The sequence below is a fragment of the Denticeps clupeoides genome, unplaced genomic scaffold (genome assembly GCF_900700375.1).
Source record: "Denticeps clupeoides unplaced genomic scaffold, fDenClu1.1, whole genome shotgun sequence".
Taxonomy (NCBI): domain Eukaryota; kingdom Metazoa; phylum Chordata; class Actinopteri; order Clupeiformes; family Denticipitidae; genus Denticeps; species Denticeps clupeoides.
Genome location: NW_021630113.1, coordinates 1 through 215,750, shown reverse-complemented (window position 1 = coordinate 215,750; position 215,750 = coordinate 1). Strand labels below are relative to the sequence as shown.

Genomic DNA, 215,750 nt, shown 5'->3' with positions numbered 1-215,750 from the left:
ATCCCCATAAACACACACACACACACAGCAGATTTACTCTGTATAAACGGAAGTGTGTAACGTGAAGTAGAGAAACGTTCTCCTCAGTCTGTTGAACCTTTGTATCCTCACAGCTGTTCTGAAGTCAGCCTACAGACAGACTCCACACACACACACACATTCCAGCACACAGGACGGGGAGGGGGACAAAACTCCCCCCAGGACGTCCCAGAACGCTCTACACCCTCATCCATTATAGCAGCACATATGATGTCGACTGTCCATCCTGTCCCACACACACTCACTTCCCTTCTGTCCCTCTGCATGAGAGGAACTGTTATGAGACATAATTCTAATTCCATTTCAAGTCATACAGGAAGAGCTGGAACTCACAGCTAATGCAGAAGAAATGTTCTGGAGAGTTGAACTTTACACAGCAGACCCATCACCACGTTTAATATATCGAAAATCTGATATTTCATAAAAAATGACATCTGCAGCTCTATGTAGTACAACAAACAAGGACAGAGACAGAATAAAACCATGAAGAAACCTCACAATTATTCTATTAAAATATCTCCAGAAACCCTCGCTCCTTACTAGGCCTGAATACAGCGATTGTGCTGCCGCGGTGGTCGGTTCCTCCTCGTCCTCGTCGCTGGACAGCCGCTGGTACTGCGCCGTGTCGCCCATCTTGTCCTCTTCACCTCTTCATCATGCTCCTTTGTGAGGAGACTGAGGCGCAGATGCAGATCCTACAATCTTTAATCCCTAATCTGCATTGTTCCTGTCAGATGGAGCTTTATGGGTGACCTCTGTCATCCGGCCGGTTGCCATGACAACCAGCAGCCTCTCATCCTGATGCTGGACCAGCCAGACGGTCACAGCAGATTAGAGAGGATATTAAATCCTGGAGAAGGTGTGTGTGTGTGTTGACTGACTGGTGCATTCTGGGTTTCCATCACAACACCCTGCAAATCCAGCGTCCACTGGCCGCAAAGATGAGGAGACCATGTACACGATCCAGAACTGATCAATGCTGCAGGCCTGTCGATATTTTACTGTTTATCTGTCACTCCGGAACCATTTTCTAGTTATTAAAAGCATCGATTTATGTGATTATTTCTGCTTAAGGTTCGTAAATTTACTGCCGACGGAACTTTACCGGAAGTGACGTCACGTTTCATTATCTGCGATATATGACCGCCCCCTGCTGTAAAGTCATGTACACCGCGGTTCAAATTATTGTGAAGATTTACATTCACATTCATCGTTCATTTTAAGCAGACGTCAATTTGTGTTTACTTGTGTCGTCTTTGACTATTATTTAATAAACATTTAAATGTGGCTAACATGGAAAAAGAGTAAGAAATCAGAGAGGGCACAATCATATACGTGTATATATGATGTACATCATATACACACACAAACACAAATCTTCTCCAGGTGCATGTCTGCAGATCCAGGTGAACCAACAGGTTCCTACTGGGCTGAAAAATCAGCAGACTGGTTGGAATAAAAGTGGTGTGTGTTAGTGTGTGTGAGAGGAGAAAGAGAGAGATGGCATAACTGCGACTCTTTACAATTTAACAGAACAAACGCAGCCTTTTACGTCTCTAGACATCATCAGAAAGCTCCACTTTTATTCCTTCCCCCCCAGAACACCACCAGCACAGAAGAGCACATGCACTGGTTTGCATGTTGCGAAGCGTTTGCACGGTTAAGATAATAACCTGCCCCTACCAGAGCAGGGCGTGGCTTGTACAGGATTATGGGAATCACTGTCCCCGATAACAGTGAGAGAGGAGGGACGCGGCCCTCGATCCAGATCCGCCGGTAGAAAAAAAAAACTACCTTCATGTTCTTCACATTATGGAAGACGCTGCTTCCGATAACGGCACAACTGCTCCGGTCCGAGCGGCCCAACCGGAACAGACACGTTTCTATAGCAGATGCTGCTTTCTCAGATCGACAGTATAACTGTCATAATTATGGAAGTCACTGCTCCCGATAATTATACATAAAACGTCATTACAAAAATGTATTTATAGTGAACCCTGTCACTGATAAATAAATAAGAAAACACGGAGATTTCAGAACGCATAACAAAGCCAAAAAAATAATAATCCAGATTCAGTAACATTTGAAGAAGAGTCATTTGGACCAGGAGGAACCGAGGCGGTTCTGCAGGCACATGTGACGTTTAGCACCAGAAGTCATGTTGTGCAGACTTGGCATTTGTCATCATTCTAAATTCATCTCTGCTGCTCCTCTCAGCTCTAGACCTCATTGTCCATGTCCCAGATGTCCCCTGCCAGAGAGTTAGCACAGGCCTGGATGGTCCAGGTGGCCAGGGCAAACTGGTTCCTCAGCAGGTCAACATCCCCCTTGCCCTCATCCCTCAGGATCTCAAGGTGGGCAATGAGTGCAGGCAGGGTGTGGTCGCCACGCCCCAGGAGGATATGGCGAAACGGCGTATCCCTGGGTGACACATATGGGGACAGGAGGTCCCTCTCCACCTGCAAGGCACAACCAATGAGAAAATGATGCTTCAGCCGTGAACAAACGAGAAAGGGTTGCGGCCAGAGAACTGACACCAGTCCCATATTAATTTGGCGATGATGTACCCTCATGATACGGTCATTCAGGATGCGGCACTGCTCAGGGTCCTCCAGATCGCTGTTCTGGGCTCGGCGACGAGGGCGCGGGCGCCACGACTGAACGAACCCAGAGAGGAGATCAGCCACTGGGTGGAGAAGGACTGTGGCAAGCGGCCAGCCTGAAAGAGAGGGTCATCAGCATGTCTCCATCACGGCATGAATGCTCGTACCGCGTGGGACGCCACAACTCACCGCCTGCAGCGCAGTCACCCGCCGGTTGATCTGGGTGACGTGGTTGCGGATCACGCCGCTGTATTTCTCCACACGTCCAGGAAGAGCAGGTGGTCATGGACCAGCCGAAGGGCCATGTGTCCAGCCACCTGGGCGGCCGATCGGGCCACGTCACCGACGCTAAACGGCAACTGGTCTTTGACATCCAACAGAGTCCCAAAATACGGGTACTCTGAGGAACCCTGCAGCGAGGAGAACTTACAATAAAACCTGATCGCTGGCAGGAAACCAGCGGCTGGACACAGAAGGACTTGACGCTCACCGCCTTGGTAAATCGGAACGAGATGGATGGGATTCCAGAGAACGCCATGAATGGGTAGGCGGGGTCTTGAATGGTAATAGGTTCCATGCTGTTTGGCAAACCATGAAAATATTAAAATCAAAAACACACACACAAACACACACACACACACACACACATTACACCCATAAATAGCGAAGCGGGAGCTCAACTCACACAGTCTTTCTCCCAGTTGCTTCCGGTCATGGCTTCATAGAGGCTCCGGGAGGCGCCAGGTGTCCTCACCTGCGGGAAAAGGAGAGGGAATGGGGTCAACCGGGTCCAGAGGTCGGCAAAAGACAGCCACCGGCAACGCGGGAGCTGCGAACCTCCTTCAGCGTGGACAGCAGCAGACTGTAAAGCAGACGACTGGCTGAAGCCTTCAAAGCCGCAGAACCTGGAGAGAAGCGCAGAGTCAGTCATTCATTCATTCATTCTTAATAAATCAATAAATCCAAAAACCCCAACTCACCAGTCACAACTCCATCCAAACTGATGTAGCAGAAGCCTTCGTGCTGAGGGAGGGCAGGTATCCCTGCGGCACAGAGAGGGAGATCAGTGTAATAATCATAATATGACTATTATTATGCTTAATGTCCAAAGTATAATTCAGAACGTTCCCCCCAGTTATTACACAAATGAAAGAATAGAAAGATGAAGCCACCTCCAGCCACTCGGTGGCGCCAGCGCCACCATATTCCCCAGCGCTCCAGCTGGCGAACACCAGACTCCGCCGCGGTTTGAAGCCATCTGTTAGAAGAAGGCGAAGCGTGAGCTGCTACGTCACCACCACCATCTACAAACACTCGGAGATAAAAAAAAAAAAATTACCTTTTTTGACCAAATCAGAGATGGATCTGGCCAGCTCCACCAACAGGGCAGTTCCCACTGTAGATCTGGCAAAACCAGGACCCCACGCGTCCCTCTGTGCGCCAATCACCACATACCGATCTAAACACCATCGAAGAGGAAGAGGAGAAGGTGAGAAGCGGCAAGTTCAGCGCGGGAAACAGCCGCTGATGCTAACGCTAACGGTAGTAGCCTAGTGTGTAACACACTCGCCTATGAACCAGAAGACCCAGGTTCAAATCCCGCTTTCTTCCATTGTGTCCCTGAGCAAGACCTTAACCCTGAGTGTCTCCAGGGGGGGGGACTGTCCCTGTAACTACTGACTAAGTCCCTCTGGATAAGGGCGTCTGATAAATGCCGTAAATGTAAATACCTGCATCGCTGAAGCCCTTGAATGACGCCAAAGACGTTGTGGATCTTCTTCTCGATGTGGACGTTGTTCACAGCTTACAGTCGCCACGTCATTTTCGTCCCCAACTTGTAAAGAACGCCCCCCAACTCACCCCTCCGTCCAGCTGCGGGGCGGTTCCTTCCCACCCATCCTCCTGAGGGCACAAAACACACCCCATCATTAGCAACCACCATCAAAGCCGTACCGGTGAATGGGAGTGTGTGTAATACCTCAAAATGGCGGCTGCCATGCTGGAGGTGATGGTTTGGGCGACGATGCTGGGTAGGCCAGAGGAGCGGACGGGCGGGAACTGGGTGTGGTTAAAGGACGGGAAGCCGGGAGTGTACGGATCACCCGTCCCAAGATGCACCTGCAGTTCAAACAGAAGACAACGTTCAACCCCAAACTTCACACCTACCTGCAGCCAAACCAGAATGAAGGAGCCGCACTCACGTGGCCAAATAAATCCGTCTGGTCGCCGATGTTGAAGTCCGCCGGGTCAGGGTAGATGAGCACTGCGGACGCGTTGAGCCTCTCAGCATTCGCCACCTTTCACAATTCCCACAAACTATTCCCAACCTTTTCTAGAGTCATTTCACACCTTTTTAGCTAATATTGGATTATTCATTAACCACTGTATGGTGATGATTATGTCAGATCATGCTCACCTTCTCTCCGCAAAAACTGATCCTTCCAGCCCGGACCAGGAGAACCTTTCCTCTTAAACCTCATTCCCATGTCTTGCAGGTTCTCCAGATCACCATCTCTTCCATAGAAGGCGTAAACCACTGCCCCCTGCAACCCAGCAGGTGGATGTGAGGGACCCATATGTGGTGCCATTAACAAGCGAGGAGCCCTGAGAGCCTCACCTGCACAGTTCCAGTGGCGCTGTAGGCCAGGAAGCCCTTGGTCCGACCCACCTGCTCTCCACGGAACATCACCTGGTTGAAGCCGGAGGGCGGAGGACCCTGAAGCTGCAGAAAGTGCTCGTCCGTCCAGGACTGCAGTCCCCCATCCCTGAAGCGACTCAGCACCTTGTTGGCCAGAACCTGGTCCCCAGCGGACCCTGCCTGGTGGCTCTCGCTGGAGAAGTCCCTGCGGACGGGAACAGGGTTCAGATGAGAGCTGGAGATCAGCAGCAGCAGATGGTTGGAAGGTTGGAGTACAGACCTCAGGCTGCCCTCAATGGAGGCGCTGGACAGTCGGTTGGACAGAAGGCTTTTAATTTGTCCCCATCCAGAGGGACCGGCGATCTGGGCTGAAGCTGTTCCAGCGCCGAGCCCTGGTCCACCAGAGCAGACCCCCGCACAGTCCGGCAAAATCTTCTCCTGCTTCCGGTGGACCAGGTATCCATCAGGTATCCTGAGGACAGAGGGGACAGGTGAGAGACTGCCTTTCTCTACGGTATCTGTAGCAGTGAGCGAACGATGACCTCACCGATGATGAAGACCAGCAGCGTTCCGCTGAGCAGGAAGCAGAAGCTCCGGGGACCGCGGGGGGTCTTCCGTGCGTACGTCTCCCGGCCGTGGTGGACATGGCCGTTCACACGCCAGCCTCCTCCTCCACGTCGGCTGACAGCTTCATCTCCACCTGGCTGTCCCCACCCTCCATGTTCTGAGTGAGGTTGAAGCGGGTGTAGGAGCGCGGCTCCCCGTTGAACTGCGGAACGTGGAGCAGAACGTTCAGGAAGACGCCGCCTCACCACAACCATGCTGGACTGAGGTGGAGAGGAACTCACTATTTTCGAGATGGTGCTCCTGGCCTGCTCCATGGCTGCTCCTTCACCTCTCAGGACGTGGTAACTAATTAGGAAAAACATTTTCAGAACAGAGCCTGGATGGACGTTCCCACATCTGATTCCAGAAACTGTAGACCGCAGCGGGTTCCGTTTTATTATTCTGTGAAATGAATCTGGACGTGACGGACTGTTATTCCAGCCTCCACCCTCACAGTTTTCCTGAGAATGATCCACCCTCACTGAACAAAGGCCTCTTAGAGCAGGATGACAGACACAGCTGGACATGTCTGACCACCTCCTGGACTGGTGAAGGTTCAAAGGGCTGCTGGGAAATTTTTCCCACCTTGGGTCAGCCAGGCCGTTGGGTGTCCTCCATTCCCCCCGGCAGAGACATGCACGTCTCAGAGCAGCGGGAGCCCAAAATAACTTCACACACTTCCGGTCCTCCTGCTGCCACAGAGGGCATGGTGGGACATGCACACCTGCTGCTGCCACCGCAGCTCCATCCCCTTCAGGACACACACACACAAGCTCAGACCTGAAGACCCTCAGCAGCGATCAGCCCAACAACTGGGGTCCACTGATAAAGAAGCGCGTTCTAGGTCCCGCCCTACCAGGAAACCAGCGTCCTCTAATCTGATCAACTCACGTTCCCCACCCGTCCACACACACACACACACACACACACACACACACACACACACACACACCAAACACTGCCCACCTGTGGCTGGACAATCAGACTGCTGGTCCACATGAACCAGATCAGCATCTACACTCCACCGAATTCTTCAGCAGATTTACGTTCTATGGCCCCCCCCCCGGTGTCATGTGAGAGTCACACAGCAGGGTTTTACTGAGAACACACACACACACACTCTCCCACACTTACAAAGTCACACTCTCTTAAACGCCATAAGAGGCTGAAATTCGGCAGGAATGTACTAGATTTTCTGTTGTAGAACTGCACGACATCCTACATCCTACTTTCTGCAGGTTTCTGACGTCACGCTCAAGTCAAGGTCAGGTCACCACGTGACTGCGCGCTGCTGCAGGTGCGAGAGGCGACGCGACACGCGGTGGCAGAATGTCGCGTAAGAATGAATATGAAGGGATAAAAGCGAAACGGGAAATAAAATATTACCAGGCCGCCACGAACTCTCCGTCCTTTAAATGTCCGCACGCCGCCGGTGAACCTCGGCGGACGGTCACCGCGCGACTCTTAAATACGGACACGATCCCGCCCCCGTCCCGACGTCACTTCCGGAGGTGGGATTATGAGTTTTCAGCGAGGTCGTAATTATAAGTCATAATAAACGTGTTCTCTGGCTGATTTGCTTGGGGACAAAAAGGTTGTTTCAGTAAAGATCAGCACTGTTTCTCATTAAAAGTAAAGTAAAGAGTAAAAATATCATGATGAAAATTTACAATAAAGACACTTATTAAAATGTATGTTTAAATAATAATAGTAACGTTTCAGATAATATTCCTGGTCTGCTGTGGTCTAAGGAAGGGAAAGGGGTGAACTGGTGACCACAGGCTGGACCGAGTTGTCTGATCCAACAGAAGAGCTTCTGTTCCACCACTGAAGAAGTTGATCCATGTCAGAACCCACAAATCCTCGCGGCTCATCATGCTGACCCATGCTCACCACCAAAAGCTCCTACATCAAAACTGGCTGGGTGGCATGTTGTTCAGTGCTTCTCCGTGAGGCAGATCTGGAAATTTCCAGGTAGGCTGCGCATCATCACGTCCAGCTGGGAAAACACCGATCCATCACCATGAATTCATGATGTGGTCAAAGCTGCAGATTTTTGGTCTGCGCTTCTCTGGTGCGTTGCTGGAGAACCTCATGATATTTGGAACCATGAATGAGGGAGACTGTGATCCTGTGATGATCCTGAGAGATGATTAAGATGATGAAGCTGGTGGCTAGTCATGTGATATTAAATTAAATGTCATTTCCTCTTTTTAGATCCTCTTTTAGATTTTATTTAGATCCCACCACCCAAGATGAAACCGGATGAACCCACATTTACAACAGGGCGTAAGCAGCCCAACCTTACACCCAACCCTGACCCCAACAGTTTAGTCGTTAAAGGAGTCTGAAGATCTGAACACCATGTTATCTCAGGCCTTACCACACCACACACACAGACACACACACACACACACACCACACCAATAGTGTTTACTCAACAACTGTTTCTCTGATAGTGAACCTGAAGCATCTGAGACGGGTGGTGGTAGCCTAGTGGGTAACACACTCACCTATGAACCAGAAGACCCAGGTTCAAATCCCGCTTACTACCATTGTGTCCCTGAGCAAGACACTTAACCCTAAGTTGCTCCAGGGGGGGACTGTCCCTGTAAATACTGATTGTAAGTCGCCCTGGATAAGGGTGTCTGATAAATGCCGTAAATGTAAATGTAAAAATGATCATTGTGGTGACAGTGAGGTGTGGAAACTCATCAGAACGTTAGGTGCAAGACAAGGCCTCTGAACAAATCTTTTTGACAAAATCTTTTCTAGTTCACATTTGACGGAATCCAATCCAACTCAGGGTTCGGTGTCTTGCTCAGGAACATGATGGTAGTAAGTGGAGTTTGAACATGGGACTTGCTCTCCTGGTTTATAGGTATGTAGCTGAGAAGGTGCTGTGTCTGTTTTAATGGAGGAAAGTCACCACACCTGGAGACCACCTGCACACAACAACACACAGACCCCTAATCCCTAACACACACACACACACACACACACACAGAACAGCCTCCAGTCCTGTAAACAGCAATCTTCTACTTCTGCAACCAACTCTATCATTATCATCAAAATCCTCAACACACACAAACACAGGAATGGTGTTGTGTATTCAGAGGCGAACTAGGGAATTTTTGGGCCACAGACCCACATTTAATCCACATGAACCCCTGCTCTCTCTGACTGTGTGTGTGTGCGCTCGCACCACAGATGGGCATACTCAGATCAGCCAGAACATAAAGACCACCTGCTGCCTTATATTGTGAAGGTCCTCTTCTGACTCAATAAGGCAAAGACTCCACTAGACATTTGAAGGCATCTGCTGTGGTATCTGGTACCAAGACATCAGCAGAAGATCCCTTCCATTTGTTTTTCAGTAGATCCCACAGACCAGGAGCATCAGGGACCTGATGTGTTACACGTTACTGAGATCCTCACACTTCACCTCAACAAATCAAAATCAAACATCCAACATCCCAAACTGCTGTTGTCCTACAGAACTACACTTCATATTGGGCTCAGGCTGTGGCTTATTGGTGAAGATTCACCTAAACTCACCTGTACAGTTCCCTTCTGGACTTTCACAGGGGTCACAGCGTGGTCGTCCAATCACGCGTCAGATTACATAACCACACACACCCCACTCAGCCATACACATAGTTTCCCCTTTCCTCTTCTGTTGTATTTTGCAGAACATCAACTTCTCAATTTGGTCTGATTTCATCACTGATTTCATAACAGCAAATCTGTTTTGAAAATGAAGTGAAGTGATTGTCATTGTGAAACTCTGCAGAACAGCACACGGTGACACGGTGAAACGTGTCATCTGTATTTAACCATCACCCTTGGTGACAGTGTGTGGGGACGGGACCTTCATCAAGGGGTCCTCAGACTATAATAATAAAAAATATGCGAGTAGATGATGAAAACCTTTCAGTAGAAAATAAATGACATTTTAGGCCTCATCTGCTGTGTGTGTGTAATTGAAACCATAACCTTTAAAACTAGCTGAATGTAGCTGATGCAACCAACCGGTCGGTTGGGTGAAGGTGGGGGTCGGGGGCGTGGCTGTAAGCAGATAGACTATCAGCAGCCAGCAGACCTTAGTTCTGAGAAAGCATGACACCCACACTGTCCCTCCGGTCCAGGATTAGGAGGTACATTCCATATTCTGGGACCCACCCGCCATGCCCCAGGTAATTATTGCTTCTTCTGGCCTCCCACCCAGGCTAGGGAGTCTGCAGGTTCTCATGGGAAAATGGAAACATCAACAGTCTCACGCATCAGATCAAACAGTGGGAATTTACAGAGAATCAAACAGAGTTCGATAAGATCCTAATACACCATCATACAGCCTTCACACAACTACCACACAACCATCGTTCCATCACACAGCCACCACACAGTAATCACACAACCATTATAGAACTACCACACAACCATCATTCCATCACACATCAATTACACATCACAGAACCACCACACAACCATCACACAGTAATCATACAACCATCACAGAACCACCACACAACCGTCACACTTAACGCATCATAGAACCAACACAAATCCATCACACAACCATCACAGAACCACCACACAACAGTCACACATCACACAGTAAATCATACAACCATCATAGAATCACCACACAACCATCACACAGACACCACACAGTAATCAAACAACAGTTACACTTAACACATCACAGAACCACCACACATCCAACACACAACCATCACACAGACACCATACAGCAATTACACAATCATCACAGAACCACCACACAGCAATCACACAACCCAAAATCCCAAACCGTCCAGGTGCCACTGAGGTACCGTCCCCACACTCTGCTCCCCGGGCGCCCGTCATGGTGCCCACTGCTCACTTAAGGTGATGGTTAAATACAGAGGACACGTTTCACGGTGTCACCGTGTGCTGTGCTGGCCCTCACTGCCAGACTCTGCAACAGCTTCATCCCACAGGTTATCATACACCTGAACACTCAGGGACTTTCCACTCGGGACGGACACACACAAACACGACCTCTGTTATATTGAGTAATATTACCTATATGTAATATTATGGATTAATGCACCGTTCCATTCTACAACAGCAGTATTTGCACTATTTTACTTTGCACATTTATTATTCATTTCACTCGTTTTTTTCACTAATTTGTAGCCTAATTTGTCTGTGTTGCACACGTGCACTTTGTCAGTATGTAATGTTGTTTAGATGTTACACGAAGAAACGTTGTTTCCCTTCAATGTGTACCGTCTAACATGTATGTAGCCGAAATGAAAATAAAGCTCAACTTGAACTTGATTTGAAGCTGCTCACCCTCTCGACTGGAGTCCCACTGCTGCTGAGGGGCTTGTAGTCCAGTTGCCGTCTCCTGTGGAGGTCCACCACCAGATCCTTGGTCAGCTGGAGGTGGTTTTCCTGACACCGCGACCTCGTTGTTTTGGAGTGAGTGGCCACACAGTCATGGGGTAGAGGGAGTACAGCATAGGACCTCCAATGTTGAGGACACAGTCACCAACACTCACCCCCCCACCCGCTGTCAACGTTGTGATTGACGAATAAACTGACTTTAAAGACAGCGAGATCTCTTCACTCAAACTGTATAAATCATTTTGCACGAATTATAAAATACTCAAAGCCAAATATGGTTTCTTAATAAGACTTTATATAGACATTTTATATGTTCATATAAACTTTCCCAGCCCTCTCCCTGCTTGCATCCCACCACATACATCCACGCTTCTGTTGCTCACACATTCAAAAGTAACAACCACCAAAAGAAGTTCTCCCTACGAGTCTCCTGCCCGACAAACAGCAGACAGAGTGGAAACGCTCGGAACTGACAACGAGGGCGATTCCCACAATCCACTGCATCGCTCTACAGGAACCCGCGGCTGTTATTTTAGGGGGAAATCTATACACATCGGTGACCCCTTCATATGACTGATCTTCATTCTCAGTAAGAACCCGGACCCAGTAAAAACATCAGGTCAGGGGCTGCATTCCACAAAACATGACTTTTCAGCTAGTTGGACAGTAGAAGACACCGTCTTCGTCCGATACAACTTTATCAAGCTAACAGAGAAATCTTGTTTAGTGGAATACAAATCTGCAAAACAGCGCCAGTAGTTGAAGAATTAAAAAAAATGGGTTTAAGAACACCTACAGAGAGAAATACCAGAAACACATCCCATCATTCCACCCCGACCAAAAAAATAAAACCGTATTTCAAAAAGTGCTAAAGATTGTTGCTCTGTATTGACTCCAGGTCCCTCAGGTGAGAGGAGCTGCAGGCCTGAAGCTCATGTGCATCAGAGAGGACCAGCAGGAACAGGTTGGAGATATGCAACTTAGTCATACGTCTGCTTATTTTTGTTTGCCACATCCTTGCACCGACCGAGCACAACAACAAAAACACGTTATTGTGTTGCATTTCAACTGTCATAAAGACACATCCAGGAGCTTCTTGTGAAGGTACTGTTTCACTTCTTCTATCCCATTCAGCTTCTCCAGCTCCAGGTAGGGCAACTACAGACACAGAGAGAGCCAGAGAGAATCACATGAAACATTAGCTGTCAGTTCTAATATTAACAAGTTTTTTCAGAGTAAAGTGGTCATTGTGATACACTGCAGCACAGCACACAGTGGGCAGCCATGACAGGAGCCCGGGGAGCAGTGTGTGGGGTAACGGTGTTCGGTGTGTGTGTGTGTGTGTGTGTGTGTGTATATATATATATATATGTGTGTGTGTGTGTGTGTGTGTGGTTCATGACTCTGGTGGATGGAAACGTCTGTAAATGATGGAATATCTGCGCATTTCGATACCTGTAATATGTGGTAGCCCAGCAGCTGCAGGTGGCGGTCCCTCATGGCTCGGGAGCCCACCAGCACGGTGGAGTTGTGGCAGTAGTGCCATTTGTCATTCACAGACATGATGACCCTTCACGGGAGGAAAGACAACAGGCTTGATCTCATGCACCAAACTCTAACATTTACCTGTAGAAATTTAGCCAGATATCCGCACCGACCTTTTGATTTGTTGCTCTGTTGCAACCCTCTGTGCATCCGGGTGATCAGTGGGTGGAGCTGGGGATTGGAGGCGGGCACAATCTCAGTCTCCACACCCTCTGGGTAAGACACACCTTCATAAAAACTGGTCAGCTCACAGCTGGGCACTGGAGCAACTCCAGACGGGATGGCGGCTCCTGTCTCATCCTCCAGGATCTTCCCGATGGAGAACTGGAAGAGGGAGTCCGGAGCCGCAGCTGTCCCAGCAGCGGTGGGACCCGCCTGGGCAAGGCAGTCCGACGGGCTGCTTAGGGTGGAGCTGTCCTGACTCTCCAGAGAGTGTTCTTTGGCCAGACTGGTGTAGTAATCTGGGGAGGTGTAGTACGGACTGTAGTCCTGCCCGACTCCACCATTAGAGCCGCCCCTTTGAGTACCAGCAGGTGGGGCTCGAATGTGGGCTGGGAGAAAAGCCGATTCATCGGCTGGTTGTTTGTCGATCCCATCCTTCAGGGAAGGGACAAAAGGAGAAAACTTCTGGAAGTCGGAGGTAAGGGTGGCGATGGTGACTAGGCCATCTGCTGATTTGGGAGCCACACCCACATGTGCGCCCCCTAAAGTTATCCTTATTGGGAGAACTCGTCCTGAGCTGTCAATCCACAACAGAAAATCTGAGGGGACACGAAGAATTACAGTTCAACCAATCGCAGCAGACAGTGACTGGGTCAATCATTTTAAAAAAGTGGAAGCTGAAGTACCTGTGTAATATCCTGGAGGAAGCACCTCATCCTGTTTGAAGCTATGTTCCCCAACCAGCTGCCGGAGAGCCTCAGCAACCAGGCCCTTATAACTGTGGAGGAGAAAACGATGACAACTCATTCATATAAACCCAGATTTGCACAAGCAGGTCGTTAAGGCTAATAATGGCATGACCAGTCACCAACACATTTATGGTTGAGGATATTATTAGTGAAAGTGAAGTGTTTGATCGATGCATCAACCGATAAATATCGTGGTTCAATCAGAATTTGTGTTTAATCCCTCCATCATGCTGTTCACATTTGACAGGATGTTCTCATATGGAAGTGGCCACTGAGCTTCACAGAGAGTCCTCAGCAGGTTGCAACAGAGACCCAGAGAGACTGGAGTAGTCACAGAAAGGCATAGAAGTGGACGTCCTTTGGCCAAATCCCACACTGATGAACTGTTCGTTATGAAAATTGCCCTGCGGAACTGGATGATGAATTCTAGTCAACTCCAGGCACATTTAAGGGAGGTGTCAGGGACTCAAGAGTCACATCATCCCATTTGAAACCATTTACATCTGCGTGGTCTACATTCTAGACGACTCGCAAGAGTACCTGACCACACCACCAGGCTTCAAGGTCACAATATTATTTACATTTACAGCATTTATCAGACGCCCTTATCCAGAGTGACTTACAATCAGTAGTTACAGGGACAGTCCCCCCTCAGGGTTAAGTGTCTTGCTCAGGGACACAATGGTAGTAAGTGGGATTTGTGGAATGACTACTGGACACTTGGGATCCTCGGGGGTTCCTTCTCCAGTCCGAAATCCCATAGAAAACCTCTGGGATCAGCTGAGATGCAGTGTAGAGGTTCAAAACTGTGTTCTCTAGAACCCCAATGACCTGGCGGCCGCCCTTCAAGAAGAGTGGGATGCCATACCTCAGCAGACAATAAATCAACTTGTGAACAGCATGGTCAAGCTGTAATTGAAGCTCAAGGGCACATGACATGTTACTGAGAGATTTTTTGTTCTGCTACTCACCAGCTTTGTTGGCTTTTCAATAAATAGTTTGAGATGAGAAAATCACCATTGCATGCTTCTACTTTAACACCCAACTTTTATGATATAATATAATTATGATATATTTAATTTTTTCCATAAATTTCTTTTTGTGAGTAGCGTATGTTAAGAACACTTATGAGATAAAGGAGGACATCATTTCCTAGACCAAGGAAGACTTGCTCTGCGCTAACAGACCTGTATTTGCGATTGACCTCATCTGCAGTCAGGGCGTGGTCGAACATCAGCACTTTGTGGGAGTCCTGTAGGCGCGGTCCAGAATAGTCCCTGTGTTCCAGCTCCACCGCCGCGTCCAGCAGAGAGAGGTAACGGCGAACGATCAGAGCGTACGGACTATCTGAGGGACGACAGGTACAGAAGAAGAGTTTAAACCTGCTCAATATTCCCGATTAGTCACGATTAATCCTGCTCAATATTCATAATTAGCTACAATTAAACCTGCTCATCAGTCATGGTTAGCCACTATTAAAACAGCTCAACGTTCAGGATTAGCCACGATAAGCTCACAATTAGCTACAATTAAACCTGCTCAACAGTCACGGTTAGTCCTGATTAAACCTGCCCAGCATTAATGATAAAACAAGATTAAACCTGCTTATCATTCACAATTAACCATGATTAAACCTGCTCACCATTCACGATTAGCCACTATTAAAACTGCTCAACATTCAGGATTAGCTATGATTAAATCTGTTCAATGTTCATGATTAACCACAATTATACTTGCTCGCCATTCACGATTAACCACGATTAAACCTGCTCAACATTCACGTTTAAACTTGCTCAACGTTCATGAGTAGCCACAATAAGTTCACGATTAAACCTGCTCAACAGTCACGTATAGATTACAACTAGCCATGATTAAACCTGCTTATCATTCACGATTAACCATGATTAAACTCGACATTCACTATTAGCCACAATTACACCTGCTCAGTGTTCAAGATAAACCAAGATTAAACCTGCTCAGCATTCATGATATGCCACTATTAAAACTGCTCAAAGTTCAGGATTAGCCATGATAAATTCATGATTAGCCACAATTAAACCTGCTCAACATTCATGATTAGCTACGATTAAACCTGCTCAACATTCCTGATTAGCTATGATAAAATCTGTTCAATGTTCATGATTAACCACGATTAAATTTGCTCATCATTCACGATTAACTATGATTAAACTTGCTCGCCATTCAAGATTAACCACAATTAAACCTGCTCAACATTCACGTTTAAACCTGCTCAACGTTCATGGTTAGCCACAATAAGTTCACGATTAAACCTGCTAAATATTCATGTTTAAACCTGCTCAACATCCATGATTAGCCACAATAAGTTCACGTTTAAACCTGCTCAACGTTCACATTTAAACCTGCTCAACGTTCACGTTTAAACCTGCTCAACGTTCACGTTTAAACCTGCTCAACGTTCATGATTAGCCACAATAAGTTCACGATTAAACCTGCTCAACATTCACGTTTAAACCTGCTTAACATGCATGATTAGCCACAATAAGTTCACGATTAAACCTGCTCAACGTTCACGTTTAAACCTGCTCAACGTTCACGTTTAAACCTGCTCAACGTTCACGTTTAAACCTGCTCAACGTTCACGTTTAAACCTGCTCAACGTTCATGATTAGCCACTATAAGTTCACGATTAAACCTGCTCAACATTCACGTTTAAACCTGCTCAACGTTCATGATTAGCCACAATAAGTTCACGATTAAACCTGCTCAACATTCACGTTTAAACCTGCTCAACATTCATGATTAGCCACAATTAGTTCACGATTAATCCTGCTCAGCAGTCATGGTTAGTTCATGATTAAACCTGCCCAGCGTTTACAATTAGCCACGATTAAACCTTCTCAACATTTATGATTAGCCACATTTAGCTCACAATTAACCTCCTCAATATTCATGATTAGCCACAATAAGTTCACGATTAAACCTGCTCAACATTCACGTTTAAACCTGCTCAACGTTCATGATTAGCCACAATAAGTTCACGATTAAACCTGCTCAACATTCACGTTTAAACCTGCTCAACATTCATGATTAGCCACAATTAGTTCACGATTAATCCTGCTCAGCAGTCATGGTTAGTTCATGATTAAACCTGCCCAGCGTTTACAATTAGCCACGATTAAACCTTCTCAACATTTATGATTAGCCACATTTAGCTCACAATTAACCTCCTCAATATTCATGATTAGCCACAATTAGTTCACAATTAAACCTGCCCAGTGTTCATGATAAACGAAGATTAAACCTGCTCAGCATTTACGATTAACCATGATTAAACCTACTCAACATTCACTATTAGCCACAATAACACCTGCTCAGTGTTCACGATAAACCAAGATTAATCCTGCCCAGCGTTTAAAATAAGCCACAATTAGTTCACAATTAAATCTGCTCAGCGTTCACGATTAGCCATGCTGTTCAATTCAGGTATGTTGCTCAGACTTGTTTGTCATCACCATTCACAAAACCAAAAAAAAAAAGTGTGTATAGCAGAGCTTCTCAATTATTTTCAGTTACGCCCCCTAGGATTAGGGTTAGTCTAGGGTCTGGACTAAAAGACTAGACTGAAACTAAAATTAAAACAGCCCGCCAAAAACAACTATATGTGTGTTCAGTAAAGTGAGTATGTATATTGAAAATGAATGCCGCCCACTTGTGACATTGCTGATGAAGGACGGGGAGAAGACACGGTGCAGAACGAGTCCAGGGAAATGGCCCAGCTGGAAGAGGGACATCAGGATGTTGACGGTGGCCAGAGGAGAACTCAGGGCCTTCAGCTCCAGAACCACCTCCAGCTTGGTGAAGAACTGAGCCTCGTTTGCCGGCCGGTAGCTCATCCGGCTGAAGGGGAAAACCAGCTTCTGGATGACCTAATGAAAAGCCGCGAGAGAGACCAGAATAAATTTCAACTGACTGGTGTATTAACAACATCCAGAGCAACGCACAAAAAAAGCTGAAAATGCATCAAAAACCACAGTTCTCAACAAAACACCTTCAGACAAGTCACCATTACTGTGGTGGATCATCATGAATGCAAACGGTCCTTGAGAAAAGACACCCCTGCATGTCCTCTCTATTCATGGCATCCAGGGGCGAAAATCACCCTGCCTGAGGACATTGCATGGTGCCCTGGGCGTGCAGAGGACCAAGATCTCCACGTAAAGTTAAGGAATGTCTATCTACTTGTTTAGGTGAAGGAAAATGAGACATTCCACTCTGCACCATCTACACTCTTCCAGCACAGAACATCTATACCTTGCTGTCCAGATACTCGCCCTTCTTCACCAGGAACTCGGCGATGGTGTCGAGGAGGCGGGTCTCGCGGAGGCGGTGCCGGGCCACATATTTGGCGATGAGGGCCATGGTGTATGGGGTGATGCTGTCCACCTTTTTGGGCAGCTCGTCTTTCAGGTGAGCAGAGAAAATAACAATCACAAAACGCAAAGGGAACCGAACGTCTCGGTGCGCTGCTCTGAACATATAATCTGTGATGGCTTCTGTAAGCAGAAATAAAATAAATCCCCCCTGTCCTTTGTATTAGAAGAATAGAAGACTGTCATGCTTTGTTTCCTTATTTATATGTTTTTGGAATTTGGCGAAGGGAGGACGGTGGACCCACCGGCGAGGCTGCTGATGAATTTCTCCTGGCGGTTCTGGTAGAAGAGGTGGGAGCTGAAGATGAGCTCCAGGCTCTTGTTGCTGGCCTCGCGGACGCAGGCCGACAGCATCTCGTCCAGCAGCGCCATCTCGTGGTCGCGGACGCTGCTAACGTTGCACAGTGTGTGCTTGACCAGCCGCAGGATCTTCCGGTTGAGGAGGAGCTGCTCCGGAGACGGGCCGTCCCCCGATGCCTGCAGCGCCCGCCACTTGGTGCGGTAGTAGGACAGCAGCAGGAAGAGGGTCTGCGGGTGGCGCTCTCGCTCCACGTTCTTCTCCAGCCCCGACAAGCAGGCCTCGATCAGAGGGTGCTGGCTGGACGGGTGCAGCTTCATGCTGCTACTGAACACCATGGACAGGTCCTTCTGGTTGAACTGGGACAGGCGGCCCTGGGACTCCGCCTCCAGGACTTGAACGATCTGAGAGTCACTGGGTAAACCTGAACACAAAAAAAAAAAAAAAAGCAAAATGTGCATCAGAAGAACAGGTACGGGTACTGGTACTGATGAGCAGCCAGAAGACCTTAGATGAATTAAACATGATTATATAATCATGATGACCCCGTTCAGCAGCAATTATTTTAGAAAGCAGTGGAATGGGGACGCTGTCGAGTTCAATCTCAAATTTAAAACAACGCTGTTGACCAAAGTGCTGTTCAGCCAATAAAACCAGGAGATGATAATAACAACCGGAACAAAACAGACAGAGATGGTCCCACGCCAGGGAGGGTGCTCGTAAAAAAGCAGGAAGGGAGGCTGGCCTGATGTTCGAGGGCACTGCGTTCCAAAACCTGGAGCACCCCTGATTTTCCTCCTTGGATGACTGACACTGAATGTCCTGCTGACCTGAGAGCACGTGGAGGAGCGTACGATTGAAGCACATCGGACGGGTACTGTCAAGGCCATGAAGACCTTTTAAACCAATCCGATAACGAACCAGGGGCTAAATTCAGCACTATAAGGACGCACTAACCGCGTCACTCAGAGCCAGGAATGACGTCACACCTGTTTATCCTGTTCCAGCTACGAGGCAGTACGAATTTGAGATTCTCCACGTACCCAGCGCCGCCACGGCGTACAGGCAGTTGACGATGCTGAAGTTGTCGAACTTGGCGCAGTCATTCACGATGGCGTCGCACAGCGTCTGGAAGTCCGGATGGTCCGCGATCTGCCGGCAGGGGCTGTCACCGCGCACCCCACCGGGAGAGGTGGCCATGCCCCCATCTGCTGGGGCCCCGCCCCCCCCCAGCGGCGCCACTCCCGGCCTGCTGGAGCAGCAGCAGCTGCCCGATCTTCTGCAGGGCAATGGGGTAGTGGTTGTGCGAGATCTTGTTAGGGTTCTGCGTGACCCAGCGGAGAACCTCATCCACACTGCGCGAGCGGTCGATCAGCCGCTTCATCGTGAAGAACGTGTCGTACGTCATCTTCTCGTGGATGAAGTTCCACGTCTTCTTCTTGCCATGGTGGCCGTGGCCGCTGGGCTGGTAGTGGGGGTGTGGCAGTGCTTGGTAGTGTGGCCGATGACCCTCCAGACGACCCTGGTAGACAAGTGGGTAGTTCTGAGGCGCGATGTGTGTGTGGTGTGGAGGAACCGGGTGGTGGTGGTTCTCCAGCAGCGGGGGTCCAGCACGCCGGCCAGGTTTGCCCCCCCCGCCGCCGTACAGGCGCGTGCCGTACATGCCGCTCAGAGCGCTGCGCGGCCTGGAGAGCTGCACGGGCGACAGGAGTCTCGTTAGGAGGCCAAGGCCAGTGGACAGCAGCAGCATGGTAGGCAGGGTGGTCCGGCTCTGGGACATGAGACACGACACCTACAGAGAGACACAACAGCACCAAAACGTATCAATTCATCCATCAAGACCACCGGGATTCCAACTTTTCGCAAGAACAACCAGTCGAACAAGCACTATAAATAAACTCGGCCACAAACATTACGTCCTTGTGGAATAGTGATTACGGCTCTTTAATGCTTCTAAAGGACCTTAATTATGTAAAAGAATTTATTTTCTGAGAATGGGTAATATGCCACATTCACCTATCATGATGCAATTAAGAGCATATTTGTCATATTTGGTGGTGGGCTGTCAATCAAACATACAGGCTCCTACACCTGGGCATGTCCCGTATTGACAGGAGGGGGATAATCGTCCAGAATGAGGAAGACGGAGGACTGACAGCTGTCAATCATACATACAGGCTCCTCCCCTACATCTGGGCAGGTCCCGTATTGACAGAGGGGGATAATAGTCCAGAGTGAGGAAGGAGGTGTGACAGCTGTCAATCATACATACAGGCTCCTCCCCTACATCTGGGCGTGTCCCGTATTGACAGGAGGGGGATAATCGTCCAGAATGAGGAAGGAGGTGTGACAGCTGTCAATCATACATACAGACTCCTCCCCTACATCTGGGCGTGTCCCGTATTGACAGGAGGGGGATAATCGTCCAGAATGAGGAAGGAGGTGTGACAGCTGTCAATCATACATACAGGCTCCTCCCCTACATCTGGGCGTGTCCCGTATTGACAGGAGGGGGATAATCGTCCAGAATGAGGAAGATGCAGGTGTGACAGCTGTCAATCATACATACAGGATCCTCCTCTTTTAAAACTTTGTTCAGAAAAAAATGTGTGTTGGAAACAGAAAGACTTGCAACATGGACGCGTCCAAGACAAAATCTGACGTAACCGCCGGACAACACAGTCAATGTGACATTAGTAAAGACGCCGGAAAGGACGTGTTTCAGATCTTATGTTCTCCGGAAATAGACCCAGCTGTCGGACCAGGGGTCCGTGTTCTGCACGTTGACCCCTGACCTCTGACCTCCCTCCGCGATCCCGAGCTGTTTACGTTCCTCGGCTCTTTACTCACATGTTTACCAGCGGAGGACGCGTTCTACCTCCCGGGCGGGACAACTACAGGCCCCGCTGTCGCTGCGGCAGTCGCGGCGCTGGGGACACGCCTTCCCGAGACGGGCGTCGGCGACGATTTAACGGCAGCGCGGGGTCCCGGGGTCCCCGCCGACTCCACTCCACCGACTACAGGCGCGGCGCGGCGCAGGCGCAGAGCGACGCCCCCCGTCTTACGGGCTACACGCGAGCGGCGGGCGGCAGAGAGACCCGGCGACGTTCCTCCACCCCGGGCAGCGTCCGCAGCATCGGCCCGACACGCAGCGGCCTCCGCGCCCCGCTGCTCACCCGCGTCTCGCCGTCCCGGCGTCAGCCATCTTCCCGGCAGTCTGCGCCGGAGAGGGGTCGCTGTGGCCTGGACCAATCACAACACGGGACTCTCACGGCCACCGCCCAATCACCAATCGCGAACTTTCAGGGGGCGTGTCCCAGAATACTTGCCTTAAAGGGGCCTTTCGTGTTTTAAAAAGTTTTAGTGCTTAATTTTTACCTTCAGGCAGGTATAAAAAAAGAATAAACTATACAGCCACAAATATGCACAATAATATGAAAGAGAAATACTGCAGCGCAGCACACGGTGAAACGTGTCCTCTGTATTTAACCATCACCCTTGGTGACAGTGGGCACCATGACAGGCGCCAGGGGAGCAGTGTGTGGGTACGGGACCTTCATCAAGGGGACCTCAGTGGCACCCTGGCGGCTCGGGATTCGAACCAACAACGTTCCGGTTACGTGGCCGCTTCCTTAACCACTAGGCCACCTCAGCATATTTTTATTAATTTACACTAACTTGACATTTTTACATCTTTTAAATGAATTTTACACGATCTACATGATAAATCGCGGAATTTAAGGTCTCCCTGTGTTTATTGAGAGAACATCGCGGATTTTCTACTCAACATTCTGCTAAATTACATGAAGAAACAGTAGCAATGTCATTTCCTACTCAGCCTGACCGCCGTTCCACTCCGAGCCACGTGGCGGCGCCACCACGCCGCAGCGACCCGCTTTACAACGACGCTCTCCGGGCGACGTGGCCGGCGTGACGCGCTGTTCCGCCACCGACATGGCGTCGCAGCAGGTTGAAGTCGACGAGCTGTTCGACGTGAAAAACGCGTTTTATATCGGCAGCTACCAGCAGTGTATCAACGAGGCGCAGAGAGTGAAGGTGAGACGCCGCCGCAGCCGCCGCCATCATGTCGGATCCGCTCCGCGTCCTGAGCTGTTTTTCTCTCGTTACAGCCGTCCAGTCCAGAGAAGGAGCTGGACAGGGACATCTTCCTCTACAGAGCCTACATCGCCCAGGTGAGGCAGGGACACACACACACACACACACACACACACAACACACGCACATACATATATATATATATATATACACACACGCACATACACTACACACATATCAAGTCAACGTCAAAGTCAGCTTTATTGTCAATTCTGCCACATGTACAGGACATACAGAGAATTGAAATTGCGTTACTCTCAGACCCATGGTGCAACATTAAATACAAACAGTAACATTAAATACAACAATAACATTAATATACAAAGGTATAAAAAATAAGCAAATGTATAAAATTAAAAAACACTATATACAAATAAGGGCACATGGTGGAGTGTGCAAACCACGTAAACAATGTGAACAATGTAGTGCAACAGAGCTTGTAAAGTGTAAAAGTGACAAAGTAGGTAGTTGGCAGACCAATGCTGCACAGAGTGACAGTTTGTTTGTGTGTGTTAGAATTCAGAAAGTTTGTGGGGTTTGAAGTGGGGTTTCAACCTGGGTCTTCTGGTTCAGAGTGTGTTACCCGCTAGGCTACTACACACACACACACACACACACACACACACACATAAATAGAATGTAATAAAACTTTCTAATTCTGATCATATGGGTCCAAATCAACCAGAAAGCCAGAACACACACGGCTTCTGGATTCCATCCGAGCTTGACTTGGAACGAGTCTGTAATGTTGATGTAGAGACGTGGTGGACGTAAACCAGTAAAAGTCTCTTTCACTACACACATCGTGTCCGATAAGGAAATTCTGTAATAAATTCTGAAACTGCGGTTCAGTTCGATTGTTGTGGGGCGGTAGTAGCCTAGCGGGTAACACACTCGCCTGTGAACCAGAAGACCCAGGTTCAAATCCCACTTACTACCATCGTGTCCCTGAGCAAGACACTTAACCCTGAGGTGTCTCCAGGGGGGGACTGTCCCTGTAACTACTGATTGTAAGTCACTCTGGATAAGGGCGTCTGGTAAATGCTGTAAATGTAAATGTTGTTTCGGCGTTCCGGTTTGCATGTATGGAATTGATGGTGCTGTTGTTGATCCCAGAGGAAGTATGGCGTCGTGATGGACGACATCAGGCCTGGCGCTGCGGAGGAGCTGCAGGCCGTGCGCATGTTCGCGGACTTCCTGTCCAACCAGGCCAGAAGGTAAATTACCGTCCTGCTCGCCATCGAACCGCCACGCTGGTCTCATAACCGCAGCGTCCTCCTGCTCGTCAGAGACGCCATCGTGGCAGAACTGGATAAGAAGATGGCGAAGAACGTGGACGTGGCCAACACCACCTTCCTGCTGATGGCGGCGTCCATCTACTTCCACGAGGCGAACAGCGACGCTGCGCTGAGGACTCTGCACCAGGGGGACAGTCTGGAGTGGCGAGTTTTTTTTTTTTTTTTATCGCGTCACGCTCGAACTTCTTATACGATTCGAGATTTCTTAACGATCGGTTGTCTTGGTTTTTCCCCTTGTAGTATGGCGCTGACTATCCAAATTCTGCTGAAGCTGGACCGGGTTGATATGGCGAGGTGGGTGTGCGGAAGTGAAGTGATTGTGAAACACGGTGAAACGTGTCCTCTGTATTTAACCATCACCCTTGGTGACTGTGTGTGTGTGTGTGTGTGTGTTTTACATGCTCGCTCTCTGCTCGTGCAGGAAGGAGCTGAAGAAGATGCAGGAGCAGGACGAAGACGCCACCCTCACCCAGCTGGCGACCGCCTGGGTCAACCTGGCCGTGGTGAGGATCAGGTCTCGCGTGCAGGATCCGTAAATGAAGCCGTGAAAAGTTGCCACCGGCAGCAGGGACGCACGTCGACTTTATAATTTCTAGCTTTGGGGAAACCACCAGCGATAAGCAGGGAGCCTCAGACGCATGACAACCAGGAAGTAAGGCGTCGTCAAGCCCCGCCCCCTCTCATAAGTGGGGCGGCGGTGGCCTAGCGGTTAAGGAAGCGGCCCCGTAATCAGAAGGCTGCTGGTTCGAATCCCGATCCGCCAAGGTACCACTGAGGTGCCACTGAGCAAAGCACCGTCCCCACACACTGCTCCCCAGGCGCCTGTCATGGCTGCCCACTGCTCACTCAGGGTGATTGGTTAAATGCAGCGGACAAATTTCACTGTGTGCACCGTGTGCTGTTATGCTGCGTATCACAAGTGACAATCACTTCACTTTCACATAAGTGGAACGCTGAACTTGTCTTTATGGCATAAAAAAGTCCTCGACAACATCCTGGCGGAATTTCACATGGGCTGATGAACCGCGTCCGAGCTCACGCTTACATGGGTGTAGACCCTGAACATGCCAGTGAAATCTGAGGATATTTGGTGCACTAAACTATATCTCCTTAAATTGAATTTAGCAGATAAAAAAATCCTGGGGTTCCCCGTTCTTCTCCCCATTCCAGGGAGGCGAGAAGCTGCAGGACTCGTTCTACATCTTCCAGGAAATGGCGGATAAGTACTCGGCCACGCTGCTGCTGCTGAACGGCCAGGCGGCGTGTCACATGGCCCAGAACAAGTGGGAGGAGGCGGAGTCAGTCCTGCAGGACGCCCTGGATAAGGTGAGCGAGGGGGCGGGGCCTCGCACAGCTTTTTGACATTGCTGAGGGCTCAAGTTGACCTTTGGCCTCCGGCTGAACAGGACAGCGGCCATCCGGAGACCCTCATTAACCTGATCGTGCTGACCCAGCATTTGGGGAAACCACCAGAGGTGAGCAGAAGAACTTCTCCACTAAACCAAGGTGTCAAACCTCAAGTAATGAGGATCTTCTGTCCTCCACAGGTAACCAATCGCTACCTGTCTCAGCTCAAGGATGCGCACAAATCCCACCCCTTCCTGAAGGACTATCTGACCAAGGTGGGCACCTTCTCCACCTCCTCCTGTGCTCGTGTTGTGTCGTGACTGAGCTGTTAAACTGCTTTTGTATTGGTGGTTTTTCCAGGAGAACGAGTTTGACCGGCTCGCAATGCAGTACGCCCCCAGCGCTTGAAGCTTCTCTGCTGCTGTTTGCTGTTCCTCATCCTGCAATGTCTGTCGACAGTTTTTATTTGAACATTCCTGTCTGAAATAAATGTTTACCGTGTGTATGTATTTCATATCCGACCGAGCGCTTTACTCTCCAGAATTGAGACAATAAGCCATATTTTATACTCGTCAACAGCGGCCTTAATAATATACAGTATTATTCCGTCATTTCCGGGATATTTAAATGCTTTTCACGCGTAGAAGATGGAGATTTATGAATGGGAGTCGCGGTAATTTACCGCAATAATTTCATATTTAAAAATAAAAGTGGAAGTGGAGCAGGCCGAGATGGAGCGACGTGGGCCGCTCGCTGCGGGTGAACATCTTCCTCACCGCCACCGACCCGCTGCTGGGTGTCCTGGGTGCGGCGCTGTGGACGCTGGCGAGGAGCGGACTGACGGCGGGCGTCTTTCATGTAAAACCGCGGCAGGACGAGAATTTAGACCGACGCTGAAGTTGGCTCCTTCTGTCTCCAGATATCTTCTCAGGCTGTGCATCCCTGAGTTCTCGTGGTTCTTGTTAGGTTTCCTACCTTCTGATTAAAGATGTACTCACCAAAAAAATATTAAATATGATACTGCCTATACTGTATGGGACTGTATATCATCATTACACTCAAATCTCTGAGGCTCTCAGGGGGAACAAAGACCTCCATGAGGGTCATTTCCCTCCTGACCTTTGAAATGGAGAAAAGAAAACTCTGGAACAGTGGTTGGTAATTATTTATACATTTCCATAGAGATTGTGTTACCATACAGAGAAGATCTGTCTCCAGGGAAGAATTTCATCTGGAACTGGAGATGGAGCCGACTGACTGGTAACGACATAAAAACATTACTGGTAATAACCAAAATGGATCATATGATTTCTGTCCCTGCATCCATGTGAATTCATGTTTGTGCTTTAGATGGTGATAAAATTGTTTGAATGTGATCTATAATAATATCTGAATAATATCAGTGATTAAAAAACGTTGGTCGTAGTTCAAACCAGAACCAGTGCTGCATTCAGTCAGCAGGGGTCAGTACAACTAAACTTTTAAACCAAAGAAACGAGGTCAATATAAAAAATATATATAATGATGAACAATGAAAAGTTTTGGTCATGTGGATATAATACCTATTTATGAGTATGAATAAAGATAAATGGATCTCTGTGGATTTACATTAAATTTGAGTTGTCCTTCCCTGAGGTTCTGGAAGGGACACTGCAGAAAAGTGGCTGCCAAGAACGTGACTCTTCAAGTGCTGAAATATATTAGGAAAAAGATAAGGAAGGAAGGCAGAATACAAATCTTCACAACACCATCTGTTTTATAACCGACTGACTGGAGCTGACTTTTATAAAAGAGAAGGAAGTAAAGTGAATACAAATACCATCAGATTCAAACTGCCCTTTAAAACATCCCCACAGGCAACCTCTATATTGAGGGGGAAAAAAATAAGAAAAATTGGCAAAGGGCAGCCTGTCCACTTTTAGCCCCTTGATGATCACATGCAAACATATGACCCTCATGGAAAGTTGCAGCCCAAGTGGCGTGTTTCGTCCATTTGTGTTTGACTCCCGCTTTGTCTGTCTGAAATATTCTAATATTTTTTTGGTATTACTGTTATTATTCCAGCAGGGAGAGCATGTAACAAGGCAAACAATAGCAGACAAGGAAGGGTGGTAGTAGCCTAGTGGGTAACACACTCGCCTATGAACCAGAAGACCCGGGTTCGAATCCCACTTACTACCATTGTGTCCCTGAGCAAGACACCTAAACCTGAGTTGCTCCAGGGGGACTGTCCCTGTAAATACTGATTGTAAGTCGCTCTGGATAAGGGCGTCTGATAAATGCTGTAAATGTAAATGTAAGGAACTGGTTCCTGTGGAACTCCAAATGCTACGCCACTGTATTGTAATGATCCTCGGATGGCCCCACCCCTTCCCGATTCAATCCTTCAATCCTTGCACTGGTATTCTGGCCTCCGGACTTGCCATCTGTCTGTAATCCAAAAAAAAAAAGATGACTTAATCTCACAAACTTCCTGGACCTGGTCTTCAGTTGTCCCTCCCCTACTACCGACCTTTCTTCTACTACACTTTACATGTGGTCAGAGAGCACAACTTTCTGTCCTTAACCCTCACTCTACCTACTGGATCCACCAACCATCCTTCATTCAACATAATCTTCACACTGTCTTCATCTGTATGTTCCTGCGATCTTTCATCACTAACTCTCTCCTCTCTTCACTTTCCCTTTCTGTGGATCATCTCTGCCCTCTAACTTCCAAACCCAAAAGAACTTCTCCCCCCTGCTCCCTGGCTCTCTGAAAGAAATCACAACTTGACTCAAAACTGCTGCATTATCCTCAGCCCACAACTCTCAAAAACGTATTCTTAAATATACTCAACTCTCCGACACCTCCCGTCCTGTCTTCTCTAACTGCTGAAGATTTTGCCAACTTTTTTCACTTTGTCTCTTCTCTCATTTCTTTCTAAAGTCATTGAGAGCTGCATCTACAATGAGCTGTCACTTCATCTGTCTCAGAACAACAATCTGGATCCCAACCAGTCTGGCTTCAGAGCACTTCATTCTATAGAGAACCCTTCTGGGTGTTTCTGAGAAGCTAAATGCGGCCAGATCAGCGAAACACTCATCTGTTCTTGCTTTCTACCTTGGAAAGGGTCCACATCCACTTCACGCAGACACTCCACTGGCGTCCCACAGGGTTTAGTACTCAGTCCTCTCCTTTTCTCCATCTAGACGAGATTTACTTTACTGATTGACGACAGCTCTGAGAGAATTTTGTGCAACGTAGCCTTAAATATTTCAATTATTTTAATTCAAAACAAAATGCTACAAGGCTATTTCCCTCATTACAATTTAATGGTCCAGATAGAATTTGATGAAGGATTGAAGTTTATTACTTCTGATGACTGGTATGTTAATTGATAATGGTAGTTATAGCACCTGTCTCCTTTGGATTATGAAAATCAATCAAGGGCTTGCACGTACTTCACTGTTCCATGATTCTTGTCAGCATTTTCCTGCATAAATGTTGGACATTTATGTTGGAAAAATACAATTTCAGTGAGATTAATTCAGACACACTACTGGGATACATTTTGGTCTCCTCTATCTTGGTTTCCAGAAACAGCAACCTTCTGATTACGGGTCCATTATTTGAAAATCAACATAAAAACACATGATCACAACCTAGCATCTCTTTGTTATTGTAATAAGAATGTAATCATATAGGCAACAAAAAATATCTCAGTGGCCATCTTGAACACCGCAGACTCCAAATTCTGCCTGCTGACCGATCCCCGTCTGGATTACCCTTCCCTGCTTCTTGTTGACCTCGTCCACAACGATTCTACGTATCCTCCACGCCGACACCTTCTGAAAGTGTCTGCTTTTGCCCGACTCTTCTACAGCCTGCCATGTTTACCTACACTTACTCCATAGTAAACCAAGGGCACACCAACGACTTTACTTCCTCAGATGTCTGAAGAAAGCTAGGGTGGTTATGTCAGTCCTCACAAGCTTCTACAGGTCTACTGTGGAATGCACCTTAATGGCACAAGACAAAGGGACCCTGCATAGAGTGGTGAAGACGGCGCAGATGATCATCGGCACACCACTCTGCTCTTTCTTGCTGTCTCAGAAAGACAAAGAGCATCTTGGATGACTGTAATCACCCTGCACTCTCCTTTTTTCACTTCTGTGCCACCTGGCAGAAGACTCAGGACAATACACACATGCACAGTACATTTCATGAACAGTCCTCATTTCAAGGCTATAAAACGTCTGTCTCCAATGTTGACTGTTGACATCTTGACTGTTAGAGAATGTTGGCCAGATAATTCACCTCAGTTTTTCAATGCTGAGTGTCTGTAGCCTAAACTTTTACAGCCTGTTCACTGGAAACACCTGCTCAGAACAAGTAGTCTCACTCACATATGACTACTGACATATTCTCATATTATGATCATCTCTCTCCCCAAATAGTTTAAATAATTCTATCAAAATTTTGTTCCACAATTCTGAGCAATTAATAACATCACCATTAGGGGTGGCCTAACTGATGTGCCACTGAGCAAAAGCACCGTCCCCACACACTGCTTCCCGGGCACCTGTTATGGCTGCCCGCTGCTCACTCAGGGTGATAGGTTAAATGCAGAGGACAAATTTCACTGGCTGCACCATGTGCTGTGCTGCTGTGTATCTCAAATGACAATCACTTCACTTTTTTTTTTCTTAACTTCCCATTCCTGAGGTAGTGGGGTTTAGTGGAGAGCCCTTTACCTGCTACTCATGGCGATGGTCATTTTCAACAAGCTCAAGTTCATATTTTTTTGTATTTCTTACAAAGTATTTAACAATCCCACCACTGCTATTGCACAATTTTTTTAAACTTCTACTTTCACTTTACTCATTTGCACACCTTCACCCTACCTGTTACACATATTTTATGTTGAAAACACGAAAGTGTAATATTTGGTTATGTTTGCGATATTTGCATATTGGTTCACTGTATGCTTGCAATATTTGCAATACTGTGGTCTATTGCAGTGGCTAAAGCAATTCACTGCATATCATACCGTGTATGACTGTATATGTGACAAATAAAATTTGAATTAAGTTTCTTGTGAGTAAAATTTGTTAGGAGTTGAAACCACCTCATATCCACTGTCAGCATTTCGTGGAACGCGAGCAGGTAAATTGATCATTTGGCAGATCTGACTGCTGTATTTTGTCACTCCTTGTGTAATGAGCGATTGGCTTTGGTTAGAGCATTTTGCAAGAATTTTGGTACGTGCCCATCAGCATATGAAAATAGCAAAATAAATGTGCAGAAATGAATGTTCTACTGCAATGCAACACTCGTTGATGCACAAAGGAACAGCAATTGAATTGCAGCTCTTAAAAAGTCCTGTGAAAAAGGTGATGGCTGAAATTCAGCAGGGAGAAAGCAGCATGCAAACCAAACTAAAATACAATCAGACCAACTCTGTCTCAGCGGCTCCCACTAAAGCAAGATTGACACTTCACAGAATTTCCATTTTCCCAGCAAGGCAGAACCATTCAGAGGTGGACAGGTGTGCAGCGCTTAAGCTCAATACATCAGGCTGCTAGGACAGCAGAGTTTGACAAAAGAAAGTAAAGAGACAAATATGGATTACGGGCTGGTGAAGAAAGTGCACAACAACCTAAATAAAATTCCCACCGTTTGGCAGCAGCGATTTGGGTCCTGAGTGAAGTCTCTCCCTTCCCTGGGAGAGAAGTAGAGCAAAGAAACCCAACGAGCTGCCGAATCTGCACCCTAAAGGTCCAAACCAAACCAGGCTCCTGGGATTGCTATTTGCAACCTGTACACTAGTTTTTACACTTCACACCACCTGATTACATATGAGAATATTTTTATTGCTTTGCCAATGACCTACAATTGTATTTATCGTTTAGACAGGATTATCTTAAAGGATGGATTTAATGACATTAGTATTTTTTGACAATTCTTTGAGGGTTCACTCAGGGTTAAGTGTCTTGCTCTGGGACACAATGGTAGTAAGTGGGGTTTGAACCTGGGACTTCTGGTTCATTCTCCAACTGTTACCTGTTGACTGGACTACTGCAGCTGTCTATATTGCAGGAACCCAGCTGGAGAAAACTGGAATGAGGCAGAAACGGAACTATGATGTGAAGAGCAAAGGGAGAGAGTTCCAGTAAGTGGACTTGGTCAGGGTTTTCAGCCCTGAATGAGACTGTTATTGGGATGAGAACTCTGGAACGGGTGGGGGACGTAGTTTACAGGGTGCAGGGGCCCATAGGGGCAGTTTAAAGTTCTGCTTGTTGTCTTTAAATCTTTAAAGGGTCTAGGTCCGTCTTATCTTTGTGATTTGTCGACTATGCATGTTCATGCTAGAACCACGAGATCAAGCACTCAGTTAATTTGAACCATTCCAAGAACTAAGCTGAAAACCCGAGGGGACAGAGCATTTGCTGTGGCAGGCCACAGACTTTGGAATAGTCTGCCTTTGAATGTTAGATCAGCACAAACCCTAGAACATTTTAAATCTTTATTAAACATTTATCTATATGGACTGGCTTTTAGTACATGTTGACCTGGAACATTTACTTTTTTAAAAACTTTTTTTTTTTACTTTATTTTTAGACCCATCCTATTTAATGGTTTATATTTATTTTTTTCCCCTCCTCTCATCATTTATATATATTCTTGTAATTCATGTACAGCACTTTGGGCAGTATTAAATAAATAAAGAAATGTACAAATAAATTTGATCTTGATCTTGACTCTCCAGAGTCATTTTGGTAGACTCAAATTTTTTCTAATTGAAATGTATTGCAGATTAATGGTTGAGGACACTTTTAGCCTGAGTGACTCAACAATACCGTAATCACAGTGGCACACTGTGGCTTTTCCAAGTACAGGAACAAGAATCAGGTTCCTTGAAGACATCAGAGAAGGAACGTGAAATTTGATTAAATGTGGCTTTTTACCGTCACCTAATCTCTTTAAGTTGGGTGTGAACAGCTATTGATCTACCTCGGTCAAACTGGGAAAAAGTGCAGCTAAAGAGCTTTTGTGTGATGAGAAAGCAACATTAGCTGCAAATTAATTGATGTTTTTGTTATATCTATCATTCTGTCATTGATGAAGACTATTATATAATCAGAAGATCAATAGTTTCTGTTAATCTAGTAAACTGTGGAACACGAGGGGGTTAATTCTATTTACGTAGCATCACATCAATAAAATATGTATGAGAAATTTCAGCAGACAAACTGCAAAAACAACCCTAAACTAATATATAACAATCTGGAATTTGAATATTTCATTAGTAGCAGGGTTAAAATGCCAGTGGTTCTCTTCGTTAAACAATAAAACCACCAAATCTCATTAATATCAAACATAAGGAGGGAAGGCAGAATAGCAGCCCATAATCACATACAGTATGTCTCAATGGGCTTTGACAGGCCCTACAGTTGACACCCAACACACTTCTGTACACAAGGAAAAACTCTAGGAGAGAGAAAAAAAGAAAGGAAGAAACGTTGGGAAGGAGTGATACAGACAGCGACGTCCTTCCAGGGTAGAGTGAGCCTGCAAATGGTGTCAGTGCATAGCTGGTGATGTTTGTCCAAGAAGAGAAAAAGTCCTGCAGTTGTAGAGGTGGAGAAGTGCTGTATAGAGCATCTGTATAAATCCATTCTATGATATTGCATTCTAAGCAATGAGAATATGTGGAAGTGCTGCTTCCCTTCATTATGGGCAGTGGTGGCCTAGCGGTTAAGGTTAATGAAGCGGCCCCGTAATCAGAAGGTCGTGGATTATGATCTGCCCATTATGAGTTATGTACTGTTACTGTAGTTATAGTGAGTGTGTTGATGGTGTTGAGTGACTGGTTACTGTGGTTACTGTAGTAATAGTGAGTGTGTTGATGGTGTTGACTGACTGGTTACTGTGGTTACTGTAGTAATAGTGAGTGTGTTGATTGTGTTGAGTGACTGGCTACTGTGGTTACAGTGGTAATAGTGAGTGTGTTGATGGTGTTGAGTGACTGGTTATTGTGGTTACAGTGGTAATAGTGAGTGTGTTGATTGTGTTGAGAGACTGGTTACTGTGGTTACAGTGGTAATAGTGAGTGTGTTGATTGTGTTGAGAGACTGGTTACTGTGGTTACTGTAGTAATAGTGAGTTTGTTGATGGTGTTGAGTGACTGGTTAATGTGGTTACTGTTGTAATAGTGAGCACGTTGATGGTGTCGAGTGACTGGTTACTGTGGTTACTGTAGTAAAAGTGAGAGTGTTGATGGTGTCGAGTGACTGGTTACTGTGGTTACAGTAGTAATAGTGAGTGTGTTGATGGTGAGTGTGTTGATGGTGTTGAGTGATTGGTTACTGTGGTTACTGTAGTAATAGTGAGCGCGTTGATGGTGTCGAGTGACTGGTTACTGTGGTTACTGTAGTAAAAGTGAGAGTGTTGATGGTGTCGAGTGACTGGTTACTGTGGTTACTGTAGTAATAGTGAGTGTGTTGATGGTGTTGAGTGACTGGTTACTGTGGTCACTGTAGTAATAGTGACTGTGTTGATGGTGTCGAGTGACTGGTTACTGTGGTTACAGTAGTAATAGTGACTGTGTTGATGGAGTCGAGTGACTGGTTACTGTGGTTACTGTAGTAATAGTGAGTGTGTTGATGGAGTTGAGTGACTGGTTACTGTGGTTACAGTAGTAATAGTGACTGTGTTGATGGAGTCGAGTGACTGGTTACTGTGGTTACTGTAGTAATAGTGAGTGTGTTGATGGAGTTGAGTGACTGGTTACTGTGGTTACTGTAGTAATAGTGAGCGCGTTGATGGTGTCGAGTGACTGGTTACTGTGGTTACTGTAGTAAAAGTGAGAGTGTTGATGGTGTCGAGTGACTGGTTACTGTGGTTACAGTAGTAATAGTGAGAGTGTTGATGGTGTCGAGTGACTGGTTACTGTGGTTACAGTAGTAATAGTGACTGTGTTGATGGAGTCGAGTGACTGGTTACTGTGGTTACTGTAGTAATAGTGAGTGTGTTGATGGAGTCGAGTGACTGGTTACTGTGGTTACTGTAGTAATAGTGAGTGTGTTGATGGAGTCGAGTGACTGGTTACTGTGGTTACTGTAGTAATAGTGAGTGTGTTGATGGAGTCGAGTGACTGGTTACTGTGGTTACAGTAGTAATAGTGACTGTGTTGATGGAGTTGAGTGACTGGTTACTGTGGTTACTGTAGTAAAAGTGAGAGTGTTGATGGTGTCGAGTGACTGGTTACTGTGGTTACAGTAGTAATAGTGAGAGTGTTGATGGTGTCGAGTGACTGGTTACTGTGGTTACAGTAGTAATAGTGAGTGTGTTGATGGAGTTGAGTGACTGGTTACTGTGGTTACTGTAGTAAAAGTGAGAGTGTTGATGGTGTCGAGTGACTGGTTACTGTGGTTACAGTAGTAATAGTGAGAGTGTTGATGGTGTCGAGTGACTGGTTACTGTGGTTACAGTAGTAATAGTGAGTGTGTTGATGGAGTCGAGTGACTGGTTACTGTGGTTACTGTAGTAAAAGTGAGAGTGTTGATGGTGTCGAGTGACTGGTTACTGTGGTTACTGTAGTAATAGTGAGTGTGTTGATGGTGTCGAGTGACTGGTTACTGTGGTTACTGTAGTAATAGTGACTGTGTTGATGGTGTCGAGTGACTGGTTACTGTGGTTACAGTAGTAATAGTGACTGTGTTGATGGAGTCGAGTGACTGGTTACTGTGGTTACAGTAGTAATAGTGACTGTGTTGATGGAGTTGAGTGACTGGTTACTGTGGTTACTGTAGTAATAGTGAGCGTGTTGATGGTGTCGAGTGACTGGTTACTGTGATCACTGTAGTAATAGTGAGTGTGTTGATGGAGTTGAGTGACTGGTTACTGTGTTCACAGTAGTAATAGTGTTGAGGAACTGCAGTGGTTAATGCTGTGTGGGTGATATTCTGCTGGCTGGGCGGAGCAGCGCGGTCACGTGGCCCGGGGGGGCGGGGCCGCTGCAGCAGTCAGCCAGTAACGTCACTGCTGGAGCAGCGCGGAGCGGAGCGGCGCGGCCGCAGTGGTGCTGGTGGCGAGATGATGATGATGATGGTGATGATGATGATGATGAAGGCGAATAACGGGACGCCGCGATATTTACAAACACGCGCACCGACGCGCTCGCGCTGACGACGTAAGAGCGGAAATCGCTGCAGCGCCAGAATGGCGTGGATCTGGAAGGTAAGCGCGTCTGTGCAGCGATTTGGCTTTTTTCGCGGCTGCAGGCCGGAGGGAGGATCTCTCGGTCCGCGTCGAAATGCGCCGCGCTGCAGATGTCTCATGCAGATGGGTGAAGAACATCTGTGTCTGGCTCAGAGCTGAAGATGCTGACCGCAGCTTATGGGCCTGAAGTCCAACATTCTTTAACTTGACCATAAATCAGGTGTACAAGCAGCTCAGGAAACAGTGTAGAAACTGCAGAAGCAAAACCACCACAAGCAATTTACTTAACTTGACCAAAACTATCAACTATTGATTTACGTAAAGCGTTTCATTCAGGACTCCCTTCTCTCCATGAAACAGTGACGTGTGTAGAGATAGAGACTCTGAGCTGAAATACAATATTATTCTCCATCTGTAGACTTTTACTCGTAGAAAGAAACATTATTAGCACTTTCACCGTTGATTGGGAGGCTTTGTGCGTTTTACAGTTCTAGCCCCTTCCTGGTGAGTAAAACGTGGTAATTTTCATACAACCTTTGCACAATATGCTGTATTAGTGTAACTAAGTATTTCATATTTTGATGAGTTATGTGTGAGGCGGTCCAATTTACAGTCGCACCGTGCGGAACTGCGCTGGGGTCAGTTTCAGGACTTCTGAACTCTTCACACCGAAGCATCACTCAGCGTGTAACCGTAACCGCGAGTGAGGACACACACACACACACGGTTCACACGCAGCAGCGTCTCTGTTACCCGCTATCCTGCTTTTTATCGGGGACGGTGACCCTCCCGTCCTCGTGGCATTTAACTGAGCTGAATGGAGGAACAGAAGGGGCAAACTCCACCGGGCCTGGTCCGCCGCGTAGGCACGACTTCGCATTTCGTACTGTTTGCACCACTCGTTTGGACCGATGGAAACTTATTTCTGACTTTTTGAAATGAGAGTGCTGCTCTAAAAACAGCCTTTGGTCAGAGGCGGAGTGGAAGGCGGAACACGATCTCCTCCCTCCGTTTGGAATAACGACATTGAGGTCCTGATCCCTCCGGTTCCTCCGTGTCTTCTGTAGTTTAATTGGCTCAGCTGCCACCACCTCACATGCCTCTTTGAAGCGCGAAACGCTTATTTCGGCCTTTTCTCCCCGAAAGATGAAGGGCGTCTCATGTCTGTAGCGCGGCACGTTCCCATGGGGCCATGCTGCAGACGTGAATACAGTGCGGCTGATGAAAGCCGGGGCAACTCTGGATGTGCAGACGTGCACCTCAGGGAACACAGGAACCGGCTGGTGTCTCGCCAGGTCCACACTCGGTGTCACGTCTACGGACTTACGGGGAAAGGAAGCGCAGAGGTCTGACATGCTAGGAAGGGGTTTTATTATAACAAACAATAAATGAATACAAATAGGATTTAAACAAAGGGGAGAACTTAAACTAACCCGTGGGCGTGTGGCGATTGCCAGAACTCAAAATACAAACATACACGCGGTTGCCAAGTGAAGTTCACGAAAATGCCGTCCCTCCTGAAAGGGCGGACATCTGCGTTTTTTAAGCGCTGTCAGGATTGGGTACAGGTGGTAAGCCCAGCTGTAGTCAATCCTGACACTCGGGGACCAGCTTCAGAATCATCTGCATCATCTGACCTTACCCAAGAGGTTCTTGGGGTTCCCGGTGTTCCTTTTGTCACATTACACGTATCGTGCATGAAATCTTTAGCTTGAACTTGATCATCAGTTAATCTGCTCGCTGTAACAGGCCTTTTAAACAGGGGTGCCCAAACTTTTGCAAAATGCTTTGGAGATGAGGTAGAGTGACGTCTGTTATTGAGGTTGTGCATCATCACGACTGTTCAGGTACGGTATGATGATGAATGGGAATATTTTGTGTGTAGGTGGTGCAGTTCAGTCATGAATGTGTCAGGTCGAATCGTGTTTCGTGTCTTCGTCATCGCGCTAAGGGCCCCATCCATCCAGGGGGCGCTACAAATCTACACTAGCAGGTGAATTTACTGCCTAAAATCTTACTGCCCAGGGCTCCAAATTTAAGTGAAACACAAGGAATTAGATGGCGTCTGTATAAAAAAACAAGAACAACATATTCTGATATCTACAGAATAATACAAAGATTACAGAAGGAGAAGAAGGGTAGGTAAAGGGTATTTTCAACGCTGTAGATGTTTAGCAGTTCGCTTGTTTAGTAGGGTGGTGGCGAGGGGTAAAAAAAAACTGTTCTGCAGACTTCTGTATCTTCTGCCAGAGGGCAGAAGATCAAAAAGTCTGTGTCCAGGATGTGAGGGATGCGATGATCTTTCCTCTTGAGAGGAACAGGTCCTGGATGGAGGGCAGGGGAGGGTACAGCACGCTGCAGACTGTTCCTGTGCGGTTGAGTGGCTGATCCATACCAGACTGTGATGGAGGAGAACAGGACAGACTCAATGACTGCAGTGAACTGGATCATTAGCTCATCAGTCTCAGGAAGTACATCCTCAGCTGGGTCTTTCTGAGGATGGAGGAGAAGTCTCTCACTTCAGGTGCTGGGAGATTGTGGTACCCAGGAACTTGAAGGTCTCCACTGACGACACTGGGCTGTCTGATATGGTGAGGGGGTGCAGTGTTGAAGGACGTCTCCTGAGCTCCACTGTCATCTCCATGGTCTTGACCATGTTCAGCTTCAGGTTCTGCTGACTGCATCAGAGTACCAGCTGCTTGGTTTACAGATTTATTACCATCCTGAATGAGTCGAATGACAGTGGTGTCATCTGCAGACTTCAGATGTCTCAGAAGTGAAGGTTCTAGAACCAGTAGGGAGAAGGTCGTTAATGGGAGACCTTGAGAAGGTTAATTGTCCTCCCAGACGTCCCTGTTTTAAAGTGTCAGGGCCCGGTGGCATCGTATGCGGGTTTCCAGCCATCAGACGGGATTAAAGGGTCACAGGCACATCCACCACCAGAGATTATCCACCACTTCTTTACACTTTACTCTCTCTCACACACACACACACACACACACACACACACTCGCCTCGAGCAGCCAAGATCCTGGATGTCCTGCAGCGCTGCACCTGTCCCTTTCTGTATGAGACCGATATAACCAGTCATGTGACGGCGAGGAAAAGCGCGCGGTGGCGGCGAGTTTAAACCGTAATCTGCCGGCGGGGCTGTTACGCTGCATGTAAGTAGATTAGACGAATGTGAGGATCGTCCGTGCTGTTCTCCCTGCTGCGGAAATAAACAGGAAGTGCAACAGAAGCGGTTGTCATGGGGATGCCACGCGCAGCATAGTCTCACCATGCAATCAAGTCAGATGTGATGCCTTACAAAGTTAAAAGTTAAAGTGAAGTGATTGTCACATGTGATACACAGCAGCACAGCACACGGTGCACACAGTGAAATTTGTCCTCTGCATTTAACCCATCACCCTGAGTGAGCAGTGGGCAGCCATGACAGGCGCCCGGGGAGCAGTGTGTGGTACCTTGGCGGATCGGGATTCGAACCCGCAACCTTCTAATTACGGGGCCGCTTCCTTAACCGCTGGGCCACCACTGCCCCTTATTGTTTACGTGTTGTGCTCTTAGCACCCCCGCTTTTTTTTTTGCGTGACCTTTGACCCCACTCTGTGTGCTAGATTCTCGGCCTCGGGTTTCCTCCTCCTGACCCGGCTCTGCCCTTGAACCAGCAGAAAATCCATCTAATAGCATTAGTGTGGTTCATGGTGGGCTGCGGTCATGCATTAATCCTGGATATTAACTTTAATATTTCCTCTGATCAGCATTTCTTTTCTGGAGAACCTTCAGGAGTGTACAGAATGGAGGGAAACATTGGAGAAAGGAATGAGAAGGATGCTGCGTCACACCTGAGTGTGTGACATACTGACAGGAGGGGGTTTAAATCGTCCAGAATGAGGGAGGGGGTGTGACAGCTATAAAGCATTCCTTCAGGCTCCTCCCCTTTTATACTTTCTTTTAAAAAACTTCAAGTTGAAGTTGAGCTTTATTGTCATTTCAGCTACATACATGTTAGACAGAACATAGTGAAACGAAATGTTTCTCCAGAACCTGGTGCTACACGTAACATTTAAAAAACGTTACATACTGACATAGAGTGCAAACAGGGGACACAGACAGTACAAGAGTAACATTTAACAAAAGGCATGTAGACAACAATGAGACAGACAGTTCTAAACAGGTGAAATGGATAATAAATGTGCAAAGTAAAATAGTGCAAATACTGCTGTGCAAAATGGAACAGTGCATTAATACATAATATTACAAATAGATAATATTACTCAATATAACATTGTGTGTGTGTGTGTGTGTGTCTTGTGGTCTGACACGGTGCAGCTGGTCAGAATTAAAGTTCATCTTCTTGGTGTCAGAAATAATTACACACCAACCAAAAGGTCTGGGTGGGTAGTTAGTTCCATCTGTACAACATCCATCTAACCAGCAAGCAGCCGCTTCCTGTTTCTACCTGGTTATTTCTGTAAAATCCTCGAGACGTAAATGACGTTTTGAATGAAGCACCCCTGATAAAAGATATATTAATATTGAATGATTTCCCATGTGATGCATCACTGAGGTCCCCACACACTGCTCCCCTGTCATGGCGCCCACTGCTCACCAAGGGTGATGGTTAAATACAGAGGACACGTTTCACCGTGTCACCGTTTGCTGTGCTGCAGTGTTTCACAATGACAATCACGTCACTTTCACTTCAGTATTTTCAGCCGACTTCATTTTACTGCCACATAACTGAAGCCACCTCAGATGACCTTAGAACCGCCTCCACAGTTCTTTTACAGGTAGAGAGGACGCATGATTGGAGCCTCGCTTCATTTTCTTCACTTCTTACCCTGGACCACATGACCTTCAGTCCAATCTTCAAACTGAAGGCGTTTTTTTGATTAGCTTTATTATTAATGCTTTTACTATATTAAAAAGGAGCTGTGAGTTTTCTAACGTTTGACCTGAAGTAACGTTTGAATGATCAGCTGAGATGAGGGTTCTTCACTTGCATTCCAACTACGAATGATGTGTTGGACAGTTCCTATCTTACACAGACCAATGATTTCACCGTTCTCCAAAACAGAGACGTCTTCTCCACAACCATCTGAAATATGGCATGTCTTCACTCATCACTTACCAGCTGAGGAACATTTAGGTGCAGATGTCATGTCACTGGGTGGGAAGGGGAAGGAAGCGCAGAAGCAGGACATTGTGGCACAAAAACTGAAGAGATATGACTGTCATTGTGAAACACTTCAGCACACGGTGACACGGTGAAATGTGTCCTCTGTATTTAACCATCCCCCTTGAGCAGTGGGCGCCATGACAGGCGCCCGGGGAGCAGTGTGTGGGGACGGTACCTTCATCAAGGGGACCTCGGTGGCACCTTGGCTGTTCGGGATTCGAACCAGCAACCTTCCGATTACGGGTCCCCTTCCTCAACTGCTAGGCCACCACTGCCCCATGTCACTAACTAACTAACTAACCCTGAGGCAAGAGGCTTAAATTTAGGACCTGAAACAGACACTGGTCTCCACATTAATGCAGCTTCTCTTTAATGGGCCCTGATCACGGACGCCTAATCAGTGGCAGCGGTCCATGATGTCAGGCTGGGAGGCCGCAACAGCAGAACTGAAAACGAATGATTCCTTCATCGATCAGGTGCTGTAGGGAAAGGTTAGAGCTAGAACTTTACTGGAACTTTAAAATGTCAAACTTCGCCTATCTGTTTTTTTTTCCCACGATTCTGTTTGAAAATGTCAGGTGTGGAGAACTACATCAGATACAAAGCAGCCTCATTTTCAGACGTCCCTTCCATCTGTTGACTTTTGTTATTGGGGAGAAGAGCTGGGGGTCAGAGATCCCAGTTAATGCTGACAAGGACTTTTTATCAGGAGGACGTCCAACGGCGCAGAGCAAACAGCGCTTTCCCTCAACCATCTGCACTGTAATTAGATCGTTAAGAAAGTCATTTTCATTTTGCTCCTTAAAGGTTAAGCAAATGTTGATCTGTACAGCGGGAGAGACAATACTGCACATGGAACATTGACAAGAAAAGTCCTGATAACTGGAGGGAAACATGTGACCGAGGGGGCGTGACATGGACACAGTAAACATGTGACTGAGGGGTCGTGACATGGACACTGTAAACAGGTGACAGAGGGGGCATGACATGTACACAGTAAACAGTAAACCTGTGACATGGACACTGTAAACAGGTGACCGAGGGGTCGTGACATGGACACTGTAAACAGGTGACCGAGGGGTCGTGACATGGACACTGTAAACAGGTGACCGAGGGGGCGTGACATGTACACAGTAAACAGGTGACCGAGGGGGCGTGACATGTACACAGTAAACATGTGACTGAGGGGGCGTGACATGTACACAGTAAACAGGTGTCCAAGGGGTCGTGACATGGACATTGTAAACAGGTGACAGAGGGATCGTGACATGGACACTGTAAACAGGTGACCGAGGGGGCGTGACATGTACACAGTAAACAGGTGTCCGAGGGGTCGTGACATGGACACTGTAAACAGGTGTCCGAGGGGTCGTGACATGGACACTGTAAACAGGTGACCAAAGGGGCGTGACATTGACACTGTAAACAGGTGACAGAGGGATTGTGACATGGACACTGTAAACAGGTGACCGAGGGGTCGTGACATGGACACTGTAAACAGGTGACCGAGGGGGCGTGACATGTACACAGTAAACAGGTGACCGAAGGGGCGTGACATGGACACAGTAAACAGGCGACTGAGGGGGCGTGACATGGACACTGTAAACAGGTTTCCGAGGGGGCATGACATGGGGCATGACATGGACACTGTAAACAGATGACCGAGGGGGCGTGACATGGACACTGTAAATATTAGTGAATGTTTACTATTATATTACTATTAGTGAAGGTGATGTCACTGTGATAAAAATCTATATTGGTCAATATGGGAAAATAGATCATGAGGTGAAAGTGTGTACGTTGCCCTCCAGCCTGTTGAGGATGTTGGAGAAACTTTATTTTGGCTCGTCTGGGAATCTGCATCTCTGAATCGAGTTCATATAAGTCCACATGAAGCTTAATTCATGGTGTCCTGCCTGTACTGCCTGTGTGGTTACTGGTCAGTCCTGGGCTTGATAAAGTCTCTGACTGTTTTGCGGTGGACTTTAGCAGCTTTAGGTCACTGCCCTCTCCTGCCCCGTCATCTAACTTGGACAGATGGTGAGCTCCATGAAGCCTTATTGGAGGACAGAGTGTCCCAGATCTGAGCCTGGGCTAAAAATGCCTCCATTATGTCAACATGGCAGAGAGGAGCTCAAACACAGGCACATTTCCAGGTCATTTGGAGAGAAAACATGAGGTTCTGCTGCAGCTCTGCAGCTCACACGGTGTCCTCATCTGCATGTCTTCATAAGCAGCAGGAGGTAGCATCATCACCATGGAAAAGGTACATTAATGCTGCTGACTTTATTACATAGTTGAAAGGTGTGGTTCGTGTTTGTGGCATCATGCAGCACACAATATTATTATTTTAATCACGTTATTAATCACGTTCAAATAATAAATGGAATCTAATGAGAAGCACTACTAGCTACTACTAGACTAGCTACTACATGATCTTACGTATTATAGGCCCTAGTTTGGACTGCCCACCCCAGTTTTGTCACCATGTGCCTGGACCTTCAAACTAGTAAGAGATTTTGCTGGTTTTGCTCTGGTATGAGTGGTGCTAAATGAATGTCTAAAGTCTAAAGTCAGAAGCACTTTATTCAACAATATTTTATTATATTTTATTATATTTATGTTCCATTCGTAGAGTAAAAATGTTCTGTGCATAGTTTCCAAATTTCTGTTTTCCGAAGCTGGGAACGTGGACGTTACTACATGTGCTTGAACGCAGGAAAGGAACATGTCTGCCCGTCCATTCTGTTTGGTGTAGTATATGACACGCCTCTGCGAAGAAAGAAAGTGAAGTGATTGTCACATGTGATACACAGCAGCACAGCACAGGGTGCACACAGTGAAATTTGTCCTCTGTATTTAACCATCACCCTGAGTGAGCAGTTGGCAGCCAAGACAGGCGCCCGGGGAGCAGTGTGTGGGGACGGTGCTTTGCTCAGTGGCACCTCAGTGGCACCTTGGCGGGTCGGGACTCAAACCGGCAACCTTCTGATTACGGGGCCGCTTCCTTAACCGCTAGGCCACCACTGCCCCTTAGGGCCAGTCGCGCTGGTCAACTAGAGAATCGGCTGGTTCTGTAAATAGTACCAATACCCTGTTGAATGAGCTCGGAACTGGGCTGCGGCTGGAGCTAGGCCCTTTGAAGAGCGATCTTGGACTCGTGGGTATAATTCGAGGCGATGACGGATTGCCGCTTTGAAGGGCAGGGCCTCGACTGCCGCTGTGATCTGCGCCGCGGTCGTAATGAAACTCCTTTTCGGCAAACGTGTAATTTACTCTGCACCTCCGATCGCGCGGCCGCCCCCAGCCCCGCTTCTGTCAATTGGCCGCTCAATTATATTTTGATTGCTTTCTATTTAGGGCATCGACACATCAGTTAAAGCGTCCTGTTTGGATGGAGGGAGCCCGTCGGCTCAGAAATCCTCCTTCAGCTCTCTAATCGACTTCCTGCCCTCTTGGCGTCGCTTTTGTTCACTGCAGGAAATGGATATTTTGCTCTGAAGCTGTTATTCTGTTGCTGTGGCTGTATTTATGGAATTGTATATGGTGGCAGTGAAGGCGGGCACCATGTTTATTCCCCAGATTAGACCGGCGGTGGTTTCTCCGAGTTTCACAACGCTAGTATCGCGTAACTGGGATTAGACCTTCGTGACCCAGTTTGGCCCGAGTCAGTGATTGACAGGAAGTTCCTCTAACACTCTTAAAATCCTGTTAATACTACATAGCAGGATATTAAAATATGAATATGGGGGGATTATACTAAATATAACCCAAACATGTACTAATTCAGATGCTACTAACCCTGTGACTTTAATTAACCCACAGCCACAGAGGTGTCGGCAAGTGAGGGGTGATGTTGTGGAGGTGGAGCAGGGAGATGGAATTCTGGTCCCGGGCCTGCAGGATCCTGCCTGCTGAGCCGAGGTTTATTTCAACTTTGGCCCCTTCACACCTTTCTAAATCTCGGGATTTAGATGCAGGAGAGAATTCTCTCACTGGTGGTGTTCTGAATTACTGAAAGATGCCTTCATCCAGAGCGACTTACAACATGCTTCCATGTTACCATCGATGAAGTGATCAGTTCTGGTTCACTAGGACCCCCAACTATGAATACAATCTGTTCTAGTTTCTATACAGAAGTCAGACAAGAAGAAGGTTACAATTTAATCTAAATATTCTCTAAAGAGGAAGGTCTTGAGCTGCCGTTTGACTGTGCAACTCGGTGACTGAGCTGTTCTGACCTCGAGGGGAAGTTCATTCCACAACTGAGGGGCCGAGATGGAGAAGAGTCTAGATGAATGTTTTCCTTTTACGAGCAGTACTGGAGGCTCGGAGTATACGAGGTGCAGTGCGAGGTATAATAAGGACTGTGAGGTAGGATGGTGCTACTCCATGTTTGGCTTTGTAGGCCAGCATCAGTATTTTGAACCTGATGCGTGCAGCTACTGGGAGCCAGTGGAGGGAACGTAGCAGAGGGAGGTGTGGATAAGTTGGGAAGGTGCTGCTGCGTTCTGTATTGGTTGTAGAGGCCAGATACCATTTCCATTTCAGCAGCGGCATGAAGCAGAATGAGGTTGTTCTCCCTCTTTATTATCCAGAGGTGTGTTGTAATAAAGGTGTAAAGACAGGAACAGATGTAAAGATGTAAAGACGGGGACAGAAGGTCTGGAGCAGATAACAGCATGACATATACCAGCTGGAAACGATGGTGCATGGTGAGAAAAAGATCAGCGCACCTCCAGAAACCATTGGGTTAAATGCAGAGGACAAATGTCACTGTGTGCACCGTGTGCTGTGCTGTGCTGCTGTGTGTCACAAGTGACAATCACTTCACTTTCAGAAAGAAACTGTCCAGTGTCTCCAAGGATTTTCAATACAGGATCTTCATAACGACTCATGCATCATGAAAGCCAGCAGCGTTCGGGCCCTCACTGGCAGCCTGAGCAACAGCTTCATCCCTCAAGCCATCAGACACCTGAACACTCAGGGACTTCCCACTCTGGACTGACACACACACACACACACACACACACACATACACACACGACCTCTGTTATATTGAGTAATATTATCTATATGTAATATTATGTATTAATGCACCATTCCATTCTACACAGCAGTATTTGCACTATTTCACTTTGCACATTTATTATTCATTTCACTAGTTTTCACTGTCTGTCTCATTGTTGTCTATGTTTTTTTGTTAAATGTTACTCTTGCTTGTTTGTACGTTATATAGTACGTTGTACGTTATGTTGCACATGTACACTTGATGTCAGTATGTAACGTTTAAACGTTACGTGTAGCACCAGGTTTCACTATGTTCTGATAAACGTATGTAGCTTAAATGACAATAAAGCTCAACTTCATACTTCATCTTGGATCTTTTCAGTCTTCAGCAATTTTAGCAATGACACGAGTCCTCAGAGAAGTTTTATCCAGCGGTTTTATCCATTGTGAGGCTTCCTTCTGGAGATCCAGTAGATCTTCGTTACCATCAGAATGGTCCTGCAGACGCTCCGTGGATGTTTTCGGATTCTAAGATGAATTGAAACGACATTTTAGCTGCTTGATAGACCGAAGCCGCAGAAGCAGCAAGTCGCTTTTGCATTGCAAATGTAATTTTCCATCCTGCCGTCAGAAAGTCAGGGCCCACTCAACCTTTTGTTCTCATTCATTAGAATCTTCGGAATGGAAGGTTTGTGTCTTTAAAAAGATAAAAAGTTCACTTCCTTTTGTTTTTTGCTTCTTTGCTCTTTTTAAATGTCAAACGTCAGCAGCAGCAACATTTCTGTCCCAAATTGTCCCAAACGGCAGGACGTGCTGGTAATAAATTCCAGAAATAAACTACCAGGAGGCTAGAGAACGTGGAACAGGCACCGGTGGAACCGATTAATTCTCCCGCCACCAGCAGCAGAGACGTGACCACACTGCGGCGAAATGGGAATAAACCAGAATGAAGCGGCTGATTACATTAACGGGGCTGCAGGCCTGATGAACGCCGCACGATCCTCCTAATTCGGTTAAAGTCCAGTGATCACGTCTGCCCTCAGGTTTTCACAAAGCATCGGCATTATTAATCGACGGGTATACACGTGAGGGATATGCATGCAGAAAAATATTGTTGCCATCCACAATGTGCTCTTTGACGTCGGCTTAAGGAGTGCACTGATGCTCCATCTCCACCCGGCTCAGAGGACACTTTTTCATTTCCGTTTTTAAGTCAATATTATGGCCAGAACATTCATTTATTAACCATTCCTATGTTCTTAAATTCATATGTGGGTGTAAAGATATTCAAATATGATGACTGAATTCAAAATGTGAATACACACTTGTGTCTGTTGTTAGTATCATTTAACAAAATATCATGACCCTTGACTCAGAAAAAACTTTTTTTTAAAACATGATTTATATAATAATGTGATCACTGCCATTTCCCATGACTCTCATTCTGATGTCACCACTGGCATCGTGGCGTTATGGAGGAAAGCCATGGTCACGTAGAATTATGACATGCTGGCGGTGGGTGGGCACTGATCGATACGCCTCAATGAAGCTGGAGCTCCTGCAGAGAGCGGTGGGAGGAGCGAGGAAGTGTGTGTGAAGCTCATCAGCCTCTGGGTTTGTGGTTCTTCACTGCTGTTTGTTCTCAGTCGGGGGTTCTGCTTTGCTGTGGCCTCTGGGTGGCGCCGTGGCCCTCAGCGCCGTGGTTAATCTCCCTGTTGTGGGAGTCCATAATGGGTGAAATTGTGCAGAACACGACCCACAGATGATTATCCTCATGATAGATGGAGTCACATGTCGCCCATTGAGCTTAAAGATGCCCCATAAATCGCCTCAAATGTGACATGTGATTCTGGCAGAGATTAAATCACAGGAAATTTCCCCAGTTTGTTCCTTTTTTTAATGTCCTTACTGACTGCACTTCTCTCTCACTGTTTATGGGTTGTGTGCATCTTTGCTTAATTTAATTTGATCGTAATTGTGAGGGTAACAATTACCAATGCAATTATATTATTAATTTATACAAAAATTCTATAATGCGGGACATCAATGTCCATAGATCTCAGTATTTAGTTAGTTACATTTAGTGTCACATTTATTTTGCAACACAGCAAAATATAATTGCTTGTGTGATAGTGTCATGCCAAGGTGTAAAAAGAATGAAATGCAAATGCTCGATGTGAAAATGTAAATATAGGTTTTAATGAACAAAAAGAATTACATCCTGATGACAGAAATGCAGCAGTGAACACATCAATTATGCAGGACAAGGGAGTGATGGAGCTGTTGCATCCAGAATGGGGGCCTTTCTGAGCACTCAGGCAGCGGCCCCCACTCAGTCAGGAACGAAGGTGGGCTCGGACCCTCAGGCAGCACCCCTCACTGAGTCAGGAACGAAGGTGGGCTCGGACCCTCACTGCATTCAGAATGAAGGCCTGCCTGAGCACTCAGGCAGCACCCCTCACTGAGTCAGGAACGAAGGTGGGCTCGGACCCTCACTGCATTCAGAATGAAGGCCTGCCTGAGCGCTCAGGCAGCACCCCTCACTGAGTCAGGAACGGAGGTGGGCTCGGACCCTCAGGCAGCACCCCTCACTGAGTCAGGAACGGAGGTGGGCTCGGACCCTCAGGCAGCACCCCTCACTGAGTCAGGAACGAAGGTGGGCTCGGACCCTCACTGCATTCAGAATGAAGGCCTGCCTGAGCACTCAGGCAGCACCCCTCACTGAGTCAGGAACGGAGGTGGGCTCGGACCCTCAGGCAGCACCCCTCACTGAGTCAGGAACGAAGGTGGGCTCGGACCCTCACTGCATTCAGAATGAAGGCCTGCCTGAGCACTCAGGCAGCACCCCTCACTGAGTCAGGAACGAAGGTGGGCTCGGACCCTCACTGCATTCAGAATGAAGGCCTGCCTGAGCGCTCAGGCAGCACCCCTCACTGAGTCAGGAACGGAGGTGGGCTCGGACCCTCAGGCAGCACCCCTCACTGAGTCAGGAACGGAGGTGGGCTCGGACCCTCAGGCAGCACCCCTCACTGAGTCAGGAACGGAGGTGGGCTCGGACCCTCACTGCATTCAGAATGAAGGCCTGCCTGAGCACTCAGGCAGCACCCCTCACTGAGTCAGGAACGGAGGTGGGCTCGGACCCTCAGGCAGCACCCCTCACTGAGTCAGGAACGGAGGTGGGCTCGGACCCTCAGGCAGCACCCCTCACTGAGTCAGGAACGAAGGTGGGCTCGGACCCTCACTGCATTCAGAATGAAGGCCTGCCTGAGCACTCAGGCAGCACCCCTCACTGAGTCAGGAACGAAGGTGGGCTCGGACCCTCAGGCAGCACCCCTCACTGAGTCAGGAACGAAGGTGGGCTCGGACCCTCCGGCAGCACCCCTCACTGCGTTCAGAATGGAGCCTGCCTGAGCACCCCGGCAGCGTCCCTCACACTCGCAGGAGAAAGTCCCAGGTTCAAACCCCACTTACTACCATCGTGTCCGTGAGCAGGGGTCTGGTAACGCATCCTTTTCTGCTGAAATCAGGCCACAGTCCCACAGCCAGGATTTCCTGGGACAGTGAGGTTATTGCAGAGTGCAGTTATGCTGGTATTAAATGATATATGGCTATACTAGTGGGATCTAGTCAGGAGACCCCGCTTGGGCTTCTCTTCATCACGTACAAAGCTTTCGCCTTTTACTAAAGATGTCCATGGAGGGGGACGTCAACAAGCTCTGTTTTGACAGAACTACACTGGGACAGAGGTGGCCTAGCGGTTAAGGAAGCGACCCCGTAATCAGAAGGTTGCCGGTTCGAATCCCTTTCTGCCAAGGACCCGGACACGCATGTCATGGTGGCCACTGTCACCAAGGGTGATGGCTCTTATGATTAATCTGTCATGCCGGGTACTGGGTGAGGACCAATATTCGCGGTGGACAGTTTTCTCTTCAGATTTTTTTGTAGATCGGTTTGTCTGTAAATAAAGTTGCGGTTGAGCTGACAATTTTTACATCATCTTCACATGTACAGTCCCAGCTGTCAACTTTACACTGTTACAATACTGTAAAAACCCCTCCAGCGTCTCACTTGTCAACTTGTCTCAGGGGCGTCGACAACACCCCGCCTGCTATAATGTGTCTAATTACGGATGTTGACAAACAAATTGTGGTTGTCTAATGAAGTTATTTTATGCATTAATTACTGTGGTAAATTTTTTATTGGCTTGTGCTCACGTTCCTTTATTTGATGCACAAAGTGACGGACACACAATTTAGCCCATGACGTCACCCATTCAAATTGTCTTAAGAATTCATCGTCACAATTAATTGCACACTTTTGAAATCAGAAAATTACAAAGAATTCTTCTGCAGAAATGATTATTTTTCCCGACTGGGTCTGCGTGAGAGGTTCCTACACAGATCTCGTTGGATTCGGCATGGATCCCCAGACGTTGGCAGTTTGCTCTCCATCCGTCTTCTCTCGCCGACCAGATGCATCTCCAGGTTGGAACGGGCAAAATGTCTTCTCCTGAACATGCGACAAATTGTGTCCTGTGCAGAATTCCTCTTTGGTTTGGGCAGCAGGGAGGTGGTGCCAGCGACGACTCTGGGCCCTAAATGGTCGTTTTTGGTGCCGAGCCTGATGTTCGATCAGGCGCTGAGCAGCTCAGGTCTCCAGCCGCCCTGAAAAGTTTTGATGTGAAAGATCTGAGGCGGGCCCGTAAACGCTGACGCCCCGCTCATCCTGGCGCGATGGAATCGTGGGTGGAGGCTTCACGGCACCCAGCTACTTCAAAGCGTCATCAGATCCGTCCTCTCTACAGAAGGGGCCTTCGCGGCTTTTTCTCTACAGGCCGCTGGATTTTTGTTGCAATTTGCGTTGCGTTTGTTCTGTGTGTGTGTGTGTGTGTGTAGTTCTACACTAAAACCTACCTGGGAAAATGCTTTCAGGCTCTTGAGAAACGTGTTGTTATATTACGGACTACAGATGTATAGCAATTTCACACAGACCTGCCCACTCCAGAAAAGGCTCGTTTTTTATATATATATATATGAACCAACAGAAATTCATATTTAATAGCGACACAGCTCGAATGCCGCGCCGGACCTTTTTTAATTAGCGCCATGAGTTTTATCAGACGTTCATTAGGCAGATACGCCTTCGGTAACCTTGGCGACATCGCCCAAAGTCATTGTCACAGAAGAGCGCAGGGAGAGATGGAGTCTGATGAAACCGGGGAATTTCCGCAGCATCGGCTGCTCTGAAAGCGGAGTTTTTGATGTCGGCTGGAAGTTGACTTGGGAAGCGGGATGAACTCTCCGCTGTTGCGCGGCTGCGGTCCCGACATTACTCCCATCCACCTTTTATATCATTAGAGGACATAAAAGCTTCATCAGAGCGTGAGTTGATTCGATTTCCCTCTTTTTTCCAGAAGAAGTCCGTCATCGCTACCAGCCTGATAGCGCTGCTCTCGCTCTTCGTCCTGGTGGTGAACTACTCGGAGAAGCCCTACTTCCTGCTCCAGCCCATGCTCGGCCATTCACTCAGCAGCCCCTGGATGCTCTTCCGTCAAAACCACAAGGTCTACAAGCCCCATGTGGGCTACATCAGCATCCCCAAGCAGGAGGTGGGTCCTGCAGTAGCTCTTTTTATTTTAGACCGGTACATTTCTCCAGTGATTTGTGTGATAATTAATGGTGCCACTGTGCTGATGGGGTCGTTATCAAAACGATTGTCCTTTCCCCTCTGCAGACCATTTAAGTCTGTCCTATAAATTATGTGGAATTACGGTAAAAGGAAATTTGCACGTCCCGGATTGGATTTTCAGGATTTCTTTGGTGGGTTTGAAGAGACCAGAGAAGAGGAGAGACCCCAGCACTAAGCCTTGTGGTGTCCCTCGGGTCAGGAGATTGCCCTTATTGTGATATATATAGTCCAGAAGATAGGACGCTTTGGTTACTTCTGGGGATTCGGTTCAGAAAAACCTGCAAGTTTTCCAACTTGCTTTAAGTGCAGAATTTTATCCTTTGACTTGTAGACGTTTGGTCCGACCTCAACTTGGACATAACATGGTCACGACACTTGGGTCAATAGCATCTCAGCATTCAGGTGTGTATCTTCAAAGAATGTCACAGAATATCAGTATATTGATTTGTCATGTCAGTCTGAGGGTTTCTTTTCTTTCCCCTAAATCTCTCTGTCCTGAAGTTGGAATATTAAAAGGGTTATTTTGTCGGAATGTTCGCAGTCGGTCTTGTTTTTAAATGGGCACGGGTTTTAGTGTGAGCAGATGTGGAGGTGGCGGCCAGACCGGCTGGTCTCGGCGGACCACCCATCAGCCTGGAAACCTCATGGCAGTAGAGACAGAGATGCCCCCCCGCCTCCGTATGAATGCGGTTCTCTCCACCCGCAGCTCAGGTCATGTCTCAAGGTCAGAGCAGAGGTCGAGCGGCGCGGGAATAGAAGGCTTTGCTGCGCTCTGATTTATACCCACAATTATGCTGTTGGTCTGGTCCATTCATTTTGCTGCTATCTCACATGATATGTAATGCAAACGTTACAGAGTCGTTTAAAATAACGAAGTGTAAACGTCTTTTATTGCTATAAAAAGCGTGTCACGTGCAGGAACATTAAAGAATGGCCAAACCTGCCTGCTTCTGAAACAATAACCGTGGACGGGAAACATTTGAAAATGTCAGTTCTTAATTTGCACATATGAGTCATTAAAAATCGCCGCTGAGCTTCCTGCACCTCCATTATTCATCGGATGGACTCACGTTTCCAGACCTGAAGCAGCTGAATGCATTATTTCATGAATATTATCATCAGTTCATGAATAAATGTAAACAAAATATCTATTGCATCCACCAATGTAAATGTCTACACCAGACTATGGTGACAAATACAGATCTACTAATATAACAAAACTGTGTTTTGCATTTTTATTGCTTAATAATGACTAATAATGCCCTGAATGCAGAGTTATGATGATTTACTTCCACTATATTTATATTTATGAGCTGTAAATTGGAATTTGACCTTTTAAGCAGCTATTATTTATGAAACTGCATACCAATGCAATGAACACATTGAATTTATAATAACTATGTACTAAAACTATATAAAATAAATTTGAACACAAGAACATCTGAAATATTCACCAATTGGTTACAGTTTGGTGAATATTGGTTTGGCTCATTTCTTGAAACAGAAATGACATTCTCAAAATAACATGGACAAATCTCCAAACCACCTTGCAATTGCAATTCACAACAGAATGGCATTTCTCATTCATTTCATCAAAATGCAAATGTCTTAGTACATGTCCTGAAGTGTCTCAGTTCATCTTTGTGAATGGTTGTGTACAAGTATGCTACAGTTAGCACAATGAACCCACATTTAGGACATTTTTCAAATAAATACATCTTGCTGATCTAATCTGATCAGTTAATTCTCAGTCTAAATGTTGTTCTCTCCAGGTAATTTCTGTTTCAAGAAATCAACCCAATCCACAGGGAAAAACTGTAAATCCCATTATTAGTTGGATGGAAGGCATGTTAGATGGACAAATGGAAATGGACAGCGGGAGGGATGATGTATGAAAGGAGGGATAGATGAATCTAGAAATGGATGGATGGATGGATGGACGGATGGATGGATGGATGGATTGAGTGGTAGTAGCCTAGTGGGTAACACACTCGTATGGAGGAATGGATAGATGGATGGACATGGACGGATGGACGGATAGATGGACATGGATGGAGGGATCAACGGATGGATGGACGAATGGATGGACGGATGGATGTGCTGATGGATTGATGAATGGACATGGATAGACATGGATGGATAAACGGGTAGGTGGGTGGGTAGGCAGACTCAGCACGGTCATTTCAGTGTGATTGAATACAACTGGACAGTTTGATAGATGCTGCTTCTGTCAGTGATATATAGACCATGTATGATGGAGTGCTTCATCTCTCCTCTCTTGAGCTCTTCCTCACTCAGGGTCCGGACTGAAGTGGTCAGATGATTGGTTACATCCCTGTTTAGAATTGAGTTCATATTGGAGAGCTTTTCAACAAATCTCTAAAAAGAAATCAAATAATGATCACAAATCAGCCACAGAAGACACACACACACACACACACACACACACACACACACACACACACACACTCACACATACAGAAACATTTGAACACAAAGTCTTTGTTAGTACTTTAAAATCTTAGTTCATCGGGGATGATTTGATATTCCAGTCAGACGTGGCCCATAATGCCGTTCAGACAGCCGTGTGCCATTCAAGCTCCCTGTTCAGTTCACAGAAATTAAAATATCAAAGCAGCGCTGCTGAAAAGAATAAAGCAACCGAATCTAAACGGCATTTCCCGAGCACAGAAAGCAGCGAGATGGGAGTATTTCAGCACTCGCACCCACACGTTAGAGGTGTGAACCTTCACTGGTCTCACGATTCGCTTAGATTATGATTATCAGTGCCTCGATATCGATGCGTTCACCTTGTAACAGTCGTATATATACCGGTAGTTCTCCTTTAAATGCACACCTTTCTCTGCATGCTTCACCAGAGTTTCTCCGCGACATGAATCAAACCTGTTACAACCCAAAGCCACAAACGGCAGAAAAAGTGCCTGGTTCAGACGTACGTGGCATCTGGCGCATTGGAGCAAATGTAAAGCCGCTTTCAGATCGAACCCGGCACGCACTACTCTCGCCGTGGGGCTCGGCGTAATGAGCATGCAGCCACGAGTCACTACCAGCACTACTTTTTAAGGAGAATTTTTATGCTGCCGCCAGAAAATTAGATCATTCTGATATAATCGATTATGTTCTGCACTGCGTCTATGCAGAATCTGCCATGTCTGCATTGCAATGCATCGATTATACGTTTAATTTCACCACCCCTAATGCACACACACACAGAGAGAGAGAGTTTGTGAAAGTACAGTTTTTTCTCTCTCATGTTTAATGCATACTTTCTGTCGTTGTTGAGGAAAATGAGTCTTTGCAAGTAACACACACAAACACACTGCATTTAAATGTTGGAGTTTGTTCTTGCCACATCTTCAGACAGTTTTTAAGGAACGGACTTTGGTTTGTGAAGGAGCTGGACTGTCGAAGCAGGTCACCTTCAGAGATTATGCAGCCATGCTTGTGGAACGTTGCAAATTGATCGGCTAAAATTCAATGGATTTTTTTTTTCAAAACTAGGAGCAGTGTGGTCGTGATTTACAGCCTTACACTCTGAACAGTGAATATGAATTCTCATATTTCCTTTCCTTTACAGGTTTAAAGGCCCTAGCACACTAACACTAAATCTACAGGAAGGAGCTCACTACCCCAACCCTGTCACAGCAGAACAAGCATTTACATTTACATTTAAGGCATTTATCCAGAGCGAGTTACAACGTGCTTTCAAGTTACCATCGATGAAGTGGTTGGTTCTGGTTCATTATGATGATTAAGCATCATCATAACCTGGGGCTTTTCCCCCTCATTAACTGTCATGATCTCCAAGTCAAAAGGAGTAAAAAAGTCAGTTCTGATTCTGAATCTGAAACCAAAATGGACACCAGAAGCCAGGTGTTAGGGGCAGATAAGTTCCCCTAAACACTTAATTTGGCCGATTGACAGGACAAAGAAACATACAGTATCAGTCATTGGGATGAAGGTTGAAAACGGGAGAGGGAAGGTCATACATGCTCTCCGGGGGAACACCACACACACCACGGAGCATGATCTCACTCCGACTGCGATACCTGAACTCGGAACACTGGTGTGGGGGGAATCGGGAGGGTCGCGGTGACACCTGGTCCACATTATTACAGTACCAGATCAGGCTCTTTAGAAAAGTTTACTTCTGAACAGAATTGGTCCATGTTGAGGTGAACGTGGTATTCTGCTGCTGCTGAGCTGAGATTTCATCTGCACTGGCCTCCCAGCGTCCGGGCAGGAGCGGGAAACAGGAAACGTCAGCAGAAACATGCAACTTATGAATCATTGATGGAGTTTTCGTGGCTGGGGTCATGGCTGCACCTTTATAACAGATGACATGGCGCATTATATCTCACATGACACTTGCTGTGTAAGCCGCCTGTTCCGATTAGGGAATAATTGGGAGGCGTTTTGGAAGCTGCTGTCAGCGCTCTGTGATAATACGCACTACATGATGCATTATGAATGCTCACAGTTGTTCTGCTGTGTATATGTACTTAATATTAATAGAGCATAAAGGAAATGTTCAGTTGTTGTAGTAGAATCAATTTTGACTGTTGCCAGCCCTTTAAAAGCAGCAGCATTTTCCCTCTCCGATTCATCTCCATGAATTCATGAATCATGCGCTACAGTAGGGCAGAGACCATTGGACTCATGGTAAGTGCCATGTAGAACATGGACATGCTTGATGGCCCCACGGTGTCAGACAGAAGAAGAGTATCTGGAAAATGAAAGCAGAGTGGGAGATTATAATTTTTTGGTGATCATGTACACGAGGGATCACGGCGCTCAGATCCTCTCAGCTAGAACCGAGAATTCTAAGCGCTTGTACAGACACTGTGAGCTGCTACAAGAACAAACAGAGCCGCAAGGCTGTATGGATCATGGTTCCGGCTGTTTCTTCTGGTTTTGTGAGAATTCACAAGGTTTCAAACAAAAGATGCAACAATATCCATTTCGTTCCACAACCCAAGGGCAAATGAAGACATAGAATGTGGAAATTGTGATATAAATTGGACTGGAAATCCAATGGGGAAAATCTCTTTTCAAGTTCTACTCGCAGCGTAAGTAAGAACGTTTTCACGCTGATTCCTTGGAGATAATTTAGTTTTTATATTCATGAATAAATATCACACCATTCACAAATTAATTTCTTGATTCAGTATTAAATGTAACAAGATTCACAAAGACAATTTATAACTTACAAACAAATGTAAAACCATTTGTTTCTCGACTGCACAAATGTCAGTGCAGTTACATTTATTCACAAACCAATAAAGCTGCATTTACAAACCACCGTACAGCGGGGAAAATAAGTATTCGACACATCAGCATTTTTATCAGTAAGGGGATTTCTAAGTGGGCTATTGACACAAAATTTCCACCAGATGTTGCCCTCAAGCCAAATATTGAATTCATACAAAGAAATCAGAACATTTAAGTATACAAGTCGAGTCGTAATAAATAAAGTGAAATGACAAAGGGAATAAGTATTAAATACATGAAGATAACATGCAAAAAAAACACATGCAAAATGGCATAGAAAGCCAGGAGATCACCTGAAATCTGTCAGTATTGAGAGAGAAACTGATAAAAATGCTGATGTGTCAAATACTTATTTTCCCAGCTGTATATATTTGTGGCACCTCAGTGGCACCTTGGAGAGTCAAAAAAAGGTTAGATTTAGCATTATTGTGCTAATGGTATTTACGGATCAGGTCCTAGTGAAATGTAAAATGTAAATGCATTTCCTTGTGTGTGTGTGTGTGTGTGTGTGTGTGAGAGAGACTGATGTAAGCACAGAGCTGCTAAAGTATCATCTACGCATCTATTGACATCTTAGGTTGTATCGAATGAAAAAGACCCAACACACAAATTTCACCAGTTCTCCAGCTCACCACCAGTTGACCACTTCTTTATAAAGAGTTAAATTATACGCAGACTTGAATTTAGTAGTATATGTAATACGTAAAAAATAATATCACGTTCTCAGACTGCTGATTCTGATGATGATTTTTCACATTAAAATGTAATTTTGAGTAAATTTTCCCTTCACTTCTGCAAATTTTTACCAAGCCACACAATTTGTTTTATTTAACTGGTTCTTTAGAGCCATCATGAAACTGATCATTAAAGCCAACATGCATTTTACCAGTAATGACCATCGTTTAAACATTAAATCCGTAATTATTAGCTGTCTGTTAAACACGTTTCTGATGGGGCTTTTTTGTAGAACATTTTTCCAGTAATTTGCTTCTTCAAGCCAATCAAGCCCTCCTGCACTAAACTCCTTCCTTGCAGCGACACCGAAGCAAATGGGACATCTGGGCGCCATTCAGAGTCACCCATGCTGGACAGCTTAGCCAACAGCGTTGCCATGTGATCCCGAACATACAGATAACGAATTAATAACAGCCGAAATGAGCCACAGTCAGGATTTATTCAATGTGCTCATTACTTTTTTTTAAAATCATGTTTAAGCAATTAAAGCAAGTAGTCGTGAAGATTGTAATAATTCATAATTATTTTGTTTGGCGCCTCAGTTTTTAATGCATTTCTTAACTCATAATTTGGCTTAATGCCTGGCATTAGAGCGATAATAAACTCCGTAAATCTGCATTGCCAGATTCAGCTGGTGTTTTGCAAATTACACAGCTGTCATTAAATATTGATATATCTATTATTGGCACTTGATTTTTGTCTCTTTTTTTTTTTTTAAGTCTGTTTATGCTCAGAAATTTTTACTGATTTGTGTTTTCTGCAGCTGATTCATTTCATAGCATACATGCCAGCAGAAAGGATGAAAGTATGTTGGTGTTGATGGTAAATTTTTTTTTTATATAATGCCCCTTGAATATAAAATATTAATGTAAACCTGCCCAAAATGTATATCCACAGAACCTTCCAATCTGGCAACGCTGACATCCTGGCATTTAAGTGAAATTCATTGTGCGACACTGCAGCGCAGCACACGGTGACACGGTGAAACATGTCCTCTGTATTTAACCATCATCCTTGGTGACAGTGGGCACCATTGACAGGCGCCCAGGGAGCAGTGTGTGGGGACGGGACCTTCATCAAGGGGACCTCAGTTTGGGATTCAAACTGGCAAACTTCGCTTCCTTGCTTGCCAGGCCACCACTGCCCCAGTTAAACTACTGGTTATCTGGTGAAAGGGTAAAACTGTGCTTTTACGCTACTTGATCTGCTTCTGAAGCAACAGTTTTCATGTGAGAACATGAATATCTTTCTATGAAGTGTGGTGTTAATCTGAAAAGCTAATCCAGAAAGCTACCCACTGCTCACCAATACAGAGAACACGTGTCACTGTGTGCTGTGCTGCAGTGTTTCACAATGACAATCACTTCACTTTCTCTTTTTACTTATAGAGAAAGCCTGTTTAAATGGGGTAGGACGTCTCGTAATGCTGCGCTCTTCTCGTTTCAGCCACTGAAGCTGCACTGTGACGTGTGCAGCGTGGTGTCCAGCTCCGGACAGATGCTGGGCCAGGGGGCGGGTCTGGACATCGACCACTCCTCCTGCATCTGGAGGATGAACAGCGCCCCCACGCGGGGTTTTGAGAGGGACGTGGGCCGCCGCACCACCCTGAGGATGGTGTCCCACACCAGCGTGCCCCTGCTGCTCCAGCGGCCACAGCACTTCTTCGGCCAGGCCAACGACACCGTCTATGTGGTGTGGGGACCCCTGCGCAACATGCGCCAGGACGGCAAGGGCATCGTGTATAACATGCTGAGGCAGGCGGCCGAGAACTTCCCGCAAGCACGCATCTTCGTCACCACGGAGGAGCGCATGAACTACTGCGACAAGGTCTTCAAGAAGGAGACGGGGAAAGACCGGTGGGTCACTGTCTCTTCATCATTTGTCCATAGAGCAGAGCAAAACACACATTCCAAGGTGTATAATATACCAGAATCAGAAGACTTTATTCAGCAAGATGTATTGCATTACTAGTAAAATATCTGTCAGACTTTCAGTCCCATTATCTCGTTCCTAGTTACCTGACTGATGATCACCAGCACCTCATCAGCCCTGTCCTGAATAAAAAGACTCTCCCAGCACAGTTCTGTTCACAGTTCTCCTGTTGTGCCTTCCGCACTAATCAAAATGCTCCCCAACATGCGATAGCTTCCAGGGTCCCATTAAACGACTTGTCATTTTCTTACCTTGTTACAGTATTGTTGTATTGCAATAAAATATTGGCATTAGTAGTAAAATATTGCCGTTAATAGTAAAATAGTGGCACTAATTGTAAAATATTGGCATTAATTGTAAAATATTGGCGCTAGCAGTAAAATATTGTCACTAGTTGTAAAATTTTGACATTAGCAGTAAAACATTGTCATTAACAGTTAAATATTGCTGCTAGTTGTAAAATTGTGGTGTTAGCAGTAAAATATTAGCGCTAATTGTAAAATATTGCTGTTAGTAGTAAAATATTGGCGCTAATTGTAAAATATTGGCATTATTTGTAAAAAATTGCCGCTAGTTGTAAAAATAATGACACTAATTGTAAAATATTGGTGTTAGCAGTAAAATATTGGCACTAGTTACAAAATATTGCTGCTAGTAGTAAAATATTGGCGCTAATTGTAAAATATTGGCATTAGTACTAAAATATTGCCGTTAATAGTAAAATATTGGTGTTAGTTTTATATTTTTGATGTTAGCATTAAAACATTGTCATTAGCAGTAAAATATTGCCGTTAATAGTAAAATATCGGTGTTAGTTGTAAAATATTTGTGCTAATTGTAAAATTTTGCCGTTAGCAGTAAAATATTGGCACTAGTTAGAAAATATTGCCGCTAGTAGTAAAATATTTGCGCTAATTTAAAACATTGTAAAGTAACATAGTAAAATATTGGCATTAGTAGTAACATTTTGGCACTAGTAATAAATTATTGGTGTTAGTAGTAAAATATTGGTGGTAGTTGTAAAATATGGACATTAGTAGTAAAATATTGGCACTTGTTGTAAAATGTTGGCATTAGTACGTTGCCCTCCTATGAACACTGTAGTTGGTGGAGCTAATCACTTCCTTTTTTCGATTCTTGTTGCCTGGCACAGTGCAGGATCTCATTCCTAAGAATTGTATGGGTGTGTACTTGGGTGGGGTCTTTCACAATAACAGAGGCTGTCCATATGCTGTATATTTAAATAATGGAAAACATAAACCTTCAGACTGGAACTTTTGCAGTTTATCACCACATCCTAAAGTCAGATCACTAGTGGTGCTGACGAGGGAAGTTCTGTGGTTGTATATGAAATGTGTTCTTAATGCATTCCTTAGAGGAATATTTTCATGCTGAAGAGGACATATCTTGTGCTGGGGTCCAGGTTGTCTGTGCTTTTGCTGTCGGAAATAGCGTGTGCAATGTTGCCTGTGTGAGGAATATGCATCTTACAACAATGTGCTCATTAATATGTCGCGTTGTGTTATTTAGTTGGATCGGTGCCGGCATGGCCTCCTCAGGGAGAACACGTGGGAAAGATTCATTATCCCGGCCTTTGTTTTCCTCTCTTCTCAGCACTTCTTTTCTAAGACCCGCCGCTCTTTGTTGGTTTCTCGGCCTTGCGGATGAAACTCCGGCCGACACCAGTTTCTTGTTAGGACCTTAAACAAGCCGTTAAGTCACCTGCAGCTATTTAATTGCCTTGGAGGAGCGGCGGCGCTTGTCGCCGTCTGTGAGCAGATGCATGTTTGATGGCAGCGATAAATCAGGTTTAATAGGACCGGGAGAGGCTCAGAGACCCAGAGAATCAAATTCACACCAGGGCCGCACTTAAAGTCACCGTGTATGATGGGAACCCGGGCTGGGTGGCCCTTTATTCATGCCCACACGCAATTAGCAGTAATACAGTGGCAGGGAAAGGCTGCTTTTTCATGTGGGAAAGAGGGACGAGGCCAGACTGAAGGTGGTATATCAGAGATTTTGGCTGGAAGTTAAGAATTCCACTCCCATTCATCCTGTGCAAACATTGGGGATCTCGTGTGGTCATTATCTCCCATCATGCCCTGCTATCTAGGTATCTGACAGAATGCGTGCATTACCCTGGTTGGGTGAATTGGGTACAACAAGGTCTGGTTTCCTGAGAACAGGGATAGATGCATTTCCTGCTGGAAGAGGAAACACACACCATGATAACAGCCCTAGCTGATTTATGTTATCTACCATCTGCTCTGCTCTGTGTTAAACTATGCATTCAAGAGAGATGGAACCCGCCCTCTCACTGCACTGGATGAACCGGAGTTAATTGTGAAATGCTTTGCAGAAAGGACTTCATTTCAAAGTCATTTTACTGAGAAGCCTGGACTGAACCCCCAGAGCCCCGCCTGAGGCAACAACAGACATTTGATTCCCATCAAATGTCTTCTTTATTTTCCCCCCTGCATCACAATCTACTCGTCTCACCTATAAAGGAAAGAGCCGTTCCCTCAGCTGCAGGTGGTGAGAAATGCAGACAGCAGAAAAGAAATGAAACTGAGCAAACAGGTTGAGGGACAAGGCTGGAGAGAACATCGAGAAGAAGCGACTCCTGTTGTCCATGACTGAGAAGCTGACTCCTGGTCATTTGGGAGTTTGGGAGTTTAAATTTAAGACATCATGTCTCCTTGAATTTATTAACTTGGTTCTCACCAGTCATTTTTTTCCATTTATAAAATGTTATTCTCTGGTCTGTCTCCTAGTAATGTGGGCCATTGTTCAGGTTTACAATGGACATTGGCAACAGAAATAATGCTATAATAGTAAACGGTAAATTCAGGGACAAAACTCAAGGACTCGCCAACACACACACACACACACACACACACACACACACACACACACACACACACACACCTTAAAATTCTTTCTAAGCTCAGCCTGCACTACTATCTTGAGATAAGGTTATACAATATATAATAAAAATCCTGCCTGGATTTCTGAAATCGCAGCCTCAGGTTTCAAAAAGGCTTCATTCTAAAACTGTTGTGACCGTCAGATTTATTGCAACCAACGTATCCATGGTTATTGGATGATTTTTGAAATACACTTCTTCTAAAATAATATAAAAATTTTAAATTAACATACAGTACAGGCCAAAAGTTTGGACACACCTTTCATCCAATGTGTTTTCTTTATTTTCATGACCATTTACGTTGGTAGATTCTCACTGAAGGCATCAAAACTATGAATGAACACATGTGGAGTTATGTACTTAACAAAAAAAGGTGAAATAAGTGAAAACATGTTTTATATTCTAGTTTCTTTGCTCTGATTACTGCTTTGCACACTCTTGGCATTCTCTCGATGAGCTTCAAGAGGTCGTCACCTGAAATGCTTCTCCAACAGTCTTGAAGGAGTTCCCAGAGGTGTTTAGAACTTGTTGGTCCAGCTCACCCCAAACCATCTGGACTGGGTTCAGGTCCGGTGACTGTGGAGGTCAGGTCTCCACTTTTTGTTAAGTACATAACTCCAAATGTGTTCATTCATAGTTTTGATGCCTTCAGTGAGAATCTACCAACGTAAATGGTCATGAAAATAAAGAATGGTGTCCAAACTTTTGGCCTGTACTGTAAATAATTTTGTGTCTGTCTCTTCCTAGAAATAGACATGCTTTGGTTGTTGCCAGCTGTTCAATGCTTACCTGAAGCTCCCTACATCAGTGTTCAAATTCCTGGGTATCTTCATCTCTGTTGAGCACCACACCATGTATTAAAAAAGCCGCACAGAGACGAACAACCTGGGTCAAAAGCTTTTTTTCTGCTCTTCCATGGCGAATGTGCTGACATACTGCATCACTGAATGTTAAAGAAGCTGCACTGAAGCAGAGAGGATGAGAAGGCTTCAACACATCATCAGCCCTGAAGACAGGGCAGACAGAAAATATTTTGAATGGACCTTGCTTTGCATTGATTTAAGCCTCTAGTCAGTGCTTCAGGAATCCACACAACATTGAATGATATAGGAGTAAATAGTATTTTTTTCCATTAGCATTACAACGTGTCATATAAAAAGTACCAGTAGGTGGAACTGTGGTAGGGTGGTAGTAGCGTAGCGGGTAACACACACGCCTATGAACCAGAAGACCCAGGTTCAAACCTCACTTACTACCATCGTGTCCTTGAGCAAGACACCTGAGTGTCTCCGGAGGGGGGGGCGGGACTGTCCCTGTAACTACTGATTGTAAGGCGCTCTGGATAAGGGCGTCTGGTAAATGCTATAAAATGTAAATGTAAACTGTTGTCCAGTGACTGTGGCAGTTAGTGTTGTTTTTGTCAACAAAATTTTTGACAAAATATATTTGTCAAAGAACCTTTTTGATGCAACGGAAAAAGGGCGAGACGCAACGTAAATGCTGGTCATGAGACGCTAATTACATCAAAATATTTAATGTAATATTGTTGACAAATAAAAACTAGACTAAAATCTCTCTTTATTTTCGTTATTTCTTCTTGTTTAATCGTGTTATTAAGTCATGGCTGGGTGCTGGGTCCCAGCCTGCACCGATCAGCCTGACAACCGGCTCTAATCATGCAACGTCCATGATCAGGGTCCTGCTATAAGGAAAGAGATGGCAGCAGATCAAGGCTGCTGCCTTAACGTGGACTTCCTCAAATTACGTTCCTGTCATTACAACACACGCCCTTCTAGTCTATTTTTACTCTTTTTGGCCCTTGTGCCGGTTCTTTTGTTCTTTTATATAAAATCCCTTTTTGTCATGTCCCGCCTCTGTGCTTCCTACACTCCTCAGCCCCGAGACGTATTTCTGTTTCCTGTCTCCCCAATCCGGTTGCACAATGCCCATTTGTGCATTATTTATATTTCAGAATGCTTGTGGTGGATTATCAGACGTCTGGTAGAAAAAAACAAAGCGATCTTAGGACACTTTCTTTACAAAGAAGTGGAAAAGAAAACAGAACGTATGTCGGAAAACATGGGGAGATATGCAAACAATGGAATGGATGTCGATTATTCTTGGGTCTATATAATAATAAGATAACCTTGTTTTAATTATGAAAAGGGTTTGACTGTTTTTGTCTGTTGTACTTCATACTTGTACTATATTGACTGTGCTTTCGTTGACTAAAACTAGACTAAAATATTCATGGATAATTATGACTTAAATGATTAATTATGGCATCCACAGGAACACAGGACAGAAGTGTCATGATCTGACTCTGAGGGGAGTCAGATGTGCTCAATGTTGTGGAGCTAATTTGTGTGGCAGTATAAATGTGTGCCTATTGTATCGCGATTATTGTCATGCCTTGGAAAGTGCTTGTGTTTTTTGTATTAAACGCCTTGATTGTAAGTTGCGTGCATGCATCCATCCACGTTCTGCAGACGTTCATATTCTGTCTGTTACTATCGGTAGAGTGCAGGGTTTTGGCTCTCGCTGCATTTCAGTGTTCAATGGGATCGCATTTCTGAGTGTTGGCGCTCAGTGTCCCTGACCTGGAGCAGAGGCCGGGTGTTCCTGTATGTACCAGCCCAAATCTGCTGGATGCAGGTTCATACAAAATGACATCATGTGTGACCTCTGAACTCAACACTACCCTGAAAACCTTGATTCCGATGGGAAAAGGAGAGAGCGGTGCTGGAGGATTGTTTATTTGATGCCAGGCTTGCCCTCTGCCCCACGCTGTAGAGATAATCAGCCCGTGGCGATCCCTGCTGCAGATGCCAGCTATAATTACCCAGGCTGTTCTGTGATGGAAACTAGGCACAGTCCAGGGCGGGGCACATTAACATTTCTTCATTATGTAAATTTGGCATCACCAATTTTACCACAAACCAACTTAATATTCGTTCACTTGCTCCACTTCACTGATAATTCTATCTTTAGAAATAGAACATCTTGATTGGTTGGGGGGAGAATGTAGGCGGACTCAGTCGTGTGATGTAGACCAGGAAGCACGTAGGGGTAAATGGTGTTGAGTTCATTCTGATGGCAGGAAGGGCATCTGGTGCTATATTAATTATGCAGATCATCCAGACAATTTTCCATCCCGGGTCGGTCGAGAGCCGGGTACACCGAGTACGTTGGCCGAAGTAACCTGGCAAGAGAAATAGAGGAGGGTGTAGCTTATGGGCGTGGTGAGAGAGGACAGAGGACGGGGGGAAATGGAGCAGCCAAAAGCAGAAGAAGGCCATTCATATGTTATTTAGTCAAGTCAACTTTATTTCCAAAGCACTTTAATTTATATTTTCTGCATCAGTTCCATTCAAAATGTCATGTGGACCTGCTGTGGTGTTACCAGGCTGGAAACTGGAGTAATATTAATATTAATATTAATGCGGCTGCACCACCATTCCTACACATTCCCACGCACTTCAGAATTTTAATCCGAGTCATTACTCATCTTAATCGGACTCATTATGCGCTTTACCTGATTTCCTGAGCCTGGAACTCCAGTATGGCGTGCACTAGAGCAGACTAGGTTTTTGTTGGTATTAATTTTATTTATAGTTCAGAATTTTTGATCCGATCTGTTGATTATGTAACGGGTGTTCATATCTCTGCTAACACATCTTGCTATCATGGTTCTTTGGAGCTCAACGGACGTTTCCTGTGTCACGGTCTATTTACAGGATTTCTTTCTCTTTCAGAAGGCAGTAATCGGTCTCTTTTTTTTGTGAGGCATGCTGGGAAAATTCATCAGGGCTGACGGGCCAACTGAAAAAGCAATACGACGTGTTTTCTAAAAATATGTCCTGTAAAGAGGGCTGCTGGCGTCTCAGAGCCGCTGCATCTAATGAGCAGCGACAACGCGCTTAGCGCCCAGTGATCTCGTGAAACACGTGAAGAAACGCGATCATTTCCTGCAGCTCTCCTCTTATCCCAGTCTGACCAGCTACAACTCTCTACCGATATTCTATTCTGTTACAATACCTGAGATGTTTTATTAAGATGGCTTATTGTGGGCTAAGTGGCTGTGTTGGTACAGTGAGAAACATCGCTTGCTCCTGTGCTCCCTGCATGCCACACCCACCCCAAAGCATTGACGCAGAGCGTACAGTTTTCAACACATACTATATTTAAAATGAATTGTACCGATTAACTTGTTTTCATCTCTTCCTGTATAAACTGAGCCCTCCAATGCATGGAGGTCTCCAATCCAAGTTCTGACCACACACACAACTGCTTAGCCTCATTCTATTTGATGTATAGTGGCTTGTTCCATGTACAGCATAGTAAATGACTGAATCATGCACATCAAGTCAGGAAGACGTGGTGGGAAGGAAAAAAGAACAGACCCGGAAATGTCTGGATCGTGTTTCATATGTATATATATATATACACACACACACACACACACACACAGTATATATACAGTATATATATATATATATATATATATATGTGTGTGTGTGTGTGTGTGTGTGTGTGTGTCATTTACCATTAATGCAGTGACATAGAGGAAATTTTAAGGTGTGGAGATATATATTGTGCATTGTGATATAGTTTCAAAAATAGGTCATATCGCCCATCCCATGTAGCTAAAATATTAGCTTGAGCGAGCACTTTTACTTCAATTGACTGGACTCATTGACGCGGTGTAATGTACCGTGACAAATGTCATTAGCGCCTGTGAGCGAAAAATACGGTGGAGTAGACGGAGAAGGACCAAACGACACACGTCCATCTCCAGCCGCTCAGATGTGTTTCTAATTCACTTCACCGCCGAATCAACGTGTGACATTTAATAAGCGGTGCACAAACGAATCCTTAATGAGTCGGAAAACACGCTTAATGGCTGTTTGCAAGCCAGGCTTCATTAAGTGGTGTATATATTATTTAATCACAGAGAGAGAGAGAAGGCCCAGCAGGCATCTTATCTCCCACCTTCTGATGGTGTCTGCTGGAGAAATGGGCTGGAATGGAGTTCCTGGTAGAACATCGTCTGAACAGCAGCACGGTTCATTTTTCCTGCTGAAAAATGCAGGAAACAATCAAGCGATTGAGGATATTAACTGGATTTCTCGCGGCCAGTCAGAAGGCCAGCTGCTGTTCCGAAATCCTCCCAGTTGATGAAAATAATGAATCAGTGTTAGAGTATTCGGAAACAAATTTAAATGCATGAAGAGCTAAGAGCTGTTATTCAAGATCTTGGTGTTAGTTCATCATCCATCGATCAAGTTCAATAATTATTTTAATTTATTATCAAGGTTCTGCATGAATTTGTAGCAGAAGGATCATTTTCACTCTGTGTTCTGATTGGATGTGGTGAACCTGTAGACGTGGTGCAGACTGGGTCAGCAATATTAAATCTCATCAAATAAAACCAAGTTGTCGTATCTGCATTGCTGCCGCTGGGAATTATTAATTTTTAAGGTTTTTTTGGTTTTGAATACAAATACTTCATATCACAGTACCAATCTGGCAATTATGAGAATAACTGCTTAAAAATCTGTAATGATTATTATATTAATTCTCTCTGCCTTCATATGACATATGACAAAACTGCAGATGAAAACACGCTTAAAACCTGATGACAGCCTTCTGGCTCTTTATGACCAGACATAAAACGGCAGGGTCTGTATTTATTCCAATAAGAAAGTGAACCCTGTCCTCCTCTGACACGACGTTTAGAACGATGATGGAAAGGAAACGTCTCCCGCGACGTCACTTTGTTTTCTGTTCGGGCCCCCAGTGAACAGGGTGCGGTGTTCCTGAGACAGGATGACGGGTGGAGGAGCACAAATGGCTTTTTTTATTGCAGGCCCTCGACGTAGCGAGTAATCCGTCTCTCCGCCTTCTCCGTGCCGAGCCGTCAGCTTCTTCTGACGTCCTGACTCCCTTTTCTTGCCGTGTGAAGACCAGTGAGTCTCTGGTGGAACCTTTCAGGTGGTCACCCTCAGCCAGACAGCAGTATGACCACAGACCCGTGTTATTAATGCCAGGCCCTTTCACTTCAGATCCTGAAAGGTGTGGTGTGTGTGTGTGTGTGTGTGTGTATGCACTTTAAAACACTAAAACACTACAGGTATTGATCAAGCTTGACTGCTGTTGACGAGGCTTTAGCAGAAATTCGTTCATCGGCCTTCATCTACTGAGCTGCCAGTCTTTAACACTGTTCTTGTGTGTGTGTGCTTGTGTGTGTGTGTGTGTGTGTGTGTTAACAGGATCCAGTCAGGATCGTACCTCAGCACCGGCTGGTTCACCCTCATCTTGGCCATGGACATGTGCAAGGAGATCCACGTGTACGGGATGATCAACGACACGTACTGCAAGTGAGTCTGACAAGCCTGTGTGAAGGATCTCCAGCCTGTGAGTGTCAGCGTGTGTGTGTACGTGTGTGCGAGCGTATGTGTGTGTGAGTGTCAGCGTGTGTGTGTGTGTGTGTGTGTGTGTGTGTGTACGTGTTAAAATCCTGCAACATCCCACATCGTGGACACTGTTTCATGCTGCAGTGGTGGTTCTACTGGCGGTTCTACTGGCGGTTCTACTGGTGGTTCCACTGGTGATGGCTGAGCAGGTAAGGAAATGGACTTGTAATTTGGAAGGTTGCGAACTGCCAAGCTGCCGCTCAGGTCCCCTTGATGAAGAAGACTGATGACACAATCTGGAGGAAACTACAAAATTTGCGCAGATCTTTGTTTTTTGATGCACCAGCAGTGACTCAGCGATGATCCACTGATCCTCTAGGTGCCATAATAACCCTGATGTTTCTGTAGAAATCGTCCTGGAGGCAAATGCATTTCTGTAGTGAAATGGCCAAATGCCTCCATGCATCCAATTTCAGGTTATAACATTTTCTGTACGTCCTGTTTACTGACTAAGCAGATTCCAAAACCACAGCATGAACGACTTAAATGACGTTTCTTTTAGAACCTGTTTTTTCCTATACATTTTTTTCACTAAATGTGTGTGTACTGAGCCTAATTCAAACTGGTTTATTAGAGTGGGAACCAGTAGCTTTTCACCATCCATCCATCCATCAGGCCTGGCTTGTTCTGGTTCGGCGAAATTATAAGATGGACTTTTATTTTGAAATATAAATGGTCAAGTAGTGAAGTAGATGCCTGTACCTGATGGAGTTTATTTGTTGTCTATATGAATAAACCCCCATCCTTTTTTTTTTTGTTGTGCATCTATATAATTACCACAAATTGAATAAAAATGCAGATTTGTATTTTAAGGTATAAAAAAATGTAGCGCAGTAAAAATCTTATTAAAGACCATTTGAAAATGGGAAAATGGACCATTTGAAAATTTTACAGCTCAGATTTGTTTTTTTACTTTGCTGGATTCCTGGCTTCCTTTTCGCGCAATATTTCATCATCATAACCCCACCCGCAGTGCAATATCTATTATTCATTTGGGAATTAACGAGTAAACTCTGATATCAGCCACAGCTCACTGGCTGCAGGCTGGTTAGTGCTTAAAGATAATTCAATATTTATTAGATTACCTATTACAAATGCAGCAATCGCTCTAGAAATACAGTTTATGGAACATATTGATCGGTGGAAGAGTTCTAAACAATTACATTTTAACATTTGTAAAATGATGATGATAATAGCAGTTCTATTGAATTCATGCACTGAAGTGGGAAAAAAATAAGTATACTTTAAAAAAAAAAAATGTACTCAGTGTTCTATATTACAGATGTAATTCCAAATAGTTGCTGATAAATTGTTAATATTAATTATTAATTGATTAAGTTTATTGCCTGAGTTTATTTATCTTTCCTGTGTTACCAAAAGACGTTAAGAAACATGCCGATTGCCACAGAGACCAATGAACTGCTGCTTGAGTCGTCGCCACGCCTGCACTCATTAAAAAGAGAATAACTTCTCTTTTTAAACCTCGTCCACGTAGGTGGACATCGGTTTGAGAACGGAGCTCCTGGGTTGCTACGGGTTTCAGAGCCCAGACGTCACAATGGTGTGAAGTCTCTACCACCTTCTCACCACATGCAGCAAAGAACTGCACATCAGAGACAAACACAAAAAGGAAGCAGCACGGCAGATCCACTGGTCCACGGCCATCGTTGCCCGTTCTTAAATTCCTGAGCCACCACAACTTCACACTTATAGTAAAATGAACCATGAACGTCATTATCGGTGTTTTCAAGCCTCTGAAGGTCTTCTTCTTCAGCCAGTCTTTCATTCCTTCCTCTCCCAAGCTTCAGTGTGAAGCGACCATGTTGGAGTATTCCCGTTAGTGTCGGGGTTCCAGGATGACCACACCGTGGAGAGCTGGTGGGAAGCCACGAGCTGAGCCACATTAGCAGCTGACCCCAGTGGCACCGGCTGGAATTGAATAAATTTTTTCACGGCAAATCACTGACACGGCTCTTCACATCACAGCCGAGGAAAAAAAGCGAATAGGCAAGATCCCGGCCTGAGATCACCTCAGTCCTCTTCACTGTCATTTACATTTGTGGCATTTATCCGGCGCCCTTATCCACGTGCTTTCATGTTCCCATCCATCAAGTAATCAGTTCTGCTTCACTAGGACTCGAACCGTGAATACAATCATTTTACTGAAGGTTTTCTTGCATTTTTATACAACTCATTCATAAACAAACTGCTCATTCCTCACAGTCAACCATTTATTATGATGATGATAATAATGGACGGTTATGAAGTTGACCACCTCATTTCTATCTCTCTACTGCAGTCATGGGGTGGAAGTGACCCGGGGGAAAGTCAGCTGGAACTCATGTTGGACATTATCGTTAGTTCCTCGGAGGGTCAGATTGGCTCCCGCTTGCTCTGTGCTGGAAGAGTCGATAGGTCCGCGATTCAGTTCGGTGGCACATGAGAGCGTATATGTTGGGAATATTAATGTGTGTATGTTTTCTCATCAGGACCGAGGGCTACAGGAAGGTGCCCTATCACTACTATGAGGCAGGCAGTCGTGACGAGTGCGCCGAGTACCTCCTGCACGAGAGCGCGCCGTACGGCGGCCACCGCTTCATCACGGAAAAGGCCGTCTTCGCCAAATGGGCCAAGACCCACAACATCAAGTTCTTCAACCCCGAATGGCAGCTTTCATGACCCGGGGACCAGCACAAGGCCATGTCACCAGATGTGGCCCCGGGTCCCTCTTTTCCTCCTCTGAGAACCTGAGTGAACCAGCGGGTCCGTTAGAAGATCCAATTCCTACGAATGCAGACAGCTTTGTATGTAGCCTGGAGAAATCATTAGAGGAACAGCACTGGAGACGGTGGCAGAGCTCACATTATTCTTCTGGACCCAGCTTGCATGAATGGACTGTAAATGTGTAATCATCATTCTAATCTTCATCATCGTCGCCTTCACTGCTGCTGGAGCTCAGGAACAAGAACCTGGGATTAAAAAAAAAAACACTAGAGGACATCTTGTAGATCTGCATCCACAGAATATCTATTTTCTCTCGCCAAGTGTGCCATCTTCAGACAGCAAGGCTCTTCTGTTTCTGTGCCTATATGATTGTGTAGCATAGAGAACCTCATCCTGTGGCGCCTCCACATTCTGGACCTGCATGTGGGTCATCGTTTTATACATATCTATAATAATCAGAATATCCATGTGAGGGGGGCAGGAATCCCGCTGTACCCACGGTGAAAACTGTGCAGATTTTATCACAACATCCTTTTTCTTTTGCTTTGGATTTTCTGGTTTTCCTGGTGAATCCTGGTTTTTCCACATTTTACATAATTTTATCTGACTGAGTTGGAAGCAGTGGAGAAAAGCGGAATACAAAACCAGGAGCCGGTATTCACCACCAGGAATTGCCATGGCCCCGCCCCAAATTGGCAAGTGAAATCAATTCATCACAGAAATTAGCAACATTACATATGAAAAAAATTACGCACAATATTATGATAAACGCATGCAGGATATTAATATTGTCAAACCCCAGACATGGATTCTTCTCCGAGGCCGACAGCTCTTGTACAGACAATGATGGGGTTTTATCTGGCAGCTCAAGTTTTTCCAGCATAACTGGAACCTTTTACAAAGGATCTAGACGTTAGTAAAAGTTTATAAAAATGTCTGGACGAGCTGGTTGGTGCTAATGTTGCGTTCGATACCATTTTTCAAGTCTTGTGCTGTTCTGGATGAGCGACAAAACATTTCGACCTGCACTAAAACACATATTTAACACGGGAGCCAATTCTATTCCTGAAAGGAATTTTATTTATTGTAGAAGGTCATCAGCCAGTAAGGACTTTAGAAAGTCCCCTATTATAACATTCTTTTTGCTTTTATATCGGTCTTGATGGTCCCTTAATTCTGTATCTGAAGTGTCTTTTCGAAATCCTGCCTTGGTGCAGAATCACAGCCACAGAATTTACAGCCAGGACGTGCCGTTTCGCGCCGTGTCTGTAGCTTTAAATGCTAATGAGGAGGCGAGAGGCGGGACCAGGAGGAGTTAATCGGTCAGCCAGTTTCTTTCAGGTCTTTTTCTAGCTATTTACTGTCACTAGTAGCATTTTTACCGTGATCTGGACTCCAGTCACAGGTTCCACCTCTGATTTCTTTGCTCTGTGGTTGAAGTGCTTTTTTTTTTTATTTGTACGCACTCAAGTGTCCTTTTGTTTCTTTTTTTTCTTTCTATTTCTATATATTATATGCAAACACTCGACTGCTGTCTAAGTAAGTATTACTGTAATGTGACCATGTTTCCTTTAAAAAGATCTTTAATAAAACAAGTCTGTCATGTGGATGCTGGTGCCCTGCAGCCCAGACGGGGTGAACCGTGCGCTAATCGTCCAATCAGTGAGCAGCAAAATGACTTTTATACGCCCTGAATTTACACACGTCCTTCCACTTTCATCGTTTCATCTCTTACCCTGATGACTATTTATTTCATAAATTGTGTCTCTGGACAAATGTATTTATTCCACATGTGGAGTCATGTGGAGTTGTTAGTGCGTCCACGCCTGTACCTGCAGGCAGATGTTGAGCGGCGCGGGAAAGGCCCGGAGCGGAGGCGGGAAATGGACTTTCCACTCGTGTCCACGTGTCGCCCTGCTGCATTAGCCGGGCGCTAGGTCCAGGGCCCCGCCCGCTTTTTTGGCGGGACTGGGCAGCGTGTGGTCGATGCTTCCGTGGGGGAATTCCCGCGTTGGGCCTCGTTAAATGGACCCCGTTTACAGCAGTGTGGCCATCCTGCATGTCCACAGTTTATCCGGCCTTTTGTATTTTTGGTATTATTAATATTCCACATCATGTGCGGAACAGATGGCTCAGCCATATGTGCCACGCTGCCACTTCCGATTTGACTTTGTATGCAGAGTTTCAGAATATTGTCCAGAAACTCTGTGGACTTTTGTCATTACAGAAAAGTATGCATATCATGTGTTCACCATTTGTTGTCACCAACATTGTTAATCAAAAAAAAAATAATTCTTTATTTTCATTTCTTTGTCCACGTTTTGTGTTGTTGTGTTTCATGCTTTTTTGTACACTGTCTGCGTGTGAAGTTTATAATAAATGGAAATGTACTGAACTCTTGTCTGTTTTAGTCTTTTTTTTTTTTTTTTATAAGATGAAGATCTGCAGGAAGATGCAAAAAGTCGGGTTCAATGCAGCCTGTTTATTGGCCGGGACGAAAATAACCGGCATAACTAACAGGATCATACGTATGCCTGGGGTGGAAGTGAGCTTTGCCGTGTGTCTCAGACAGAACCACGGGCTTTTAATGAGTTTCTTACAGCCTTCAGCCATTTATAAATGAGCCCAGGCCCCTCGGCAACATATTACTTTAGGAAGATTTATATTAAAAAAGTGTCAGTGAACAAAACTTTCATGAAACTTACAAGAGCAAACACACCAAATACACTGAGAAGTTACACAAAAAAAAACTCAGATCAAAGGGGAAAAACACAGAAAATGATCTAATCTCAGCAATTTTGGGGTTCCGCCACATGTTTTCTGATGTCGTATACACCAGGGATAAAAGCACTTGGTTTGACAGATCCACCCATGGTAGTCTAAACTGCAATGTCCCTGCGGCCAGCATCCTTGGCACCAAGGAGTGACATCTGGTCATGTTGCTGATGGTCATAAACCTTCCACCTACATGCAGAAAATAACTCCTCTATGGGATTGAAGAAAGGTTTGGACTTATGGTTTGGACTTCAAACCATGTTGTGATTTCTTGAGAGTGAGGGAAAGCCACAGTGTACCAGGTGATGACAAAAGTCCTCATGTTCTCTCCCTAATGATCATGTTCTGGAACCAGGTGCTGGTGAAGATCGTTCAAAAAGGCAAGGAGGTATGCCACTGGTATGACAAATGCTTGATAGCGTAACCACATTAGATTTCAAACTGGCAAAGTGCTCCAGTCTTGTTTGCTCCACACCACTTTGTTTACCCAAATGTCGTCTTCTGCGATCAGTGGGTGCGGGGTCACTACTGGTACCCAAAGTACAGAAGGTCACAGCTGGGAGCAGATCCTTCTCCTATAGAGCTCCGCAGTTGTGGAACGGCTTGCCGGTCAGTGTCCGGGACTCAGATACAGTCTCAGTGTTTAAAACTGGAAACACATCTGTTTTCTCTGGCCTTCTGTTAACGTCCCAGACACAGTGTCAATTGTCCACTTTATCACCGTCCCCCTGTTAAGCACAGACAGTGTTAAATTCACCCTAGTTAGGTTCTCCTAGTTAGGGTGCTGGGACACTGTAGCACCAATATACCACTATAACCAAGTATTTCAGTGGTTATAGAGGGGCAGTGGAGGCCTAGCGGTTAAGGAAGTGGCCCCGTAATCAGAAGGTGGCTGGTTCGAATGCCACTGAGGTCCCATTGATGAAGGTACCGTCCCCACTCGCTGCTCCCCGGGAGCCTGTCATGGTGCCCACTGCTCACCAAGGGTGATGGTTAAATACAGAGGACACGTTTCGCCGTGTCGCAATGTGCTGTGTCTCACAATGACAATCACTTCACTTTCACTATTTCAGTCGTACAATGCCAGCATCTGCCACTCTTTGATGCATGAGATGAATAATCTTGTCTTTCTAGCTTTCTAACTACTACATTGACTACATGCCAACGCTTTTACCCAAAAAAGAAGGTGCAAGTGCAAGGCAGGGTGCCGGTGGTCTGGAGTGTTGGGAGTCTTCTGGATAGTAATGGAGCTGCTCCTACGAAGGCTGGTGGCTGGTTCCTCCATGCAGATGAACCTTTCAAGACTGTCCACCACCCAAATGCATCCAGACACCACAATCTGGCCACTGATGAGTGGGACAGTCATCTAAAACCTGCGTAGAGATGATCATCAGTGACCTGAACTGTTATGAAATATTAAAATGGTAAAACCTTGAAGATTCATCTCTTCTCTCCGCGAGGCTTGAATCCTTCGTTAGTGTTGTCCAGGGGATGATTAAATGGCCGTCAGTACAAGAGGAGATCTCTTATTATTCTGCTGCTGCTGGAACTGTGAGCCGCCTCGGTCTGGTTCTCCACCGCGGCCACTGGTGTGTTCACCCCTGAAACGAGATTCCGCTCCCCAGCATGCCTCAGGGAGCAATTTAATTAAAGCCGGAGTGGCATGAGAAAAAATAAAAATAGAGTCCTGATCTTGGCTCTGCTGTCGCCACAATGGGGTCGGCCGGGTGAGGCGCCTTCACCTGGGCACGCTGTCCCCATGCGTCCCCTTTCCGAACAACGAGAGACAAAATTATTCCCCCAGAGCATACGGAGTTTTCCGAAGCAGGAATGTGTTTTAATTTCATCTGTTTTTAACAGAAATCTTCCAGGCTGTGAATATACGGCTCGCCACCATTTTACTGGACCTGGGCCCGTATTTCTCTCGTTTTTTTCCTGTATTCCTGCTAGTCGGGGATGGTGTGAACCCTCAGCACTCATTTAGAAGATGTTGCTGCTGTTGCTGTGTGTGGTGACACTGGGGACCTTGAATAGGGGACTTTTTTTTTGTCCTTTATATAATTAGAAGAACGTCCAATCCACCCTGCTCATTAGACACAGCGGAGAGAGGGAGAATACAGACATCATTCTGAAGACTAATGACCAAGCGCTGCACCGTAAATTAGCTGTGAGTCTGAAAATATGCCAGCGGTCGGAATGTCTGCTCTATACGCTGCACAATTACAATTAAAAAGATCATTTAAATAACAACTTTTTCACAGTCGACTGCTGTAAATATTTTTTTATCAGTTGGTATTGACAGACAGTTTAAATCAGTTGAGGCTGTTTTGTTCCAGACTGGACCGTGACCGTCTACCCCAACGTTCCTCACAACTGTGCACACACTGGTCCAGTCCATCCTGGAGTCACACATTTTCAAACTATACTTTTTAAAATCTGTTAACCCACAGGCCTAAACAGTGACACTCATGGTCACAATGACACACTTTATGGCTCTAACCGTTCCAAACCAGCCAAAATATGCAAAAGCTAAATTTGCCAAACTACCAATCCAACATTACAAAATACAGCCCTGTATTGTGTGAATCAGGGCACCATTGCTTGTCACTGTAGTCTATTATCTTACATGCCGGAGCCATTTGTTGTCTTTCTGCATAGACTGTGACACATTGGCCTCATGACAAAGAATTAGATCCAGAATGAGAAATTGTTTGATGCAAATTGTATTAATTCCAGTATAGTTTTTTAATTTTCACACTGTGCTGTGGCTGTGAGAAATCAGAGAAATCAAAGAAATTACTGTAACAAAACCAAAAAGTAAAATATATTACAGTCACCATGGATACTCAGTCTATTGCCCTACTGCCCTGATTTCACGCAGCATTATGGCTTTTTTGTTACAACTATGTTCACAATGGCGGCCTCCTTCTCCCTCTACCAGCAGAGATGGGAATGAGAAAACATGCATGTAGAGTCGATCAGTGAAGATATGTTCTATACAGCGACATGACCTGTTGTCCTTCTGAAAAATCCTGACAGTGTTCCTGTTCCTCTTCCTGTTCCTCTTCCAGTTCTGTTTCTGTTCCTTTTACTGTTCCGTTCTGTTGTTGGTAGTTGCCTAATGGGTAACACACTCGCCTATGAACCTGGTTCGAGCCCCACTTACTAACATTGTGCCCCTGAGCAAGACACTTAACCCTGAGTGTCCCGGGGGGGGGGGGGACTGTCCCTGTAACTACTGATTGTAAGTCGCTCTGGATAAGGGCGTCTGGTAAATGCTGTAAATGTAAATCTTCTGTTTCCGTTCTGTTCTGTTTTTGTTCCATTCTGTTCTGTTCCTGTTAGGTTTCCTCTCTAAGTGAAAGGCCATGATTGATAATGTGATTAATGACAGTTGCTTGAATTTCGATCTGACTCCACACCTCCTCCCAGTTTCTTTGATCTAGAAAAACTGAAAACTGTGTGTATGTGTGTGCATGTGTGTGCGTGTTAGTGCGTGTATGTGTGTGTTTGTGTATACGTGTGTGAGTGTGCATGTTTTGTGAGTGTGTGTTTCTTTACATGTGTGTGGATGTGTGTGTTAGTGTGTGTGTGTTGGTGTGTGTGTGAGTGTGCCTTTATGTGTGTGTGTGTTCCGTGCGGCGCTCGGTGTCTCTGCTTTTTTCCACCGTACCGTGGATTGATGTTCAGTTTGCTGGTTCATCATCTGAAGATGAGTCAGCTGCTTCCTCGTCGATGAGAACCGGCCGGTTCCTCACACCTCCGCCGGTCCATCACTCTGTTTTTGTTAGTGAGGGTGCAGTTTTGTAAAGTTTGTGTCCGTACATATTTCATTTATAATCATATTCACAAAAAAAGCCCATGGTGAGAAGAAAAAGCCATCTTCACCCCTGATTAATAACCAGTGCAGGCCCCAGGGAGGAATTACTGGCTGGTGTAGGGAGAAGGTTCTGCAGCTGATGGAATGGTTCTGAAGAACATCTCAGTCGAGCCCCACGTTGGGGCTCTGAAGGCCGCTCCTCAACGTTCGTGTACACGCACAGATGAAATATTGAAATATCATTAAAATATCTCCAACTAACATGGATGTCAAGGCTGCTCCCGTTTCCACTCTGTAGTCACGCCGGCGCCTGGTGGGTGACACCAGGGGACTGTCCCTGGATCTGGTTGCAGCACTTTTTTTTTGTCTTTAATGCTCCCGGCTCAGAGATGCAGGATGTCAGCTCTGTTTACCTCAGTCTCTCATTTAAACGGCTTCCGTATAGAAACTGGCGAAAGCGCCGGTGGTTTAAATAGAGCCACTCCGCGCTCCATCTCATCTCCACCCCTTCTATCAAAAAGGGCCGTCTGGGACGACTGGCGTGATGAAATATTTACTCCGTCGGACAAATATGCTGCCGCAGAGGTCGTGTTGTAAAAACCAAGTGACAAACCCTCATTCTGTAGGTTTATTCAGATTCTACGCTGCAGGTAATAAACTTGACCCCTGACCCCTGTAACTGTTGATCATACATATACATTTACATTTACAGCATTTATGAGACGCCTTTATCCAGAGGGTTAGATCAGTACAATCAGTACTTACAATCAGTAGTTACAGGGACAGTCCCCCTGAAGCAACTAAAGGTTAAGTCTCTTGCTCAGGGACACAGTGGTAGTAGGTGGGATACGTCACTCTGCATGAAAATGTAAAGATTAATAACACTGCGGCTCACATGCATCAGATCCGTTTATGGGGGCTGAAACGCCGCAGCACCGCTCAGTCCCGAGTCGTTTCTGCAGACTCGCAGGAGAAGCACCACGAATGAATCTTTTCCCATCATGCTCCCTGTTCTGGCCTGTCTGGATGATTGAGAGTCTGTGGAGCAGCCGAGGTCGGCCGATCTTATCAGGATCACACACTGTTTCGCTGATCCACCATGAAACGGACACGCCACACAGGCAGCGTTCCCTGTCAAGCCGCAACGCTCCAAACACGCGCCTTCTAACTGGAGATGTACGTTTTAAAAAGTCATCATGGAGACACCACCCCCACTGGGCCAGTTCGGAGGTTGCCGGTTCGAATCCCGATCCGCCAAGGTGCCACTGAGGTCCCCTTGATGAAGGTCCCGTCCCCACACACTGCTCCCCTGGCACCTGTCATGGTGTCCACTGCTCACCAAGGGTGATGGTTAAATACAGAGGATGGAGACTTCACCAGATGATCTCACACGGTGTTACTTGTCCCCAGGTCCAAAGCTGTGGAACATTCCAAGGGACTGGTTGAGGATGATAGTCCCTCCTGATATCTCCTGGAACTCTAAAACACTCCACACACAACTGGACTGCAGGAACCTCCATATTCCATATTTCCTGCATGAATCTCTCTGAGCTTTGCTGACCAGATCTGGATGGTTCTAAAGTCAGGCACTTTTTTATTGGTTTCACACATCTATACTGTTCTCTGTCTACAACTTTGATATATTTTCTGGTTCTGTCGATGTGTTTCATGGACGAAATGAAAGTTCGTGTAAAAGGGACACGGGAATAACCGGGACGAGAAGCCATGAGACGCTGGCCCGTGATTGGTCCGCGCAGGCTGTGGGCGGGGCTCCGTGGGAGCATGCAGTGGTGCAGCGCCAACATCTGCGCGGCGCGCCTGGTCCCGATCTTCTGGGTCGGAGCGGGTTCGGGATGGGACGGGATCGTCTGGCGTGATCCAGCGCGGGGAAAATGAAGACGGCGACGGTAAGAGTTTGGCGGGGAAGTCCCGGGGCGCGCAGGGTCCCCCCCGGAGAACCCCGCTCCTCGGAGACAAAGCAACCGGTCCCCGACCTGTGATGCGGGGACGCCGCGAACACGTTCTTCGTCTGATGTCGTTGCAGCGCCATCGGCTCGCCGTGTTTGGAGCTGTCACCATGTTCACCAGCGTCCTCCTGCTGTACAGCGGCAGCTTCAGCGGCGCGTCCACGGGCTCCGGCGACAAGACAGACGCGCCCGCCAGGACGCACAGAGCCCCGGCGGCCGCCCTGCAGGGCTACAGCAGCATCAGGGACCACAAGGTGAGCAGGGACCATCAGATCTGCTGGACAACTGGGACTTTTCACCAGTTCAGATCAAGTGATGGAGGAGGTGGGATTTTTAATGTGGGCTCCGGGTCTGAAGCCGGTGGGACCATGTTTAGCGGCGGTTTTGACCACTTCATCTCCTCCAGGTCAGATCAAGTGACGGAGGAGGTGTGGGTGTGACCACTAAAAAGTGGGAGTTATAATGTGGGCTCCGGGTCTGAAGCTGGTGGGACCATGTGACGGTGTTTTCATCACTTCATCTCCTCCAGTTCAGATCAGGTTTAATGGGGCTTAATGTGGGCTCCGTGTCTGAAGCCGGTGGGACCATGTCATGGAGGCTTTCACCACTTCATCTCCTCCAGGTCAGATCAAGTGATGGAGGAGGTGGGGGTTGGAACACTAAAAAGTGGGATTTTTAATGTGGGCTCCGTGTCTGAAGCCGGTGGGACCATGTGACGCGGGTTTTCACCACTTCATCTCCTCCAGGTTAGATCAAGTGATGAAGGAGGTGGGGGTGCGACCACTAAAAAGTGTGATTTTTAATGTGGGTTCCTGGTTTGAAGCTGGTGGGACCATGTGACGCGGGTTTTCATCACTTCATCTCCTCCAGGTCAGATCAAGTGATGAAGGAGGTGGGGATGCGACCACTAAAAAGTGTGATTTTTAATGTGGGTTCCTGGTTTGAAGCTGGTGGGACCATGTGACGCGGGTTTTCATCACTTCATCTCCTCCAGGTCAGATCAAGTGATGAAGGAGGTGGGGATGCGACCACTAAAAAGTGGGATTTTTAATGTGGGTTCCTGGTTTGAAGCTGGTGGGACCATGTGACGCCGGTTTTCACCACTTCATCTCCTCCAGCTCAAATCAAGTGATGGAGGAGGTGGGGGTTGGAACACTAAAAAGTGGGATTTTTAATGTGGGTTCCTGGTCTGAAGTTGGTGGGACCATGTGACGCCGGTTTTCACCACTTCATCTCCTCCAGCTCAAATCAAGTGATGGAGGAGGTGGGGGTTGGAACACTAAAAAGTGGGATTTTTAATGTGGGTTCCTGGTCTGAAGTTGGTGGGACCATGTGACGCCGGTTTTCCTCCAGTTCCACTCCACCTTCACCTGTTCGCAGGTGGCTGGTTTGGTGATTTATGGATGCCGGGTCGGTGAGGATTTCTCTTCTGAGGGGGAGGAGCCTCGCAGCAGATGTGGTTCTGATAAAAACCTCTTTGTGGGAGAAGAGAAGCAGGCTATCCGGGTCATTGAGAGCCGTTAATCTGTTAAATGCATGTTCCGGGCGCCGCATTGTTCTGTGGTGGCCTTGTTGGTGAGGGAGGGATTAGGAGGCATCGGCGGTGGCGGATACCGGATACTGGATACCGGAGCATTTCATCTTTAAATGAAAACGCTCGGCTCTGTCCGCTTCACGCGAAATGCACATGATTTCCTTTCTCTTCATTAAATAGAAGATGGAGATGTTCCATGAACATAGTTCTTCATCCTACAGGCATCAGACGTGATGCAAGGAGCCTGAACAGCGTAAGGTGCTTGCTTAAATTGAACCGGCACCACCCCTCAATGCAAACTTGCATATTACTGCTAAATATTGGATTTAAATTGGCGTCCTGCTGCTCTGCAGGAATCAGCAGGATTTACAGAAATGGAGGAACTAAATTCCCGTTTTGTTGGTGTGAAATTATGTTTTTGTTCAAGCATGAGTTTAAAGGAGGGGAGGAGCCTGTAAAAGGCATGATTGACAGTTTACACGGCCCCTACTTTGTCAGCTTTAATCCAAGTCGACTCTGGTGAACCCGCGTTTCTCCCACTGACCTGGATCAGCTGCCGCTGCAGAATTAATCCTGCTTACAGCGTAAAGCCGTGTTGGAAAATGTCTCATTGTCTGAATTTGAAGAATCCGCCTTTAACTGCAGAGCGGCAGAAGAATAGTGAGTTGTGCTCCAGGATCCTTCCCTGGAAGGAACTCCCACCACGTTCTCCTGCTGAGGAACAGGAGCAGATGCTGCGTCTCCTCAGACTCGTCCTGAAGGCTTCGCTGTCCTTCAGAAGGTCTCAGGCGTGGAGCAGGGAACAGTCCGGACTCTGGTTTCTGCTGGTATCTGCTCTCATGCTGTGTTTTAAGATGTTTCATTAATGAACCATCCTACGTTCTGGGGAACGACCTGCAGGTAAATTTCGTCCGCTACTGAGCAGAGGAGGCGGGTCTACCAACTTTGATCGGGTTTTGTGATGTGGACAGGAGTTGCGTTTCCGACCCGAGGTGGGGCAGTGGTGTCCTAGCGGTTAAGGCCCCGTAATCAGAAGGTTGCCGGTTCGAATCCCGATCTGCCAAGGTGCCACTGAGCAAAGCACCATCCACACATGGCTGCCCACATGGGTTAAATGCAGAGGACAAATTTCACTGTGTCCACCGTGTGCTGTGCTGCTGTGTATCACATGTGACAATCACTTCACTTTGAGGCCATCCAGAATTAGGGATGCAGGACCGACTCCCTCGACCCTCTGCGTCGCACCCGGTGGAGAGCAGGAATTTCACGCCGCTCCGGCGGCCTGCTGCGGGCTAATCGGCGATTCTTCTCGGCCGGAGCGTTATTCTCCCGTTTAGCGGTGACTGATGGGCCCGCCGCTCGCGCCGAGGAAAGAACGATCAAGCTGTTCTTGGGGTTTTTCGATGGAAATCCTTCTGCCGATAGCGTTCCCCCAGAGATGGTCAGCACGCGGCGCACGCGGCGATTAATTACCTCGCCGCTCTGGAGCGCCTCCAACCGCCTCTTTACTACATCAAGGGTAATAGATCGTAGACGGGACTCGGAATAAAAGGAGCGTAAACACCATTCCGGGAAAGGACGTCCCCGCAGGTCCATTTGTGACGCCAGTCTGGCCGTTGCTGTAAGAGGAAGCTAGAGGAATGACACCCCCGTTACCCACAATCCCCTGCTCAGTAACCAATTCTTGCTCAAACAGCCATCGTCTCCTGCGCATCGCAATTCGTTCTGGATAAAACTCCACGCTGGAAGATAAACACGCCTGAGAGGTCTGGGAAATGGATCACGCCTGAGCCTACACGCCCCGCCCGCCCCGCCCGCCTGCTAAATGTCCGTTAATTACAGTAGAAAATGAGAGGCGGGTCTGTGGGGAATTAGGGCGGGTGTGGACATCCAACAGGTTTCTTTCTCTACACACGTCATGTCACTGTTTGAAAGGGAAGTGAAAGTGAACTGACTGTCATTGTGAGACGCTGCAGCGCAGCACGCGGTGACACGGTGAAACGTGTCCTCTGTATTTAACCGTCACCCATGACAGGCGCCCGGGGAGCAGCGCGTGGGGACGGGACCTCGTGGCACCTTGGCGATTCGGGATTCGAACCGGCAACCTTCTGATTACGAGGCCGCTTCTTTACCCGCTTTAGGCCACCGCCGCCCCACACCACTGTTTCATGGAAAGAAGCAAATTCTGAAATAATCGCTTTAGGCAAATCAATATTTGATCCATGTCTGATCAAATTGCGCTGCTGATGCTGCGTTGGTTTGGCCTGTAAATCACGGCGCCTCAGCTCCGCTCTTCTCCTTTCACGTCTCGACTGTTCTTCTCTGTTTCTGACAGAAGCCCAGTGGCCTACAAACCTGAAGAGGAAATACCGTCCTCCAGGACTACATTTACATTTACAGCATTTACCAGACGCCCTTTCTGTCTCAGCCTCAGGTCACACGGACACTAGCGGCTAAGACTAACAGTGGTTTTGTACAGAACTGTACGTAAAATACCGCATATTAATGACATTCGTTTTATTTTCATATGCAAATAGTTCTGCATCTTGTTGGTGTTAATTCAATTGTCCGGCTCCAGCGGTGATGAGCGCCGCCTCCGTTTTACAGATGCACTGACGAAGATGATGAAGATGATGAAGCCTCTTCAGCGTCCTGCACAGTTCTGTGTGTCGTGTCGGTAGAATTGAAAAGCTCTTCCAGCGCTGGCCATAACCGCGAGCTGTGACCGTCCCCTGCATGGTCACAGTAGACCTGGGCGGGTGAAGGCGGGACTTGTTCTCACACCGAACCTGAACACCCCACAGGTAGAACGAGAATAACTATCGAGCACGCACCACGTTTCCACTGCTGCCGGGCGGAGCTAGTTAACGCCACAATGTCGTGTCCGCTAGTGCCACAGGCGAATGCAGTCACTGCGGCTGAGCCTGAGAGACGTGACGGGGACTCGTCCGTCAGACCAGTGCTGCTTCTTAATGTTCCCCCCACCATTCTACAGCCTGACAAAAGACGAGCGACGTTATCATCATTATCACCATCATCATCAGATAAAGAGGTGAGAGTCATGTGATGGGCTGCAGGGAGGATGGAGGAGTGGAGCAGCTGCTGCTGTGTTGGTTTGGCCTGTAATTGACTGCAGATAAATCACGGCGCCTCAGCTTCTTTTGTCTCAGCCTCAGGTCAGACTGAGAAATGTCTGTGAACAGAGTGTGAACGTCCTTCATCAGCTGTCACATGACAGTGTCTTATATTGTGACTTGACAAAATGTAGAAGGTTTGCATATTGTCAGATCTTGGTTCATGTTCTCCTGGCTCACGGTCACATTAACTAGTTCCCAAATCAGAACGCTGGAATTAAAGCGCCTGATAACCTGCATGTTGGTGTTGGTAGTGGGCGTGGTCACTAATGTTCACTAATTCACCAGTTCACCCATCAGAACGCTGGAATTAAAGCGCCTGATGACCTGCATGTTGGTGTTGGTAGTGGGCGTGGTCACTAATGTTCACTAATTCACCAGTTCACCCATCAGAACGCTGGAATTAAAGCGCCTGATGACCTGCATGTTGGTGTCGGTAGTGGGCGTGGTCACTAATGTTCACAAATTCACCAGTTCACCCATCAGAACGCTGGAATTAAAGCACCTGATAACCTGCATGTTGGTGTGGGTAGTGGGCGTGGTCACTAATGTTCACTAATTCACCAGTTCCCCCATCAGAACGCTGGAATTAAAGCGCCTGATAACCTGCATGTTGGTGTTGGTAGTGGGCGTGGTCACTAATGTTCACTAATTCACCAGTTCACCCATCAGAACGCTGGTATTAAAGCGCCTGATAACCTGCATGTTGGTGTCGGTAGTGGGCGTGGTCACTAATGTTCACAAATTCACCAGTTCACCAATCAGAACGCTGGTATTAAAGCGGCTGATAACCTGCATGTTGGTGTCGGTAGTGGGCATGGTCACTAATGTTCACAAATTCACCAGTTCACCAATCAGAACGCTGGAATTAAAGCGCCTGATAACCTGCATGTTGGTGCTGGTAGTGGGCGTGGTCACTAATGTTCACTAATTCACCAGTTCCCCCATCAGAATGCTGGAATTAAAGCGCCGGATAACCTGCATGTTGGTGTCGGTAGTGGGCGTGGTCACTAATGTTCAGTAATTCACCAGTTCACCAATCAGAACGCTGGAATTAAAACGGGAACCTAGCAGTGTGGTGGTGTGGAGAAGTTGGGAAGGTGCTGCTGCATCCTGTATTAGTTGTGGAGGCCGGCTGGAGCCGATTTTGGGATCCAGTGGAGGGAACGTACCAGTGTGGTGGTGTGGGAGAATTTAGGAAGGTGATACTGCATTCTTTATTAGATGTAGAGGCCAGAGGCTCTTGTCTTCGTGCTCATCAGGATTCTTTGATGAAAAGAAATGGTGGCTTGGTGGATTTCATCTGTCTTACAAATAATTTCAGAAGCTTTTGAAAACAAATTCCATGCGGTTTGCTTCATTACCACACTATGTACTTTCTCCATCACCCTCTCCGGTGGTCTTTCTCAAAACACTTTCCATTCTGCTCAGCACCATCCTCAGCTTGTCCCACGATCATTCTCCCTGAAAGGAGCAGCTTATCGCTGCAGAGCATCTCGCTGCTGGGATTGATGCTAATATTTGAGGGGGGGGTCTGGGGAGGTGACTATGATCCCCATCCTCATCGCCCAGAAACGGACTCTCTTCCTTATTCTTCCTTCCTTCACCATAAACCACCACGCTTCTACAGCTTTGACCTGTGTGATGACCGGGTGTAGATAAAGATGTGCTGACAGGTGGAGCAGACGGAGGAACGGCCGAATCTCCACACGAGCGGATGAACCAGAACTGGAAGTTATTTCCGGATTCTGGGACCTCCGCAACAAGCGCGCGACAGCAGACACGTCCACCGGCGTCTCCGCTCGGGGGCTCTAATTGTCCCTCTGTAGGTCACAGCCGCTTCTTCTCAACCTTGATAATTAAGTGGCGTCTCTTTAGCGCAGCGGAGGCAGGAAAAATAACCGCACAACGTGTAACGCTATTAAAATCTCACAGCAGGCCCCCGAGCCCCAGTTGTCAGCGGAGCGAGTGGCTGGTGGCTGATGGCTTTTCCCGTAATTTCCCCACGCCGGCTCCCTCCCCCCTTCATTAGCGGCTCCTTTTTTCGTGCTCTGATCTTCAGCCTGAAACCAGGTCGTCCCACCAGGGACCCTCATCATCTCTAGACAGCAAAACTCCTCGGTTCCGTTGGTTCCAGGTTCTGGTTTCTCCGGCGGGCCTGATTACATCATTTTTGACCTCGTCCTTGGTGTTGCCGGCTTTTTAAAACCTCTTGTTGGTGGGAATAATGAAATGGGGCGGATTCGGCTGCTTGTTGTCTTTCTCGCCGGGTCTTTTGCTCTGCAATTTGGCGGCAGGCTTATCTGAAGGAGAAGGGGCTGAATGCCGTTTCGTGCCGTGGGAGGAATGATCCTCGGATGCCTGCTGGGCGACATGATTACGGGCTTTCAGTGCTTCTATTACAGCCTATCTCCTCCTTCAGCCTGCCTAGGAGCAGCAAATCCACCGGTCTGCTTCTTCTCAGGTGATTACGGCCTGTTCTGACACCGATTGGTTCCTGAAGAAACGTGAAGTGGGTTTTATTATTATCACATCTGCTTGCACCACAAAATAACAGCAAGTAGGGGAAGCTGAACGTGTCATAATTGTCATGAACTCTGGTGACAGATTGGACCATCAGGTTCCACTGTAGCTGGGTGACAGAATTCCATACGTCTCAACCCTCACAGACTTTGCAGGATGCAGAATGCGAGGGGTCTGTTTTTTTCCTGCTGCTATATAAAGTGAAGTGATTTCCACATGTGATACACAGCAGCACAGCACACGGTGCACACGGTGAAATTTGTCCTCTGCATTTAACCATCACCCTGAGTGAACAGTGGGCACCATGACAGGCGCCCGGGGAGCAGTGTGTGGGGACGGTGCTTTGCTCAGTGGCATCTTGGCAGATCGGGATTCTTAACCGCTAGGCCACCACTGGCCCTATAAGATGTAGAACGTGTGGAACGTTCACTAGCGTCCAGCCTTGTATTTCTGACCATCGTGTTGTTCTGCTCTCAGGTTCTCAGCGTCCTGATGGATCACCAACGTTGCCTCTGACCCTGGCACTCGTGTGTTTCTGAGATCTAGCGTTTGAAGTGGATTATATGAAGAGCTGTGGTTTGGATCGGAAACTCTAAAAATGATTCACCTTCAGCAGGAAATCAGATGCATTGCAAGTCCTTCTGCTCCAGCGTGAGGAGCACGGTGCTGACAGCTGACAGGTCTGATCGGCCACCTCGTCCTCACCCTGCTCGGCCTCTGGCGACGACGGAATCCGTTACCTGCTGAATCTTGGCTTGTTCTCCCTCCCCCTCCCGGGAGAACCGGAATTCTTTATTCCATCATCGTGCCGAGCGGAGCCGCGCATGCAAATACGCCATAACGGAGCGCGGCCAGGGGAAAAGCGCGCCGCCGCCATTTGTTCTTTATTATTTTCCTCGCAGCACGAGCCATCATCCAGGACAAATTACCGAGATTCTGCTCGGGCTTTTTGCATCTCATTGCTTTAAACAGCGCGGCGGCGCGTCGGTGGAGAGGCGCGCAGATGCAACGCTTCCCTCCATCCCCTCAACACCAGCACGCTCTCCAGCCGTATTAGCGGGCCCTTATCACCGGCAGAATACCAATGTGTTGGTGGGTTTTTTTTTGCGCCGGCGATGATTGGGAATGATTCATGGAAAACAGCCTCGTTTCAGATCTGATTGTGAGAGTAGATGGGAAATGGGGCTTTTGTGGGGGATTTGTTAAACTGCAGGGTGTCCTGGAGGCCCGGACTTGTTCATACACATTTACTGTGGTTTTTTTATGGTTAAGGCAGAATGCTGGTAGTTTAGTGATTTACAAACTTGATGCAACATTGTGCAGGTCCCGCAAAGACTCTACTAGACTCAGTCACGTCCCCGTCGACGGGGTAGAGAACGTGAACAACAAACGGACGGGAATAGGTTGCTGGAACACACATTAACGCAACCAAAGTGCTATAATAGTGCGTTTATTTCTAGTGCAGGCAAGTGAAGCAAACCAACCAAACCAAAGACCAGCGCTAGACAACTAACGGGAGGAACATGACACACACAAAAGGGAGAATTTTTACAAAGCGAGGGAGCGCACAAGGAGTAGGGGACAAAAGGACTACGGCACAGAACAGCGCTCCAGACCACTCCAAAAACTCTCCACGATAACACAATAACATCCTCTCTTCCATGAGCACTACGCCGAGTCCCCAATCACAAGGCTGTACCCTCAAGTACCTTAAAGGGAAACAGACACACACACACACAGTAGAGAACATAAACTACTAAGGCATAAACTACCTATGACTTTCTGAGGTATATGGTACCAAGCCATCAGAAGCAGATCTTTAAAACACTCTACTATACAAATACTGAAAGGACACTGAAATTCCGTTGACCTGGCTACTTTGCCACTAGGGGGCAGTGGTGGCCTAGAGGTTAAGGAAGCGGCCCTGTAATCAGTAGGTTGCCGGTTCGAATCCCAATCCGCCAAGGTGCCACTGAGGTGCCACTGAGCAAATCACCGTTCCCACACACTGCTCCCTGGGGGCCTGTCATGGTGCCCACTGCTCACTCAGGGTGATGGGTTAAATGCAGAGGACAAATTTCACTGTGTGCACCATGTGCTGTGCTGCTGTGTATCACATGTGGAAATCACTTCACTTTCTTTCAATGTACAGGTGTGTTTTTGGTGTAAGTTGTGTAGTTCAATGAGTCCTGATTGAAAGATGTGGTCATAGTTTACTTGAAGACATCGGCAGATTCTCCATTTAAGACAGAGATCCATCCTGGCCTTTGAAAGAACCCGTCAAATTCTAGAACCTTTACACTTCACCTGTGATTGGGTTTAATGATGTGGCTGGTAGCCTTCATCATGATTCCAAATGTTCCTGTTAGACACCCATCATCTCGTCACACCTTGGACCGGATTTTTTTATAAATTTTTTTAGTAAATGTGAATTATGCTAGTACATCTGGTTCTAGACTCTAGTTTTCTATTGCCTGCTTTTTTTTCCAGTTTGACATTTTATTCATAATGGTCTTAAAACATATTAATGTAACTGAATCTGAGACAACAAATGGAGATCCATCAGTCCAGCTTTCGCAATTCTGATACCGATACCAATATCTGGTGTTTGTATGTCAGCCGGTGCCGAGTACAAATTTAATTAGAATATTTAATGAGGAGGAGATGGTATTAAATACAGCGACTTGTATATAAATATTGTTTTCTTTACTTGTATGAGGTGCTTTATTTACCTGGTCGAGTTTTGATGACTGCTGTCTTGATCAAACAAATAAATACTTGAATAATAATCTGGGATTATTTTGGTTCTTGTCTATTAACGAGGAGAGATACGTCGATCGAGCCGCACTAAGAGCCTTCCTCTAGTTAAGAATGCTCTCCTTCCACGCTATTCGGAATACATTCAATTTACTTCGACGCCATTTACGTTATAATTTCCGAGCGTATGTGATCACTAAACCAAGGTATTCAATTTTTATCTCTTACTATGTTCCTTTTGAGGGGAGCTCAACATTATCTAACTTTCTATGCAGTGTTAATTCCAGACATTTGGTTGCTTGGTCGAGTTCAGAGGGGTCTGTCAGTGAGTAGATCAGCATTGATAAATCTGGTAGGATATTAACAAACCTCTGTGCATATAAATAAGATTTAGTGGAATGAACTTATGATTTTTATTTTGCAAGACTACATGGGTATGTTGGTATAGAGAATCTCAAAAGAGTTAAATCCATGTCCGGGTTTATGAGTAATACCAAGGTTATCATTGTAAATTACTGCGACGCCACCTCCTCTTCCAGTTAAGCGAGGTTGGTGTACATCGCTGTATCCAGGAGGACTGGACTCGTTCAATGCTACATATTCGGGTTTTTGTTTTAACCAAGTTCAGGTCAGGCACAGTACATCAAACCCCTGATCTGTACTAATTTCACTAACAATGAGCGTGTTAACATTTAACAGAACTCACTGCTAACTTTACTGGGCTCATGGGAGGGATGTTCAAATGTTCTATACTTGCAGATCTGCACAATAAAAATTCTACGTTCACGGCTACTTGCCAATGTTCTAAAAAGTTTATGATATAACTTCCTGATGCAGCGCTTTTGCTATGGACATATGTTACAGTGAGTTTAAATTTAAAGATCAAATTATACATCGCAATATATACATCTACCGTCTATGGTTCAATTAATATAGCTGTGCCATTTACGGCATTTGCCAGACGCCCTTGTCCAGAGCGACTTACAATCAGTAGTTACAGGGACAGTCCCCCCCTGGACACTCAGGGTTAAATGTCTTGTTCAGGGACACGATCGTAGTAAGTGGGATTTGAATCTGGGTCTTCTGGTTCATACCCACTAGGCTACTACCACCACAATTCCACCAACCTGCTGCGTCCACACGATATTTAATATGTAAGGGTGCTAGTAGCCTAGTGGGTAACACACTCGCCTATGAACCAGAAGACCCGGGTTCGAATCCCACTTACTACCATTGTGTCCCTGAGCAAGACACTTAACCCTAAATTGCTCCAGGGAGACTGTCCCTGTAAATACTGATTGTAAGTCGCTCTGGATAAGGGCGTCTGATAAATGCTGTAAATGTAAATGTAGAAAACAGAAAATAACTTAACACATTAGATCCATTTCATAGATCGGCAGACTCTCACCAGTTGATATTACTCCTATGGATTGGTGCATCCCTATTCATCCTGCACATGAGTTCATCTTGTTAATGTCCCACTAAATCCACGTGAGGCTGCTTTAGATCATGATGGACCAGTTCTGTTTATGGTGAATTGTGATGACATTTCCCTCTCCCGCCTGCAGCCGCTGAAGATGCACTGCAGCAGCTGCTCGCTGGTCACCAGCTCGGGTCACCTGACGGGCAGCGGGCGTGGCCACGAGATCGACAGCTCCGAGTGCGTCATCCGCATGAACGACGCCCCCACCGCCCGCGGCTACGGCCAGGACGTGGGCCGGCGCACCAGCCTGCGGGTCATCGCCCACTCCAGCATGCAGCGCGTCCTGCGCAGCAGCCACGAGCTGCTCAACTCCAGCCAGGACACGGTCTTCATCTTCTGGGGTCCCAGTTCCTACATGCGGCGGGACGGGAAGGGCCTGGTCTACAACAATCTGCGCCTCATGAACCAGGTTCTGCCCAAACTCAAGGTGTACATCATATCCTGGCAGAAGATGCAGCAGTTCGACGAGCTGTTCAAGCGAGAGACGGGAAAAGACAGGTACGTCCCTACAGACACGGGAAAAGACGGGTGCGACCTTCCCTACAGAGACGAGAAAAGCCAGGTACGACCGTCCCTATAGACACAGACAAAGACAGGTACGACCGTCCCTATACACACGGACAAAGACAGGTACGGCTGTCCCTACAGAGACGAGAAAAGCCAGGTACGATCGTCCCTATAGACACAGACAAAGACAGGTACGACCGTCCCTATACACACGGACAAAGACAGGTACGACCATCCCTATAGACACAGACAAAGACAGGTACGACCGTCCCTATAGACACAGACAAAGACAGGTACGGCCATCCATACAGACACAGACAAAGACGGGTACGACTGTCCCTACAGAGACGGGAAAAGACGGGTACGTCCGTCCCTACAGACACGGACAAAGACGGGTACGGCCGTCCCTACAGAGACGGGAAAAGATGGGTACGACCGTCCCTATAGACACAGACAAAGACACGTACGGCCGTTCCTATAGAGACGAGAAAAGACAGGTACGTCCGTCCCTACAGACACGGGAAAAGACGGGTACGACCGTCCCTATAGACACAGACAAAGACACGTACGGCCGTTCCTATAGAGACGAGAAAAGACAGGTACGTCCGTCCCTATAGACACAGACAAAGACAGGTACGACCGTCCCTATAGACACGGACAAAGACAGGTACGACCGTCCCTATAGACACGGACAAAGACACGTACGGCCGTTCCTATAGAGACGAGAAAAGACAGGTACGTCCGTCCCTACAGACACGGGAAAAGACGGGTGCGACTGTCCCTACAGAGATGAGAAAAGACAGGTACGACCGTCCCTATAGACACGGACAAAGACAGGTACGACCGTCCCTATAGACACGGACAAAGACACGTACGGCCGTTCCTATTGAGACGAGAAAAGACAGGTACGTCCGTCCCTACAGACATGGGAAAAGACGGGTGCGACCTTCCCTACAGAGACGAGAAAAGCCAGGTACGACCGTCCCTATAGACACAGACAAAGACAGGTACAACCGTCCCTATAGACACAGACAAAGACAGGTACGACCGTCCCTCTAGACACAGACAAAGACAAGTACGTCCGTCCCTACAGACATGGGAAAAGACGGGTGCGACCGTCCCTACAGAGACGAGAAAAGCCAGGTACGACCGTCCCTATAGACACAGACAAAGACAGGTACGGCCATCCATACAGACACAGACAAAGACGGGTACGACTGTCCCTACAGAGACGGGAAAAGACGGGTACGTCCGTCCCTACAGACACGGACAAAGACGGGTACGGCCGTCCCTACAGAGACGGGAAAAGATGGGTACGACCGTCCCTATAGACACAGACAAAGACACGTACGGCCGTTCCTATAGAGACGAGAAAAGACAGGTACGTCCGTCCCTACAGACACGGGAAAAGACGGGTACGACCGTCCCTATAGACACAGACAAAGACACGTACGGCCGTTCCTATAGAGACGAGAAAAGACAGGTACGTCCGTCCCTATAGACACAGACAAAGACAGGTACGACCGTCCCTATAGACACGGACAAAGACAGGTACGACCGTCCCTATAGACACGGACAAAGACACGTACGGCCGTTCCTATAGAGACGAGAAAAGACAGGTACGTCCGTCCCTACAGACACGGGAAAAGACGGGTGCGACTGTCCCTACAGAGATGAGAAAAGACAGGTACGACCGTCCCTATAGACACGGACAAAGACAGGTACGACCGTCCCTATAGACACGGACAAAGACACGTACGGCCGTTCCTATTGAGACGAGAAAAGACAGGTACGTCCGTCCCTACAGACATGGGAAAAGACGGGTGCGACCTTCCCTACAGAGACGAGAAAAGCCAGGTACGACCGTCCCTATAGACACAGACAAAGACAGGTACAACCGTCCCTATAGACACAGACAAAGACAGGTACGACCGTCCCTCTAGACACAGACAAAGACAAGTACGTCCGTCCCTACAGACATGGGAAAAGACGGGTGCGACCGTCCCTACAGAGACGAGAAAAGCCAGGTACGACCGTCCCTATAGACACGGACAAAGTCAGGTACGACTGTCCCTATAGACACGGACAAAGACAGGTACGGCCGTTCCTATAGAGACGAGAAAAGACAGGTACGGCCGTCCCTACAGAGATGAAAAAAGCCAGGTACGACCGTCCCTATAGACACGGACAAAGACAGGTACGACCGTCCCTATAGACACGGACAAAGACAGGTACGACCGTCCCTATAGACACGGACAAAGACAGGTACGGCCGTTCCTATAGAGACGAGAAAAGACAGGTACGGCCGTCCCTACAGAGATGAAAAAAGCCAGGTACGACCGTCCCTATAGACACAGACAAAGACAGGTACGGTCGTCCCTATAGACACGGACAAAGACAGGTACGGCCATTCCTATAGAGACGAGAAAAGACGGGTACGTCCGTCCCTGCAGACACGGACAAAGACGGGTACGACCGTCCCTATAGACAGGGATAAAGACGGGTACGGCCGTCCCTACAGAGACGAGAAAAGACGGGTACGTCCGTCCCTACAGACACGGACAAAGACAGGTACGGCCATCCATACAGACAAAGACGGGTACGACCGTCCCTACAGACACGGCCAAAGACGGGTACGGCCGTCCCTACAGAGACGGGAAAAGACGGGTACGTCCGTCCCTACAGACACGGACAAAGACGGGTACGGCCGTCACTATAGAGACGGGAAAAGACAAGTACAGCTGTCCTCGAGAGACGAGCCATAACTGAGCCATACCTGTCTTTGCCCGTCTCTCCTGGAGACAGTTTACTGTCTTAACAGCTTCTCTGACGCCGCAGAGATTTTCCGAGTCCTTGTTGTTTAGGCCGAGCTCTACCCAGACTTATTGTCCCCGTATGAACCTGCTGAGATGCGATTTACTCCGACAGTCCAGCTCTACTGTCTTTTGAATACAAAACAATAAGTGGAGGAAATCTGATGAATTGCTCGTCACTCTGCTGCTTCTGTTTATTTCACACGTTTTTAATTTAAAACTTGCACTTTATAACCTGCTGCACGTAATTCAAATTCATACAGCGTGCGGCGCTAATGTTTATTAATAATTGACATTTTGCTGGAAGATTAATATTTACATGAACAAATGGGGGAAAATAAAGGTTTTTGTGACTAATATTCCACGCTGTCCAGCTTTAGATAACGAAGGCCTCAGTCCAGCATAAGTTTGAAAATTGAACAGCTTAAGCCGTTTATAAGTATGAAGGTTTATACTGAAGTCCTGGTTTCAGCTCCATCACAGTTGGTGGCCAAGCAGTTAAGGAAGCGGCCCCATAATCAGAAGGTTGCTGGTTCAAATCCCGATCTGCCAGGGTGCCACTGAGGTGCCACTGAGCAAAGCACCGTCCCCACACACTGCTCCCCAGGCGCCTGTCATGGCTGCCCACTGCTCACTCTGGGTGATGGTTAAATGCAGAGGACACATTTCACTGTTTGCACCGTGTCATCACGGTGTCATCACTTCACTTATTCAGCAGCATTCTGTGTTTCTTTGGACATCATGTCATGTAAAGTGGACTGGTATTGGTGGAGACGCCACCATTCACTGCAACTGTCTACTTTTACTTTACTTTCATTATTCTGCATCACCTCAAACAGGATTTTGCTCCAGCACGTAGACGTGTTCTAGTATACAAACGTCTGGATCAGAACGTGTGCAGGCAGCTGAATGTCCTTCCTCGTGGTGCCCACGTGGTGGGTGGGGTGGCACTTGCTGACCATTCTGAGGTTCTGGAGTGCAGAGGGTTCCAAAGACGTTCTGGTTCCGCCTCCGTACCGCTGTAGGATGAGCTGAAACCCTCTGGTAGAACTTGGGAAGGCGTTCCTCCTTGTATTATTCCGTGTTAGATGTGATTCCGGCGGGTTTGTACAGCTCTTGGCCGCTGTTAATCCCCAAAGAAGAGAAAAGAGCGAATAATCCAGCCGGCCCCCTGCGGGTCTTTCTGCTTCGACACGTTTTGTAATTGTACTCGTCTTTAACGTGGCAGTGAGCGTCCTCGCAGCTCAGAGATGTGTGGACTGTGTGGAAGGGGGACAATCGTAATCAAATAAAGGCTTTTACTGAGGTCTCCCGAGGTCAGAACCCGTGTCCAGGAAGCAGGAAATGCAGAATGGCAGGGAGCTTCGAACGGGGCTAAATCGGTCCCTGGGATCGATGTGTTATCCTGGTGATGAAGTCAGCATTTTTATATGGAGAACATTTAACGACTGGTCACGTGCATTTACTGTACGAACATCAGCATGGCCACGTTCATGTTTCAATGGTAATACAGTATTGTTCAAGATACTACAAGGTAGGAATGATGGGGAAGGGAGGGAGACGCCTCCGCTGAGAGCATCCTTACATCTCCAATTACTCTACAAATCCTGTCGTATTTTTTTTATCGCCCCCTTGTGGTCTCCAGAAGCTGTTGTTCCACACTACAGCAAACAGAAGGATCTTTTTTATTACATGATGCAGCAATGTGACAGGGTGTGAACGGGCTGCTGATGGAGTGTCCGTCTGGCCCATCTGCGTGCAAGATGAATGTGAGATGAACTAGTGCTGGGTTATTAATTTATGAAAAACGAAGGCTGTCTGGGTAATCAGTGTGTTGTTGGTGGATCAATCACGGCCGCCGCTGCTGCATGTACGGTGTTTGTTCGCTCTAATACCTGATACGTAAATTCATATTACTGGGTGGCAACTTCCAACATTGCATTACATTTACATTTAGAGTCGTCGTCCCCCTGGAGACACTCAGAGTTAAGTGTCTTGCTCAGGGACACAATGGTAGTAAGTGGGATTTGAACCTGGGTCTTCTGGTTCATAGGCGAGTGTGTTACCCACCAGGCTACTACCACCCACCATTGCATCCATGTGTCAGGAAATATGTCTGTATCAGGCAGTCTCCAGGACCTGGTCGGGAACCGGTGGAAATTCAGCTTTAATGGAGGCGAGCTTTGATCTGTCAGCCTCCCACCTTTAATATGCTGTAGAATAATTTCCACATCCTTGCAGCGGGCCATAAAAAAACTAAAAAAAAAAACTGAGAGAACTGAACTGTTGTTCTCTCTCCAGAAGGATCTCCAACTCCTGGCTGAGCACAGGCTGGTTCACCATGACCATCGCTCTGGAGCTCTGCGACCGGATCAACATTTACGGCATGGTGCCACCTGACTTCTGCCCGTGAGTCTCCGGCTCTGCAAATAGCGCCAAACTCATTTAATTTCACACACAAAAAAAACCCCATCATCTCCCATCATTGTTCTCATAATTAAGCAATTAGCAGATCATAATCCGGCACCCTTAATCTGTCTTTATACTGGCCTGATCTGTAAAGTCATTAAAAATGACCAAATTCCAATCTAAACATTAAACAGAGAAAAAAATGGGTAAAATGTAAAGATGAAGTACATATGAAAGATTACATGCACGCATAATGCCCATTATGCCTGCTGCTCAGAGGCTCATTTTTCTGGGTCCACTCTGCGTTGCTCTGACCTTGGTGTGGCTCATCAGCCTCTGAAAGTCAAACTTTCTCCGATTTTCAGAAGGTGAAGTGCTTCACGCAAAGCTTTTCATTTCAAAATGAAGGTCTTTAAACTTCCTCCAGCGCTGCATTTCTAGTCCGGTTTAAAAAGCGGCCTGTTTGGCCGTATTTCAGGGGGAACCTGTCTGAGTGCAAAAATCATCACAAGGTCAGAGCAGTAAAAAAAAAGGTCTTGTCCGATCCGGATGTCAGTTCTGATGAGAAAATGCGGCGCATTTGAAGAATGGCGTCAAAAACCTTCATTCCAGCAGGACAAGTCTACTAAGAATTGTGTTTATTGGCCAAGTACGTCAGCGAGCACATACAAGGAATTAGATTGCGGTCGATGGCGTATCTCAAGCACAACAGTATAAAAATATTCAGATGTTACATACATAAAAATAGAAAAATTACAGATTCCTTTTTTTTGTAAAGATTCTTTTCAGGAATTCAGACATTTGGAATCCTTTTGTCATTGTAGTTAATATAGTAATACTTTCATATACCTTATTTCTGATTCTCATATCAGCAATAATCATCAACGAAAATATTTTTCTTTTTGCTTAATGAATATAGGAAATATATTTCCTTTTTTGAGATGCCTTCTAAGTTATGTAGATTTATGCAAACAAGCCACGCCTCAGAGCCAGTGGTGGCCTAGCGGTTGAGGAAGTGGCCCCGTAATCAGAAGGTCCCATTGATCTCGGTAGCGTCCCCACACACTGATGCCTGGGCACCTGTTATGGTGCCCACTGCTCACCAAGGGTGATGGTTAAATACAGAGCACATGTTTCACCGTGTGCTGTGCTGCAGTGTTTAACAATTTAAATAGCTGTATCTGCTGTGTCTGTAAGTTAAAGTGACATTAGAATTTGCTTTCTCATGCAGGGAGTCCCAGCACCCATCGGTGCCGTATCATTACTACGAGCCGATGGGCCCGGACGAATGCTCCATGTACATTTCCCATGAGCGCGGCCGGCGTGGCAGCCACCATCGCTTCATCACAGAGAAACGCGTCTTCTCCAACTGGGCTCGGACGTTCAACATCCACTTCTACCAGCCCGACTGGAGTCCGCCACCGCTGCCCAGAAACTCTTCAGCCGCAGCGCCTGTACCCGCCGCGCCCTCTGCCCCGCCCACTGCCAAGAGCCAGTGACTCAGGGGACCGCTGGAGACCCGCCGTCTGGGCCATCAGGTCAACAGCAGAGAGACGGGACTCTGCACACTATTCCCATGTCCTCCACTGCTTAAAGTCCTTGGTCCCGCTGGGTCCCGGCTTTCATTCGGAACGTTTCCTCCTGGAATGAAGTGACTTCATTGGAGGCTTCGCCACTGCGTTCTGCTGACGGAACCGGACCTGCGGCGACTGAACTCAGCAGAGCGCAGAAACCGAGATCAAAGCACCGTCTGATCCTCCAGTGATGATTGGTGGCAGCCTGTGGGCGGAGCTCACATCTCAGGATGGGTCCGCGTCCTTTTTTTTTTTAAAAATGCAGTTAATGACGGGTGGCTGGGAATGACTGGCGCCATTTAAACAGGGAATTAAACGAGGAGGAAAGACTCATTAACGTAACAAGTGCAAATTTATTCTGTTTTTCACTCCTGACTGAATAAAAACTCCAGTCGTTGCTCCATTTCACTGTTTTTAAGTGGAAAATGTTCAGAAACTAGAATATGGTAAAAAATATGGTCAGTTATTTAAGCAATCCAACAATACCAAGAAATATAAGAAAATTCTATACGGTTTTTGTTTGAAATTCGGGGAATAAAAATGCTCCTACTCTTTGGGAAGGAATGCTTTTAAAGCCATGATTTCCCACAATATTCAGAAATGAACAATATTAATAAAAAAAATTCACTAAGGTCGCAGATTCAAGACCATGAGCGATCAAGGTTCCGTCCCCACACACAAAAAATGTCATAAAAATACCAAGTTTTGTGCTCACACACACATAAGATTCCACACAATGGTGGATAAAATATAAAAGTGAGATAAAAACCTGCAACCTTGCACTTGTGGACGATTATCCACCTCCACTCGCTGGGTTCTATCATGCTTCATATTGTATATCCTCAGCAGCAAATTGGGAGGAGTCTAGAAAGTGAGATTTTGGGGGCAGGCTTTCCACATATTATTAAAATATTACATACAGAATGACAGAATTGCGAAAAGTATCTTCATTTATATACAAAGTGATTGTTCAGAAGAGTTAAAGCTTTAGGTTTTTGAATAAAATTAAAATCCTCTTTTTGAGATGCACTATCATACTAATTAATACGCTGTAATTCTATTGGATGGCACTTTTTTAGAGAGCAGCTGGTGACGTGTCCATCTGTAGAAGCTGCAAAGTTCAAGGATTATAAGGACGAGTATCTGGCGAGTTTGTGTAATAATAGGATGTTACTGCACGGTTGCTAGGAAACCAGTTTCTGGATTTTTTTTTTTTTTTTTTTTTGCACAGAAAGGTCATTTGTTTCAACCAGGGGTCATATTGCACTTGTCCTGTTTGGATGGCCAGCGCTGAATGGCAGGTGGAATCAGACGGTTATACACACACTGTGTAGAAATGTCCGTTTGACCAGAGAACATGGATTCATCACTTCGCACACGTCCGCCTGCAGCCAGCCAGCCAGCAGGGGCGCTGCACCTTTCAGAAGTGATCATGAAAGTGAAGTGATTGTCACTGTGAGACACGGCAGCACAGCACACGGTGACACAGTGAAACCTGTCCTCTGTTTTTAACCATCATCCTTGGTGAGCAGTGGGCACCATCACTGGCACCGGGGGATTGCAGCGTGTGGGGACGGTACCTTCATCAAGGGGACCACCTTGGCGGGTTGGGATTCGAACCGGCAACCTTCAATTATGAGTCCGTTTCCTGAAACGCTATGCCACCACTGAGGAAGACGACCGTCTCTTTGGCCTATTCTCTACTAAAAGAACATTTTCTTTTCTTTGTGGCTGAGATGTTATGTGTTCGGTTTGTACCACCTTCACCACACACAGTCTGGACATATTGATTGACGTCCATCACCGCGCTCTTCTCAGCTAGTGAATGAATGTCTGCGTCATTCCAAATGGCAGAAATTTCTATTCTGGCATTAGTGGTCACGTCCAGGAAGAAGATGATTGTAAGATACCTGATCTTCTGTTTTTTGGGGTCTTTGATCATCATCTAATGACCTCAGACGGGAATTCTGGTCTTATTATTAGCAGCCATTTTAATCCCCAGGGCAGAACGGGGAGGGGGTAGAGTTCTAAATCCGCCCCAAACCGGAACAGCAGCCGATGGTGACGGAGCGACTTAAATCCTCCTAAAAACAGTGACGATGCTTTCATGTTAATTAGCTTTTAAATTATGAAACCAGCTCACTGGGTCATAGGTTCCCTAAAAAAACCTGCATTGCAGAACATTGCAATAGGATGGAATGCTGACCGGTGATAAAAAAAAAGATCTTCTGCTGCTGGCGGTGCAGTAATTTATATCTATTATGCCGTTATTCGCGTCTGTAGGCAGAGATCTGAAAACAAACCAAGGTGTTAATGCGCATAGAGCTGGTGATGGAGGCGCCGTCTGGCTTCAGCCATGAGGAATTCTAATGGTGCGGAGGCTGGCATGTCACGCCCCACCTAAAAGCCCATCCATCCACCAGCCAGCTCCAGTTAATGGGTGGGAGGAGGGGGGGCGATCAGTCATGGCCGCCAGGCCTTCACCTCCCACCCACATCAACCTCGAACCTTTTATTTTTTTATTAAATATGCACCAACACTCTTCATTAATCAACCATAGTCATCGGTGATGTCAAATGAATTTATTAAATAAGAAAAGAAAATTCTGAATAAATTACAAGTGAGCATAGTTAATATATAAATTCACCAGCGTTTGTGATGTTTGTGATGTCTGATGTTCTCACCTTTCGAGGCAGGAGAAGAGCCTCCTCTGATGATGAGGGTGTGAACGCAGGCGTCCATGGCTGCATTATTAACAGAGTAAACACCACGTGACTGTTTTTACAGATGACTTGTTAGCCCACGGCACTCGTGGCATTTAAACGTCCCCCATGATGCTCCACCAGCAGCTCAGCGAATTTACGCCCATGCAATGACAGTCACTGCAGCATAATACCAACATCATCACAGTTGAGGACCAAATGGCGCTGGGGGGCGCTGTTAAAAGATGTGCTTCAGGTGCTTGATGCCGTAGGTCCTGAAGAAGACCAGAAGGATGAGGGTCCACAGGCCCAGGATGAATCCGTCTGGCGGGTGCCAGTCCTTCTGCTTGGGTTTCTGCAGAGTATACACACACACACACACACACACACACACACACACACACACGACCACCACATCATCATGTTGTGTTTGGATATTACGGTTTTAAATTAAACATGCAGAACCAGTCACATTTATATGCTAATGAGCTCCAGAATATTGTAATGCAAAGAAAGACCGCCATCTCAAAAAGAAAAAAAAAAATTCTCTGGGTGGAGGCGGGTGATGGTGGTGCAGAGTGGTTTTGGGTGGAGGAGGCAGGTGGTGGTGCAGGGTGGTTTTTGGGTGGAGGAGGCGAGTGGTGGTGGTGCGGGGTGGTTTTTGGGTGGAGGAGGCGAGTGGTGGTGGTGCGGGGTGGTTTTTGGGTGGAGGAGGCGAGTGGTGGTGGTGCGGGGTGGTTTTTGGGTGGAGGAGGCGAGTGGTGGTGGTGCAGGGTGGTTTTTGGGTGGAGGAGGCAGGTGGAGAAGGTGGTTTTTGGGTGGAGGAGGCAGGTGGTGGTGCAGGGTGGTTTTGGGTGGAGGAGGTGGGTGGAGAGGGTGTTTTTTGGGTGGAGGAGGCATCTGGTGGTGCAGGGTGGTTTTGGGGTGGAGGAGGCGGGTGGAGAGGGTGGTTTTTGGGTGGAGGTGGTGCAGGGTGGTTTTTGGGTGGAGGAGGCGGGTGGTGGTGGAGGGTGGTTTTTGGGTGGAGGAGGAGAGAGGTTTTGATGGAGGGTGGTTTTTGGGTGGAGGAGGCAGGTGGTGGTTCAGGGTGGTTTTTGGGTGGAGGTACTTTGCAGGATTTCTATGCAGCTCAGGTGGACATGATGGAGCAGTTTAATGTGTTTTTTTCACTGCAGAGTGTCTGGCACTGACCCAGATATCAACGGCAGATGGGAGCTGCCCTCCAACACACACACACACACACACACACACACACACACACACACACACACACACACACACACAGGGCCTGGATACAGAGTTGAGCTGCAGGCCTGTGATTATGAAGAATCTGATCCATATTAGGGAACTAAGGAACGAAGGTAGACAACACAATCACACACACATACAAAGGTTTGTAAGGGTCTGGCAGCTGTGTGAGACGTGGTGTGTGTCCATGTCAAAGAATAATCTGCATGAAATGTTCTCTGACATTTTAATTTATGTGTTTTCATGCATGTGTATGTGTAGTGTGTGCGTATGTGTTGAGTGTGTGTGTGTGTGTGTCCTGCAGTATGAGCTGCTGACTGATGTTTTCTGACAGAAATCAACTCCGATGAAGCCCAGCAGAGCAGACAGCCTTCAATCTTCATCTCCAACCTTCTGTCACCCCCCCCCCCCCCACACACACACACACACACACACACACACACCACCCACTGAGGACTAAACCTAAATGTACAAAGAAAACAGGACTGAAGTGATTGTCACAGTGATTGTGATACACAGCGGCACAGCACATTGTGCGCACAGTGAAATTTGTCCTCTGCATTTAACCCATCACCCTCAGCGAGCAGTGTGTGGGGACGGTGCTTTTGTTCAGTGGCACCTCAGTGGCGCCTTGGCGGATCGGGATTCAAACCAGCAACCTTCTTATTACGGGGCCGCTTCCTTAACCACTAGGCCACCACTGGCCCGTGAGTGTGTGAGTGAGTGAGTGTGCGCACGTGTGTGTCAACTCTTCTCAGAAAGTCAGTTATAACCAGCAGGTCCTTGCCCACCCTGACCCGGCGTCTGAGATGAAACGAGGCGAGCGAACGTACAGCACGCCGCCGCGCCTGAGACAGGGAGGGCCGTCCGTTGCTATGGAGACGCACCTGGTGCACTGTAGGGCTTTCAATCAGGGGCGTGAAGTGCAGCATTAGATCAGAAGGTCCCTGGTCCACCTGCTGGTGTAGAGTAACTAACAGCAGCTTCATCACTTCAGCTCTTCCTCTTTGTGTGTTTAAAGTTCATATTTATTGTATATTTGTGAGGTTTTGAAACAGAATTTGTGTCGTCACACCAGTTTAAACATCGTCCCGAGATCGTATTCGTCGAACCGTCCTGCCCCCGCAGCAGCTTCATTACGCTGCCGGCTTTTTAATTTCCCTTTCATGAAACTTCCAGGCGTTTCCTTTGATAATGAATATGAGAAGATGGGTTCTGGACACCAGGTCTGCACCTTCACAAGTCCAAAATGAGCCATGTTCATTCATCTTTAATAAGATCCTACACACGGCTTAATGATATTTACAAAAATTCTATTTACCGCATACAGCACAGCGGTGACGTCTCTCCACACTCGCGCCCCCAACTGCCAGCAGGCCCAGCGCCCCACCAAAGCTCCAGGGGGGTCACCAAAGCTCCAGACTCTCACTCCCTGACTGTCTAAAGACAAACAAGCCTGTTCGCGTGCAAAATCGTGATTTCGATATATCGTTCAGCCCTGATCCTGCAACAAACATGAGCTTTCAAACGGACAATACTTTAATATATAATAATAATATTAATAATAATATTAATAATGAGGTTGTGAAGGCTTTTTACATTTTCAGACAGCAGAAGGATGTAAATCCTCTACCAGATCATACTATTAGGTTTATTATCATTATCAGTATTATTATTAGCAGGCACAAGAGCCCAACAGGAAGGGCTTCCTGGGCTTCATGTTAGATGATCAGAGAATCGGTGGAAGTGAAGTCCTCACTGACCCTCAGCTCATCTGCTCCAGAGATGCCCACAGCTGATGACATCAGAAAGTTCACCAGTCACCAGAATGCCTTGAGCGTTCTTCTGCCCTCAATTAATGTCACACACACACACACACACACACACACACACACACACACAGTTCTTGATGTTCTCTCTTGTCCTGTAAAGACTGGGTTCTTCTCGCCAGGCATGTTTCTGCCCTTCTCCTGACCTGGACCACCTGATCAACCAGAACTCAGCCTGCAGTTCTGCTCTGACCCGTTTTCCAGTCCAGTCATGGTGCTGCCATCCACAGCAGGTTCTCCTGTGTTCACCTATCATGTGATCCAGCAGGCGGGTCTTTTATGGCATCATACTATAAAATCAACACTAGGAACGCACTCAACGTGTAACTCAATACAATACTCAATACTAGTCTTGCAATACTTGCAGACATATTATGATTGAAAACGTGACTAATTGTAAGTAACATTTAAACTTGGACCTGCCACGCCACACTTCCAAGTTCACCTGATACGTCCCGTGGTCATGTGATGTTCTGTCTGTGTTCTCTGTCTCGTTTGTGTTTTCCTTTTTGTAGGACGAGCCTGTAATGGAACTCCTCCCATGCCTGACGCCGATTCGTGCTCCAGTCGAAGTGGGACTTTTAAAGATGCCGTGGGTCCGCCGAGAAGGTGGAAATATGTGAGACATACGTTAAACGTACGTACGTGTTTTTTAAATAGTTAAAAACGTTCGTTTCCCTCCCGCTTTGGGAGGGAATACAACCTTTTTAGAAAGGGTAACATGCTACGTTGAGAGAGCATGTAGTGGTGCAGGACAAAGCTGATGAACGGGGAGATCCTGCTGTGTCTGCAGCATCAGTTTCTGTCCCTGTTACTTACTCCCCGGGCGAGGAGGGACCGTGTGAGAAGCTCATCTGTCTCACTTGTCTTTATCAAACTCTGTCTGCTTTGTTCTCCGACACCCCCTGAAGGAACGTCTGTCATGCGACATGACGTTGACGCTCATGCTCCCATCAGGCAGTGATGCAGTCTGAGGTGACCTACTTGTTGGAGAACGTCCATGCCTACTGGTCCCTAAGCCTGATGGGACCTCTGGGTTCTGTACTGACTACAGAAAGGTTAACGCGGTGACTAAACCAGATTCATTTCCGCTACCTTGGATGGAGGACTGCGTAGACAAGGTTGGTGCAGCCCGAGTGGACACGAAATTGGACCCCCAGCAGGGTTATTGGCAGGTCCTGTTGACTGAGATCTCCGCCTTTGTTCCACCTGATAACTTTATGCTGTACATGCTCCTGCTACCTTCCACCCTTAATATGTAAAGTCCCCTGCTGAGAAGCTTATCTAGATGATGATATAATCCACCTGGACCCAGCACATTGAGACATTAAAAAGTCCATTGAAGTGCCTTCGGGATGCGTTGCTCAATCTCGCAAAATGTGAATTCCTACTTAGGAAAGGAAAATGGGTGAAGATCTGCCTGTGGAGGCCAAAGTTCAGGCTCTCCTGAATTTTCCTGTCCCCACTTCGAAACGGGAATTGCGCCTTTTTTTTTTTTTTTTTTTTTTAGGGATGTCTGGATTTTATCACTTCTCAGACGTGCTTCGTGGCAGCGCGGCCTCAGAGAAAGAAGCTCTAGCCCTCCCGGTCCTCTGGTTTTTTGATCTGTATGAAGAACTCGAATCAAAGTATTATGGAAACCAAGTATAATGTTTTAGCGGACATGCTGTCGCAGACCTTTAGAAATATGGAAATTGCGTTAATCAACACGTGCTGGGGTGTTACGTCCCGTGGTCATGTGAAGATTCTCAGTCATCCAGGTGAACTTGTCTGAAGGTTGAGTCATTAAACGTTCTGCGGATGCAGAATGAAACGCCTCTAAATTAAAGAAAGAAGGTCCAGTTGCCGTGACTCGACTTTCACATTGTCTAGTTTGTGCTTTCGTTTTGTAGGAGGAGCCTGTAATGGAACTCCTCCCATGCCTGACGCAGATTCGCGCTCCAGTCGGAGGGGGACTTTTAAAGATGGCGTGGGAAATACGCGTCTAGCCTGCGCTTCTTGGCGGCCTGACTGCTTCGTGTTCGTAGCGTTTCCCTCTCGCTTTCCTGTCTAGACCAGGACGTAACACAGGCGGCGAAGCTACATTATGGACTTGCTTTGTTCACATTTGAATCTCAATCGGATTTAATTCTCACACATTTATATAAAGACGACTCGATTGCCGTGGAAATGGAACCAGCAGCACCTCTCGCCAACATACGGCACAAAGGCGAGAGACTACAGTCCCATTTCTACCAGCTGCTCACCTGATGGATAATCTGGGCCACGGGCAGCTGGTCGACGTATGCCAGCGCTGTCTCAGTATGCGGCTCGCCTCCGAATCGCCTGGAACAGAGAGAAAGAGCAGAGCTCAGGGCCCCGGGGTTACAGAAATCATACAGGGGGCCCGAAGTGACAGAAGCGCCCACGCTCTGTGCCCCAGCTGGGTCACTTGCATGGATGGAGATCTGACGCGAGCTCCGCCCAACCACGTTTCATCTCCGAAAGAGCAACAGACCTCCGGAGAAGCGGCACAGATGATGCATCAAAAATGGCCCACAAAGTCACCGTTACCTGCTGCTAATAATAGATATTTACAACCGACATCAAAGTTCCGGCCGTGACGTCACGTCTCCACGCTGACTAGTGACGGGAGACGTGGAGAGAGATCATCTACACCGGCGGCACCACCACGGGTGGAGATTCACCTCCAGCCAGATACTCAGCCGACCGCAGAGGCAGAAATCAATTCAAAAGGAAGCAGCAGAAGAAGAAAGACCTTTTCAAATTTCCTTTGAGGAAAGTGATTGATAGGTCACTTTAGAGGGATCTGAAGGTGGAGAGGGAGAAAACCCCAGCAGGCGAATCAGCATCTCAGAGCAGCTGTACGTGTAACCAAATAAATACCAAATGTTTCAGTCCGGGTGGAAGGAACAGAGTCCCAAGAATGAATGATGGCAAAGATTATTTAATAATATGACATGAAATATTAACACATCTGTTTCATGTCATGCGTCAGCCAACAGTTGGACAAACATGAACCAGAAATGAAATGTTCACCGTTTCCCAGCCATTACCCAACGCCTACAAGTCATTTACATTTACAGCATTTACCAGACGCCCTTACCCAGAGCGACTTACAGTCAGTAGTTACAGGGACAGTCACCCCCCTGGGGACACTCAGGGTTAAGTGTCTTGTTCAGGGACACAATGGTAGTAAGCGGGATTTGAACCTGGGTCTTCTGGTTCGCAGGAGAGTGTGTTACACACTAGGCCACTACTACCCAAAATGGAGGGATTTTCACAGCATAGAAATATAGAATATTAAAACACCACTGTGGAGAATTTTTCACATTTTATTAATAATTACACATTTAGCACACAATTAATGTAAATAATTAGTTAAAGACTAATGCTTGCTATAATGTTTAAGAGTACTGTGTGTGGGGGAAAGAGTCGTAATGAGTCGTAACGAGCCGTAAAAGTGCACTCGCACGTTCACAATGAGTGACAAGATACAGCAGAACCATACGTGTGCGTAATAAATTCGTATTTGATCTCATATTCTCGGTTTGTTTATTAAAAAGCTCAGCGTCCCTGAGGCCCAAGTGTCAGACAGGGTTCTGCCCTCACCACAGCTACCCTGACCCAGCGACTTCCAGGAACCCGATCATCAATCCCCGTCCGGAGGGATCCGTTTCCAGATAAAATAACCGAACGTCACGTCGGACTGAAGCGATGACGCGCTGAAGTGGTGATCGGCATCTGGAAGATCAGATGATCGCCACAGAGGGTTCAAAAATCCGTGGTTCGACCCGCATGCTGCTTCTCCTCTGCACTCCACCCCATTTCACACTAAGAACATAAATCTGCTACCGGGCGGCGTACAGAACACAACTCCGGCTGCATCCGTGCAGACTGCGAGTTCCTCCCCTTGGTGGACGCGTTGTGGCGTTTCACTTCTCCTGACGTTTAATTATAGAGCGAGCGCCATCTTCACCCTCAGCAGGGCCAGGCAATCTCATAAACGCCCTCAGCAGAAGACACAATACAGCCAGTGGGGAGTCCATTCAAAAAAAATAAGACTTCCACATAAAACCCAATTTACTTAATGGAGCCCTGCGGCGCCGCCGCTGAGACCGCGAGGAGCACGGCAGGATGGGAAATTAGGGAAGGCGCGTAAAACCCAGGACAAATCCACACTGACCGTGCATTTAAACCCCACCATGGTCACACGGCCTGGATCGCCAGTTCTGGCTGTAGGAGAACCGTTCATTTAACCTCTGTTTCAGGAGAAGGGAAGGTCAAAGGGTAAAAAATGTTTTAGAGGGCATGCAATTTCACACAAACGCGAGGACACGTGAACGACAAACATCGATTTCAGAGGATTAAGTGTTTCCAGTGGTCAGCAGACGGGGTGGGTCGGTCCACGGTAACTCACCAGTAATACAGCATAAGCGAAAGACAATGTGGGGGTAACTAAGCGCGCTATATTCACTGCAGCTGCCCGGGAGATCCTCATTACGCATGCTAATTAGTGGAAAAGCAGCTCGGATTATCTGTGCGGTTTAAGAACACAACTGGCAACCCAGAAGTCGTTCAGCTTCCTCAGTCTGAGGACATCACTCTGTCCATCACTCACATGCCTACGTCAACACTAAAGATTAATTCAGTTTTAAATAAAAATTTACATAGAAAATCAAAGTCACAAACCACCTTTATTACCTCGGCGCACTAAGAAGTGAGCGGGTAAGCGGAACGGGACATTTGGCAGACACCCTTATCCAGAGCGAATTACAACGTGCTTTCATGTTACCATCAACGAGGCAATTAAGTAATCAGTTCTGCTTCGCTAGGACTCAAACCATGAATACAGTCATTTTACTCACTGGGTTATAGTTTGCCTTAAATAAGTCAGACTATAAGAAAGTTAAAAGTATTCTCTAAAGGGGAAGGTCTCCTGTTTGAAAAACTCATCGACTGTGCTGTTCTGACCTCGAAGGGAAGTTCATTCCATTTTGGGTGTGACTGAGTTGTAGATAAAGGGCGCTGAGATGAAATGTCAGTTAGACGTGCAGAGAATTGAGCGGCATGTACAACTGAGGGAGGAAAAAAAAGAAGAGGAGTTGTGTGTCGTCGGCATAGCAGCGGTAGGATAACCCATGTGAGGAAATGACCTCACCAGGTGATCTCATGTAGAGGGAGAAAAAGGAGAGGACCGAGTACTGAGCAATGAGGGACGCCAGTGGAGAGTCTGCGTGAAGCAGACGTGGATTCTTTCCAAGTCACTTGGTATGACCGCTCATCAAGGTAGGAAGAAAACAAAGCCATGCGGAGCCCTGAATTCCGAGCCTCCTCAGAGTGGATTGATTGTGGAGAGGTCGAGGAGAATAAGAACCGATGAGAGTTTTGCTGATCTGGCAACATGTAGCTTCTCAGAAACAGCCAGAAGGACTGTCGCTGTAGAATGACCTGCTCTGAAGCCAGACCTGGGAGGTTGTTCTGAGACAGGTGAAGTGATGGCTGATTGTAGACACAGCGCTCAATGACTTGAAGAAATGAGAGAAGAGACACTTGATGTCTGATTTCTGTAGGACCAGCGGTGGGCAGTGGGCAGCCATGACAGGCGCCCGGGGAGCAGTGTGTGGGGACGGTGCTTTGCTCAGTGGCACCTCAGCGGCACCTTGGCGGATGACTATTCGAAGCGGCAACCTTCTTGCATTGGTGGTTCGCCTGTCATGGCTGCCCACTGCTCACCAAGGGTGAATGTTAAAAGCAGACGACAAATTTCACCGTGTCACTGTGTGCTGTGCTGCAGTGTCTCACAATGACAAATCACTTCACTTTTATTTTATAACAAGAAAGCGAATTTAAACCAATACAAAAAAAAACAAAACTGAATGGACTACAAATAAGTGGAATAAGTGTTTGACGTGTATCTGGGTGAACGTGGTTGTCACCATGATTGTAAAACCCTCGATACGGCTTCCCTCACTGTGGCGGCCATGTTTACCTGCTTTCTAACATTATGGCCTTTCACTTTCTGATTACGGGTCCGCTTCCTTAACCTCCAGGCCACGACTGCCCCAGGATGCGATTGTGGCCATTTTTCTTTTTTAATCGAAAATATAAAATATTGAAATGGTACATTTGACACTCTGTGGTAGAACAGCAGGTCACCAATTTCAGACGAACATCTCCTGACTGTCAACAGTACTTCATTAAGTGAAAGAGGTCTCCAGAAGATGTGAGTCCGTGGCCCTGGCAGTGACCTGAAGTCATGAGGGATTTATTCTGCTTACCCTGACAGACATCATGCACCGAAACCAGCTGTGGAGAGACGAGCAGGGAAGACACGGCAGCACCACCCCGTGGTCAGACGCTGGTGATGCAACATGTTCAAAGCCATTCACACTCATGGCCTTACTTATTCACACTTATTAACTATTTTAATTCATTAGATGGTTTTCTCGCATATTTTAATAGAATGAGCTGTAGACAATTTTTTTAATCAAAACTGCAACCAGAATTGAATTAGAAAAAATAAGCAATACAATAAATAGAAAGATAATTAGCTAAATAAACCTAAAATAAAATCCATAGAAATGTTGCATGTGTACCTGGGTGGATGTCTGAAGGCCACAACCGAGCCTGCAGACGCGTGACGTGGTGTCTAAACAGGGCTCTAGACTAACTTTTTGCACGGGTTGTACTAGTGCACCAGCACAAAAGTGATGATATCGCATTTAATACCGCAGTTTTACCGGTTCACACTTTCCTTTTTACATTGGTAACTTTGTTACAAGTCAATACTGCCTAAGTTCTTTATCTGAAGCGCAATTATCCAAGAAAGGTAACTTACTGAAAATGTGTTGGTGCTTAAAGTGCCTCACTGAGCTGAAAAAAAAAAAAAAAAAAAAAAAAAAAGTAATAAAAGGAAAATCTAAATGAAAAGTGTGAGTGTTTTAATGGCTTGAACTTGATTTTCATCTCGGTCTGATTATCAGCGGGGAGAGGAGACACTGGACCAGGACTTTTATCCCTGCTCGTAATGTGTTTTACAGACGCATTATGCTTTTTCAGAGGTTAATTTCTATTAAATGCACGGTTCGGTGACGTGTCAGGTGATTAGTGCTAAAATGGAAGTTGCGGCGGTGAATCTGACATTGGCTTCTGACGATTACGAAAGCAAAGTCTGAGGTGTGGGAAACAAACTTTGACCATGAAAATTTACGTAAAAAAATGTATAAATGACCCATAACAATCACAAAGCATGAAAGTGAAGTGATTGAGACACTGCAGCATACGGTGAAACATGTCCTCTGTATTTAACCACCAGCCTTGGTGACAGTGGGCACCATGACAGGCGCCCGGGGAGCAAAGTGTGGGGACGGTACCTTCATCAAGGGGACCTCAGTGGCACCTTGGCGTATCGGCAACCTTCTGATTATGGGGCCACTTCCTTAACCGCTAGGCCACCACCGCCCCACCAGTCAGGTTGGCCAAAATTAAAAAGAAATATATATACAACTTCACCTTCTACAGAAACCGACCCTGAATGACGATGATGACAACGTTCAAACACTCTCAACTTACTGAGGAAAATCGAATTTGAGGATGTTTCCACTAAATTGAGAAGTTGAGTACTCGCTTTATGGTGCTGAATGGTCCAGTGTTCAGTGGATCAGATTTATCTTCTCATCTCTAATACAATCATTGCTAAGCAACATCATTCAGCAGCAGCTGGTCACATGACCCTGTGACTGTAAATGACTGTAAACTTATACGTAAGTGACTGTAAATTTATACTCACTTCTCTTGCTCTAACGGGATTCCGGGCACAGTCAGATTGATGGTTTCCATGGTGATCTCCACCTTGCGGACACTGCCAAAGAAGTCGGTGATCAGGACGCTGCCCGGGTCCCTCTGGAACAGGTCGGTACGGTGGCCCGGTGTAGACACACACTGGCTTTTGGGGCAGACTTTAAACTGCAACACAGAACAAGAGTCACTAAAAAGGTCCCCATCTGAGAGGGGACAATGCTCAGGTGACACGCTGATGATGCCATGTACCCACGGCAATGCTCATACTGTACACATCTTGTGGCGTGAGGCGCAATGGGCTAAACAGGACAATTCCGCCGCGGGCTCAATCGGTTCCCTCCACATGCAGCCACTGCTGAGCTATTCCAGGACCAGGAGGTCACTGCCCTTCCGCCATGTCAGCACACACACTCGTACATTTCAGAGCACGTGGAGAACTCACTAAATCACTAAAAGATGAAGCTCAGCGATGTGAAGAGCCTCAGTCCAGCGGGGACGGGGATGAAGTTCCTCCTTCATTATCGTTACCAAAATAAGAGTTGAAATTGAAACAGCATTTCATTTGATTGTGTGCATATTGTCAAAATCAATGTGTTAATTGTTGTGATTCACACATTCTTTATTTTTAATAAAAATAAAACATTAATGCAGCCCTCAGAACAACATACGCATTTGTAGCTGCGTTCGATGGGTGTTTCACTGCCATTCACCCGCCGCTGTTTAACGCATATCGGCAGAAATATACTCGCTGTGATATGCGTATCCGTACACAGTTGCGTTAATAACGTTTGTGCTGATATACTTGTTCTGTGCATCTGTAGTGTGTACTCCTTACCACAAGGGGTTAGTGTTGAGGTCGCAAACCAAACCAACTTGCTCAACCAACAGAGGTCCTCAAACGTGGACCTCTTGACTGTTGAGTGCAGATCTTGCAACACTGGCACTATAAAATTACGCAGGTATTATATCTCCATATACGTTCCGTGTTTGAGTACGTGCACAAAACTCGGTACGTACACTCGTACGTAGTTCACAGCAAGTTTATTTCTGCCTTAATGCACGTTGCTGTTTAAGAGTTAAGTAACCTCTAGTCTAAAGAAATTTTATTAATTATGATTAATTCTCAACTAATTCTTTTTTAAAAATTGAACTAAATCACACATTTCAATTCAATTGACAGGCCTCATACTTTTACTGAAGATTACTTGTGTTAAGGATGGGTGGTAGTAGCCTAATTGCCTCTGAACCAGAAGACCAGACAGTCGTGTTCCTGAGCAGGACACTTGACCAGGGGGACTGTCCCCGTCACTACTGACTGTAAGGCGCTCTGGATAAGGAGGTCTGATGGTTTACTCCAGGATTATGATGTAAAAGGTACATGCAGCTGTAGCGGGTATGAGAGGATTAAGGACAAACACTGGCCAGCTGTCCACTCTAATGGACAGTTGTGGGTTTTAATTTGACCTGCGTGCCTCTGGCTTCTTTCATACGAGGATAAAGCCCCCAGGAGAAAATCCGTAATATTGATGGTAATCCTAAAGAACAGTTGGCGGAGGATGTTAAAGTACAGGTTAAAATGAATAAAAACGCTGCACAACAAGGATCCTCTCTGAAGTTCTGCAAGTGACGCTCAACACAGAGCAGCTGAGCCAGAGGCTGAGGGGCCGAGACCCCCGGGCAGCAGATAAAAGAAAAGGAAGCGAGTCCCCCGGGCAGAAGATAAACGGAACGGCTGAGCAGCAGCCTCCGCTGTGCCTGCGGCGTAAAGGTCCACCGCCTGTCCCTTTCAAACGCCTGTGACCTACAGCCACATTAGCCATTCTGTTTCTGGTGGTCACCCAGTCCCTACAACCTGAGCTTTCATCTGTGTGTGTGTGTGTGTGTGTGTGGGTGTGTGGTTATAGTACTAAAAACTGCTCCTCTCACTGTTGTCTGAGGGTAAGTACAACAATGAAACGGAGCACAAAACCTTCTTACCAAGTCATTCATGTTGGCCTGGCTGGCAGGGTGGATGTCCTCCAGGAACTCCAGCAGGTAGAAGGTGTACCGGTCCATCAGGTGGACTCCAATAGCCAGGTCTGGCTGATGCTACAGAGAAACATATTCATTCATTGGGTCAATTATCACAAACTGACAGATAAAACAAGGTCATTACGAAATCCCACCCTCATCCATTTACATTTACAGCATTTACCAGACGCCCTTATCCAGAGCGACTTACAATCAGTAGTTACAGGGACAGTCTCCCTGGAGCAACTTAGTGTTAAGTGTCTTGCTCAGGGACACAATGGTAGTAAGAGGGATTTGAACCTGGGTCTTCTGGTTCACAGGCGAGCGTCTTAACCACTAGGCTACTACCACCACGGCCGCTGCTTACCGACAGCGAGTCCTCTCCAACCTGACTGCTGGCCAGGGCCATCAGATTTGGGGAGTAGAACCTCTCGTACATGGAGGCGCCCTGGCAGGTGTCGATGATGAAGAGGAGCTCGTTGTACCTGAGAGGAGGAATGACAGATGAGTGATTAATTCATCTGAGTGATCACCTATAAAGCTTTGCATGGTCTTGCTCCAGTTTTTCTTGGTAACCTACTAGTCCCTCGTAACCCACCAGACTCCCTTGGTTCTCTGGGAGAAGGCTTACTGGCTGTGCCCCATGTACACAAGGTCACTACTTCTGCAGTCTAGTCTTTATACAACACTCCCCTCGCCATTAGTGCCAGTAGTTAGTGCCACCTAGTTCTCCACCCATTTACTGTCATTTGTTGCTAACTCGTCACTAACTCACTCTTCTCTTTTCTCTACCCTTCACCATCCCCTCCACTGTTTTCCCCTTATGAGGTCATAAGGGGACAAATTCCAGATGCGACCATCTGAGCTGCTGTTCTCTGAACGGTGAAGCAGAATGACAAAAACACTCTTTACACTTATTGCCGTTTCTAGCCACTGCAGGACTGTAGACACCCAGACACTTGTTCAGACCCTGGTAATCTGACGACTGGAATACTGTAAATCCCTCCGTACAGGTGTACCTCTGAATACCATCCTGGCATTTTTATTTTAACCGACTTGCCGCCTCTTCTGTGGTATAAATTACAATCTGTCCTGTTTCCGTGGAGTTCACAGAAGATACAGACCCGATGAGAGTCCCAAACAGAGGACAATCGAGCCACCAATTACGCCGCCGGCAGCTGAAGGCCACGACGTGGGAAATAAACTGTCTGAGAAACACCGCTGGTTTACTTTCCGGTTTAATTACACCCATCAGCCAATTAAAGGCAGGAGGCATCTCACGGAAAATTAACTTGGAATACTCCATTTCCACAGGCTTCATCTGATGTAGAATTATTCAGACTAGAACCAGACAAGAAGGACCGGAGACCTTTAAATATTATATTATGAACCGCGATTAATCGTGATTAATTTGAGCTGACTGACTGCTCTATGTTCAGGAAGGTCTTCTCCAGGGTCATGGCGAGCCCTTTTCAGACATGTCACCTGGTCAGCCTAGTCAGGTTCACGACCTTTCAGAAACCAACGTTCAGTCAGGCGGTGACGCACAACAGCAGGATGTGTGGAACATGCCCAACGTACCTCCTCTTCTGCCACATCTGCTCGAACGCGTCCGCCAGCTCAACGTTGCTGATCTCCTCCGAATCCTGGAACTTTAAGAATCCGTTCCCACCGTGACCTTTCGAGCAGACAGAGCAGCAGAATGAAGCGAAAGGTCAGAGGTCAGCCTGCCCTGTGCGCTCGCCTCACACGGCCTACCGGTCAGGTAGATGAGGATGTTGCTGTGGTCGTCTGAGAGCAGGCGCTTGGACCGTGGGGTGCTGGGCGGCAGTCGCCCGGTCAGAACGCGGAGGAAGTTCTCTACCGTAACCTGGACAAACAGAGAAATATGATCATGATCACCATATTCTATAAAAGACATTTTTCCGATTCTACCAGCCTTCAAAGGTTGATAAACTGGAATGGCTGCAGGGATGAACGTTACGTTACGAGTCACTGATTATCTGCTTATCTGCGAGAGAAGCGGGTAAAATGTCAAATTTTGATGGATCATAGCATCTCCAGAACGTTCTTGGTTTGAGAAAAGTGTTCCAAGGAAGGAAGATTGATGGCAGTGACGATGTCATGGGTGGCCAGGCTCTGATCTGATGAAAGCTGGTGTATCTCGATCTGCTGGAGAAGCAGGTTCTGGTGTCTGGTGAACAATCAGAGCCTTGCGGTTTGTTGCGTTTGGGGCTGTGAAGCTGCAGAATGGTCAGGGTGACCCTGGACCCATGGAGCTAAGGAAGATGGTGTTCTGGTCTTTTGAACCATGTGGTTGGAACCACATGCAGCATTTACCTGGACATGACACCGGGATGCACTATGGGAAGAAGATGACTCGGTGGGATTCTGCTAGGAGAGCTTGGTCTAACATCCATGTAGATGTTCCTTACTGAAACGTACCTCCTACCTAAACAGAGTGGGATTATGTCCCCTGTCACAGTGCAGAAATTGTTCAGGGACGGTCTGGACACCCGGAACTTACATTTAAATTTACAGCACTTATCAGACGCCCTTTTCCAGAGCGACTTACAATCAGTAGTTACAGGGACAGTCCCCCCCCCTGGAGACACTCAGGGTTAAGTGTCTTGCTCAGGGACACAATGGTAGTAGGTGGGATTTGAACCTGGGTCTTCTGGTTCATAGGCGAGTGTGTTACCCGCTAGGCTACTACCACCCCTTACAGGAGCTTACAGGACCACAGCAGATGCCTTCAGAGGTCTAATGAGTCCATCTCTACAATAATGCTGTAATTACAGCAGGCTATAATAATGCTGTGAATACAGAGTGGTTATTGTTTTAATTATGTACTAATCGTTGTAACATGATAGTGTTTTTATTCAGAGCAGCGTCGACTCGCCTCGTATCCCCGGTAGTCCACCTCCACATCGTCCCCGTACACGTTCAGCTCCATGTTTTTGTGGCTGAACACCGTGGCTGGTTTGGGGTTTCTGTGGTTACAGGCCATGTCGTCCGCCAGCATCAGGACAATGTGGCTGGAAGGAGAGGGACACACGTCATGCACCCCAGAGGCGTCTGGGCGCCGAGTCTTCCGGCAGCGACGTACCTGTCTGGGATGCCCAGTCTCTTCACACTTCTGTAGACGGAGAGCGTGTTGGCCACATGGCGATAGTTGAACCAGAACCTGGAGGTGCAAACCTAGAGAAGCGTACAGATCACTGCCGGTGCGCTACACTGGAATAAAATGTTTTAAACGGTGTACGTCACTCACCAGCACGGCCCAGTTGTTGGTGTGGTCGCTCCGGAAGAAGCGCTCGGCCCTGGCCTGATGCAGAAGGAGAAAAGCGGACGTCCTGCCGATTAAAACGAAGTCTAATGCAACAGACGACGAGATCTCAGGCGCCACTGCGTGGGTGTGGCCGGCAAATCCTCGCCATCACAAACAGACTGTGCCAAGCCGTATGACGCACAGACAACTGCAATAATATTTGCCATCTTGCTCCATCAGGAGTAAAACTTTAGTAAAACGTGCGACCACCAGACGGTGACGGGAGACACACACAGACAACTGGGGACAGAAGGGACACGTACGTCATCGTAAAATGGCTTTTCAGAACAAAAGAAATAAATATAAAGCAGCGCTAACATACATGGCCTGGCAGTTGCCTGGTGGGTTCGAGTCCCAGGTTCAAACCCCACTTACTGCCATCGTACCCCGAGTGTCTCCAGAGGGACAATGTCCCTGAAACGCTCTGGATGAGGGCGTCTGGTAAATACATGTCAGAGTCATGAGTCAAGTCGGTCTTATTCCAACCGTTTTTACGAGAGGATTACGAGAGTTTGGTGTCAGTGACATCGATGCCGGGTAAGAAACTACTTCCGCGTTTCCAGCCCTGATTGAAATTAAGTGATGCTAGCTCACCAGCTACTTAGATAACTGCCATTCCTGTCGTTTCATAAAAAAAGGAAATGAACTCACCTTCACGTCGTTAGACTCGACATCAGGTAACCGATTTACGAACATTAACAGGACCAAAGTTGTAAGTATACTGCAGGTTAGCATCGTTAAGGAGGCGACACACACTCGGACTCACGAACTTCCGCTATCGCGGAGCCGCGTTTCAAAATAAGAGTCCCCAGAGCCGCACCCGGCTCTAGACCTCATTCCGTCATTTTTTTTTAAATAATAAGAGTCCTTTATGGATGATTTTCACGATATTTCCTTTGTCCCTAAGACTGGCTTTGCACCTTCAAATCATCTTAATTTTGATTACTTTTAATGTACTGTAATATTTGCTCACATTGTAGTTTCTGTGCCTTGCATGTAAAGTCATTTCCAGAATTATGCTTGACTTAAGCATACTCGTGCACCTGGTGAACACTATCCCTAAAAATAAAGACATACAAATAAAGTTCCAGTATGAGTGAATATATTCTATAGCCTAATGTATTTTATTTAATATTACACAACGTGGAAAAAAAATCTGACCTGGAATAACATGACAATGGCAGTCACCATGTTTTATTTTTACTGTTTTTTAGGGAAAAGTCCATCTTGTTGCACACAAATCGGTAATGGCTGAGCACATCAGCCAGATGGAGTTGAAGACAAGAAAAAGACTGTAATTTATCTCTGTCCTTCTCTCGGTGTGCATTTTAGACATGAATGACCTCAGAGTAATGTTCCATTTGCAAGGCGATGCAAGTTTATTTTATATTCAGTGCGGGGCGCGCATACAGTGAGGGGCTGGTCCGCGGAGCGCAGGACTCGCTGAGTCGCACTGAGACGAACTGAGTCGGACTGAGACGCGCCGACACGAACTGAGTCGCACTGAGACTAACTGAGACGAACTGAGTCGCACTGAGACGCGCCGACACGAACTGAGTCGCACTGAGACTCACCGACACGAACTGAGTCGCACCGAGTCTCACTGAGACGGACTGAGACTCACCGACACGAACTGAGTCGCACCGAGTCTCACTGAGACGGACTGAGACGCGCCGACACGAACTGAGTCGCACTGAGACTAACTGAGACGAACTGAGTCGCACTGAGACGCGCCGACACGAACTGAGTCGCACTGAGACTCACTGAGACGGACTGAGTCACGCCGACACGACCTGAGTCGGACTGACACGCACCGACACGAACTGAGTCGCACTGAGACTAACTGAGACGAACTGAGTCGCACTGAGACTAACTGAGACGAACTGAGTCGCACTGAGACGCACCGACACGAACTGAGTTGCACTGAGACGAACTGAGACGCACCGACACGAACTGTGTCGCACCGAGACGGACTGAGTCGCGCCGACACGAACTGAGTCGGACTGACACGCACCGACACGAACTGAGTGGCACCGAGACGGACTGAGTCGCGCCGACACGAACTGAATCGGACTGAGACGGACTGAGATGCGCTGACACGAACCGAGTCGCATTGACACGAACTGAGTCGCACCGAGACGCGACACACGAGCATGCGCTGAGTTCTCATCGCCAGAAGAGAATCAGAACCTGCAGACGCGGAGATGAACACCAACGATGCCAAGGAATACCTCTCAAGAAGAGAGATCCCGCAACTGTTTGAGGTGAGACGCCATGATATTTCTACTAATAATTCATATGACAGCGCTGAGAGTTGTTTTATTGGACACAGGCAGTCTGGGCAGATGATGCTGTGTGTGTGTGAACTCGGAATCAGGTTGTCACCACGAGTCCCGACTCCATTGCTTCAGATGCACGTGTTCATTTCTGTACTACAGCTCAGATATTTCCTGTAAATCCTGTAAAGAAATCACCTGAGGCTGTGAAACTATTTCAATGTACGTCTGTACACCCATCTTATTACAGAGGGTAGGAGGTAACATGGAAGGAAAGTAAATCGGGGTGATCTCCGACAGGGGGACAGCCGTCCCTGTTATATTCCCTTCGTTATTTGTGTGGTTGTCCGTGTGTGTGTCTGCAGAGCCTGTTGACGGGGCTGATGTACTACCGGCCGGACGACCCCATCGATTACCTGGAGACGTGCTTGAAGAGGGTGAAGGAGCTGGGCGGCACAGACAGAGTCAGATGGGACACCTTCGTGGGGCAGGAGAAGAAGCCCCTGGCCCCTCTGAATGGGGGCCAGTCGAGGAGGTCCTTTTTCCGAAACGGTGCGTGGGAAGGGAGTGGCTGGTGGCCTCTGTCTTACTCTGTGTCGTGGGAGATGGTCACGTATCGTTTCAAATATAGAAACAGAAGTTGGGTGCAGAGTTTGGCACGGCAGGTCACGGTTTACAAATCTGTTCTTCCCCAGTGTTGCCGGAGAGCCCCAACTTTCCGTACAGAAGGTACGACCGCCTCCCCCCCATAAACCAGTTCTCCATCGAGAGCGACTCGGACCTGTCGGAGACCGCCGAACTCATCGAGGAGTACGAGGTGTTCGACCCGTCCAGGCCCCGGCCTAAAGTCGTCCTCCTCATCGGTAAAGTGTCTGTTGGTGTGTGCGTGTACGCTGATCAGCCACAACGCGAAAGCCACCGGCCTAAAATGGCACCTTGGCACCCGCCTCATGCCACCAGAACAGCCCAGCAGAGCTGTGAAGGTCCAGCCTCTGTGGATCGGACATGTTCGTCCCTGATTGTCACCTGCCAGTGGTCTTAATGTTGTGGCTGATCATGTGAAATATTTCGTGTTGGTTTTATGGGTTACATCGGGCGCAGGTTCACCTTGCTTGAAAAGAGATCCTGGAAGTGACAGACGCAGGTCGTGTGATGGTGTCTCCGCAGGTGAACGTTCTCCTCTTGTCTGTTCCATTAGAGCACAATATACCTGTTCTTTTTTAACACGCCGTGAGCGGCGCCTCTTTTTAATTTGGAATTTTTTCGAACGTCACACGCCACAGATTGAATGAATGTTTTCCTGTGATTCATTTGAACCGCCGCGGCTGCACTGGACCCTTTTGTTCCCTGATTAATGATTAAAAGTCGTCGCTTTTCATGCCGGACTTGTGACTGGAATGAATTGCATTTCAGGAGGCCCAGGCAGCGGCAAAGGCACCCAGAGCCTGAAAATCGCCGAGCGCTACGGCTTCGAGTACGTGTCCGTGGGCGAACTGCTGAGGAAGAAGATGATCCACAACGCCACAAGCAATCGGAAGTGGAGTCTGATCGCAAAAATAATCACCAACGGCGAGCTGGCGCCGCAGGTATGAATGGAATAGTGTTGTTTTACGGCACGAACATTAATGACAGAAACAAGACAAGCCACAATGTAAATGCTGCTAATATGACAATAGCTATAACAAAATATATCACATAATATTATTGATGAATAATAACGAGACTAAATATGGTGTCCAAAAATAAAACTAGACTAAAGTGCCTCTTCATTTTTGTTGACGTTATTTCCTCTCGGTGTTATTATCTCCTATCAGGAGGCACAGTATGAAACACACGTTTCTCTGCATCTCTCACCAGCCAATCAAAAAAATAAAGGGCCTAGACAACAGCCAATCAGAAAAGAGCAGCATTGTAACTGGGTAAAATGCAACACAACCAACATTGAAAAGGCGTTAGTCTGCTACTTGTAACAAAATATTCAGAGAATTTGGTTGTCCCCAACCATAGGCACTCCGAGCATCACTTCAAGCACAGAGTAAGTCATCTTCTGTTTTAATGTTAAAACAATCTATTTATTTATAAGTATTTTTCTAAGTATTGGGGCAGTGGTGGTTATGGTTAAAAAGTATTGGTGCCACCAATTAGCATTAAACAGTGTCAAGTGCAACAAACGTTAAACAGTGACGAGCGTTAAACAGTGACAAACTTTACACAGTGCACAGCGCAACAAATGATAAACAATGAGCATTAAACAGCGATTAGCGTTAAACAGCAAGAAACGTTAAACAGCCAAAAACTTTAAACAGCAATTAGCATTAAACAATGGCAAGAGCAATGAATGTTAAACAGTGACGAGCGTTAAACAGGGACAAACTTTAAACTGCGATTAGCGTTAAACAGTGCCAAGCACAACGAATGTTAAACAGCCACAACCGTTAAACAGCAAGAAACGTTAAACAGCAAAAAACTTTAAACAGCGATTAGCATTAAACAGTGTCAAGTGCAACGTACATTAAACAGTGATGAGCGTTAAACAGTGAGAAACGTTAAACAGCAAGAAACGTTAAACGGCGACAAACTTTAAACAGCGATTTGCATTAAACAGTGTCAAGTGCAACGAACGTTAAACAGCGATTACTTTACTTACTTTACTTTACTTTATTTTGCCTACGCTTTTATCCAAAGCGACTTACAGGAGGAAGACACCAGCAATTCTCGTTTGGTTTCTATAGATTTTGAGTTTACAAAAACTAAGAGCCCTGATAAGGCCTAACTTGTCAGCAAAGAACATGCTCGGAGATTGTTAAGTGCTAGACGAAGAAAAAAACTTTTTTTTTTATTTATTTTGTGCAGTGTGTACGCATGTGCGTGTGTAAGTGTTAGATTTGTCTGAAATACTTTTTGAACAAGTGGGATTTCAGCTGCTTCTTAAAGGTGGTGGTGGTCTCGGCTAGTCGAATGGAGCAGGACAAGTTGTTCCACCAGCCAGGGACAACAAAGGAGAACAAAGTCGATTGGAATCGGAGACCCCATGAAGAGGGGATTTTCAGTCTCATTTCATTTGCAGATCTGCGAGGGCGTGCAGGAGTGTACACTAGCTAGCAGTGTATTGATATAGGAGGGTGCAGTTCCATTTACAGCCCTGTAGGCGGCATCAAGGACTTGAACTCAATGCGAGCAGCAAGGTGAGAAGAGGCGTGCCAAGCGCAATGACTGTTAAACAGTGACGAGCGTTAAACAGGGACAAACTTTAAACAGCGATTAGCGTTAAACAGCGTTAAACAGGACAAACTTTAAACAGCATCAAGCGCAACGAACGTTAAACAGTGATTAGTGCTAAACAATGTCAAAGGAACACCAGTGAAATGGCATTCGAATGTAGCTACAAAAAAAAGTACGCCGTTCAGTGGGCATTCCAAACGTCTGTGTGGATTAGGCTGAACTCGTACCCGAAGCGACGCTGTACTCAGATCAGGCTGCCACAGTCTCTACCGGCACGAAAATCTCGTCATCATGAAAAAAAAACAACGTCATTATGAAATAATCAATGCAGAATCGTCCACGTCTGCATCTCAATGCATCGATTATGAGATTTATTTCGACGACCTACTTTACAATACTTACCATCTACATCTTCACACGACCAGCATGTGGCTCCATGCATCGTCTGTTGTCTGTGTTATTTTAAAAGCTGCATTTGAGCATCTTCATCTCGATTTCTCGGTGAGTTCGTCTTGTTTATCTCTTTACACGGAGAATGTGAATGAAAAGATTTCCTAATACCAATAAGTAGCGCATGTCAGAGGCCTGCTTTAGTTATTACTACTGGAGTTAAGAGTCACTTTGTTGATGGAAACTCTGACATGCCCTGGAGGAGAAGATGCTCCGAACCGTCCAGCTGGCCCAGGATGACAAATAAGCAGCGACCCCCCACATCAGATACTGAAGGGAAGATATTTTTAGATGTCAACACTGGTTGTGCTCTCCCGATCATTGAAAACTCTTCCTGTAGTCTCATTAAATGTAATTCAGTCTGCTTAGTCTAGCACCAGCATCTGCAGATGAACAGTCTGCTGTCATGCACCTTTAAAAGCAGCTCTGGCAGCTGTGACGTGAGAAGCTGCCTCAGATCTGCACCATCACAGACTGGTGGCCTTTAATCAGGCCGGAAAATGCCACACGATCATCTCAGCCTTCTGAGGTTCTGAGTTATTTACTGGTGAATCTGTCCCCAATAAGTGAAAGTGAAGTGATTGTCATTGTGATCCATAGCAGCACAGCACACGGTGCACACAGTGAAATTTGTCCTTTGTATTTAACCATCACCCTTGGTGAGCAGTGGGCAGCAGTGGACGGTGCTTTGCTCAGTGGCACCTTGGCGGATCGGGATTCGAACCGGCAACCTTCTGATTACATGGCCGCTTCCTTAACCGCTAGGCCACCACTGCCCCACTGCCATCATGTCATTTGTCATAAACAAATGACATTAATACGCCATCCCTTCACTGCAGGAAACTACCATCACAGAGATCAAGCAGAAAATCATGAAGATCCCTGACGCCAGCGGCATCGTCATCGACGGCTTTCCTCGAGACGTGGGCCAGGCGCTGTCTTTTGAGGACCAGGTCAGTGTCCTTACATTATTATATAGATAGATCGTGGCCTAGTGGGTAATGCACTCGCCTACAACCCCGAAGAGCACAAAGTCCCAGGTTCAAACCCCACTTACTACCATCGTGCTCCACTTAACCCTGAGTGTCTCCAGGGGGGGACTGTCCCTGTCACTACTGGTTGTAAGACGCTCCGGATAAGGATGTCTGGTAAATGTTGCAAATGTAAATAGTCAGAATGAATGTGTTAATTTTTAGTATTTAACGCTCAGGCAGCGGTGGCCTAGCAGGTAAGGAACAGCCAAGGTGCCACTGAGGTCCCCACACACGCAGGATGCCAGCGCATTCGCTGTATTTACCTCTGGTATGGCCCGAGCCTCTTGTCTCATTGATCAATTTTAAATAATCAGTCACACATTGTGAGAAGAAATAATCAACTGTGAGATAATTATTTACAAATTATTTACATATGTGATTAATTAGTTAACATTTATCATGATTAATCACCAATCATTTTTACAGCTAAAGCTTGCTATAAAGGTGACATGACAGAAAGGGCCAGTCCTCATTCAGACTTGACAGAATGATGCTGGTAAGTCCATATTGTCATCAACATGGAGAAAAGCGGCAGATCCTCCAGAGCCAGTTTATTTTGTCCTTATGAGGCATGTGCTGGTATGAGCTTCTGACGTGTAAAGAACTAGAAGATATGTGGTAATGATGAAGTTATTGCAGTGTTGAAGCGGGGAGACCATTTTGGAGAGACAAACACAGGCAGCCGTGAAATGGAGGACATGAGAGGGGCTGGTGGGTTCATGATGGGTACCTGATGAATTATTTACTACAGTTGTTTAAACTTTCATACATGAGCATATCCGAATGTGATGTGCAGAACTGTCCGTCACCAGCGCCTCGACTCCTCTGGATCGAGGGTCTTCATACTTCAAACACAAAACCAGAACCCCCAAAACGAGGGGTTTTAACGACTTGCCCCCTACATGCACACACTGTTTCATGTCAGGAGTTAATTAGTAAAGTCATTATAGAGTCACAGCAACCACCACACCAGCGAGTTAAACCAGGCACAACATTAGTGTTTATTCATAACACTAACACACACACATACACACACAAATACACACACGTACACACATTCACACACCAAACACACACATACACACACCAAAAGCACACACGTACACACATTCACACACCACAGACACACACACACCAAAAACACACACATACACACATTCACACACCAAACACACACATACACCAAAAACACACACATGTACACATATACACACACCAAACACACACACACACACCAAAAACACACACGTACACACATTCACACACCACAGACACACACACACCAAAAACACACACATACACACATTCACACACCACAGACACACACCAACAACACACACATGTACACACACACACACCAAAACAGACACGTACACACATTCACACACCAAACACACACACACACACACGTACACACACCAAACACACACACATGTACTCATATGCACACACACCTACACACATAAACACACACACACCAAAAAAACACACGTACACACATTCACACACCAAACACACACACACATACACCAAAAGCACACACGTACACACACCAAACACACACACATGTACACATATAAACACACATACGCACACACACACACACACACCAAAAACAGACACATACACACAACAAACACACGTACACACACCAAAAACACACACATGTACACATATACACACACCAAACACACACACGTACACACACCAAACACATACACACACACACACACACACACACCAAACACACACATTTACACTTAAATACATAGTATGTATTTAACTGAAGACATGTGTGAGTGTTTTGTGCGGCGCTGCCGTGTGACTGGCGGCTCCACTGGAGGAAATGATCTTGTGTTTATTGGTGTCTGTGGAGAGAGACCCAGAACAGGGAAGCTGATTTGCTTTTATCTTATTGCCTGTGTGTGGGGGTGGTTGACTTCATGCTTGTTACCGCTGTGTTGGTTTGCGGGGGCGGCCAGGGGTGGGAGGCAGGAGACCTGAAACACGGATGGGTGCAGCACCTTGATCTGTAGATGAGGAGCTGCTTCGCAAGGTCCAGATCTTTCATTGCTCCTCACCACGACTGAGATGTTCTGTGCTGACATTGTTCTGAACTGAAACGAAGCTCTAATTCCAGTCACCATGTAATGAACCATGCAGACAGAATGACTTGTGACCTCGGCGATGATGTCAAAGCCTCCTGAACTTCTACTGTCCTACAGATGATATAAAACAAACCAATAGAGCTGAATTGCTGCGAGTCTGAGAGAGCTGGTAAGATCCAGAGAGCGGTAATTTACCAGCAGGGCCTTTAAAATGTCCAGAATGAGGAAGTAGGTGGTGTGACAGCTGTCAATCATGCCTACAGGCTCCTCCCCTTTTTAAACTGGGTTACACACCAACAGACTGGGTGGGTAAGTTAGTTATATCCAACAAGCAGCCACTTCCTGCTTTTTTCCTTCAGAGGAGAATAACGGGTGGAGATGGAGAGAGACTTTTCAGTTCTCTCTAAATGTCAAACGAATATTATTCCACAATGTCACTGAGTGTGATTGGTGAGCAGTGAGGAGGGGACGAGGCTGGAGGCAGATGAGATGATGAAGAGACTAAATGCTCCCTCACCCCACATTACCTCGTTTCTTCTGGTTTGTTTGCTGGGGAATGAAACTCATGCATGAACACGCTTAATGTGTGTGTGTGTGTGTGTGTGTGTGTGTGTGTTTCAGAGCTCTGCTTCTTCTCTTCTCTCTCTGCACCATAACAAAAACACCAGCAATGTTTTTAGGCTCTGCTTCCTGTTTCAGACCAACGACGTCCAATCATCAGCCAGTTGAGCTTCAGCTTCTCGCGATGTAGGTTTTGTTCATGAAATGATGTGATCTTCATCCTCACCAGCAAGAGATTTGACTGTCTTTCTAATTTTCTTTACTTTACTTCACTTTACTTGGCAGACGCTTTTATCCAAAGTGACTTATAAGAGGAAGACGCCAGCAATTGTCGTTCAGTTTCTATAGATTTTGAGTTACAAAACTATGAGCCCTGATAAGGCCAAACTTGTAAAGAAAAGAACATGCTGTGGAGTGCTGGACGAATTTTTATTATTTAAATTTTTTGTGCATTGTGTGCATGTGTGTGTGTTAGTGTTAGACTCATTTGAAATACTTTTTAAACAAGTGGTTTTTAAATGCTTAACTGTAACGCTTTAATCCTACCTGTTAAGTGACCTTCTTTGATGTGACAGGACCCGCCCTGTTCGTGGGCAGGAAACATAATAACACAGGACTCACACGGAACCGAGGTCTGAACCCCAGATCCGGAGTAGCCCCTTCCTGACCGGATCCGAATATTTCCCCAGAATTGATCACCTAGGGCAGCGGTGGCCTAGCGGTTAAGGAAGCGGCCACGTAATCAGAAGGTTGGGGGTTCAAATCTGAGGTCCCCTTGATGAAGGTACCGTCCCCACACGCTGCTCCCCGAGCGCCTGTCATGGTGTCCTCTGTATTTAACCATGGGTGATGGTTAAATACAGAGGACACGTTTCACCGTGTCACCGTGTGCTGTGCTGCAGTGTCTCACAATGACAATCACTTCACAAAAAAAAAAAACTAAATGCAGACGAGTTCGATTCTATTCCATAATATAGATGCAAGGACCCCTCCAGGCGTCCATGGGTGCTTTTGGTCTGGACTATTTCCTCCTCGCCCCCCTCCCTGTGACAGTATGACAGGCTCCAGTAGAGGGGAGAGCTGTGATTGGTGGGGACGGGGACTGTGTTTAAATGGACGCGCCCAGATTTGGGCTTATAAGCCCTGAAGCAGGATTAATGTTGGATCGGACCTTCGTTTATTCATCTGAGAGAAGATGAGTGGCAGGGCTATGGAGATGGAGCTGGTATCAGGATGGGCATGACTGACAGCAGCCCGCGGTGAGGAAACATCACATCTTTAAATCACCCCACCAAATTCGAGTCACGTGATGCCATCATTTCCTGCCGCTATAGAAGATGGAATTATACAGATAGAATTATACAGATAGAAAGAAGAGAGCGCTCTCTAGTTATCTGTGCATTGGACGTGATATCTGTTATCAGATCATTATCATCTGCTGGAGATGCGCTTAAATGATCTTCTGGAGAACATTCATCCACTTGACAATATGGATATGGAATTCTATGGAATTCTGTCTTCTACAGAATTATACAGATAGAAAGAAGAAGAGAGCGCTCTTTAGTTATCTGTGCATTGGACGTGATATCTGTTATCAGATCATTATCACCTGCTGGAGATGCGCTTAAATGATCTTCTGGAGAACATTCATCCACCTGACAATATGGATGCGTTGTTTATGGATTTCTGTGTGAGTCGGGCATGGTGTGGTCGACCTTTTTGACAGAACACGTCAGAATCTTGCATCTCAGATGATGTATTTGGAGAACCCAGTTACTGAAATCAGACCCAGTGGAGCCGTATCTGATATTTTTGGTGGGTTTATGACAGCAGTGAAAACTGGAGCAGTTTTGATAATGTGCAGACGGTTGATCCCTTGAGATTCCTCTTTTATTCTTTTATTTTGTTGGTGTAAAGGAATGCAAATCTGACTCCTGTCCCTCCGAGAAGCGGAGAGTTTATTTTTGGCTCTCGGGAGGAGGAGATATTTTCTAGATCCCAAAGGGAAATTCAGGAAAATGGGAGGAAAAGTGAAATCCATATGTGTCCTCCTCTCTCTCCACGCTGTTGTTTCCACGTCGCCACGAACCAGACGGGGGTCGGCATGGACTCCTGTTCGCCCGCCTCAAATCACATCTTTTTTATCTTATGGCTGTTTGATAATTAAATATCAGTTCCATTGCGCGGCCAAGTAACCATAGCGACTAGGTCCCAGTGGATCCTGGCAGCGCGGCGTTTCTCCGCCGCCTTTGTGCTCCAGGCTCCCTGTTTGCTGACCAGTGGCGACCAGATGGCGCGTGGAGCCGAAAAAGCTCTCGGGGTTCATGAAGGTGATGGTTCAGAAACCAGGTTATTACATCGCTGTTGAGATGAATTTTCACTGATTCGGTCCGGACCCGTTTGAGAGCTGCTTGTTAATACGCGTCCTCCATGCTGGTCTGTAGTGGTACGAACTCAGCCGTCTGCTCTCCTCCTGGCAGATCTGCACCCCCGACCTGGTGGTGTTCCTGGCCTGTGCCACGCACCGACTGAAGGAGCGTCTGGAGAAGCGTGCCGAGCAGCAGGGACGCCCAGATGACAATCCCAAAGCCACGGAACGCCGGTTGGCTAACTTCAAGCAGAACGCCATCCCGCTGGTGAAGTACTTCCAGGAGAAAGGCCTGATCGTCACGGTAAGGAAACACTTCCTGTGTTCAGGATACGGCGTGTATATCAGGTTGGGTGGTTGCCACGATACCCTCCATGTGCCATAACCTCTCCACAGAAGTTCCTCGGGTCCTGGTGTCTCTGTCTTTTTGCAAAAATAAATAATAAAGTTGTCACTTGTTACTCATAAATGGCACCAGATGCTCCCGGAGACGATGGTAGGACATGAGTATCTCTTGGTTTTAGGATTGGTGCCTTCCTATTGGTTAATTCTGTTTGATTGAACTCCCGCCAGGAGGAAGGGTTTTCTTAATGCGCTGGTAAATGTCATAGTCCTGCTGTATTCAGCCCAGCACATAATGAACATAATGTCAGACTTACAGCTAATATCAGTGTGGAAAATTTCAGAGAACCATAAAAACTCATATAGGGCGTGGCCATAGAGTCCAAGTGTGACGGGTCAGCAGAGGGCGTGGCCAGAGAGTCCAAGTGTGACGGGTCAGCAGAGGGAGTGGCCATAGAGTCCAAGTGTGACGGGTCAGCAGAGGGCGTGGCCAGAGAGTTCAAGTGTGGCGGGTCAGCAGAGGGCGTGCCCAGAGGGCATGGCCAGAGCATCCAGGTGTGATGGGTCAACAGAGGGTGTATCCAGAGAGTCCAAGTGTGACGGGTCAGCAGAGGGAGTGGCCATAGAGTCCAAGTGTGACGGGTCAGCAGAGGGCGTGGCCAGAGAGTCCAAGTGTGACGGGTCAGCAGAGGGAGTGGCCATATAGTCCAAGTGTGACGGGTCAGCAGAGGGTGTGGCCAGAGAGTTCAAGTGTGACAGGTCAGCAGAGGGCGTGGCCATAGAGTCCAAGTGTGATGGGTCAGCAGAGGGCGTGGCTATACAGTCCAAGTGTGATGTGTCAGCAGAGGGCGTGACCAGAGGGCATGGCCAGAGCATCCAGGTGTGATGGGTCAGCAGAGGGTGTATCCAGAGAGTCCGGGTGTGATGGGTCAGCAGTTGGCTGTGAACAGAAGGTGTGACCCAGTGTAGAAATAAAACACATTCAAAATGAAACAATTCTTTACAAAGAAACCACATTTTTGCATCAGTCACTGGTGTATTAGTCTTGATCAGCAGAGACGGATTGCATGCTTTCTTGCTCATTTCTTGCTTTCCTATCAGCATTTGACATTTTTATTGTTTTATGATTATGCTCAGCTCTGCGAATGTGTGTGATGTGTGAAATTGTGGGGAAAGTGCGAGTGATTGTTTGTCAAGCTGGTGTTGTTATATAATTTCTCACCTTTTATTGGCAGTGAGGCATTTTTATATGGACGGGAATGGAGGTTCTGTGTACGTGTTGGAGGAAGAAAGAGAAATCTTGTTAGATTGTCTGAGTAAATAAGCTGGAGAAGTTGGCTGCTGAGTTCTGTAACTAATGTTGACTGGTGCTACGTAAGGACAGAACTGTTATGATATTAGTGTAAATTTGTGCTATGTCAGTGGTGTCAGTGCAGGGCTGGTGATGATTTGTCCAATAAGTCCTACAGTTGTAGAGGTGGAGAAGTCCAGAATGTAGTCCAGTGTCATGGTCTAGATTATGATGCTACTGGTCCATTTGAAGATCCCTATAGCTGTAGTTGTAATGGTGGTGGTGGCTGTGGTGACCCTCTGGTTTGTTTCATGGTATGTCCTTGTTAAGCAGTTGTCAGGAACCAGGATTTATTTGCTGGTCTCTTCACTGGGGTCTGCCAGTAGTCTGGGTGCTTGATTCCGTGTTTCGGAGAAAACGAACAGAAGCAGCAGCAGACGGTTGCACTGTACGACCGATACTGAAATATGTGGTTATAGCGGTACATTGGTGCTACAGTAGCCCGGTCCCCTAACTAGGACAGCCTAACTAGGGAGAATTTAACACTGTCTGTGTCTAACAGGGGGACTCTGTGAAAAACTGGACTTTATAATTGACACTGTGTCAAAGTGAAGTGAAATGAGTGTCTGGGACTTTAACAGGAGGCCCGAGAAAACAGATAGGTTTTCAGTTTAGATTTAAACACTGAGACCGAGCCTGAGTCCCGGACACTGACAGGCAAGCCGTTCCACAACTGCGGAGCTCTTTAGGAGAAGGATCTGCTCCCAGCTGTGACTTTCTGTACTTTTGGTACCAGTAGTGACCCCGCACCCATTGATTGAAGGGGGCGTGGCGCGTCGTAAAGAACTAAAATTTCACTCAGGTATTGCGGGGAGAGACCATTTAGAGCTTTACAGGTCAAAAGTAGGATTTTGTAGTCAATCCTAAATTTGATGGGTAACCAGTGCAGTGATTGTAAGACTGGGGTGATGTGGTCAAATTTCCTGGTTCTGGTTAGAACTCTGGCTGCAGCATTCTGTACTAGCTGGAGTTTACTCATGCACCTACTAGAGCATCCAGACAGTAATGCGTTGTAGTAATCTAACCTTGATGTAATAAATGCATGGACCAACTTTTCTGCATCATGCATTGAAATGATGTCTTATTTTCGCAATATTTCTAAGGTGAAAGAATGCTGTCCTAGTGACATTATCTACATGCGAATTGAATGAGAGACCTGCATCAATGAGGACACCTTTATCCTTTACTTCAATACTTGGTGAAATAGAAAGGCTATCCAGGGTTATGATGTAGTCAGCCAGCTTATGCCTGGCTGCTTGAGACCCTATTATGAGAGCTTCCGTCTTATCAGGGTTTAACAGAAGAAAGGTGAGCTTCCACTGTCTAATGTCCTTCAGACAATTCTCTATTTTGTTCAGCTGCTGCCTCTGATCTGGCATTGCTGACAGATACAGCCGTGTGTCGTCAGCGTTGCAATGAAAGCTAATACTGTGTTTGTGGATGACGTCACCTAAATGTGTAACATGTGTAGGGGAAAAAGTAACAGACCTAGGACAGAACCTTGTGGAACACCAAACTCTACTTTACTATGTGAAGACAAATCACAATTGATGTCCACAAACTGATATCGGTCGGTCAGATATGATCTGAACCATTCAAGGGCTGTTCCCTTAATCCCAACACACATACACACACTCATCAAACTAGCCATTCCAACACAATTCTAATGACAAATGCGGCTATGTCATTTTTTATTGATTTATCAGAACATACCTGTTTTCTTGTCACAGGTAATTACTGCGCTGGACCCTTGTCCTCTCTTTGGTTACTGTCCCACAGACAGGAATTTCTGTTCACAATTAGCAGAGACTCACCCACAATTACATTAATGAGGACACAGTGAACGAGGACGTTGTCCCACTAGCCAATGGGAAGTGAGAGTTTTTCATTTGATCAAGATGTGACAAGGGAAAATCACCTGACTACACCGATCAGCTAATTAATAATTTGGTACGATTTTCTCAACAGTTTTCTTAACTGAATAAACTGCATACAAGAACTAACAGACTTCCAACTACTGCAGCAGCGATCAGCTTAGTTACACACCATCAGCGACCCTGTTACAGTGCAAAGAAACTATGAAAGTAGAGTCAGAAGAATAAACACGGTGGTAGTAGCCTAGTGGGTAACACACTCGCCTAAGAAAGTAGAGTCAAAAGAATAAACACAAGTAATTTTTTTTTTCATTTATGTGTTTAATTGTCACTTGAAGCTGGGAAGAGATTCGTTCCTGATTGTAACTGGAAGTTGGTTCCACCACCAGCCTGAATGGGAAAGAGTCTGGATTCATGTCTTGCTATTTTGATAAGAGGACATGAACATAATAAACACAGACAATGGACACAGCACCAAAGGGACAGGCAAGTTTGGGTAAAAAAGGCTGTTCTAGTTGTCCGTGGACATGGCAGTTACTGCGAAAGAAAAGGATTTTAAATTCCAAAATCAATGGGCAGTGGTGACCTCGCAGGTAAGGAAGCGGCCCCGTAATCAGAAGACCGCCAAGGTGCAACTGAGGTCCCCTTGATGAAGGTACCGTCCCCACACTCTGCTCTCCAAGGATGATGGTTAAATACAGGGGACACGTTTCACCATGTTACCGTGTGCTGTGCTGCAGTGTTTTACAATGACAATCACTTCACTTTTACTAAATGGTTTGTTCCTCCACAACAGTATAAAACAAAGAAAGAAAAAATTGTTTTTTGGTCCATTAATTTTTTTTTTGTAATGCACGCCTTCTAATGTTCTCATAGCACAAAAGCCGTTAAAAAACGATGTCCAGGAAGGCCAAGCTGTCATAGACTGCATCCTCAGGAGGGTCTGGTGCCCGAACTGAGACATACCTGGTGGACGAAAGGTGAAGCATCTCACAGGGTCAACCTCTGTACTCGTACCACCCAGTCCCTCGGTTGAATGAGGTGTGGTGGAAAATGGAAAGATCTAAGCAGGACTGGTGCGCTCCAGGACCAGCCTTCGGAGCGTTTCTGCAGTCACCCGTTTGGTAAATCGTCAATGAACATCTTTCAATGCTGCTGCTGTGTGGTCTTTCAACTTTGCCTGTAAAACCTTTTTCGGAGCTTCAAGGTCAAGAGAGGATTCATCCTCTGCTTCATTCATGTCGTTCCAGGATAAGCTCCAGGCTGCGCTGATCTTCCGATGTCTGCTGGATTATATTTAAAATGAAGTCGGCTGACCTGGCTGGGGAAGAAACGGCCTTAATCAGATTTAGAACTCCTCGCTTTGTGCAGACGCGACACTAATGGGGTGAAAGGTTGTAATAATTCTGGATGGGCCGTGCCCACATGTAAATCTGCACGATGGGGGACAGAAGGAGAGAAGAAGATCGTCCCTAAATGAAACATTCAGGCATGGATGGCCGAGTGGACAGCGGACGCAGGGTTGGGGTTGTCAATTGTCCCTTAAAATACCGAATCATCCCGTACATAACAGTGAAATTGTGCGTGAAACGGTCCGTTTTTGCTTCAGGGCCCAGTGGGCAGTCCTCCCACCACTGATTCACACCAAGCCTTCAGTTCCCATGCAGGAGCAGGGCTGAGCCGAGGCACCGGATCAGGGGTGAAGGGACTGGGAATTTAAACCAAAACATGTCCAGAAAAGTCCATCCCTCGATAGGGGGCGGTCACCAACATATTTTAAGGTGTGACCAATGACCAAAAAAGGAAATAGCTACACAAACCTTTTATTACTCATGCTTGAAAACATGAAATCTGCTCCAATAAGAAATGTTGAAGATGAAATGTGCGTTCTTAGTGTGTGTCTTATTGCCAGGTTATGGATGCCCATGGCTAATGGATGCCATAGCTCTGCTCCACCATCATTTTTCAGCCGTACATTGTCTACCAAGACCAACTAACTAAGGAAACTGTCAAAAGGTCGCACAATCTACCAAATATGATGAGACCCCTGACCACGCCCAGCTGAGAATGTCCTGTATTTATATTCAGGGGTTTCTCAGGTGAGTTCCAGAACATTGTGTTTGGAAGTAAGGTCTTCCTCACTGTCTTCCTTGGTGACATCCCTGCCTCTGCCTAGTGGTCTCCACAGGTCAACAGCTGGCTTTTGCGTTTTCGTACTTGAATAAATACATCTCCAGCCCACGATGACCTGTGAAAGATATGCACCCCTAGCTGCTCCTCCGCGGACGTCTTCTCGCCGCAGAGTCCGTTTCTCCAACATCCTGCTGCCCTATGCTCCCGGCGACACAACTGGTCCGGTCCTGCCTCGCCAGCTCCACCGCCACGTCATTCATCGCCTGAAGCCGTGCCCTCCAGTGTGCAGCATGATAGTCAGGCACTGCAGTAACTCACTGCTGCCTCTTCGGGTCAACCGTGGAACTACGGGGCAGGCGCAGAGCTGCTTTAAAGTGTGTCAAGCTACTTTGAAGGTATTTGGAAGACTCCCCTTATCCAGAGTGACTTACAACGCGCTTCCATGTTACCATCAGTGGATTTTGGCTAACCTGACTGGTGGGCCAGTGGTGGCCCCGTAATCAGAAGGTTGCCGCTGAGCGAAGCACTGTCCCCACACACTGCTCCCCGGGCGCCTGTCATGGCTGCCCAACTGGTCATTAAGGTGATGGGTTAAAAGTAGAGGACACATTTCACTGTGTGCACCATGTGCTGTGCTGCTGTGTCTCACAATGACAATCATTTCACTTTCACTACAACTCAAACCATGAATACAATCATTTTATATAATTAGGGCTTTGTAGGCCTTTTTCCTGATGGGGGGAGGTACTGGGAGCCAGTGGATGGAACATAGCTGTGTGGTGGTGTGGAGAAGCTGGGAAGGTGCTGCTGCGTCCTGTATTTGTTGTAAAGACCAGCTAGAAGGGAGTTGCAGCTGTCCACTCGTCAGATTACTAAGGACTGAACCAGTAGTTGGGTGGCCTGGGTTGACAGATAAGGGCGGATTCGCCTGATATTGTAGAGAAGGAATCTACACGAGCAGGAAAGATTGCTGATGTGAGTTGAGAAGGAGAGTTGGTTGTCTTTTGTTACTCCATGGTTGCGGGCTGTTGCAGAAGGAGAGAGCTGCGAGTTGTCCAGGTAAATAGCAAGATCCTGATGTGGTGAAGAATCTGCTGGAATGAATATTAGTTCGGTTTTGGTGGGATTGGGTTTTAGATCCAGGATGAAATGTCCAGGATGAAATGTCAGTTAGACATGCAGAGATCGTGGAGGAAGCATGTACATCTGAGGAAGGAAAAGAGAAGATGTGTCGTAGTTTCAAGTGATAGTAGACACAGTGCTCAAGGTGCTCATGGCATGGACGCATCACCTCACAACTAAACATCTTTGTACCAGAGACCACGGGACATCTTCAGAAGTCTACAGGATATTCGGCAGGTGGTTTTAATGCTGTGGTCAGTGGTGGTGCAGCAGACAGCTGAGAAGATGCCAGGATGTCCATTTGTTAAATGATCTGCTGTCTCTGGCTTTGTCTCTGGACGACTCCTCGCCAGCTCTGGCGTGGCGTCTCAAAGCCCTGTGGACTTTCAGACCAGCGTCCATCTGCTTCCACACCGTCTGTGCGCTGTTTACTGCTCGCTTGTTTCTTCCTTCTTTTCTTGAAAATGATTTTGAACAATTTAATCCTGGATTCCTCTTCTTCCCGTCCACCTCTCTTTGTAAAGGAAAAGGCACCCAATCGTCTTACCTGGCTAAGCAGGGGATTAACATCAACAACGTCTCACTTCCTGTCTCCCGCTGCGCCGCCTCGTCCTCCCCACCGCGTTCCCAGAACATCCGTTATAACGAAGAAGAAAAGTTCCACCTCTCCGGTTTTCCCATCTGAACTTGCATAAACTCACACTGAGTCGCAGGCCGGGAGGAAAATTACAGCTGACGTGGGAAATGGCCCCATTTACGTCTGGAATAAAATCAAGCCATTAAACGATTACGCCAAGCTCTTATGGACACAATTATGCTTTTCTTCAGCCAAGATTGCAGTTCAAGGTTGAATGTGAAATTCTTGGTTAGCTTCCCAACCAGCCTGCCGTGGGCAGGAGACCAGCAGATTATTTTAGTCTGCAGAGCCTGCAGCGATGATATGCAAGATATGGAGGTCATGTTAGCGGTTTTGTGGTGATTTGAACCCTTTTATGGTCTTATTGCAAAGACTATTGGGTGCTAGTAGCCTAGTGGGTAACACACTCGCCTATGAACCAGAAGACCCGGGTTCGAATCCCACTTACTACCATTGTGTCCCTGAGCAAGACACTTAACCCTAAGTTGCTCCAGGGAGACTGTCCCTGTAACTACTGATTGTAAGTCGCTCTGGATAAGGGCGTCTGATAAATGCTGTAAATGTAAATGTAAATGTAGTGGGTAACACACTCACCTATGAACCAGAAGACCCAGGTTCAAATCCCATTTACTACCATCGTGTCCCTGAGCAAGACACTTAACCCTGAGTGTCTCCAGGGGGGGGGACTGTCTGGTAAATGCTGTAAATGTAAATGACTAGAAATTAAACCAAACCAGTGCACACAGAAAGTTGATTAATGATGTTAAGGGTTAGGGGTTTGGCGTAGCGTCCTCTGTGCTCGTCTTCGCTCTCTGCAGTGAGGGTAGAGAGAGACTCGGGATGAAAATCCACTTGTATTAGTATGATAGTAATACATGAGTTCAGGTCACCGACCCTGTGCTGTTCTTTTATCATCTCCAGACCGGCTGATGACGCACGTGGCTGATTAGGGGCGGGGCCAGGGCCTGAGGTGCACCGTGACGGTATGGACACCGACTGGTGCATCAGGGAACTTTGGCCACCCGCAACCCTGTTACCCCTTTTGCTGGTCATGGTGGTCCTGATCAATGCAGAACAGGAACATCCTGCATCCTGCAGACCAGCTTTTTCCAGATATTTTTGTTTACTGGTCCAGATTTGCTGAAATCCGCACACTTGTGTCCATTTTTGTCTGCTTCCAATGCATAATCTTGAAGGATATAATGTTGACGTGCTGCCTGATTAATTACTCTGTGGTCATTATGTTATGGCTGATCTACCGAAGTCACAAAATAAATAATGATAAAATAAATAATGTTTTCCACAATCCCTCTTAATGAATTAAATTTATAATGCTTGTCAAGCTGTTTCATGACTAATTGCCCTAATAATATCTCATAATTGCATCTGCTTGTCGCTGAAAATGACTGGGTCTCGCACTGAAGTGCTGACCGCAGCCATCCATTTTAAAGGACCGTAAATCAATCATTTTTCATGAAAGTGTGTTTGTAAAACTGGTTTGTTAATGGTCTTTATTGGCAAATAATTCTTTTCATGCGCATTGATTGTTGCCGGAATGAAAGTGGGCCTGAGAGCAGCGGCCCCCGCGGGGACCTGTCGCACACCTGTCACTCCTGCACGCCGCTGTGTCTTCAGAGCCTCAGAGGGACAGGAAGTGGCTACCTGGGTTAAAAGCTACTTTGTGTGAAAACCCTGCCTGTGTGTGTGTGTGTGTGTGTGTGTGTGTGTGCGTGCGTGCGTGTGTGCTTGTATGCGTGCATTACTTGTTGGGACATAGAGTCCCCACTGGGCTAGCACTGACAGACAGCCCCAGCCTTGCGGGGACATTTTTATGGTTCCCATGAGAAAAAGGCTTTTAGAGTTAGACAGGGTACATTCTTGTATGAAGGAAAGGTTCATTGTTCAGTTTTGAAGACGTCAGTGAACAGAAATATTTTTTTTGGCATGAACATACAAACTTTGACCGACAAGAACCGCGTTTCCTTCCTTCCTGTTCAAAAATGATCCAAATGTCGCTGGTGCACAATGAACCTTGGGACAGTTTGCCCATCGACCTGGTAGATTGGTGCTGCTGCTAACAGTGCTTTTCTGGACTTAACCTTAACTCAAGTACGTGTAGATAAAAAAAAAGAAATATATAATTTTCTTACCTGAAGTGAATTGATTGTGAAACACTGCAGCACAGCACACGGTGACACAGTGAAATGTGTCCTCTGTATTTAGCCATCACCCTTGGTGAGCAGTGGGCACCATGACAGGCGTGTGTGGGGACGGTACCTTCATCAAGGGCACCTTGGCAGGTCGGGCTTCGAACCGACAACCTTCCGATTACGGGGCCGCCTCCTTAACCCCTAGGCCACCACTGCCCTGCACCATCATGAAATTTAGAACATGTGTAATAAGGGCCTTCTTGGTCTCTGGGTAGTTCCAGAAAACCAGCAAGCAGCCACGTATCTGTTTATTTCTGTAAATGCGATGACATTTGTGAACGTGTTATATTACATTGCATCCGAGAAGAGACGTATATCTGATGATGACGATGATGATGAAGAGTGGCAGTTTCAGTCAGGAATAACAGATCCAGATCCAACCGGAGAAGGTCCCCCAGAGAAGGGAGCTTTTTAAAAACTCCTCATCGAGGGAGGACTGGAGGAGATGAAACGCCACGTTTCCCCTGATCTCCTCGGGCCTGTGTTTGGGGGGCCTTGGTTCTAATTGACGTCTGGTGACTGGAGCTGAAGCTTTCATGCGTCCCGGGAGACACGAGTGCGGTGAGGGCCAGATAGGTGTTTGTTGTGCCTCTGACTGAAGTTCATCTCTTTCATTCAAGGAAGGCAGAGGGATTTAATTAAGCTCCTCACGGGTTTCACCAGCGTCATACGCAGCCGACGACTGTTTCATGAAGTCAAAATGACAGTCTGACTTTAAACCGCTCCCTCTCCTCCGTATCCATAATTTCTTCATTATGCAGGCAGATCCCGTTCACTCATTAGTCTTATTATAAACCGGAATAAACTGGTGCACATGACGCGCATGATCCCATAAACGCTGTTCATCTCACCACTGCTTTATACAGGCGTATCCACAAAGATGGGATTTCGCAGCTTTTACACTTTTAATAAATTTGCCCAAACCTCAAGTAAACTTTTTTTATGGGGTGTTTTTTTAAAATGGGGTGTTGTGTGTAGTGTTGTTTTCATCGAAAATGATGATGAACCTTTTTAACGAGACGTAAATGCTGGTCTTGTAACTATAACAAAACGTATCGTGTAAAATTGTTGACTAATAAAAACAATACTTAATATGGTTTACAAGATTCAAACTAGACTAACATTTTTGTTGAAAAAAAAGATGTAATTTTAAAGATTTAATTACGTTGTTATTATTATTATTATTATTATTATTATTATTATGCAGTTCTATTATTTCTGTTTCTTGTATCTCCCATCCAGTAGCGTCATTTCCTCAGTACGCCATTAGATTTCAGGATACTTCATGGCTGGGAGAAAAAGATGAAGCGAACTTTGGACGCACTCTCTTTACAATAAAGTGGAAATGAAAACCGAGCGCATGGACGTGGAAAAAATCAGAGCGTCCTCTGTGTCGGGAATGGATGTAGAGTATTCTTGAGTCTATACGATAACGATAATATAATAATAAGATAACCTTGTTTTAATTATGAAATGGGTTTGACTAAAAGAAAATGTTTTTTGTCTGTTCTACCAGGCACTTGTGCTATATTGACTGAGTTAAATAGAAATGCATTAATAAAAAAGACTAAAAATTGAGACTAAATTGCTCAGACTTTTAGTCGAGAGAAACTTGACTAGACTAAAATGAGTCTGGACTATAATTGTGTGTTGAATTCTGAGGGAGCTAACTGATGCACTGTATCTTTTAATATTCTGCACACGTTACAACATTTGAAATGATCTACATTCTGCTTCAACACGCGCTGCTGGTCAGTACTGGTCAGCGCTGATGTTGGGGCATCGTGTGGCGATCAACTCGGGCAACAGGTCTGTAGCGTTCCGAGGCCCCGGGTACGCCTCACATACGGTCCCTTTCGTAGGTCTGTCGCCATGGAAACAAGACTGGTTGGGGGTGTTTTTTGTTCCCCAGATCTTATAAAATGTGGAAGGGAGAATAAGGTCGAATTCCCCCTCCATGTTGATCTTATTTCATACGTTCTGAATTCTCCACTTAATTCAAGAGAATGTAAGAAATGGGTGGATGGAGATGTTTATATTTTCTACGCTGCTTGCACGTAGATCTTGCTTTGCTGTAAATGCATGTGCATGACGAGTTGTGTTTTTCGACCTTGTTAGCATCGGCGGCGGTGGGACGCCGGCGTACACCTGCGCCACCGCTGTGCTGTTTTCATGCTGCGCTGACAACCTGCATCTGGTTCCCTCTCTTTAACACAGCTCGACGCAGACAGGGACGAGGAGGATGTCTTCCTTGACATCAGCATGACGGTGGACAACAAGCTCTTCCCCACCAAAGAGCCGGTAGCAGGTGGGAATCTCTGTTTTTGGGCCTCAGGCCTCCATGGTACAAAGCGGCAAGGAATTTTCTGAGGAATTATAACGTTCTGGTACTTAAAACACAGAAAAAGCAGAAAAGTTATGATGTGGAAAGTTGAACATCAACATTTATTTCTTATTTAGCCCAAAATCACATACAGTATATCTCAATGGGCTTTGACAGGCCCTACAGTTGACACCCCCACACTTGACCCTTCTGCACACAAGGAAAAACTCCACACAAAAAAAAGAAAGGAAGAAACCTTGGGAAGGAGTGATACAGAGAGGGACCCCCTTCCAGGGTAGAGTGAGCCTGCAAATGGTGTCAGTGCAGGGTTGGGGATGATATAATAATAAGTCCTACAGTTGTAGGGTTGGAGGAGTCCAGGATGTAGTCAGTGTCATGGTCTAGATTATGTGTCCATAATGATGTTACTGGTGCATTTGAAGATCCCTGAAGCTGTAGTTGTAACGGTGGTGGTGGCTGTGGTGACCCTCTGGTTTGTTTCATGGTATGTCCTTGTTAAGCAGTTGTCAGGAACCAGGATTTATTTGCTGGTCTCTTCACTGGGGTCTGCTGGTGAACTCTGGCAGTCCCAGAGTTCATCCTCACATCTTCACGTCCCTTGAATCCCCATAGAAGCAGGTTTGTGGCGCTGCCTGGAGCTATTTCTTCTTCTAGAGCTGTGTGGGGTCGTCCTGGTACGACTTTCTTCAGGGTTTATTGTTATGAAGATGGATATAATGCTGGATAGAATCTGTGTGTTGGTGTCATGTCAGGCTGTTCCTGCTTCCATTCATGCCTCCATATTCTCCGTCCTTCCTGCTTCTCACACGAGAACTTGCGGTGAGTTTTTTACTGTCCATAAACAAGGCAGATTTAGCAGATTTATTGGTTTTCCTGTGAAGGAAATGGTATAATCAGAGTGATGCATTCTGGGACTGAGTGCGTTCTCGCTTGTCCTTAACCTTGAGGAAATCGTGGCTGAGACGAGTCCCACGTCCGCTGCAGACACGCGCCTGCCGGAGGGCGTTCTGCTGATTTATGAGATATCGGGAGAAATATGTTTATTTATTTCTGGACGGATGGCTGAGCTGCGCAGTGGAAGGTGAAGAGAAATTGGAGGTCGTGCAGGTCGTCCATCTTCAGCATCTGCTGATTGATTGACCCGGAGGTCACGTCTGTCCAAGTCTGTCTTCTCCATGCCTGCACTCTTCACCTGAATATTTGGATAGTCTGCAGGGTGGAGACGTGATATTAAGATATTAATTGCTTTCAATATATGTAAAGTCAACTGATGAATTAAATATGTAATAGTCATCACAATAAATTAATGGAAGTAATTACACTATAGAATAAAAGCTTATGAATAGAATAGGGCTTTTCAGTAAACAATGTCTAAATTGACAGAGTGGATGAATATTGCATACGGTTCATATTGTGGGACGTACAGCGGCAACAAGTTCACCAGTCACCATGCAGGATATGAATAGTGCTGACGTCTGACTGGTGCCTACATCGCTGTTATGATGATGATGATGATGATGATGATGAGGGTGGTGGCTCCAGCTGCTTCCCACAGTATGTGAGAACCCCCACAGGGAACGGTTCAGGCACCGTTCATCTACACTGCAGACTTCACTCACAACTCCACCAACTGCTTCCTACAGAGGTTCTCTGGCATCTTATCACGGGGATGGGGACAACAAGGAGCATTACATAGAAGTGACCCAAGGCTGACCCAGAACTCCCTGCAGATCAACACTGGAAAGACCAAGGAGCTGGTGGTAGACTTCTGCAGGCACAAACATCCTCCACCGCAACCACTGAACATCCAGGGTATGGACATTGAGGATGTGGGGAGCTACAGGTACCTTGGTCTTCATCTGAACAATAAAATGGACTGGACTCACAACTCTGATGCCCTCTACAAGAAAGGGCAGAGCAGGTTGTACCTGCTGCGGAGGCTCAGGTCTTTTGGGGTGAAGGGCCCACTATTGAAGACCTTTTATGACTGTGGAGGTCTCAGCCATCTTTTATGGTGTGGTCTGCTGGGGAGGGAGCGTCTCTGCTGGGGACAGGAAGAGACTGAACAAGCTGATCCGGAGGGCCGGCTCTGTCCTAGGATGCCCTCTGGACGCAGTGGAGGTGGTGAGTGACAGGAGAATGGTGGACAACATCTCCCACCCCCTGACAGCACTGAGCAGCTCCTGCAGTTGCAGGCTGCGTCACCATGAAGTGGGACGGAGATTCAGAAGGTCTTTCCTGCCAACCCCTGTCAGGCTCTACAACAGCTGAAAAACACACAAACATACAAAATCCATCTAGAACATCTCCATTTTTCTTATGTACAACATGTGTGTATATTTCCACTCTGTACATATGTACTAATATTCTTATTACTTATGTATACAGGCATTTTTTTTTGCTGCTCTTATCTTGTACTGCCGTGTAAATTTCCCACTTGGGGGACTAATAACAGATCATGTCATCTTATTTATTTTCTGATTAATAAAATTAATAATTTTATTTATTTGTAACCTTTTGCCATTTTTATATGGACATCACAATGTCACACAAATGGTAGTTATTGTGTAACACTAATTTATGGGCAGTGTATGATCTACAATAATAAATTATAATAATTATACTCTGTATATCCCAGATAAACACTGAAAAATGACTCAGATCTGTAGAAAACCTGCAGCTCGGAGTTTTGTATGGAAATGCGTCTTTATTGTGCGACAGCGTGCAGACACGACTGCACCAAATATCAAGTGTCAATTTAGCAACAATAGACTCCTGCTCACATCGATCCTGCTGCTTTCAGGCAAATGGCATCCAACAGTTGTCACAGCGCCTAGCAACACAGAAGATAAAACGGTGTAGACGTCACTGCGGCTGGTCAAGAAGAAATTAGTCAAGAACATAAGCCCATGAACAATCATGACAATTCAGAAATTCATGATTAATTCAAAACTTTGGAGGCTTGAAAGCGATTCGTCGTCACATGTGACACAGCACCCGGTGCACACAGTGAGATGTGTCTCTGCATTTACTGGAAACCATCCCCTGAGGGAGCAGTGGGCGGTCTGTGGGGACGGAACTTGGCAGATCGGCATTCGAACCGCCAACCTTCTGCTTACGGGTCCACTTTCTTAGCCGCCTGGCCACCACGGCCTTTCTTACTGTCAAATCCTTTTTTTCAGTATTATACCTAATTATATTTTATTAGCTAGACTTCTAGCCATTTTGACTAGCAGTGCTTACACAACGCTGCATTTTGGGGGCGCCGACTATTTACATGAGAAAGGAATTTAGTTTTGACTTATCGGGACACATAAGAGTTTTTGCCGGTCATCCATGGTGTTGTTTTGAACCATCCAGGTTATTTTGGCAAAAGCCCTAAGTGAATGCCAATGAGCCAAAGCAATTGAGAAAGATCTTTGAAATTTTGATATGAGAAAGGAACCTACATTTGAAGCTTGCATGAACAGTTCTGGCAGAGATATGGACTCTTGCTAGTGAGCTCTAACTGTGAGAGTGTTTCGCCAAATTATCCTTTCGTTTTAAGAAGGTCTGTTTCAAGAAATGAGCCAAAACAATGGAGAAAAACTGTAATGGTGCTCTGTGGTTGGGTGAGTCCTATCTGTGAGCTATATCTGAGAAGAACAATGAGCAGAAGATCAGAGAGTAGAGGCATGACTGAGGAACTGAATGAAGCTACTGGGTGCTGGCAGGGATCAGAGGACAGGAGGTCTGAGAGGAACAGATTGGAGCTGAGAGGAGGCGCAGGATGGAGGCCAAGCGCCTCAGGAGGACATGAGGAGGTGGCAAACCGAGCCGAAACCGAGTCGGGGGAGGAGAAGAGCGCCTTAGCGCCGCAGATGGTGCATCCAGCCAATCCAGCCAGATTAGATCCTCTGTCTTAATCTGATATGTCTGGTATTAATTCATTTTGGGCATATGAAGCCGAAACGTCCATTATGTATTAATCTCATATCACAATCCTGATGTTTCAGTTAATATTGACCATTATTCCAGTATTTACTTGAACCACCCCCTTAGAATGCAGATTAATGTTCTGAAAAAGTGTAATAAGAAGATTAATGGCTGAGAAGACGTTTGACTGTAACAGATGGTCTGAGATGTGTGTGTGTGTGTGAATGTGATGGAGATCATTTTTCCGGTGGAGCAGGAACTCTCCGGCTGACGTCGCCTCCTCTCTCCGGTGCTCGGGTGACGAGTGCACGTCCACGTCATCTATGTTTCAATACGACCCAGACCCTGCCGCTCTGTCATTATGAAGCAGGACCTGTCGGTCATCCCTGCAGAGCAGCATGGTCCTTCATGACCCCCTGTCTACTGTCCACCTCACATGCCGAGATGTACGGGGAAAACATAAGAATGAACCTTTTAGAAATACATTTCTTTAAACAATAGACATATTTCAGATTTCCTTCATACATTTATCAAACATCAGGGCTCCCTCACCTTAAGTTCTGTAGAACTTAATCAAACATCTCTCCATGTTATCAAATTTGGAGCCAGAATTTGTACAGCAGAGATGTGAAGTTTCTCACAAACGCCTTGGTTGCAAAAACCTCCCACTATCGTGACAACACAAGAGAGAACATCGTTTTGGCCGTTGCTGCTTGTTATTGGAGAGTTATTTTCAGTCACCATTAAACTATTGTACTCTCAAATTTACATCTCCACCCCGAGGTGGGTAGTAATGAGACGAGGAAACCTGTGCACATGCTGAAGTGTGGTCTCTGCATTTAACCATCACCACACTGTACCCAGCAGGTGCTGAGCTCCTCAGTGGCACCTTGGCAGGTTGGGATTCGAACCGCAACTGGCCACCACTGCCCCATATACATATTAACAAGTAAAAAAAAAAATTACATGTGGATGGTGATGGGAATTCTGTCTGTTTTTAAAATAATTAAATTAATTTTTTACTAAAATTATAAGTGAAAATAATGACTAACATACAAAACTTACATTATATCAAATTTGTATTAATTATATGGCATGGTAAAGAATAATAAACTTTAATAAACAAAACCATCTCAATTTGAGAAAAAGATCCAATAAATTTCTTTTTCTTCTCGCTGCACTGATGGATGTACGGTTCTCATGTGCGGATGCAGCTTCTTGGTGGAGATTTCAACTTGCACGCTTTGTAATATCGATGGAAATGAAACGTGCGTCTTCTTCTCTCCTGTTACTGTCCGTGTGACTTCAGCCGGCGCTGCAAAACGTCACCACTTGTCACCATGTCACATGGTATAAAGCCCAGACGCGCATCATTTAGTTCCCATACGGTTAAAAAAAAAACGGCTCTTATTGTTCACTTCGCGACCAACACATCACTACAAGTGGAATCATTAACTGAGAAATAACAATGAGGTCAAGAAAAAGAAAAATCATCTCTATTTTCTCATGAAAATGAACGGAGAGGGGTGGAGCTAAAAAAGTTGTACTGCACCATACCAGCGGAGGCACTAGACTTGTGCCAGAGCAGGTGCTGAGGACAATCTGTTTACAGCGAGCAGGGGCTCATGGATAGAATCTGCTGTAATTAACTTTTTGGTCTGCTTCTGGGGCTGCCGATCGGTCTTTGTGTTCCCAGGTGGGTGACGGTGGCATTAATTGGACCTGGGTGTCCCTAATCCTGTATCTTTTGGCACTGAAATTACATCACTGGTGGAAGGAGTGATGGACGGGAAGGAGGTTAAGCCCTTGAAACACCTCAGTATTTTCCCAGGAACCATGAGGAACAAATTCATGCTATAGAACAGCGACAGAAGATTTTTCTTTTTTTGGACACCATTGCCTGCCGTCTGTCTTGTTAGACTCCCATTAGCAAAGAGTTGGGCCCGGCTGTTCCAGCACACAACCACGCTGTGACATGGCATCTGATTTAGCTGGGGGCGATGTGTCAGGGCTCATGAGCACAGAAGATCTGTTCAACATGCCCGGGTCCCACTCAGGCCATGTGACTGAATTTCTCAAGAACTTCAGAGGGTCCAGGAGATTATTGTGCACAAAAAAGGAAGCTTTAGATGATAAAATGTTCCTAATTTACAGTCATTTTGAGAATGACAGGAATACCGTTTGTCACAAAGTTTGCTGCTTCTGTTTTTATGATGTCAGGCTTCATAAACTCCAGAACTTTATGAAGAGTGATCAGACGAATTATCCCTCTTTGCCATGAAAATAAACGTAATCCCAAAAACTATTTTCAGTGCATTTCAGCCCTGCCACAAAAGGACTTTCTGAGATCATTCCAGTGGTCCTCTCATTAACACATTCTGTCCTGTAGACTTAGTTAGAACAGCAGACTGGACGCTTTAAAAGGACGGTGATGCTTGAAATCATTGTTCTTCCTCTGATAACCATGGTTATCTGCAAGGAAACACGTTCAGTCATCATTGTGTTGCATAAAATGTTGTTCACAGACAAGAATATCGCTGCTACTGAGATTGCACCAAAATCAACTGTTTATCTGATCATCAGAAACTTCAAGGAGAGACGTTCAAGTGCTGTGAAGAGGGCTTCAGGCGCCCAAGAAAGTCCAACAAGCGGCAGGACCGTCTCCTAAAGATGATTCAGCTGCAGGATCGAGGTGCCACCAGTGCAGAGCTTGCTGAGAAATGGCAGCAGGCAGGTGTGAGGGCATCTGCACCCACAGTGAGAAGAAGACTTTTGGAGGATGGCCTGGTGGGCAGCAAAGAAGCCACTTCTCATCAACAAAAACATGAAGGACAAACTGATATTCTGTAAAAAGTACAGGGATTGGACTGATGAGGACTGTGGGAAAGTCAATTTCTCTGATGAAGACCCTATCTGATTGTTTGGGGCTGGAAAAATGATTGGCTGGAGAAGATAAGATGACATCTATCATCAGTCCTGTCTTGTCCAACAGTAAAGCATCCTGAGACCATTCATGTGTGGGGCTGCTTCTCATCTAAGGGAGTGAACTCACTCACAATTTTACCCAAGAACATCAGCCATGAATAAAGAACCAAGGTAGAACCAGGTACCAAAACTTCCTCTGACAGCAACTTCTCCCAACCATCCAAGACCAGTTTGGTGAAGAACGATGCCTTTTCCAGCATGATGGAGCATCGTGCCATAAGGCCAAAGTGAGAACTAAGTGTCTCGGGAACAAAATATTGAAATTTTGGGTCCACGTTCAGGAAACTTCCTATACATTCATCCAACTTGTGGTCAATCCTCAAGAGGCGGGTGGACAAACGAAAACCACAAGTTCTGGCGAACTCCAAGCACTGATTATGAAGGAACGGGTCGCCGTCAGTCAGGATTTGGCCCCGAAGTTGATTGACAGCATGTCAGGGTGAATTGCAGAGGTCTTGGGGGGAAAAAGGGCCGACTTATAAAATGCTTGTAATTATACTTCAATACGGCACAGAAACAACCGACAAAAAGATCTAAAAACACAGAAGCAGAGAACTTTGTGAAAACCAGGATTTGTCACGACTGCCCCATTGGGCAGGGGAAGACTGCAAAGAAGACAGAAACCGGTATAAAAGGACGAGAAGTAAACAAAACACACGAACAACGTTGCTTTTGCCTGCTCCACGGACGATCCGCACTCTCCCTCTACAACACCTTTTGACCTGACCGCTCTCCAGCCTTGGGCCCGCCAGCCCGACCACCATGGCTTCTCTGCCAAGCGCCACCGCCCTGGCAGCCCCATGGACCATGGGCTCCCCATGGACCGCTCCGTCCCTGCAATTGCACCCCAAGTCCTACAATCTGACAGGAAGACTTCGCCAACAATCGTCACAGTCGTCACAATTCGCCTCGATGCGAAGTCAGCAGAAAGAATAAGAGACGTACCACTAACTCCACAGAACCGTCAGTACCGTTTTGGGAGGGGGTAAGCAGACCAAGCACCACCCACAACCACAGCCACCACCGACCTCCGTCCACGATGCTCCATCTCGGCCATGCTGCTCAACCCATGCCTTTCACCCTTCCTCGAGTAATGCAGAGACAAGCCACACCCATGTCAAGTCAAGCCACTAGATAGATTTAGATAACCCTCAGTTCTGTGATTTCATACTTCTTGACTGCCGAAAAGATGTCGGGGATTGGCGCAGGTAAAACCTCACAAGCCTGTTCTGCAGTAATGGCTGGTTGTGGCCTAGTGGGTAGCACACTAAGACCACAAAGTCCCAGGTTCAACTACCTGTGAACGGAGTGAAATGAAACTATGTGGCTGATATGACAATAAAGCTCACAGGACAGTGGTTGGCTAGTGGATAAGGAAATGAAATCAGAAATCTATTTACATGTGGCAGGTTATTGCCTTCCTCTTTAGAGAAAACTTAGACTAATTTGTAACTTTCTTTTAGTCTGAATTATGCAAGAAAAACTACAACAGAGTGAATAAAATTATTGTATTCATTGTTTGAGTCCTAGTGACCCAGAAATGATTATTTTATTAATGGTGACATAAACGTATGTTGTAAGTCGCTCTGGATAAGGGCGACTGCCAAATGCCATAAATGTAAATGTAGATGTTATGTAGCTTTATGTCCTTCTTCAGTTGATCCTTTTCTGACTGAGTGTAGATGTGAACCAGGAGCAGTCGTTGGCTTTATCAGCATGAAACAGAAACAGAACTCTGTCCATGGGTCCCTTCCTGTAATTATTTCTCCAATGACTCATGCTATTCTGTGTGTGTGTGTGTGTGTGTGTGTGTGTGTGTGTGTGTGTAGAGGAAAGTAGGACATCTTAAACGAACAATAGAGCTTGGCCTCTGTAGATCTGGATGACTAAAGCGAAACCAGCGTCATTTTTTCTCTGTCTGTAGGTCCAAGTGAACTGGACCTCAGCCTGCTGTCAGATTCCACCAGCCTCGCCGATGTTCCCTCCAAATACGAGGAGCAGGTACAGCCATATACACACACACACACATATACATTATGTATGTGTGTGTGTGTGTGTGTGTGTGTGTGTGTGTGTGTATATATATATATATATATATAATTTCGACATTTTTCTTTCCTGGATAAATCATTACCAACCCTGCACTGACATTAATTGCAGGCTCATTCTCTCTATTCATTTCATTTTCATTTCATTCATGGTATTTACCAGACACTCTTACCCAGAGCAACCTACAATCAGTAGTTACAGTACCCCCGTGTATGACAGTACCCCCCTGGAGACACTCATGTAATAACTTGCACATACGTTTTAAACAGAGATGTAATAACCCACGCATACGACATGAACAGAGATGTAATAACCAGCACATAATGTAATAACCTGCATGTACGACATGAACAAAGATGTAATAATCTGGACATAATGTAATAACACGTATGTATGTCATGAAAAGAGATGTAATAACCATTACATAATGTAACAACCCGCAAATACGACATGAACAGAGATGTAATAACTCACACATAATGTAATAACCTGCATGTACGACATGAAAAGAGATGTAATAACCTTTACATAATGTTACAACCTGCATGTACGACATGAACGGAGATGTAATAACCTGTACATAATGTAATAACCTGCACATATGACATGAACAGAGATGTAATAACACGCACATAATGTAATAACCCACACATATAACATGAACAAAGATGTAATAACCCGTACATAATGAAATAACCTGCATGTACGACATGAACAAAGATGTAATAACCTGGACATAATGTAATAACTCGTATGTATGACATGAACAGAGATGTAATAACCCGCACATAATGTAATAACCCGCACGTACGACATGAACAGAGATGTAATAACCTGTACATAATGTAATAACCCGCATCTACAACATGAACAGAGATGTAATAAACAGCACATGATGTAATAACCTGTAACCTGTAATAACCTGTCACAATCACGTAACATTTCTGACAATTCAGTTTTCCCGGCCACCTCATTTCTTTTGCTTTTGTGTTTTTGTGGATCTTTTTCTTCTAAAATGATGCCAGGTCCGTAGAATTAATTTTCCATTTTCTCATGGCATCTTCTGGTTTCTGATGTGTGGATTTATTCATGTTTGATGTGAGGAGGCTGGTGTTGGCTGGTGTGTGAGGCGCTCAGGAATGACTGCACATGCAGTGTTGGAGAGTTTGAGGTCAGAATCCGTTCGGTATCACCTTCCACCTCCACCAATCAGAACACTTCCCCTCCATCATTCTGAACTGTTCTGCGTCTCACACAAAGGAAAACGGAAATCAGGTCCAGTCACCAGCGTGTCAGTTCGAATATACACAAATATTCAGCAGGACACACCCAACACTGGCCACGCCCCCCACTCCTGGTGTCACCTGGTGATATGATTAATTCAAAATAATGAGGGTGTGTGAGGCGCAGGACAGTGTTGCAGGTGAACAGGTCATGCAAAGTGAAGAGAAGGCAGTATGTGTGTGTGTGTGTGTGTGTGTTACTCATCAGACCAGCTGGCATGCCCACATGACAAACTGTCTCCTAGCGCTGTCTGGTGCAGCACAGTCCAGGTGTCCCTGCTCCCCACTCAACACCAACACCGTGTGACCTACGTCAGTCACCACCGATCCACAGACACCAACTGAAGGCCGGCGGCAATCACTGCAAGCTACTGGTTTTATGATTAATGCAGTGAAATGTTGTCCAATAAGAGAAACGTCCCAGCAATGTGTGGGATACATGCACTCTTACAGGCATACAGTATATGCAGACGAATTTCGTAAACACGCGCACATACAAGCATGGCCAAAAGTTTTGAGAAATCCTGGTTTTCATAAAGTTCTCTGCTTCTGCGTTTTTAGATCTTTTTGTCGGTTGTTTCTGTGCCGTATTGAAGTATAATTACAAGCATTTTATAAGTCGGCCCTTTTTCCCCCAAGACCTCTGCAATTCACCCTGACATGCTGTCAATCAACTTCGGGGCCAAATCCTGACTGACGGCGACCCGTTCCTTCATAATCAGTGCTTGGAGTTTGCCAGAACTTGTGGGTTTTTGTTTGTCCACCCGCCTCTTGAGGATTGACCACAAGTTCTCAGTTGGATGAAGGTCCAGGGAACGTGGACCCAAAATGTCAATGTTTTGACACATCGTTCTCACTCTGGTCTTACGGCGTGGTGCTCCATCATGCTGGAAAAGGCATCGTTCTTCACCAAACTGGTCTTGGATGGTTGGGAGAAGTTGCTGTCAGAGGAAGTTTTGGTACCTGGTTCTACCTTGGTTCTTTATTCATGGCTGATGTTCTTGGGTAAAATTGTGAGTGAGTTCACTCCCTTAGCTGAGAAGCAGCCCCACACATGAATGGTCTCAGGATGCTTTACTGTTGGACTAGACAGGACTGATGATAGATCTCACCTTGTCATCTCCAGACAATCATTTTTCCAGATGCCCCAAACAATCAGATAGGGTCTTCATCAGAGAAAATTACTTTCCCCCAGTCCTCATCAGTCCAATCCCTGTACTTTTTACAAAATATCAGTTTGTCCTTCATGTTTTTGTTGATGAGAAGTGGCTTCTTTGCTGCCCACCAGGCTATCCTCCAAAAGTCTTCTTCTCACTGTGGGTGCAGATGCCCTCACACCAGCCTGCTGCCATTCCTCAGCAAGCTCTGCACTGGTGGCACCTCGATCCTGCAGCTGAATCATCTTTAGGAGACGATCCTGCCGCTTGCTGGACTTTCTTGGGCGCCTGAAGCCTTCTTCACAGCACTTGAATTTACATTTACAGCATTTACCAGACGCCCTTATCCAGAGCGACTTACAGTCAGTAGTTACAGGGACAGTCCCCCCCTGGAGACACTCAGGGTTAAGTGTCTTGCTCAGGGACACGATGGAAGTAAGGGATTTGAACCCGGGTCTTCTGGTTCACAGGCGAGTGTGTTACCCACTAGGAAACTAACAACTTCTCTCCTTGAAGTTTCTGATGATCTGATATTCTTGTCTGTGAAGAACTTTTTATGCAACACAATGATGACTGAACGTGTTTCCTTGCAGGTAACCATGGTTATCAGAGGAAGAACAATGATTTCAAGCATCACCGTCCTTTTAAAGCGTCCAGTCTGCTGTTCTAACTGAGTCTACAGGACAGAATGTGTTAATGAGAGGACCATGGGAAAGATCTCAGCACGTCCTTTTGTGGCAGGGCTGAAATGCACTGAAAATAGTTTTTGGGATTAAGTTTATTTTCATGGCAAAGAGGGACAATTCGTCTGATCACTCTTCATAACGTTCTGGAGTTTATGACGCCTGACACCATAAAAACAGAAGCAGCAGACGGTATTTGTGTCATTCTCAAAACGTTTGGTCACGATTGTACACCCTGACACACACACACTCCAAACCGATGTGCTTCCTCGCCAAGGTGCCGCTGAGGTCCCGTCCCCACACACTGCTCCACTGGCGCCTGTCATGCAGGTTAAATACAGAGGACACATGTCACTGTGTGCCGCGCTGCAGTGTTTCACTTCACTTTTACTTCTTCCCCGTCTCAGGATGAGGAGGAGGCTGCGGCAGCAGGAGGAGGATTCGCGGCGGCGCCTGCAGGCTGTGAGTTCCGAACCTCCGGGTGATCTGTTGTAGAGCTTGATGGACGTTTATAAAGTCGGCTCTGACAGTGCCGTGCGTCTGTAGGACCAGGCGGGGCGGCGGCTCCTCAACAGCCAATCGGGGCTGAAAGCTGGTCTCAGATCAATAATAATAAAAATGATCAGTTGAATTTCCTGCCAGTAGAATTTACTCTTCTTCTGATGTGATCGCTACACCTACTCCTGCCTGTAGTGAGGGACCATGTGCTGATCAAGGATCGATCCTCTTATCTGCAACTTGAACTCATGTAAAGTACTTTAGTAAAACAGTAAAAAAAAGCTACAGAGCTAAAGTAAAGTTGGAATAATAAAAAACACAGAACAGGAATTTAAATAAGAGGAACGGTAAAGGCAAAGATGGAACGATGTTATTCTCATTTGTATGGTCTTATTATTAAAATGATCTAACATAAATCTAATCTCAGTTAGGGGTGGACTCACTTTTGTTACCAGTGGTTTTGACATTATTATTATTATTATTTTTGATTTATACAAGCTGGACACCGGCTACTGTATTAAATGGTATTAAAGTGATGTCACAGGGAAATAAAATGTTTATTAAGGGGTCAGGGGTGCGCTCACTTTAGTGAGATGCTGTGTTTACATAGATCCATTGTTAATTAAAACCTAATTAATCCATGTGCAGATTGGTTTGTGTTTCATGATCCAGTCGGACCACGTTAAGGTTCTCAGGAGGTTCTTAAGCTTGATTCTCATCTCTCTTTGCCCATCTGCTTTTTTTCTGACAGGCCTCCCTGCAGAGCTGAAGACCCCAAAGGTCATCTTTGTGATCGGTATGTCTGATGGCGAAGCAATTAAACTCCGCTCTGCTCAGTGTTGGTACTGTTACGCCTTGTTAGAACGTGCCTTGGATAGATGTTCCATGGTGACAGTGGCTGGGGGGACGGGTGGACGCGGCGGTGGCCTTTTTAATTGTTGCAGAAACGCCTTCACATGAGTGGAGCTACAGACAGGATGCTCTTGAAGAACTGAAGAGCGAGTACACAGTGTGTATGTGTTTGTGTGTGTGTGTGTGTGTGTGTGTGTGTGTGTGTGTGTGTGTGTGTGTGTGTGTGTGTGTGTGTGTGTGTGTGAAATCATGGCCTAGTGGTTAAGGAAGCGTTGTGGGTTCGAATCCCGGCCCGCCAAGGTGCCACTGAGGTCCCCTTGATGAAGGTCCTGTCCCGACACGCTGCTCCCCGGGCGCCTGTCATGGTGCCCACTGCTCACCAAGGGTGACGGGTGACGATTTATTGTCATCTCACCGCATACAAGTGCACAGAGACGAGATTGTGAAGCAATCTCACCGTGTGCATTCACCATGTGCAAAAAGACAAATTAACACACAACACAAAATATAAGTAAAATAATATGCAGGTCGACAATAATATGCAGGTCGAGATAAACCAGACAAGCCAGGCGTCATCGATTCGATTTTTAGATTAGATTAAACTTTATTGTCATTACACATGTACAAGTACAGGGCAACAAAATGCAGTTGAGGTCTAACCAGAAGTGCAATAAGCAGCAAGTGCAGGATAAAGGTCAAATAAGTTACCTGTACATATAAGGTGAAATGTACAGGAAGAGACTGAATAATATTTACAGATGTATGTACAGTAGTATGTAATAATATAATTAGTATTAACTATAAATATGAACATATGTATTAAAAAGAAAAGTGTATAATCAGAATTCTACAAATGTGTATATGCAATGGATAGATATATTTCTGTTTACAGTTGAATATGTACAATGTAGTGCAATGATTATGCAAAATGTGCAAGGGTAGATAGTAGGTTATCAGGAGTCTGCTGGTTTTTGTCTATATCGATATTGATAATATATGAGTGTATGGGTATATTTAGTATTTCCAGTGTATAATATGATGAGGAGAATAACGGCGGAGTGTGAGCTGGTGTATCAGCCTGTTCTACTCAGCCGCTGTCAGAACTTCATGACACGTTGGTGACAGGCTTCCACCCAAACATCTCAGCCTGTTCAGCCACTGCTCGTTACATGAATTATATATCGAGGTGATCAGGCTGGACATCTCCATGTGTCTGGAACCCTTCACTTCAGGTTAAAGGTCAGGGCCGTGTCTTTACTCTCTACTGGAACGCTGACGTGGCCCGGAGGGAGTGAGGGCTGCTGGGAAGTGTGAATCTGATCATATTTGGTGTGTGTGCAGGCGGTCCCGGCTCTGGCAAGGCCCTGCAGAGCGAGCGCCTGGAGGAACGTTATGGCCTGCGCCGCCTCTGCCCTGGGGACATCCTGTGCGGCGAGCTGCAGTCCCACGGCGAGAGGAGCCGCCTCCTCCGCGACCTGCTGGAGAGGGGAGAGACGCTTCCTGAGGTCAGACGTCCCCGGCACTTTCATCACTTTTAATGACAAGATGGAAGATTTGTAGAGCAGCGTTTCCTTGAGAAGAACATTCTCCAGCCGGACCTGAATTAACCAATGGTCTGATGATGGAGGTGGTCGGCTGGAGGCAGTCTGGGTTTTATAACTGCGCTCTATGTACCAGAAATAATAAAAATATATAAAATTAAAAAGATGTACAGTACAGGCCAAAAGTTTGGACACCTTCTCATTCAATGAGTTTTCTTTATTTTCATGACCATTTACGTTGGTAGATTCTCACTGAAGGCATCAAAACTATGAATGAACACATGTGGAGTTCTGTACTTAACAAACCATCTGGATTGGGTTCAGGTCCGGGGACTGTGGAGGTCAGGTCTCCACTTTTTGTTAAGTACATAACTCCACATGTGTTCATTCATAGTTTTGGTGCCTTCAGTGAGAATCTATCAATGTAAATGGTCATGAAAATAAAGAAAACAGATTGAATGAGAAGGTGTCCAAACTTTTGGCCTGTACTGTATTTCCAGTTGCTACTAATGTGGCGCTGATGAAGACATTTATCAGTCAATACTTCCATACTGCCCATTCCATCTATGTGTTCATTACATTCACCTTTATCAGACGCCCTTATCCAGAGTGACTTACGATCAGTAGTGACAGGGGCACTCTGGAGACACTCAGGGTTAAGTGTCCTGCTCAGGGACAGGATGGTAGTCAGTGGGGTTCGAACCTGGGACTCTTCTACCAAACACCCTCTTCTCTTTGGGGTCCAGATGAAGGAAGTGGCTCTAGACTCTAGAATGTACTCAGATCCAACAGTAACTGTAGAAACAGTGAGACTCGGCGCTAATCACACGACGCATAACTGTACTGTTGCCTAGCAACGCAGGAACCGTTAACATTTGCAGTGAACTACTTTCCAGACGGAAGAACATTCCAGTCACCCAAGTGTATGTGTGTGTGTTTTGTGCATAATGCATGAGAATGATGTTTCTCTTCATTACTGATGAATGTGTGTGTGTGTGTGTGTGTGTGTAGGACACCCTGCTGGAGCTGCTGTACGAGTCCATGTTGGCCCCCACCCGTCATGGGAAGGGGCTTTTGATCACTGGCTTCCCGCGGAACCTGAGACAAGCGGAAGAGTACGAGGCCAAGGTCAGAATCAGTGCGCACAGACACACAGTATTTGTGGAACAGCAGGAGGTTAGAAGGTCTCCGGGATCCCCTGCCGATCAGGGGGACCCCGGGGGACGCCGCTGCTGATGGACAGGGGTCACAGGGATCGCTGACAGGCCGTTCTCCGTGTGACAGATGGGCGCACCGGGTCTGGTCATTCTGCTGGAGTGTTCGGCCGACACCATGACCGACCGGCTGCGGAGGAGAGCCGGAACCGCCGGACGCTTCCGCGAGGTCCGGGACCCGGAGCGGGACGCCCGCAGGAGGGTGGAGAACTTCTGCAGCACCTGCAGACCTGTGGTGACCCACTACGACCACAGAGGCCTCCTGCAGAAGGTGAGAGCAGCGAGGGGTCAGCCCCCCGGCTGATGGGCTGAGGTTCTTCTGCTTCACTCTTGTCCATGTCCTCGTGTGCAGATCGATGCCGAGGGACCCCCAGACGAGGTGTTCGAGCAGGTCTGCCTGGTCCTCGACTCCTGCTGAAGAGCCACACTGAGGCCGTGCTGTTGCCCCCTGGTGGAGATGGAAACCCTCACCACCCCACGTCCACCATCACCACTCCACCAGCGGACAGCAGGACAAGTGTATTCTCTCGTTTCTGTGTCCCTCTCAGCCTGTAAATACCGACGTGGAGGTTCAGACGGTGCAGATGACCGCAGCGTGGACGGGAAGAAGCGGCCCATCCTGCACCTTCCTTCCTTCCTTCATGCTGAGCATGCAGCTGTGGGAGCGCGTGTGTGCGGTCACATGCTTCTAGATGTCTCGCTTGATTCAGTAAAAGCCATTTCATGTCATTGCTCTGGAGATGGGACGGTGGGCGGGGTCTACGGGCCAGTCACCTGCTGGCGTTGCAGCGTGGGTTGGGACTGGAGGATGATGGGATTTTTTTGTTTTTTTTTTTTTAAAAGACGCGCGCCTGTATTTTCATAATAAACTGCATGTAACAAAAGTGCTGAAATGTGTGGTGCGACGCCTATCACGAGCGGGGGAATTTCTCTCCAAACCCCAATAGTGATTAAGGGGTGTTCGATGTTCAATGGAGGAAATAAATAAATAAAAACAGCCTTTATAATAAGAAACACTCCGATTCAGATGCTTGAGTAAATACGTTGGATAATTCCAGTTAGTCAGGGTCAGAATATGAAACCGGAATGGAAATAAACTGGGTGGTCTAGACCCAGACGTTCCCCGGCCGGAGGTTCGGATTGTTGGGGGGCACCCAGGGGCAGCGGGCGTGTAAAAGTAAAAAACGAGAGAGCGCCCGGCTCAAGACTTTTCACATCATTTTATTTCCACAGTTCTCCTCTAGCAGTTTTTAACATCATTTAAGAACAGACTGTTATACAGATACTGAAGCAGGGTGGGGAGGAACAGAGGGAGACGGAGGGGAGAAAAAAAAAAAAAAAAAAAAAAAAAAAACATACAAAATGGCCAAGTCCAGAACACAAGAAAACTGAAGTGTATAAAATAACGTGGGGGAACCACTCAATTTTTTTTTTTTTAAATAGGTTAATAAAAATACAATCTTTCCAATGAACTATTAGGGAACAGCAAAAAAAAAATAAAAATAGAAGGACCTAAAGGTTGTGATAATGGGGTTCTCTCAGAGGGCGTGTCCAGTAACGGTATCTCAGGGGGTGTGGCCAGATTCAGGAGGGTTTCATTTAAAAAAAAAAAAAAAGGCACACGGCAACTACAACTGGCTATGTTCACCAGATGTGTGTGTGTGTGTGTGTTTGTTTTATTCCACTTGGTCAACAGAACACTAATAAAAACCAAAAATGAAGGAAAATAACAGAACGTTTTCAGTTTCGTACATCGTTCGCCTGCTGGTTTTCTTCTTCTCCGCTGTAGTGCTTCACTGGTAGGAAAGAGGTTATGTGGGGGAACCAAGAACGCCGAGTCAGGATAAAGAGGAATGAGAAGCAGCTCTGAAGTGATTGTGGCGGCCCACAGTGGCGGAGATGTCCAGGGTCCAAATGCCAGGACTAGTCCGTAAAGTGGATTAAAATCCTGGTACGAATTAAAGACAACAGTCTCAGCACCGAGGTCCCCAAGGTTTATTTTGTCTTCTTTTTGCTTTTTTAAAGATCCTTTCTTTTACTAACTCATGACAAAAGAGCGCATACAGAGAAAGCTTCACTTACGCATATTCAACTACAAACATCTAGAGCTACACCAGTCTGCGCTCTATTGTACAAGAACCATCTGTTACCCGATACACACAAGAAAGGCTGGAGAGGAGGCAGCACTCACAGAGATCTCACTCGGACCTCAGACACAGAGAAAGGGACATTGTGAAGCTCAATAAGGGCCCAGTCTAGTCTCCAATACAGCTCATACGGAGGTCCCTCAGACCTCACATGGAGCAAAACTCATCACGAAACCTGCGTCTCGGACAGATGTCGCATGTGAGACAGATCTCACTTGGACCGATGCCACTTGAAGCTCAGGTCTCGAACAGATCTCTCTCTGAGCTCGGATCTTGGAGAGATCTTGCATGTGAGACAGATCTCGCTGGGGTCTCAGACAGATGTCACATGATCTGAGACAGATCTCTCTCTGAGCTCGGGTCTTGGAGATCTCGCATGTGAGACAGATCTCACTCTGAGCTCGGGTCTTGGGAGGGATCTTGCATGTGAGACCGAGCTCGGGTCTCAGACAGAGCTTGCATGTGAGACAGTTCTCGCTCCGGTCTCAGACAGGTGTCAGAGCTCAGTTTTCGGAACGATCTCAACTCAGATCTCAGGTCTAGGCCAGATCTTGGACCACCTTCTTACTCCAAGCCACTTGCCTCAAAACACAAACACACACTCTGCAGCTCAGATATTCACTAGCACTTCACCAAACAAGCACAGGAGTGGAGTTGAACGGGGACGGGGAACGACGTTGAACACCTCAGGTGTGGTTGGGAATGTTGCCGTGCTGTTCTTCGCGGTATTCTTCTTTTGCTTTAGAGACCTGATAACGTACGGTAGTCATGGTGAGGTGTTGGCTTTGATGGGGCCCTTCTGCAGCGAGAAAGCGAGGGAGCCACCGCCCTCCCACCAATCACCGCAAGCTGCTGCAGTCCCAACTGCCCAGGCCAGACTAAGCGATTGACGATTGCAGACGGAGCCATGCGCAGAATGCCCTTAAGCGTCATTGCGGTCCTGCTCCTGTCATCTGTTGGCAGGGAAGTAGTTGGGGTCCAGATAGTTGTAGCCTGTGCTTTGCGGCAGGCAGTAGTCCCTGTCCAAAAAGCTCTCGGCCTGGTACACCGGCTCCAGCCTGTGGGTGGGTTTGTGGGTCTCGGTCTTGAACAAACTGGGGATGGAAAAAGCCAGAGGAACGTGGGACCCACAGCTCATATAAACAATTATCCCATAGATTTTAACATTTTTACAGTGAAAAGCAGAATCTTTTTGTGCACGGTGAATGTAATGCCATTTTTCAGTCTCTGGCTGTTCAAATAAAGCTACCATTCAAATTATAGGCTGATCATTTCACATTTAGTGAGCAAAACCAAATTAGCTAAATAATCCTCCATCCCCCAACACGACACACTTGTTTTAAAATTGCATTTTTTTTTGGATAATATAATATTGTTATATATAATAAAAAAACCAGACTCACCAGTCTGAACAGTTGGTGCAGAAGTCCACAGCGCTGTCCGGAGGGCAGTCCTGGCAGTGCCACCGCACGCCCTGGATAGGCTCCGTGCCACATGCATCACACTGGTAGGGGTGAGGGGCACAAGGCAGGTTGAGCGGCGTGTGCTGTGTGTGTATTTATAGGTGTGTGTATAATCCCCGTCAGTTGATCTTCACTGGAAAGCTGCTGTGGGTGGGTGTGTTTTTTTTTTTTCTACCTTGTAGCCCATGTGTTGGATCACTTCTCCCTCCGTGTGAAGCTCCTGCAGTTTCATCTTCCTGAGCCTCTTCAGTTCCAGCAGCTCCTTATACTCCGGCAGATGCCTCCACTCCACCGGCACACTGTCCTCATCCTGCAAGCGCACGCAGACAGACACAAACAGAGCATCCGTGTAAGAAAACGTGAAATGTACAGCAGCATCGGTTCCCATCCTGAATGGGAGAGAAGATCATGGTCAGGTGGTAGTAAAAAAGGATTAAAAACAAGCCCCCGTCACTACTGACTGTAAGGGGCTCTGGATAAAGCCGTCTGGTAAATGCCGTAAACATAAATGTACTAACAGAGTCGTCAGCCATGGTGTCCTGCATGCTGCTGAAGAAGCCGGAGCGCTCGTCCTCGTCGTCCATGTAGACGGGCGGCTCGTAGGACGTCATGAAGGTGGACGGCCGGTACAGGTGTTTGTTCAGGTGGTGCTGCCTCTTACTGGAGGCCTGCCGACAGACAGAACAAGAGACGCCGGTAAAGCTGCAGCCGACTGCTGTAAAAGTTCTTCTCCAAGGAACCGGTCCGAGTCCGCAGCTCAATTTATTTTATTTGACCACACTGCCTGTCCAGAGCATTTATTCCGGCTTTAAAGTAGGTTAACACGGATCGGCAAGGGATCGAAAACCGGGAGATCCAGTCTAAAACGGCTCAGACAGAAGGCGTGGTTAACGGCATCATGGTGCTTCCACCACATAATAACTATTATTATGTAACTACTGATGGTAAGGTACTCTGGATAAGAGCATCTGGTAAACGTTTTAATGTACTGCTACATTTAGTTGGAACGATAATGTTAAAAACACCAAATTTTACTTTTTAAAATGGTGAGGAGAAAATATTTCACAGAACCCATCTTCTGCTAGAATGATTATGGCTCAACGTGCACAGTGTTGAATTGTGGGAAAGGAAGTGAGGGATCTAGCTCGAAGGTCATCTTCCACACTTCACAACATCTGTATAATGTTATAATCTCTCAGTCTCTTACACACTGAACACTCACACTAGGGTTATGGCCAAACGATAGTTCTCGTGCAGCCACTGTCTTGCACGCGTTTCACTGCGATTCATCCTTACGGAACAAGCTGCGTGTCATTTCTTGCAAATTTCACTCTGCTTCTGTCCTTACATTATTTATTATTCATAATAAAAAAATATTTGTAGCGTTTCATAAAATTCATAAATTGGAATTGCCCAAAATTAAAATTGTGCACCACCCATTTTTTACAACATCCATAAAAAAACATGTATATAAATGAATTTTACTTAAAACCGGCTGTGAGAAGCGTGTTACAGGAACAAACCTTGTTCGCTCACACACTTCCCCTTCTATGACAAACGTTTCTCAGTGCAGGAGTGACAGTTACCTTTCTGTTGTACAAGTACAGGTTGGGCGTTCTGCCCGGAACCGGAATTCCAGCCTTCGTCAGCTTGATGAAGTATTTCTGCACCCTGCTGGCCACCTGAAACACACACACAGCGGCGAGTCTCAAGCTGCTGCCCTCAACACTTCGTTTATAGCAGCTAATTATACAGACTAATCTGTTTAAGGAAATCCACGAACCAATAACAACTATTAAACAGGTGATTAGTCAGACTGTCCTAGTTAGGGTACCGGGCCACTATTATATACAAATAAGTGAAGTGATTGTCACATGATACACAGCAACACCGCACACGGTGCACACAGTGAAATTTGTCCTCTGCTTATCCCATCACCCTGAGTGAGCAGTGGGCAGCCATGACAGGCGCCCGGGGAGCAGTGTGTGGGGATGGTGCTTTGCTCAGTGGCACCTCAGTGGCACCTTGGCGGATCGGGATTCGAACCAGCTTCCTTAACCGCTAGGCCACCACTGCCCAAAAAATATATTACTAATATACCACTAGAAGCACATATTTCTCTACCAGTCGTACGAGGCACTGAATCAAGCACCCGGACCACCTCCAGAGTCCAGTAAAGAGACCACAAGAGGCATCCTGGTCCGTGGCAATGAGCTTCTGACTAGACGACCCAGCATGAAACGAACCAAAGGGTCACCACAGCCACCACCGCCCCCATAACAACTAAAGCTTTAGGGATCTTCAATTGGACCAGTAGCATCATCATAGACACGTATTGTACACCATGACACTGGACTAAATTCTTCTCTTCACGGTCCAGGACCTCCATACATGGACAGATGCTCTATACGGCACTTTAAACTTTATTATTTTTTTCCTTTAATACAGACATTTTTTTATTTTTACAACTCACGTTCACTGTTTTATTTTTCTATTCAAAGACTACTTATTTACATACTTGTATATTGAATCTTATATTATCTCTGTATCACTCCTTCCCAACGTTTTTTTTTTTCCTCTTTCTTTTTTCTCTGTCCTAGAGGTTTTTTTTTTTTTATGTGGAGTTTTACCTTGTGTGTAGAAGGGTCAAATGTGGGCGTGTCAACTGTAGAGCTCGTCAAAGCCCATTGAGACATACTGTATGTGATTTGGGGCTACATAAGAAACAAATGTTGTTGAATCAGGAAGGCTAAAACTAAAGAAGCAACCCCTTAAAAAGACATCTTACTAAGGCTGTTAATTACCTGTTAATCGTTTAATGACATTCAGATGTGTACCTGATATAATATTTAAAACTATTAGAGACATGTGTGGGAAGGAGGCTCAGCCGTAACCTGGTTCCGTTTTACTTTGAATGGGGTTGAAAACGGAGTTGTGGGCCTGTCACTTCAGAAAGTTGAAAATCAAGCACGAGTAAGCACAAGCCAATTAAATACATTTACTAAGCATTCCCCCAATTGTGGTGGCCAATCAGGCGATTAAGTGGACATGTTGTTGTGAGTTCCCGTATTTCCTGCATGGCAGACTCAGCCACCCTCATTACCTCATTATTTATTTGGCTCACCTGACAATGCCAGGCCTAACCGCATCATTGGTGCCAACCAAAACACGGCAGGTAAAATTCCCTGATCTGAATCCCCATATACTGTCTTTACGGGGGCTACCTGCTTGGCTGTCCGATTGCCGAGTTCGTCTGCAATCTTCTGCCAGCGTCTGGACTCCACCTCTTCTGGAGGATACTTCATCAGCAGCTGCTCCAGCTTCTTCTGCACAAACCCAGATTGAGGGAAGATGTAAAAAGCACAATGACCTTCTGCATAGGTTTCACTCGACATGACGCCCTGACCGACACCACAAGGAGTCAGGGGGGGTAATAAAACATTCTGCAGAGGTCAAAGTTCAACAAACATGCCGCTTCGAACGCGGCGTCTGCAGAGGCTCGCAGGGCGTGTTCGGACAATATCCTTATTATAGTCATTATTTCTCACCCTTACGTAGTCTGAGGTGAAGCGGGTTTTACACGCACTGAAATCTGAAGCCAATCAGGATGCTCTTTGGAAGGGGTGACATGAACAGGAAACACGCTGTGATCTACACGAACATCATCTCCCTGCTCTCAAGCACGCCCAACTACTGGTCTCGCCTGCATGCTCTAGTTCCCAGGATATTTTATTCAAGTCGCAGGAGTCAGGGAGGCACCCAGAACTTCAGCAATACACCACACTCTAGTAAAAAAAGCGACAGATAATGGCCACAAGTCAGGCTTCTCTCTGCAGAGCGGAATAACTGCTCTCAGACGGAGGAACATGTTGAAATGCTGACTGGGATTCATGCCGCCTTATTTTTAGCCCATTTTCATGTCTCCAGTAACTTTCCTGTCTATTATTCTCCATAATTTAAATAACCTTACGCTGGTTAAAAGCTGGTAGGCAAATAGGTGTAATTTTATAATCTAGTCTGCGACTAATCGATTATAGGCGATGACTAGTCGACTATCAGAATAGCCCTACTACATGTTTATCGTCGGGTATGGATAAGTTATTGATCATTCAGTTTAAAGCACATGACGGGTGATCCACCTCACGCAGTATTCTGGGTAAAACCTGTACACGGGTTGTCTGCGTTTCGTACCTGCTCCTCCACCGTCCACAGCTGGTTGAAGGTGTCAGACTTGTTCGGATGGCACATCCTCCCTCTGATCATCTGTGGACAGAGCGGCTCGCAGTAAGTCTCCATACGACTTTATTATAATGCAACCGGGCACCACAGAGCTGCTATTTTGATTTGAGATTTCCTAAGATTTCCTAATCACAAGGAAAGACCTGCAATTTATGGCTCATTAACATGGGGGGGGTCAAGACGGGACACAGCAGGGGACGAAACTCGCAGCACTTATACACAATTAAAAGAATAAAGGACTAATCAAAACTATTCACAGCACAAGAGCTGGTGCAGAGTGGGGCAAAGAAATCTATCCGTGAGCAGAGGATGGGGAGCAAACAAGTTCCTGATGTAGGGAGGAGTCATTATAGGACAGGAGGTAGTAGACTAGGTGGTAGACTAGGGGTAGACTAGTAGTAGACACTCGCCTATGAACCAGAAGACCTGGGTTCAAGTCCTGCTTACTACCATTGTGTGTCCCTGAGCAAGACACTTAACCCTAAGTTGCTCCAGGGGGGGGACTGTCCCTGTAACTAATGATTGTAAGTCGCTCTGGATAAGGGCGTCTGATAAATGCTGCAAATGTAAATGTAGGAGACGGCTCAGGGTGCCAGATCCAGATCTGGGGGTCCAGATCCAGATCTGGGGGTCCAGATCCTTTGAAGGACACGTAGTAAGATGTATAAATTTGCTTTTTAGTGTAGTATAAATTTGCCACAGTCAGTAAGCTCCTGCTTTCATTTAACACAGAGTAAACCTATAAAGAAAAGTGAAGGCCCACCTGAGTCCTGCTGCTGCTGTTGTGCTCCGGCGTGTCACTAGAGGGCAGCGAGGAGTACAGGGAGCCGCTCTCACTCTCCTTCTTGGAATCCAGGGGACTTTTGGGCCGAACGGGTAGCCCGACTACAACACACACGCACATACAGAATGAACAGTGTACCGTAGCCCACGTCTGGGAGACAGGCGGATGCGTTATACCTTTATCATAGATGAGCTTTAACTGCCGGGTCTTGCGCGTCTTGTCACAGAAGTCCCTCTCGAAGTCGCCCATGCCCGACGTGTATTGGTCCCATGCGATTTCCGGCAGCTGCACGACTCTCTGTGGGCACGGCAGACTCAGCTCCACCTGGATCACACAAACGGTGGACGTATTTATATATATATTAAAAAAAAAAAAAAAAAAAAAACACAGTACCTGCTTTAGTCTCGGAACCACTTGGACACTGCTCACGACGAATATTAATGAAAAGCTTGTGATCGTCCAGATTTATGGGATATAATTTCGAACGTATTTCAAGGAAAACAGGCCAACTGAACGATTATAGGAATTTTTGATTGTGGGTCGTCTTCTCTTCCGCTGCTTCGTTTAATGTCCCGCCCACAACACATCTCTGATCTCCTCATACTTTTATGCAAACAGCCCTGCTGCCACTCGCACACGAGAGGACGGTTGAGGAGCGAAGGTAAAGTAGCGGTACTCCAAAATAAAAAATTACTCAAGAGTACAAAACGTATGTAGTGATAAAACTACTCAACTACTGAGCAACTGTTCGTAATCTCATTTATTTATTTTAGAAACGATGCATTCAGACAGAATATAATTCTGCTGATTCCTAATAACTTAAAGCATGATATGTAGTAATATATGAGCGTACAGATTATTTTATAAATGCTAATTGTGTCAGCATTCATATATTAAATAAAAATGTATAAAATGTATAGATGTCGCCGTTTAACAAAATGTTTAAAACCAGTGAAAGTGTGGATATGAAAGACCGGGATTCCGTATTCTTACTGTAAACTTTGCTTTTAGTTCTGGAGATGGTCGCATCTGACATTTTTTACTCCTTGTCTGTGCTGTGTGGAGAGTTTGTGCCGCCATGGCGCCCCGGTTTGCGTGGTCATGTGTCTGATCTGTGAAACGTGTTAGATCTACTGGCGGCGCCGTCTGGCTAAAATAAAGCATATAAACGATTTATAAAAAGTACAGAGTTGAGTGTTGCCCAGCGTAGCAAAGTTAAGAGTCGAGTTTCCAATTCACAAATGTACAAATAAAAAGTGCGGCGTTGTAAAGTAACTCGTTACTAAGCCACCTCTGGAAGCAGTGACTGTGACGGTCCTACACACTGAAGCAGGAAAAACCCCATATTTCCCAATTCCCAGCAACCACCACATTGTGGCTCATGAACAGGCCATTTTAAAATGAAAAATGCTTCCATCGTGCTTATAGTCAGGATTTATATTACTTTACTTGGCAGACGCTTTTATCCAAAGTGACTTACCAGCAATTCTCATTCGGTTTCTATAGATTTTGAAACTAAGAGCCCTGATAAGGCCTAACTTGTCAGAAAAAGAACATGCTGGGGAATTGTTAAGTGCTGGACAAATATATACGTATATTTTTGTGAAGAAAGAAAGAAAGTGAAGTGATTGTCACATGTGATACACAGCAGCACAGCCACGGTGCACGCTCTCTGCATTTAACCAATCACCCTGAGTGAACAGTGGGCAGCCATGACAGGCGCCCGGGAGCAGTGTGTGGGGACGGTGCTTTGCTCAGTGCCACCTCAGTGGTACCTTGGCGGATCGGGATTCGAACCAGCAACCTTCTGATTACGGGGCCACTTCCTTAACCGCTAGGCCATGTGCATGTACATGTGTAAGTGTTGGACTCGTCTGAAATACTTTTTGAACAAGTGGGATTTCAGCTGCTTCTTAAAAGGTGGTGGTGGTCTCGGCTAGTCGAATGGAGCAGGACAAGTTGTCCCACCAGCCAGGGACAACAAAGGAGAACAGAGTCGATTGGGATCGGAGACCCCGTGAAGAGGGGATTTTTAGTCTCGTTTCGTGTGTAGATCTGAGAGGGCCTGCAGGAGTGTATCTGGCTAGTAGTGTGTTGGTGTAAGAGGGGGAACTTCCATTTACAGCCCTGCATGCAGCATCAAGGATTTAAACTCGATGCGAGCAGCTACCGGGAGCCGGTGGAGAGAGGTGAGGAGAGGCGGGACGTGGGTGTGTATCGGCTGGTTGAAGATGAGATGTTTTGGACCATCTGGAGGGGTTTTATGGTGACCGCAGAGGCTCCAGCCAGGAGAGAGTTACAATAGTCCAATTTAGAGATGACCGGTGCCTGGACGAGGAACTGCGTAGCATGTTGTGGAAGAAAAGGACGAATCTTGCGAATGTTGTAGAGAGTGAACCTGCAGGATCTGGAGATCGCAGCAACATGATGGTTCAGACTCAGTTTGTAGTCAATCCAAACTCCAAGGCTTTTTGCAGACGTGGTGGATGTTTACAGTAGTGAGCGTAGTTGAATTGACTCTACTATGAGATGCTCTTCTCACTTCTTTTATCTAACTTCGTTTACTCAGCTCATGGAAGATCATTTGTGGTAGATGCGGTTTGCATTTCTCGCAGAAAAGACTTGATCAAATTGTTTAGGTGGTTCCATAATTCATGAGCAGTCGAGACAAAACGAAGCTGATTTTAAATAAACCACTCCATGGACTGGGCCTGTGAACCATGTTCCAGCTCAGGTTCTGAATAATTCATCTGCTGTAATAGCTGTTAAGGCCAGAGACCTTCCTCCACAACTGCATTACACATTAATCAAGATCATTTTACAAACGTTGAACTTCTGTTGGCCAGTGGTTTTAACGGTGGAACAAGAAGACTGAACATACAAAGCAGGAATATTATTATTTCAGCATCAGCTAGGACCTTCTAGTCTATGCGCAGAGGAGCACCGCGCAGGCTTTTCATGTCCTTTCAAGGCGGGAGACACACACTCGACAGAATGACCTTTTCACGTTCGCCCTGCAGCCACGCAGGACGCCGAGGAAAGCGGCGAAAGTGGGGGCGGTGGTGGCCTAGCGGTTAAGGACGCGGCCCCGTAATCAGAAGGTTGTCGGTTCGAATCCCGATCCAATAAGCACCTATCATGGCCGCCCACTGCTCACCAAGGGTGATGGTTAAATACAGAGGACAAATTTCACTGCATGCACAGTGTGCTGTGCTGCTGTGTATCACAAGTGACAGTCACTTCACTTCACTAGGGGTTCCTCTCTTATGCATAAATAGAACTGTGTGGAATCCAGACGTGCAATAATCTCTTTATTATTTTATGAACTCATATTCTCTCCGGCGGACTGAACATGACTGTTAAAAAGCGTCCATACGGTGCGGTGAGCTGTGCGCTCCGACTTGGGCAAATAAACGCCGTGTGCGGCCGTGAAGGCGAGGCCGAACTCCTACCTGGAGCGGCACCGTACTCTGATCAGGCCGCGTGCAACAGTCACTACGAAATAATCTGTCATGTTGGAATAATCCACATCGTTGTCCACCGTCCTCCGTTGTAAAGAGTCGAGAAGGAACATTTGTTGTTGTCCGGGATCAGATGTATTTTACCGTAAACGTGCTCGTGAAACCGGTTACCTGCTGCTGCAGCTGCTCCACGAAGGCGATGGGGTCGACCAGCGCCTCCCTCTGGTGCCGGGCCAGGGCCTCCAGGTCCATGATGGCCCGGGTCCTCTGGGCTTCCAGCACGCTGATGGTCTGCAGCAGCCGCTGGTAACTGGGCGGGGCGGCACAGAACATGACTGAACCCCCCGATGCATTATTCACCGCACATCAAAATTTCAGCACCGAGGCCGCGTGCATTATTTACGGAGACCAGGACCTTCTAGTCTACGCGGCGAGGAGCCCTGCGCAGGCTTTTCATGCCCTTATAAGGCAGGAGACGCACACCCGACAGATCGACCTTATCACGTTCGCCCCGCGGCCACGGCAGGATGCCGAGGAAAGTGGTGAGGGACCAGGCCGGCTGCAAGCGGTTCACGTGGGCCAGTTGGTTAAGACTGCTGGCACAACGGTGCCACCTACTGGGCCAGCTGCACCAACAGCGACCAGAGTACAGACATTCCCAATATAAACGCCAATTAAACTCAATTAAATAAAATTAAAAAAAGTGACCGGCTGGCAGACTGGCACGTAGCTATCGAACCCCACGCCACACACAGACGAGCCACAGACTACCCTCCAACTAGCTGGGCGGCGAGGGGGTGGAGTCAAGACCACGCCCCGCCCACAGATAACATCTTGCCTTCTGTTTGAACAGAAGAAACTAGACGAATCGTGCTGAATTATGATAAAATAATAATATGAATAGTCGACATTCACAGACCAATGTTCTGCATTTAAACAGCGTTAAACTTTTTACTCTTGCAAAAAAAAAAAAAAGTTTTTTTTTACTTTATACTTTGACTTCACTCATGTGCACACCTTGACCCTACCTGTTACACATATTTTATGTTTTATGTTAAAGTGTAATATTTTGTTATGTTTGCAATATTTGCATATTGGTTCATTGTTTACTTGCATCATTTGCAATACTGTGGTCTGTAGCAGTCGCTAAAAGCATTTCACTGCATATCATACCGTGTATGACTGTCTATGTGACACAAAATTCGAATTTGAAAACAGCTGATTATTGGCACATGGAAAAGCTTGATAATTATTCTGATAAAATGATAAGCCCCGCCCCCTTCTGAAGAGTCACATACTCTTTGTTGTGTTTCAGAGCGAGGTGGTCCGACTCAAAATAATACACATCTGGATCTTCTTCGTCCTCCTCCTCCTCTTCATCAGCAGTGGAGTCTTTGGTGGACCTGCAGGCTTGCGAGTCTATAACGACCTTTGACCCCACGTGTTCTGGGAGCTCATTGGCCAGGTCAGTGGAGTCTCCGATGTCATCAGAGAACACCTCTTCCTGCTTGATGCACTCAACTGGCTGCTGGAGAGGAAGTGGGGTGGGCGTGGCTGTGTCTGGGGAGGCGGGCCGGCAGTTGGCGCGGCGCGGGGAAGTCCGCAGGGCGTACCGGTGTTCATGCAGCTCCACAAAAGTCGGGGGCTCCGGAGCCGGAACTGAGGCAAAAGTAGACACCAGATCGTCAACGACGGCGTCTCCTGAGATATTTGCGCCGACTCCGCCCTCGGCCTTGTTCGCATCGTCCGGAGTCTCGTCGGCAGCCCTCGCCTCCATCTCCACCACCTCCTCCAGCACCACCACCTCCTCCGAAACAGAGTCCACTTCGACCAGGTCCCCATCGGTCCCCGCAGCCCCGCCCTCTGCCACCAGCCCGTTGCTGCAGTCGCCCTGCGGACCGGGTCCGGGCGGAGGGTCCGTCGACTCGTGAACCGGGCTGACGCAAGGCACTGTGGGAGCGGGGCAGGGGGCGGGCAGCGTCTGGCCCCCGTTCAGAAGCGGGTGGGTAGGAGTGGCCGTCAAGAAGGAGGAGTCCAGGGCAGAGGGGTCCTCGGCCACGCCGTTGGTGGCCTTGTGGGCGTGCAGTGAGGGCGGAGGCGGGATCTCCTCCAACGCGCCGTCAGTGCGTTTCTCCTCCGGCTCCTCAGCCGCCGTGTCTTTACCGACGAGGGGCGGGGGGGGGAGTGGGAGGAGCCGGAGTGGGTGTGGTCTGATCGGGCCGCTCATCCTTCTCCTTGACTGTGTGCGGAGAGGAGGGTCCAGGGGCGAGGCTGTCTGGCTTGGCAGCACCAGGAGGGGGCGTGGCTTCTCCCTCAGCTCCAGGCAACACGTCGGTGGGGCGGGAGCAGCGCTTGGCCCTCTTTAGCGCCGGGGAAACCTCGGAAGCGCCGGGTCGAAGGCGCTCGCAGTTCTCGGCAGGCTCCTCCTTCTCGGAGCAGGACAGGCCCCTCTTCCGGGAGCCGGCCCCGCCCTCCCCCTGCGTCTGGCCTCCAGGCTTCTTGGGCGAGCGCGCCCGGGGCGTGGGAGGGGGCGAGGAGTCATCCGGCTGGGCGATGCTGCGGTTCCTGAGGGTCCGACCACAAAAGTTCTCGTCCAGTCCATTTATCCCCACTGAAGATCTGGTGACTCGCGAGGGACGGGACGAGGCCATACTACGGAGGGTGCCTACAGGGTCCTCATCATGGTGATGTCTCCTCGGCTACAGAACAGGGACTCCTGGAGGGGGGGACAGGGGACAGATTTCACTGAGGAGGTAAACTGAACATCATTCAGGTAAAATTACGGAAGCTGCCGGAGCTCGGACTCACTGTGAAGGAAAAGAGAGAGGATCAACCAAACATATCAGAGGCACGAGGGTCAAACCGAACTGTCCTCCGCTGGGTTTACCAGAGTCACAGCGCCGTTATGGAGCTGAATCCTGCAGGCCGGTGATGGAAGATGCGGCAGTATTAATACCAGTCGAGGAGGTCCGGTAAACTCGTTTTATAACATGTAGTGGTGGACGGCAAGGACATTTTATCCTATTTGACTTTTTCTTTCTTCTAATCCACTAGAAATACGAGAGGAGCCCGAGCGTCAGAGCATTACATTCCTTTACGTTTACAGCCTGGTGGGTAACACACTTGCCTATGAACCAGAAGACCCAGGTTCAAACCCCACTAACTACCATTGTGTCCCTGAGCAAGACACTTAACCCTGAGTGTCTCCGGGGGGGGGGGGGGGGGGGGGGGGGGGTGTCCCTGTAACTACTGATTGTAAGTCGCTCTGGATAAGGGAGTCTGGTAAACGCTGTAAACGTAGTTATCTGAACGTCACCGCACCATGGCTCTCCACAACCATGTGCAAAAATTGGCAAATTTACCAGACGTCCTTATCAAGAGCGACTTAGAATAAGTAGTGACAGGGACAGTCCCCCCTCATGGAGACACTCAGGGTTAAGTGTATTGCTCAGGGACATGATGGAAGTAAGTGGGGTTTGAACCCGGGTCTTCTGGTTCACAGGCGAGCGTGTTACCCACTAGGCAACTACCACCCTGACGGAAACGACCGTGGGTCCTGGTGACTGGTGGAGGGAGCAGGTGTCCTGGGGAGAAGAGAGGAAGTCCGCTTTCCATCCACACCGCCGAGATGAAGACGTGACCCGCAGACAGCCTCGTTTTTACTGGTGTGGACGGTGATTATTGACTATAGAAGTAATTCATGTTGGGTGACTGTTACCCCCGATCAGCGCCGCTTTACAACTTTTAAAGGCCACGACGCACCGGAGAACCGCGGCTTCGCACTTTCCGCACTTTTCACCCCGGTGACCGATTCCGCGTCCCTCCGCGTCGCCCACGTGTCTCCATGCGGGCTTTAAACGGGCCGCGAGTCGCCGCCCCGCCGCCGCTGGAGCTCGGCGCGGCTGCCAGCCGAGCCGCCGGTGCGGGGTAGCGGCCTGTTGTTGTTAGCCCCGCTAGCGCAGCTTTGTGCTCCGGCGGCGCGGCGAGAGGCGGCGGCCGCCCGCGCCGGAGAGCGTCTCCGCCCGAGCCGAGCCGAACCGGCGAGCGGACCGGCACCGAAATCCCCCGAGGGCCGCGCGGCCCGACGGAGCACGAAGCCCCGGCGCCGCACTCACCTCACTTCCGCAAAGGCTTCGCAGCGCGCTCCGCGGCCGCCATGTTTCCCGTTTCCCGGCCGCCCTGCGTGCGCGCGCACCCACCGCCGCCGTGACCTCTGACCCCGCCCCGCTTTCTACTGATCTCTCTTATTCATTAGCTCTACTCGCTGGGCTACACGACTCCGCCCCTTTGCCCCCCCCCCCCCCCCCCCCCCCCCAGCAATTGTCCCCATTGACTTAACATGGGGCCAATTTTTTTCCATCCCTTCTTTTTTCCCCCCCCATTCACTTCGTCTCGTTTTTATCACTCCATCAGTCACACTTCCAGTCTTCCACCCACGACAAATTAAGTCTCTTGTATCCACCCGTGACCGTTGGTTATGTTAGCATGCTAATATGTTAACATGTCTGAAACATATCTCACGGGGTAACATGCTCATTTTTAACATGTCCCAAACATGAACAAATCTAATCCTACACCTCATGCCAACTCCCCATCACCGGTTTTGATGTTAGCATTAGCATGTTAGTATGAAAAAAAAAATGCAAACAATCTCAAATTTCAGCCATTTCCACAAAATTAATTAGTTTTACCATGTTTCCACTCTTCCCCGTTTATTCTTCTCTTCCTCTCGGCTTTTAACTTTTTTCTCTGCTTTCCAAGCTATGATAAAATTCGTTCACAAACTTCCCATTTCTAGTTCATACTCCATATCAGACACCACAAATTATTACACATGCAATAAAAACAAATCTTTTCTAGAGCATGAAAGCGACAAAAGCAAGAATTAAAAAGATGGCGATTCCACTCATGAATGTAATAATTGTGTATTAATCATTCACAGCTGTTTGATGCAGAATGTGGTCAAGCGGACCTTTCCCTGCAGCATCCATTACAAATAAAACGGTAAAATTATTATCTGCGTTTGAGGGTGAGAGTCCTTGTAATATATTATACTATACAATGATTTGAGACGAGGTGTGCTGCCAGAAAGCCCGTCTGCGGCGCGAAGCATGCACTCTGACGGACGAAAAGCAGCCTAGAAACATCATATATCAAAACCACACCCCTCGGGGATAAATAATAATAGTGCAGGAAGTACATTCAAATACGGATCAGACGTCATAGTGAGCATGCCACCGAGTCTACAGTACAGTGCATAAAAATAAAAAATAAAAAGTCCTTCCTGAGCTACTTCAACAGATCCCTTCATTCATAAAACTGCCCCTCGGGGACAAATAAAAGTTTTTTTTTGATTCGATAGCGTTCAGATTTAAGGTCATTCACTACGACATTTCACTAGTTCAGGAGAACCTGGACAGGACCTACAGATGCACTGCGATTCTTCACGGCTTTTAGATTTACACACGATCAGCGTTTCTTCTTTCTTTTCTTCATGAAAAAAAAAAAAAAAAACAACATTGTGATCATCCTTCGGCTGCACAAAATAAAAATAATGGAACATCGGAGAAGGAGAATGTACACAGAGCCCAGTTCTGGTCAGCGTTGTTTATTCCTCGCCGGGTGGGGGGGGTGTGAACGAAGCACGAGACGGGCTCGGACGGGGTCACGTTCTTTTTGCGCAAAAGCTTTTCAAAACAAAAAGAGAGTCAAGTGTTCCGACGAGCAGAAGCTACACCGAGCGCGTCTCCATCTCGATCTTCTCTTCCGCCTGTGGCGGCTCTGGCTCCTGGTGGCTCACGTTCGGCCGGACAGTCACCACCGGCCCGCCGCCGTGGATGGAATGGAGGAAGTTCCACGTCTCCTCGGAGATCTGGCCGGAGTCGGCGCCTGAGCAAGAGATAAAATCTGCAACTGTGAACAATCATTTTAATTACACACTTTTGTTATATTCTCATAAAGCGCTGACCTCACAGCATCGAGGAAATTAAGCGAGGAAAATGCTCACAATTTAAATTTTGTGTGTACAATCACTCCATTATTTAATGCATTCTTTTAATCCGATCAGGGATCCAGAATAACTAACAGTTGTACTAACACGATCTAAAATTAATTTAAAGTGAAAATGTGTCCTCTGTATTGAACCATCACCCTTGATGAGCAGTGGGCAGCCATGACAGGCGCCCGGGGAGCAGCGTGGGGGGACGGGACCATCAAGGGGACCTCAGTGCTGTATTAATGACAAAATGTCTTACCCGGTTTAAGCGTGATGTAGCCGTTCTTATTCATGGCTATTTTAGAGTTGTCAATAGGCCCTGGTGGATCTTCTGGTAGAAGGTTGCAGGCATGCAGCACAACAGAAGTTAAAGCATTAATACAACTCGGTGCATATATCAGCTATCAGTAAGCTTCGGTGTGTTCCACTTACCGCTGTCCTTTCCCTTCACAAAGCCCTCCCACTCACGGAACCACTGCATGCTGATGCAGTAAATGACCACTGGAGACTCCTCCTCCTGGAAGGCTTTATTCAGCTGATCAGAGAGAGAGAGAGAGAATAATAATTTCATCCCTCCGCAAGATGAATCAATATGGCTAGGTTATCCGGGGAAATCCAGTCCAGCTCATGCATCAGTGATGTAAACCCAGACAACGTTAGGACCCGCCCAGGCTGCAGATCTTTACCCGAACAAACATGTCCAGCTCTGTCTTGCGGCGTTTCTCCAGCTTCTCGATCTCCGTCTGACACGTGTGGCAGACGTACAGGTGGTTAATGGCCGGCCCGCCTCCGTACCTGTTCACAACCGGAAGACGTTCAGCACATTTTCTCAACGTGTCTCCTACTGTATGGGATGTAAACTGAACACTTCAAAACGCAAGCTCGCCCAGCACCAGGATCAGTTCACCTGCTGTAAAGGTGGTCCCAAACGTTCTGTGGCAGCATCAACACCAGGTCTTCTATGTAGGAGGCCTTATGTGGCGGCACACCTGGGTGGGTAAAATAAGTAGCCTGTAACTAAAGTGGGCCATAAAACTGTATCTGAAAATAAGATGAAAATGTACGGGACATTGGACAGGGGGCGTGGCCTGGCCCGTACCTCCATGAGCGCACAGGAAGTCGTGGTTGGAAATGGGCCCCGGCTCAGCGAAGGTCCTGAATCTGTTGAGCCACTGGCGGGAGATGTAGAACTGCAGCAGGCTGGGCTCCATCATGTTCAGCAGGCCCGACACGCGCCTGCGCTCCTTCTGACAGTCCTCGCTGCTCTTCCTGCGCGCGCGTGCACACACGCCATATGAGCATCACATTCCGTTAAGTTCTAACATCGGCAAATGTTCCTGGGTCTTACTTGTAGAAGAGAACGTAGGCCTCTGCATTCTGAACGCAGGACTCGGACACCTCCGTCACACTCTGGTCATCGAACTCGTACCACAGGTTGTTGAGGTCGTTCCGACAGTAGGCAATGTAATGTCCGCCTGCCAGAGAGATGTTCACGCCTCAGACCTCCAAACCAGGACATGAACCAAGCTACGGGGCAGTGGTGGCCTAGCGTGCCACTGAGGTCCCGTCCCCACACGCTGCTCCCCGGGCGCCTGTCATGGTGCCCACTGCTCACCATGGGTGATGGTTAAATACAGAGGACACGTTTCACCGTGTCACCGTGTGCTGTGCTGCAGTGCTTCACAATGACAACCACTTCACTCTCACTAATGATCTTTCATTCGGTTTCTATAGATTTTGACTTTACGAAACTAAGAGCCCTGATAAGGGCTAACTTGTCAGAAAAAGAACATGCTCAGGAATTGTTAAGTGCTTGACAAAAAAATAAACATTTTGTGAGTGTGTGTGCATGTGTGTGTGTTAGTGTTAGACTCGTCTTAAATACTTTTTAAACAAGTGGGTTTTCAACTGCTTCTTAAAGTGGTCGTAGTCTCGGCTAGTCGAATGGAGCAGGGCAAGTTGTTCCACCAGCCAGGGACAAATGATGCAGCTCGTTCCTGCATAAACCACTAATATTTTATGGTTATAGCGGCACTTCTTTCATCTCTTTCTCAATAATTAAAAAAAAATAACCTGACGATGGTGGCAGAGAATTACAAATCAAACGAAAATTCTCACTTTAAATAAAACTAATTTACAGCATGCAACACACTTTTACCAATCCCAGAAACTAATCAACAAGCAGCGAATTGCATGGAAAGGAGCGGCACTATAGACCAGAGGATCATTTACCGCACAAGCTCAACCTGACCAGACTAAAACGATCGAGGCCGAACCAGATTTCCCAAACTCACTGCTGGCGGTGCCATGGTGACAGATGACGGACAGGAGGTTGTAGGTGGCGATCTGGGCGGAGCTGTCCTTGGCCAGGAAGGGCTGGAGGTCCAGTCCTTCCAGCGGGAAGGAGACGTGGGTGGAGATCTTGGTGGAGAACATGAGTTCGTGTCTGAAGCGCTTCAGGTGGATGCAGAGGATCTGGGGAGAGACGGTGAGAGAGTAATTTAAAAAAAGTGCCAAATCCTCCTGAAGATCCAAAAAAAAAAAAAAAAAAAAAAAAGCAGTGTGATGAGACCTTACCTCCGGCAAACTCTGCACTTTGCAGAACTTGACGCCGTTCCGTAACCTGAAAGAAGGCCAGAGTGGTAAAGTGGTAAAAACACTACAGAACCTTTCAACTCGGCAGATGTGGAAACTCTTACTTTTTGCATTTCTCACAGCTGTACATGTTGTCCCCTGTTCACAAAAAACGCAGTGAGGCGTTAGAAAATGTAACTTTTGAACCTTATGTGCAAATTTTGGTAAATTTGAACCTCTCTCACCATTGAGCTCATCTCGAGCGAAGAAGGCTGCCAGGCAGTCCTGCAGGGTGACCACGGGACCCCAGAACCAGCTGTGAGACAGTTGACGGAAGTAAAAAGGACGGTCCGGTGTGAACGTTTGGCGGTGCGGTTTAGAGTTTGCACTGAAAACACTGACGCCGACCTCTTGATGTACTCCATGACGAAGGCGATCCAGCCCTGGGGAGCGTAGGCCTCACCGCAGGAACCCGCCTTCACCAGCGCCGTCTGGTGGGAGGACGAGTGAAGCTTGGCCAGGTCCTCCTTTCCAGGAATGGGCAAGGAAAGGTCCTGGAAGTTCTCCAGAGTTACAGACACCTGGAAACCGTTAAAAGTGACGCGATTGTCATTGTTGTACACTGCAGCACAGCACACGGTGAAACGTGTCCTCTGTATTTAACCATCACCCTTGGTGAGCAGCCATGACAGGCGCCCGGGGTGTGTGTGGGGACGGTGCTTAGTGGCACCTCAGTGGCACCATCGGGATTCGAACCGGCAACCTTCTGATTACGGGGCCGCTTCATTAAGGCCCCTTTCTTTGTTGCCTTTGCCTTTAAGAGTGTGTCATTATTGACATTATTGACGTTAATTAATTAAGCCCGAATTTTCATGGATCGAACGAGCCACAGGACTCCCTCAGGATGGGAGTCAAGTTCACTTTTAATCACACGACTGACAGGACGGGAATAAATTACTCCAATTAACATACGTATCTGGCGCCCCGGCCGCCACTCACCCTGTCACAGGTCAGACACTGCACCGAGCTCACGATGGTCCCGTCAAACACGTCCGAGATCACGCTGCGGTACTTCTTCTGCCGCTTGGACTTGGGCGGCCCGAACAGGGGAACTGCAGGGTCACGGTTAGGGTCAGTACGGATCAATGCCCGCTCTCGTGTCTTTTAATCTGCGTTTTGGTGTCCGTAAGAGCTGCTACCTTTCCTGTGTGTGGACGCCAGGCTCGGCCAGATGGCCGCTGACTTCGGGGGGCTGCCGGGCATCTTGGGCAGCATCGCCTCACTGGCGCCGGGGCTGCGAGGGCGGGCACTGCCGCTGACCTGCACATCTGGGCAGGAGTCTGAAACGCCAGGTCACAGGTCAAGCTTGTTATATACTTAAGCATGTTAATGAGAGAAAAAGGTTAATGCATTTTAATCTAGTTTAAAAATATGATACCAGCCATCATTATTAATGGCAAACTGATCTAGTAATTAACGTTCCCAGAACACGTGTACCTGAGCTTCGGTTCTGCGCTTTGATGGCACCCTGGCTGCTGATGATGGGCGCCGGCTCGTTGCTGGTGTCCACGTCCTTGTCAAGGTCCCCGTGGGAACCAGCACGGTACAGGTCATTGATGAGGTTTTTCTCCTTCTGCCACTGCAAGTTGGCCTGGGCGTCGTCCGGGATCAGCGTCTCCGCCTCGTTGTGCTCGTCGTTGACGTGCCCGGCCACGCCCGAGCCCGCCCCCTCGCTGCAGGAGTCGCACGACAGGAAGTCGTTGTCAGACTGGCTGCGGTTGTCGTCATCGGGGCCGTCGTCCATGGGGATGGGGCTGGTCTGGTCGTCCAGTTCGGGGACGGGTTCCTTCAGCTCCTCGTGGAGCTGGTCCATCAGGCAGCGCAGGAACTCCTGAGAGTCCTGCATGAGGGGAAAAAAAAAACGGTACGCGATATAAATTTCAAGATGTTGAGCATACCGGCCTACCGCAGAAATATCTGCATCACATGTGCGATGCCACGCCTACTCGCTGCACAATGCAGCTTGACCTGAGTAAAGTTACTGAGTTCTTTAGTCCACAGACATTCACAAATCTCGCTGCACAAATCTCGCTGCACTTTTGACAGTCCGCAATGTTTCAAAAATCCAGCAAAGTTCTATTAAAGTCTGTCATATACAGAACTCACTGCTAACTTTTTTTTTTTCCCCCTCAAAGATATTTTAAGGAAGGGCCCCCACATCTTGTGAAATTCTTTTTTGGTATCACTTATTTGAGTAGCGTATCTTTTCGAGGCTTTGACAGGACAGGTGTCTTCCTCTTGTAAGATGCTTTGGAGAAAAAAAAAAAAAAAAAGTAAAGTAAAGTCATTAGGTCCCTCATCCATTGAGCACAGGTGAGAAGAGCAGCAGCCTTCCATCTGAGTAAGACTGCACGCCCGGCTAAAAGAGAAGCAAAAGATGGCATCCGCCATTTTACCGGGATCAGACATGCATCATCACTGATGCCAAAAAACGCAATCAAAGGGTTAGGTTCTATACGCTGTTCGAGGACAGAAGAAAGGGTTTGAAATATCTCCCTCCAATATTTTTCAAGGCTAGGACAAACTCACAGCTAACTTTACTGAGGTCATGACCTTTACGGGAGAGATGTTATTTTCTCTAGAAGATTCACACAATAAATATTCTACATTCATGGCTACTTCGCAATGTCTAAAAAGTGTATGATAGGATTCCTGCTGCAGTGCCGGTGCTATATTAATCCCTTTCAAAATCAGTGACAATTAAATATACAGATCAAATTATAGAACGTCTACAGTTTAATTTATATCGCAATATGAATTTAAGATGTTCCTCCTACATCTTATTACACATTATACGTAGAGTCATGACTCTTTATAACTTTATGTTCCAATGTGTTTAAAATATGAACATGTTTTCCAGATTAGTCATAAATATATCGACTCTTCGTTAGAGCGTTTAATAGAACCCGCTCTTGGTGATTTACTACAGTTCTCGTGCAGAAACGTCCATTATTACAACCTGCCCTGATAAAAAAAAAAAAAAAAAAACTTTCATTGTTCCGAAGCGCCCCTCGTTGACATGCTAATTAGCAGAGAGCCACCACCATGAATATTCAGCAGCGGTGACAGGCAGGGGACTGAGTACAGCGACGAAGACAGAACGTCTCCATGGAATATGAAAGGCCCCACACAAACAGGAAGCATCCAAAAGGGTTTTCTGAGCTGAAACTAATTAAATTGCTTCAGAGCGAGCGAAGGATTCGTGCAGAACTGGCCACAGTCACACTCCCTGATCCGTTACTGGCCAGAAAATTCCCATCATGCCCCTATGCTGCGGTAAAACGAGCATCACCTGCTGGGAATACCCGCGGAACATGGGGTTGACCGTCTTTATCCCCTGGAACAGGTTTGTGGGGACGACGTATGAAGGTCTGCAGACAGAAAGTAGTGTATGCATTAATTTGGAGTTTAACAGCAAGGATCACCGCAAGCATCTACACGGTTCCTCACCTGTTCTTGTGCCACAGGTCTAAGACCAGTTTCTGGTAGATCTTGCAGAGGGCCGGCTTCTTCTCAGTCCGCACCAGACCGCTGCAGTCCATGAAAAAATGGGACAGGGGGGGGCTGTGTGGATGAAGCAAACACACAGAGTACATCCCGAGTGATCTACTGGATCTTCGGTGATCTTTTTAATACACCTAACTAACTCCACCCTGGTCCACCACCGGAGCAGCAGGAATGACCAGGAGGAGTGTGAATAAATGAAGCACTGACTGCTGTGAGAGGGTGGACAGAGCGAGGAGACGAGGGGAGCTCACCAGTGGGACAGGGCCTGGAGAGCAGCGTTCATGTAGCAGGTGTTCCCCACGTTCTTCAGGCCCGTCAGACCTGCAGGAGAACGGCAGGTTGAAATCTGGGAGCCACAACTCTCAACCATCTTTTCTGTCCACTTTAAAATTCTGAATGTCTCGGCTCCGGCCTATTTATCAGACCTTCTCCATTCCTACACCGTTCTCTCAGGTCTTCAGACCAGAGACTATTGTCAGTTCCTCGGTCATATTACAAGCTCCACGTCTATGGAACGACCTGTCAATCAGTGTCAGACAGGCACCGTCAATCACTGTGTTTAAATCTCATTTAAAAACTCACTTTTACATCCTGGCTTTTAACCCAGTGTGACGTGGTTTTATACGCTGTTCTAATGCAGTATTATGTGGTTTTACCCTTTTACTATGTTGTCTTCAATGTTTTCTGTTACATTTTAATTCTAATTGCTGCATGTTGTCTATTATTTTATCTTTGTTTATCTTTATTTTTAATGAACATTTTGTCCATGTTGGTCCTGTCCCTATTAATTTAATAAAAATGATTGATTTTAATGTACAGCACTTTGGTCAGCTCCTTTGTTGTGTTAAAGTACTTTATAAATAAATATGGTACGTTATTTCCACACCTCGAGTTCGTAGTTCGTCCTCTTCCTCCGTCTCCATGTCCAGGTCCTCAGATGCTGCAGCTGCCAGCGCCCTCAGGGAGGCGGGGCTAACTGGCACCCTCGCATTGTTGTCCTGCATTCAGAGCAACGTGGTCACGCTGTGGACACGTTAATAAACGTTATTTGCCTTATTTATGATGTTACCTGGCTGGGCATCTGCAGAGTGGACAACGGCTCGCTGGGGACCAACGGGGACGGCGGGCCCAGCTTGCGCTCCAGAAACACCTCCTTCCCACAGGCGTAGCACCACACCCGCAGCGTGGTCAGGTTGACCGTCAGGTTATGCTGTGTGTCCTACAGAAAGTGGGAGGAGCAACGGCAGGTTGGTCCAGACACATCATTAACCAGGTTGTGTGAAAGACAGGCAGGGGACAGGGAGAGGGGACACGTCCATGCTCCTAAGGTCAGGGCGGGGTCTGGACGGAGCATGTGTGTGTAACAGCGGGTGGGACGATGGCTCGGCTGCATTATTCATGTGGCCAGATTAGCTTTCAGCAGGAGCCAGACGTCAAACCGCTGCAACATTTATGAAGCAAACCACAAAAATGGGCAAATATATGTGTGTGTGTGTGTGTGTGTATACGTGTCTGTATGTGTATACAGTAAAGGCCAAAAGTTTGGACACACCTTCTCATTCGATATGTTTTCTTTATTTTCATGACCATGAAACTCTCACTGAAGGCATTAAAACTATGAATGAACACATGTGGAGTTCTGTACTTAACAAAAAAAGGTGAAATAAGTGAAAACATGTTTTATATTCTAGTTTCTTTGCTCTGATTACTGCTTTGAACACTCTTGCCATTCTCTCAATGAGCTTCAAGAGGTCGTCCCCTGAAATGCTTCTCCAACAGTCTTGAAGGAGTTCCCAGAGGTGTTTAGCACTTGTTGGTCCAGCTCACCCCAAACCATCTGGATTGGGTTCAGGTCCGGTGACTGTGGAGTCCAGGTCTCCACTTTTTGTTAAGTACATAACTCCACATGTGTTCATTCATAGTTTTGATGCCTTCAGTGATAATCTACCAACGTAAATGGTCATGAAAATAAAAACACATTGAATGAGAAGGTGTCCAAACTTTTGCCCTGTCCTGTATGTGAGCTTGTGTGTATGTGTCAGTGTGTGGGTTATAACTGAGTGTGTAAGAATGTAAAATTAAAACCTCAGAAATGAGATGTGTTTTATTGGACTAAATAAGGAGAGAATTAAATCGTTTCATGGAGTCACTGAAGCCACAATCTGTGAGGACGCCACGAACCCGGCGTTCATCCGGTGATAATTCACTGTCAGGAGGCTTTTTACTCCAGATCCCAGCAGCATCTGGGACTCCCATATTCCACCCGTCTCTGGGCTGTGCCCCGCCCACATTTCTGGAGGTGGAGCGGCCGACAGCCTGGTGCACAGATAACAACCTGCTCCTCAGCACAGCGAAGACCAAAGGAAAACGGACATCAAACCACTTTACATCAGTGGGGACGGTGTGGAGAGGACGTTCACATCGCGGAGGACCTGTCCTGGCGAAGAAGGCTCAGCAGAGACTTTATTTCCTGGGAGATCTCTCAAAAACTGCTGGTGTCCTTCTTCTACCGCTGGTGCGTTGAGAGCATCCTGTGCTGCTGCCTCTGCGTGCGGTTTTGCGGAGCAGAAACTGACCAGCCCTCGCCATTTCACAAGAGCACAAAATATCATAGAGGACTCGTCACATGCCGACCACGACCTGTTCCGACTGCTGCCAATCAGGAGCATGAAGACCAGGACAAACAGACTCAACAGCTCCTACCCGGCTGCCCTTTGATCCATTTTCCAGCTCTAATCCAATTTCTTTCTCATGTGCAATGAGCTTTCTACCTCACCCTTTCATTTTTATTGCATATTTTGCATTATATTAGTATATGTGCTAGTTGTCTTCCTTTTCAGATTGCCCTCCTATCTTTCTTTTTTTACATTCAGAATTTAAGATACCGCTCCAGCTCAGGGACGCCATCTAATTTCATTGTATAGAGTGGGCCATTTATATGGATACACCTTAATAAAATGGGAATGGTTGGTGACATTCAACACATTTTATAAGGACCTCAGTGGCGCCTTGGCGGCTTGGGATTCGAACCCACAACCATCCAATTACGAGTCCACTTCCATAAACGTGGGACACCTGACTCACCTGTGAGTGGACAGTGCTGTGGTCTGCATGGGACTCTCCACAGCCTACGTAGGGACACCCGTTCTGTGGGGGAAGAACGGTTACGTATATATTAGTCACAGCTGATTACAAACACTCCACTAACGTATTTATAACGTTTCGTAATTCATGCAGCGGGGCAACAGGTTTTCTGATATCAGGTCATCGATCTGGACATCAGCAGATTCAAATATTATCTGAGAGAAGTGAACTGAAATAAAAATGAAGAAAGCCTCTGTTGTGCCACATGCCAGTAACTGTATATCATCTCCATTTAAAATAAAGTTCGTGATATGAATTAATACGAATTATTAAAGCCCACTTCAGTGTCCAGTCCAGTCCTGTCCACTCACCTCGAGACACGCCCAAAGGTTTGGTCCCCCAACTTTACAGTCAATACACTGGCCCTGAAAGGCAGAAGAAATTCTCATCATTTTCATCATCATCATCATCATCGAGATTCAGGTGAGAGCCGCTGTTATGAAGATGACCGCATCATGTGGAGGATCTGATCTCCCAGGTCATGCCTGGTTACTGACCTCGTCGTACGTCACATTTTTGTGGACGAGTTGACGTGTGTGTGTGTTACGACTCACATGAGATTTGTGGATCAGCTCCTCTTTGGTGATCTCACCGACACACTCCAGATGAGGACAGTCGCTGTTCGCGCCGGCCGGCATCACGACCTCGCTGAGAGGGAGAAGATGAGATCATCCACTCGAACGCAGGCTTCTTCACCGAGGACCGTGTATCCAGACCCTGACTGGAGAAAATAATACAAGAAGAAGAGAAAATCTGTAAATATAGTGTTGTATTCACCACATGACATTTATTAAACTCGCTAAAACCGAGAATCAACAGAATCATGGCCTCTCGGTACCAGACCAGCCCGTCCAACACAGAGACAGAAAATCATCCCTGTCCTCAGATCTGATGTACATATACAGTCCCAGATCAACTCGTCCAACATAGAGGCAGTGGTGGCCTAGCGGTGAAGGAAGCGGCCCCGTAATCAGAAGGTTGCCGATTCGAATCCCGACCCGCCGAGGTGCCACTGAGCAAAGCACCGTCCCCACACACTGCTCCCCGGGCGCCTGTCATGGTGCCCACTGTTCACTCATGGTGATGGGTTAAATGCAGAGGACAAATTTCACTGTGAGCACCGTGTGCTGTGCTGCTGTGGATCACAAGTGACAATCACTTCACTTCACAGAGACAAAAAAACATCCCTGTCCTCCGATCTGATGTACATCCACAATACCACACCAGCTCGTCCAACAGAGACAGAAAATAGTCCCTGTCATCCGATCTGACGTACAGCCACGGTCCCAGACCAGCTAGTCCAACATAGAGAGAAAATCGTCCCTGTCCTGCGATCTGACATGTCCTGACACATCTAACGTAATCATATTCTTGTTCTGTCTGCACTGCGCTGCAGCAGGTTAATGAGCCTCGGTCCACTTTTCCTGGACCTGCAGACATGGTGGACCATGATGAAGTATTTATGAAGGCAGCACCTGGGTCATGTGACTTCTGATTCGGCACATTTTCTGCACATCTTTTTATGATGTGTGCAGGTTTGCAGTTTGAAATGTTTGGATGTTTGTTTTGTTGCAAAAAAAGAATAATAAAAAAAAACGATTCTGCTCCACAAACCGCCAAGGACCCGGCGTGTGGCGGAGTGACGGCGGCGACATGCTGCGGCGCTGCCTGTTAGCCCGTTAGCCCGCTAGCTGGCTCGCTGTCCGGCCCGACCTGCTCCGAATTGCCCCGAACTGCCCCGACCTGCAACAAGGTTCACGCCCAAAGCCGCGAATCGACCAAAATCCCGGTCAACACACACACGCCGTGCGGGAGGAGAACCAGCCGCCGGGCCGGGTTTTACCCGTCATGTTAGCGGCTACCAGGCGCGTTTGACAGCTGACGGCGAGCGGGCTGATCCGCGATAAATTCACCCGACAACCTCAACCAGCACGCCGCAAACACGACGCCGGATAAAAACGCAGCAGCTGCTGCAACCGTGACCGGGCAGCGCGGCTCCAACCTGCGGGGAAGCGGCGGGGCTCCGTCCTCAGATCCGACCAGGAGTCTTCCGGTGGAGCGACGTGACGCAGGCGCGAAAACGCGCGCACACACACACACACACACACACACACTCAACGCACCACCACATGCTCAACACACACAACACACACACAGAACACACACACACACACACATCACCACATATACTCAACACACCACCACATGCTCAACACACACACACACACACACACATCACCACATATACTCAACACACACACACACTCAACACATCACCACATATACTCAACACACACACAGAACACACACACACTCAACACATCACCACATATACTCAACACACACACACACACATCACCACATATACTCAACACACACACACACTCACATCACCACATATACTCAACACACACACACACTCAACACACGACCACATGCTCAACACACACACAGAACACACACACACATCACCACCACTCAACACACACAGACATACTCAACACACACAACACAAAACACCATACTCGACACAGAACATATTTTCATCACAAAACACCACACATACTCAAAACACACAATAAAAACACGCAGGTTTTCCTACTATAGAATGCTAGTGCTGGGCGGCTTCTTGCTAAACTTAGATCTCTAAGGTCCAGAGGGTAAACTTTGCATACTGCATGTGATTGGTAGGTAACCCAGCACCCTTAGTCAGCGGGGTACTTTAATTTGATACAAACATGAGTGTGACGTTAATTCGGGGACGAACTCTTAATTTGAAACAGCGGTGTACCACCGGAAATGGTGGCGGCCGACTGACCTCTGTGATTCTGCCGTTACATATTAATGTGATTAGCAGCTGCTGCAAGGACCATGTTAATTGGCATTTGCTGGCATAAAACTAATTGTAATTTCGTTTATTACTCCGTGTTTGAGTTAAGTCTTCAACTTCTGATTATATAACAAGAGGCTTCCTCTGCGGACCTTGGGCCGCGTCCGAAACAGTTGAGTTCACTGCACAGGGCGCCCTGCAGAGGATGAGCAGAGAGATTGCGCACGCAGCCCGTCTCTCTTTTAACCAATCACGGGCTCCCGTTGGACCACGTGACTTATCTCCGCTTTGACCAATCAGACGCGGGACCAGAACTGTCTTTGGCGCACGTCGGAGATCACGGCACCGGAGCAGCGGCACGAATGTCGGCCCAGGTAGGCGGCTGCGTCCTCCACACGTTCCTCCGTCATGAGTCTCGATTCTCTCCTGATGTATGGAGGCCCGTTTCCTCCACATCCATGTCGGTGTAGTTGTCAGGATGACTGCAGTGGCACGTCACGTGTCGCACGTGTTGTAATTGGATGTGACTCTTGGCAGGAACGTGGTGGTTTTAGCTGGAGCAGCACGTTTCTGGAACCGACGGCGTAAATCTTCTTCCTTTTATTTGCAGCCTCGTGGAGAAGAATGGCCACGATGGCCATGATGGAGGTCACACTGAAGAACTCCCCACTGTCCATTAAAATGGCTGCTCTTCGCGTGGTGGACCTTCCCCTGTCCGTCTGCAGCTCCCTCGGCCAGGTGACCAGAAGTTGATGTTCATGCACTGAGGAACGTGTCCTAGTGGAACGTGAGAGTCCCTCGCGGCTAAAAGTGGCTGGTGAGAGGGAGAGTGTTGAAGGACGGGCTCACGTCATTCGAAACATCTACAGAAATAACCAGGCAGGAGGAACTAACTACCCACACAGACCTTTTTATTTCTGACACCTGGAAGATGGTGGCCTAGCGGTTAAGGAAGCGGACCCGTAATCAGAAGGTTGCCGGTGATGGTTAAATACAGAGGACACATTTCACAGTGACACCGTGTGCTGTGCTGCAGTGATAATCACTTCACTTTCAAGGTCCAGAGTTTGACTCCAGGCTTTTGTGTTTGTGTGGGCGGAGTTGGTCCTTTCACCACAGAGGACATCGTTGCTGCTCTTCACAGTCTGTCTGAAGGTGCTCGTCCACCTGACCTGCGAACACCGTCTCACTCTCCCTTCTTCCTGTGTTCTAGGTGAGCATCAGTAGCGGAACGAAGAAGCTCCTGGCTGCCACCGCGTTCGGTGCCATCTCCCTCGTCCTCCTCGCCCGCCGCTTCCAGAGGAGGAAGGGAAAGAAAAACGCTCTGTCCCCATGGCAACCGGAGACGTTTGACCTCCTCAACACTGTCCTGTCGGAGAAAGGTTCCATTCAAACATGCAGTCACCTCCATAAAGACATTGTCACAGTAGGGATGTAGTGATGCACCGTGAATCGGCTTTGAAGCCGTAATCCAGTAGGAAGCGCACTAATGCTCGGATTAGGAATGCATCTGAACCACAACGCATATAAATGTTGGGGCAGGTTCACAAACTTCGGTGGTCTGCAATGGTGCAGCAATCAGCGACGGATATTACCGTTACCGGCCTGTGGAGCGAAATTCCACTATGGCAGTAACGTAAGATCCAGAGAAGAGGGTGTTGACCATGTTATAGTGCTGGAAGTTGTGGCAATAAAATGCAATACCCATTCTGTCAATTTGTGAGCGCCAGGACAGATCGATTGGAGTTAGTTTAGTCGTTTTGTGAGCAACAGAAGAGGTAGATGGGAGTTTGTTTGATTTCGTCGTTTTACGAGTGCGAGGTTGATGGGAGTTTGATTTTGTCGTTTTGTGAGCGCCAAGACAGATCGATGGGAGTTTGTTTGATTTCGTCGTTTTACGAGCGGCAAGACAGATCGATGGGAGTTTGTTTGATTTTGTCGTTTTTACGAGTGTGAGGTGGATGGGAGTTTGATTTTGTCGTTTTGTGAGCGCCAAGACAGATCAATGGGAGTTTGATTTGATTTCGTCGTTTTACGAGTGCGAGGTGGATGGGAGTCAATACTTCGTGGTTAAAATTCACGTTGAGCAGCCTGCTATAATGACAATTGCCTGGTCTGTAATGTTTAGTAATTTCACGCTGCCTGAAATGGCAGTAATTGAAAATATCCAGCTGTATGGCGCCATCTGCAGGACTGGAGGTTGTAGTAGCATGCTGACTCATGTCTGGTGACCTTATTAAAATGGTAATGCTCCTCTTGCTGCTCCGTAGGCGGGAACGTGTCCGGTGGCCGACTGTCCGGCTCGCTGCAGAGTCTGGCCTCGGTAAGGCTCCTCAGCATCTTCACTCCGCTTGTTCTGATGCGGTAATGCAACGTTTTCTCCTCCGTAGCTGAAAAGCATCAACACGGCCAGTGCCTCGTGCTTCTGGGAGAGAGGAACCGAGGAGCCCGACGTCTGCAGCATGGTTACCATCCCCGTCACCACACCGGAGAACCTCTACATGATGGGTGAGGGACGAGGCGCCGCGTCCTGGCGTTGGCGAGGAAACGAGGCGGTCTGACTGCAGCGCTGTGCTCTGTGTTTGCAGGCATGGAGCTGTTCGAGGAGGCTGTGCGGCGCTGGGAACAGGCGCTCCGCTTCCGCAGCCGCCATGCGGAGGACGAAGACAGCTGCGCGTCCGTGAAGCTCGGAGACGCCATCGCTCAAGAGGCCGTGGAGGTGAGCTTAACATGGTCCAGGTAAACCGTGGTATGGACTCATACTCACGACGTGTCACTCACTACTGCGCATCAGAAATGATAAACGATGATGATACTTGATTTTGGTGGCCTGTCTTCATTTTAGTCTCGTCTTTGTCTAGATTTCATTTTAGTTTTTATTAATCTTGGTCTCGTCCAGACTTTTTTTTTTTGAGCACTATTTTAGTTTTTATTAATTTTTTTTGTTTAATGAAATTCTATTTAACCCAGTCAATACAATACAGTCATACAGTCGTAACCAAAAGTTTTCAGAATGACACACATCCTGGTTTTCACAAAGTTTGCTGCTTCAGTGTTTGTATCAGTGCTGTATTGAAGTATAATTACAAGCATTTTAAATTTCATCTCCAGACAATCATTTTTCCAGATGCCCCAAACAATCGGACATGGGCTTCATCAGAGTCCTCAGCGGTCTAATCTTTGTACTTCTTACAGAATATTAGTATGTCCTTGATGTTTTTCTTGGAGAGAAGTGGCTTCTTTGCTGCCCATCCTCCAAAAGTCTTCCTCACTGTGGGTGCAGATGCCCTCACACCTGCCTGCTGCTATGCCTGAGCAAGCTCTGCACTGGTGGCACCTCGATCCTGCAGCTGAATCATCTTTAGGAGACGATCCTGGCACTTGTTGGACTTTCTTGGGCGGCCTGAAGCCTTCACAGCATTTGAACGTCTCTCCTTGAACTTTCTGATGATCTGACAAATGGTTGATTTTGGTGCAATTTCAGTAACAGCAGTAAATGTTATGTATTCTAGCCTGTGAACTTTTTATGCAACACAATGATGACTGGACTATGGTTAACGGAGGAAGAACAACGATTTCAAGCATCAGCCTCCTTTTAAAGCATCAAGTCGGCTATTCTAACTCAATCAGCAGGACAGAATGATCTCCAGCACTCATTTCCCATGTTAACAAGAGAACCACTGAAATGATCTCAGCAGGTCCTTTTGTGGCAGGGCTGAAATGGGTTTCTGGAGTATATGCAAATTGGCATAATAAAACCAGAAGCAACACTCTTTCTGAAAACCAGGATGTGTGTCTCTCAACTTTTGGCCACGACTGTACAAGTGCCTTGAACAGACTAAAAAGAAAATGTTTAGTAAAACCTTGTTCAAATTCTGAAATGGGTTATCTTTTCCACTTCGTTGTATAAAAAAACCATCGCCATATAAATATAACGCACCACAAGCATTCTGAAATATGAATAATGCCAGGAATGTGTGTTGAGTAAGTGATGAGGAACAGAAAATTAATTAATTCACGATTAAACGAGGGAAATGTTCTGTTTATCAATTTTGTCTAGTTTTTATTTTATAAACCATGTTTAGTCTCATTTTAATTTGGCAAAAATATTACAATATATTTTGTTATAGTCACATGAGCAGCATTTATGTCTTTATGTCTGCTAATTGGAGGTAAATCTGTGCAGCACCTGGAGAACAGGTGAATCATGTTCCATATTGATCCTGTATCAGTTCGTGACCCTTGACCCCCTGTCCGCCTTGCAGGACCTCAGTGCCGAGTTCATCCACAGGCTGGAGTCTCTGCTGCAGCGAGCGTACCGCCTGCAGGAGGAGTTCGAGGGGGCGCTGGGACTCTCAGACCCCGCCTCTCACGCCAGTGCCGGTTAGTGGGACGCTTTTACCCAGCATGCATCATATCAGTACGGGTCCAGCAGTTTTCCGCGTCCTCAGCCTGACCTTTAACCCTGCGGAAGCTGTAGGTTTGACTGGGTCGGTCATGTTCTCAGTAGGAGAAACTGTACCTTGCATTACTGTTGCCATGGCAACACGTTTTGGGCAGAGACGTTTGCCGGAGGGATTTTAGACTTACGGGTGCTTAGTGAGAGCCGATGACCTCCAACTCGCACATGCGGCCATTTCTCCCAGGATCTGGGGTTCAGACTGCCACAGCGCCACCAGGTGTCAAATTTCAGACCTTCGCACCAGGCCTGCATATGGGGACATTGATATGGGGACAGATGACATAATAACAGTAATATAAAGGTCGTGTGGTGTGTTGAACTGTATCGGACCGCCGGGTTCAGTTTAGCTTTGACAGTATTACTTGATTAGTGGTTTAAAAGTGTGAAGTTTACAGAGTGTTACTGATGTGTGTGTTTCTCTCCCTGCCAGACCAACACACGGACATCTCAGCAAGGGAGGACCTGGATGAATCCTGTCTGAGGGACTCCATCAGCATCGCGTCCACTGACTCGTTTGTGTCGGCCGCTGAGGTGAGACGTTATGTTCTGATGAGGACGGACCAGATCTGTTTATCCAATCAGATGCCAGGAGCAGGAAATATGCGGAAACCTCCATTGCAGCCATTTTTTTGATCAGGGTGACTGTGGTTTTCTTCTAAACCCAGGATCATGGGTTAAATAATGTTTCAGTTGTCAAGCACACATACAGTACAGGCCAAAAGTTTGGACACACTTTCTCATTCAACGCGTTTTCTTTATTTTGATGACCATTTACGTTGGTAGATTCTCACTGAAGGCATCAAAACTACGAATGAACACATGTGGAGTTATGAAATAAGTGAACATGTTTTATATTCTAGTATCTTTGCTCTGATTACTGCTTTGCACACTCTTGGCATTCTCTCGATGAGCTTCAAGAGGTCGTCACCTGAAATACTTCTCAAACCGTCTTGAAGGAGTTCCCACAGGTGTTTAGCACTTGTTGGCCCCTTTGCCTTCACTCTGTGGTCCAGCTCACCCCAAACCATCTCGGTTGGGTTCAGGTCCGGTGACTGTGGAGGTCAGGTCTCCACTTTTTAAGTACAGAACTCCACGTGTTCATTCATAGTTTTGATGCCTTCAGTGAGAATCTACCAACGTAAATGTTCATGCAAATAAAGAAAACCCATTGAGAAGGTGTGTCCAAACTTTTGGCCTGTACTGTAACGGCAAGAGTAACAAGGACAAACCCCTCCCACTATGTCTTTGGTCATGTGACCACAACCCCTTTACCAAAATGGATGCAGAATCTCAGTGATATGACAGTGCTGCTGCGGTTGCTTTTTGTGGGCTCTGTAGTGGACGGTCTTCGTGGAATTTGGGGTATAGACCTGCACTTGAACCCCTGGACTCTTCAGTCCAGCAGACTGTGGGTGAATTCACATTAATCTCATGAAAAGAAGACGTCTTTTACATGAGACGAGCTGCCTGTACAGGGCCTAGAAAAAGTATTCGCTCCCCCTTGGCTCACAGACCAGCTATGAGGACGTTAACCAGAGAGGCAGCACAGAGACCACAGGTCACCCTGGAGGAGATAGGAGGATCTGTCCAGAGGACCACGACCCAAAGCAAATCTCGAGAGGAAATGTGTTTGAATGTTCTAGACATGTCCAGACAGGAATCCAACTGAGAATCTGAGGTGAGACTTGAAGATTGAAAAGCTGGAGATGTTTTACCTTGAGGGATGTCCCAGTGGCAAGATGTATTCATCTCACAGAGACTTTAGGAGGGTGAAGGGTTTTCTAGCCATTCGTGGGAACGTGGCCCCCACTTGTCCCTCAGGTCGGGGTGTAAACTCGTCCCTCTCGGCCCTCAGCTGTCGGAGAACAGGGACCTGCGGGGGACCCACGTTCTGGGCGCGAGGTTCTACCAGGAGGCGCTGCAGCTGGCCGAGGAGGGCAAGATCTCCTGCAGAGTCCTGAGGTAGCCGTGTGTCCGCACGTGGGGCGCGTCTCTCGCCCACTGCGCTCGGTTGTAAACCTGATTCCTTCACGCAGGACGGAGCTGCTGGAGTGCCTCGGGGACGCCGATTTCCTGGCGAAGCTGCACTGCGTGCGACAGGCCTGTCAGGTATTTGGGCTGCAGCTCGGTTTGTGTTGTCATGGATACAGACCTGCAGTCCCAGCACTGATCTGTTCTTCCCAGGCCATTTTGAGTGAGAGAACCACGAGGGCGTTTCTGGCAGACACAGGAAAGAAGATCTTGTCGTCAATCATCGTGAAGGCGCGGAAGGTCGGTCACTCGCCGTTCTTTTTCCACTTGAATTCAACGCAGACGTTGTTGGGTGAATATATGCTGTGTCCGGTTCCAGAGTCCCAAGAGGTTTGAGGAGGTGTTTGAAGAAATGATCTGGTTCCTGGAACAGACTGAGCACTGGGAGAACACTGAGATGGAGCTGGCCACCCGCGGGGTGAGTTCTGGGTCCCTGAACTACACCAACATATGAAGCGTTGAGTGATTCAGTCCTGTCCTCCCGCTGATCAGGTCAAGCATTTAAACTTCTACGACATAGTCCTTGATTTCGTCCTCATGGACTCCTTCGAGGATCTGGAGAACCCGCCCATCTCCATCCAGAATGTGGTGAACAATCGCTGGCTGAACAGCTCATTCAAAGAAACGGTGTGTTATGGACACAAAGGCAAAGCACAGCAATGCATGACTGTTGCTTTGTAGATGGTTCTTCAGACTGACCTGTGGACATGTTCTTTCATCCCTTACTGTAGGCTGTGGCATCAAGCTGCTGGTCTGTTCTGAAGCAGAAACGGCAGCACATCAAGGTAGACGTCGATTCTCCTCATAGACGTGATGGAGCTTGTGATGCCCCTTCAAAGGAAATTTTTTTTATTTATTTTTGACTCATCTTCAGGTCCAGGATGGATTCATTGCTCACTTCTACGCTGTGTGTGAGCAGATCAGCCCGGTCCTGGCCTGGGGCTTCCTAGGTCCTAAAAGCTCCCTGCATGACTTCTGCTGCTTTTTTAAGGTACAGTGCAGAATCTCAAATGCCATCCACTCATTTTCATTACAGCCAGTAGCACAAGGTCTGTCATAAAATAAAATTCTGGACGTGGAAACTTGGGTAACTTTGTTCCAAGATGATTATGTGGGTGTCCGTGAAACGCATCATATGTCCGGCAAGTATTTTTCTGACTACATATAAAATTTAGCACATGCGACATGTTCTAATGTAATTTCTGACTAACTACCCACCCGTTTCTTTATTATTATTTCTGAACCTAGTTTTTTTAGGGCTGAAACGTTTGCCCAAAAAAAGAAAACATTTGAGGTAAAATCTTTGCCTCAAGGCTTCGTTTAATTAGTCAACTATTTTATCACTGATTATAAGTACCGTGCAGCAGCATGAGCCTGAATATCACAAGTTGAATTTGAGCTGAATATTATTTAAAATGTTGTTACTTATGGGCATAACACTAAAATAATTTATAATGTAATAAAGAGGCAAAAATCAGTGTTTAAAATTCAAAATCTGATGGAAATCAGCTACGCAACTGTTTAAGTTAGATTATTAGGAATACTTTAATTGTTTGCATTTTCTTTTTACTATTTTGTACCTTTATACTCAGATGGGCTATAGCAGGGGGTACATCACTTCTATTTCATTAAAATAAAACGAAGTACAAATAGGTTAACCTAAGATAGTCAAGTTGTATTTCATTTTTTTTTTCTATATAAATCGTACGTTTCACAGAACGGTTGATTAAATGGGCTCAGTTCTGGAGCCAATAAGCTACTTGTTATGCTTTGATATAATTAAATAAAATTCAACCTTTTTTGTGGAGAATAACAGCTTACTAATTTTTTTTTAACACACCATTGATATAGTTGTTTAAAAACACAAAAGTATGATTTACCAGAGTATAAAAAAAACCTGATCCTTAATTACAAGAACATTAGATAGTTTCAGCCCTAGAATAGTTTTTTTAAAAAGGGAGGAGGCAGAAAGCATGATTGACAGCTTACATTCCTCATTCTAGACTATTTAAACCCCTCATCGCCACCCTTTCTCTTCCATTCTCTACACTTACCCCATGTACACAAACGTGATCACGCCCACTACCAACACAAACATGCAGGTTACCAGGCGCTTTAATTCCAGCGTTCTGATGGGTGAACTGGTGAATTAGTGAACATTAGTGACCACGCCCACTACCAACATGCAGGTTATCAGGCACTTTAATTCCAGCGTTCTGATGGGGGAACTGGTGAATTACTGAACATAAGTGACCACGCCCACTACCAACACCAACATGCAGGTTATCAGGCGCTTTAATTCCAGCGTTCTGATGGGTGAACTGGTGAATTAGTGAACATTAGTGACCACGCCCACTACTGACACCAACATGCAGGTTATCAGGCGCTTTAATACCAGCGTTCTGATGGGGGAATCCAGCTTCTATTCATATAAATCTAAATCTCTGAATGAAAAATAAAAGTATGGAATGGTGGTGTGAGTGGAGGGTTCCAGTCGTGCCGTTTACCAGAATCTCATCTCTCTGCGTCTGCAGGACCAGGTGCTCTTCTTCCTGAAGGACATCTTTGACCTAGAGAAGGTGCGCTACACCTGTGTGGAGATGCTGGCCGAGGACATGCTGCACCTGCTACACCGCCGGTCCGAGCTGCTGCTGGCATACCTGGGCGCCGACTTCCTGCGTCACCTCAACAGCTGCGCCGGCGCACCTGCCCACCTCGTGCCCACCACTCTGCTGGAGACCAGGGTGCAGTGAAAGGCTTTACACGAGCCTTGGATGCTTCCTTCTCCAGTTCAATCTTCTACATGCTGCTAAATGAGAAGCTTGTCACATGTTCTGCGTTTTCAATGTTTATTCTGAACACAGAGAGACCAGAAGACGTGCAGTTCTCTGGAAACACTTATGTTCCAATGGAGATTTATCTGGATTAAGATCCTCTTCAGATTAGTGGTTAGTAGGCTCTCACACACTACAGGAACTCCTGGTCAACTGCCTAAAAATAGCTGTTTATTTCTGTCATTTGAGTCAGGCCGCCTGCCCTGTACCAACACTTTCATCTGCGTGGCATTTAAAATCACTCTGTGGGGCAGGGAAAGAAAGACGCACGTTTCTTTTTATAGCTTTGCTGTATTTTAGTCTATATACAATTTATGTGGTCTAATAAATAGTTATTTCATTAATCCTTGTTATTCCAATTTCAATCCAAAGTGAAATATACATATATTAGTAAAAGTCCAGAAGAATCCGGTAGGTCATAAATTATTTATCTGTATAATTACGCTACAAACGCCAGGTTACACCCCACAGCACAAGTCGCAAGCCAATAAAACAGGCAATTACTGTGAGACAAGAGTTTTGAAAGGACAACTTTTATTAAATCAACATGTCAACACAGTATTCACTTATCTAACAACTCCAAAAAAAAAAAGAAAAAAAAAAAAAGTATAAAAACCAAACACCGAGCATGTCCACCGCATCATCACATGACACCATAGTGAGGTTTACCTCTAAGCCACGTTCCACATTCTCTCTTCTTTCTCTACACGCCCGCGCATTCTGCAGTCAACACTTTGCTCAGAAGGAAGGAGTGGCTCTCAGGCATAGAAACTGACCAGCAACCAAATCAGGAGAACAGGGGAAACAGATCACAACTGCGCAACACCACCTGCCTGTCTGACACGTCTCATCATCATAATCATCATCAGTAATCATTATCATTGTGTAAATGCACTTAAATCCCTAGTCAGGGGGAAAATGATCATTCAAAATATACAAAATAAAAAATAAACAGAGCTCGACTCAACCAGGAAATGTCAAAATGGCATGATGTTGAAGAATGGCATTTCATTAACACACACATGCCCCTGAACGCAGCAACAGCACACAGTTTTAAGCCTGAAGGTACTTGTTACCTTAAAGACCGGCGCCCTCGAACGGCCACACAAACGATTCTATCTCAGGGCCTGACCTTATGACCTATGACCCCCAGCGGCTCCGCACTGTGAGTGAGAATTTGGACATTAGCAATAGCATCTGCAGTCATGTACACAGGCAGAGAGACACGGTCCTGTCACAGGTGCTCCTACATGCAGGATTATTATATTATTATTATTATTATTAATAACAACAACAACAACAGGCTCTACAGGTCTACACACTTACCAGGCACTATTCTCAAATGGTCATTAAAAACAACGGAAGGTTCAGGGGGGAAAAAACATCAAGTCCAGCAAGTCCTACTTATGCACATGACAACATTTTCTTTTTTTGGGGAAAAAATTAACTTTCAAAATTTGAAATGTCATGCAATTCATCCCAGTTGAAAAAAACACTTTATATGGCAGTAAGCATCTTCTAATAACATTACAAAAATGTTTCTAGCATTTCAAAGCCAATATACATGGACAAAATATCATATTAAAAAGCAGATGATTGCACTAAAGTGGGCAGATCAGGTAGAAATAACAACATTTCTATTTTTATGTTCCTTAGGTTGCTCTTACCTGAGTACGGGCGGCAGAACCTAAGGTGCAAAGCCTAGGGTGAGGCTGTAAAAACCACAGCACGGTCTGCCATCAAGCAACATAAGAAATCAAAAATCAGTCATATCACTGGCCTCAGAAATGACAGCGCTCAGAGGGAGAAAGGGCATGTCAAATCGGCATAAAATCATAAAAAATAAAACTGCATGATGGGAGCTGGCCACACAAGAAATTCAGCATTTCATCAGAAATGGGCAACAGTACGACTCTGACCGAGACAGATAATTTTTTTTTTTTTTTTTTTTTTAAGAAAACCACAGTGAAATACACGCAGGTTGACATGAAGATCTGACTGAACCTACAGCACACACTTCCTGACTGGCAGACTGCACATGCCGAACGCTACGGGGCTTTCGGAAATACTTACCCGCGCGGGCACACAACAACCAGGCAGCACTTACAGCGCTGTATTCATCACATCGTGTTGTACTTACAGTGGCGCTACGCTGGACACGCTGGGACAGAGCAGAAATGCACTTTGTACAACTCAGAGAATGCATTTAAACACTCCGCATGTGGGGCAATAAACAACGTTTGGCATTTCAGAATATATTAGTCCTGCAAAAAAGCTTCCAACATTTGTGCAGTCACACATCATTTTCTTTCCTTCTTTTTATGATTTAGTGCTTACCGCCTTCCTAACTGTCCTGTGGGAGGAAGCGTCTCTCATTACAGTCAGCAGAACAGACAGACCTCACTAACAATGACCTGCAGACGCTACGGACACTCTGATAACAGCGCGGCTCAAATGAGAGGGGAAAAAAAAAAAAAAAAAAAGCCGTGGAGTTGTGTAGACCGCGGAAGAGACAGGCGGGAGTGCTCGTTTTATCAGGGGAAATTAACACAAACCAGAAAAACACAATCTCACAAAAACAGTTTTTTTTGTTTTTTTTTTAACTCACATTCTGCCACCTCACTTACCAACACAGGAGGTTTCATTTTGTTTTATTGTAAAAAAAACCACAACAGGCATCTTTAAAACGTACATGGAAATGTCTACAGTTCAGAAACATGTGATGAGGTTACAGGAGCTGGAATGACCATATGAAACATCACCTCACTAAAAACAAACCGTTCATTTACAAGAAAATAATAAAAAAAAGAACAGAACAGGAAGAAAACAAAAAGAAACAGAAATGACTCCAGAGTCATCGCTCTCCAAATCTAACACTTTTTTTTTTAAGATCTTCATCAAGGCGTCTGCATCCGAACATTTAATAAAGGACTTTTTCGACAATGTAGCATTTACTTTATGTCCACTTCACATTACTGGCCCTGTGCAGAAGAAATACATAAAAGATACAGAACATGTTAACAGCAGAGACACTGGAACTGCACCCCCAAAAGGCTTCAAATTAAAATCAAGAACGAAAGAAAAAGGCCTGCAGAGGGAAGGAAGGTGCGGTGGTTAGAAGCAGGAATGCTGGAGCCTGCCACGTCCACCTAGACCTGTGGAGGAAGACGTTAGGTGGGGAGAACATGCAGCCCTGTTTCTACAGGGACTCTTAAAAAGAGAGAGAGAGAGAGAGAGAGAGAGAGAAGTAACAAGAGGAGATTCCTCTCTCAGCACTCATGTACCTGAGGAGCCTGCGGAGCTCCGGCCATGTTCTGCGAGCCCGACTGGCCGTAGTAGGCGGCCTGCTGCCGGTAGTACTCCGCCCAGGCGGCGCTGTAGTCCGGCTGGCCGCCTGGCTGGGAGCCGGCCGCCGCGGCCGCAGCCTGGGGAGGTCCCTGACCTGAGAGGGCGCGGGAGGAGGTTAGTGAGCACTGGTCCACGTATTGCAACAGGTCCTCTGGTGATCCAGAGAAAATGCAGTCATTTATTCCTACATTTAAAAATATGATGATATTGTAGAGGAACGAAGAATCAGAAGGACTGATACCATGGACAACAAATCAAGATTTCAGTCAACATCAAAGAGAGCAATATACAGCAGAGATTTTAAATGGTGAACGTGGGGCTTGTCAGAGGGGGAACGACCCCAGACACGTTGTCTCCAAGTGCTGGGACAGAAACCCTCTGTTGCTCTGGGGCGGCTGGGTGCACAGCGGCTCTACTGTAGATGACTGTGAGGTGGACGCAGCCGCCCGGAAGTGGACAGGACGCCAGAACTTCAGCTGCTCACCTTGCTTTTTGTAGTACTCTTCCCAGGCCTTGGTGTAATCCTGTGTCGGCTGGCCCTGCTGGCCTGAAATCAAGAGATTTGGAGACGTTCACATCCCCCATCTTGTAAACAATGTAGAGGTGGAAACCTGAGCGTTGAGAAATACCCATTTTCTTGTAATATTCCTCCCAGGCCTTGGTATAATCAGTCTGTCCAGCCTGACCTGGTGTCTGAGGGTCACCTGGCAAAAAAATAACAAAAAAAATGTTAAAAAATAAAAATGCTTCCAGGTTACTATTCAGATTTACGTTCAGGTGGACGTTTGGCCGTGCTCACCCTGCCCGTTGGCCTGGCCTGTGCCCGGGGCGCCGCCGGTCGGGGTCATGGGCGCCTGGGGCTGCTGCTGGTACTGGGAGTAGTACGCTGCCCACGCTGCTGCGTTGGCGTCTGCCGCCGCTTTATCTGAAACGCACACATGCAGTTGAAGCCCTGATCTGCACAACACTGGATACGGCGTGACCGGGATGCGAACGTACTGGGATCCGGCTGCCCCTGCTGCCAGTGTGGGTACCCGTTGCCCCAGCCTTGGGGTGGGTAGGGCCCTGGCGGTCCGCTGAGGAGAGAGAGAGAAACCATCGCTGTAATACAACGGTTCAGGGCGCAGTCACACGTCAGTTTGTTTGCTTTGGTCCGAATCAGTCAGTGATTTTGGTCATTGAATTACTTTCCCTCCTGGTTCGGCTTCAAATCACACAAGAAATCACACTCCCTGCTGAGTAAATCCAGGAAGCAGACGACACGGAAATGTGATAATGTGATCGCACCAAGAGAGGGAGACTAAGTTTAGTTCAACTAAAGCCTGTAGGTGTGAAGCCGCCCATTTGCACTAAACTAAACCACATCCTGTCTCTGCACGAACAATGTGTCCTTACTGAGGTCCTGGAGGGCCCTGATTGTAGGGTCCGGGGTTGTATGGCCCCATAGGAATTCGGGGGTCCTGGTGGGCCAGGAGGGCCATGGGGTGATGGGCCACCATGGGGGCCCGGGGGACCGTGGGGACCTCCCATTGGACTGACTGGACCCTAGAAACACAAAACGAGACAAAATAAGCACATACATTTTAGAAAACCACACCCACAACATGGTGTTGGTCACTCACACCAATCTTTTCCTCCACCAGCTGCCTGGCGTAGTCGATCTGCTTGGGGTTGCCCCGCACTGTGAACATCTTTATGTGGGGTCGGCGTTTGGAGGAGGGTTCCTTGCAGCTCTATCCTGGCTCCAGACTGCTGGCTGATGCTCTTGATGGTCTCGCCCCCTGGCGGGAACACAATGTTGATTAATATCAGGAGATTGATATTCAGTACAATCGTGTTCAGGCAAATGTCAACCTTTGCCAATGATGAGACCGGTCTTCATGGTCGGAACTGTGAAAGCGAACTCCTGCAGGCCGCCAGGGGGGCCCATGTTCCAGTTGCCCTGGCCCCGGCCACGGCCCCTGCCACCAGGCCCTGGTGGCCCTCCAGCCTGCACACTTCTCAGGAGGTCTGAGATGATATCTGCAGCGTGCTGAGCTCGGTCCGGTGGGCCCATGATCTGAGCTATCCTCTCCGGGGTGCTGCCGTCGTCTGAGAGACAGAGTGACAATAAGTTGTCCAACATTCAACTAGACATTGCAGCCAAACTACCATCAGTGACAAGTACAGGTCACAGTCAGAAACAAACAATAGAAATGAACCCTTCAGAGATCTTTTAATATTCTAACTAATTTCCAAAACACGGCTGTAAAAGTACACTACCTCACAATAAGTTCTATTGTCAGAGATATACAATAATATAAGGGATATTGTGAAAGACTTAGTGGATGTCATTGTTTGCCTTCAGACATTTGTGATAGGGAGGCAACTAATGGGGTGATACACACCTCATTTTGGGGTTTCCATGTAATGGTCTCATTGCGTACAGTTAGGCCTTATATTGAGGCAAATACCAAGAGACAACCTCTCTCAATGTGCCATCAATTTCAACATTCTATGAGTGGTAGTAGCCTAGTGAACCAGAAGACCCGTGTTCAAATCCCACTTACTACCATTGTGGCCCTGAGCAAGACACTTAACCCTGAGTGTCTCCAGGGGGGACTGTCCCTGTAACTACTGATTGTAAATCGCTCTGGATAAGGGCGTCTGATAAATGCTGTAAATGTGTAAAAAGCTGGTATTGTCATTAAGTTCCAAGTTCTTTATTCAAACAGCCACGAACATGCGACGTCTCTTAACAGACAAGCAGCGTCAGCTGGCCGTGGCGCGCCTTCGGGTCGGTAGCAGGCAGTGACATGTTGCTCGTGAACTTGGTGTCTCAAAGTGTCGTAACATTTCTAAGTTATTGTGAGTAGTGTATTATATATTCATATATTTTTCCACTTTATTTCTCCATCTTTTAGAACTAGTCTGAAACACACAAAGACAAATATATCCAAAAGTGGTACATTACAAGGAACAGTAACATTTACATAAAACACATTTGATTATTATTAGAAGTTGGACATCTTAAAAGGTTAAAACTGAACTATGGGGCTAGAGGACAACGACAAGGTGAACCACATTAAAGTCAGGAGAAGGAAACCCCGTCAGACGGATTAAACACACACCGTGGGGAGGGCTGTAGTGTTTCCATGGAGCAGAACAAACACAGCTATATGACTCTTGACATTAAAAAAGTGCAGCATGAGAGGGGAGCAATTCTTTTATAGCAAGTACAAACCCCAAAGGATGGAATTGGTTCATGACTGGTTTCTACAAAATAAATCCCAGATGAATGTAATGGTGTGTTTAAAAGTGTAATCTTATTATGAATGCCTACACTTTGTGGAGTTATTAATACAGAATTTTTTGGCTCATCTCCAAGGCCTCATTTACATTTACGGCATTTGGCAGACGCCCTTATCCAGAGCGACTTACAACGTGCATTCAAGTTACCACCGATGAAGAGATTCAATTCCGGTTCACTAGGACCCCAACTATGAATACACCTATTTAATTCACTCTGTTGTAGATTCTGTACACAAAGTTCGACAACAAGAAAATTACAATTTAATCTAATATTCTCTAAAGAGGAAGGTCTTGAGCTGCCGTGTGAAGGTGCTCAGTGACTGAGCTGTTCTGACCTCGAGGGGAAGTTCATTCCACCACCGAGGGGCCAGACGGAGAAGAGTCTAGATGAATGTTTTCCTTTTACCTTCAGAGATGGAGGGACCAGGCGAGCAGTACTGGAGGCTCGGAGTATACGAGGTGCAGTGCGAGGTGTAATAAGGGCTGTGAGGTAGGATGGTGCTACTCCATGTTTGGCTTTGTAGGCCAGCGTCAGTATTTAGAACCTGATGCGTGCAGCTACTGGGAGACAGTGGAGGGAACGTAGCAGAGGGAGGTGTGGGAGAATTTGGGAAGGTCGTGCTGCTGCATTTTGTATGAGTTGTAGAGGTCAGATGGAACGTAGTGGTAGACCAGCTAGAAGGGAGTTGCAGTAATCCAGTCTTGAGATTACTAAGGTTCAGTGGTGCCTCAGTGGTGATATGGTGATTTGAAATGGATCACATGATCGTAATGTGGAAAACAATAAACCGCCTAGCGCCAGAAAATTAAGGAGTTCACACACCTGGTTTAAATTGGATCCTCACGCCGGTGTCATTCTGTATCTTCTTTATCATCTCACCATTCCTCCCAATAACGATACCAACTGCGAAGCGTGGAACAGGAACCTGAAAGAAAATAAAAAGCAGGTGTCAGACACAAGCGTCCAAGACAGAAGCTGAGACAATCATGGTCGTGAAGGTACTCACGTCTAAACTCTCTCCTCCACCCCCCATACGGGAGCCGTACTCCCCGCGCTGCTCCCGGAAACCCTGGTCCCGGATCAGGTCCATCACCATCTCCTTGGCTTGCTGCAAGAAGGTTTGCACGTTAGATCTCAAAAGGACCACTGTTCTCCTCCAACATGGAACGATCACTCTTATTCTAATAATGCTCAGTCAACGCAGGGAACAGAAAACTTTCCATGACTATAGGGATCAGGAACAATGGGGTTCTTTGCAAAACATATGGCCATTTAAAGGGGATAATCATATAGCAATAAATAATCATTACCTGAACTTTAAAAGGATCCCCTGAAATCCTGAGGGTTTGTCCGCTCCTGTGTTTTGTGGCCCATCCTGGATCATGACCATCTTGACCCCCTGCCCGCTCCTGTGTTTTTTTTTTTTTTACGATAAATACATGTTAAACTCTCCAGTCCGGCATCTGGTGTATTGAGGGAATTATTTCCCCCCCCAGAAATGACTGACCTGCAGCTGTTTGATCGTCTCTCCTCCTTTCCCAAATAACCAGGCCGGCTCTTTGGATGCTGGGATTAGCAACCTCCTGTGACTGACATGCCTGGGCCGTCGTTGTGGTGTGAACGCTGGTGCTGGTCGGCCTTTCTCGACGATCTCCGATAATAACCTCTTTGCGGTCCTGAAGACCAAACAGGTCAAATACTCAATACTTCTCACCCAGACGTAAACCCAGTGGACATAGAAAAAGCCTCAGCGACCAACATACAGACTAGAGTCTGGGGCTCCTGTTAAAGTCACAGATCTCTCCGGCATTCTCCGCTGTCTGGTGGTGGGGGGGGAGAAAAAGTTGGGATGAGGAAGCATGACCCAAGAAGCCACGAGGGAAGAACAGAATCCTGTTACAGCATCAACTCACCAGGCGCGATCTGTATTTTACACCCGGACTCTTGTTGAAGTCGAGATATCTGCTCACCACCTCTTCCAATGACTGCAGGGAACGATTCATCATTTCAACCGAGGAATTTAAATATTAGGGTCAACATACAGATTTCAGTTGCACAGTAAAAGCTGTAATTTCAGTGGATTTTCATTCTTATCAACATTTCAAATATTGATGTGATGTCACTGCTAAGTAAGCTGTAAAACAGATTACACATCTAACAATCTCCTTACTGTACCTGTATTCATTAATTACTAAGTCAGAGAAAACTAGAAAACCAGCAGTATGCACAGAAAAAGTGAAAAACTTACTGAAGCCAACCATTCCATCTGGAACCTTAAAGTCCTCCGACATGGATCTATAACAAATCACCATTATTAAAATCATTCAGAACTGGTGCTTTAAAAATATAGGTATCGGGAGGCCTTACCTTGGAGGACCGCCGCCCATGCCGCCCATCCCGCCCATACCACCCATCCCTCCCATCACGGAGGAATAAGCTGCAACACACAAACAAGAACAATTAAACCGGGGAGCCCATCGGTCGGAAAAGCAGGTCACCAGAAACAGGCCACTTACGGTCCACTGGTGGCGACTTTTTTGGATTCCGGTTGATCTGAAGGAGTAACAGAAACAGAAGGACAGAGATGAACCTTGCAGTTCGACAGTGACTGACATTCACTTTTCACACCATCGACCACTGACCTGCAGGATCTTCTAAGGGCCGTTTCTGGCCCCGTACCCAAAGTCCCCCAGACGAAGCAGGCGGGTCACGCCGTCACCCCCAATCTTAGCAAGCGATCTGAAAAGCAAGAACATTATTACCAGAATGTTGTGTTGGTAAATGGCAACCAGGCCGATGTGTCCTGGTTATTTCGGATATTAAAGGGCAACATGGCCGATTTCCTGGTATATTCTGGTATTAAGGGCACACATGGCCGATTTTCCTGGTTATTCTGGTATTAAAGGGCAACATGGCCGATTTTCCTGGTTATTCTGGTATTAAAGGGCAACATGGCCGATTTTCCTGGATTATTCTGGTAATAAATGGCAACATGCCGGATTTTCCTGGTTATTCTGGTATTAAAGGGCAACATGGCCGATTTTCCTGGTTATTCTGGTATTAAAAGGGCAACATGGCCGATTGTCCTGGTTATTCTGGTAATAAATGGCAACATGGCCGATTTCCTGGTTTATTCTGGTATTAAAGGGCAACATGGCCGATTTTCCCTGGTTATTCTGGGATTTAAAGGGCAACATGCCGAATTTTCCTGGTTATTCTGGTATTAAAGGGCAACATGGCCCGATTTTTCCTGGTTTTTCTGGTAATAAATGGCAACCAGGCCGATTTTCCTGGTTATTCTGGATATTAAAGGGCAACATGGCCAATTTTCTTGGTTATTCAGGTAATAACCACACATTTTCGGCCCGGTTACTGCGATATTTGGTGCTATGTAGTAGTAGCCTAGTGGGTAATACACTCGCCTATGAACCAGAAGACCGGGTTCAAACCCCCACTTACTACCATCGTGTTCCTGAGCAAGACACCTAACCCTGAGTGTCTCCAGGGAGGGACTGTCCCTGTAACTACGGATTGTAAGTCACTCTGAAAAAGGGCATCTGAGAAAATGTGTTTGTAATTGTAATGTTAAAATGTATAAACGGCCCAGTTCTAACGTATTTGGTGGCATAAGCGGTCCGGCGTTTTCGGCCCGGTTCTAAGGTATTTAGTGGTATAAGTGGCCCGGCGCGGCGTCTTCTGCCAGGTTCTGAGGTATTTGGTGGTAATAAGCGGCCCGGCGGTTTTGGCCCGGTTCTGCGGTATTTAGTGGTATAAACGGCCCGGCGCGGCGTTTTTCGGCCGTGTTTCTGCGGTAATTAGCGTTATAAGCGGCCCCGGTTACGAGGGGGTATTTGGTGGTTTAAGCGGCGCGGCGTTTTCGGCCCGGTTTGGAGGTATTCGGTAGTTTAAGCGGCGTGTTTTGGGCCCGGTCTGCGGTGAAAGTTGGTATACAGCGCCTGGTTCTTTGTTGAAGCGGACCGCAGCGCACCGTGCTCAGGCCTCAGGTAGCGGAGCTACAGCTACGCGGCTAAAACACCGGGAACCGCGGCTAGAGCTTCACCCCGCTCCCGGTCAGAAAAACCCACCTGTCTGGCCCGCTGCAGCGCGTCTTTGATGCGTCGTTCATCCCGCCGCCGTTGTTCGCGGACGGCGGAGAGCCACGCTGGAATAATCCGCCATGTCTAGTGCGACTCCTCTCTCACGCTAGAAGGAGAAAGATGCCGCTGGGCGGAAGTTGACGTAGCGCAAAGGACCGCAACGTTCAAGGTGGGCGGTTGCCAAGGCGGTCCCATTTCTTTACGTGTGACGAATGTCATTGGCCAGTCGGCGTTGGAGCGACGATCCTATTGTAGTCGGCGTGTCGATCTACGACCCAAGCGGAGCTGCGGTAACAGTGTTCGTTCCCCGAGAGGACTTAAATCCACGCGTTTCCTGGTCATGTTTCTGTGCTAAAGAGTCGAAGCGTCTTCAAGCACCTGAAATCTACTGAATTCTCATTTAATGTCTGATGAATGAAACAAACTCCATCAAGGAGGTGAATATTAGACATGAAAGAGAGAGATGATGCTTTATTAGTCCCACATGTGGGTCTAGCACCCAACACTCTCCGAGCAGGTTCTTCAATGACAAGTCTAAGCCTTTTCAGGGCTCTTAGTTTGTATACTTGATATTCTATAGAAATCGAACGAGAATTGCTGGTGTCTTCCCATTGTAAGTCGCTTTGGATAAAAGCGTCTGCCAAATAAAGTAAAGTAAAGTAAAGTAAAGTAAAGTAAATCTACATTGTCACGGCAGAAATTGGAGAGGACAAGATAAGAGCCGCAAAAAAACTGTCGACTGTATAATATAAAAGTTCAATTTACAATAAATAAATAGTCATAGAAAAAAAATGTGAATGTGACTTGTATTAATAACAAATATGTCAGTATATACATAAAAATATACTTGTAAATAAGTACAGAATGGGTATATACTGTACAAGCCAAATGTTTGGACACACCTTCTCATTCAATGTGTTTTCTTTATTTTCATGATCATTTACATTGGTAGATTCTCACTGAAGGCATCAAAACTATGAATGAACACATGAACAAGTGAGTTATGTACTTAACAAAAAGTGGAGACCTGGCCTCCACAGTCACCGGACCTGAACCCAATCCAGATGGTTTGGGGTGAGCTGGACCAACAAGTGCTAAACACCTCTGGGAACTCCTTCAAGACTGTTGGAGAAGCATTTCAGGTGACAACCTGCTCATCGAGAGAATGCCAAGAGTGTGTAAAGCAGTAATCAGGGCAAAGAAACTAGAATATAAAATATGTTTTCAGGTATTTCACCTTTTTTTTGTTAAGTACATAACTCCACATGTGTTTTGATGCCTTCAGTGATAATCTACCAACGTAAATGGTTATGAAAATAAAGAAAACACGTTGAATGAGAAGGTGTGTCCAAACGTTTGGCCTGTACTGTTTGTACAATTTCCTAAATATATTTTTTATGTTTCTTGTTCAACCAACTGATTTTTCTCAAATATGAGTCTACTTCAGCTTTACATCAGAATTTCTTCAGAAACAATTGTAATCAATGCAACGCAAATGACTGTTATTTACAGACAATATGCATTGTACAGATTATGTACAAAACGAACAATGATGTCAACAATCATATCTAGAGCAGAAAGCACCAACAGCCAGAGAATGAGAATGTCCAGCAGCTGCTCAGGTTCAGGCTGGTGCCCCAGTTGTGTTATTTATAGGTCCGGGTCTGTAGGGTGTGGTAAGTCAGCATCAGAAGCACATGCCTCTACACGTATTACCATATTTCTCGTTATGAAGTGGACAGCACAATTTTCTACTTGATGGACCATGTTGTGAACATCATCAGCATTTAGCAGCACAGCAGCACGACGTCTGAAATATCCTTGTCAGATTCATGGTAGGGACCAGTCTATATGAACAAACCTCACATGGGGACCACGAGAGCAGAGAGCACATTTCATTTCAGCGTCTGGCCTTCACCAGAACTCATTTAGCATCTGAATGTGAGAGCTTCGGTTCTGTGATGAGATAAAGTAAGCATCATCACCATCAGCATCATCGCCACTAGCATCATCACCAGAAGCAACAGCAGCAGAAGGACCACCACACCAGGAGCAGCAACACCAACCAGCAGAATGGACCACCACCACCACCAGCAGCACCAGGACCAGTCACAAACCAGCAGCACCAGCATGGCCACCAACACCATCGGCACCACCACCAGCAGACCACGACCACCAGCACCAACACCATAATCATAATTACCACCACCACCACCACCATAATTACCATCACAACCAGCATTATCACCACCACGTCATCATCATCACCATCATCACCACCACCCACCACCATCATAATCATCGTCATCACCACCATCACCATCATCATCATCATCACCACCACCATCACCACGACCATCATCGTCGTCATCACCACCACCATCATCGTCATCTTCACCATCACCACCATCATCACAGCAGGATTTTTCTGAAGAAACTCAGCTGGTCCTGCTCGGAGGAACCAGGTCTGATAAATGCTGTAAAAATTACAACCATCATCATCATCATCACGACCATCATCGTCACCACCACCACCACCATCATCCACAGCGGGATTCGTCCTGCTCGGAGGAACCAGGGCCGCTGTCCGGCATGGCGGCGGTGACGCGTCTCCGGGAAGGGAGGTGGCGGGCGGCGGGTATTTAAAGCGGCTCCCCGGGAGGGAGGAGGGCGAAGCCGCGGCGGCGCGGAGGGGAGCTTCTTCACCGAACCGGCGACATGGGGAAGGATTACTACAAGATCCTGGGCATCGCCAAGGGAGCGGGGGACGAGGACATCAAGAAAGCGTACAGGAAGCAGGCGCTGAAATGGCACCCCCGACAAAAACAAAGCTGCCAACGCGGAGGAGCGATTCAAGGAGGTCGCCGAGGCGTACGAAGTTCTCAGCGACCTCAAGAAGCGCGAAATATACGACCAGCACGGAGAAGAAGGTGGGTGACGAACCGGCGGCCCGACGTTGGAAAAAATGACGCAGCACGTCCGAGCCGAACCGAACCGAAACCGAGCGTCCGAGCTGCCGCCCATAACACGAATAATCTCCAGCAGATGCGCCGCCGGAGCTGCTTACGTTCGATCCTTTTAATAACCATCACGCAGCAGAGACCCTCACAGCTATAAATCCAGACCAGCACATGACCACCTATCTTCAGAACAAGGTTACAGAAAAGCGACATCAACTGTCACATTTTCAGGACACTGACGTGCATCTAGAATTCCCCAATTCAGCAAATTAACCATTAAAGCAATCATTTACATGAAACAAGTGTTTTCTGCTCATATTAATAACATCTAATCTATGTCGACCAGATGAAGCTTCTAAAATGTCCAATATATATATATATATATATATATGCAGAAAATCAATATCATTACAATGCATTAAGGGGCCAGTGGCGGCCCTAGCGGTTAAGGAAGCGGATCCGTAATCAGAAGGTTGTGGGTTCGAATCCCGATCCGCCAAGGTGCCACTGAGCTTGATGAAGGTCCCGTCCCCCACACACTGCTCCCCGGGCGCCTGTCGTGGGTGCCCACTGCTCACCATGGTTAAATGCAGAGGGCACGTTTCAGCGTGACGCCGTGTGCTGTGCTGCCGTGTCTCACAATGACAATCACATCACTTTATCACTTTATCAATGATCTGCTTGCTAGTTTGTTTTTTTTACGTTGTGTCGGGTTTAACTGTGATGTGTGACCTTCTTATGCATTAATTCTCATTTAATAACAAGCCACACAGGCAAATTAATTTCACAATTTATTCACCAAATACGGCTGTTTAAGAAGAGAACGTTGCTTTTCTTGTTGGTTGACGGTACCGGTGTTTCGTGGTTGTGTAGCAACTGTGTTTCAGTCTGAAGGTGTCTGGACACAAGGAACCTTTAAAATCTTTAAAAACCCAAGGAAGTTCAAGTCAAAGTCCACTTTATTGTCATCTCACCACATTCAAGTCCACAGAGAGACGGGACTGCACAGCAGTGTGCAACAAGACATCCAAAGAGGCATCCCCAACGATGTTCTCGGGTGTCCCTCACTATCCTCTGTAGGCCCTCACGGTCAGAAGTGTTGCAGTTGCCGTACCAGACAGTGATGCAGCTGGTCGGGAAGCTCTCCACGGTTCCTCTGTAGAACGTGGTGAGGATGTGTGGGGGAAACCCCGGAACTTGGTGCTCTTCACAAGGGGTGGTAGTAGCCTAGCAAGACACTTAACCCTGAGCAAGACACTTAACCCTGAGTGTCTCCTATAAGGTCAGGTTATTTAGTTTTTTTACATGCTAAGAACCCCCCAAACTATGGATTCTATGGATTCTGTTAATGCAACTGTTGCATAAGAAGATTGGCGATGATCTCCCTCCATCCGTACTTATTATGACCTGGATTGGTGTGTCAACTTGGTCTATTTGTACGCTTTTCCTCTCAGGTCTAAAAGGTGGAGGAGGTCCTGCAGATGGACAAGGGAGCACCTTCACCTACACTTTCCCATGGAGATCCTCATGCAACATTCGCCACGTTTTTTTGGTGGAGCCAACCCGTTCGAGATGTTCTTCGGCAGGAAGGTCAACGGGCGAGACGACGATGACATGGAGGTGGAGGGGCGGCGATCCTTTCAGCTCCTTTTCCAGCTTCAACCTGAACGGCTTCCCACGTGAGAGGCACCATCGGCGTCGGCGGTCAGGCCAGACGCAAGCAGGACCCGGCGATCCACCACGAGCTGCGCGTTGTCCCTGGAGGAAGTGTTCCACGGCTGCACCAAGCGCATGAAGATCTCGCGGAAGCCGCCTGAACCCAGACGGGCCGCACCCTACGCACCGAGGACAAGATCCTCGCCATCGACATCAACGCGGGTGGAAGGAAGGCAACCAAAATCACGTTCCCTCGGGGAGGGCGACGAATCGCCCAACACCATCCCTGCCGACATCGTCTTCGTCATTAAGGACAAGCCACATCCGCACTTTCGACGGGAAGGGTCCGATATCATCTACCCCGTCCGCGTCAGCCTGCGGCAGGTGAGTGTCAACTTTTTTTTTTTTCTTTTTTTTTAAACTTTGTTTATTAGAATTAGAGCATAGGCAATAACAATATTCTCAAAAGGTTACAAAAGAAAACAGCTCAAACCCTCAAACCTAGACCCCTAATAAAAAACAACCAAACAGAAGAAAAAAAAAAAAATATATATATATATATATATATATATATGTGTGTGTGTGTGTGTGTGTGTGTGTGTGTGTGTGTGTGGTGTGTGTGTATATATATATATATATATATATATATATATATATGTGTTGATACATACATACACCTACAGATATTACACCCAAAAAAGGAGGAGAAAAAAAAACACAAAACAAAGCAAAAGAAACAAAAAAAGCACCCCCCCACCCCCACCATCAACCTGTACAAAAATAAATAAGTAAGTAAATAAATCAATTTAAAACCACCTCTGCAGATGCTCCACCGAGACTGTATCACCCAGGACCAGAAGGTAAATTCTTATTCTTAACCAGATCAAGGAAGGACCCCATATCTTTTTAAATGTCTTAAGGGAACCCCTAAGTGAAAGTCTTATCCTTTCCAGTTTAACCAAATAAAGAATATCTCGTATCCAGTGAATTTGGATTTCCTGTGTGTTGTGATTAGTCTTCTTGCCAGTAAGGTAGAGAAGGCCAGCATGTCCCTTTGATGAACAGATAATGAAGAAGGTGAGGAGAAAACCCCAAACAATGCCCCAAGTGGGTTGGGCTCTATTCTTCTCCCCACAAATTCTGTGAGTGTCAACCTTTACTGAGCACCTTTAATCAACGATAGAACATAAATCAATAAAACATGAAAACAGGACACACAACAACCAAACTAGTCACGGCCCTTTCGATTACAAACTGTGCGGGGTGGGAGGCAGATGCCAGGGAATGGTCGTTCCACAGCTCTCCTCTCTGTGGTTTGGAGAGCTGCAGGCAGGGGTTACACAATCGCCGCCGGTCTAAAATAAACACCGTCTCCGGTGAGGACGGAGCGAGGAACCCTGACCGAGAACGGAGGAGCGACGACGGGAACGGTGTCAGGAGACAGAAGCTCTCGCCCACTCTGCGGGCGCTCTGTACGGTCCCGTTTTTCCCCTCACTGACTCCTCTGCTGCTTGCCTTGCAGTCGTTGTGCGGTTGCTCAGTCACGGTGGTCCACCATAGACGGGAAGACGTGCAACATGAAGATCACCGATGTTATAAAGCCTGGCATGAGGAAGACCATTGCCGGCCAGGGGACTGCCGCTGCCAAAAAACCGGAGCAGAGGGGAGACCTGGTGGTGGAGCTGGATGTGAACTTTCCGGAAAGTCTCCCGACCAGTGCCAAGGAGTCTAAGCGGCACCCTACCAGCTTCCTAAGGGAGATGAGTGATGCCCCCGGCAACCATGGACTGGAAAAAAAGAATGTGCAATTTCTATTTTTTATGTACTCGCTGTTGTTGGTTTTTTGTAAATACGCTGCTGCTGCACAGTTGTTGAATGTGCGAGTAAAAATTTCTGAAAGTAAATGTCCACCTCAGTCTATGACGGGTTATTCCCGGGGGGGAGCATGTAAACGGTAATATCACTGATTTTCATGACTGATTTCACTGACAACGATGCAGAGTTATTGCTGATTTCACTGACAACGATGCAGCTTTAATACTGATTTCACTGGCAACGATGTGTGCTTTATACTGATTTCACTGAATGTGCGCCGTGTATACTGATTTCACTGACAAAGATTTTTCACTGATTTACTGATTTTCATTGACAACGATGCTAGCGTTGTTACTGATTTCATGACAACGAGTGCGCCGTTATTACTGATTTTCACTGACACCGATTTGCAGCGTATTACTGATTTCACTGAATGGGTGCGCCGTTATTACTGATTTCACTGAATGATGCGCCGTTATTACTGATTTCACTGAACAAAGATTTTCACTGATTTACTGATTTCATTGACAACGATGCAGCGTTATTACTGATTTCACTGACATCGATGCAGCGTTGTTACTGATTTCACTGACAACGATGCGCCGTTATTACTGATTTCACTGAATGGTGCGCTGTTATTACTGATTTCACTGAATGGTGCGCTGTTATTACTGATTTCACTGAATGGTGCGCCGTTATTTCTGATTTCACTGACAACGATGCATTGTTTTTACTGATTTTCACTGCCAACGATTTTCACTGATTCACTGATTTCACTGACAACGATGCAGCGTTATTACTGGCTTCACTGACAACAATGCAGCGTTTATTACTGATTTCACTGACATCGATGTGCAGCGTTGTTACTGATTTTCACTGACAACGATTGCGCCGTTCTTACTGATTTCACTGAATGGTGCGGCTGTTATTACTGATTTCACTGAATGGTGCGCTGTTATTACTGATTTCACTGAATGGTGCGCCGTTATTACTGATTTCACTGACAACAATGCAGCGTTATTACTGATTTCACCGCCAACGATTTTCACTGATTCACTGATTTCACTGACAACGATGCAGCGTTATTACTGATTTCACTGACAACAATGCAGCGTTATTACTGATTTCACCGCCAACGATTTTCACTGATTCACTGATTTCACTGACAACGATGCAGCGTTATTACTGGCTTCACTGAATGGTGCGCCGTTATTACTGATTTCACTGGCAACGATGCAGCGTTA

At 46.7% G+C, this 215,750-nt stretch overlaps 8 protein-coding genes and 5 pseudogenes across 15 annotated transcripts; 7 read left to right on the top strand and 6 right to left on the bottom strand.

The window, feature by feature from the left end:
- Positions 1-1,600: 1,600 nt before the first annotated feature.
- On the bottom strand, positions 1,601-11,429 carry LOC114783733 (transferrin receptor protein 1-like; annotated as a pseudogene).
- Positions 11,430-11,555: 126 nt separating this feature from the next.
- LOC114783736 (uncharacterized) lies at positions 11,556-21,500 on the bottom strand (annotated as a pseudogene).
- Positions 21,501-22,332: 832 nt separating this feature from the next.
- On the top strand, positions 22,333-25,721 carry LOC114783737 (coatomer subunit epsilon-like). 2 transcript variants are annotated; one of them, XM_028969247.1, is made up of 10 exons: positions 22,340-22,502; positions 22,577-22,639; positions 23,679-23,779; positions 23,852-24,004; positions 24,101-24,154; positions 24,282-24,363; positions 25,031-25,186; positions 25,267-25,335; positions 25,408-25,482; positions 25,568-25,721. In XM_028969247.1, exons 1-10 carry the CDS (start codon positions 22,401-22,403, stop codon positions 25,613-25,615), a joined length of 903 nt encoding a protein of 300 aa, XP_028825080.1. In that variant the 5' UTR covers positions 22,340-22,400; the 3' UTR covers positions 25,616-25,721. The 2 variants fall into 2 exon arrangements, with proteins under 2 accessions (XP_028825079.1, XP_028825080.1); XM_028969246.1 differs by having other exon boundaries at positions 22,333-22,502; positions 23,852-24,154.
- A 9,508-nt stretch (positions 25,722-35,229) lies between these two features.
- On the top strand, positions 35,230-73,774 carry LOC114783740 (alpha-N-acetylgalactosaminide alpha-2,6-sialyltransferase 3-like). 6 transcript variants are annotated; one of them, XM_028969254.1, is made up of 6 exons: positions 35,230-35,432; positions 51,020-51,214; positions 58,768-59,177; positions 68,452-68,559; positions 68,740-68,804; positions 71,145-71,264. In XM_028969254.1, the coding sequence occupies exons 1-5, from the start codon at positions 35,415-35,417 to the stop codon at positions 68,798-68,800; spliced, it is 792 nt and encodes a 263-aa protein (XP_028825087.1). In that variant the 5' UTR covers positions 35,230-35,414; the 3' UTR covers positions 68,801-68,804; positions 71,145-71,264. The 6 variants fall into 6 exon arrangements, with proteins under 6 accessions (XP_028825087.1, XP_028825084.1, XP_028825083.1 ...); XM_028969251.1 differs by lacking the exon at positions 68,740-68,804 and having other exon boundaries at positions 71,145-73,774; XM_028969250.1 differs by lacking the exon at positions 68,740-68,804 and having other exon boundaries at positions 51,023-51,214; positions 70,955-71,317.
- Positions 49,244-49,329, top strand: LOC114783745 (uncharacterized; annotated as a pseudogene).
- A 5,982-nt stretch (positions 73,775-79,756) lies between the features above and the next one.
- LOC114783738 (alpha-N-acetylgalactosaminide alpha-2,6-sialyltransferase 5-like) lies at positions 79,757-99,073 on the top strand. Its single transcript, XM_028969248.1, has 5 exons — positions 79,757-79,881; positions 80,019-80,195; positions 91,458-91,870; positions 96,994-97,101; positions 98,333-99,073. Exons 1-5 carry the CDS (start codon positions 79,867-79,869, stop codon positions 98,598-98,600), a joined length of 981 nt encoding a protein of 326 aa, XP_028825081.1. The 5' UTR covers positions 79,757-79,866; the 3' UTR covers positions 98,601-99,073.
- Positions 99,074-101,242: 2,169 nt separating this feature from the next.
- Positions 101,243-118,378, bottom strand: LOC114783744 (GPI-anchor transamidase-like). Its single transcript, XM_028969258.1, has 11 exons — positions 118,250-118,378; positions 117,542-117,595; positions 117,377-117,468; positions 117,170-117,305; positions 116,026-116,137; positions 115,849-115,945; positions 114,635-114,752; positions 114,235-114,345; positions 112,247-112,422; positions 106,701-106,779; positions 101,243-101,732 (listed from the first exon to the last, which is right to left on the bottom strand). The coding sequence occupies exons 1-11, from the start codon at positions 118,331-118,333 to the stop codon at positions 101,616-101,618; spliced, it is 1,176 nt and encodes a 391-aa protein (XP_028825091.1). The 5' UTR covers positions 118,334-118,378; the 3' UTR covers positions 101,243-101,615.
- A 705-nt stretch (positions 118,379-119,083) lies between these two features.
- Positions 119,084-159,425, top strand: LOC114783731 (adenylate kinase isoenzyme 5-like). Its single transcript, XM_028969244.1, has 14 exons — positions 119,084-119,862; positions 120,240-120,426; positions 120,570-120,737; positions 121,288-121,460; positions 124,386-124,499; positions 129,730-129,921; positions 141,504-141,594; positions 150,455-150,531; positions 154,110-154,164; positions 154,952-154,996; positions 156,394-156,557; positions 157,605-157,721; positions 157,878-158,078; positions 158,160-159,425. The coding sequence occupies exons 1-14, from the start codon at positions 119,803-119,805 to the stop codon at positions 158,223-158,225; spliced, it is 1,710 nt and encodes a 569-aa protein (XP_028825077.1). The 5' UTR covers positions 119,084-119,802; the 3' UTR covers positions 158,226-159,425.
- On the bottom strand, positions 159,153-174,135 carry LOC114783730 (ZZ-type zinc finger-containing protein 3-like). Its single transcript, XM_028969243.1, has 12 exons — positions 174,017-174,135; positions 171,200-172,617; positions 170,073-170,211; positions 166,617-166,764; positions 166,420-166,541; positions 165,609-165,680; positions 164,642-164,743; positions 163,004-163,099; positions 161,936-162,085; positions 161,593-161,727; positions 161,358-161,458; positions 159,153-161,048 (listed from the first exon to the last, which is right to left on the bottom strand). Exons 2-12 carry the CDS (start codon positions 172,126-172,128, stop codon positions 160,904-160,906), a joined length of 2,139 nt encoding a protein of 712 aa, XP_028825076.1. The 5' UTR covers positions 172,129-172,617; positions 174,017-174,135; the 3' UTR covers positions 159,153-160,903.
- Positions 174,136-174,797: 662 nt separating this feature from the next.
- Positions 174,798-187,374, bottom strand: LOC114783742 (ubiquitin carboxyl-terminal hydrolase 33-like). 2 transcript variants are annotated; one of them, XM_028969256.1, is made up of 24 exons: positions 187,184-187,374; positions 185,736-185,902; positions 185,493-185,546; positions 185,122-185,184; positions 183,107-183,256; positions 182,924-183,035; positions 182,289-182,358; positions 181,981-182,094; positions 181,823-181,901; positions 179,968-180,370; positions 179,670-179,810; positions 179,470-179,582; positions 178,879-179,051; positions 178,716-178,786; positions 178,596-178,629; positions 178,474-178,519; positions 178,191-178,371; positions 177,245-177,371; positions 176,996-177,165; positions 176,804-176,885; positions 176,583-176,691; positions 176,329-176,431; positions 176,156-176,227; positions 174,798-175,790 (listed from the first exon to the last, which is right to left on the bottom strand). In XM_028969256.1, exons 2-24 carry the CDS (start codon positions 185,817-185,819, stop codon positions 175,633-175,635), a joined length of 2,709 nt encoding a protein of 902 aa, XP_028825089.1. In that variant the 5' UTR covers positions 185,820-185,902; positions 187,184-187,374; the 3' UTR covers positions 174,798-175,632. The 2 variants fall into 2 exon arrangements, with proteins under 2 accessions (XP_028825089.1, XP_028825090.1); XM_028969257.1 differs by having other exon boundaries at positions 176,156-176,224.
- Positions 187,375-188,206: 832 nt separating this feature from the next.
- LOC114783735 (mitoguardin 1-like) lies at positions 188,207-197,682 on the top strand. The gene is made up of 16 exons (XM_028969245.1): positions 188,207-188,385; positions 188,622-188,749; positions 189,225-189,393; positions 190,282-190,334; positions 190,402-190,519; positions 190,600-190,730; positions 192,277-192,394; positions 192,904-193,004; positions 194,329-194,435; positions 194,510-194,582; positions 194,658-194,744; positions 194,824-194,922; positions 194,997-195,131; positions 195,236-195,289; positions 195,379-195,495; positions 197,039-197,682. Exons 2-16 carry the CDS (start codon positions 188,636-188,638, stop codon positions 197,255-197,257), a joined length of 1,695 nt encoding a protein of 564 aa, XP_028825078.1. The 5' UTR covers positions 188,207-188,385; positions 188,622-188,635; the 3' UTR covers positions 197,258-197,682.
- A 1,550-nt stretch (positions 197,683-199,232) lies between these two features.
- Positions 199,233-208,157, bottom strand: LOC114783734 (far upstream element-binding protein 1-like; annotated as a pseudogene).
- A 2,519-nt stretch (positions 208,158-210,676) lies between these two features.
- LOC114783743 (dnaJ homolog subfamily B member 4-like) lies at positions 210,677-214,493 on the top strand (annotated as a pseudogene).
- The last annotated feature ends 1,257 nt before the right edge of the window (positions 214,494-215,750 follow it).

Excerpts from the sequence above, each read along its gene's own strand:
- LOC114783737 (XM_028969246.1), top strand. The coding sequence starts at position 22,401 with ATGGCGTCGCAGCAGGTTGAAGTCGACGAGCTGTTCGACGTGAAAAAC. Across the intron at positions 25,336-25,407 it reads ATTTGGGGAAACCACCAGAG|GTAACCAATCGCTACCTGTC; the intron begins GTGAGCAGAAGA and ends TGTCCTCCACAG. Across the intron at positions 25,483-25,567 it reads TGAAGGACTATCTGACCAAG|GAGAACGAGTTTGACCGGCT; the intron begins GTGGGCACCTTC and ends TGGTTTTTCCAG.
- LOC114783740 (XM_028969249.1), top strand. Across the intron at positions 51,215-58,767 it reads TCAGCATCCCCAAGCAGGAG|CCACTGAAGCTGCACTGTGA; the intron begins GTGGGTCCTGCA and ends TTCTCGTTTCAG. Across the intron at positions 68,560-70,954 it reads ATCAACGACACGTACTGCAA|TCATGGGGTGGAAGTGACCC; the intron begins GTGAGTCTGACA and ends TCTCTACTGCAG.
- LOC114783738 (XM_028969248.1), top strand. Across the intron at positions 80,196-91,457 it reads GCAGCATCAGGGACCACAAG|CCGCTGAAGATGCACTGCAG; the intron begins GTGAGCAGGGAC and ends TCCCGCCTGCAG. Across the intron at positions 97,102-98,332 it reads GTGCCACCTGACTTCTGCCC|GGAGTCCCAGCACCCATCGG; the intron begins GTGAGTCTCCGG and ends TTTCTCATGCAG.
- LOC114783744 (XM_028969258.1), bottom strand. The coding sequence starts at position 118,333 with ATGCTAACCTGCAGTATACTTACAACTTTGGTCCTGTTAATGTTCGTA. Across the intron at positions 117,306-117,376 it reads AGACTGGGCATCCCAGACAG|CCACATTGTCCTGATGCTGG; the intron begins GTACGTCGCTGC and ends CTCTCCTTCCAG. Across the intron at positions 112,423-114,234 it reads AGGCCAACATGAATGACTTG|TTTAAAGTCTGCCCCAAAAG; the intron begins GTAAGAAGGTTT and ends TCTGTGTTGCAG.
- LOC114783731 (XM_028969244.1), top strand. The coding sequence starts at position 119,803 with ATGAACACCAACGATGCCAAGGAATACCTCTCAAGAAGAGAGATCCCG. Across the intron at positions 156,558-157,604 it reads GGGGAGAGACGCTTCCTGAG|GACACCCTGCTGGAGCTGCT; the intron begins GTCAGACGTCCC and ends GTGTGTGTGTAG. Across the intron at positions 158,079-158,159 it reads ACAGAGGCCTCCTGCAGAAG|ATCGATGCCGAGGGACCCCC; the intron begins GTGAGAGCAGCG and ends CCTCGTGTGCAG.
- LOC114783730 (XM_028969243.1), bottom strand. The coding sequence starts at position 172,128 with ATGAGCGGCCCGATCAGACCACACCCACTCCGGCTCCTCCCACTCCCC. Across the intron at positions 166,542-166,616 it reads AAAGCTCATCTATGATAAAG|TCGGGCTACCCGTTCGGCCC; the intron begins GTATAACGCATC and ends TGTGTGTTGTAG. Across the intron at positions 162,086-163,003 it reads TGTACTTGTACAACAGAAAG|GCCTCCAGTAAGAGGCAGCA; the intron begins GTAACTGTCACT and ends GTCTGTCGGCAG.
- LOC114783742 (XM_028969256.1), bottom strand. The coding sequence starts at position 185,819 with ATGCCGGCCGGCGCGAACAGCGACTGTCCTCATCTGGAGTGTGTCGGT. Across the intron at positions 181,902-181,980 it reads GACCTGTGGCACAAGAACAG|ACCTTCATACGTCGTCCCCA; the intron begins GTGAGGAACCGT and ends TTCTGTCTGCAG. Across the intron at positions 176,886-176,995 it reads CTTCCTGTGCGCTCATGGAG|GTGTGCCGCCACATAAGGCC; the intron begins GTACGGGCCAGG and ends TTACCCACCCAG.
- LOC114783735 (XM_028969245.1), top strand. The coding sequence starts at position 188,636 with ATGGCCACGATGGCCATGATGGAGGTCACACTGAAGAACTCCCCACTG. Across the intron at positions 194,583-194,657 it reads GCGTGCGACAGGCCTGTCAG|GCCATTTTGAGTGAGAGAAC; the intron begins GTATTTGGGCTG and ends TGTTCTTCCCAG. Across the intron at positions 195,496-197,038 it reads ACTTCTGCTGCTTTTTTAAG|GACCAGGTGCTCTTCTTCCT; the intron begins GTACAGTGCAGA and ends CTGCGTCTGCAG.